Source organism: Citrus sinensis, chromosome 3 (assembly GCF_022201045.2).
Source record: "Citrus sinensis cultivar Valencia sweet orange chromosome 3, DVS_A1.0, whole genome shotgun sequence".
NCBI classification, from domain to species: Eukaryota; Viridiplantae; Streptophyta; class Magnoliopsida; order Sapindales; family Rutaceae; genus Citrus; species Citrus sinensis.
In genome coordinates, this window is record NC_068558.1 from 44,724,141 (window position 1) to 44,927,211 (window position 203,071).

The 203,071-nt window shown below is 33.9% G+C and overlaps 31 protein-coding genes, 1 long non-coding RNA gene and 3 other non-coding genes across 68 annotated transcripts; 13 read left to right on the forward strand and 22 right to left on the reverse strand.

The window, feature by feature from the left end:
* Positions 1 to 5,268: 5,268 nt before the first annotated feature.
* Positions 5,269 to 10,841, reverse strand: LOC102623068 (RNA-binding protein BRN1). Of its 5 annotated transcripts, none has more exons than XR_008053507.1 (10): positions 10,376 to 10,816; positions 10,167 to 10,249; positions 8,545 to 8,596; positions 8,257 to 8,382; positions 8,041 to 8,120; positions 7,367 to 7,546; positions 6,803 to 7,148; positions 6,567 to 6,710; positions 5,932 to 6,493; positions 5,269 to 5,349 (listed from the first exon to the last, which is right to left on the reverse strand). XR_008053507.1 is itself a non-coding variant. In XM_006479785.4 (9 exons), exons 1-9 carry the CDS (start codon positions 10,542 to 10,544, stop codon positions 6,366 to 6,368), a joined length of 1,305 nt encoding a protein of 434 aa, XP_006479848.1. In that variant the 5' UTR covers positions 10,545 to 10,841; the 3' UTR covers positions 5,269 to 6,365. The 5 variants fall into 5 exon arrangements, 2 of the variants coding, with proteins under 2 accessions (XP_006479848.1, XP_006479847.1); XR_008053506.1 differs by having other exon boundaries at positions 5,438 to 6,493; XR_003065626.2 differs by having other exon boundaries at positions 5,434 to 6,493.
* A 4,660-nt stretch (positions 10,842 to 15,501) lies between these two features.
* On the reverse strand, positions 15,502 to 19,069 carry LOC102623557 (uncharacterized). 7 transcript variants are annotated; one of them, XM_052438799.1, is made up of 9 exons: positions 18,854 to 19,065; positions 18,549 to 18,680; positions 17,765 to 17,838; positions 17,440 to 17,676; positions 17,203 to 17,373; positions 16,979 to 17,028; positions 16,721 to 16,853; positions 16,077 to 16,114; positions 15,502 to 15,949 (listed from the first exon to the last, which is right to left on the reverse strand). In XM_052438799.1, the coding sequence occupies exons 1-9, from the start codon at positions 18,882 to 18,884 to the stop codon at positions 15,850 to 15,852; spliced, it is 966 nt and encodes a 321-aa protein (XP_052294759.1). In that variant the 5' UTR covers positions 18,885 to 19,065; the 3' UTR covers positions 15,502 to 15,849. The 7 variants fall into 7 exon arrangements, with proteins under 7 accessions (XP_052294759.1, XP_015386180.1, XP_006479849.1 ...); XM_015530694.3 differs by having other exon boundaries at positions 17,765 to 17,826; positions 18,826 to 19,061; XM_006479786.4 differs by having other exon boundaries at positions 17,765 to 17,826; positions 18,854 to 19,060.
* A 1,433-nt stretch (positions 19,070 to 20,502) lies between these two features.
* LOC102624033 (U1 small nuclear ribonucleoprotein C) lies at positions 20,503 to 22,995 on the forward strand. Its single transcript, XM_006479788.4, has 6 exons — positions 20,503 to 20,670; positions 20,778 to 20,820; positions 21,055 to 21,096; positions 21,169 to 21,421; positions 22,008 to 22,268; positions 22,766 to 22,995. The coding sequence occupies exons 1-5, from the start codon at positions 20,663 to 20,665 to the stop codon at positions 22,253 to 22,255; spliced, it is 594 nt and encodes a 197-aa protein (XP_006479851.1). The 5' UTR covers positions 20,503 to 20,662; the 3' UTR covers positions 22,256 to 22,268; positions 22,766 to 22,995.
* Positions 22,996 to 23,366: 371 nt separating this feature from the next.
* LOC102624319 (uncharacterized) lies at positions 23,367 to 27,530 on the reverse strand. 5 transcript variants are annotated; one of them, XM_006479789.3, is made up of 8 exons: positions 27,231 to 27,530; positions 26,729 to 27,019; positions 24,597 to 26,584; positions 24,239 to 24,511; positions 24,056 to 24,139; positions 23,865 to 23,976; positions 23,714 to 23,780; positions 23,367 to 23,624 (listed from the first exon to the last, which is right to left on the reverse strand). In XM_006479789.3, exons 1-8 carry the CDS (start codon positions 27,292 to 27,294, stop codon positions 23,537 to 23,539), a joined length of 2,967 nt encoding a protein of 988 aa, XP_006479852.1. In that variant the 5' UTR covers positions 27,295 to 27,530; the 3' UTR covers positions 23,367 to 23,536. The 5 variants fall into 5 exon arrangements, with proteins under 5 accessions (XP_006479852.1, XP_006479854.1, XP_006479853.1 ...); XM_006479791.3 differs by having other exon boundaries at positions 24,239 to 24,508; positions 27,231 to 27,529; XM_006479790.3 differs by having other exon boundaries at positions 24,056 to 24,136; positions 27,231 to 27,529.
* A 70-nt stretch (positions 27,531 to 27,600) lies between these two features.
* On the forward strand, positions 27,601 to 27,672 carry TRNAP-AGG (transfer RNA proline (anticodon AGG)). The gene has a single exon. It is a non-coding gene; the product is annotated as a tRNA-Pro (tRNA).
* A 2,356-nt stretch (positions 27,673 to 30,028) lies between these two features.
* Positions 30,029 to 30,949, forward strand: LOC107177233 (F-box/kelch-repeat protein At1g57790-like). The gene has a single exon (XM_015530744.1). It carries the CDS (start codon positions 30,029 to 30,031, stop codon positions 30,947 to 30,949), a length of 921 nt encoding a protein of 306 aa, XP_015386230.1.
* A 1,207-nt stretch (positions 30,950 to 32,156) lies between these two features.
* Positions 32,157 to 34,395, forward strand: LOC102625919 (zerumbone synthase). Its single transcript, XM_006479796.4, has 3 exons — positions 32,157 to 32,333; positions 32,690 to 32,758; positions 33,342 to 34,395. Exons 1-3 carry the CDS (start codon positions 32,314 to 32,316, stop codon positions 34,144 to 34,146), a joined length of 894 nt encoding a protein of 297 aa, XP_006479859.1. The 5' UTR covers positions 32,157 to 32,313; the 3' UTR covers positions 34,147 to 34,395.
* Positions 34,210 to 39,719, reverse strand: LOC102625541 (bifunctional 3-dehydroquinate dehydratase/shikimate dehydrogenase, chloroplastic-like). The gene is made up of 10 exons (XM_006479795.4): positions 39,413 to 39,719; positions 36,814 to 36,922; positions 36,471 to 36,692; positions 36,035 to 36,375; positions 35,858 to 35,921; positions 35,507 to 35,615; positions 35,240 to 35,389; positions 35,008 to 35,156; positions 34,755 to 34,917; positions 34,210 to 34,663 (listed from the first exon to the last, which is right to left on the reverse strand). The coding sequence occupies exons 1-10, from the start codon at positions 39,616 to 39,618 to the stop codon at positions 34,620 to 34,622; spliced, it is 1,557 nt and encodes a 518-aa protein (XP_006479858.1). The 5' UTR covers positions 39,619 to 39,719; the 3' UTR covers positions 34,210 to 34,619.
* Positions 39,720 to 42,922: 3,203 nt separating this feature from the next.
* On the reverse strand, positions 42,923 to 44,126 carry LOC102626208 (uncharacterized). The gene is made up of 2 exons (XM_006479797.4): positions 43,704 to 44,126; positions 42,923 to 43,496 (listed from the first exon to the last, which is right to left on the reverse strand). Exons 1-2 carry the CDS (start codon positions 43,965 to 43,967, stop codon positions 43,236 to 43,238), a joined length of 525 nt encoding a protein of 174 aa, XP_006479860.1. The 5' UTR covers positions 43,968 to 44,126; the 3' UTR covers positions 42,923 to 43,235.
* A 649-nt stretch (positions 44,127 to 44,775) lies between these two features.
* On the reverse strand, positions 44,776 to 50,236 carry LOC102626503 (auxin response factor 2B-like). 6 transcript variants are annotated; one of them, XM_025099066.2, is made up of 15 exons: positions 49,986 to 50,229; positions 49,625 to 49,769; positions 49,232 to 49,344; positions 48,924 to 49,019; positions 48,692 to 48,748; positions 48,366 to 48,521; positions 47,984 to 48,068; positions 47,631 to 47,721; positions 47,159 to 47,323; positions 46,896 to 47,015; positions 46,511 to 46,586; positions 46,254 to 46,425; positions 45,547 to 46,166; positions 45,217 to 45,407; positions 44,776 to 45,125 (listed from the first exon to the last, which is right to left on the reverse strand). In XM_025099066.2, the coding sequence occupies exons 2-15, from the start codon at positions 49,752 to 49,754 to the stop codon at positions 45,029 to 45,031; spliced, it is 2,169 nt and encodes a 722-aa protein (XP_024954834.1). In that variant the 5' UTR covers positions 49,755 to 49,769; positions 49,986 to 50,229; the 3' UTR covers positions 44,776 to 45,028. The 6 variants fall into 6 exon arrangements, with proteins under 6 accessions (XP_024954834.1, XP_052294417.1, XP_024954835.1 ...); XM_052438457.1 differs by having other exon boundaries at positions 49,643 to 49,769; positions 49,986 to 50,228; XM_025099067.2 differs by having other exon boundaries at positions 46,260 to 46,425; positions 49,625 to 50,236.
* Positions 50,237 to 53,392: 3,156 nt separating this feature from the next.
* LOC102627164 (protease Do-like 2, chloroplastic) lies at positions 53,393 to 61,906 on the forward strand. Its single transcript, XM_006479801.3, has 21 exons — positions 53,393 to 53,745; positions 53,847 to 53,975; positions 54,070 to 54,120; positions 54,293 to 54,366; positions 54,545 to 54,608; positions 55,487 to 55,531; positions 56,311 to 56,418; positions 56,786 to 56,863; positions 56,986 to 57,052; positions 57,226 to 57,284; positions 57,663 to 57,762; positions 58,406 to 58,485; positions 59,196 to 59,252; positions 59,417 to 59,520; positions 60,139 to 60,226; positions 60,333 to 60,418; positions 60,545 to 60,569; positions 60,684 to 60,755; positions 60,988 to 61,038; positions 61,129 to 61,189; positions 61,271 to 61,906. Exons 1-21 carry the CDS (start codon positions 53,569 to 53,571, stop codon positions 61,513 to 61,515), a joined length of 1,821 nt encoding a protein of 606 aa, XP_006479864.1. The 5' UTR covers positions 53,393 to 53,568; the 3' UTR covers positions 61,516 to 61,906.
* Positions 61,907 to 62,763: 857 nt separating this feature from the next.
* On the reverse strand, positions 62,764 to 66,535 carry LOC102627952 (probable indole-3-pyruvate monooxygenase YUCCA10). The gene is made up of 4 exons (XM_006479803.4): positions 65,725 to 66,535; positions 65,398 to 65,631; positions 63,266 to 63,385; positions 62,764 to 63,052 (listed from the first exon to the last, which is right to left on the reverse strand). Exons 1-4 carry the CDS (start codon positions 66,379 to 66,381, stop codon positions 62,879 to 62,881), a joined length of 1,185 nt encoding a protein of 394 aa, XP_006479866.1. The 5' UTR covers positions 66,382 to 66,535; the 3' UTR covers positions 62,764 to 62,878.
* Positions 66,536 to 70,561: 4,026 nt separating this feature from the next.
* LOC112498404 (small nucleolar RNA R71) lies at positions 70,562 to 70,668 on the forward strand. Its single transcript, XR_003065722.1, has one exon. It is a non-coding gene; the product is annotated as a small nucleolar RNA R71 (small nucleolar RNA).
* A 4,969-nt stretch (positions 70,669 to 75,637) lies between these two features.
* LOC112498182 (protein FAR1-RELATED SEQUENCE 5-like) lies at positions 75,638 to 76,870 on the forward strand. The gene has a single exon (XM_025098180.2). It carries the CDS (start codon positions 75,638 to 75,640, stop codon positions 76,868 to 76,870), a length of 1,233 nt encoding a protein of 410 aa, XP_024953948.2.
* Positions 76,871 to 81,433: 4,563 nt separating this feature from the next.
* On the reverse strand, positions 81,434 to 83,383 carry LOC102627458 (probable indole-3-pyruvate monooxygenase YUCCA10). Its single transcript, XM_006479802.4, has 4 exons — positions 82,657 to 83,383; positions 82,332 to 82,565; positions 81,917 to 82,039; positions 81,434 to 81,722 (listed from the first exon to the last, which is right to left on the reverse strand). Exons 1-4 carry the CDS (start codon positions 83,311 to 83,313, stop codon positions 81,549 to 81,551), a joined length of 1,188 nt encoding a protein of 395 aa, XP_006479865.2. The 5' UTR covers positions 83,314 to 83,383; the 3' UTR covers positions 81,434 to 81,548.
* A 6,598-nt stretch (positions 83,384 to 89,981) lies between these two features.
* On the reverse strand, positions 89,982 to 90,892 carry LOC127901231 (uncharacterized; the record flags this gene model as incomplete). Its single annotated transcript, XM_052438070.1, has 1 exon — positions 89,982 to 90,892. A coding segment is annotated over one exon (375 nt), but the record flags the coding sequence as incomplete, so codon positions are not given.
* Positions 90,893 to 91,126: 234 nt separating this feature from the next.
* Positions 91,127 to 94,581, reverse strand: LOC102628541 (hypothetical protein). Of its 5 annotated transcripts, none has more exons than XM_025098431.2 (3): positions 94,423 to 94,581; positions 93,828 to 93,952; positions 91,127 to 92,149 (listed from the first exon to the last, which is right to left on the reverse strand). In XM_025098431.2, exons 2-3 carry the CDS (start codon positions 93,925 to 93,927, stop codon positions 91,353 to 91,355), a joined length of 897 nt encoding a protein of 298 aa, XP_024954199.1. In that variant the 5' UTR covers positions 93,928 to 93,952; positions 94,423 to 94,581; the 3' UTR covers positions 91,127 to 91,352. The 5 variants fall into 5 exon arrangements, with proteins under 5 accessions (XP_024954199.1, XP_024954202.1, XP_024954201.1 ...); XM_025098434.2 differs by having other exon boundaries at positions 93,828 to 93,949; positions 94,423 to 94,572; XM_025098433.2 differs by having other exon boundaries at positions 94,405 to 94,570.
* An 805-nt stretch (positions 94,582 to 95,386) lies between these two features.
* LOC102629582 (sodium/hydrogen exchanger 1) lies at positions 95,387 to 101,204 on the reverse strand. Of its 2 annotated transcripts, XM_006479810.4 has the most exons (15): positions 100,933 to 101,204; positions 100,355 to 100,618; positions 100,131 to 100,249; positions 99,830 to 99,927; positions 98,819 to 98,878; positions 98,430 to 98,476; positions 98,153 to 98,344; positions 97,970 to 98,016; positions 97,248 to 97,314; positions 97,042 to 97,142; positions 96,857 to 96,958; positions 96,485 to 96,623; positions 96,350 to 96,412; positions 95,948 to 96,031; positions 95,387 to 95,848 (listed from the first exon to the last, which is right to left on the reverse strand). In XM_006479810.4, the coding sequence occupies exons 2-15, from the start codon at positions 100,517 to 100,519 to the stop codon at positions 95,540 to 95,542; spliced, it is 1,593 nt and encodes a 530-aa protein (XP_006479873.1). In that variant the 5' UTR covers positions 100,520 to 100,618; positions 100,933 to 101,204; the 3' UTR covers positions 95,387 to 95,539. The 2 variants fall into 2 exon arrangements, with proteins under 2 accessions (XP_006479873.1, XP_052294029.1); XM_052438069.1 differs by lacking the exons at positions 100,131 to 100,249; positions 100,355 to 100,618; positions 100,933 to 101,204 and adding an exon at positions 99,663 to 99,750.
* A 3,710-nt stretch (positions 101,205 to 104,914) lies between these two features.
* On the forward strand, positions 104,915 to 108,621 carry LOC102630053 (tubby-like F-box protein 3). 3 transcript variants are annotated; one of them, XR_003065326.2, is made up of 7 exons: positions 104,916 to 105,956; positions 106,092 to 106,179; positions 106,427 to 106,556; positions 106,640 to 106,819; positions 106,919 to 107,389; positions 107,856 to 107,941; positions 108,313 to 108,621. XR_003065326.2 is itself a non-coding variant. In XM_052436988.1 (6 exons), the coding sequence occupies exons 1-5, from the start codon at positions 105,612 to 105,614 to the stop codon at positions 107,376 to 107,378; spliced, it is 1,203 nt and encodes a 400-aa protein (XP_052292948.1). In that variant the 5' UTR covers positions 104,915 to 105,611; the 3' UTR covers positions 107,379 to 107,389; positions 108,313 to 108,621. The 3 variants fall into 3 exon arrangements, 2 of the variants coding, with proteins under 2 accessions (XP_052292948.1, XP_006479876.1); XM_052436988.1 differs by lacking the exon at positions 107,856 to 107,941 and having other exon boundaries at positions 104,915 to 105,956; XM_006479813.4 differs by lacking the exon at positions 108,313 to 108,621 and having other exon boundaries at positions 107,856 to 108,215.
* LOC102630551 (uncharacterized) lies at positions 108,350 to 111,070 on the reverse strand. Of its 2 annotated transcripts, none has more exons than XR_370858.4 (3): positions 109,068 to 111,070; positions 108,727 to 108,975; positions 108,350 to 108,636 (listed from the first exon to the last, which is right to left on the reverse strand). It is a non-coding gene; the product is annotated as an uncharacterized LOC102630551 (long non-coding RNA). The 2 variants fall into 2 exon arrangements; XR_003065328.2 differs by having other exon boundaries at positions 109,224 to 109,238.
* An 8,984-nt stretch (positions 111,071 to 120,054) lies between these two features.
* Positions 120,055 to 123,833, forward strand: LOC102630854 (protein TRANSPORT INHIBITOR RESPONSE 1). The gene is made up of 3 exons (XM_006479814.4): positions 120,055 to 120,743; positions 121,785 to 122,277; positions 122,593 to 123,833. The coding sequence occupies exons 1-3, from the start codon at positions 120,274 to 120,276 to the stop codon at positions 123,385 to 123,387; spliced, it is 1,758 nt and encodes a 585-aa protein (XP_006479877.1). The 5' UTR covers positions 120,055 to 120,273; the 3' UTR covers positions 123,388 to 123,833.
* A 1,857-nt stretch (positions 123,834 to 125,690) lies between these two features.
* On the reverse strand, positions 125,691 to 127,197 carry LOC102631164 (rRNA-processing protein FYV7). Its single transcript, XM_006479815.4, has 3 exons — positions 126,883 to 127,197; positions 126,568 to 126,680; positions 125,691 to 126,128 (listed from the first exon to the last, which is right to left on the reverse strand). The coding sequence occupies exons 1-3, from the start codon at positions 127,067 to 127,069 to the stop codon at positions 125,835 to 125,837; spliced, it is 594 nt and encodes a 197-aa protein (XP_006479878.1). The 5' UTR covers positions 127,070 to 127,197; the 3' UTR covers positions 125,691 to 125,834.
* Positions 127,198 to 129,151: 1,954 nt separating this feature from the next.
* Positions 129,152 to 130,898, reverse strand: LOC102622868 (bidirectional sugar transporter SWEET14-like). Its single transcript, XM_006480043.4, has 5 exons — positions 130,679 to 130,898; positions 130,310 to 130,523; positions 130,060 to 130,224; positions 129,780 to 129,899; positions 129,152 to 129,659 (listed from the first exon to the last, which is right to left on the reverse strand). The coding sequence occupies exons 1-5, from the start codon at positions 130,759 to 130,761 to the stop codon at positions 129,414 to 129,416; spliced, it is 828 nt and encodes a 275-aa protein (XP_006480106.1). The 5' UTR covers positions 130,762 to 130,898; the 3' UTR covers positions 129,152 to 129,413.
* A 2,957-nt stretch (positions 130,899 to 133,855) lies between these two features.
* Positions 133,856 to 135,276, forward strand: LOC107177234 (CASP-like protein 1E1). Of its 2 annotated transcripts, none has more exons than XM_025098977.2 (2): positions 133,856 to 134,287; positions 134,687 to 135,276. In XM_025098977.2, exons 1-2 carry the CDS (start codon positions 134,028 to 134,030, stop codon positions 134,856 to 134,858), a joined length of 432 nt encoding a protein of 143 aa, XP_024954745.1. In that variant the 5' UTR covers positions 133,856 to 134,027; the 3' UTR covers positions 134,859 to 135,276. The 2 variants fall into 2 exon arrangements, with proteins under 2 accessions (XP_024954745.1, XP_015386231.1); XM_015530745.3 differs by having other exon boundaries at positions 133,871 to 134,287; positions 134,676 to 135,276.
* On the reverse strand, positions 134,676 to 139,042 carry LOC102631474 (zinc finger protein CONSTANS-LIKE 13). Its single transcript, XM_006479816.4, has 5 exons — positions 138,295 to 139,042; positions 137,445 to 137,660; positions 137,029 to 137,309; positions 136,709 to 136,805; positions 134,676 to 135,743 (listed from the first exon to the last, which is right to left on the reverse strand). The coding sequence occupies exons 1-4, from the start codon at positions 138,868 to 138,870 to the stop codon at positions 136,715 to 136,717; spliced, it is 1,164 nt and encodes a 387-aa protein (XP_006479879.1). The 5' UTR covers positions 138,871 to 139,042; the 3' UTR covers positions 134,676 to 135,743; positions 136,709 to 136,714.
* A 6,128-nt stretch (positions 139,043 to 145,170) lies between these two features.
* Positions 145,171 to 149,464, reverse strand: LOC102606878 (membrane-anchored ubiquitin-fold protein 3). 2 transcript variants are annotated; one of them, XM_006479818.3, is made up of 5 exons: positions 149,241 to 149,464; positions 149,006 to 149,138; positions 148,009 to 148,238; positions 146,540 to 146,710; positions 145,171 to 145,657 (listed from the first exon to the last, which is right to left on the reverse strand). In XM_006479818.3, exons 3-5 carry the CDS (start codon positions 148,139 to 148,141, stop codon positions 145,602 to 145,604), a joined length of 360 nt encoding a protein of 119 aa, XP_006479881.1. In that variant the 5' UTR covers positions 148,142 to 148,238; positions 149,006 to 149,138; positions 149,241 to 149,464; the 3' UTR covers positions 145,171 to 145,601. The 2 variants fall into 2 exon arrangements, with proteins under 2 accessions (XP_006479881.1, XP_006479880.1); XM_006479817.4 differs by having other exon boundaries at positions 148,009 to 148,235; positions 149,241 to 149,461.
* Positions 149,465 to 157,080: 7,616 nt separating this feature from the next.
* Positions 157,081 to 157,978, reverse strand: LOC102607358 (monothiol glutaredoxin-S9). The gene has a single exon (XM_006479819.4). The coding sequence runs from the start codon at positions 157,578 to 157,580 to the stop codon at positions 157,275 to 157,277; it is 306 nt and encodes a 101-aa protein (XP_006479882.1). The 5' UTR covers positions 157,581 to 157,978; the 3' UTR covers positions 157,081 to 157,274.
* A 1,192-nt stretch (positions 157,979 to 159,170) lies between these two features.
* Positions 159,171 to 160,337, reverse strand: LOC102607653 (glutaredoxin-C11). Its single transcript, XM_006479820.4, has one exon. It carries the CDS (start codon positions 159,654 to 159,656, stop codon positions 159,348 to 159,350), a length of 309 nt encoding a protein of 102 aa, XP_006479883.1. The 5' UTR covers positions 159,657 to 160,337; the 3' UTR covers positions 159,171 to 159,347.
* A 3,015-nt stretch (positions 160,338 to 163,352) lies between these two features.
* LOC102607950 (OVARIAN TUMOR DOMAIN-containing deubiquitinating enzyme 5) lies at positions 163,353 to 165,907 on the forward strand. Of its 2 annotated transcripts, none has more exons than XM_006479821.4 (3): positions 163,353 to 163,516; positions 164,350 to 164,461; positions 164,921 to 165,907. In XM_006479821.4, the coding sequence occupies exons 2-3, from the start codon at positions 164,358 to 164,360 to the stop codon at positions 165,783 to 165,785; spliced, it is 969 nt and encodes a 322-aa protein (XP_006479884.1). In that variant the 5' UTR covers positions 163,353 to 163,516; positions 164,350 to 164,357; the 3' UTR covers positions 165,786 to 165,907. The 2 variants fall into 2 exon arrangements, with proteins under 2 accessions (XP_006479884.1, XP_052293898.1); XM_052437938.1 differs by lacking the exon at positions 163,353 to 163,516 and adding an exon at positions 163,625 to 163,679.
* A 1,930-nt stretch (positions 165,908 to 167,837) lies between these two features.
* On the forward strand, positions 167,838 to 168,604 carry LOC102608431 (monothiol glutaredoxin-S1). Its single transcript, XM_006479823.4, has one exon. It carries the CDS (start codon positions 168,023 to 168,025, stop codon positions 168,332 to 168,334), a length of 312 nt encoding a protein of 103 aa, XP_006479886.1. The 5' UTR covers positions 167,838 to 168,022; the 3' UTR covers positions 168,335 to 168,604.
* Positions 168,605 to 179,156: 10,552 nt separating this feature from the next.
* On the forward strand, positions 179,157 to 179,710 carry LOC102608721 (monothiol glutaredoxin-S1). Its single transcript, XM_006479824.4, has one exon. It carries the CDS (start codon positions 179,254 to 179,256, stop codon positions 179,572 to 179,574), a length of 321 nt encoding a protein of 106 aa, XP_006479887.1. The 5' UTR covers positions 179,157 to 179,253; the 3' UTR covers positions 179,575 to 179,710.
* A 1,338-nt stretch (positions 179,711 to 181,048) lies between these two features.
* On the reverse strand, positions 181,049 to 182,251 carry LOC102609011 (hypothetical protein). The gene is made up of 2 exons (XM_006479825.4): positions 182,085 to 182,251; positions 181,049 to 181,407 (listed from the first exon to the last, which is right to left on the reverse strand). Exons 1-2 carry the CDS (start codon positions 182,138 to 182,140, stop codon positions 181,215 to 181,217), a joined length of 249 nt encoding a protein of 82 aa, XP_006479888.1. The 5' UTR covers positions 182,141 to 182,251; the 3' UTR covers positions 181,049 to 181,214.
* Positions 182,252 to 182,297: 46 nt separating this feature from the next.
* TRNAR-ACG (transfer RNA arginine (anticodon ACG)) lies at positions 182,298 to 182,370 on the reverse strand. Its single transcript has one exon. It is a non-coding gene; the product is annotated as a tRNA-Arg (tRNA).
* Positions 182,371 to 182,747: 377 nt separating this feature from the next.
* Positions 182,748 to 187,552, reverse strand: LOC102609300 (BTB/POZ domain-containing protein At1g03010). 4 transcript variants are annotated; one of them, XM_025098230.2, is made up of 5 exons: positions 186,752 to 187,552; positions 186,308 to 186,495; positions 184,908 to 184,974; positions 183,495 to 184,691; positions 182,748 to 183,409 (listed from the first exon to the last, which is right to left on the reverse strand). In XM_025098230.2, exons 2-5 carry the CDS (start codon positions 186,397 to 186,399, stop codon positions 182,870 to 182,872), a joined length of 1,896 nt encoding a protein of 631 aa, XP_024953998.1. In that variant the 5' UTR covers positions 186,400 to 186,495; positions 186,752 to 187,552; the 3' UTR covers positions 182,748 to 182,869. The 4 variants fall into 4 exon arrangements, with proteins under 4 accessions (XP_024953998.1, XP_006479889.1, XP_006479890.1 ...); XM_006479826.3 differs by having other exon boundaries at positions 186,308 to 187,552; XM_006479827.4 differs by lacking the exons at positions 186,308 to 186,495; positions 186,752 to 187,552 and adding an exon at positions 185,074 to 185,306.
* Positions 187,553 to 191,460: 3,908 nt separating this feature from the next.
* On the reverse strand, positions 191,461 to 196,156 carry LOC102609765 (zinc finger CCCH domain-containing protein 32). Its single transcript, XM_006479828.4, has 7 exons — positions 195,545 to 196,156; positions 195,260 to 195,402; positions 194,757 to 194,819; positions 194,513 to 194,632; positions 194,116 to 194,406; positions 193,717 to 194,034; positions 191,461 to 192,675 (listed from the first exon to the last, which is right to left on the reverse strand). Exons 1-7 carry the CDS (start codon positions 195,639 to 195,641, stop codon positions 192,274 to 192,276), a joined length of 1,434 nt encoding a protein of 477 aa, XP_006479891.1. The 5' UTR covers positions 195,642 to 196,156; the 3' UTR covers positions 191,461 to 192,273.
* Positions 196,157 to 203,071: the final 6,915 nt, after the last annotated feature.

Consider the following 203,071-nt stretch of genomic DNA (forward strand, 5'->3'; position numbering starts at 1 on the left):
ATTATAAATTAAATAAATTATATGAATAGAAACTAAATAAAAAAATTAAGCATTAAAAACAAGAAATATATGTTTTGATATGAGAAAAAAATTAATAATAAATTTTTTTTCTTGTAATTATTTATTTTGTGAACATTTTCTTATAATAAATATTTTGTAATATTTTAAAATTAAACATAAAAAAGATAGGCAAAATATTTTATTATTTGTCATTCAAGTTTTCTTATAATAATTTTTTTATCATTTTATAATAATTTTCTTATATATTTATTATAAGAAAATTTTCATAAATTAAATAAGTATAAGAAAAAAATGTTATTATTAATTTTTTTGCTCATATCAAAACATATATTTCTTGTTTTTAATGCTTAATTTTTTATTTAGTTTATATTCATGTAATTTATTTAATTTATAATAAATATAAATAAAAGAGTAGTTGAAAATAAGAGTAATAGTGTAAACTTATGCTATCAGGGGGTTTTTGGCCATTATAAAAACAGCATAGAAGTAAATGGTATATGTTGATTTCTGTAGGGGGGAAAGTGGCAATCTCCCCATTAGTTTATAGTCTAAAGTTTCTTAGAATTTGAATAAGTACTAATTTAAAAAGAAAATTACTTAGAAATCACTCAGTTAGATTTTGATTTTTGAGACAAAAAACTTGAGAAAAGTCATCATACTATTATATTAACCTTATATGTTACCTCATTTACGACATGAATTTTCCTAAATATCATTCAAAATGATAGTGCAATTTATTTTACTTTTTGTGATGATTTTTTTCCATGTGTGTATTTATGAGCATATTAAGTACATATATATTCTTATCCAATAACTATCAATTATGTTATTGTAAAATATTAACTCCATATTCAAATCTCAATTGCAAAAATAACCCTAAGGGCTTGTTTGTTAAACATTTAAAGTATGAAATTTTACTAATTTTAAACTCTTTTTTTTAATTTACTTGTATATTTTTTGTAACTTATGTCTAATTTCCAAACATTTACACGTGAATAGAAAAAATGAACTTTTATAACTTTTTTTTTTAAATATAAAAAAGTTTGAGTGAAAAGTAAATATTATATTTCAAAATATCTATACTAAATATATATATTTCTTAAACCACAAAATGTAATTTTTTATTTGACTTACGAGGATATAAATGTCAAATATCATATTTAAGATTTTGTTTAATTTAAAAAAAATAAGATGCCACCTATATTTAAATATTTTAAAAAAGTGAAATTCATACATTTGTATTGAAACTCATTCAAATTTCAGTCAAATTCAGACCTATTCAAATTTTTGACAAAAAATATAAACTCTACCAAACTTTCTTGATAAAATTATCAGCAAAGCACCTTGTACTCAATATTCCCAATTTGTTAAATTTTGAAAATAAAATTCACTTAATAGTTCAACACTGTCTTTAAAATTTATTTACTTCTTGTTAAGACATTTTTCTATTTAGATAAAAGTCACAAAAGTTTTTTTTAAAAAAAAATTCACATGTAAAATATTTGGAAATCATACATAAGTTATTAAAAAAATAAACAAGTAAATTTTTTTTAAAATTGAAATTAATAAAATTTCAAACTTTAGTTGTTTAAGAAACAAATCCTTACGCATATTCTTAATTTATCACTAGAACAGTTCCTAATTTATCCTAAACCATTCTAATTACAATTATTTTTCCCCAGTTCATTCCATCCCATATAATTATTGGAGGTTATCCTTACTAGGGGTAAAACTATGGTACCACAGTGGTACCACACCATAGCTGGATCCAGTCCACAGTGGTCACCAGAGTGGGATCCAATGGCTAGATCCAGCTATGGTATGGTACCACTGTGGTACCATATCTGGACCCCCTTACTAGATCCAACAATGTTTTCCCTCGATACTTACGACCTTGAATCTATACCTAATGACTTTTAAGAACGTCAAGTTTGATAACCCCAAACATAGAGCATAAATAAAAAAATGATCCACGTATAACCCACAAGACAATAAAGAATATATTAAATTTAATTTTTATCAAAATCACCAAATTGGAATAAGAATTTCATGGTTCTAACCAGGCTTGAAGTGGAAGTATTACATTTTCAAGTGTTTTTTTAAAATGAGTTTTATAAAATAAAGAAAGAGAAAAATGCCCTCTTACTTTAAAGGATTAGGATTTTATGTGATGTCCTCCTATTTCTAAGCAAAAATATATATGGGTGATTGATAGTTAATAAGTAAAGAAAATAAAGGAATTAAATTATATTCATATTCTATTACTAAAAGACACATGATATAAGATCTTTAAAAATCTAAAAGAGCTTCGATCAGGAGAGGAGTCCTCTCCCACAGACATGAGTAAGAAAAATAATTCCGAGATTCAAGATATAAATGGCTAACATTAGAATTTTTAAAAAAATTATAGTATATAGTGAAAAAAGTAAAATGAGTGTGAAGAAAAATTTATTATATTTTAATTATATAAAGTTGTCGTAAATTAGATTGTGGGTGTTTTAATTATATCTATATTAATTGAGCATAGATAAGATGACAAAATATTTCTAAAACGAGATTGGGAAAAGATATTTGAAGAAACAAGGGCGTAGCCGTGTAGAGTACAAAAATATCCCAATCAAAATTTGTTTCTTAGATGAAACAAGATACAAGTCAAAATACTCATTTCCCACACGGTATCAAAAATCAACTAAATATCTTGCTATACACTTGTGTAATTCTTTAAAACGTGGATGGTTGCTTTGATAGAGACCTGTCCAGTTTCAATCAAATTGTTCCATTTCATGTTCATATATCAAAAAAGGCAAAGCGTCATCCAGCATCAGCAAAGGTCTAGAGGCAACGACGTATTTTGAATAGCATAATTGTGACAGCACATCCTCGTCATTGCAAGACAAGGCCAGGGCAAATGGGACAAGCTCGTTTCGACTTTAAGGTCGTAACTATAGTTTGAAAAGATTTATTTTTGTCCAATTACGTGAATTCATCACGTACGGCTCTATCATACCGTTTGAGAAAAAAAAAAAGAAAAGATTATTTCGGCTCTCACGTGCGATTCCCCTCAATATCTTAAGCAGACCACCGCTATGATCTACCACGTGCCTATTCGTTGATCAATTCACCTACTCTCCACGTGCAAATCAGCAAATGCATGTTACTGGTTCTACTTTAACCATTTGTGCAAAACAGCAATACGGTGATATAAAAACAACTGTAGTGTCGTTTACCTCTAGCCGTTGAATAGCACATGCATCACGATTCACGCGGCACATCGTAATGGACCACAAACGGAATCTAAGACCATTTATTATTGGGCCTACAGAAATCGACCAACCCAAAATTTTTGTTTTATAAATCGTGTTTAAGGAATTACCGGAAGATTCTTTTTCATTTTCACTTCTCTAAAACTAGCCTTGATGCAGCCAGACAAGACAACCCAACCTTGTGACGTGCGAGTAAAAATAATAATAATACAGACTGGGAAGGTGACTATAAAACCCCACGGAAAACACGAAGTAATTCCGCTGGGACTACATAATCAAATCTTATTTACCGCTCCCATTGATAATGCCTCCAATAGGAGCTCTGATTTCGGGTAGGTAATACGAATTGCTATAAATCTTATCCAGATACAATTACAGGATCTTGGTCACTTCCGGCAACATTCAAAACCATCTGCCTCATTTCCTGGAGTAATCTGATACTGCATATGTTGATTTCAGATGTATATATTTCCAGGCTGAACAATTTTCAGAAGCTGCACAGGCTCTGCTGCATCCTTGTGACGTTTTGAGAACACAACCTAGATAATCAACGTAAAATTGGATTGAAAAAAAGTGTATCAATAAATACAGAATGAGAGAACAATGAACTCAGATTCCACCAGTTGCCAAATGTACTATACCCCCCATTGATCCACAAAATGCAGTCCTTGGTTTTTCCTTGTGTCCCACGATTTACAGCCACTGGGAACCAAAATGCAAATTGGAAAATAAGAAAATGACCAGGAAGCACTCATCCCATGCACAAATATATCCATCCGTACATGAAAAAAACAAGGCTATGTTCAATAAGGTTAGCAATTCAATCAAGATTCTTCCATATTCATTTGAACATACAAATGAACTAAAATGATAAGTCAAAAACTAGCAATTGAAAGAACTAAAGGAAAAAAAAGGTGAGTGTAAAATACAGAGAAACTCGTACGACCAGATAAGGATAATAAGTTTTTGCATTTTGCATTTTTTTTTTCATTTGAGAACCTTAGAAATGCACCGTACATCAAATATCAACCAGGCTGTAACAAACACTTGAGCTCAAGAAGACATAATAAAAAATTAAGTACATTTAATCTATTTACTGCACCAAAAATAATTCATAATCAAATTCAAATATTACTGCTCTGTGATTTAAATGGAAACCACAACGAAGACAAGCAAAACTTTATTATGCGTGTATCTGTGAAATTCCAACCCCTTCAGGAGGCCTGAATGAGAAGAGAAAAATTGAGAGCAAGAAAATATGAGAGAACAAGAAAATATGGAGGGCAACAAAACCACATAGTTTTCTAGTGTCACAAGACAATATCATTTGAGTATGAGCAGTGTTGAATAGTTAGTATCAATACACAGATAATAATATTTGAGGAGGAACTTCAAAACTGAATAACTACAGCAGCTAGATTTGGATATAAATAGCCTCCAAAATACTATTATCATTTATCAAACTGAATAACTACAGCAGCTAGATTTGGATATAAATACATATGTTGAGGGGAAAAATACTTAAGCTTACAGTAGAAAGAGAGACAAAAGAGAGGTTAACATGTAGAAAGTTCATTCTAGACAAAGAACAAAATCTCTTGACCCAGCCTGTCCGGCCTACCTTCAACCACTTTTCACCATAAAAATTATACATGATACTCGTAAGTAGTAACCCTGAGCTCAAGAAACTGACATATCTGTGATCTGAAATATTTTTTTCCTGCAAAACCATTCCCTGTCTTGGTGTAAATAGTGTAACTCAATATTATTATTATTATTAGTTTTGATAAGAGTGTAACTCAACATTATTACATAATGCATTGAAAAAGCCAAATATAACACATCCATCAACTATTTGAGAATAGCAGCACATAAACAGAAGGCAAAGGACAAATAAAAGACTGAAAAGAAGAAGAAGAAGCCCTTAAATATTGGCTCAAAGCTCATCTACAGGAAATGAAAAAATACATAAAAGCAACAGCTACCTTCTCAATCTGTAATCCAGCAAACTATGAGGTATCTCTTTGTTTTATCTTGTCATTATATGAAGCATTTGCTGATTAACCTACAACAGTGATGTTCACGTAGGTTAATACTCATTAAAACAAAGAAGATAGATATAAATAATAAATTTCTGTATCAACAATACCTACTGCCAAGCAGGCAAACCATCCACAAAATACATCTTCAAAATCTCGATAGGAATGCTAGAAAGATCACATCAACATTCTGTTTTTACTAGAAAGGAAAAAACTGAAATCTTAAACCAACCTGACTGTGATCAAATATAAATTAATAGGAAACTACTCAAAATTGGAAGAGTTATTGACATTCCCAGTTCCAACAACCAGGCAATTGGGCAGACCATAACACAAACATAGTACAAAAAACCACATAAAATAAACAATCAGAAAGCGGCACAGAATTAATTTGTAAAATATGAGGATGATAAAAGAACATTGGTAGATATCTGAACAGAAACAACGGTAACAAGCATTCTGTACAGCTCCAGTTTTAGCAAGCCAGCATAGACATTTATTGACCTTAACTTCACAGGTATTTCACATGTTGGAAATACTGAATTTAGGTAACAAAGAGGTTATAAGCACAATGCACTATGCTTTCACACAAAAAAGAGACAACATACTTGAAACTCTTGAAGTACCTCCAACCCTGGATGAATTATTTCCTGAGACACATACTAGTGAAGAAAAGGAATAAAGGCCCAAAAAAGAAAGGTCAACAAATTTTGAAAGCAAAACAACTATGGAGGAATTGGATCAAGGATAAAATTGATCACACCAAATATGTTGTATGGGAAAAATCAATAAATTAATAATTGATGTCTAAATGAACTTCGATGATACACAAATTACAAATTGTATTGGCACAGAGTGAATGATGAATTACAAGTTCTGGGATTAAATCCCAAGAGGCAAGTACAAGTAGGATGGAGTAATGCATGTAAGCAAGATTATCTCATCCATCCCAAGGTGTTGACTGAAGTCACTCCATATATCAAGGTTGCATGCGAGCACATATGACAGAGAATTCTGCTTCCTTCGATGACTCACCTTCCAATCAATAAGGTTTATTCTGTTTGTTGTCTCTTTTAAGCTGAACTTTCAATTTCTTACCTCCTAATTGGCATCCATTCATCATGGCAATAGCATTTTGAGCAGAAGCTGGTGATTCGTAACTGACAAAACCTGCAAATAGAGGCTCACTGAGAGAGATATCCATGCATCAATTGCTACAGGTCCAAATCAACAGTGTACTTACCGAAACATTTGCTTACACCAGTTGCTTTATCGACAAAAACCTTGGCACTCAAGACCCTACCAAATGCTTGAAAAGCATTGCCAAGCTCTTGGTCACCAAATTCTTGAGGTATGTGATAAATGAATAAATTAGCACCAGGTGGACCTAAGACAGAAGACACCATAGTTAACAGAACAAGCCTCTGAGATACACCATTAGAAAACAAAACTAGTGAACTGAATAAATAGATAAGAAACCTTCAATCTGACCACCAGAACCTGTACCACCACTGGACGAAGTTGATGGGTTACTGTTTGCAACTGCAGGTGAGACTGAACCAGGTGAATTATTCAAAGGTCGGTGACCCAACATTCCTCCAGGATATGGCATGGGATACTGAAGACCAGGCACAGCAGGATAACCAGAGCCCACAAAACCTGAAGGAGGCATAGCATAATTTCTAGGCCCCATATTAGAAGAAAGATCAGGACTAGCTCCACGCATTGCATTTCCTTGATTTACAGGGGGAATTATGCCATGGAAGCCAGGCTGATTCTGCATTGGTGGCAGGCGGTACTGCATAAGTCCATAGCTTCCGGAAGCCTATGTAGAGAACCAAACAGGAAGCAAATAAATCAATTTTGGAGTTGAATCTATTAAATCATGGAAGTGCACTAAGACGAAATAGGGAATTAAGATACAAGTTCAGAGGAGTTCATTACATAAGAATAAATAAAAGTACAGAAGAGTTTTTAAAAAGTTCAGCTTAGGTCCAAGGCAAAAAATTGACTCCAAACAAAGGAAAAAATAGCAAGACTTACCTGATACCCGTAACCATTATACGGGGGAGCATACCCCATGGGCAAAGCTCCAAACAAAGAGGGATGTTGTGAATCAGCATTTGGTAAATTATTGGCCTGGGACTGAGCTTTCTGGGCTCTGCGAGCTTGTCTTTCCTTCTCCGTATCTGCCCATTTGACAACCAAAGGCACACTTGAACCCTAATAGAACCAAAAGATTGTAATCAGATAAAGTCACTGTAGCCGTATTAATCTCAAGCCTCCGCATCAGCAAATGGTAGCCGCAAACTCAACTCGACAACTTCAAAGATAATACAGCAGAATAAGACAATATAATACGCAAAATTTAGCAGGTTGAAGTTGATTGCTGTTGGCTTAGTTTAGATTTGGCAATAAGCAATTATTTTCCATCTGTTGTTGCTGTTATCTGTGGTCAACCTACTGAAGAAATGAAAAAAGGGAAGAGTGTTCAACATCTTGCAGGCTATTTTGAGGCAGAAAAGGTAGATACAAACCTCAGAAGTCAGGTCCAAAGCACCTAAAAACAATTATCAGCATAATCATACTAAAAATGCACCAGGCTCCTTAAACACCAGAGAGAATAAGAATATATCTTGGAAACAAGCACCAACATTCCAGGGCACTCATTTGAAGATAAATTTTCAAACACAAAAATCAAATAAATAAAGACAAACCTCCATTTTATGCTTTCCATTGATAGCCTCTAGAGCAGCCAGGGCTTGTTCTTTGGTCTCATATTTCAAAAATGCACAACCTGCCACAAGGGTAAAAAAAAAAACATGGTATAACATCACATAAGTTTTAAATTTCAGTTGTTTGGAAACAATCAAGCATTGGGAAAATATATATATATATATGGAACAGATAACTCAGGATCTTAGAAGAAGTACCTTTGCTTGTTTGTTGAGAACCTCTTAAAATTTGTAAATCCTTTATTGTTCCATAGATTGAGAATAGGGCAGAGACTTCAGCTTCAGAAACATTCTTTGGCAGCATACCAATGAAGAGTTTGTGTTCTAAATTGCAAAGACAGTAAAAAGCTATTCATGAGAATACTTAAATCCAATTCAAAAGTTGAAACTTTATTAAAAGGATCAGCATCACAAAACTGTGAACCTCTGCTACAACTGGACAAAAAACTTGTCTAAGCATTTATTATTACAGTAAACATATCATACCTAGCCTTTCCAGTTCACCATCCGCATATTTCACTTGCAATGGACTAGATGCCTGAAATGTACAAAGAGCAAATTGATTTTCAGTTAGAGAGAGAATTACAAAAGCATCAAACCTAAAGAAGAGAATGACACAAGTAGTTGAAAGTTAGCAATGAGCTAGGGCAACAGAGATGAATAACCTGAATGAATAAGTACTTAGTCAATTTTTTCATGATTGAACTTTCAGAAGTTTTTTCATAATTGAATTGAAGCAAATTGGCCAAAATATAAGGTCAGATCAACTAGTATGCACAACAAGAAGCCACCAGATGTGTTGCTCAGGCAAGTACTTGAAGGTTCAGTGAGACCCACAAAGGGTTTCAGCATTTCTAGCACCTTGTAGCAGAAGCACACAAGGGAGGATCTGCTTTAACTCTGGCCAAACTACCAATACTTTAAACATGATTCCTGGTGGAAAATCATATTAAAATTAAAATGCTACAAGAATGTCATACTTATAAACAAACTCAGAGTGATGGTCTTCCATGACATACTTGTTAGTTATAATCTTCTTTTGCCATTGTTGAACTTACAACCAAATTTGCATTGGCAGTTCACTAATGATTCTAGCACAACTTTATTCTTAGGAGAGTGTTTTTGTTTGTTACCATTATCCTTAGATCGGTGCGTGAAAATATCAATCAGTTTTTGTAAGAAACTTTTTAGTTAGCTCTTTTTAATGGATTTCAATTTTATTTTGAAAAATTTACTTTTGACTCATTTCTCTACCATCATTTTTAGCAATCCACTGCTAGATATCGATATCCGGCCTTGTTTTCAATATAAAAAATTGACAGATCATATAGAAATCTGCTAAATTCATTTCACTAAATCCATTACTTCTTTTTAACTCCTTCAAAAATTCTGATGTGTGAATATGGCCATGCATAACCTTCAGCATGATAGTTTTTTAAGTCACTGAACAAAAATATTTTAAAGAAGTAACACCTTCGAAAAGGGACATATAGGTCTTAATAGCCCCAGTGTCCAACTCTAAATGAAAAGGAAAGCATAAAGATCAGGCCACAAGCCCAGACAGTTTGCTCTGATTGAGACACATAAGACAGTAACTTGCTTCAACTTTTAACCCTTCCTATATCAGGAACAGGCTTTAAAATATTTGGAAAATATTTAAAAATGAAGGTTATATATGGCATAATCTTTTCTTTCATATCTTTTGACAAGCAGCAAATGTTAGAACTTTGAATTTTCTTTTCCCCAACAATAATAAGTAATTATGTATGTATCGTTAGCCAATTCAATATAACTAATTTATAGTCTTAAGCATTTATTACTCATAATAACAACAAATCAGACTGTTAACTAATCTAGACATACATATCAGCAACTCAAGCAGTTAATTTAAGTTCACAACTGGAATATAATGCACAAGGTTCACAAACTGTAACAGTTAGACACTACACATCAGCTTAAGCACTGAACTATATTAGAAGATTCTATCCAGTTCATTAGATCTAAAGATCGCTAAAACTGGCAACAAAAACATAAACTCCAACATCACTAACTGATAATGTGGCACACAATCCAACAGGAAAACACAAAATTTGAATGAATGAACTAACCCCTGGCAAAGTCTTCTTGTTATGACAGGCATTGACCGCCTTATCGGCCTCTTGCCTCGACGGACAAATCACAAAACAACATCCTAAAAACGAAAAAAACACTCTAAGATTAGGGCTCAAAACACACAAAACGACGACGAATCATGCATTCAACAAAAAATTTGAAAGAACCGAATAAAACGAGCGGAGTTAAAAGGAAAAAAAATGACCACGGGAGGCGCGAGTAGTCTTGTCCTTGATGATGTTGACTTCGTCAACGAGAGCGAACTCTTTGAACATTGCCAGGAGCTGAGCTTCCGTCATGTGTTTCGGCACTTGACCCACGAACAGCTTCACTCTTTCTTCGCTCGATTTTTTCTCCTTTTTACTCTCCGCCATTAATGCCTGTTCACAAAACAACACAAACACGCGCGCTCTACAAGACTCTCTCTCTACTTGTCTCCGTTTCTCTCTGGTTCTGGTCCTTTGCCTCTGTTTCTCTCTCTAAAATTTTGCTAGTTTTGCGTTTTGCTTTCTCTCTCTATAATTTGTATTTATTTTTTATTTTTTTTCTTTTTCGTTCGTGGAGTCGTCGCCTTTTGTTTTTGTTTGGGGAAATTTGGAGATATCTGGATGGCAAAGTTGGATCTTCGGAAAATTTAATATAATTAAATTGATCCTAAGTGGGCTTTTTTTTGGAGTTATTTACGAGATTAGCCCTACAGCTGCTTCATTTGTGGGCTTGATTATTTCTTCACCTGTACACTTTGGGAGTTGAAGCGAGAACTGTTGGATTGCTTTAATGACGATTTTACCCTTCCATCCCCGGATCAATTTTCTGTTGAGCGGGAACAATGAACAGATGGATTAATGAGTGGCCTCGTGGATCATGTGGGGGCAAATGCCTCTCCTTGGAGTTATTCGAAGATTTGAACTATTTAATTATCAATCCGCTAGTCTTAGTTGGATTAATTTATATATTATATCCATTATTATCGATCGCCATTAAATTTAATTAATTGTGCACTTGGAATAAGTTTGATCCATAAAAGAGTATATTATTATTATTATTAAAAAACTCTAAATTATATAGCTGTTTCTGTTATTATATCTCACTATTTGCCAACAAATTAGTAGTTATAATTCTTCTAAAGACGTTGACTTTCTTTTAAAATAGTAAAAACAAAATTAAAAGACAAAAGAAGTACATAAGCTGATTTTTTAATATATCCTTATAAAACGAGTTTTAAGACAAAATATATTGTGAACCATAAGAACTATAACTCGTTTCATAGGAATGTATTAATGAAATTGAATTTGGCATTAATTTAAACTTATTTTTATTTTTTTCAAAGATATCGCACCCACTTATGCTTTTATAATAATTTTTAAGTGAATTTATATATGTACATTTTATTTAATATCCACTTATTAATTATAATTTTGTATTATACTTACCCATAAATCAATAAGGTACTATTAGATATTAAGGTTAGATAGCTATAGTTTAAAATTTATGGCACTAAAATATTTAGTAAATATTATCTAGTATAACTTAAAAATTAAATTGATTTGATCTATCACTTATATAATAAAAAAAATATAATATTTTTATTATTTTTTTCAAAATTTTTATTTAAAAATCTTATTTACGACACATTATTAATTTTAATTTTATAATCATAATTTTTTTTCTATACACTACGTTAATATAAAATAGCACATAAATCTACAGGATTATAGTGGTAGTCCAAGTGGCTTGATTGCCAAATTTATATAGCCATAATTGGGTAGGCCGACTTTTACTAGTTATATATGGTTTAGCGGCGGAGAAGAGAAACACGTTTTTCCCTCCACCCTTTTTGAATTTAACCGCTAATGACATGTCTTGCTGCTGGGCCGTGACTCATGAATCAGCCGTAAACTTAAAGAGTCGGACACTCTCCATAATTGGCTTGATTGGCCCTTTTTTGCCCTTTTTCTTTTTTTACTCTACTTCACTAATTTACTCTTTCTAATTGTAGTCAAGATTAAGCAATAAATACACCCGCATGAACTTTTGGAAATAATAATCCTATTTGTCTTTTGTAAACAATTAAGAAAGAAATAGAAAGCGTCTTATCCCCCTTTTCAGTTGATTCAAGATTCGTCGAGTTAGTACAGCTTGAAATGGGTCCCATCCAAATGTACAGGGAGCCATAGGTCCGCGAGAGTCTACACACCCATATGTTATGGTATATTAGGCTATGCTAAAAACAGCGCTGCTATTTATTTGAAGTTAACCCCGAATTTGCACCTTGAATGTAAAACATATCGTTTGGATTAAATTAAAAATTGTGTGTTTAACATTTTTTCTTTACTTATTTTTCTCTGTTACATACACATATTTCTCTTTTTTTTTCTTATTTTTTTGACGAACCAAACAAATCTCTTTTCCTTTTCTTTCTTTTGACGAACTGAAATCTCTTTTCCTTTTCTCTATTACACACCGTCCCGAATTGAATTCTTTTGACGAACTAAAATCTCTTACACACCCTCCTAAATTGAAAACAGTATTTCTAACCCTCACACCGCCCCTGAATTGAACAACTGCAGTCTATTATTCTTCTCCTTAATCATGTATGTTACTTATACATACAAATACAATGAAATCAATCCATCAAAATTGTTTCATGCACAGGAACACAGAGTAAAAATTTCAAGGAATAATAATGAACAAAGAATCCCCAAATCCCATCATCAATCCCTAACCAATCTGTACAAATATGCCTAATGAAAAAAAAACAAAGAATTGTTACAAATAACTGGAAAACCCAATCAATGAAGAAGAAGGCGGAAACAAGATTAAAGACTGATTGTGATCTTTGATTCTGTTACTAGGCGGAAACAATATAGAAGGAAAAGCAATTAAATGGAAGGAAAAAGTAATTAAACAGAAACAATTCTGTTGGTTTAAACAAAAACAATATAGAAGGAAAAAGTAAATGAAACACGTGCTGCACAACTTGAGGCAATTAAATGAAAAATGTAAATCAAATACACGTGCTGGCAATTAAAAGAAAAAAGTAAATGAAACACATGTGCTACGCAGCGTTTTGACAAATTCAAAATGCAAATTCAGGGTCACGTTCAGAGTGAATAGCTTTTTCTTGCTAAAAATTAATATTTTGAACGATCTATTTTCGTGTTGGTAAGAAAATATTTTCAATTTTTCTTTTTTCTTTTTTTTTTTTTTTGCCCTTTTGGATTGACATTATGATAAAGCACTTAAAATGTTTTTGTTTTTTTTTTTAATTTTCTTTTGGAGATAACATGAGCATCAGTTGAAGTTGACTATCATTAGCCGAAATTTACCATACTGGATGGGTCATTTTCATTCGAAACTAGTACGGATATTCGGATACCGTTATTTGTTAAGCTGATCTGGCAATTCACTGTTTGTTAATGCAAGGGGATACGATTGTAAAAACAAACGAATGGGTAAGATGGTAGATTAGCGTGAAAAACGAGGCACAAAGATAAGAGCGCCAGACTGTCCCACCAAAGGCTCCCCCAGCTCCAAGGTTCCAAACACTTTGAGTCTGTGACTTCTGTTCGCAATTGTAGCTTGCAGTTCACCCTTTCTCCACACATCGTCGGCTTAGAGTTGTGTTGTGGACTCACAGTTCTACTAATAAAAATTCACGACGGTACAAATTAAATTACAACTAGAGAGAGAGAGTCAAAATATCAAATTCACAGACACGCTAGTAAATTCCTTTGTTACCATTAGCTAAAAGGCTAATATTAAGTTACATGCATATAATTTATAACCATCTCATATAAATAATGAATGGTGTGAGCCCACTCATTATTCATATGAGAGGTTATAAGTTACATGTATGTAATTTAGGGAGATCCTAACTAAAAAAATTATCCATGATTTTTGAAATAAAAATCAGTCACTGTTTTAAATAAAATAACTAACACTAATCTAATCATTGTTTGACTGCCAACCTAAAATGACCATTTTTCTATGTATAAATTTTAATATGCATAACAACTCTCAAAACGTTTTCTACATTACTCTCTATACTTAATTAATCAGAACATTACCAAACGGCTCTTCGAAAGAGTTTATACCGAAGAGAAAAGGATAATTTCATTTGAAATTTTTTTAGAGTTTTCAACTTAGTATTATATTATTTTTTATCTTATCATTTTTGAAAGTATTATAATTGTTATTATTTTGGTGGAGAAAAAAATTAATTAAAATAATATAAATTTATTTTTATATGAAGAATTTTTTTAAAAATTTTATTTTTTTACACTCTTATTTATCATATAAATAAATAAATAATTAATTAATTAAAGAAAAAAAATTAAAAGAGCCTTTTTTAGTAATAGTCCTTTAATATATGGAGTTAAAACTTAGTAGTACTTTCGGATTATGCCGCAATAAAATTGAGATAAGGAGTGTCCCCACACGTGGCAGCTGTCAAATTAATTGACAGCCGGCAGTGAGCAATAGTATCCAGTAACAAGCGAACCGTGTAGGGTGGTGGTCCCAGAAATCTGCAGCTTTGTTAGACTTGTGTTATCACGATCAAAACTCTGAAGGCGCTGTGAGAAGACTGAATATGATCAAGACTTTGAGTTTTGATTTAGGGCTGATATCAGATGGACCCAACGAATGTACATTACCTGTCTTGAGTTGTGTGGCCCAGCAACCATGTGAGACTGACAGTTCTGAAATCTTAATCCCGGCGGTGACGTTGGAATCTAAAGACTGCACTTGGAATCATGCAATAGATTCGCTCCATTGCCTGCAATTGTTATTTAGGTACAAAATAAAACATTGAAGTCAATTAGACCAGTTCCTATGGCTCAAACTTAATCATAAGCCAGACGATGAATGAAAGGTTGGAATTTGGATCCCATTGGCTTATTACTAAAACGAAAAATGCACCTCCAGATCCAAAGTAACTTTCATTGGATGAGCTGGAAAACAGCTCTCATAAAAGTCAAGATAGAGTTTTTTTTTCCCCTTCAAATATATATTTTGAGAGAAGTCAAAATAGAATTAGTTGAACCTAAACTCCTTCAATCAAGGGAGTACCAGTCAAACAGATGCCAACAAATCTAAGCTTCTGATGGTATTATCATTCACAAAAGGTCAACCCCATAAAATTAATTTATAAGATGATGCTAATACCGAAATAATAATAATAGAGATCTCAATATTATGTGTTACTCGAACGATAAACATAAAATTACTTGTTACTCTATTTTACCATTCAATTGATGAAATATCATATATATAAAGCTGAAGTATCATTGCTACAGAGGCTATCCAGTTTTCCTGAAACTCAATGAATGAGTAATCCGTTTACTTGTATAAATCATGGAAGAAGTACACTAGAGTTGATATTTTCAACAAACTTTTACTATAACCAAAATTTGGAGAGAAAATTTTCCAGAAGAAACATGGGAGCAGTGGAAAAGAATGTTGCTACACTTATTCTGGACCATTTCAATGGAAACCAGCTAGGTTTTGGTCCTCCTATATGCATTAGTGTTTCAAACCACCGGAGAATTGAATACAAAAATTAACTACAATAATTTCCCTTAGTTGGTACTAGCTGGTGATGATGGCAACTCCTTTGGCTTTTAAACAAAATTATTATGGTCAACTATTGCAAACTTCAAATCAACAGCCCCACAACTAGATTGCATTTAATCCTGCAAGCTCCCTTAGCTTCTCACAAAGGATAAAGGTAATTGTACTTTGTGGACCCAATCTTGCAAAAACTGCAAAGCCCCTGCTAAAATTATGGATGCAAACAGATAAAACTGTGAAAATTAAAATAGGACAATCATAAATAAGAACATATAAACTACTTATAAGCCAATGAGTCACATTTGGGTATGTCAGCTTTAGCAAATTCTCACCCTTTATAAAGTGCGCGGGGGCCTTCTGTACACACAACCTGGAAGCACACATCCCAAGTTTATTACGCAAGAAAACAGAAGAATCTGTTCACAAGATAAAGTTTAGCTGCATAGCTAAAACACAAAACCATTAACACTTTCCTACTACCAACCAAGACGTAGAAAAATAGAAAATGAGGGAACTTCTTGGCATTCTCCCTCTGTTTGTGGTAAAGAACAAACAGCTCTTAATAATAGGAAACATTCTATCACTAGTTTTAACAACAATTAATAGTCAAAGTGTACAGTATAACCAATTACAGAGGCAAGATTTGCAATACACTTTTGAATCAAGCTGAGTCCTAAAAAAAAAAGAAAAAAAGAAGAAACTAACAAACAGAACGTGCTGAAGAGTAAATAAAGGTATTCTCCATACGTTATGGCAAGAACTAACAGACAATCAATCATCTGAAAAATTTAGTGGTCTTTGACACCTTCTACGTGGACAATCAATATCAAAATTGTGTCATTCACAAACTGTTTACCAATTTAAACTACACAATTGATCAACAGCATATGAAACCAGATAGCGAAAATGAATTATGACAAGATTGGTGCTGGAAAATATAAGAAATGTGAAAGTAAAAGTTGTAGAGAGCTGATACCTGGTATGCACAATGAAATCCATTTTTATAGCTTCCAACTTTTCTAGATTCTCGTTGCAACATTAGACGGGTTTTAACCATGTCAACAGGTGCAGTTATGAGGGTACTCATGGTGCCAGCGACTGCACTTGAGCTTCATGTATTACAAATATGGTTAGAATTGGGGGGAAAAACAGAATATTTTTCTTTTTTATGAAGTTGTATCCTTATTATTCCCTTATTTAGTGTGGGGAGGAGAAAGCTTAGAATAGTGCATACATGAGATGTAAATGAAATCCTTCTTCAAGAGGCGTCCACCTGATCAATATCTGCATCAAGCAAAATCCAAAGAAAACCTTTAAGCTACCAAAAGGATCAATGCAGAGAATTATATGGACAAATACTCTGTTTAGTCCACAATTAATATGAATTGAACAATTTAGAAACCTTAGAAATTACTTCGTGGATATTCAAAGAGAAAAATAGCATGCTTAGAACTTGACCCGCTTGGATTCATCATATGTTGCTAGCTGTGAGGCAGTTAAAGCAGCAGCTCTTGCCATAGCAGGACCAACCCCCTTCCATAGAGCTCTTATTCCTTCCTCAGAAATAAGTCTTCGCATTTCTGCAATCGATCCACTTTGTTTCATGCTGGAATTCATCTGCAGCCGCACCTGAACAAAGAAAATTGATTTCTTAAATCAAATTCAAAAAGGGAAATGCCTATCTTCATAGTTTACCTTCAGGACTTCAGTTGGATTGGTAAGTGCAGTAGCAGTGGCACCAGCAAATGCTCCAGATGCAATTTTAACCAAGATATTGGTGGACCCGAATGCCCAATCACATGCATACTTTGAGGGCTCATACAAGCCTAAACGTAGACCACCATACAAAATTGACCTTGTCAGAGCAGGAGTCAATCCCAGATACAAAGACTTTGGACCTTCTTTTTTCAATATTTGGAGAAATAATCGTCCCTATAGCCGTCCATATATTAGCAAATCTCACGGTAATACAATCTGATAAACGAGGAGATCATGAAATAAAATAAGCTTAGCAAGATACCATTCCATTCAAGGGACCTTTCTGACCAACAAATTGCATTTGCAGCCTGACTTTGAGTACATCTGCATTCCGAGCTGAGATTAATTAAATATCAAAAGTCTCCAGTTCTTTTTTAAGTTCTATATAACAAGCCTTATCAAACAAATAAATAAATAAAAATAAAGGGTTCTATATGACAAGCACTCAAACTCTCAAGAACAATTAACTAGATGTTTAATCAATAAGCACTTGATAAAAAATCTGATGGTGAACCATCTATTTACTTCCTTTCTTATGCACAAAAGTTCATTAAGTAATTAACTAGTTGCAGCTTGCAGGAATGGAAACCTAAATTCTTTCCCAAGTCCCAAATACTCTTGTCTGGCTGACGCTCAGAAAGCGAGATTGACTTTGCTTCAGACACCTATACTCCTGTAGAATTACATGTCCTCAGCCCCTGAAAGCATAGCCAAATTGGATCTAATGAAACTGCCATCTACATTTCCTACTCTTTTTGCTTACAAAAGCCTCACAACAAAGCTACTAGTACTTAGCAATGGGTTTACATCCCATAGCAGTGCATGAATTCCAATGTAAGTGATAATATTCTACTCCGACGTTGGTCACTATTAAACCAAAATCCTTTCTTTGGGTTCACATTTTCTGACAAAATACACCTGGTATGTAGCAACTCCTCTACCATTCGAACCGTAGTAACAAACACGTCCAGAACTTCTTGCCAATTAAAATAGCAGGGGTAAAACTTAAATTTTATGAAAATTTAAAAACTTAAGTTTAGAAGAACCTAGAGGATGAGTGACAGCAGAGGCAACTGCAACAGCCAGTCCGCTGGTACCAAAGTGATGAACAATATGGGATGGCGTCGTCGACCAATTCTTCTGCTTCTCACCAACTTTTACTTCAACAGCCACTGGTCCTGAACAATCCATTCCAATTATCACATTCAAAATCAAAATTTTAATGCGAAAATAATGAAGAATAAGCATAAACAATGCATAGAGAAAATTTAAAAAAATAAATAAATAAATTAGTTAGATTCTAAAACGGAAATATATGGTCACCTGATAAATAAATAATTGGAAATTGAACCTGAAAGCGGAGCCGAAGAATTCACGCTCATGTTTTGATTAGTTCGGGCAATTTACTGTCGGAGAAAAGATTGGGCGTTAGGAGGAGGGAAAATAGCCGCACATAAGACACGTCATACCCGATTTCAGTTGCAAAGAATCGCAGGTGATAGCTTGTGCATTTCCTATATTAGTTTTCTGTTAACGCCTCAAAATTTGCGACGCTGGACGCCTTAATACTATTCGGATCCGGACCGGATCAACATCTGTCCGCATCCTAAAAAAATACGGACCCACTTGTGATGTTATGAGATTTTCATTTATTATTTTTAAATTTGTTGCCCTATCCAAAATCCATTCTCATACCTTTTATCTTTTTAGTAAATAAACAATATCAATAGTAATGTGAATGATTCAAATTCCTTAAACTAGGAAGTAAATAAATAAATAATTTTCAAAAAAAAAGTTATCATTAATCATTGTCATTTGAATCAACAAGGTCACCGCAACCATGTAATGCGTTACCATTGTCGTTTGTTCCCTGCACATTGTTGGTCATTTTTACTTGTTCATCACTTATGCTGCCCGACAAATAAGCTTTAAGTGCCCCTAAATTTTAGTGATTATCTTTTATTGATTATATTTTATATGCTCCAATGAAAAAAATTAAATTATTATTAACTAATGAGTATTTATTGTTCTATTTGTTGTTGTGATATTTGAACACGAGAGACTAAAGAGCTGTTTGTTTTTTTTTTTTTTTACTCAATGACTTAATTTACTTAATTTCAATTAGTAAGTTTGTTTGTTTTTTCAATTTAATAAAAAAAATTTAGTGATTAAGTTATTATGCTAATCTTTTTTTTAATTTTTTGCTTAATCTAAAAGTCTAAATGATATCACTAAAAATATTCTCTAAAATATCCATATCTAATTAATTAATTTTCATCATTACCTAAATAAAATTAGTAATTAGTATTATTACCCATCTCTTGAACTTGTGGTAGACTATTTTTTTTTCTTCAAACTAGCATTATTTATCTTCATAATTTTTTGTGAATATTTTTCATATAAAAACATCATAAGTTACAATAAAATTTATTAATATATACTAATTTAGAATATTTAAGGGTTGTATTCAATTGAACATGATTTAAGTTATGACAATATATTATCTTATTTATTTTCTTTAAGATGTTTATTATTTGTTTAACATTTATAATTTATAAGGGTATAAATAAAAAAATGCTAGTTTTTAATTTTTTAAGTTAAAAAATGAACAACTTAATATTTATTTTTAACGATTAAAAAAAATAAACATATTATTTACATTCAGATATTTAACTTTATTTAGAATTCAAATTAGTTTATATCTATTCAAATTTTAGATAAAAAAAAAAGCAAAAATACGTAGTGGTCAGATCCTTATACTATTATTTGAACTTTTTGATTTTATCAATTTGGTTCTTACATTTTTTTTTTTTAAAAATCCCTTCATATTTTCATTGCTTTAACTATTCGGAATTTCGGATTCCCGGTATCTGAAAAATCCGCACGGGTTTTTATATAAAGAAAGAGTTAAATCGCACGGGTTTCCCACTCGGATACAGATTTACCAAATTTCGGATCCGGATTTTGCTACCCTCAATTACGGCTGCGGGGTATATACACGTAAAACATTCAAATGAATGTTCTCGAGACCAAACAGCCCCCCATTCACCTATTGATACCCCCGCTTTTTCTCTCTCTTAGGGTTTTTCTTCGTGATTCACGTTAGTTCTTGTTTGGGGCTTTTTATCTGTTTTCAACGTAAATCAATCAACAGAAAGCAATGCCTCGGTACGATCTTTCTGCCTTTTGATTTGTTTATTTTCTTATGAGTGTTATTTCTGTATCTTGCTCAAACTCTAACGGGTTACTTCTGTTTTTTTCCCGCTTAATTGCAGGTACTACTGTGATTATTGTGACACCTATTTGACGCACGATTCTGTAAGTCCCCATTCTCGAGGAACTTTAACTTTTTTCCCCCCTTCTAATGTTCATTTTTTAAACCCATTTGTCCTATAACAAAAATCACGGTGCCTCAGAATTATTGTGGCTTGCATCTGTTAAAAGAAGTTGGTCAAATATGGTGCTATCTCATATGTAATGTACTTGTTTCTGTATCTGTCAACCATTTACATCTTATGGAACTGACGGTGTCTTTTTAATTTGTTTTTTCAGCCATCTGTTAGAAAACAGCACAATGCAGGCTACAAGCACAAGGTATTGTACGCGAGTATCCAATAGCTATGAATCACTCTGTGTACTTATTTTATTCTGTTCCCTTAATTTCAGGCAAATGTAAGAAGCTACTATCAGCAATTTGAGGAACAACAAACCCAAAGTTTAATTGATCAGAGAATCAAGGAACATCTTGGCCAAACTGCAGCTTTCCAGCAGGTTGGTGCCGCATACAATCAGCATCTTTTGGCTCAGAGGCCCCGCCTTCCGGTTCTTCCGACACCTGTTATGCCAATGACTGGAAGTGCTCCATTAGTCCCAGGGATGAGGCCTCCTGTTCTTCCAAGACCAGGTCCGAGTCCTCCAGGTAAAATGGAAATAAAATAAAGTTGCGTTTCTTCACAGCTCTTCATATTGATGCATGTATCATATGCTTATGCATTTTGCCTGTAAACACAGTTTTTGTTGCCTGATTCTATTTGTGCCCACATTGTTGCTTATTGTTCTGGCAGATGTCTTGTTGCTGACCTGATGTATGGCTATTCCTGCAGTTGGTTGATGTCATAGTTCGGTAACAAATCTATATAGTGGTGAACTATAGATATTTCGTATGCCAACTTTGTTTTATCTTCTCTTGTAAGAGTGCCCACATTTTTTATACTGGATGCTATATTCATGCTTCTATATGTGTTGACAAATCATCTAGTGCGGCAAAATATATATTTTTTCAGGCTGTCTTGTTTATGAAGATTAAAAGCTGCCTCTTTCTTTAAGCTATCAACTTGCATTATGAGCCTAAGTTTCTTTGTCAGACATATGCTGACCCATTGTTTCCAGTTCTGGTCCGATGCTTTTGTGCTTTCAACTGACCATGCCAACCATATGTTGCATCTGGTCTAATCCTGTGGCATCAAGAATGAATGGAATTGAATCTTTTCTCATGGTACTGGCAGGTTATGTGTCTGCTCCAGGCATGCCACCAATGATGGCACCTCCTGGTGCTCCTTCTGCACCTGGTCAATTAAATGGTTTTCCAAGACCTCCTGCTGTAATGAACCCAACAGCAGTTTCTGGTAGTGCGGCGCCACCTGCTTCATCCAGTGGAGCCCCTAGTATGGCTACACCTCAAACCTACCAAGCCAATCCAACAGTGCCAACGAGTGGAAACCTTAATGCCCAAGCTCCTGAGATGAATCATTAGTGTGATCAAGCTGGTATATACTGCTTCTATACTTTTGTTGTATCTTTTTTAGTTAATGATATTTATTACCATCTTTAATGAAATGAAATCTGAAGGAATGTACTATAGTAGTTCACTTTTGTAATGTGTGTGGGACACGAAGCAATATGATGAGAACTTTGGGCTTTTAAATAAATGATAAAATTCCTTGTGAGACAACACGTATTCTTGTTGAATATAGTTGCTATTTTCCAATCTTTGTTCGCCATCCAAATTAGCAACACGATGGTTATTATTTTGGGTCTCTTTAGAGAAGTTTATTCTAAAAGTTACAAAGAGACCTTTCAGAGTTGCATGAGAATCCTGAGATAATATAAAGAACAGGATACAACAAGAACTTATGTGATTACATGCTCAAGAATTCTCATGTCTGTGCTGCATAACAACATTTTTAATGCATAATTATTCTTATCATTTTGTTTTCTTCTTTTTCTCCTGCGTTGCACTGTTATGACATTGGTCTTTTTACAGGTGATTGTAGCAGACTGGGAGATCACCTCAATAGTGAAACAAATGTTTTAGACTTATTTTCTCATTTAATTTATGTTGTCCTGGTTTTTGAATATGTAATATGTTTTGAGAGCTTGGCATGAACAGTACATACTCGTGTCATTTTTGTATACAGTAATCAAATATCATGAACCCAGGGTTACCGGGAATTCTATCTAAGATGTTGACAAAATGGCAGAATTTGTATTAAAGTTGCGTGAAACTAACACAGTACTGAACTGATGGGAGCTTACATTCATTTTGCTTTGGTTGGTGCTAATAATGTTCTGGGTTTGAATTGCTTAATTAAAAAGGAATGGCATACTGCAACCCATCCTTTGCTAGGCTGGTTGCAAGAAAGGCTGGCCAATAACAAATGCTTCTTGCCATATATTCTAATTGTGCAAGAATTCCGGTAAACTGAAATGCATTAATCATTAGGGAAGTGAAGATAAAGGATTTGTGCCACCATGTAGTCTTCTGTTGTTCTATTTAGGGTTCTTACCTCTTTTGTATTACTCCTGCCGTGCCTTCATTGCCCTACTGAACCTGATCAATAATAAGTTTTTTTTTTCTTAAAAAAAAAGAGACACACATATGTATTGATATATTTATGCTTGCTCAATGTTCAAAATAGCCCCGAGACCACGATTGGTACACTATTACAGAAATTTCTGCCATACGATTCTTTCTTTACCATTTACAAGATGTGGGAAACGGGATGGTTTATATTTAGTTTCTAGCAACTGTCAATTACAAGCTTCTCTTCAAGCAGACGTCACCTCTCCTAGATTTTGTTCTGCGCTGATGCCTCTTGGCATGATACTTAAAGAGCCGATGTCTGTTATTAAGATGAAAGTGCTTTATAAATTCCAATTTCTTATTTTTAATGTTGAAATAATTCGGTATACCCAGGATGCTAGTCCTCACCTCTCAAACTCCAATTTCTGAATTACTATTCCATTCAGTAGAAGTTCTGAACTGTAAGCTGCTATCCCTATAAAAAAAAAAAAGGATAGACCAATATGATTAATACATTATTAACTTATGTCAAAATGAAAATGAATATGGTATTTTTTACCTTTATCAAGGAAAGGTACACAGATAGCATGATCTTCTTCACAAGACAGAATCAATGGATTCTCTTGGAACTTTTCCTCCTTTACTGCAGATACCTGACTTACATCAATTACCTAGATAGTAATTCAACAGAAACTCATTAATCAATTCGGTTGGAAGAAAGAGCATATGCTTCTGCAAATGAATGCAAACCTGTCCGTGAACTGCCTTGACCAAGCCAGTGATCATTTCTTTATCAGGTTTTATGCTTGTGGTGATGAAAACTCTCTGACCCTGCTGAGGATGAACCACACGTCAGCATATAGGACATTCAAGTTGAAATTCAATTTGAAGCATAGCTGGCATGGGAATAAGCTAACACTAGTCAGCTATCACCTTTAGAAGTGGATGGTGGCGCGCACGAGCATAGGTAACAGGCATGCTGAAGCCAATTTCTCTTTCCTTTTTGGCATCCCTCAGAATGTAATTTTTCTCATCTATTAAACAGCTTGCTTGTCCGCAACTTTCAAGCCATAAATGTGTCACCACTGGTTTGCCTAGAGCAATAGTTTCCATCATATTTCTTGTACGCACAAATCTATCTGCTATAAAGTGTGTTGCATCTCCTGGACATGTTGCAATGGAAATGCCCAGTCGTGCTGAGATCTGCTGGAATGGAGGAAAAACAGTGGCGCATATAATACTGCTGAGTGATAAAAAAAAAAGATAAGCAAACAAAGAAAAGAAAAGACACCTTTTTCTGCCGCTTGATTACATCATCATCCAAATGCTGACTAAACAAAACTCGAACATGTGACATATCTCTCCGTCTTCTCAAATCTTTCCATGTGAAATCTGGTATTAACTCGGAGACGTCTAATCTAATAAGTTCTTTCAGGAGGGAGGATTTAGGTAGGTTTCTGGTAAGTGGTTTTCTATGATATTTAGAAGGCACACGACTAGAGGATGATGCATTTGTACCTTTGGTGAAGTTAATAGTGCTACTATATCCTGAACCAGGGGGTTCAAGGTACTTGCCTGGGGAGATTTCTTTGCTTATGATAGCTGATTCATTGTTAGCGAAGGGAACTGCTGAACCTGGTTCATCAAAATACTTTCCTAAATCTTTTTCTGGAAGATTCAAAGGAGAACTATCATTTACTGACTGTGGTTTCCCCTTCATATCTTTATAAAATGAGGTATTGCTATTGTATTTTGCTCCTCCTTGACTCTTCATGTAACTACGATTACCTTCCTTGGCTCCATTTGAATGACTTTGCATTTCACGTGGAGTTCTTTTTCCCTTTGGATGGCCCCCTGCTGCTAAGTTTAAACAACTAGTCAGAGCTATTATCTCTTGATCAGTTTCCTCTTTTTGATCGAATATGTTGCTTTTAGGTTCAGCCAATGAATCTGAATGCAATGTAGACCAGCTTCCATTAGCGCTCGTAACGTCAGTAGGATTGCCAACTAATCTACTCCTCTTTCTTCGATATTTAATAGTCCCATCTTCCATCCAGTCTCTTGGATTATCTGATTGCTTCTTTGTCCTTTTCAATGTACCTCCTGCTAAGGACTGCCGACTCTCTTGGGCAACAGTAATATTCCTAAGTCCCACTTCTTCCTGTTCGACTAAAATTGATGAAGTCGTATGATTTTCATACTCTTTGACCTTGTTGTTCTTGCCAACAATCCCAACTGCTTGTCCTTTGATGATTAGTGTAGGGGATCCATTGCCAGAGTTTCCATTGGTGTTTGCAGAGCAATCAAACTGTTCACCTATCAAAGACTTGCCTCTTCTCATTTTTGTCAACCTTGGCAACTCAGGGTCTGGCACCTTGTTAGAGTTCTTAGCAGATTTTCTAGCAGAACGCTTTCTTCGCTTTGACTTCGTTGCAATGCTTCCTAAACCACAGAAATTACTTGTTTGTATCAATGCTTGTTCTGACCTCGATTTCTTCATTATTACACCTTTTGGGAAATCATTAGTGGTGTTTGATTGACCTTGATCAGGATTGAAGGCAGTGCAGCCGGAAAATGGTGCATATGATAAGGCTTCCATGGCTTCAGCAGCTATTTGAGTATTAAATCCTACATCAAACATGTCTGGTGTATCTATTCCTGTACCACAACCATCCAACTGCTGGTCTGATGATTCTACATGCAAGTCCTCATTAATCTCCTTATCAGAATGATTTTTAACATCCACTTTAGATACTTGCTCTATCATGCAATCATCTTTTGGATCTGAATGAGTTGAACCTGCTATTTCTTTATGGAGGTTTACAAGCTCTTTCCTCTTTTCATTCTCATTTCCAGAGCTTCTACCCCCGTCACCATTAACATGCATGGCCTTATGATCTTTCAGAACAGATTCCTGCCTTACAGCTCCAAATTCAAAAGAGGCCTTTGTCCTTTTGCTAAAGACATCAACCTTTCCATGCTGATCGTTATCAACCCATTCAAATTTTGCACTCTTTGTAACTGGAGTTTTTCTAAATTTCAGTCTTTTGGCCAAACTTTGTGACCATTTTACACTTGAGAAAGGAGGAGATTTCTCCCCAACTGTCCTCTTCATGCCACATTCTGGAGACAAATCCATCTTGTTAAGAGACAGAAATTTGTCCACAAATTCAAGTGCATCGACTTGGGATGAGTCTCCAGGTTCTTGAGAGCCAATAACAAGATCTTTTTGCATATTAGTTCTCTCAACAGCAACTCTACACCCCTTTTCCCCTTCAACTAAGCACACAATAGCAGTAATTAAAAAGCTCATTAATTTAGGAAAGCACCTATCAATAAAAACCAAAAAAATACCATACATAAAACAACAAAAAGAGTAAAACTCTCAAATTCCGAGCTCGGAACAAATGAACCAATACTGACCTACACTGCATAGTTCACTAATGGATGCATTAGAATCCAATAACAAGTTGTCAGCCTGCAGTGTGTAGGTTCTAGAAACACCTTCATCTTCACTATCAAGCACAACTTCCTTCTCATACTCACAGAATGATTGAAGAGACTTCTCTTCAAAACAATCAGAACCATCTACCACTTGAGTTCCAAAATCTAATTTCATCATCAGCTGGGTCTCAACTAAAGGACAATCAAGCACCACAGTATCATCAAACGGAGCACCGTCTTGAATCCCCTTGTGCCCATTTTCATTCTCACCTTTAAGTTCAAACAAGCAACCGATTACATAAGGCATAAATTTGGTGGCTACAAATGAAATTTGTTAAATCCTAAGTTTACCCAATTTGCATATGACGATTACAAATTCAATCAGTTACTATTGTAACGTTTATAATATTCCATTTTACTTCAAACCGCAAAAGGAAAAAAAAATTAAAGAAGCAAAAAATTGAAGATATATAAAAATTACCATGGGATGGTGATGGAGCCTGAGAGTTAGAATCAAACACCTGGGTGTCAGTATGATCAACCATTGAAGTTGAAGAAATTTGAATTTCTTATGTTAACTAAAAAAAAAAAAAAAACTGTGCAAGTTTATAAGAGTATGTGTAAGTAAGCTGACATTTGATCATTTCCAATCATACGCCAAAGTAAATGGAGGGAAGTAATCGTGATTCGTGGTGATGGGATAACAAAAATTATGAAGGAACTGGAGGGTTAGCGGTAATTATTAATTAAAGGTTTATAAGCGCGAAATGAAAATGATTGGGAGGGAAAGAAAATTCTAGTGTTTTTTGTTTTTGGAAATTAGTGTAAAAAATTTAAAAAGATCCCGCTCCGGGCATTTGGTCTAGTGGTATGATTCTCGCTTAGGGTGCGAGAGGTCCCGAGTTCAATTCTCGGAATGCCCCCCAATTCGGGTTTTTGGCTGGTCCCATAACTTTAAAAAGACGAGTATGCCCTTCAATTAGAAAATCATTTTATTCTATAAAATTTAAAAAAATAAAAATGTTATAATTATATAAGAATATCCATGAATTTAATGAAACAAATAAATTTCAAAATCTAATATGTGAATTTTCATAATTATAAGTTCATTTAAAAATTATTGTGTTAATTATTATAATTAAAATTTTATTTAATTTTTTTAATTAAATTAAATATTGAGAAGTTTCGTAATTTTTATTATACGTGAGTTTGCAATAATAATAATTAGCTTTTCTCTTCATGTTAATTTTAGTAAACTTTTCTATACTTTATTTAATTACAAAAATTAAATAAAATTATAATTACAAAAAATTAACACAATAATTTTTAAATGAAAATATAATTATAAAAATTTAACATCTTAGATTTTGAGATTTTTTTTATTAAGTTCATGCGTATACTTGTAATTATAATATTTTTATTTTTCAAAATTTTGTAGAATAAAATTTAATTCATTTTGGGGTAAAATAGTCATTTATTAGTGTCAAAGTAGTTGATTGATATAAGTTTAAAAATAAAGGAGATGCAAAGAACATGTCAAATTTTTGTGGTTGTTAGATGTACATATAATAAATAATTTTCCTAAAATAAATAAAATAAAACTTGGATGGGGATATTTCTACCCCACTATTTTTGTAAATTCACCCCACTTTTATAAAATAATTACAATAAGTTCGCAATATTCTTAAAAAATATAATTTAATAAAAGTTTTGTATAGTTAATCAATTAAACTCTTCTACTAATTTTTTTTCTTAGGTTCTTTGACTATCTTTTATCATAAATTTTAATATAAGTTTTATTTTGCTATTTTATTATTATGATATAAAAAGACAAAATTAGCCTCATAAAACATGAGTTATTATATATAATAATTTAGGTATTTGATTTTGCAACTTATAATCTAATATTTTTAAATGAAACCTAATTATTATTTCATTGCCCTTACGCGTAAATGACATAAATTTAACAACCTAATAATTTACATGAGAATTGTGCTATTAAGACGCTATGTTAGTTTAATTAAAAAATAATAATCATACTAATAAAGTAGTATTAAAAACAATGAGTTTGGTACAAATTAGAAAAATATTGAAGTTAAAGTAAATTCTTGATAATTTTACGTTGTAAGGGTAAAATAATCAATTTAAACTTATGTCAAAGCAATCTTTTTAATCAAATATACTAAATAAATCTAATTCACAAAAATTTAATTAACATAGATTTAATTAATTAATTCTCCAAAACCCTTCTTGATTTGAAAATTTTAAAAATAATGTGCAACTTTTATAATTATTTTTTTGAAAATGGGGTGGAATCATACAAAAATGTGGAGTGGAGATATCATCACTCATAAAAAACTTAAAAACTTATATAAAGTGAGTTTTATTTATTTATTTATTTATTTTTTCAGGAAAGAATCCTTGTTAGTTTTGGTAACTTGTAAAGTTCTATAACCAATCCTAGTTAAACTCTCGTACCTGGTGGTTTAGAATTTCATACAATCTCTCTTTCTTTGTCTCATAAACCCTTCAAAATATTTTCTCTTCTCTGTGATCGAGTTTCTTCAGTCACTCTTTTACCAAAACCAGAAGAGGTAAATATCAACTTTGTTGCTTCTTTCATTGTTGTGTACATTACATTGCTGAATGTGTTACAATTTAATTATTGTCATGCACTTCTTTTAATTGAAAAAAAAAAAAATTAGGACCCTTATACGATTATACTTGATCATCGAAATTGAGACCTTTATGATAAATTAATATGACTATATATTATAGACAATGAGTGTGTCAATGTGTGTGGATGCGTTGGAAGTCTATATTCAATGAGATCGCTCCCTGTAAGGTTGCAGCTGGGATTTAGTTTTTAATCTCTGGAATAATTTAATAAAAATTACTTGAGTTCTTTTCAGTGCATTCTGTAATTAAGTTATAGGCTTGTTTATGTATTAGACTTTATATTGATTACTGAAAATTTCATGTATTGCTCTAGCAGCGCCTGCTGCAAGTAATTCAGATTTTTTCAGAAATCAATTGTAAGTAGTTCAGTTGTCATATTGGCTTGGCTGCGGAGTAGTTTTAATGCAGGGGAGCCTAAGGTGCTCTTGGTTTGATAAATTTATAAAGAAAATTGATAATAGGACTTAAAAACCCAGCATTGCCTCTATTGGCTGTTACTGATGTAATATATGTTTCTCTACGATGGGAATTTCTTTTGCCATTTTCTGTTCGTATCAAAAATTTGTCAGCAGTTATTATTTGCTCATGTAGGACTGAAGAATGGCGACAGGGCAATGGGCTGATCTTCCCTCTGAGCTACTATCATTAATCGCGGAACGTTTAGGCGTAATTGATCTTTTCAGTTTCAGCATTGTGTGTAAAGGTTGGAATTCAGCTGCATCTACGCCTTCATCTCAGATTTCAGCTCAGATTATATCCTCCCCAAATCGTGCCCTGTGGTTTCTACTCTATGGTAAAAATTCTCAATGCTTTTTGGTCAGCGAAACAGACAAGAAGTACAAGATCAGTATCCCAGAGATGAATGGGGCAGCGTGCATTGCATCAAAGGAGGGGTGGCTTCTTTTACACAGGGATGACTCACCGTTCTTCTTTTGCCCCTTTTCGGCTTCTAAAATAGACCTTCCCAAGTTCCGCAAATCAGAACAATGCAATGTTGTTGCTACATTTTCGGCTCCTCCCACGTCCGAAGATTGCATTGTTGCTGTTGCGTGCCAGAATGCACCAGGAGTTGATCTACATCTGCTTTCTCGGGGAGCAAAAGAGTGGACGACGCACACATGCACCCATCTCAACGGGCTCATAAAGACTATTACAGGTGCTGCTTATGCTGATAACACATTCCAGTTCTATGATGATAAAGACAGACTTCTTACCTTCACTCCCGAAAATGGAAAGTGGAAAAATTATAAAATAATTTTTGGCTCTGGAGAAGATCATCCGAATACTGAAACTGTGCCGTTCTTCCTTTGGAGGGACAGCTTTAAACGCTGTAGCATGAACGAGAGGTTGGGTCTAGGCGAGGACGTATCGGTTAGTACTTGCGGCACAGTGGTTCCAGATGGTCGCCATGGCAAAATTCTCTTCAATGAGAGAGTCTCTCAACAATCTAAAAGCCGTGGCCTAAGAGGAGTATGGATCGAACCTCGGTCCCCTCAGATTCCTCCAGAAATGAGTTGGTAGATATATGAGTTCTTAAGTCAATTCTTACTTACTTTTTTATGTTTAGTATATAGAAGTATTGCCATTTTTGGAGTTTAAGAGTTTTTAATTATTAGCGTTCCTTTATATATTTGCAACATAATAATGGGTTGCTTAAAAACTTTTGAACGACGCTTGGAGAGCTCTCTTCTTTTTGACATAATTATTTCAGAATTTCAACTCAATAAACAGTTGTTGAGTTAGAATATTAATGCCATGTTTTGTGGCCGCTCTGACATTGGAGCATTGTCCAAAAGTGGGGCCGACATTCTAAATTTCTAATGTTTTGGTAGGCAAAGCCGAGTGGTGGTGGACCACTTTCTTGTAGGTTGACTTATTTTGAACATGATGACGTTGCTTTTCAATTTCCAGAGAGCTGGATTCAGATTCAGGATACAGAAAGGTGTAATAATATATATATATATTTTTCCTCCAGGCCATGTGAATTTGGACCCTCCAATTTCAGATCCTTACAAATCAGAGGTGGTCCTTTTGATCAAGGTTCCCCGTCATCCATCTTTTTCCTTGCGACCTTTTGCACTTTCAAGAGTTCCAATATTCCAGCCTGTTGTGTTGATAGCTTTCAATTGGCGATAATTATTTTACTGCTTCGGCTCTTCATCGGCTGAGGAGGCTACTATGGTTTCGTAACTACATTGATTCCGTGCACTATAACATAGAAAATGATAAAAAGCTATTAATGGTGGCAGCAATTAAAAAAAAAATTATAAAATTGGGTGGTATTATATTAGAAAATAAAATTCTCTCTTGATCTAATCATGTATTGAATAAATAATTTAAGTGTGCTATAGTTAATAAATAAATAAAAATTAATTTTTATCAATACACTATTATTAAAAGACATATAAAAAAAATTAAAAGATCAGCTAAACTTAAATTAGCAAAAGATCACATTCCTAAAAAATAATACTAACTCTTAACTTCACAATATCACACCATAAGATTTTATCATTGTTTTATCGACATTACGCCGCATTTTTAGGTTTAAATATAAGTAGTCTTGTAATATATGCCTCAATTTAATCGTCATTACCTTTTATTGGTTGAACTAACTACCCCGAAAAAAGTGAAAACCGACGTGTCGTCGAGAAAAGAAACGAGAAGTCGTCCAATCCAACGAACCTTAAATATACAAGTCATGTCATGAACATAGACGCTTATAAAGTCCAATCTTAGACATTGCAACTTGTTGGAAGGGCATATTCTGTCCATCACATACTCTATTGCCGTTTCACTGAAGTAGCAAGCAACTCTTCTCCCTCTCACCCTCTCTCCCCTCTCTCTCTCTCTCTCTCTGTGTAAAGCTCTAGCTGCTGCAAGGAAATATGATCAGACAGGGACTGAGGTTTGTTTCTCCAACTGCTTTCTCTCTTTCTCTTAAATGTTTAAGAGAATTAGTTGAGGTTTTCTGCAGTTTCTTTTAATCTTCATTCTTCATTTTCATAGATAAGGCATCTGGGTTTCCATTCTGTTTCTGCTAAGACTAATCATATGTCAGCTTCTAATGCCTTCTCTCCTTTGTTTTCTGTTTTCATTTGGTGCTTGTTTGTCACTATTATAGGGTATGAAATGAGTTGGCTTGCCCACCAATTATACCGTCTTCATTTTCATCTACTCTCTCTTGATCTCTTGTCTGTTGGCATTGTTTATCGAACGAGTTTATAATACAGCTTATTCATCACTGTTCTATTTTTGAAACAGCAAAAAAGTGCCCATTTCAATAGCTCTACTTGCTGAGAGATGCAGCAGGGGATTATCCACAGAGTCAAGGTATGCTATGAAATTAACGTTGCCCTTACTTCCCCCTTTTCTTTGAAGTATTTGCTTACTTACTACAGAAGAAAACTCTGGTTGATGCCAAAATATATATATATATATATATATATAATATTGCCAGTAAGAAGCCAAACCGTATTTTAATAATATTATCCATTAACTGTTTGCCGGACCGTGTCTTCTTTTGCTACAGGTCCATGTCCGAACACTTAGAATAGATTTTTCAATTAAATGACAATATTATATATATCTTGTAACAGCCGTCCTTTTTGTTTTATTTGAAGTTCGTTATTGGGTACTGATTAACTTTAATTAATCTAAAGTCATGAAGCGAGTTCTAGGAAGTAGTTAGGCAATTGTTTATTTGTCACATGGCAGCTTCTGCCTGCCCTCTGGTCACCCGCAAAACGAACCAAAAAATTGAACTGTTACTATGTAAATATTTTAAGATAAAACATCAAGAGGCAATTATCTGGCATAATCTGCAATTAGTACTTTGCTTCTCAATACACAATTAAGATGGAATTTTCAGTTTGCATATGGTAATTGAAGTGTTTTGTTTTATCTTGTGATAAAGAAAGCTAGAAGAGAAAGTAGCACTGATCACTGGAGCAGCAAGTGGTATTGGAAAAGCAACAGCTGCAAAATTTATCAGCAATGGTGCCAAAGTTGTTATTGCTGATATTCAACACCAACTTGGCCAACAAACTGCAAAAGAACTTGGACCTAATGCCACCTTCATTGCCTGTGACGTCACCAAAGAATCAGATGTCTCTGATGCTGTTGATTTCACCATATCTAAACACAACCAACTTGACATCATGTACAACAATGCAGGGGTAGCCTGCAAAACTCCCAGAAGTATTGTGGACCTTAACCTTGAAGTTTTTGATCAAGTCATGAGGATCAATGTGCGAGGAGTTGTGGCTGGTATCAAGCATTCCACTCGTGTCATGATTCCGCGCAGAAGTGGTTGCATTCTGTGTACAGCCAGTGTTACAGGATTATTGGGCGGGCTCGCGCAGCACACGTATTCTGTTTCCAAGTCAGCCATCATAGGACTAGTCAAATCTATGGCAGCTGAGCTATGTGAGTATGGAATCAGGATTAATTGCATATCGCCTTTTGCAATTCCAACTCCTTTTGTGATGGAAGAAATGAGTCAGATTTATGCTGGTGTTGATGCTTCACGGCTTCTGGAATTGGTATACAGTACTGGTGTGTTAGAAGGAACACACTGTGAACCCAATGATATTGCTAATGCCGCACTCTATCTGGCATCTGACGATGCCAAGTATGTAAGTGGGCATAATTTGGTAGTGGATGGAGGTTTTACATCATTTAAGAATCTGAAATTGCCTGCACCTGTTCAGGTGTTGTAAAAGTTCATTGCCCATCGCGGTTTGAAGGAATATTATGATCATAAATGTCATCTTCCTCAAGTGTAAAAAGATGGAATATGCTGTATATGATTTCTAATTGCTAATTAGAAGTTGTTTACAGATCATATGAGGAATCTACCTCTTATATTAGCTACTTATCTGTTTATTTATCATACAGGGCCATACTAAAAAGCCAAGTTAATTCTTTCTTGGAGATTTTAGAAATATTAATACAAGTGCTTGTCTTGATATCTTATTAGCATTTTCCTGATATTTTGCTAGCATATACAAATATTTTGATGGGCATGCAAGTGAGTATAGGAGCTCGAGCTCTTAACTGGTATATCATCAACCATCTGTCAGGGGAGAAGCTAGAAACCATCTTCACAAAATTATTACTTCAATACCTCACAGGACTAAGTGCAGGAATTTAGGCGCAACAATCAGAAAGTGAAGGAATTTAAGCGCAACAATCAGAACTGTTCTAAAACAAGCTTGCGCATGAAATCCTCTGGAGCTGCAAATCAGTGGAAGCAGGATGTTCTAAGACACAAATCACTGTTATTTGGAACGACAGATTAAAACTAAAAGGAAGTGGGGATTGATACCTAAGCCACCAGTGAAAAGTCTGAATTGACCTAGAGCCTGCCTGATGAACATCTCAACCCCGCTCACAACAGTGGCTCCAACCTCAGCAGCCTCTCTCAGGAGCCTTGTATTTCTAGGTGTATAGACCGCATCAAATACGAGCTCATATGCTTTCAAGGCCTCCTAAACAATCATGGAAGGTGAAGGATTTAGTAATCAATATGAGTACTTATATATAATCTTCAAGGAAAGAGATTTCAGGAGAATTACGACCTTGGGAACAGGACTTTGATCGGAATTTGGTTCCATTCCAATGGCAGAAGCATTTGCAAGAATCATGCCCTTCTCTGGGAAGAATTCATGCAAATATTCAAAATGCAGAGCTTCCCCTGAAACTGCATCTGCTAGAGCCTTTGCTCTCTCTTTTTAGAAGAATGTCAAAGTTAGACATAGAGAAGAAAGGCTGCTTGATTTTAACATGAAGGAAATTTTTAACCTGCCTTACCATAGTTGCGGTTGAAGATGATGACCCGAGCTCCTCTACTTTTGGCTCCAAAAGCCAAAGCTCTTCCTGCTCCTCCTGCTCCGACCAACACAAAAATTTTCCCAGCTATAGGAGAAGTGTGTGATGCCACCCCATTGATTCCTTGCCTTTCTGTACACCCCATGAAAATGCATGAGCGATCTTTCATAATTTTCCTTTCCTGGATATACGAACTACAATAATAAAAAATTTGCACTCAACGAGTCACCGCAGAAATAAGAAAAATACCTCTTAGTGCATCCTCTATTGCAGATATTGCAGACTCGCAATCTGTGTTATAACCAACCAGCTTCCCGTCAATAGGCCTCCTTATGATGGTATTTACAGCTCCTATGGACTGGTTTCAAAACAATCCACAATTCAGAAGCTTATATATGTGTCATTAAGCTATCATTGACAGTAGTTCAAATTAATTCACTTGCCGTGAAACGGAAATTGTTATTTACAATTCATCGGTATAAATGTCAGCATTGAATAAACAGAATTTGGTGGGAATTTTTGGACCTACATAGAGAAAAACAATGAAACACGATCTGATTTTCAAACAATGAAAAACAAACATCGCAAAGCTATACAGACCTTAGCCAGTGGATGGACTTCATCACAGCATGCCACTGCTGGTTCCTTATGGGGGATTCCTACACTACAAAACCATCAAAGAATAAATCATCAATTAGATTAAACAGAAAAATAATAATCACTTCATAATCACAATGCTTTCTTTGGGCCAAAAATAAATAAAAAATTGTTAATAACCTGAAACCAGCAAAGTCAGTGCCTGAATAGGTTCTGAAGAACTCCTTGACATCATCGACGAGCATGGGCACATAGATACCGTTAAATCTTGTATGCCTAAAGGCTGGGTTATGCAGAATTGGCCCCTTACTGTGGCCTACTGGATTTGAAACTAGGCCGAAAATTTTTGTGTCTGGGTTGATATGTTCAAGCTGATAAACTTGTTTAAGGCTGACTAGCGTAGGCAGCCCAGGTACTGATTTTCCTCCCAGGGATCCATACACCAAAAATCCACCAAATTTGGGACCCAGTAGCTGGCTTATAAGACCCCTACTGCCCACTGCCAGAGCGATTAAAGGCACCTGAAGATAGCAATTAAAAATGCCCCATGTTGCCTTACCAATGTTTCAGTTAATAATTAACATATATAAGATGAAAAGTTAATGAATGCTACTACCTGGCAGTGAGTAAGCATCTCAAAAACAGGGGCCAAGTCTGTAATAGAATCCACTGCAATTTCAAGCTTCATAACATCTGCTCCAGTAGCCTGCATGCAGGCAATGACATCCCCAAGTTTCTCTGTCGTAGGTTTCCCTCCACCATTCAAATAGCTTGATACAATTATTTTGGTATTGGATCGACTGTATATAATTTCACTCATGAGCGGATCAGAGGCTACCTGTTGCACAGTTTTTATTTTTATTTTATAGAATTTAATAAATCGGATCCACTGTACACACACTTAAAAAAAAATTGTTATTGTTAGCAGGTAGTGACAATTTTCTATTTTGCAATCAAACCTCGTAGTCCATTTCGACAAATTCGACATCCAAGTCAAGAGCCCGTCTCAGTACTTGCAGGCAAGTATTCTTGCACGCTTCATCGCTCGACTTCCTCGATGATTTGAGCCTGTCAAGTGACAAACTTAGCTCAGGGTCCAGTCCACTGCAACTGCATGGCCTTTTTATTTTGGCTCCAAATTCGAAATGTATCAAACGTGACACTGATTCTGATTTGATCATTATAAATTTTGCAAGGTAATTATGTGACAACATTGTATGTCTAAGCTAGCCGATAAAACGCCAAAAAATGGTAAAAGTCTAGGAGAGGATTAAAAAATTAGGAAAATAAAAGTAATATTTGCTCAAAATGGGCATAGTAGGGCCGCAGGCCAAGTTGCCGTTTCTGTGGTCAAGTGCTGGTGTGAAAAAAGAAAAGAAAAGAAAATCGTAAGTGGCCCGCAGAAACGGGCGCTGCACGGTGCCCATTTTGGGCGAATATCGGTGCTCCGTTATTTAAAGACAAAAACGGCCCTAGGATTTGGTAAGCCCATGTGAACAATTTTGAAGGCAATGAAGGTCGGTGAAACGTGATGTGGTGGGTCCAATTAAAAATAAACATGCGACTTCAAGTGTCGTTGTTGTCTGAGTGGTCAGGTTTATGGACCTTAAAATTTGACAAGTGACGAGAGCTGATAAGAAGCTTCTGGCTGAAGTTGTGTCCATCTTCGACCGTCCATCTAGTCCAATATATTTACATCCAATTTAAGGACTGCATTCAGTAATAGTGATAATCTACGGTCGATTATTGAATATAACTCATCAAGTTGATGCAACCCTTATATGACATGATATCAGCATCTTTGTCTTCTCATACAAAATAATTTACGCAGTTTAATGGGGGCCCAAATTCGAAAGTTGTCCATTTTGGCTTTTATAAGCAGGAGTTGGTTAAGTTACGGATCATGTAACTTACAGATCCAGTGGCTGCCAAGTCCCATTGCTTAGATTTCAATGCTTTTCTCCCTCCTCAGGGCACATGGCTGCCAACCATTGGGTGTGTATGTTACATAATCCGTAACATAGCAAGCTGCAACGAAGGGGTCTGACACAATTTTTTTCACGTTACGTTAGTGGTTAAAGTTGCTGTATTTACTTTCTTGATATTTACATACCATTTTTAAAGGGGGAGTGAGATTCTCACTTTGTAGGTCTCATCTAATTTTAGAGTGGGAAGTGAGATTCTCACTCCCATGGGGGAGGTGGGAGTGGGAATCCACTCTCCTCTCTTCCCTTTTTATCCTCATAATTAAAATAAATAAATAATATCATATTTATTAAAAATAATAATTATAAACATATTTTTTTTATTAAATTTAATAAAATAATAATAAATAAATATTATATTTATTTAAATAATAATATTATTTTATAAATTAAATTCATTAAAAATAATAATATTAAACATTAATTTTAATAAATATTAATTATTTATTTAATTAATAATGTAAACACATAAATTGGATTCAGGTTTCAAATCGATTCTCCTATTCCAATGTAAGTAAACAACCTACTCCCACTCCACACTCCCAATCCTAAGATTCCCACTCCTCAAGATTCTCACTTCAATCCAAAATGTAAATGCTAACTAAACTCATTTATCTGATTAATAATACGATTATATTTTTTATTATAAATTTTTATCATTAAAACTCAAATATTAGATATAATTTATTTCTCTCCATTTCTCTTTTTGTAAAGGATGAATATGTACCTGATGTTTCACTAATAAAATTCTATATAGACTTAATACTTTAATAGTGTTAATCGTAAAATATTAGAAGACATGTATAGTTTATAATCTCAATATATAATATTATTCACATAAATATAAGTGTAATTTCAATAGTACAAACGAGTAATATTTTGATAGATAAATATATTTTATAATATTGATATAAATATTTGATGTAAACCTTGTTCACTATATAACCATTAAGCTTGTTATTGAATAACTCATTTATTTTTCGTGTTACATTAAGACTTTAATATTTGAACATGATTATTAAATGGACCCTATTTGGAGTCAACCTAAATTTAACACGATATGAATGTGGCTTGGTGATATGTTTGGCCAGCTCTATCTGCTGCAATGAAGAGAAGTGTGTTGGCTAGCTGAGCCAAGTAGACTCATGACGTTTCGACACTTGTCTAACTCGCTTTTGCCTAATTGCCTATATCAGAAATTCTATTATGCAACTCGCAAATATTTTTGCCTTATTCATATGCCTAAAAATTAAATAAACAATGTGAACAGGGTGGAACTATGTATAACAACTTTTATTTATATGTAAGGGACTGAATTAAAATTTCAATTATATTTTCATGTCCGGACTAATAGTTTTTATGTTGCAACCTACTCTACTCAAGTTTATATAACTTGTTAATTAATAATCCTCGTTTTGGCTCACTCAATTCCACTAATTTTAATATTTTATGTTATAACCTACTTAATTTTATAATTCCCTTCACCAAATGTGAATAAGATGATCACAAGGGAAAGTGGGGGTACAAGAAAGAGATGAAGAAGAAGAAGAAGAAGCTTGGGGACTCTAAATACCTGTAGGAAACAATAGCAGGGAGAGTTGGGTGCTGAATGAGTTTGTCAACTTCAGAAATGTGAGAGAACTCCATGGAATCAATGCAAAGCTCTACAAGATCCGCACCTTCAACCTTTGCTTGCTCTATTGAAGCTTGCATTTCTTCTGTGGTTTCACATTCTAGCTGTGTGCACACCAAGAGACTGTTCTTCGCCGCCACTTCCATGACACAGAGAGAGGGAGAATGTAAGAGTACGAGTTACTGAGTTGGAGCAAGAGCTGAGAATTATTAATGTGTGGGGGAATTTTTGCCAACTAACTAATAAAGCTTCTTAATTTATAACAAAAAGAAAATGTGTTATTGTAGCATCCGTGGCTGGCTAGTGGCTGCTTTCGCCTATGATAACCTGCCACGCAGCCAGTGTGTATTTAATCCTAGCTTTGAATTTTTTTTAATTTTTTTTTTAAGAATAAGGAAACAGTCAAAGCACAAATTAATTTTTTTTAAATCCTTACTTCTCTTATGACTTGAATTTTCAGATTTGGATGGCTGGTTAAATGAAACGGCATAAAAACATCTATTCTTCTACGTGTAATTATAAAATTATAAATTATATCTATGCATAATTGCCTTTAGCACCTGCCACACAAACCAATCTCGACATGACAACATATTGATTTCTGTCTGAATCATATAATTATTTTTCCACCATTACTCTTGTGGAATATTCAAATTGCATCTCTCAAAATTTAATTTTAAATAATAGGTATGGAATACATTATTTGTCAAGTGAACGATATTTTTTTTTTGTAAATTTAAGTAAATTTAGTATAATAATATATATCATATATTATATAGAATAAATTTAAAAACATCATTTGAAAAATGATACTAAACCCACCATAATCATTACATTGAGTGAACAAATTCAAATTTAACCTAATTTTAGTATTCTTACTCAAATGATGAATGTCTCCTCTCACCTTTTGATCAATGACTCAAACTCTTTTTATATATAGTGAAGTTTGATATCTTTTAAATATTTAAAACAAGGTCTAATTTAGTTTAATTTAGCGCGCACATTTATATCATTAAAAAGAAAAAAGAAAAAGAAAAACAAACGTGGTCCTAACTCCTGACTCTGAGAATCAAATAGCCGTTCCTTTTAGTGGCCCAACCACTATAACTACTCTCCAATAATTCCCGGATCGTAGGACATCAACCGTCTAAATGTTCTAATTATTTCTTGTCTTATTCCTCTTGTTCCAATAAATGATTTTGTCTATCTTCCTCACTTTTTTAGCTGTCTGTTCCCATCAATAGAATTTGGAACTTTTAGGTAATTAACTCAAGAACATCGGTGTTCTCAGAATATTATGAAACGGGACTCGATTTTAAGTTCCTCATTTATAGACCCCAAAAAAACCCAAAAAAAAAAAAAAAAGAGGGAAAATCAACAGTAGTATTGCATTCTTAACTTAATCCCCTCGAATCCATTTACCCATATTTCCGAATTTCCATGTGTAAATTGCAGCATAAGGCATCTGCAAATCACAACACAGAGCACTCAATCAAGTTGGTGGTTGAGAAGTGGGACCTATAAAGCAGAAGCACTTCAATAATTGACGGTTGTAGGGAAGGGAATGAGTGACATGGACTCGACCTGCTGACTGCCTCTTTGAGAAATTTCACCTTTCATGCACACGTGGAGCAAGGACATTGGTCGCTTATGACGGTTAGTATGAAGGACATATTAACTAATTACTTTTAGCTATATTGAAACTTCAATCAACCATCATCTTTGCATATATATGGGTTTAGTCATTAAGCATTGTTCAAAGTTGAATGATAGGCGTCGAGAGGCTGCAGTTTCATCGCCTATCATTATGCAAGCAGCATTTAGATTTCACTTCTGCCTTTTTCCACATGCATAACATACTGTGTCTTCGTGCCAGACCAAATTTTCAATAGGTCATCTTGCAGTTATGCCATGTGAAAAACATCTTTTGCCATTTAACTAATTATAGTGGCCCTCCCCAACAAATCATGCATCACAATTGTCTTACTACAGTACAAATATCTTGAGATTAGTGGGATCCATGCCATGTGCAACATCATGAAGGAGATTCGCAGGATCCGTCCAAGAGTTATACTGCAGATTACATTTATGGGGGCCAGATTCAAAGAAAGGTCCCTCGCTTTAATTTATCAACCGTATCATTTGAGTGATTTGGATGTGCAATCATTTTACAACAAACAGCAATTTCTGGAGATTTTTGTTCATGTTCAGAGGCAGATGATAAAATCTGGTGTATTTTATCTGAGAATGAACAAATGACCTTCGAACAAATATGAAAAATAGCATTCACATTTGTGCAGCTTTAATGTTCCTTTATGACAGTCTAATTCAGTGGTGAATTCCTCAGCTATCAACATATAGTTATGCTTAGTCCCTAAACCTACAACACGATTTAAAAAAGAGAGTAGGTCCTGGTTGCTGTCATTGTCCTTTCTGTAGAGACATAGAGAGAGAAGAGTGATGTTTTGCCCCCACAAATATAACCAGAGATAAACCCATTACCGTCTTTGGTGCATCCATATTGGCAATCTCCGTCTTCAGAGTAAATGAGAGTTGTCCCAGTCTTGGCAACAACAGTGTCAAGAGATAAAGTAATATAATTATCATCACAGGTGTCACAGCTCTTTCTTCATCATAAAAAATTGGATGCAACCATGAATCTGCAGGGGTCATGTCATTGGAAACCCCACTTCCTCCATTAACAAAGCCCATGTGGAGCACGGGGTTGATATTGGTAGTCACAGCACTAACATTTACCTTGTCAAACTACGAATCAGGTTAAATAAGAAAGGGTTTACAGGTGTATGACCATCCAAAACTTGTATATAAACTTCTTTCAGAGCTACTTAAATGACACAAGGGACTGGATTATAAACTGAGCATACATGTTCAGCTCTATGTGCCATCACTGTTCGAGAGAACAGGGATATAACAGCGATCAGCACCAGTAGAGCTACAAGGAATTTGTTTGTTGCCTGAAGCCTACCTACTTTCATCATGCAATTGGGATTCACTAACATTTTAGCGGCAGCCATAAATGATCCTCAGTTTACTTAGGGTGTGGCATAAAATTTCTGATGGCCATGCAGCAAAGATACAATCCCAAAGAGGAATTGCTTGCCGCGGAGTGGATTATAGAAATAATGATTCTGAGATTGGTTTGATTCAAAAGAAATACTCTCCACTCACCCCCACCAAATAGCAAACAAAGTATAGAAACAGGAATATGCCTTGATCCTAACAGAATTTAATCCATAATCCTGAAAAAAGTTTGTCATATTTTGCACAAGTTAACATTGTACACATCGAGTATGCATAGACACTTTAATATTGTGGTCCCCGAATTCTGAGTCACCTTGACCCAAGGTACATGAACCTATTAACCAGTTGCTACTTTTCTGCATTTTACATTTACTGAAAAAAGTACAATAAACAAAATGACAAGGCATATACAGTTACAGGTATCGTTGGGTTTCATAAACACTTTAATATTGTGGACCTTGTGGTCCACGAATTCTGAGTCACCTTGACCCAAGGTACAGGATACTATTAACCAGGTGCTACTTTTCTGCATTTTACATTTACTAAAAAAATACAATGAACAAAATGAAAAGGTTCCATGTCAGTGCATTTATTTTATCATATTATTAATGCATGACATTAATCCATTTAAAAGAAGAACACAACTGTGTATGTCATTAACTAAAAATACAGATGATATAGCAGTGGGTAATTACTTTCAAACCTTAACCTAATCAAACAACTATGCCTGCTCTATCCGTTGGGCAATCAAGTTCACTGCAGCATTTGCCGATGAGAACGCCCCATGAAAGCTTTCCTGATAGGAAATAGATTCCAATTCCGAAGCCATCTTCAATAAAATCTCACCTAAATCAGTTCGTTTCTCTAGCAATGATTCATAGTAGGAATGGGCAGCAACCTTGCTGATTTCCACATTGGTTGGCTCGGGGCAGTACTCATCATCCAACCATTTGTGCAGTGTAAACCTGAGCCACTCTGATTCCTGCACAGATACTAGGAAGCATCAATATACAACCACCCAGTCCCCAATCTCGCAATTGACACAAATGCCCTCGCATATGCCCACGAGCACACACAGAGGCACAAATTAGAAACAATTAGCGCTTCATCAACAGATTACCCAATTTATCCATCAAAAGATTACTCAATCAGACTAAATTATTTCAAGCTCACAAAGAAAAAGAAGTACCTCTAAGGCCTTGGGAGGGTGGAGCCAATTGACAGGGACGCTAAGTTCTTGAACGGGTGACTCTGGGTTCAGATCTTCTTCATTGCTTCGTGGGTTTGAATAAAGCTGAGATCTCGTAATTGTGGGAAAACGAAGAGGTCGAATTGGAAGGAAATTTGGTTGCGATAAGACGGAGAAATGATTGGGAAGATTAACGGTAATTAAGCTTAAATTTGGGATGACTGTATTTGTAGGGCTTACCCAAGGACTAAACAAGGACCTCATTGTTTGAGTTTTTTGAGATTTTCTTGCCTATTTGTTCTCTTACTGTGAATGTTAACTTTGTCTAGAGGTTCTTTCAGGCGGGAGCTCTGTCAATTGGCGGGAATGATAAGGAGGATAGTTAGTTAGGGTTTGGCTTGTGAGCGGAAAAAAAAAATGAAAGGGAAAGAAAAAACGCTGTCGTGTAGATAACTTTTAACCAAAAATAATATTATTATAGGGGAAAATATATAAAAAAAAATTATTATTCGTATACCCTAAATTTATGTTTTTATTAAAAATATTATAATATTTTAAGTGTGTATCAATCATTCACCTTAAATTGATAAAAGTTATCTGCCGTCTACTAAATCGTTAGCTGCCGTTTGAAAGTTAACGGAACAGTAACGAATTAGCGATTTTATCCTTAAAAATTATCACTTGTATACCCTTAAAATTTCTTATTATTACTTATATACCCTTAAATTATCACTTGTATCATATAAAAAGATTAGGTTATCCCTCTGACGTCATCATATTTAAATGGCAACTAACAGTTTGATGGACGGTAGATATATTTTGTCAATTTAAGATAAATGATTGATATACCCTAAAAATATTGTAGTAAATTTAATAACGGAGTAAACTAAAGGTATACAATTGATAATTTCCCCTATAAAAATTATAACTTAGTTATAACTTATACGGTAGACAATAGCGGCAGCAAAGTATAGTTAAAAACAAAGAAAAAAAATGATATAACAAGAATTTTAAGTTGCAGCATCAATTGTGGCCGCCACCACCCCTGCACGATAACTGTGATTCAGGGAAATCAAAAGACCAAAACAGTCGAATCCCTTGTTTACTTTAATAAATTCAGAAACATCCTTTATTTTGCATAACGAAAACATGCAGGTTCATATAATGGGCATAGTTTCCCGCTTAAAAGAAAACGGAACATTTTGTTTAGCAATATCAACATGCTTTGAGTACATAAACTGCATTAGCATGATATTAGAGATATAAAGGCTGCAATCATATCATGAACAGATGAGGTGGACACGCAAGTAAACCTCCAGAAAAAGCTACTGAGGAGGTGTTGGATTTGGTGAGCTTGGAATCACCCCGTCGATGTCTTCCTTTGGGCAGATGAACATTCTTCGTACCGCACACTGAAAGTCCCTGCATTTATAGCATGCAACCACAAGCTCAGTTAACAGCCAAGTCATAGGCATATGCAATAAAACAACGTTAGAAGGTTTTGCTACTTAACTGCCATGGGTTGTCTCCAACTAGCATCATGTCCCCTTCATCATCCATGTATGCAATGTGAAATCCGCTATTCCCATCAATCAAACTTCCGTTGAAGTCAAACATCTGGTCAAGCTCAGAAATGAGTTCATCGTACCCATGAAATTGAGTGAGATCCACTGACCTTCCAAGAGCAGTTCCAAACTTGATCACCTGAACGGAACAGAAACAGACAGAATTCCCCATATTACCTTCCAAAACTATTAAACTTGATGATACTGGTTTTAATCGTTCAACTAGCAGCAATTCTTCCTTCATGCTGCTTCCAAACACATGGCAAGAGGTATGGTACCTTGGTGCAGCTCCTGGATACATAGCAATTCTTGCATTGCTTTTCAGAAAGGATGCCAGATACACTCTTAGATGGCTCTGAAACTTGGATAGTTTCGGAAATGCTTGACTGAGATGTTGGAGGGACAGAACAAGGACTTTCAAGCTCATTGGAAGTGGCCATTTGTGGTGAAGGGAGCTCCGGTGGACTGTTGACTAAATTGACTCCAAAAAGCATGTATCTGCTGCCACCATTTGGTTGAGCTAGTGGTGTTCTATTTTCATCCTTCAGTTCCAAGGCCATGCACATCTGAGACCCAGAATTCTCAGAGCTGGCATTGGGAACTGATAAGTTTTTGCTTTGAGCAGCAGTTTCGCAAACTTCATAAGGTGCGAATGGTGATGCAGGCCAGTGATTAGAAAGACCAGGACTCATTAGGCTTCCACCAGGAAGTGACACCATGCGGTTGAGACACATATAAAATGGGTCATGCATTGGAAACTTCAGCTTATTCTCCAAGCCTGATTGCATTTGGGCCCAAACAGGATTTGGCGGACGCACCAAAGATGGCAATAATGGTGTTTTAGCTGCGCCCAATGCCTTAACACCAGTGACCCTGTTTTCTTGACCTTGGAAGACCCCTGAATGACATTTCGGTATTTACGCAGAAAACTTCAGAAAGAATCCTGTTACAAAATAAAAAGATGTAATAGCTAAGGATTGCTGACCATTACTGAACAAGGAGGAAAACCAAGGTGATGATGCATCATTTGGGCGCAGCCTCTTCTGTTGGTGTTGCACAGAAGCAGGCCTCTTGTGGGTTCTTTCTATTGGCTCTATGTTCCAAGGAGAAACTCTAGCTGGCCGCGTTATTGAATCTGTTGTGGCATCCCATTTCACCTAAAAAAATCAACAGAATAAATTCACCAGAAAAACATGAAAGCAACAAAGTCCCGATCTTGAGTAGCATAAATGAGAAGCTTACCTTAAGACACCTCCATTCCGAAGCAGGCCACCTAATGTGATCAACATCTTCAGTACCAACAACAGTGCCAGCAATTCTGGTTTAGAAAATTATTAGAAAATTATAATCCTCCGTAAGAAAAAAAACTATATATTGATGGTTTTTCAAAATTAATTTTGAATCCTGCAAAAAGCTTCTTTCATCTGCTCAATCATGCACTTACAAGTCATAGCATGCCATCGCTAAAATTTTGAACTATGTTTAGTTCATTTTTCTAATCTGCTGGTTAGTTTTATGGGGGTTATATTATTCCAATGGCAAGGAAAGGAGAGGGGGGAAAAAAAAAAAGCAATTGTGGAAGAAAGACTGTAAGAGACAGAAGATAGAAAAAAGGCTTGGCCTGCACCTCTGGTCTGCGCACTCTTCGCCTTCAAATACCATTCGGAATCTTGTACCAATAGAATAGTCAATTTCAGCTGACTTCATGTATTGACTAAAAGGTACGAGAAATTCAGCAGGACGTGTCCTGCAAAAATGTATAAACCAAATATTGTTAATTCTGTTGTAACAGATTGTAAGTGTATCGCATTGGATCAGCTAAATTTATAATCCTTGCTTTCTTAAATTTGACTTCACGAGTCACTGAATCTTAAACCATCATGAACTTACCATGGATGGTAGTAAACGGTAAACCTCGTCCCGGTAGAAATGGCATGAAAAGCCCCTGCAAGTATTCCATGCTGCATGCTGAGGCTGGATATGACCGACGTTGATGCATTATTCTGAAGTTTCATCGCACGACGTACCCCGACACGAAGCTCTCCATCTCCTCCCCTGAATACAGATATCAATATTATTATTCACTAGACACATCAACAGATATCGGTCCAATTGAAACAGCTAATGGAAACAAAAAACCTCAATTATACAAAACACAGAACCGCATGACTATATATGCAAGCTACAGAATGAAACTTGTACTTTAAGCAAAAACTTAGTACATGAAATTTGTGGGATATAAAACAAAACGGGTGGTACAGACACATACAAACACTCACAGAAAGACATTACACTATCGACACATACAACTTTGTGCTTGTGTGTTTGAATTGAACAAGTGCGTGAGAGAAGAGAGAAGAACCTGAGGAAGATACACACATCCCCAGCGACAAGCTTCTTTGAAGTTACAAATACACTCCAACCACTCGTAAGCAAATGTCGCTTTGGCTGACCTACATTAATTATTGGGGCAGGATAAGCAGAAGTTGACTAAGATAGGTTTCATATATAGGGAAATTTAACAGATGCTTAAGAAAGAAGATTGATCAGAAGTACATTCCAGGTTACAAATGCAAGCGGTGTTAAATGCAGAAAACTAAACCAATTTAAAGGGAACATCTTCATGATCTTTGTGATGCAATGAACAGCTAAAATTTATGGTTAAATTACTGCAAAACACGATGTTTCGTGTCAATTGGAAACAGATATAAGTACCACGATAAATATGCCGAAAGCGCCATTCCAACCCATGCAAATCCTTTGCAACCAGTTCTTGTAGTGGGGGATCCTTAGACATATCCTGCAACATCAATAACATAATTAAGATATAAATGAAATGGCCTATCTGATTAATTCGCCTCGGCATTTTATTACGAGTGATCATAAAACGGAAAGACCTTATACTTCCATGATGCAAGATTGCAAGGGAATAGTCAGTCGACTTTCATTTTCGCAAATGATTGCAGTAACTATTGAATTGGCTATGTTACAGTACTGAACATCATTAGTGATTATAACAACATTGTTTGGCAGCTTTCGTCTTTCGTCATAAAATTTTAGCAAATCGTTCAAAAAGATTCACAACAAGGATGCAAACCAGTGGTGGAAGGCACTCATCGGCATGTCTCTTAGGAACAGAGAATCCGCCATGTGTGCTGGTGTCAGATGGAGTGAGTTTTTTGCTAAAAGAGCACACATTAAGTTTTGGAGGCAGAGGTGGAGAATTCCCAACTTCCAGACTCAGCTCGTCTATCTGAAAGATAAGTAGGAAAGTGTTAAGATCACTAATTATAGCCAAGTAATTATCAAATAAATTGTCATCATCTTAAAATTATGATGTCAGAATTTAATCTGAAGAGCAATATGATTAATCAAGACTCCTGAAGACCGGACATTTGAGACCTTTAAAATTCAGTAGCTTACCTCTGGCCTCGGAAGCAAAGTAATTTGTGCAAACACCTCATCGGTGCCGGGTTCCGCCTGCAAGAAATCAAAACAAACCGTCAAGAACATCATCAATAAAATGTTCTTGCAACATAACGTACAGAACAGGAGGTCATAAAATACTAAGTCATGCATCATTCTGGGTCCAGCTTTGATTTGTTTATCTGATTTTACAGAACTGACGATTGAAGAAGAAAGAAAATATATACACCTTCAGTTGAGCATAGACCACCTCACAGAGGATCTTAGGAGGTAAATTGTAAATGGGCAATTCTGCTTTATCATCTTGGCTGTTGTATGCCTCAACCTGTACCGCAGTCAAAACGGGCAATCACAAGAAAAATCAAACAGTATCCTTCCCGCTAAAGAAAGCCACATGACTTGAATAAAACAATACCGTAATGCTTTTGATAATAGCAATTATGATGCAAAATAACTAACAAAATTAGAAGAATTGAAAACATTCTCCGGCATTTTAAATTCAAAGAAAAGAAAAAACAATACGGGAGAATAGAAAACCTGTTCCATGTGACCTTGAAGAAAGTAGTAAACAATGTCCCCAACACGTGGAACATAAACAAGTGGGCCCGCACATGCACGCCATAGTTCATTATATAGCTCATTTTTGCCACCTGAAATCACAGATTAAGACTAAAATGAAAAAGGAAAAAAAATAACGGTTATAAAGAAAATTATTTATGTATAAATTTTTAGAAAAAAATAAAGGCACCGATCAAAATGATGATAGAGTCAAACAAGGAGAACCGATGCAGTTCAGTGATGGCTAAGTGAAGCTATTTGGGATGACTAATTAATTATTTACTTTGTAAATGAAGTTGGTGAGCCAATAATATAATTGTAATATGCGTGCGTGATGAGGTTAAATATGAAATAGTCAAGAAGATAAATTACGAAACACCAAAACTTTACCAGCCTCAGCTGGTTTGTGTTTGGTAGGCAAAGCATCGTCCATGTGCTTTCTGTGGTGAGCAGCCATTCTTCTTGAACCTGACGCTTTTCCTTCTTCACCCACAACGGCCATAATCTCTCTTTTTCACTTCTCAAAATTAAACAATAAAAGTGATCGATGGTCGCAAATGCAAGAGGAAGAAGAAGAAAGAGAAAATGAAAAGCTTCGCAAATAACAAAGAAATATAAAAAATATGATATATATATGTATGTATAACCAGCTGGAGGACAAACAAAAAAAATGGAAAAAGCAGGGAAGACACTGAAGAAGAGTCCTTGAGAGAGAATGAGGCGTCCCGTGTACCTCTACACCACTGTACTTTTTTCACCAACGACACTCCACCATGCACTGCGAGCACCAGCTTAAGCAGCTACCAGGGCCACAATGCGCGTGTTACGTGCGTAGGTGATATATATATATTATATGCTGTGTTATATCAATAATTAATTTTGTAACGTAACGTTTATTAAATATATGTTATGATGCAGGGGAGGGGTCGGAGGTTCTGTTTAGCTACCGAGCTTTGGCTCTAGCAGCAGGCAGTAGCTCTAGCTCTGTATTTCGTACAATATCTTTAGTCTTTACTCTGTCTCTGCCTGCTGGCTGGCGATGTTTGCTACTTTTGCACCGATATCTTCGATGCACTTTATTGCCTTCACGCACATGCGCATCACCCTATTTGACTTCTCCGCCGATTTTTTGCTTCTTTCGGTTACTATTTTAGCGTTACACTCACCCTCTCACTTCTCTTCCTCACAGCCCATCCATCAACCGTTGATTTCATTTTAATTTGATGGGATTTATAATATTATTATTTATTGATGATTTTGTTCTCATCTATGGATTTTCTAATTAAGGTGTGATGCAAGTGTGTACACTATTTATTATCATGCCTCCTCAGCCATCAGGTTTTGGTTTTATTTGTCATATTAACTAAAATGGCATATTGGGTTTTCAGAAAACAAAAAGAAACTGCTCTCAGTGTCATTAAGTTAGGTGCATGGTGTTTTTGTCCTTCTAATAATCTTCTAAGACGAGTGATCAAAGGGTATAAACACAGTTGGCTCAGCGTTATATACACGTGTCCGTTAATAATTTGTTTAGCAGACAAGGGTTGCCAGCATGCCGAACATCTGGATACCGAGTCTTTTGTCTTCACGCATATCTTCTGCATCATATTTCCATAATCCAGAGTTCCACACACACACACATATATATATATTATATGTACAGTATTTTTCCAATAGGGATATCTTATTATTTTAATAATAAAATAAGGGATAAGAGATAAGAAAAATATACATTTCAAGACAAGTATTTTGTGTCCTATAATTTATTGGTATTTATATATTTTTTTTCTCTTTTAGTGTATTTTGAGGGGGACAAATTCAATTTCAAAATTGGGTTATGATTATATGCATATTAGGTCGGATTCGAGTCAATTATGATTGATTTGGGTAATATTCGGATTTTAGATTTTTTTGGTAAAGTATTTTAAATATTAGAATATTATTTAATATAATTATCTCGTTTTACTCCTTTTAACCTCTTTTGAACAAAAATTGAAAACTACTACTATAAAATCAAATGAATAAAAATTAAAATAAACTACTAATACCGGATTGGGTTGAGTCGGATTAGTTTATTTGTTCACTCCTAAGATTATATTTAAAACAAATTTTTTTAATCTAGTGTCAATTGAATCGGAACGATTTGATCGAGTTCGCCAAAATCGCATTTGATTGGTTTAGAGTTTTCATATGCATTCGATCGAACTCAAATTTTTCAAATCGATGGGTTATTTGCCCGCCCTAGTTTATCCCTTACTATATTAAAGTAAGAGAACCCTTACTCAGCAATGACTCTATATTTCTCCAAGATATAATCCATTAATTTTGAATCAAATATACAAACGGAATATAATATAAACTCTTATCATTCTATTAATGTAAAGAAATTTGTGAGTTGGTTTTCATGCAAATATCATGAATTGTGCACGTAGTTATCATGTAAATAGTGTGTTTTGGATTGATATACTGTATCTTTTAAGGTACAGCTGATATGAAAAAATAGTTGTAATTATAAAATAAATATTAATAATATATAAAAAATGTAAATTTTAAGTAATAATTTTGATAAAATTATTAAATATATAATAAATTTTTCTTTATATAATTGAAAAATTATATCAACATAACTTTCAAGTTACAGTAGTTAGTGTTTACCAAACACTTTAGTATTGTATCTTTTAAGTTACACTACCCGACCTCAATATCAAACGCAACCAAAGTAACCTTAAGTAATAGACCAATAGATAGTGCACCAAATGATGCAAGAGACTCTCAGAATGAAGTTCTCTACCCATGTTAATTAATTAGATAAATCAAAATTACTTGTCAATGAGCAAAGTTGGCTTTTATTTGACTTGATGGGATTTTGGTTAAAACTACGCGCAGTGATTGGGAAAATTGAAAAAAAATAAATAAAACTATGAACATTGCTGATGCCAAACACTAGCAGAAACGACGAATGGGGTCGGCGTTGTCAAAGGGGCGAGGAAATGAAGAGAAAGAAAACAAAAAGCCGTAGAGCTGAAAACGATAAAACGTACGCGAAACATGTCGGGGGCAATTATGGAAAAAGGCGGCTCCATGTCACTGCTTCAGGCCTTGAGCTAATCAGCTACGCTGCACTGCTAATCGAACCCCTCGTGCGAGCCTTAAAATTTCCGTCTACACCTAACGCCGTCACCATGCCAACAGCCGCCTGCCCGTCTAGAAACAAACACGTATAAACAAAACTGACAGTTCAAAAAACGACACGTCGTGTGCGCCCACAACACGTGTCCTTTAAAAAGATTTGCCCGTTACGTTTCTTTTTGGAAATAATAGTGATGGTGGTGGGTGCATTCCACGGGGTTAAGCGTCGATAAATTATAAATTTTTATATAAATTTATCTTATATAATTTAATATAATATTAATTTATTAGTTAAATAAAAATATAAAATAATAATAATAAATTAAAATATAAAATAATAATAATAAATTATGTGAGTTAAAAGATATTTAATTTAATTAATTTTATCGTGCCACATTAATTTATATAAAATTTTATGGCTATATCAGTACTTCGAGTGCAAATATATCACGTTTTCTGACTAATGGGAGCAGTTGCTTTTGAATGCCGAGTTTTTTATGATGATGAAGAATGACGACAAATTATATATTTTGTTGACTTTTTAAATTAATTGTAACTCTTAATATCGTATTTTTGTACGGTTAAGTTGAATCAAAGGATCCGAAACAAGGTAAAGGTGGTAATGAAACATTGGTGATATCAAAGGTGTTGTAAAGAGTATAATGATAAAAATAAAAAATGAAATTGTGGAGATTTGACTTTTGTTTGTTTATCCACTGTTTTTTATTGCGTAGTCATGGATTAATTTAACTTAATCATAACAGTGTTATTTAGAGAATCAACGTTAATTTTCTGTTATTTCATTCAGTCAGATCCTTAACTACAATCATTCTAAGAAATAAATTTCAAATAATAATAACAAAAAAGGGCCCATTTGGGCCCAACTAGTTCATCTCGATACCCAAAAAGAGATCATGGGCCTAGGCCCATTTCCAGCTTAGAGAGCCACGGGATCTTGTGTTGGCTTAGTATGGAAGAACCCCATTGGTTAAAATCGGGGAGGCGCCAAAATCAAGTGACAACCTAATCCAGTTTCTTAAGCGACTCAGTTTAGTTATAGTAATATGGTAGTGTAAGGATAAGGAAGCAAGCTACTTCCTAGTCCCCAATCCCAGTACTTGCTTGACTTGAATATCTCTCTAGTCTCTAATTTCTGTTGCTGCGCTGCGAAAGCAAGTCTAAATCTTATGGCCATAGCAGTCGCCAATTATTGCTTCTCTGCGGTCACCTCCTCTGTTAAATTCTCTTGCTCCACTTCCTCCCAACGCCGTCTTGCCACCTCACACACATCTCTTGCTTCTGCTAATCATAAGAATCAGAATTTTAAAAATTCACCATCAACTTCTAAATCAAGCACCACTGATGTAATAAACCCTAGCCTGGGTTTTTTTTTTTTCCTTTTTTCTTGCATTTTATTATCCGTTCTCAGTCGGTACTGATTCATAAAGAATCCTTTTTTTGGCAGAGGAAGTTTCCGGGAAGATCGAAAGATGGAAAAGGAGAAACCGAACGTTCTCAATCCACGGCATTTAAATCTTTCGGCGCGCAGAGAAAAGACAAGAAGGAGTTTCAGTTTGACTCGAAGGAGCAGCTGGTAGCATTCTTGAGAGTTGGAATCTAATGAACATTATACAAATTATATTCTCTATTTTGTTTTCTTGAGGAGTTTACGTTTAATCTTGTTTCAGAGTGAATCAGGGAATCTTCAAGATGCAGCGTTTCTTAATGCTGTTGTCAAGGTAAAAGTTTGATCTCTCTTTTTTATTTCTATTTATTTATTCTGCAAATAAACTTATTTAATTAAATGGCTCCAAATTTAATTTTCAATAACTTTTGGAAAATGGTTTTATTCTTTTTTGTATTTATTTGTTTATGCATTAATGGATATCTGCTTCTTTTGTATTTTTCAAGGTTTATTGCACCCATACGGCTCCCGATTATTCCCTTCCTTGGCAAAAGCAAAGGCAGTATACAAGTACTGGAAGGCAGGTTTAGAAATCTTTGTCTGTTTGCTGTTCAAGATGCACATGTTAGACAGTTGAATGAACATTTAAAAAGAGAAAAGAGGAATGAGGAGTTCAGTTTGTTCTTTCCAGTTTTTTTATTTAACTCTAGTGGTTTATTGCACAGCCAAGTTCAAATTTTAATTTTTTCTTATGGCAGTGCTTTTATGATTGGGGACGGGAAACTTTTGACAAATGCACATTGTGTGGAACACTATACCCAGGTAATCTACTTGGCTCTCCAACTTGTGACGGATATTTTATGTCTATAAAGATTTGTTAGGTAGAGTATTATTTAGAATTCTGCACTTGTTTGAAATTACCATTGTGTTTTCAGAAAAAAAGTTTTGGATATTTGCTGGAGTTAAAACTCCAGTGAAATTACTGCAGATTGTATCAGTTATATGATTCCATAAAGCCTGATCTGCCATTTCTGGGTAGGGGGCACATGTATGAACATGGAGGCTTGTTCTATGTTGTGGCAAAAGAAGTTTTTAAGGGTTTGTAATGGAGCCTGGATTTTATTGCTTACTTTGCTCACCACTAATAAAATTTTGATATGTAATAGCAATTACTAGGTTTATGTTCTTTCTGCTTGTAATTTTATCAAGTTGTTTACTTTTGAGAAAGTTTTCTGCTAACTAAGGGTGTTTCTGTATTTATAGAGTTTAAATTCTGTTAACCCTGCAATGAGTCAATTAATTTACCTGCTGAGCTCTGTAGTCAACTGAAGATGACTATTAGATTACTTGAAGTGGATTAACTGGCATTTCTTGGTCATGCTGGAGGAGCGGCAACTTAGAGAATTTGTTTCATTTAAATCCCTTGTCAATACTTGATTAAACAATGGTGTGAAGATATTTGCTGAATATTTCATCTAGACAAGCATGAGAAGTGCCTTGGTTTTAAAATTTTCCTTGACAAAACTAGCAGAAACGTGTGGATTGTTGAGATTAGTGTACATGAAAGAATACATTGAATAGATATAACCTTTATTGTATCTGTGTTACCTGGACTGCTGGACTGAATATATTAGTACAGTGTTCAAAGATTTTATGAATTTACTTTCCTAGTTGTGCTCTGCTGATTTTGCTTTTTGCAGGTTAAAGTGAAGAGAAGGGGAGATGATACCAAATACGTGGCCAAGGTATTGCTCTAATATAAAAACAAACATGTTTATCAGTATGTCTCGATCTGCAACATTTTTTAACAGGCTTCACTGTCACATTAAAATTGCTTGACATATTTAGATGTAGCCAGACATTCTTTTCTAGATGATGATGACAAACTTTTCTCTATAACATCAAGAGGTGCAACCAAAGGTAAACAGATACGGATTTGCTATAAAGAGGTGTGTTATATGCAATGTCAAGTCTGTTCTGGCTTTTACCCGTTTAGCTTAAGTTAGAATTGGTGAAGAGACTATAGTGTTAGTGCTTCTGTCATGATTGCCAACTGCGCTTCATGGTTTGTGGTTGTAACAGTTGTTTTGTTTCTTATATTTGTTCTTTAGTCCATTTCTTAGAATATGCCTCATAATTCAGATGTTGTGACTTGATAGAATTTTCTTTGACCAAACTTGTAATGAATTTAGGAACAAGTCCAGTTATCGGTACCTGTAAATCAAATGAACCAATTAAAACGCATAAATTGCCGAGTAGAAACACAAACATTCCATAGCAAAATAGCATGCAACAGAGAAATGGTCAAACTTTTAATCTCTCTGATATTGTTTACTTAATTGTAATAAACTTCTGGTTTTAGGATCTTGATTTGATCTATGTTTTCTTTCTACATTTTAGAGATCAGTGGAATTGTTTCTCGGTTGCTTCACTTCTGTCATATTTTCGATTGAGGTTTTATCATGCTTATTGAAAAATAAATATTTGTTGCCACTTACACTCATCTTTGGTATTTAATGCACAGGTTTTAGCTAGGGGTGTTGACTGTGATATAGCTTTGCTTTCAGTTGAAAGTGAGGAATTTTGGAAGGATGCTGAACCCCTGTGTCTTGGGCACTTGCCGCGTCTTCAGGTTTAAATTGCCTCTTCCCCTTCAAATGATGGTGTATCTGTGTTTTATCATGTGTACAGACTTATTCTGTTGCATCATAAAATACATCATAAAAAGCATAATAATATCAATCATAGGATTCTTGAAATTATACCCCGGTCAGATCCAGATCTGACATTAACATGATTCAACAAAAAGAATGATCATCCATCTAAGTGAACTTGGCTCAATGGTATTTACCTAGATTATATTGCTTAACAAATTATGAAAATACAGATTTTGCAGATTATAAAGTTATCTTTAGTTATGGAATCTATTGCATTTTACTAGCGCAAAATTCTTCATTTGTGTGTTTTGAACTCCTTTATTTTGCTTTATTGGTGGCCAGGATGCAGTAACTGTTGTTGGATATCCCCTTGGAGGAGACACCATTTCAGTAACAAAGGGAGTTGTATCACGTATAGAGGTATGGTTTACCTTCCCAATCAAGTTGAAACTATATGCTAACTATCAAGTTGTCTGCTCTTTGTGTCAACATGTTTTTAAACAATTATATAGCATCGAGTTTCACCAGTGTTATTTGCTTAGGTCACATCATATGCTCATGGGTCATCTGAATTGTTGGGCATTCAAATTGATGCGGCAATAAATCCTGGTCAGTAGGAATTTTAATATTTGAATTCTTTTTCATAAAAGGCTTTTCTGTTTCAAAATTGCACATATTTATGTGCTTTAATATCAGAACTTTTTGTATTTCCCCCTTTTTTCTCGTTAAGGCATTATTCTATATCATTGTGATAGCCACTGCTTATACCTGCTAGATTATAGGTAATAGTGGTGGTCCTGCATTCAATGACAAGGGCGAGTGCATTGGGGTGGCCTTTCAGGTAGAATTTCTGGTCTTTTATTAAAGAAATGTGTGTAGTTATTTCTGCATATTATCTTTTTCTTGGATCAATATATTACTGATTTAATCCAGTCCGCTTTTGGTGTATGGGTTTTTAGTTTTACGTAGTTTATTTCTTAGTATCTTTCCAGTTATGACTGTTATGTAGCGTAAAATCCTTTTCTTTCTATTAATTATTATTTTTTAAACTTTGTGAAATCATTTTTTTTCCCATTTGGTTATTATTGTTTTAAATTTGTTTCTTATTTTTAACCACTGATTATTCTTTTTCTCTGCTCGTGTGAAGATCACTTATTGTTACTTGTAGTTTTTGCTGCAAACTGTTATTCTAAATTGTTTTAGAAGATACTTTCTCTAGGTCTACAGATCTGAAGAGGTTGAAAATATTGGATATGTGATTCCAACCACGGTTGTATCTCATTTTTTGAGTGACTATGAGAGGAATGGGAAGTACACTGGTGCGAATCTCTTCTTGCCTTTAATTTTTTCACGTTTCACTTCTGGGATATATATATTTTTTATGATCTATATATGCAATCTATATGTGTTAGGCTTTGGCTAGGCAATGATTTTATTTGTCTATGTGCTATGCATTGGAGATTTTGTGTCAATTCATTGTATAACCTGAGAGATGTTACTAATGTTCATGTTAGCTAATGATAAAAATTCAATTTTCATGTTCCTCAAGCTTCTTGTTCCAGTCTGGTCTTTGGACATGATAACTTCTTTGTAATAGAGGTTCCACTACATGCTATGTTTGATATTGCTTAGTTTAATATTTATTTATTTATGCTTTTAAGAAAACTACTTTTCCTTGTAAAACCATTATTGCAAGTTTTTATATATTCATTTCACAATGTAATATGCTTATATAAATGTATATACCTTTGTATTGGCACATATCCATACTTGTACACTTAGTTGTAAGTTCTAGAGAAGCAAATATATTAATAATTGAGTTGCTGAGTTTTGGCAATTTGTACAATTCAGTATATAGACACCTTCAGGATCTGTCAGCAAACTTTACCACTTACTATTTCTTTGCTAAACAAAATCATGATGTACAGAAACTCAAAAACGACTTTGATACCTTAACTCCAGGTTTCCCTTGCCTTGGTGTATTGCTGCAGAAGCTTGAGAATCCAGCGCTACGTACATGCTTAAAAGTACCGTCTAATGAGGTGCGTCCTTTTCCAGAGGCGTCCTTTAAATAAGAATTTATTTTACACTTTCTTAGTGTCACACCTGCTGAAAATTTTGATGTAATTTCTTTTGGCAAATTTCTTCTCTTCTGTATTGTTCTTGGTGTTCATTAGGTGCTGTGGGTTTTTTGTGTGCGTGCACTCTGAAAGATTTCACTGTCAATGAGTTGTCTCTAAATTTCCTCCAAGTGTGGAATATGATAAATTTGGTGTTTATTGGTATAAAGGAATTGGTCGATGTGGATACCATAACAAGATTGATTAAAGGAATCTGTGCTTTCCAATTTGATAGAATCCAAGTAACTATTTTTAAACTTTGAAATTTAAACCAAGGCTTAAACATATACCGTGGACCATGATAGAATTTACAGTTGTATCATAGTCATATATTTGTGCCAACCGCCAAGGAAATGTGAATAAATATTTGAAAAATCATTTAGAGTACAATAAATGCATGCAAAGAACTTGTTTAATATTATTGTGAAAAAGGTTGCATCAGTCAATTATAAAAGATCAGTTTTTTTTTTTGGTGGTTGTGTCAATTGATTAAAAGAAACGGATGTATTAATACAAAACAGAGTATTATTTGGCTGTTTATGTATACTCTGCATAGCATTTCAACATGCCTCAGAGGCTCAGATTTCATCAGCAAGCTTCATTTTATTAGTGAACTAATCTATCGTTTGCAGGGTGTGCTGGTAAGGAGAGTTGAACCCACATCCGATGCTAATAATATCTTAAAGGAGGTATGCTGGCACTTCAAAGCCTCAGGAGCTTGTTGTATTGAATTTCATTCATTCTTGTCAAGCTGGCTTCCTAATACTTCTTCTGCTTCTGGTATATGGCTTGTTTTTTATTATTTACAGTGTTTTATGTGTTTCAAACTTTGATATTACCTCTGAATTTCCAGGGGGACGTGATTGTAAGCTTTGATGATGTCTGTGTGGGGTCTGAAGGAACTGTGCCATTCCGTTCAAATGAGCGCATTGCATTCCGCTATCTCATTAGTCAAAAGTAAAGGCATATTACATATATATAATCATCTTATTTTTATACTTTCTGTTCAATGTATAATGTATGAGAACATTACATGTGGTTGATCTAGTGAGATTGAAACCTATGTTGTAGCTATACTCGTGCATCACATGATTCCACTGGATGTGTGGGGTACTTGTTTCACTTCCTTTTATCTACCACCCCTACTGTTTAGGCATGTACTGCAAACTTTGACTGTTTAATGGGATGCTGCGGACGATCCTTCAAGAAATTAAAACCTGATCAATTAGTTCTGCCAAGAAGGTATCATGTTTTGGTTGTGGCTAGAAGCTTATGGCACTCTATAATACCTTTTGTATAGTTGGATTTTGTTTGTTGTGAATACATACCAGTATAGACTTACAATTTTGTTTATTCCATGTCTTTTAGACTATTGCATGGACAGGTTATGCCCTTTGTTATTTATTTTATTCCCTTTTCTATTTTCTTCAGTCATTAAATTATGCTCTAATTACCTCTAGTATTGTCTTATTCATTCATAATTCTGTGATGTTTAGGCTTAATCTTACAATGATCGTTATATATACTTAGGCTTAATCTTATAGTGATCATTATATCTACTGCACTCCTACACAGATTTGCAGGCGATGTAGCAGAGCTCGGTATTATTAGAGCAGGGACATTCATGAAAGTTAAAGTAGTCTTAAATCCACGAGTGCACTTGGTATAGCATTGACTTGGCCTTGTAGAAAATTCTATTGAGAAATCTATTTGTCATCGGCTTTCATGTTTAAACTAACTGCATTTAATTTCTCATTGCTTACTTCAAGGTTCCGTATCATATTGATGGAGGCCAGCCTTCTTATCTCATAATTGCTGGTTTGGTGTTTACCCCTCTCTCGGAACCACTGATAGAGTATGCTACATATTTTTTTCCCTGTGCACTCAGCCGCATAATAAATGCTCCTTCCCGTAGAATGTTCTTTCCTTTCAAAATTTGAGTGCTAACTATTTATTTTTATTTGACTTTTCTACGTTGCAGGGAAGAATGTGATGACTCCATAGGGGTAAGTTCTTATAGAGGTCTTTAAAGTATAGTTTTCATTTGAATCAACATTCCGTAAGCAAATTGGATAATTCTTCGTCAGAAATTGATTTTGATGGTCTTTTTTTCTGATTAGCTGAAACTGCTAGCCAAGGCACGATACTCTTTGGCAAGGTTCGAAGGAGAACAAATGGTGATCCTATCACAGGTAAGCTAAATGATATTCCTTCTAACATTGTACATTGGACATTTAGATTATTAGTTGTGCTTAAAGCTCAAATCTTTCATTCTGCTTAGTGCTAGTGGCTCTTTTATTCTGTAATTGTGGCAGTGATTTCTGTCTGATTCATATCTTGTTGGATTGACATATATTTTTAACAGAAGTTTGTGATGATTTATCCATCAAAGCTTTGTTTCCCCTTTTTGTTTCCTATTGATAGGTCTTAGCAAATGAAGTAAGCATTGGATATGAGGATATGAGCAATCAGCAGGCAAGATGTCTTTTAACATTTATACTCAGCAGGCTAAAAGTTGCTCATTTGTACATGTATTCATTTTTTTTTTTTAAATTAAATTTGTAGGTTTTGAAGTTCAATGGAACTAGAATAAAAAACATCCATCACCTAGCCCACCTAGTCGATTGTAAGTGATAGCATCCTCTAGTTGTCTGTTTTGTTCACTCTCACTGTACTCTTATCACTATTCTCCCATGTTCTTGGTCAGCATGCAAGGACAAGTATCTAGTTTTCGAGTTTGAAGATAATTATCTTGCTGTTTTGGAGAGAGAAGCAGCAGTAGCTGCTTCATCATGCATTCTCAAAGATTATGGAATTCCGTCTGAAAGATCTTCTGATCTGTTGGAGCCATTTGTGGATCCCTTGGGGGGAAATCAGGCAATAAATCAAGATTCAGGCGACAGCCCAGTTTCAGATTTGGAAATTGGTTTTGACGGACTTAAGTGGGCATAATCATGAGATGTTGACAGTTCAATCCAAAGACTCTCTCACGATCGGCCATGTGGGAACTGGGAAGACACGGTGAGAGTGATACTGCCGGCAGTGGACCACCAAGTCTCAATGCCGAGGCTTCCGCTTTCGGGTCCTTTCAGGGCCAAAAAAATGGGTTTTTTTAACAATTATAATGGCCGGTTTTTCATTCTCTTGGCGGTTGGGTTTTTTGAGTTCGAACATCGGGCCAACAACTTCCTGCTTATCTTTTTTATTTTTTATTTTTTATGATTTTTTCAGCGAGAGCATTATTGTAGCAGAGGTTGCTATCATTAGCCATGAAAGCATTGGATGTAATGTTGTGACAATAAAATTATTAATTTTATTCATAATAGAAGTTAATAATGGTGAACATACTGCATTTTTTACCTTGTGAACATACTGCAGCCCCCGCCGTGATTTAAGTAATCTGGAATTGGGTTTCTGGCGAATTATATTGGCAATTACATTTTGTGAACAAACTGTATTTTTAGAGTATTCAAATAAAGTATTTTAAAATCCGATCCAGAACTTATTTTCTTATAATAACTAAAATTCCAATCACGTTACAAATTAACAAAATTTTACATATTGAATAAAACTCCATCTAATGTTTATTCATTTTTTTAACTTACCGAAAGCGAAGAGGAAGAACAGACGCAGAAACAGAAATCAAACAGAAACACAACCACCGAGCGATTAAAGTCATGAGACGTAATCTTCGTTTCAAGGGCAAAATCGTCAGACAACTTATGTCAAACAAACTTTCCATGGCAAGTCTCTGTCTCCTCCTCTGGTCCCGTGTTATTAAAATACCAATTTCGGATCGAGTTCAGGCGCCAGAGCAATTTTCTCGAACCTGGCCCGAGTTATTCTTGGGCTTGGGCCGGACGACCAAGTCCTCCTTGATTAAAATTTTGAGACTTTTCGAGGTTCACAGGGATTTTGGCATCCCTAGTCGAATCAACACCGATGTGATCTACACAACCAGTGTACATACCATTTGATACTGAAACACCAAATACTTAGATGTAATCAGCAACAATGACACACACACACACATATATATATGTAGAGCTAATATTAAAAATTGTTATTTTATTATACTTTTCTTCAGTGTATGCCATCTTTTGGGCAGGCATGGCATTAATGAGCAAAAATGAAGACAACACACACATTACACACACACACACAGTGTAATTGAAATATCGAACTGGCAAGGACACAAAATGAATTTAATAGTATATATTATCTCATTATGGCAAATCTAAAAAACACAAACTTATTTAACAGCTAGCAAATTTAAAAATCACGACAGCATCAAAAATTGCGCACAAGAATTTAATTAACGGGGACTTAAAATGGAGTTGATATGATCAGCAATGTTTTGGGCATCAGCAGCAGCTCCATAGAGTCCTTTCCTCGACAATCCAACGCAGTATAAACCATTCTTCCCTTTCCAATGATTTGGGTAACTTTGCTTTGGAATTCCATCATCGTTCAGCATAGAATCATCTCCCTACTCAACAACAACAACAACAAGAAAATTAAAAAAATAATAATAATAAATCTAAGATTGATTTGTACTTTTTGAAACCATTAACGCGAAAGGGTAACGAATTATTATAGAAACAATAAAAAATAAAATGGTAAAAGGCGATTTGTTTTTGGGGGGGAGGCAAAGTGAGAATCGTCCTCTTTCCAATATATATGTATATAAATATTATATTACCTTGAGCCAATTTGTTGATCTCTTGAAGCCAGTACAGAAAACAATCGAGTCAAAGTGATGGGAGTGTCCATTCTCAAATACCACCTCGTTGCCTCTAATGCTCTCGATTCCCGGCAATACCTGTGCAGGAGGAATTTTAAATTATATCACAAGTAATACAACAATCAACTAACTTAGTTATATACTTGATGGTGAGTAGCTTGATGGTGCCAAATCAAAGATGTTGGGATCTAGATGTTATTGCCGATATTTTTAATTCAAGGGATAAAGACCTGATATTGCAAATCCCTCTTAGTAATCGTAGAGAATCTGATGTATGGTATTGGTTACATGATCCTTGTGGCGCTTATTCAGTCCGTAGCTGCTATAAGTACTTAACTCACAAGGATACCAACTCTTCTTCTCGTATTTGGAAATCATTGTGGAAACTGGAGGTTCCAGGAAAGGTGAGGAATTTCCTTTGGCGGGCTGCGACAAATGTCTTATCTACTGCGGAAAATCTTGTTCAACGTAGAGTGGATATTATGCCTACTTGTTCTTTGTGTCATGCATGTAGTGAGACAGTTACACATGCTCTTCTAGAGTGTGGGTTTGCGAAATCTTGTTGGATGTCCTCTGCTGTTGGGTCTCTTGGCCATTATAGTTCTTTCTTGGAGTGGTTGGAATCCATTTTCTCAACATATAGTAGGGAGAATTGTCAGCTGGCTGCCATGATTTGTTGGAGGATATGGATACAGCGAAATGATCGGTTATGGAACCAAAGAAGCAGTAGTGTCTTGCAAGTCCTGAACTATGCTGGAAGGTTTTTATTCCAGTGGCAAAGTGCAAGGAAACAACTATTCTTAGCTGATGTTAATGTCGTAAATGGTAATCATGGGGCTGTTTGTTGGGAGAAGCCTTGTTTTGGCTGGTTAAAATGCAATGTTGATGCTGCCATTTTTAAGGCTCAAGGAAAGTTTAGTGTGGGCTGTGTCATTCGTAACTCTGGGGGTGAATTTGTGACAGCTCGATGTGAGTGTTTTCCGGGCATTCTTTGTGTCATGCATGTAGTGAGACAGTTACACATGCTCTTCTAGAGTGTGGGTTTGCGAAATCTTGCTGGATGTCCTCTGCTGTTGGGTCTCTTGGCCATTATAGTTCTTTCTTGGAGTGGTTGGAATCCATTTTCTCAACATATAGTAGGGAGAATTGTCAGCTGGCTGCCATGATTTGTTGGAGGATATGGATACAGCGAAATGATCGGTTATGGAACCAAAGAAGCAGTAGTGTCTTGCAAGTCCTGAACTATGCTGGAAGGTTTTTATTCCAGTGGCAAAGTGCAAGGAAACAACTATTCTTAGCTGATGTTAATGTCGTAAATGGTAATCATGGGGCTGTTTGTTGGGAGAAGCCTTGTTTTGGCTGGTTAAAATGCAATGTTGATGCTGCCATTTTTAAGGCTCAAGGAAAGTTTAGTGTGGGCTGTGTCATTCGTAACTCTGGGGGTGAATTTGTGACAGCTCGATGTGAGTGTTTTCCGGGCATTTTTGATTCACGAGAGGCTGAAGCGCTTGGTATTAGAGAAGCTCTTAGCTGGGTTAAAAGGCTACAGTTATCGAATGTCATTATCGAAATGGATAACCTTCAAGTGTTTCAAGCTCTAACTGAAAATTTTTCCAGCCCCAATGGGTTTGGCCTTATCATTGAGGAGTGTCAGTCCCTAGCCAAGTCTTTAGGAGGAGTTCAGTTCTCGTTTGTGCGCCGATCTGCGAATTTTGCTGCTCACTCTATTGCTCGAGCAGGAGGTTCTATGTCAGGTCCAAGAGAGTGGAGTCATGTTCCACCTCTGTGCTTATTAAAATATTTGTAATGCTTTTATTTTAATGAAAATTTCCATTTCAAAAAAAAAAAAAAACTTAGTTATATACGACATGTGTAATTAAAAAATTAATATAATTACTACTTACATATTAATTTTTCATAGTATATACTTATAATTTTATATTTATTATATAACTAATATAATATTTTAGATGTATTTTAAAATTTTTGTTAGTGCAGGTATATTTACCTGTGTGTATATATAGGGAGAGAGAGGAAGGCCAGCCCGGTCATTCAAATAATAAATATCTGATCACCTAGTAATTAATTACCTGAATCTGCCCAGACTTGATTTTCTCACAGGTGCCGGCATCGATAACCGGGTACTTTCCATAAGCAGCTTTCATGAAAAAAGGACCTTCCCTGGGCTTGGGGATCCCATACTTGCTCAAATCTCCATAAACAAGCCTGCTAAGCATCACCATCAATGTGTCGACCCAGCCGAATGGAACATACTTGAATAAAACTACCCCCAAATACACCATCTCCCTCGACAGCACATGAACCTGATTAATTAATTAATCGAGTAGATAGATATATAGAAACTAAGGTAAAAAAAATAGGTGCATGCCAAGTGAAATAATAATGAATTTACCCACCGGGCTACGGACAACTAAAGAGGTTTTGGCGGCATGGTTGGCTAGATCCAGTGCAATTTCCATGCCAGAATTTCCAGAGCCAACGACCAACACATTCTTGCCGCCATAAGGTTTCCCATTTTTATACTGAGTGGAATGAATAACTTCTCCAGTCCCGGTAGCACTACTGCAGAAAGAGCACAGTCCTCGAATATCCGGCGTAAAAGGGTTGGTCGTTTCCCCACTTGCAACCACCAGAAACCTCCCGGAATAATATTCCTCAATCTCACGGCCGGGACTTAGTAAGTTGCTAGCCTTAACGTTCCACATATTGGTTGCCTCGTCGTAGCTCGCCGATTCAACCGATCTTTGGTACCGTATTGACGGACCGATGTTGAAATGGGAAACGTAGTGATCCAAGTGTTCAATGAATTGGGCTCTGGAGACAAACATCGGATAAGAAGAAGGGAATGGCAGGTGAGGGAGCTGACAAAATTGCTTTGCTAAGTGCAGACGTAGGCGATCGTAGGAATATTTCTTCCAGATGGACGCGTAACAATTTTCTCTTTCGAGGATTACGTAAGGGATTGATTGAAGGCTAAGGCAGGCCGCCGTCGCCAGGCCGGACGTTCCTGCCCCTACCATTATCACTTCTACTCCCGCCGCTTGCTCTTTCATTTCTTCTTCTTCTTCTTCTTTTTCAGGTTAATTTTGAGTTAAGTTGATTGTTATTGCCCGTCGGGGGGTGCTTATTCAATTTATATACTGAAAATCTTTACGTTATATGTACGACTCCAATCAATTTTTATTTTGATACTATTGAAGAAGATGTATGTTACAAGACACTCGATTCACGAACTCCACGTAGTCGGACCTTATAGGGAAAAATTGTGGTGCAATTGTGTTATGGTATCACAGTTGCACTCAATCGTTGGATTTCGATGGACCTTACTCATCTAAATGGATCTAACGGCTGGATGTAACTGTGGTACAGTACCACAGTTGCACTGTAGCCGAACCTTAGAGAGAAATATTATGGTGTAACTGGGTACCGTGGCACAATTGTACCCGATCGGTGAATCTCGATGGACCCATCCAAATGAATCCAACGACCGAATGTAACTGTGATACAATAGCATAGTTGTACCATAATCAGACCTTTATATATATATATAATAGTTTTCAGGTGCGAGATATTTTAAAATGAGGGAAAAGTTTGATAAAATTTTAAAATAATAGAATTTAAGTGGTTTAAAACTTAAAACGATTAAACCTTATAATTTATTCTTTTTCTCAAATTTTCCGCACCACGAAATTTTAGATTGAAACCTCTCTGTTTGTTTGTATGTTCGCTGCCACCCCACCATGTTTGTATGTATGTTCGCTGCACCCCACCATGTTTGTATGTATGTTCGCTGCCACCCCACCATTTTAATTTTCTCATTCTATGTGATAAATCAATATTTTTTTATACGTCCTTAGTGTTACGAGAAAAACTTTTTATGTAGGGCCAAATGATTAGAGTACTGCCAATTTAACAGATTATTGAGGTAATAATTAATCATGCACAAGTATTTCTCCAAAGAACGCTCAAGGAAACTTGAGCAACATAGAGTTTTTTTTCTTCTCTTTAATACAAAATAAAGACAAGTAGCATCATTGTAGTTCTTAAGCGTGCATTTTTTTTTCTTCTCTTTAATACAAAATAAAGAAGTATTACATTTGCATATAAAGTAACATTATCTAGGTCATATTACTATTAAGGAAAATGCTATTTGCATATGAAAAATAAAGTAAGGATACTTGTACACAAAGACAAAATTAGTAAAATGAATAAGTTTGTTTTATAATGAAATGTTTCTTATCTTTAATGACCATGTATAATTTTATGTACAAATAATATTACCTACCAAATGGTTATGCTACCTCGAATGGACGCAAAATTATTGGAATATATTAAAATCATGCATTGTATAACTTTTATTTTTGTTTATTTAATTTTGGCTTAAGAGAGAAGAAACAGATTAGCATGCTTTATTTGATTGAAAAAGACATTGAAAATAGCATTCTTTGTGTTTCCACAAATGAAGTTATCCCCACAGATTTCAGTTTATTTGGAAATTTGACATCCACATGTTTATTTGGAATTTCGACATCCACATTCAACAATCCTTGAAAACGAAGACGGAAAAAGGAAATGAGTTGGAAGATGTTCACATAATTTCCCTTTCTCAATAACTACCACACCTCATCAAAATTGAAGTCCCAACTCAGACATAACATATGCTCCCACACATACGTACGGTCCAGAAAGACTCAACTAGGGTTGGCAATGGAACAGGATGGGATGAGATTTACCAATCTCAGTATCCCATCCCATCCCGTATATGTAAATGAGATGAAAAAATGTTCCAGTCCCGTTTTTATATTTTTTTTTGGACAAAAATATATCTCAATCCCGTCCCAAAAGAGATGGGATCTAGCGGTATCCCATCCCAATTAAAAAAATTTTCATTCTTAATCGGTAATGAAACGGGATGAGACGAAATTTGTCAATCTCACTCTCGTCCTACATACGTAATTGGGATAAAATGTTCCACTCCCATCCCTAAATTTTTTTATGAGACAAAAATATGTCTCAATCTCGTCCCAAATGAGATGAGATCCCGCAAGATCCCATTTCATCGGGAAAAATTGCCATCCCTAGACTCAACCATATACTTGTACTCTTGAATGGAAAATTTTGCCAGCATGTTTCCTTGTTTGTTGGGTCAAAAATAAAAGAAATTAGGGAAAAAGAAAAAAAGCAAATTGAATTTGTCAATGGAACGTAAAGATCACTTGACGTTTCCAATAAGGTATTTCATGACAAACACATTTTGAGAAAATCCTTTACACCAGGTCAGAAAGTACTTTTGTATAATTCTCGATTGCATCTCTTTCCACGTAAGTTACGTTCTCAATGGTCTGGTCATTTTATAGTTCGTACTGTCTTCCCTTATGGAACAATTGAGATTGAAAATCCTAAAAATGGTGATTTATTTAAGGTCAATGGTCAAAGATTAAAACTATTTTTAGAGTTAAGAACACCATAAGTTTAGGAGATACTTTTAGATGATCCTGTTTATCAGGATTAATTAAGTCCATTTTTGCACTCTTGTTTTATTTTAATAGTAGGTTTTCTTTTCTTTGTTTGTTTTTCTTTTCTAGTATTTTTCTTTTCTAATGTTTTCTTTTCATTTGACATTTTCTTTTAAGCTTTCACAGCCCATCTAGGTGTGTTCTCTCCAACTTTCTTTTTTATTATTTATGTTTTTATATTATTTTTACTATTTATTTTTCTCATTTGTTTGCATGCATATCTTTTGTTTGTGAAACATTGAGGACAATGTTCCAAATAAGTTTGGGGGTGGGAATAGTGTGTGCTTTGTTTGTTAAAAAATAAATAAAAATTGTGTGTGTGTGTGTGTGTTTTTTTTTTTTACGTGAAAAGCCAATGATAAGAACTTGATTGACAATGAATATGTTTTTTAGAAAGGGTTGAATATTGTCTTAGTTTATACTTGATTTTTGTGTTAGTTCATCTTGATTGAGATTTTTTAAACCATAAGCACTAATATCAATTCTTTCATAATTTTGACTTATAATTTTGACTTGAAATTTGAGATTGACGCAGCCTGAGTTGAGAATTTTAGATAGAGTAAATGAATGTTTGTCTTGATTCTTATCTCTACAATACAAAATAGTATACACGGCGCCAAAGTTAGAAATAACTACTTATAACCCTTAAGAGTGATGCTATCATTGAGTAATTTGGGCCTATGTACCACAAGTATGTAGAGAATAATCTACCATGAGAAGAATGCTACCTTAAGGGGTAGAGTGAAAGCTCCTAACTATGGTTTTAAAAAAAAAGAGAAGAAAAGAGAAAGAAAACGGAAAAAAAAGAAAGAAAAATCAAGTGCATGTGTTGAAATTAAAAAAAATCAAAAGAAAATGCACATAAAAGCCTGTGAAAAAAAATTGGAGATTAAGATGATAAGATTAGTTTGACTTACTCTTTTCTTTGTTTGAGGCGAAGGTTGTTGATATTGAAGATTTTGGGAATTGATTTCACACACACACACTACAAGAATCAAAAGAGAGCTGGAATTGATAATTGAATTAAAGTTGAAAAGCTTGTTGGGTTGACTGAATGAAACTTTGAAGTGTATCATCTAAATAAGGCTTTCTTTGTTGAGGTGCAACAAATTGAGACATAGGTTGTTGGGCAGGAGGATATACTTGGTTATGAGGGACAAATTGTTGATTGGGCATGTTAAATTGTTGCCCTCCTTGGTTTGACAAAGGTTGATTTTGTTTTTAAGAAACATTAGGGTGATTTCTCTAATTATGATTATATGTGGATGACTATGGACTATTGGAGGTTTTCTCATATGATTGTAAGGCATGTACTTGCTCAGAATAAGCCTTTTGATAGGCTGGTAATGATGGACAATTATGTGCCGCATGAGACACGTTAGAACAAAGAGCACAAACCTCATTAGCTACACTAGGATGATGATTCGTTGATTGGTTCAGAGCTAAGGCATCTACTTTCCTAGAAAGTGCAGCTATAGTGGATTTCACATCAAAATCATCCTTAACTTCATATAACCCCTTTCTAGAAACTTGAGATGATTTTTCCCTTTGATTTGAAAAATCCCACTGTTGAGAATTTTCAGAAAGTGAATTAAAGAAATCCCATGCAACCCTTTCATGTAAGTTCAAAAATCTCCTACCATTCATATACTCTACCATATGACGATTTGACATGGTTAAACCATTATAAAAGCATTGTATAAGTCTCCATTTCTCAAAACCATGGTGGGGACACTTGATGAGTAAATCATTGAATCTTTCCTAGCACTCATAAAATTGCTCACCCTTTCTTTGATAAAAATCACTTATCTCTCTCCTAAGGGAATTTGTTTTAGACATAGGGAAAAACTTGGTGAGGAACTTATTACTCAATTCATCCCACGTAGTTATAGACCCAGCAGGAAGTGAATTCAACCAAGCTTTCGCTTTATCTTTTAATGAGAAAGGGAACATACGAAGCCTAATTGACTCATCATTAAAATTTTAAAAACGGAATGTAGAGCATATGTCAAGAAATTTCTTAATGTGCAAATATGGATCATCTCTCTCTAACCCATGGAAAGATGGTAAAAGTTGAATGACTGAGGGCTTAAGTTCAAAGTGTGTTGCTGTAGTTTGTGGCAACACAATACATGATGGTCGGTTGGCTGCAAGTGGTGAAAAATGTTCTCTAAGGGTTTTATCTACTTGCACTGGTGGTAGTACTGGCAATAATCTATTTAGGTCATTCATGACTTGAGAAGAACTAGCTTGACTACTATCAATTTTTTACTCTTTTTTAACCAAACGATTTGTTGAATCACGTTCCAAACACTTATAAACTAACTAGACAAGGAAAGAAAGAAAAATAAAATAAATAAACCAACAAAAATGAGAATAAACGAAATTTTAAAATATAAGAAATCAAACAACCAAACAATGAATTTAAAGACAAATAAAAGTTGTTTTTTAATAAAAAAATAAAAGACAACCTAAATTATAACTAGTGGAAGAATCAAATCAACCTAGATTAAACTGACTTTCTAACACAATCTCAGACAACAGCGCCAAAAACTTGTTGTGAAAATTTTAATATACTCTCAAGCGCACGAATCTAGAATAGAGTAGTGGTAACGAGGTCGATCCCACATGGATTGTTATAAATTGAAAAGTCTAATTTAAATCTAAAATTAATATTAATTTTAACCTAGTTAAGCAAATTGAGTTTTAAGAGAAATTAAACTAATTAAACTAAGAAAACAATTAAAGTAAATGAGATTTCAATAAGACAAAAATTACCAAGGTTTTGGAATCCACCACTATTCAACTAGTAATTATCTAATTATTAATTAATCTCCAATTTTAAAGTGACAACTCGAAATCAATCTATGTCATCTCATGGATATAACAATTAAGTCTAAATAAAATTAATCTTATGTAGATTCTTTTTCTGCTTAATAGTATAACATCTAAGAATCTCATGTAAACATATTGAATAACAAAGAGTCAAAGTTTCCCTAAGCACTCTATGTAAACAATTTAATGAAAGACATAAAATCAAAGACAATAATGTATAAACTTTATAGATCCAAGCATAGATTTAATCAAATATTAATCCTAACAATCAATAATGCATGACAAAATTGATGAAAAGATTTTATTAACATTCAATTAATCATGTGAAATAAAAATCATAATCATCAAAGAATATATATAGGGAATTAATTAAATAAAAATAATTATTATTTCATTGAATAGGGTTTCATCTTTAACCTCAGTATAAGAAAATTAACTAGACATACTTAAATTGAGAGAAATAAAGCAAATAAAAACAGCCATGGAGAAGCTGAATTGTTGCTGCCCTTCCCTGCCGAATCGCGTCTGCGTCCTCCCTTTTGTTTCCGTCCAGTGGCTCCTCCTTCTCCAAAAGCCAAAACTCCCTTTTATAATCTTTAAAATGGGCCCCACCTCTTAAATCCTAAAGCCAAAAGCCTTGGCCTTTTACTTGATTTGCTCTCACACAAGTCCTGGGCACTTAGAATTGCTAAAAGACTTATTTTTCCATTTATAAAAGCCAAGTGTGGGTCCCTTCTTAAAGCTAAATCAATTTTTCTCCTTTGTTCGCATGTACATGATGAATTAATCTTGTTGAATTCAGTTCCTTGGCTTGATTTCCTCATGCACGTATGTCTAATTGCTTCCAAAAATCAATTAATCTTTAATGCTTACAAATTGAACTCTTTTATGCTCTTTTTATCCATAATCTCCAATTAATTCCCTATTCAATAAAATAATTTAATTAATTAAAAATAACAAATTAAAATAACTACCAATTAAATAATTAAGGGTAAAATATGTATATAAATTATGCTCATCAACGATGTATGTTATTTTCGCTCTCTTTGTAAGTTCTCATTTCTCAAAAGTACTGTAGAGCATACTGTATTAGAATAACATAGTATGTAAGCTAATTTGAATTTTGTTTTCAACTTAAATGTTATAATGGTAATTATAATGGAAGAAAATGTAAATTATGTTGTTGCTTTTATGGTGCATTTATTTTTTATTTTTAGATCAAGGAATTAGAATCTCAAATTGAAATTATTGATAGTGTTTACTTGATAAACAGAAGGTGAAAATATAAGTGAAAGTGATGGGCTTTGTTGGACCAAAAATAAAATAGGTCCAATCAAGGCATAAATGAATTTAATCCCAATAAGACCCATCTAATAAATTTACTCTCAATTAAGTCTACAAAGTGCTGAACAAATCACCTATAATAATCCTCCTAAGTAATAAAGCTTCAAAACCCAAAGGGTTCCAAGATCCAAGGCCAAAATTTATTCTAGAGTCCTAAGATCTATCCTAAGACAAACCACCTAGGATAATCCTCCTAAGTAACAAGACTTCAAAGCCTAAAAGGTCTCAAAGTCCAGGACTAAAAGATTCTAAAGTCCTAGGACTAAAAGATTCTAAAGTCCTATGATCTTATCCTAAGACAAACCATCCAGAATAATCATCCTAGATGACGAGGTTTCAAAGCTCAAAAGGTACCGAGATCCTAGGCTTCTATCCTAAGACAAACTACTTAGGATAAATCTCCTACGTTCTAAGGTTCTCATCATCCCAGAGTTTTAGTAAAAATAACTTAAGGTTAAAACACTTCTTTCTTTATATATAGAGACAAACTTGTATATTCATGTGTCAATCAACATGGGCACAAACAAACAAGTGTTGCCAGACGTGATAAGAAACATCCTTTAGTCGTGTATTTTGTTCACTCTCACTGTACCCTCATCATGATTCTCCCATGTTTTTGGTCAGCATGCAAAGACAAGTATCTAGTTTTCGAGTTTGAAGATAATTATCTTGCTGTTTTGGAGAGAGAAATAGCAGTAGCTGCTTCATCATGCATTCTCAAAGATTATGGAATTCCGTCTGAAAGATCTTCTGATCTGTTGGAGCCATATGTGGATCCGTTTGGGGAAATCCAGGCAATAAATCAAGATTCAGGTGACAGCCCAGTTTCAGATTTGGAAATTGGTTTTGACGGACTTAAGTGGGCATAATCATGAGATGTTGACAGTTCAATCCAAAGACTCTCTCACGATCAGCCATGTGGGAACTGGGAAGACACGGTGAGAGTGATACAGCCAACAGTGGACCACCAAGTCTCGATGTCGAGGCTTCCGCTTTCGGGTCCTTTCAAGGACAAAAAATGGGTTTTTTAACAATTATCATGGCCGGTTTTTCATTCTCTTTGTGGTTGGGTTTTTTGAGTTCGAACATCGAGCCAACAACTTCCTGCTTATCTTTTTTTTTTATTTTTTATGATTTTTTCAGCGAGAGCATTATTGTAGCAGAGGTTGCTATCATTAGCCATGAAAGCATCGGATGTAATGTTGTGACAATAAAATTATTAATTTTATTCATAATAGAAGTTAATAATGGTGAACATACTGCATTTTTTAGAGTATTCAAATAAAGTATTTTAAAATCCGATCCAGAACTTATTTTCTTATAATAATTAAAATTCCAATCACGTTACAAATTAACAAAATTTTAAATATTGAATAAAACTCCCATCTAATGTTTATTCATTTATTTTACTTACCGAAAGCAAACAGGAAGAATCGCAGAAACAGAAATCAAACAGAAACACAACCACCAAGTGATTTTTAAGTCATGAAACACAATCTTCATTTCAAGGGCAAAATCGTCAGACAACTTATGTCAAACAAACTTTCCACGGCAAGTCTCTATCTCCTCATCTGGTCCCGTGTTATTAAAATCAGCACCGATATTCAGCACACAATAAGCACCACAGTAAGCCCCGAACAGTGCGTTTTGTGTGCAATATAAAAGGCCATTGTTTAAACAAACAAACACATTACACGCGCACCTCACGCATGCATCAGTCTCACTCTCATTCACACCAAACCCAATCCTCATTCAAGTTAGAAATCTGAACAACTATTTCTCCCAAGGCATTTTTTGTTTTACTTGTGGGCTGTTCCTCACAGTGTGAAATCCGTCGGCTCTCTCACGGTATATCATGCTCTTAGTTGTGTGAGGAATGGAGTTGCATCTTGGAGACTGACTTCACTCATCGTCGACTGCGGCAATCAATTTCTGCAGGTATGCATTGGATGCGTATATGCTGCAGATTAGGAGTTATAGAATCTTTGTTCAAGACGACTAGTTAAATCCTAGATGCACTAATTGCGATCGAGGATATACTTTTTTTTAATTTCATTGAAAATGAAAAAAAAAAAAAAAAAGAACCCAGCCCCCAGGCCACGGCAGCAGGCCATTTCACTTTAGTTTCAATTTGCAACCCATTATTTTAATTTAAATTAAGTTAAAAAAATTACTTAATGAAATGGAAAAATAAAAAATCAAGACAGTGATCGGCATTTTATCAGTAACGATTTGGCATGCATTTTTGTCCCAATTAAAAAATCAGTACAATAACACATCATTCGATTTAATAGATTGGAATTGACAAATCATTTACACATTGCCTAAGTAATAGAATGTTGTTTAATTGTCTAGTATATGCTGCAGATTCAACTGGTAATTGACACTGCCATAAATTATTCCATACTTATTTGTTTAATTTTCTATTACAAAGTTAATAGTAAGCACGAAATAAATAAATATATACTGCAAATTCAACTGGTATATATTAAATTTGTGTTCACAATTTGCATAATTAGTTAGTTTAGTTTTGTAAGGTTGTGCTGAATTATTTGTATTTTGTTACTTTCATTTTGTCAATGTGAATTATTTCAATTTTGTAGAAATAAATAATATGGAAAAGGACATCGAAGTTGAAGAGTTGGAGAAAATTGATGAGGACGATGAGCCAATAATTGGGATGTCATTTGATAGTGATGTCGATTTGTTTATTTACTTCAAAGAGTATGGTAAAAGAAAAGGGTTTCCGGTTTTGAGGAGAACTAGTAGAAATGATAGTGATGAGATTCTTAGAAATGTGACTTTTGCTTGTGGGAGAAGTGGTGAAACAAGAAGCAAATATGTGAATATTTTAAAGCTCCAACCTAATGCAAAAACAGGCTGCAATGTTAGATTGGGAGCTGGTTTAGGGGATAATGGAAAGTGGACAATTCAAAGCTTAAATCTTGAACACAACCATGTGCTGTTAACTCCAACCAAATCCAAGTATTTTCGATGCAATCGTAGCCTCAATACATATGCAAAAAAGAAGCTTGATGTAAATGATCGAGCAGGAATCAGATTGTGTAAAAATTATCAATCACTTGTTACTGAGGTTGGCGGTCATGAAAATGTGACATTCATAGAAAGAGATTGTAGAAATCATGTTCAGAAAGAAAGAAGATTACGGCTTGGAGATGGAGATGCTGCTGCTCTTCAAAACTATTTTATGAAAGTGCAAGTAGAAGATAATAGATTTTACTTTAGTATGCAAGTGGATGATGAGAGACGATTAAAAAATATTTTTTGGGCCGAGCTAAGGAATATGGAAGCGTACAAGGAGTTTGGAGACGTTGTTACATTTGACACCACGTATCTTACAAATAAGTATGATATGCCGTTCGCTCCATTTGTAGGAGTTAATCATCATGAGCATTCTATTTTGTTTGGGTGTAGATTGATTTTACACGAAGATATTGAGACATTCACGTGGTTATTTCGAACATGGCTATCCTGCATGTCTAATTCAGCTCCCAATGGAATCATTACAGATCAAGGCAGGGCAATGAAAGTTGCAATTCAGAATGTCTTCCCCAATACTCGACATCGGTGGTGTTTATGGCATATAATGAAGAAAATTCCAGAGAAGCTAGGGGGTTATAAAGAATATCGTAACATAAATAATGTTTTGCATTGTGCTGTTTATGATTCCCAGAGTGCTGCGAAATTTAAGGAAACTTGGCACCGCATGATTATAGAATATGATTTGGGGGATAACGAATGGTTACGAAGCTTATATGATAAGAGGCATCATTGGGTACCTTGTTATCTAAACAATACTTTTTGGGCAAGAATGTCATCTACTTAACGCAGTGAAAGCTTGAATGCATTTTTTGATGGTTATGTTAACTCAAAGACTACTTTGAAGCAGTTTGTAGAGCAATACAGTTGTGTGTTGAAGAATAAAGTTTAGAAGGAAGTTGAAGAAGATGTCAGGTATCTTTCCTAACAAATGCCATGTGTAACATCTTATGCAATGGAGAGGCAAGTCCGAGATGTGTACACTATTTCAAAATTTCAAGAATTTCAGCAAGAATTGATTGGGAAAATGTATTGCGAATTTGTCAATTCTATGGGTTGTGAATATATAGTTAGAGAGGATGTCAAAGTTGGAGAGGGTAAAAAGAGAACCTTTTTTTAAGTATATTTTGAAAAAGAAAATGGTGAAATACGTTGCAGCTGCTCAAGGTTCTAATTTAGAGGTATTCTTTGTAGGCATGTCGTTACAATCATGATCCGCAATGACGTAGAAGTACTTTCAGAAAAATATATTTTACGAAGATGGAGAAAAGATGTGTGGAGATGCCATAGTAGAGTGAAAACGAGTTATGAGCTTCATAGTTGTACGGATGAGCAAAAACAATATGAGAAAATGTGTGCTACTTTCGCGGAGGTTGCAAATATGGCTGCACATAATATTGAAAGCTCTAATCTTGTTTTCAATTGGATTGAGAATGTACGGGAGGATTTATCAAAGGCAATTCCTTGCAGAGATAATGAAGTAACTGTTGTTACAGGCCAAGGAAGTTGTAGTGTGGAAGTAGAAACAGTTAGAGATCTAGTAGCTCGGCATCGTAAAGGTCGGTCGCCTTGTCAAAGAAAAAAATCTAATAAATTTTCAAAATCTAAAATGAATTCCTCACATTCCAATGCAAAGGTACTTTTAAAATGTATTTTCAATTTAATTAAAGTTAAAAAATTTATGAGATAAATGATGTTCAAATGTATGTTTTGTTGACTTTGCAGGATGGATAGGTGAACGAGCAAGTGCTGACTGTGATCCCAACACACGAGAACAATGTTGTTACGGTAGGTTTTATGGAATTCATATGCATGTCGTTGATTTTTATTACTTAATCATAGACATTTTTCTAATATATTATTAATCCTTTGTAGGCATTTCAAAATCCTGAAGGAAGTTGTGTTGATATGAATATGTACCCACATGGAGTTATGGACTATTGTAATGTAAGTTTTTCATAGTATATGTTATGATTTTTTTTTATTATCGCTTCATTTAATGTATGTTTGTTTTAGGGTCTTATGAGCTTACATTATATGGTTGGGGATAATGTTTATCCAACACCTACACAAAATTCTTGTACGGTAAGTGGTGATAAATTTAGTATTTATTCATCTTATCTACTTTATTTTCTTTTATTATAACAAAATATTTAATTTTTCTTTTAATAGGAACCACAATTCCATCCGCATGGACATTTTCAGCAGCTACTCTTTCAGCAAGATAGTGAATATGAAGTTGATAAGGAGTTTCGAAGTGATTTCGTAGAATATCATTGTTTTTGTTTTTTCTCATTAATGTTCGGATACAAGCCCTTGGCTATGATATGTGAGATTGTGGATTTCATACATGAAATTGTTTTTGTTCTATGCATGATCCTTTATTAGATTTATATGATGCAACTGTGTTATTATTTGGTTGTGTGCTATTGGATTGGAATGGTGGAGGGATATGCTGGATGTGTTATTTTTGAATTATATGCTGGTGGAATGGTAGAGGGATATGTTGCATGTGTTATTTTTGAATTATATGCTGGTGGAATAGTGGAGGGATATGCTGCATGTGTTATTCTTTAATTGTGTGCTACTGGAATGGTGGAGGGATATATGATATTATGTTATTTTTTCATTGTATGCTATTGGAATTGAGGGAGAAGCTGCAAATCTGTTATTCTTTAATTGTGTGCTACTGGAATGGTGGAGGGATAAATGATATCCTGTTATTTTTTAATTGTATGCTACTGGAATTGATCCTCTGTAACTGTAGATCTGTTATTCTTTAATTATTTCCTAAAGAATAAATGTGTTTTTAATGTGCAGCAATTATCAATATCTACGAGAAAGCATGGAACAATTCCCTTACAAACTAGTTATGGGGATTAAATGACAGAAAGATGCAAATGATAAGGCAAATTAAAATGACAACGACAATCATAAGCATAATCTTTTCTGCCTTTTACAGAAACATTAGTTTTTGTTTACATCCACTGAAGCATTCATGATACAATTCGCAAATAAAGAAAGAAAGATAATAATACATTAATTAATTACACAACTTAAATATAATACATATTAAAACAGTTATCATTATTTGCGAGACGTATGTTACCAGAAAACTTGGTTGTTGTCTTCGTTGAAGTTCTTGCTCAAGCAACTGAAATTTAAGAGATAAGCATTTGATTTGATGGCCCAACTTGCGGACTTCTGCTAACAACATGTCAATTTTATTTTTATTTATAATACGATCTTCCATCCCTCTAAAATCATTACATTCACTGCTCTTCCAATCATCATCCCATTCAAAAGCCCCACATCCTTTGCACTTCCAAAACCTACGATTCGGATTTTCTTTTGTACGTGAAGTTCGCAAGACCTTATTGTTGTTGCAGCATTTATCACAAGCTTTCACTTCTGTTTGAATTTCGCTTGTGCTTGAAGACATAAGATTGAACAAATTCTGTTCAATATACACAACAACCCAGATTCCTTTGCACTTCCAAAACCTAGATTCAGATTTTCTTTTGTACGTGAAGTTTGCAAGACCTTATTGTTGTTGCAGCATTTATCACAAGCTTTCACTTGTGTTTGAATTTCGCTTGTGCTTGAAGACATAAGATTGAACAAATTCTGTTCAATATACACAACAACCCAGATTCCTTCCAGAAAGAAAAAATGGTAGTCAATATATTAAAAACCAGCTTACTGAACCAACTTTAAAATTACCAATTGCATCTTTATGCTAATGACCACCAATTCAACTTCAACCATGCAAAGACAAAAAAAAATGTTAACATAAGTATGTGCTAAGTCTAATTTTCTTTTTTTCTCCCAAAAAAAAAAAAGAAATACATCTTACTGCATTCATCTCAAAAGTACAACAAAAAGTCTACACTAATTCCATTCAGCTCAAATAAAATTATTCAATTTCAACTACAAAGAAAACAAAAAGAAGAAAAATATGGTATGTTTGCTACTCATTTCAAAAATGTCTAAGAGGAACACAAGAATAATCAACTCACCCATCAGTTGGAATATTTGTAGTAGTCAACTTCAAAGGATATAACGGATTGCCAATTGTAACCAAGAAATTGCATGTAAATAACTATCAAAATGCCATCTCCAGCACAAGACCATCTACTAAGGCTATCAAAATCCCATCTCCAGCACAAGGCCATCTCCTAAGACTATTGAAAATAATTGTCTCATTTGCTCACAATATCAACTGGATTTTCAAAAATTAAAAATCAACTCACGGAAATTTGCCATTACCTATACAATTCGACTACAACATCAATCCAAGTGCAATTAAGCTCACAATATCAACTAGATTTTCAAAAATTAAAAATCAACTCACGGAAATTTGCCATTACCTATACAATTCGACTACAACATCAATCCAAGTGCAATTAAGCTGACAATATCAACTGGATTTTCAAAAATTAAAAATCAACTCACGGAAATTTGCCATTACCTATACAATTCGAGAGAACAGAGACGATAGAGAAGAGAGAGAGCATATCCACAGTGAGAGACCAACGGCGAGAGACCCACGGCCAGAGACCAACGCCGAGCACCACTGCTTGAGAAAGTTTGAGAATAGAGACGACAGAGAAGAGAGAGAGCAGACCCACGGTGAGAGACTAACGGTGAGAGACCCACGGCTGGAGACCCACGGCCAGAGACCAACGCCGAGCACCACTGCCTGAGAAAGTTTGAGAACGGAGATCGAAGAGAGACACTGCAAGAGAAACGGTGAGATTTCTGTGAGAGCAAATGGAGAAAAGGTGTGTGTCGCGTGAGATCTATTGCGCGTGTGTTGTGGTGGCTATGTGTGTATCACGTGAGTTGGCTCATTTTATACTATGCCCAAAATGCACCGTTTGGTGCTTATTGTGGTGCTTAACATGGGAAGAGTCTCATTTTCCTATTAAAATACCAATTTCGAATCGAGTTCAGGCGCCAGAGCAATTTTCTCGAACCTGGCCCGAGTTATTCTTGGGCTTGGGCCGGACGACCAAGTCCTCCTTGATTAAAATTTTGAGACTTTTCGAGGTTCACAGGGATTTTGGCATCCCTAGTCGAATCAACACCGATGTGATCTACACAACCAGTGTACATACCATTTGATACTGAAACACCAAATACTTAGATGTAATCAGCAACAATGACACACACACACACATATATATATGTAGAGCTAATATTAAAAATTGTTATTTTATTATACTTTTCTTCAGTGTATGCCATCTTTTGGGCAGGCATGGCATTAATGAGCAAAAATGAAGACAACACACACATTACACACACACACACAGTGTAATTGAAATATCGAACTGGCAAGGACACAAAATGAATTTAATAGTATATATTATCTCATTATGGCAAATCTAAAAAACACAAACTTATTTAACAGCTAGCAAATTTAAAAATCACGACAGCATCAAAAATTGCGCACAAGAATTTAATTAACGGGGACTTAAAATGGAGTTGATATGATCAGCAATGTTTTGGGCATCAGCAGCAGCTCCATAGAGTCCTTTCCTCGACAATCCAACGCAGTATAAACCATTCTTCCCTTTCCAATGATTTGGGTAACTTTGCTTTGGAATTCCATCATCGTTCAGCATAGAATCATCCCCCTGCTCAACAACAACAAGAAAAAAAAAAAAAAATCTAAGATTGATTTGTACTTTTTGTAACCATTAACGCGAAAGAGTAACAAATTATTATAGAAACAATAAAAAATAAAATGGTAAAAGGCGATTTGTTTTTGGGGGAGGCAAAGTGAGAATCGTCTTCTTTCCAATATACATGTATATAAACATTATATTACCTTGAGCCAAACATTTGTTGATCTCTTGAAGCCAGTACAGAAAACAATCGAGTCAAAGTGATGGGAGTGGCCATTCTCAAATATCACCTCGTTGCCTCTAATGCTCTCGATTCCCGGCAATACCTGTGCAGGAGGAATTTTAAATTATATCACAAGTAATACAACAATCAACTAACTTAGTCATATACCACATGTGTAATTAAAAAATTAATATAATTACTACTTATATATTAATTTTTCATAATATATACTTATAATTTTATATTTATTATATAATTAATATAATATTTTAGATGTATTTTAAAATTTTTGTTAGTGCGGGTATATTTTTACCTGTGTGTATATATAGGGAGAGAGAGGAAGGCCGGCGAGCCCATTCAAATAATAAATATCTGATCACGTAGAAATTAATTACCTGAATCTGCCCAGACTTGATTTTCTCACAGGTGCCGGCATCGATGACCGGGTACTTTCCATAAGCAGCTTTCATGAAAAAAGGACCTTCCCTGGGCTTGTGGATCCCATACTTGTTCAAATCTCCATAAACAAGCCTGCTAAGCATCACCATCAATGTGTCGACCCCGCCGCATGGAACATACCTCAATAAAACTAACCCCAAATACACCATCTCCCTCGACAGCACATGAACCTGATTAATTAATTAATCGAGTAGATAGATATATAGAAATTAAGTAAAAAAATATGTGCATGCCAAGTGAAATAATAATGAATTTACCCACCGGGCTACGGATAACTAAAGAGGTTTTGGCGGCATGGTTGGCTAGATCCAGTGCAATTTCCATGCCAGAATTTCCAGAGCCAACGACCAACACATTCTTGCCGCCATAAGGTTTCCCATTTTTATACTGAGTGGAATGAATAACTTCTCCAGTCCCGGTGGCACTACTGCAGAAAGAGCTCAGTCCTCGAATATCCGGCGTAAAAGGGTTGCTCGTTTCCCCACTTGCAACCACCAGAAACCTCCCGGAATAATATTCCTCAATCACACGGCCGGGACTTAGTAAGTTGCTAGCCTTAACGTTCCACATATTGGTTGCCTCGTCGTAGCTCGCCGATTCAACGGATCTTTGGTACCGTATTGACGGAACGATGTTGAAATGGGAAACGTAGTGATCCAAGTATTCAATGAATTGGGCCCTGGAGACAAACATCGGATAAGAAGAAGGGAATGGCAGGTGAGGGAGCTGACAAAATTGCTTTGCTAAGTGCAGACGTAGGCGATCGTAGGAATATTTCTTCCAGATGGACGCGTAACAATTTTCTCTTTCGAGGATTACGTAAGGGATTGATTGAAGGCTAAGGCAGGCCGCCGTCGCCAGGCCGGACGGTCCTGCCCCTACTATTATCACTTCTACTCCCGCCGCTTGCTCTTTCATTTCTTCTTCTTCTTCTTCTTTTTCAGGTTAATTTTGAGTTAAGTTGATTGTTATTGCCCGTCTGGGGGTGCTTTTTCTATTTATATACTGAAAATCTTTACGTTATATGTACGACTCCAATCAATTTTTATTTTGTTACTATTGAAGAAGATGTATGTTACAAGACACTCGATTCACGAACTCCACGTAGTCGGACCTTAGAGGGAAAAATTGTGGTGTAATTATGGTACCGTATCACAATTGCATCCAATCGTTAGATTTTGATGGACTCCACCTATGTAAATGAATCTAACGATTGGATGCAACTGTGGCACAGTACCACAGTTGCAACGTAACCGGATCTTAGAGGGAAAAATTGTGGTATAACTATGTTACCGTATCACAGTTGCACCCAACCGTTGGATCTTGATAGACCCCATCCATCTAAGTGGATCCAACGATTGGATGCAACTGTGGCACAATACCACAATTGTACCGTAGTCGAACTCATATATATATATATATAAAGTAGTTTTCAGGTCCGAAATATTTTAAAGTGCAGGAAAAATTCAACAAAATTTTAAAACAATAAAACTTAAGAAGTTTAAAATTTAAAAGGACTAAACCGAATAATTTATGTTTTTTCTCAAATTTTTCTGCACTATAAAATTTTGATTGAAACCTTTCTGTTTGTATATATGTTCGCTGCCACCCCCACCATTTTAATTTTCTCAGTCTATGTGATAAGTCAATATTTTTTATACGTCCTTAGTGTTACGAGAAAAACTTTTTATGTAGGACCGAATGATTAGACTAATAATTAATCATGCACAAGTCTTTCTCCAAAGTTACCATGCTGACTATAATATCTTCTTAAGCATGCATTTTTTTTTCTTCTCTTTAATACAAAATAAAGAAGTATTACATTTGCATATAAAGTAACATTATCTAGGTCATATTACTATTAAGGAAAATGCTATTTGCATATGAAAAATAAAGTAAGGATACTTGTACACGAAGACAAAATTAGTAAAATGAATAAGTTTGTTTTATAATGAAATGTTTCTTATCTTTAATGACCATGTATAATTTTATGTACAAATAATATTACCTACCAAATGGTTATGCTACCTCGAATGGACGCAAAATTAATTATTGGAATATATTAAAACCATGCATTGTATAACTTTTTTTTTTGTTTATTTAATTTTGGCTTAAGAGAGAAGAAACAGATTAGCATGCTTTATTTGATTGAAAAAGACATTGAAAATAGCATTCTTTGTGTTTCCACAAATGAAGTTATCCCCACAGATTTCAGTTTATTTGGAAATTTGACATCCACATGTTCGTTTGAAATTTCGACATCCACATTCAACAATCCTTGAAAACGGAGACGAAAAAAGGAAATAAGTTGGAAGATGTTCACATAATTTCCCTTTCTCAATAACTACCACACCTCATCAAAATTGAAGTCCCAACTCATAATATATGCTCCCACACATACGAACGGTCCAGAAAGACTCAACCATATACTTGTATTCTTGAATGGATAATTTTGCCAGCATGTTTCCTTGTTTGTTGGATCAAAAATAAAAGAAATTAGGGAAAAAGAAAAAAGAAAAAAGCAAATTGAATTTGTCAATGGAAACGTAAAGATCACTTGACGTTTCCAATAAGGTATTTGATTGACATCTCAATTCTGAATTAGGACTTGATATTATTTCGTGGGTGTCGTGTATTCTGATGAACGGCACTCGAAATTGTAATGTGAAAACACAGAAATGAAGGGCCAAATTAATTAAAAGTAAAGAGGCTTTCATGATGTGGTGCCAGGCTTTAGGAAAAAATAGTCAGAACTCAAAACGTGCCGTGTATATTATTCTTAACGACATGATTGGATTGGGTCTGCTTAACTATATAATATTCGGCTTAAGAATTAATGAAATTAATAAAATCATTAAATATTATTAATTTAATCAAGTGTAAATGATTATTTGATATTCCTTTTGGGTTTGTACAACCTCGATCGAGTCGATGCTTCTTGAAGTCGTCTTGACTTGGGGGTATCCAAACTCCCGGGACGAACAAATATGAAGCAACATGAAGAAAGGCGATAACGACTCACACAAAACTTTATAGCAACGAAATCTCTTTTCTAGATAAAGTAAGAGATAGGTTAAATTGAAAAATAATAATAATAATAATAGCACAGTGAGTGACTTCATGAATTTATGAGATAACCATGTAATGGCATCAGAACTTGAAAAATAAAAATCATTAAAAAAATTAAAAATCAAAGTTATGCATTTTGTAAGGATATTTTATGTGGTAGATACATGTTTAGTCTCTATATTTTAGATTAAGCACTCATATTTTGAAAAATGTCTCAAGATTTGTTATGCTTTTGTCCTTATATTTTTCCTCAACTTTTACAAAAACATCCTTGCAATAATCTTGGGGGCATTAATAAAGGGAAGAAAATGTTAATTTGTCAAATTAACCACAAAAGCAAATAAAAATTAATGTAAAAATTTCTTACTATTATTTTTATTTTTAAAGTTAATTTGATATTAATTTGGTACTTGTAAAGAAAATTATTGTAAAAATTATTGTAAGGATATTATTGTAAAAATAAAGACGATAGTATAACATATTTAACGATAAGAATATTTTGAGATAATTTTAAAGACATAAGAACTGAATGAACATTTAATTCAAAATATAAGAATTAAAAAAGCATTCGCCTATATTTTGAGTGTTTTTGTAGTTCAAGTAAAGCATATTTCATGCTGTTAAATCGGGTTGACGATCCCATCAGAAAGAAAAAGAAAAGAAATATGAGGTGGATGATGACACTAGATTACTTGCATTCTAAGTCAAATGAATATGCTCTCATAGATTAGAGATAATCTGTATATACGAGTCTCCGCATGTATACTAACTGCTAAGATTTGGTTGTTCACTGGATGCGCTCAAATTGATACTCTTTTTTTTTATCAATTCAACGATTCAACGGCAGCATGCATGCATTGATGCATAGGTTCAGATACGTACAACTCACTCCGGCCCCACCCCAAAAGCCAAACCCTCAGCCCTCTTGAGTCTTTTACTAGTCTTCTATGTCCGAATGACTGTGTGTAGACAAGCAATTTATTTAGGTGTCATCGAGGAAACGGCCATGAATGTGTGTGTATGATAACTTGCAATCTTTAAGTTGGACACTACACATGACATGCTCTCTGTGTATGTAATGTAAAAGAGGGGGCATGCATAACCATAATTCAGTTTTATCTTTAAAGAAACGTAACAAAAGTCTGTCATTCTAGCTCCTTATTTTCTCTGAGCACTCGTGAGACTAGGAAAAAGTCTTTTAAGTTTTGGAGATTTGACATTTTCTCCCAACTTTTCCCCCCTTTTTTTAACCACTTTCTCTTAACCCTTTATGTTATATCCCACTAATTTTTTTCACATCAAAATCTTAACCAAAAAAATTAATTTTTTATTTTGTGGATGGAATGTTGACATTAAGAGAGTATACGGGAGGGGATGGTAACAAAGAATAATAACGTAAGTTCTCATTTGTAATTTACGATGTATGTTATTTTCGCTCTCTTTGTAAGTTTCCATTTCTCAAAATTACTGTAGAGCATACTGTAATAGAATAACAACATAGTCTGTAAGCTAATTTGAATTTTGTTTTCAACTTAAATGTTATAATGGTAAATATAATGGTAGAAAATGTAAATTATGTTGTTGCTTTTACGGTGCATTTATTTTTTATTTTTGGATCAAGGAATTAGAATCTCAAATTGAAATTATTGATAGTGTTTACTTGATGAAATGAAGGTGAAAATATAAGTGAAAGTGATGGGCTTTGTTGGACCAAAAATAAAATAGGCTCAATCAAGGCATAAATGAATTTAATCCCAATAAGACCCATCTAATAAATTTACTCTCAATTAAGTCTACAAAGTGCTGAACAAATCACCTATAATAATCCTCCTAAGTAATAAAGCTTCAAAACCCAAAGGGTTCCAAGATCCAAGGCCAAATTTATTCTAAAGTCCTAAGATCAATCCTAAGACAAACCACCTAGGATAATCCTCTTAAGTAACAAGACTTCAAAGCCTAAAAGGTCTCAAAGTCCAAGACTAAAAGATTTTAAAGTCCTAGGATCTTATCTTAAGGCAAAACACCCAGAATAATCATCCTAGATGACGAGGTTTCAAAGCTCAAAAGATACCGAGATCCTAGGCTTCTATCCTAAGACAAACTACTTAGGATAAATCTCCTACGTTCTAAGGTTCTCATCATCCCAGAGTTTTAGTAAAAATAACTTAAGGTTAAAACACTTCTTTCTTTAATATATAGACAAACTTGCATATTCATGTGTCAATCAACATGGGCACAAACAAACAAGTGTTGCCAGACGTGATAAGAACAATAACACTTGTCATTAAAATAATTAGGACTCAAGTTAAATTAATTTCGCCCATAAAATATGTCTTTTATTCTCACTAAAAGGTAAGAAAAAATGGACTCAAACGGAAAAATGCTAACTTTCTCTCTCTAATATTTTTATTTCTAAATTTACATTTCCAAAAGTCTTGTGACTAACTTGACCATAGGACGGTCTATGCCGCCAAAGCTGGCTTTCTGATTCTTTTTTGTGTTTGTAGAGTATCACTAGACAAGAACATTCTCATTATCTAAGGAAGTGAACTCAGACGAGAATATATAAAGGCCTTTTAAGATCAACCCAAAGGGTAAACTCACCATCGTTAAATCCAACAAACAATAACCCAAGTCCTAAGGGGGTCGTTCTCAGTTGAAATTTTCACATAATAAGTTGGGATAAAATTTGCATCAGTAGGCTTCACACAAATTTAAGATTAGGATTTGGAAGTTTGATTCCCAAAGGGCTTAGGATTTAGATTCCAATTCCTTTTGACTGATTATTTTATCCCCACCTAAATTATTTAACTTCAATTTTGTCCTCCGTTAAAAATATTCTATATATATATATATATATATGCAAAAGATAAATTGAAATCACACAAATCCTTAACCCCTTTTTCACAATTCCCAAAAATCTGAACCATCAAAATCACGTTGCCGGTCATCACGTAGCATCCGTTGGAATTGTGCACTGATTGTCAATCTCGCACTACAGCAGACGGTCGTTGATAGTTAGTCTTACAAACACTGCATCTCTCCATCGAACGTGGATTGATAATGAGATTGTTGGTGGTGATAAATATCGATGGTGAGATTGATAATGATAAAGAATATTGATGATGCTGCATCATCAGATCTGATAAAGAAGCCATAGTAGCTAAGGGATCTTATTCTTTATCATCGGGAAGTCTTGAGGATGATGATGAAGAAGAAAATAAATTATAATAATACATAATAATAATGATGCCAATAATTAAAGGATATTTTAGTGACTTGTAACATTTTATTTCGATCCTATAATAAAGTAAACATATTAATTGAAATGCAACAATTTATTCTTATTTTAATTTATATAATTCAAATAAATAATTTATTTTTTATTTCCATTTCATCTGAGTTCGATTCCAACCTATTTCTATTGACTTTCGATTATCGAATGTTAAATGCGCCTTAAATTTTCTACACCCAACCTAACGCCGATATGTCATGAGTCCCTAAATATTTCACAACCAGATTCCGTGATCCAGGTCCGCTGCCCTTTAATTGATTGGGTCCCACTAATTCGAAGGTCGCACCCCACCCTTTTAATTACTTTGGATTTTCAAAAAGTTTTAGGACCGGCGAAGAGATAATATGAAAATCACAAGCATGTTGCGCATTTGAAAATTGAAATTGTGACGGGATCAGCATCCACCTAAGAGCATTTAATATAAACATAAAAATTATTAAAAATCTCCACAATATAATTATATAAATAATAAAATAAGTATAATATAAAATTATGTCTTATAAAATTATACAAATAAAATTATATTTTTAATTTTTAATTTCAAATCAGATCGGACATGTTAGGACCAGAGCCCTGACCCGAACTTTAATCGGCCCTAATATTTTAGCCCGAATCCAACTTAAAATTCTTAAATTCGGATTAAAGTCCGAAAAATTTGAGTCACATCAATCAAATTAAAATTCAGACCTGGCCTTTTTAACCATGCATACAATCTGCTGCAGATTTTAACTTCTTTTTTTTTTTTATGAACAAAATTCGAATGTTATTGGTAAATTTGTTAATACGAATCAATAAAAAAATAGCCTAAAGATTTGAGGATTGGGCATTTAAATTCCGAATAGTACAAAAACCATTAAATATCCAATGAGCTGCCGTACAAGTAAAATCTGGACTCTGGCATCGTCAAGGTAACAGGTTTCCTTTGTCCACCAATCAAAAACCCATATTAAAGTTTACCAGAGAATTAGAGAGACACCACCTCTGATGCCATTAATATTAAAAGTCACAAGCAACTTACTATTTTTGTAACTTCATTCCAGTATTGCAAGGAATAGAGAAAATTCCCCATGGTATAGATTAGCCCGTAGGGGACCTAATCCCTTCCGAGTTTAATTTTCCAGACGCGCGAGTTACAACAAATCAGCATGTAAATAAATCCTCTTTTTTTTTTTAAGTTTCACAATAAATTGCTCAAATGATTATTATATATGCATTGAATTTTACAAATTATGTGACATTTTACGTGACAAGGCTGTTATTACAGAAGCGGCCAATTTACGTATTACATAAACAAAATGAGACAGAGGCCATCGCTGTCACGTCTTTACTGAATAGTGACGGCATTCTCTTAACCAAATATTTATACGTACGTATTCTTAAACCTCCCGGACAACGGAAATTCACGGGACTAGCACTCAAATAGGAAAAAGATAAAACGACACCCATATCTTCATGTGCTCCATTAGAAAATCACATAACAAATCTTGTCCCTTTGCAAAATTGCAGAGCTGTACTTGTCCCTTATATCTCCCAAATATCTCCTGCCACATAACATTCGGTCCCCACCGCCAGTCCGAATCACAACTTTTTAAGCATTCGCATCATTCATCAGTCATCAAACTCTCTCATTATTTCTCTTACATTTACTGAAGTTAAATAATAGGAGAATTGAGTGCCATCATCATCTGACATGGCTTCCTTTTGCTCATACTCAGCGTCTTTCATAATGTTGTTATTCCTGGCTTTGGCTTCGTCACCTCAACAAACACATGCACAATTCTCTACAATATCAGCTGCCCCTGCATTCTTGCCTAGTGCTCCTTTCCCGTCAACGTCAGCTCCAAGTTTGTCCCCAGACATTACTCCATTGTTTCCTACCCCTGGCGGCAACACCATGGCTCCTTCCCCAACCGAGTCCTCGCTGCCGACAATTCCTTCAAGCCCAGGTCCCCCAAATCCTGACGATTTGCTAGCTCCTGGTCCTGGAATGGCCTTACCACCAGCTGAGGCTTTACCGGCTTCTTCCTCCGTTGCAACAGTGTCTCTAAATTTTGCTGCTTTTCTTGGTTTGCTTCTGTTTCGCCTGATGCTGCTTGCCTGATATTGTGAGCTACTGTTAGTGGGCTGCTTCAATTATTGATGTTAATTACTGATTCCACTTACGTTTGTATAGTTGTTTCGGCCGCTTTTGCGTTGTTGGTGAGTGAAGTGTAAGGCAACATTGTCCATTGTGGTAGGATAAGATAAAGTGTCTCCAATGAATAAATTAATTAAGCTCTTCCTTTTATTCCTGCACTCTTGTGGTCATAAAATATTAATCAGGTTTTGAGGAAATACCTCGCCACAGAGAAGCTCAGCGCACTAGCATTCTCGCAATCACACCTCTCATTCCATTGAATACAAAGAAGAAACTAAAGATTTCACATACTAAGTAGATGATTATGCAGCACGATGTCTCTTGTTGAATGAAAACAAAAATCTAAACGCTACATTAAACATTCTAGTTAAGCTAAAGTATCTCCGCCATTTACATGCTATCTTTTTATATAACTGTGGTCTACAGCTTATGCTACTGTAGCATGAAACTGCACATCTACGGAGGTGGAACGGTGGTGCCCGGAGACTTTGAAGGCCCACTAAATAGCTGCCCAAAAAATCCCCCCTTCAATTTATTGAACACAAAGGGGCTGTGCTTCTTGGGAGATTCTCTAGCGATATACTTTCTCAGCTTTGAATTTTCATCCTTGAGCACTCCCACAGCCATGCTGAGCTGTCTAATTACTTCTATCTTCTCTTCATCCTTCTGCTTTAGTTGATCCTTCTGCCTCTCGTTCTCCTCTTTGAGTGTCTCTATTTCTTCCCTCAACTTCATAATTTCATCGTTGTAGACTTCACTTGCAACGCTGTCTTTTTTCGGTTCTTGATCTACTTCAATTACATCTTCCTGTACAGGATCCTCATCTTCTTCTTTTATTTCTTCATCAACTTGAGTTTCATTTACTAGTTCAGGATCCTCAACTTCTCCGAATTCTTTTTCAATTTGAATTTCACCTTCTTGTTCAGGATCATCAACTTCAGATTCAGCATATTCCTCAGCATCCGAGCTCTCTGAATAGCTATTATAGGTTTGATCCATCATGCTTATTACTTTCTCCTGTTTGTGTTGTTTGATGGACATGAATGGGGAACCAAATGTTGTTAGGAGACGAGTTCCATGGTCTGATTTCACTAAATCATAACGCTCTGCTAACGACCGATGAGCTCTATAAAATTCTTCAACCATGCTGATTAGCTCTGGTCGTTTCTTGTAATACATTTCTGCACGTTGAGCAAACGAATCTGCATCTTCCTCGATCAGTTTCAGCATTGCCTTTGCCTTCTCATCCAGCTCTGCATCCACCACAAATCATTAATTAATTGAAAGGAAACCATCAACACAGACACCTTAAAATTAAAAAAGGAGAGAGAGTACAAACACCAAAAATAATTGATGTCAAGGTAAGTTAAATAGAAATAAATACATTAAATCTTAGGAAATATTCTATATATTTTGTTCACAAGAAGGTTCACAGTGTTCACTACTTTCACAAAATGTGGTCATGTGAAAGTTTTTCATCAAACAGTCTGCCACAAAAGTTCTGAGTGGGAGATTAAACATCAAAGCTAGGTAAGGAAGATACTTGATTGTAAAATGTGAAAATCATGCTTGTTGACATAGTTGAGCTAACAATGTAACTCGTTTGACACCAAATCCACAGTATTTATACCTAATAAACTCCATAATGAAAGTTCATGCTTAGTCCTACAATTCGCAAGTTTACCCTATTGAAGAAACAAGGGAACCAAAAAGTAAAAGCCATAGAAAGAACATGATCACTTCAGTACATGGCCATATCTAGGTAAATGAAATCAGAAAGTGAGAGCACAGGGCCCTACCACTTTCCTAGTTCTATACAGAATCAGATGTGCGCATTATAAAAATGCTGCACTGTGTTAAACTCCTTAACAATGGTTCGACTAAATTATTAGGTAACAAAGGATACATTTAAAAATGCTTCAAAATTATGATAAACTTTTAGGTTTTGGTGGACACTCCAAAAATTAATTAATAGAAAGCATGGATAGAACTTGATGGACTTCAAGGTTCTCTGTGGTGAGGACCACCGTATCACAGGCAGAGCACAATTACTCTCCCTAAAAATCATTACATCTCTGATTGTAGACCACACATCAGAACCAGTGCCATGAAGGTAACATGTAATACCACTTCAAAGGAAGGTTCTACAAATTCTTTCGTGCACATTCATTTGCCACCATCCTTTATAATTCAAGTCTACCACTCTATCATTTATGTGGGCCCCTCCACCATCTGAACCTTCTTTTGATCAAAGTCAATAAAAAAGCTTTAACAAATATCAGAAGGGGTTGCGCCTCACAATTCTAACATTGACAGCACTGTCTAATGTTCATTGTTTGTCAAGTAATTGTGTAATCTATTCTCAAGCGTTTCCAAGTTAACATGGATCAAAGTCGCCTATTGTACCATAATAGTTGGAAGTCAAGGAAAATTAAGTAAGATTTGTCTAGCATACATTTTCAGAACAAGAAAGCATAAGAAAAAAACAAGGTGCAAATTGAAGGGAAAAAGGTTACTCAGAGAAGATTTTACACTGTAATTGTGACCTTCCTATCAACCCCGCAGGGTGATAAAGAGCCACCACAAATTACTCCCTTTTTAATTTTTGTTTAAACTCTCCCCACATCTCTAAAAGCTGTTTGTGTCCATAAAGGTAATCAACCAAATCAAAGGTAACAAACAGTCTACACCAATTGTGTTCACTTGTAAGTCAATTATTGTAGAAAGTGACAGTAAAATGAAAACAATTCAAACTTTCAAGAATATTTAAAGCCACGCTCTCCAACGGTCAAGAATCAAGGAGCAAAACTAACAAATGAAGAACCAAGAATCAAGGTCAAGAATCACAAACAAAGAAAGAGTAAACATCCCTTTCAAAAAAAGAAAGAAAGAGTAAACATCAAACAAGAAAAGGGGGTAAAAGAAATTTACCAGCAAGTGTGGATTGGAGCCATGGAGAGCGTTTTGAGCCCTTGTTGTGACTATCAAACCACCACCAGTGTGATGTTTCTTTGCTCATCACTTCCACCATCTTCTCTCTTTACTCCGCTCACCTTCTTCACAATCACAAAATCAAACATACACTCAAAGATTCTTTACTCGGCCTAATTAATAATTCAAAACTATCTAGAAATGGAAACAAAACCAGGAGTAACAAAAAACACCATATATTACCATCTGAATTGGCGAAAACTACCAAGTTATCATTTTAGAGGGCAGTGAAGGGCAAGCAAGACAGAACAAGTAAGGGGTTAATATAGTAATTTTCATTTCAATAAGAGAAAGAGGGAAACTTCAGTTTTCAAAAATATCCAAATTAACTGCCTATTTAAGAGACCTTATAAATTATTTCCAAAGGAGAGACCTTATTAAAAATAAATTAAAAAAAAAAAGAAACTAAAAACGGATAAACCATACAAGGAAAGAAATCTAACTAGTCCTTAACAAAATCTGAAGAAAATGGCAAGAACAACTAAAACTTACTCAAAGTTTCACAAGAATACCGTACAAGTTGAAGCGAGAGTACCTGAGTGGCCTTCGTTTTATTCTTAAAGCTGAGACTGAGGCTGAGACTGGACGAATACGAAGGCGAAGACAGCGGTGCTCCTTTGTCTCTATTAGCCGAACCGATAGAGTTGTAGTTTAAACAAAATTCCTCCAAATTTCACCGTTAGCATTGCTTCGCTGGCCAATGAAGTCCAGCCACGTGTGGAAAAAGCGAAAGATGTTTCAAACCTGGAGACGTAAGCTGAACAAACAAGACATGCCTTAAATTCGGGATTTGAAAAAATGAGTTTATTGAATTTACAGGTTTACCCTTATCAGCATGCTTTATCTACGCCGCTCCTATGGTTCTTATCTCATCAAATGGGACAAGATGTCAGTTTTTCTCGAGATTCATTACGTGATCCAACGGCCAGAAGTCTATTTCGTTGAGTATCACTGTGTGGATCTGGAATTTGAATTCTAGCACAAGGCTAGTTTATAGGCTTTTGGGAAGTAGGGATGAGAAAAACTCGGAAGTTTTTTGACAAGGGAGATGAAGTGGGCGCCGAATGTAAGGGTGCATCGATTAGTGGGGGTCTAAATTCGAAAAGCCTAACCTTCAGCCACTGTGAAGTGAATAATGTATGAGGGACACTTTCGAGATTTCAAAGGTATGAAAACATTTTTTGTACGTGTTACAAAAGAAGATGGACACGTACACAAGGTGGAGCGTAGCTTATCTCCAACGGTCGAAACTGGACCTTCCACGGAAATATTATTATTTCTTTAATACTATATAACACAACTACTACTTGTTTTTTTAAATCTTTTTCGTTAAACATTTACACAAAATAAACCTGCTCATATTTTCACTAGTCAATTGTTTAAATGGACTTTTGAATTTTGATACAACTATTTGTCATAGGCTTCAGCAGGCAGTGGCCTATTTGTAAGCAAAAGGGGCAAAAAAAAAAAAAAAAAAAAAAACACGTTAATCCAAAAAATAAAAATAAAAAAGCTTTAACGGAGAAAAAGAGAGTTAACAAAATCGTCGTAAATTTGTTAAATATTTACAGAAGATGATGACTCTAGTAGCTCTGTAGTATGTTCACAACGTTTATTCTGTACAAGCTATATCATCGTCGTCGTCGTCGTCGTCAGTGCAAAATATCATTTGGTGGCGATTCTTCACCTCCTCCGCCGAAGATAGGACGCATGACAGCGTTATCAAATTTCCGCCAATAGTAATGGACAGTGCTAGTTGGCTTGGTTATAAGCATGGTTAAACTGCTTGGACGACGGATACTGATGCCACCCCCCACCGAGTCTAATTCCGAGGCCAAGTCTTGCCCATTTGCCAAAAGTGGGAGGAGAGCGCTACTAGACTTGGGACTAGAAATTTCACTTGACTCCTCCCGTGGTTGCAACATCAATCTTACAAGAGGCTTGGTCAGTAATCCAAACACCTGCAAATTTTCGTCAATTAATAATAAGTAGAGTTTAGTGGAGGAAAGCCAGCTAAGGGAGTTTCGGTGGTTGTATGGATTGGCGGCAAAATCGCTTACCACATTACTAAATAGAACAATTGTGATGGTGCTGGTAATCATTATGGCGTTTTTAGGCCGTTGAGTATGCCCCGAGGAAGTAAACTGCAAATACGAATCCCTTTGTTTTGTTATAGGAAAACAGAAAGACTAAGATACGAAATCTAAAGAGCAACTTGAACAAATTAATAACCGAATGGTTAAGATTTCAGATTTCGGACTGCCTCATTCCTTTGCCCTTTTCTGTTTTCATCCTAATCAAATCCCATTCTCAAGAAAAGGGAAAAAGAAAATGAGACAGCCCAGCCAAATTGATAGCCAGACAATTCCTTTAACCCACCAGTTGATTCCATTTCCTAAACATGACAGAAAATTGAAGCGGCAAACATCATAGCTTCATTATACTTGTGACCCAGATTTTACCTTATTATAAGCAAGTGCAACCGACACAGCGCCTCGCATGAGCCCAGCCCACCATATTGTAACCTGAATCAGTAACATCACTTTGTCATTCAGCAAATTCAGGTCCGCAAATAAGGCAAGACCAAAAATACCTACCTGCTGCTTAAATCCAATTTTATCAATAGGGGAATCATTGGCTAAGTTGGATAAAAATGACACAGAGAAAACAGAAGCTGCCCTTCCAACCAGAACCAGACCAAGCAGGGTGGAACTCACTGCAACTGATGTCCCAGGACTGTACAAGAAGAAAAGTTATATATGAGAATTTCACATGGGTTTGCAGCAGGGAAGTTATAATTTTAACGGGAACATTTCCGCATACTAGCAAGACAAGTATAAGGGAAAAGGAGAGCAATTCACCAACAATCTCATACAACCAGAAGACTTAGTAGATTAATAATTATAAGTACAGATGACTTGGAAAGATTAGACTCAATTGAACTATCCTCAATTTAACATTAATGTTACCTTCCCTTTACAATCTTCCACTTCTCCATGTCCAAGGCATCCATACCAACATAGAGGAAGATGAAAGTCTCTGATATAAAAGACAATGTCGCAAAAGTATGCCTGCAGGAAAACAAAAAGTGTAAAGCACGAGAAAAAGATCACATTTCGATGTTTGAGAAACTACTTCAGAAGAATCAACATACTTGGTCGTGACTCTTGAACTTTCAGTAATATTGTGCCATGTGTAGTGGGACATGACAATCCCACAAAAGAACACAGTAAGGATGCCACTCAACTGAAAGAGCTGCAAGACAATAGTTGTTGACATCGAAGTTACATGACACACCATAAGAAAAAGTAAAGGCAGTAATTTCATAAAGCACTGAAACATGTGAAACAGAAAACTTACATCGGCCATGACATATGAAAGGTAAGCCATGAGAATCATTAGAGCAACTTCGCGATCTGTTGAGTGCCTGAAATTTGGCAATGGTTTAAGCTACTTCATTCTGTAGATATTAAAAAGGAATCTTGTTTTGAACATTTTCCTATTATATTATTTTAACATGGAGAGACTTGGCCAAAATTTAAAAGAGAGAGAGAGAGACTTGGCCAAAAAGTCCGGTAAAACAACTGATTCTGGATAGAGTCATAGAGGCAATCCAAAACATTTCTTTAAACATGTACGACCCAGATGTCATCACAGAAAAAATTTAACAATTTACTTTAAGCCAAAACAATTGTTCTTTAAATAATGATAAACTTTGTCAACTAACTCATAGAGATAGCATCACTTTGCAATTCTGACAAGCAAGAACACAGACTGTTAGCATTGCCTAGATGCAGATTGATCATGATAATTTTTGTCAACTAACTCATAGAGATAGCATCACTTAGCAATCCTGACCAGAAAGAAAACAGAGTATTAGCATTGCTTAGATGCAGAACCCACCAATTAAGTTATTCTCTGCTAAGAGATTAAATTTGTCATCCGACTAAAACACTAATAAAGATATCTCACTTGCAAACTTCTAATACCATACAAAATGCAAGCACAGAACATAAAATAATGACTTATGTAAATGAAGAGGTAAACAGCAAACAAGCTCATAAATATTGTTCATTCAATACCTGCCAAAGTACAGCTCTCTTATGATGTATGCACTCATCAATCCAACCTGCAAAGAGCTAGGATTTTATGTCATGCTATACAAATTATTCTGCATTGCCAAAACTTAAAAGAAGGACATGACAATAAAGACATGCAAAAATGCACTCTCATGCACATGCACAAAGACAGAGAGAGGAACTTACAGCTATTCCCAGCAATGTGCTCAAACTAAATAAATATAAGAAACTGCCAGTAAATTGCATGACAGTGTCTGGGGTTACGTGCACAGAAAATTTTTGGATTGCATTGAAGAGTACAATAGATGTGGCATCATTTACCACACCTTCCCCAAAGACTAGACTGTATAATAGAGGTGTATCTTCCTGATTAAGCACCTGTAAACCAAATGGAAAACTTAGAAGACAAGATTTATGCATTCCTCATTTCTTTGGCACTAAAAGGTGGGAAATACATTTATACCTGCAAGGTGCAAACGGTATCTGTAGCCGAGAGGATTGCCCCAAGTGCTAAAAGAAGAAGAGAACAATTGTATTAAAAAACAAAAGAAGATCTTCTCCAAAAAAAAAAAAGATTAGAAAGAAAAATATAATAAAGCAAACCGACATTAATATCATCATGATTTTTTGTTTTAAACTAAACTATTGCTTCTCAGTTGCTGTCACAATTTGATTCTCCATTGGACAGGATACATCACACTAAAGGAGTCTCAGTATTAACAATACTAGCATTATTATAGCACAAGCAGGAAACAGCAGTTCAACTCAATTTTCCAAAAAATGACCAATGCCTATCTAAAATGTGCAACTTTATACAAAGAAAAATGTGATGATGAAAGGTATGGAGCATACCAAGAAAATCCCCTTGATCCCAGAAAGTAAGACCAAATTTCATGAATAATTTAGCTGAACCTGTTAAACCATGATACAGGAGAATTAGAAATGGCACACATCAGAATGACAGAAAGTTATCAATAATACCATGTATTTGAGGTAGTTGAGAATTATAATATTTTTCTTTTCTTGGCAACAAATGATATGAAATTGTGATTTAAAATGTAAGCATGCCTTTAAAATTTAGATAGTCATTTCAGCATATATACAGCAAAGTGTTATCAAGCTGCTTTTGTTTCTGGTGGCGAGAGAAGAAACAGTGAGCAAGATAACATGCAAATCCTGGACAACTCCACCAGCACATGAACTAATAATGATCACTGGAGGATTGTGAAAAAAACATTTATTTGCATATATTATTATAGAATATAGATCAAATGTCAAAGCTGCATATACATCTAGGTCTCAATCCAATAGGAATCTTATTCATCTAGTCTTTATGCAATAAGAAAGAACCTGAGCGACTCCAGAAAAAGGGGAAATAGTTATTAAGAAACTTGTTATACAAATAATATGCTCTGGCAAAAAGATTATGGATTCTAAAACTTTTAACAGTCAACAAACAGGTCAAAAGGATAGTCCATTCTCTGCTGAAAGGTAAACTTAAGAGAGAACGCCTATAGAAGTACAGCCAAAAATGATACCATAAGGCGCCTTCTGATATATCATGCCTTCAATCATGAGAAATTTATAGTTTGAGAATTATGGGGAAGTTAATTATGAAAACACATTTCATAAAGTAAGATATAATGTTTTTAATTGATTCAAATAACATAATAAATCCACTTGCCACCAGAACAACCTGTATGCATTAACATATAACATTTTGTAAGTGTGTGCAAAACACCAAGCAAATTGCACTTAGTCCAGTCACATCAATCATGCGATATCTGCATTCACACAACAATTATGATTAATATTTTATTACCAAACAGGAAATAACATAACAAGCTTGAGATCGGGATATACCTATTGATATGATGCCAAAGGAAATCAGCGTACCAACAACACCAAACAAATTGATTATGATGAAATTTTGGAAAAATTGCTTCTTTTTGACTTGGAACCTGGTATATAAAAAGAATCAATGAGAAAAAGTACAAAGAAATTCAGAAAAGTCCACCCCCATGCTTGTGATTTAAATAAAAAGAAGTTGAAGTCGAGGACCGAATGTAACGAGTTTACAAGTTTCAAAACAGATTGAATGGACTACAAAGAAAGCAGAGTCAATTGGCAAAAGAATGAAATTAGAGATAAAGTTCAAGCATACCCGGCATTGAATATGATAGGAGGAAGAAGACATATAAAGAATAGATCTTCATCGAATAACAAAATGTCCGAGATTTTGCCATTAGTAGTTAGTATAATAACAGTTGCAGTACACAGGCCCTGCAATCAAACCCAAGAAAGAATCAACTACCTTTTTCTTAAAAGACGAACCAATCAAAATAAATAAAAATTGTTAACATCCTAGATGAATGCAACAAAACTCACAAAAGCAAGAGCAGTAACAGACTGATTCATCCATCGAGTCTTCTGCAAAAGATGACCGATCACAATACAAGCACTAACGAGAGCCACGAACAGAGTGACAGAATGTACAGGAGCAGCGTCCGGTTCATTCAGAAGCGTCGAAACAGAATCCAACTTGAGACTCATTCTGCTCCCTCAAGCCCCCGTATATCAACAAATATAAGTTCCGTGCTTCAAACACACCAATCAATCGTCTCGTGGAGAACTTTGTGATACGCTGTCAAACTTTCATGCATTCAAGAATGTAGAATGTAAAAGTATGAATAAGAAAAATATAAACAAAACTCAACCAGAAATAGAAAAAGTTGAACCTCAGAATGGAGGAATATTGGTTTTTGAAAGCGATCAACTTAAGCTCTAACTACTAAAGTGATCTTCTCCTTCCTAAACTTTTGGACGTTCGTTAGAGTGTGTGTTTACGTCAAAAATTCAAAAAATCTAGAATACTCCATAACACTTCCTTAATTACTAAGAATCCGTACACTCCAGAGTACTTGAAAAAACCCACGAAAAAGAAATATAACCAACCGTATACGTACCTTAGAATTTTAACTGCGCGAGCAATAAGCAATTTGCTTTAGCTTTCAAAGTTTGCAAGAAGTTTTTTTTTTTTTTTTTTTTCTTTAAAAAAAAATGATGGAATTTGAATTGGAGACAAACTTCTTTGATTTTCTAGTTAGCGGGGGAGTCACGCTGGAAGTGGAACTTTGCAAAGACCGGGAAAATCGAAAGGTGTGATAAACCGAACTGGCGATTTCTTTTATATCAAAGGGTTCTGGTTTGGTACGGTCCATAAAACTGATGGGAATCATACATCCTGGTTGTACGCCGCCGGATTGTGCCTAAACAAAAGGTTTTGTTTTGGTGCGGTCCATGCAACTGAAGGGAATCGTACATCCTAGTTGTGAGCCGCCGGATTGTGTCTAAACAATTTTGTTTCGTGGGACCGGAGCCCAGAGTTGCTTAATGTAAACTCCACACTACTCGTCCCATTTGGAAAAGAATATTCCGTACTTAGTTTGGTAATTATCACAGGCTTAATGATAAAAGTGGAGATTTTTTCCCTCTATTTTAATTGTCTAATTTGTGATTTATTTTTAATTCCAATTGGTTAAATAATGGTTTTCTATATGAGACATAAATTAATTTTTAATTATGGAGTGAAACCCTATCGTTATTTGTTATACTAGTTGATTATAAGGAGATAGAAAATAATCCATTGTGGGGGACGTGAATTAACTTTATGTTTTTTTTTTCTTTTGGATAAATGATAGTTTAATTTATATTTTGAGTTAAGTCTCAATTTAGTTCTTATATTTTAAAAAATATCTCAAGATAGCGTTGTTGGTAAATATATTACACTCTTACCCTTACTTTTTCTCTACTTTTACAATAATAACATTGCAACAATATTATTGGAGATATTAATGAAAAGAAAAAATATGAATTTATCAAATTAGCCTTTTTTTTCTTTTTTCTCAAAATAATCTAAATAAAATGAAATGGATAATGTATTAGTTAGATACATTATCACAAGCATATCTAACTTATTCTTTTCCCTTTTTCGCCCATTAATTATTAAACTAGAACGATCATTTTCTAAATACAAAGTTACGATATCTCATAACATCATACTTAGCATTAGATAATAATTAATTTTAACCACGTCTTAGATTCCAATCATAGTAGCAAATATTTTTTTTTGGGGCGTTTTTGGACCATAATCGCATGTTACTAAAAACATTCAAGAGAATGTTTCCGAATATTATGACATGATACAAATGGTTAAAAATCAAAAGATGTTATGTCGTATCCGTTTTTGTTTTTTTGTGTTTGGAGGCAGGAAGTGGACAAAGTCGAAATCAAATTTTTTTTTCATATCTATCCAAAACTTGAATTTGGATGAAAAAAGAAAAGAAAAATTAAAAATCACTTTCTTAAGGCTTCAAAGAAAAGACTTGTCAATCAAAGTTAGTTGGTATGAGTGATTCGGCACTCATACTCCTTAAGAGAAATTAGGAGTTTAAGTTTTGTTCTTATATGAAGTCACCACTTTGACCAACACTTTATCTTTTATAGAATCAATTCGTGAATCCAGTACGAGCGATGATTAATATAAGTTGTGGTATGAATTTAAAAATACCTTCCATAATTAAAACCCACTCAAAATCACCTCCTAATTAAAAAAAAATAATGATTAATATAAGTTGTGGTATAAATTTAAAAATACCTTCCATAATTAAAATTCACTCAAAATCATCTCGTGATTAAAAAAAAAAAAAAAAACTTCTCATAACCTAAAATTGATAAAACAGCAGTGAGATACCTGCAAAAAGATCATTATTATTCTCACATAACGATGAAACACGTGGGTCAATATCCCTCCATCGCAGCAGTTTCCCAAATTTGATTTTTATGTCGTGCATGTGTCTACTCGCTTCACAATTAAAAGTTTAAAACATGCGTCGTCGTCAAGTCTATATTCCAAAAAAAAAAAAAAAAAAAGTTGTAGATAGATTAGAGGGCCAGGGGCGGATCTGGAGGAAATTTAAGGGGGGCTAAATTTAAACTTATAAATTTAAGGAGGAGCCAAATTTAATTGTACAGGGATCAGTGTGTAAATTATTCATATTTTATTCAAAAATCTCAAAATATTTTAAAACTCAGGAGGGTCATGGCACCCTTTAGTCTTACATGGCGTCCGCCCCTGTTAGAGGCCATAAAGGAAATGCAAGTATTGTTTGCAACCATTCACTCGTTTGTATAATACGCTTCAGCTTTTCACTGTTTGGGTAAATATTTTCGTCTGTAAAATCTTCGTGTACGAAAGTAACATACAATCACAAACAATATTATTTGTATAATTATTTTATAAAAACCAATAGTGAATCCACCGCCGCGCCACATGATTGACCGGTGATTACTTTCGATCCCAAATAGCCCGTTTCTAAGTTTTTGATACCCTACCATATTAATTTTTTGGTAAGGAGAGTTTGTTTGAAAAGTTCACATACGGAAAATTGTTCATTTAAGTATTGTAAATCTTATATTTAGAAAAAAAGATGAATGGGGGTCGAATAGATTTAGTTGTTGTTATCATTTTGTACCCAATTGTAGGTGTTATATTTCTTAAATACTTACAATACAACACGGGTCCTATTAAAATATTTAAAAGACAAAAAATGTGTGAAGTCAAAAAAGAGTCTATTTAAAAAAGATTGTGTGAGTGCGTTATATTTAAGAAACAATCACGCACTTCATTAAAAATTAATTAAGTGGCTCGTTCAAGAAAGAAATAACAATATTGAAGATTAGATTTAAAAGAAATTTAGAATTTGTGTCTAATTTATAAATGACGAATAAATAGTATCAAACAACCAATTAAACTATTCATATGATAATTTCTAAAACATCTACTTTTCTTTTTTGTTCTCGAGAAAATTCTAAATTTTCACACGCGACAATAGGCTAACAGTACTTTTTTTTTCACATTCTTATTTTATCCTAAACTGACTTAATCACCAGAGTCCTCAAACTTAATTCACAATATTAAAAGGTACAAACATCTTCACAAAATAAATAAATTAATAAATATTGTTCTAGACCTTACAATACGACATGAATCAAATTTTTTGTACCGCTGTAATAAGTTTTAATAACTAAATCAACTAACACCCGCAAATCTAACGAATACTCCACATGAATAAATTTTCTAGGTAACAAATATTTAATATTCCAACCGGACTTCTGAATTGAATTAATAAAGCTAACTGTTAACTACCGTATTTTAAGTTTCACATTTGAAAATTTTAACTTATATGAGAATTCGTTACAATTGAAATAACCAACAATATTCATCCTTCCTTGAATGAATTATTCATGGAGAGCTATTTCTGATGAAGCTCTGAAGTAACTTGTCTGCGCCCCCCTACATGTGTTTCTTTCTTGAAGAAAATTACCATAAAGGTCAGAAAAGGCAGAGCCCGACCCGGTACACAACCGAAGTATTTGAGACAAGAAGCTATTGGGTTAGGGCACGTGGGACCTGTAGAAGTAAATACAAATAACAAGCTTGAGTGCTTGTTTAGTATCGCTTATTCGCTTGCTTACGGTATTTAATGATTATAAATATTTAATTAATTTTATAAATTTTTATTAAAATTGTTAGTGTTACATTTTTTAATAAAAATTTTAAAGATTAAATAAGTTAATTTATCCTTATTAATAAAAGTTTAAAATTTAAATTTTTAAAAGTTAAAGTTAAATTTTTTTAAAGATTAAAATATTTAAAATATCTTTTACTTATTTGATAATTTTATTTTTTATAACATAATTTTAAAAAATTTCTAAATTAAAATAATTTTATAATTTTTATAAAACACCTGTTAATAACTGAAAAATAAAAAAATTTGTACTTAATAAATTCTACGCGAAAAGCCATACAAATGGGGCTTAAGGCCGGCCCCCAGCCCGGCCCCAACGTACACAAAACAGAACACACAGACATCACACAAATAACAACACCACCAACGTCAAACAAAAACAAATACAATCCGAGGCACAGCGCCAAATAATAATAATAATATTATTAATATTAATATTAAAAAAAAAGAAATTTACAAACCCTAATTCTAATCTCACCGTTAACCGAATAATCCAATTTTCCGTCGATCATTGCTCACCACCTATCTTATAATGGTTCTGAAAACCCTAATGTGTCATTGTTGCTTTCCAGGTATAGTTTATCTCATTCTCTGTAATTTTCATTAGCTTTTTTGGTGATTGGAAATGGTAAAAGTTCGATTTTTGTGGAGATCTATGGGACTATTTCATAAAGTATGGTGAAATAGTTAATTGATCTCTAGTGGGTACTCTTTAATATTGGTATTTATTGGAAATGGTAGTGTAGATCTTAAATAGGTTCATTTCCAGCTTGTGTTTTTTATTATCTCATTTTTGGAGATTAATTGCGGTTGGTATTAAGTTATTGGAGGAGAATTTATGGCGATGGGTAGTCGTTTACTTTGCAAAGTTTGGATTTTTAGCTTCTAAAGTTTCTGGGCGTAGCTGTTTAGTGCAATTCTGCTCAAATTCAGTGCACAAAGTTGAGATTTTTTTTTTGGGAATATAATATTGGGTTGTTAGGATTTTGGAGATTTTGGAACATTTAGGTACACTTGCTGAGGTGTAGATAGGTTAAGATTAAAGGGGACAATCGATGTCTTTCAAGAGCATACTGCAAGACGTGAAGGGTGAACTTGGGAGCATATCTAGGAAAGGGTTTGATGTGAGGTTTGGATATGGGCGGTCGAGATCACATCGGGTGGTTCAGGATTGCTCTGTGGTGGTTGATGCTTTCAAGCAAAGCTGCTGGGCTAATATGCCACCCGAGCTTTTAAGGGATGTGTTGTTGAGAATTGAGGCTTCAGAGACAACTTGGCCTCCTCGGAAAAATGTGGTTGCTTGTGCTGGTGTTTGCAGGAGTTGGAGGGAAATTATGAAGGAAATTGTGAAAACCCTAGAAGTTTCTGGAAAGTTGACATTTCCTATTTCCTTGAAGCAGGTTTGAGATAGAGCACTTACATCTTCCTTTTATGTATGCTGGTTGATTTTGTTTCACTGAATTGTGTTCTCTCTTTCAAAATGAGTTTATTATAATGATGTATATTTCCTGCCAATGGGTGCTTTTGTTCTGCAGCCTGGTCCAAGGGGCTCTCTCCTTCAGTGCTACATAAAACGGAATCGTAGCAGCCAAACATATTATCTATACCTGGGTTTAAATCAATGTAAAGAACTCTTTTCTTTCTAATTCGGTGTAATCGCGTGTGTTTAACCGTGTTTGCTGCACATTTTTTTTTTCCATTATACCAAATATTCATTTATCTTCGTTGTATATTGAGTATGATATATTGTGATATGTTACGGATTTTTTAATAATTTTTTTTTGTTAACTTATTGGTCTGTTTTGTCCTTTATGCATGATTCTGATGTGTAAGGGCTGAACTGTTTTGTTCCCATGTCATCTCTTGGCAGCTTCAAATGATGATGGAAAGTTCCTTTTTGCTGCCAGGAAGTGTCGACGACCTACTTGCACTGACTACATTATCTCATTAAATTGTGACGATGTGTCTAAAGGGAGCAGCACCTATATTGGAAGGTTGAGGTATGTTAATTCAGCACGTCACACTGTTGGTTCTTGAGTGTCTTTGAGGCCTAAGCATACCATCTTGGTCTCCTTGATGACAGGTCCAACTTTTTGGGCACCAAGTTCACAATCTATGATGGGCAGCCTCCAAATGCTGAAGCAAGAGTTACTAAATGTCGCTCCACAAGACAGGTTAATATGAAACAAGTCTCCCCTAAATTACTTGCTGGCAACTATCATGTAGCCCATATATCATACGAGTTAAATGTCTTGGGTTCTAGGTAAGAGAGATGTTTCCAATAATTTATATGTTGCGATCATTGTTCAGTTACACAATAATGTGTCCTTACTGACCAAAAGCTTACCTATTTAAAAAATAGAGGTCCGAGGAGGATGCAATGTGTTATGGATGCAATTCCTGCTTCTTCCATTGAGCCAGGGGGAGTGGCCCCTACACAGACTGAATTTCATCATAGCGGTCTCGATAGCTTTCCTTCCATTCCCTTTTTTAGATCAAAATCAATCCGCGCGGAAAATTTCCAGAATGACCAGAAAGAGGGGCTGTTGGTGTTGAGGAACAAGGCTCCGAGATGGCATGAACAACTCCAGTGCTGGTGCTTGAACTTCAATGGACGGGTAACTGTTGCTTCTGTTAAGAATTTTCAACTGGTTGCTTCCTTGGAGAACGGGGTAGCTGGGCAGGAGCATGAGAATGTTATTCTGCAGTTTGGAAAAGTGGGGAAAGATGTATTCACCATGGATTATCAGTATCCAATCTCAGCTTTCCAGGCTTTTGCCATATGTCTTAGCAGCTTTGATACTAAGATTGCTTGTGAATGAATGATAATCAGGTAGACTCCTGTATGCAAAGCTTCTTTCCTGTCATTAATTTTTGCATGATTTGTACCTGGGACGTAAATCCGTTCTTCAAACTGCTCTTGATTTTGCCCGACTATCGATACGTGATAGCTGTGTTGTAAATTAATTTAATCCAATGGCTTAAATTGTACCAACTGATTAATGTTCCATTTTGTTGAGGTATATCATGTGAGTCGAGTCAATCTTGGAATTTTCTGAAGTTCTCCTTAGGAGTTGATTGTTCCATAGAATCAGTTGAAGAACTTTTCCAATGACTTTCTTTTGCAATAGCCATATGCTGATATTACTGGTATTTAGGGTCCTCTCTAAGCTGCCATGCAAGTTACCGGCATGTGCAATGACACCCAATTTTGTCGTCTGTATATGTTGAATCGAGCTGGAAATATTCTTGGATCACAAGTGATTGACATGTTAATGTTTCTATTTTTGACGTGATAGGTGTTGCTTGATGCAATACAAGTCCATTGGAAAGCGTGTGATGGTGCCATGGAATTGAGGCTATTATACTCAGAAATTATTCTTAGGTAGTTGTATCTGTGTTTATTTGATTTCCAGTGTGGGTGGTTAGATTCTTAATTTACAATTTTTCCATGTACATACCATCTGTTTTCTTTTAAAAGCAAAACACAAAGGTGCTCAGCCACCGTGTTGGTGGGGTTCTTGCTAACAAGCTTGTATTACCTTGAATCCTTTTGTTTTGTGCGAAAATTACACCCCCAAAGGCTTAGTAATGTCTGGTGGTAGGGTTCTTTATTGAAAGCCGTTTTCCTTCTTCCATAAAACCTAATTGTTCTGCTTTCCTGGTGTTGTTAATTTGGATGCCGACAGTGGTAGATTTTATTATTATTATTATTATTATTATTTTGGGTTGATCCTTATTATAAATATATCTTAGAAATGAAGAACTTTTCGAAAGATCAAGCGCCCAATCATCAGAAAAGAAGACATTGTTTGCGCTAATAGTCTACTGAAAGAGCAACTACATAAGTTGGCAAGAGCTTGCGTAGGCAGAAAAAATAACAACACGCCATCAGAGTGGTGAAGGGTGCCATGGGGTCCCCGAAAGAAAATCTCGCAGCAAACAACCGCAGAAAAATATCAACACTCCGACCGACGGTAAAGAAATCAGAATGGCGGGGGGCCGCCAGGTGGACCGTAGGGGCCACGGGCTCCACCGAAGCAATCTTGTAGCAACCAACAGCAGCAGAGACAGTATAAGCTACAATATTAACGCAAACAATCAGCCCGTAGATTTTACCATCCACAGTGACAACGGAAACACAGAAAACGTAGATCAAATTTAACTTACCAAGAGGAGATCATGCTGCACATACCGTCTGCACACCCACCAAGTCCAGGAAAGAAACCAGGACCTCCAGGGCGAGGACCCCACGGTCCGCCAGGGCCTCCTGGTCCTCCTGGTCCTCCTGGTCCACCAGGTCCCATTGTCAACTCTCTATTCTTCCGGACACCGCCCGAGACAAAAGCCAACCTCAGAGATTCTTCCGAGTCTCAAAAGTGCACACGCTTGTTTGAGAATTGAGATCTTGTAAACAATCTATAAATATTACATGGTGTAAGGGGTTAGTTAGAATACTTAGGCAGGAAGTTTGTGATGAACTACTATTCATTTTTCAAATGGAAACCTACCATTCTAACCTAGTGTGGAAATTGAACTACCCTCCCATGGAACAACCATTCAAAGCAGCATCACCCAGCACGGACGCATAAACATGAACACAGTTTAATTTTAGCAGTCACTTCATTTCTTATTAGACCTTGGGCCGAGCCCAGTCCCCAACTCACCAGTCACCAATTTCATCATGCCTCTGAACCCCGGGTTATGTGCTGCGTGTCTTTCTTTCCAATCACCTTATTAACTCACTTAACACTTGACCCTGAATGGAATGTCACCGAAGATTGAAGAGAGATTCTGACTCTTTGAGTAGCAATACAGTTTTAATACATATAGCTGTTTAAAAGCTGAATTTGTCAATCTAAACAATTTACAAGAATTCAAACTAGATGACATTTTCATAAGCACAAAAGCTGGCTTATATAAACCCTCATTTTCACCATCAAAGTTCAAAACATGGGGGAGACATTTGGCATCAAAATTACAAGAAAATATTTTACAATAAGATTTCCAAACCAGACATTAGAAAATCTTAGTTCAACTGGAAATCACATAGCTGCTAAAATTAGTCAAATTTCATTTCTCATTTACGATTTACAGTCAAAATATACCACTGCTGATCCTGAAGTACAATTATCTCCATAACCTCGGCAGTCTCATATAACATGTAACCTTCACTCTCTAAGATCAACAGCAGAATAACAATGAAGAATAAAAGACTGAAGTTGTGAAGGGTTAAAAAGGACAAACATATGAAAGAGGTAGGAATAGATGTCTCATAACATAGATTTTAATAAATACAATCAAGAAATAACTGTAGCAACACTCAATATGTTTGCAATTAGTTCTCTGCCAAATTGAATATATAATGTGATACACATTTTTCCATTTTCTAAGTAAAATAACTTTTTATGTCTAAAGCCTCCTTCAAATTGCCAAATAAGGCATTCTTAGTGCATGAAAACTTAAGGTGCAGCAAACCACAATACTTGAATGTGTCCATGCCTGCACTGAGACTGCAACCTTGGTGAACAATAATGACTCCAAAAAGAGACAGATACATGCAACAGAAAAAATAACAGTTCCAATCAATTAAAAAAAAAAAAAAAAGACTGAATGATAGCATTGGATTCTAGGGAGAGATTAAATCATAAAGTCAATGTATGTAAAACAATCTGATTAAATTAAGGCGTAAAAATTAAAGACATTAAACAATTCAGTTCATCAATAAAATAACAGATAAAGCCTCAGATTAGCATTTTGACACATTCTTCTTTGCGACGACAACCCATGCATAGAAATTCTACCATGGAGCACAAAATGTTGTTGCAGCTCAAGTGCAAAAGTTGTCATCATAGGCAACAAATGTTTCCAATTCTGCGGTTCAATACCACATGCATATATGTCAAACAATTAAAAAAAAAAATTAACAAAACATGGAATGTCATAATATATATCCTTACTTTAGAAGCTCACAATTTCAAAACAAATTTTAGTTACAAAATAATTTTAAGCATTCAATTTAGGTTCATAGGGTTTCCAAAATTTACAAGCCAACTAAAGATTCTAACATAATCAACTTAATTAAATACAATAAGAGCAATTTTTTTTTTAATCAATGAAATTTAACATGAAAATAAAGCCTCAGATTAGCATATTGGCACATTCTTCATGGCAACAACAACCCGTATAGAATTTACTCAACACGGAGCGCAAAATATATATTGTTGCAGCTCATGCCTAAATGTTTCTCATCATCAGCTCAGCTCAGCTCAGACAAATTAATTCTCGTCATAAATAAATAAAAGAAAAAGCAATAATAAATTTTCAATCAACGATACGGCTGGGCAGCAATTAAACAAAGAATTAATGCACTCAGAGCTAACAAATTAAATAGAAAATTATAATAATAAAAAATTATATATAGCATCGTTGAACTTAGCTCATCAGTAAAAAATTTCGCTGGCGAAAGACTAGGAAGATACCAAGCCAACAAGGACTTTTTGCTAAAATAGGGTTTTGTTCTGCGATTTATATGTTTCTCACAAGGACTCGTTTATATACTGAACAAGCCGAAACTCACTCTGAATCTTTTATGGGCCTTGGATCCTAGGCCCAAATAATGTCACTCAATAGATCCACTCGGCCCCAACAAATTTAGCGACGATATCTAAGAACACAAGGATCTATCCCGACACTAGAACACCTTCGTGATGACACCTTGCTTTATAGAATAATCAAAAGTTTTTTAACATTAGAATTGGAGAATATTGTATCAAACAATGTTGCACTGTAGTCATTGGGTGCCTCAATACATTTACACAGCTGAATACAAAAGTCACGATGATCAATAGCTTGTAATAGGACCCCTTTTTTTTTTTTTTAATGAGAGTTGGATAATGCGATATTGTCTATTAAAATTTCTAGTTGTAATAATGAGAATGCAAGAACAACATAACTACAATGCAACATTGTCTATTAAAATAACCTCATCCTTTTGATCGTTACTCATATACAATTTTCCGTTGCGCTCCAAATAGTTGTTGACATTTTAAATTTTCATATACAGTATACGGTACCTGACCCATAAACAAAAATGTGAGGTTTCTCAACGGAAGAGTTAGATAATTGTACTAAACAACATTGTAATATTAGTAGCATTTACTTCTCGGATGGGAGTAGAAATCTTGGGAGTGGGTGTGTAGAGCAGGGGTAGAAGTAGGTTGTTTACTTACAAGAGTAAGTTAAACAATAAGAATTGAAAACCGATTTATGTATTTATTTTGTCTTCTATTGCCACTTACTTGCAAGTGAATTGTTTCAAATTATAGTTTTATTCTTATTTAAATAATTATTTTTTAATTACAAAGTGAATAAAAAATATATTTCTAAAATAAACTATTTATTTTATTATTAGTTTCAAATAATAATAATAATATCACTTTTTTTTATTAATTTTAACTTTAATTATGTAAATTAAAAATTATTGATTAGAGCGGCACAAATGAAACGTTATTATTATTAATTATCAACATTAAATAAATACAATACTAATAAAATTTAATAAATATAATAATATTATATTTTAAAATAAAGATAGTATATGGTAACATCATTAATTCTCTATAAACGTAACAATATTATTCAAAAAATGATATTATTTTTATAATAAATGTGACATGATCTTATTTTAATAAATATAACTATATTATATTCAATAGTAACATTTTCCATGAAAATGGGAATTCAACTTTTCACTCTAAAAATAATGAGATCCACAAAATAAAATTTTTACTCCTCTCTTCAAATGAGTAAGTAAACGTTAGAATAAAAAAAAAATTTATATTTTTTACTCCAGCAAATAAACACAAGAGTAATATAAGTAATGTGGTTAGGTCATTCAAATGTAAGAAGAATATTTGACATTCTCTAGGTATAGGACGAGGGCGGTAAATTTACAAAATTGTATCGTATAAAAAGTATAATATAAATTACGAAACCTGAGCAGTGTTACAGCTGGAGGAAAAATTGAATAAAAAAGAGCGGATTCTTAAATAAATTTGCCTTCTTATTTATTTATTTATTTATTTTCCCCTGACCTCGGACATCAATATCAGGCTGCAAGGCATGGCAAATTGGCAACATAAAACGTGGTCCCCCCTCAGGCCCTCATTTAGCTTTAGCCAAGTGGTGTGCCCACATTAAATCCTGGGGATCAAACCGAATTGCCAGGGTCCCACTTTTTATCACCAATCGGCAATCACAGCCACCGGATCAGATCAGAGCCCATACCCGCAGTATGATTGGAAGTTTTTAATTTTCGGGGACCACGACCGCCATTAATTGAAGGAAAGGCGAAAAAGTGTACAGGGCCCCACTACCAAAAAAACCGTCTGTAATATATACATCCTACAGCTGCAAAGCTTCTGGTGTGAAACTTCACCAACTCGTGGTCCCCCGAACGCTTACCATTATAGCAAATGATGTTACCCATTAACAAATCCTTTGTACCACCAAACCAAGGTGCGTTATTTTCATTTTTATTTTTTTTTTAAAACCCATTTTATTTATGGGGGCATTATATATAGGATATTAATTTTTAATAATTTTCATACCGAATATCAAATTTCAATGATGAAAGAGGACCATTGGTCCAATCAACTGACTGTGAGCCGTATATTGACAATATTTAAAGTAATAACGTTACTATTGTTATAAGACAAGGATATGAAATTACTTTACTTAATTTAATCAAATTGGATGGATCCAATCCAATCCAATTCTCCAAGCATGCCGAGTTCAAATTTGTCACTTAGCGGACAAACTTGCAAGGAAATTTCATAAAGTCTGATCATAGAACATGCTGCTGCTTCTTCTTCTTCTTCTTCTTCTTCAATTCTTTTTTTTTTTTTTTTGATGGGGTCTAAAATTTTTATAAAAAAATTTCACAATCACGTTCACAATTAAGGATGGATAGCGATTGATTCCTGATTTTTTCTCTCTCACTTTTGGTTAGAGAAGTGTCAACACACAAAGCGATTTGATTACTTGATTGCTTGAAATCATAAACCTAATTTGATTATGATGAATACGTGCTAGGTAGCTTAGCTCCCCTTTGAAATTTGTTTCTTTTAGCCTTTTTGCAAAGCGTGACATTTATTCATTTTTAATTTCTTTTTTGGATTCGGTTGGTTTGGTTTACAAAATTCTACACGGAATCATTAAGTCAAGAAGTTGGAACTTATGCAAATCTTCACGCGGATAAATTCTTAAATCTCAAATCAAGTCACGTCAATTTTACAAGTTGGGTTCTTCCTGGCTCTCAACCAGACAGCATATTATTCTTGCGGCAAACTCTATGTTACATGCATGTAAGATACATGCCTCTCACATAAATAGTGTATATATGAGACCCACATACTATTCATGTGAGAGACATGTATCTTACATGCATGTAAGATAGGGGATCCCTATTCTTGCCCATTATTCTTTTTTTGGCGAATGATTTATGATTTTCTGTCGAGTTTTTTCATAAATAAATATAGATAGATTTGTGTTGGGGGATGAACGATACCCAAGATCATATATAATAAATTATCCTAAAAAGATAATAAACACATAAGCCATTGAATTGCAACACTTTTAAATAAAAATGAAATTTGGTAAAGATTACACTCAGCTGCTAAATCCTTAATAGGGAGTTTTTGTCAATTTCTATCCACTAAAATCAATATCTTACTGTTTTATTATTTTTATAATATCTAAAGATCTTCCTAACACCAAAAACTTCAAAGGAAGATAAGTTTTTTGTTTGATAATTTATCTTGAGAATGTGTAAGAAAAATATTTAAAAGTAACAAAAAGTATAAGACAAATATCTTATTATTAATTTTTTTATTCGTATTGAAACAAATATTTCTTATTTTTATTACTTAAGTTTGTTTATTTTAATTAGTATTTATATGATTTATTTAAATTATAATAAATATAAATAAAAGTGTATTTAATAATAAAGATAATATTATATTGTCAAAAGGAAATTATTAGTTATTATAAAAATAATAAAAAAATAAATGATATATATTAATTTCAGGAAGAAAAACCTGACAAACTGGGAAACTCCTTTCTTAACGTGACTTGACTTTATTTAATGAGATTTTTTTTTTTTCAATTTTTCCAGAATGAATAAGATTATAGTTTTAGATGATCACCTAATTGTGTTTGTTTACACGCCAGTAAGTATTAGTAATATCCAACTCAAAAAATTTGGGTGCCGTCCCACACCGCCACCGCGCCACGTGCAAACCTTACAACGAATCAAAAGATAAACGTTAATACAACTCATCACAAAATTTAGGCGACGCTGCAACTTTGTAAGGAAATCCCCCCCGCCACCCCCCTACGTGAATGTAATATATAACAACACGTTTACAACGACCATATCGTGTACAGAGAACACAGGGTAACATAACAACCCAAAATAATCACATAACCAACAAATCAAATTTAGACACGTATGTACGACGGGGTTGATTGTCGGTGACCATCATGTAAAGCTGTAAAGGCAGTTGCTTTTTGTAAAAGCCTCGGGCTTCTTTATTGTTATTATTTTTCTGTCTCTCTCTCGAGTCAAAACTCAAAGCCGAACCACAACGTTGAAATGAATGTACAAAGCAATAATAATAATAATTTAAAAAAAAAAAAAAAAAGGAGGCGGTGGGCGGGGGGGCGCTAAAGCTCACACGCCAAGTAAGTAAGAAAGAAAGAGAAGAGTGAAGAGATAAAAGGTAACGTCACTCAAGTTGATTGGACAGTGCTGTGCAGGCCGGCAGCGATTAGCCAGTAGGGAGGAAGCATAGAAGACTTTTGGTCTACGGCCACACCCCTCTTTTGTTGCGTCAAGGGGGTACCCCACTGCTTTTCTTGGGTTCTTAACCCTTCTTTTAGTTTCAGCCTTTCAGGGTTTGGTGACCTACTGACCACTGTATATGTATGGTTTTGTACATTGCTGTCAAATTTTTGAATACCAATTCGGTTCTATTTTTGTTGATTTTTGATACATTATTACTGTATAAGTTTTGTATCTCTTGTGGACATTTTCGTTCTGGACTTTTTTAGGATCCGTTTACAATTGTTTTTAGTAGGTTGAAAAGTATTTTTAAAAAAAATTATTTTGGACAAAATTATTTCATCCCCCCACATATTTGAAAAATAAAGGAGGAGTACCACTTCAAAATCTGATTTTGAAAATTATTTTTAGACTCAATATAATTCCATGTAGACACATTATCCTTACTAATTATGAAATAAAATTATTAATTTTAAAGTTATTATTACTATTATTACCAATCATAGTGATGTAACAAACTAAAAAAAATTAAATTAAAGATGTAAAATCTTTATTTTAGTTATTTAATTATTATAAAAATATTTCATGTATATGTTTATAAATGTGTACGTAAATTTTATTCAATATTATGTCAAATTTTAACAGTAAAATTTATCAAATACATACAATTACTTTTATAATTTATAACATTTTTAAAAATAAATTTTATTAAATATTTAACTGATTCTCATGATTATTTTTATAATATAAATTGATAGTAATTATTTTAAAAGTTATGTTGTTACCAAACTAGTCCTCAATAGTGTGATGAATTTTAAAATCGTTAAAATTAATGAGGTGCGTCAATAATTTGGTCCGCACCTACTCGTTGTCAAATATCACGTTGCCAAGCAAGCATCACCTAAGATTACGGAAAATCTCCGTGTGGTTCAAGCCCAAAGATACTTAACAAATTAAATTCAATTAGGCAGTTAATCCAAATATAGTTAAAGATATTTTGGCCTTTTTTCCGCGCATTGACAGCTTGATTGTTACGATTTTCAAAAGTATCAACTTTGATGATTATACATAATCTTCCAATTAGAAAAAAATTGTCATGTAATTAATCAGTCAATGATGCGTGATGCTTAGTTTCTGTAAAGATTCCAAAAGGTGGGAGCCACAGCTGATACAGTAAAAAGTCCCATGCCATATCATTCTTTTTCTAACTTTGGTCAACAAAAGTTCGCCACGTGTACTATTTAACCCTGTGATTTAATTTTCTTTTTCCCTTTTATTGTTTTTGTTTTTTTTGGGTTAGGATCGCACAATTTTTTCACATTTCGGTACAAACTGTGACACGCTTTGGAAAAGTAGGGGCACGTGCATTAGACGGTGAGAGAAACATTAAAGCTTAATAATTAATTATATTTTAGTGATAAGATAAGAAGGTTTTCACAAGACTCTTCCACTTGTATAACAAGCCATTAACATTAACATAATCGAACTTAGCTTTTTCCATCACGTGCACCTAAATTTTGTGATGGGTTTTCAATATACCGTGTACTTGAATGTTGGAAACTCTTTATTACATACAATTAAACTCTCTAACTTTGTAACTTTTGTCTAATACCGCATCATTTGAGTGTCTTTTATGCTTTATATTATTACATTGCAGTAAAAATTTTTACTAGCACCCTATTTATTGGAGTAGTTCGAGTATGTCGACTATTCTAAAAAAAAAAAATTGAACGAAATTTGATCTCCCTTATTCTTAAAAAACTTCAAATCTCTTCACTTTCGCATTAGTTTTGGTTCAATAATAAATTGGTCTACTTACAAAAGATTGAAAAAAAAAAGAAAGAAACAATCCTCACTAAGGTGAGCTTATTTTCACATGATTTTTTGTTCAATAGTAAATCGGTCTACTTGCAAATGATTAAAAGAGAAACACCCCCCCCCCCCAAGGGTAAGATGAGTTTATTTCCACATGAATTTTATGTTCAATAGTAAATCGGTCAACTTATAAAAAATAAACAATTCTCATTGAGGTGAATTTACTTCCTCAGGTCTTTTTATGTGTATATGAATGCGTATATGGAGAGACTCATCCCCTTCTTACATGAGTTTTGAAACTTCAACGATCATACCAAATCGGCATTCAATATTTTGAAGGAAAAAAAGAACAAAAAAATCCATCTTGTGTATGTGGAAGACTCGAGTATCTCTTCTAAATATGAATGATAAAGAAAGTGTCTATGATTCGGTGATTGAATAGCCCCGAATTTATTACATTTATATACAATAGGTTCGTGCCAATAAATGTTGCGAAGTACGATCCATGCATTGTCAATTTTTTTAGATGTGAATGGGTTCCCGAATTAAGGCGTTTTCAATTATTATAGCACAAGTGTCATTTTACTGATGTGTGTAAGCTCCTTGTTGCACTAAATGAGTATCGATTTGTCACCAAATGCATGTTGTTGAGGGTTGGCATCAATCAATGCCTCATGGCTCATTGTCACTGGATACTATTTTTCAACCCTAATTTATTAAGGCAATGATTCAATATTCTGTTTAGTCATAATTCTACGCACGAATTCGTTTCTTCCATTTATTTATTATTATTATTTTTTTGTTAAGGAAAAAAACATTATTCTTCAGAATTGCTTAAATCACATAAGTTGATAGAAATTTTGAAGTGGGTATGGTTTACTCAAAATACAACAAGAGAAAAAAATTTAATAAATGATAATGTTATTAAAATAATTCAATCATAAAATGCAGACATAACAAAATAATTAGTACAATTTGGTTACTTATATATTCCTAAAACTTTAGATGACATTAACTGTTCAATAATGCATCGACAAATTTAGATTGATAGAACCTAATATATATATATATATATATATATTTGTCTTGTTGAGAAATGGAAGGTTACTTATACACTCCTAATGCGTTGTTCACATAATTTTTCATCTGTTTGTTTGCAATTTTTTTTTTAAAAATTCAACTCAACTCATTGACATCGGGCAAATCGCTTCACGTGTAGGGTATTACAAAAATTGTACATCATAATTAAAAAGACTAGGTTGGTAAGTTAATAAATAAGACCTAAGAAAGTCAATAATTTAATAGTTTGATTGCACGAAACAAGGCAAGGAATATGATTATCTTTCATTTTATTTTTTCTTAAGAGTGATAGCTCCTAGAATTCGATTTCCCAAAGGCATTTCAAAATTGTAGCTCAGAGTATCACTACGAAATTATCTGGCAAAGTCCAAGCCATCCCACTCGAGGGCAAGAGAGAGATTCCCGGAGAACCGAGCGTGGGCTTAATAATTAATTCCATTAATTTCTAATTTTATTAATCAATATTTTAATCCTAATCGCGGTTTTATTACATTTAAATAATCGACTCTACGTGCAAGACAACTCATCTTCCCCATTCATTTATTCCATAAATTAATTAAACTAATACTAATCTGATTAATACCTAAATTTCTGAGCAAAAGATTCAAAATATTTTAACACAAACCTTTTTTTCGCTGTTTCCTAAAATAAATAATACTATTTTCCACTTTTCAAAAACGAAATGTTTTACAAAACAGTAGAGACGGGTCTTGCGGTTGCCATCGATAACGACGCCTACCAACGAGAGACCAACCAACGGTGAAGATCTCCCCTTTTCGAACGTCAAATCTGGAGCGTTCATTTTTAACTCCTTTTCAGCTTTTTCGACATAAAAAGGACAGGTCTATGGACTCCATACAGAAACAGTGCAAACCCATAGTACCATGTCCTTTTCTCAGACTGACAACATTGCCCCTCATTTATATGGAACCAAAGCACAAACTCTGTCACATGTAAGGGCTGTTTTCGTCATTGAAACTGTAAAAGGAATCAATTATTTCTTTTCCTGATACCATGTCGCGCACCTGAGGTAATTGAAGGCACCCTAGAGCTCTTTTCACCACCCATTTTTCTATACGCAGGTCTTGCATGTACAGTGTACTTTCTAATCAAACAAAATTTTCATAATTTATGTTCTTTTCTCTTATAAAATCAAGGCCGTCGGATGAGGTGAATAAAAAAAAAAATGCCGTACCTCCTCTGATCTCTGAAACCATGAATCAGAAACAGTAAAACGTGATTGGACGGCCATGATGTCAAAATAAACCAAACTTTCACATCAGATCATTCCTCATCATTATTTTAACCTTTCTCCCCTCCCGTCGTGTGGTCCCCACCATATCCGATCCCCTCAGATCCAGCCGTGCAACACGAATCATGAGATTCCCTCCTCCACCATTCTCCCTACACATGATAACACTTTATCAAAACTCCCCTCTCCCCCTCCCCCTCTCTCAAACACACGATAATTTCAAATTTTCCAATTTCGCACGATAATATCAGTGCCTCGACATATATAACTCACAAAACGAATTGCCACCTCTGCCCTCGTTTCACGCCCTTTACGTACACCCGTTTTCTGCGGCTCCCCTTCGTCGTCTACGGATAAGATCAATGTAACTCCCACCGTCCATCCAACGGACACAATCAATTTTTAAGGACGTGTCAAAGTTTCAACCGTCAGGCTACCTGACTTAAGTTATTTAACTCTAGTTAAAATCTAACCTCACCGGTCAACTTTAATAAAATCCTTATCTCAGTTTCTCTCTCTTGTCCTACTCTTGACTTTCTCTCTCTTCACTTCAGCTCTCTCACAATTTCACGAACTCGTTACCAAGTATAATAAGCGTTTTTGTTGATGGCATTTCAGATCTAGCAAATAAAAAAAATAAAGAAAAAGAAACCAAAAAACAACAGAAGAAACTCCAGCTAGTAAGTATCAGTGGAATTTGGAATCGAAACGGTGAGTTTCATTAATGTTGAAGAAAATGTCATACTCATCCTTGCCGGAGGATGTATTAGAGCACGTGTTTTCGTTCGTTCAGTCGGATAAAGACCGGAACGTGATATCACTGGTGTGCAAGTCGTGGTATGAGATCGAGCGGTGGTGCAGGCGGAGGATATTCGTCGGAAACTGTTACGCAGTGAGTCCTCGGATGGCGATAAGGCGTTTCCCGGAGGTGAGATCGGTGGAGCTCAAAGGAAAGCCGCACTTTGCTGACTTTAATTTGGTTCCCGAGGGGTGGGGCGGGTACGTCTACCCGTGGATCAGGGCCATGGCGGGCGGGTACCCGTGGCTTGAGGAGCTCAAGTTGAAGCGGATGGTTGTTACGGATGAGAGCTTGGAGCTGATTGCCAAGTCGTTTAAGAATTTTAAAGTTTTGGTTTTGAGTTCTTGTGAGGGCTTCTCCACTCACGGACTTGCTGCCATTGCTGCCGATTGCAAGTAAAGTTTCAATTTTTATTTTTTAAAAAATTGAATTTTTGAGTTTGTTAGTTAAGTAGCAAAATGTGCTAATAATTGATACGGTGTTGCATGTTGTTCTCTTTTAGCTAATTAAGCTAAAATTCTTTTTTTTTTCTCTTCTTTTTTTTTCGAGTGGGTAGCGATGATGAATGTGTGAAAAGATCTCATTTTTATTTTTGCTTTCTTTTTCTAACTAAAGTTATCATTTTGTTCATCTTTCATAATTATCTTTGCGGAAATAACCTCATTATGTTTGCTTGACTTGGTAGATTTTTAGGTTTAGTTTGTAGACGTAAAATGTGAAATCTTTGTGTCTTATTTGGGGTTGCCTTATTTTATTTTATTTTTAATTTGCTTTTTTTTTTCAGTTTCATAGATCTGTTATTGTGTTTGTTTTTGGAACTGTTAATGTGTAAAATCTGGTCAAGATTGCTTGTTTTCTTCCGGTAGTCCATGTTCTGGGCAAATGCCTTCCGGAATCATGTTTTGTTTCAGCTTCTTGGGCAATGTAGGTTTTCTTTGGATTCCTCAATTATAGATTTCTTTTTCATATGCTGATGAAGTGGGGAGAATAGTTCTCTTGAGTTTGCTTCCTTCTAATTATGTTTTTGAAGATTCTGATGATTTAATTACTTCAAAATTGGTTCTTGTTTTCTGAGAGAACTTTGGGTGTTGTTTTTATATATATATATATATATATATATGTTGAATTAAACCTTGCATAATGGAATTGACAATTTTGGGTTTAGTGTGAGATTCCTGGTTGAGTGAGTAGAGCAATCAAATAAAAAGGGAGGAAAAAAATAGCTTCATTTTCTTGGTGCTGTGGTTGTAAAGAAAATTAGCTTTAATAACCAGTATACCATGACAATGATGGAACTGAGCTGCTAAAATTTTTCAGTATTCTACTTTCTCTTATATTATTTGGTTATTTCTGTTAGTGGGTAGTTTATGGATTTATGATTATGTCATTAATATTTTATACTTACATCAACCTTGCAATGATGTTTGCCATTGCAGGAACTTGAAAGAGTTAGACTTGTGGGAGAGTGACGTGGAAGATCCGAGTGGGAATTGGCTCAGCAAATTTCCAGATACATGTACATCACTGGTATCTCTTAACATTGCTTGCCTAGGGTCAGAGGTTAGTTTTTCAGCTCTTGAGCGCTTGGTGGTTCGGTGTCCCAATCTGAGGACTCTGAGGCTCAACCGTGCTGTGCCTCTTGAGAAACTTGCCCACCTACTTCGCCAGGCACCTCAGCTGGTTGAGTTGGGTACAGGCACCTACTCAGCAGATCTGCGCCCCGATATCTTTTCAAACCTAGCGGGAGCTTTTTCAGGCTGTAAAGAACTTAAGAGCCTGTCTGGATTTTGGGATGTGGTTCCAGCTTATCTTCCTGCTGTTTATTCTGTTTGCTCTGGCCTAACAACCTTGAATTTGAGCTATGCCACCATCCAAAGTCCTGATCTAATCAAGCTTGTTAGCCAATGTCCAAAATTGCAGTGTCTTTGGGTAAGTCCGTCTTATTTGTTTGAGTTATAAATGAAAATGTCATTCTGTTGTGCTTTGCTTGCATGCTTTAGTTTAAACACTAGTACTTGATAATTCTACACTTTGAATAATTTGTCATGAAATATGGATGGGCTAATAAAATTTCATTTGAATTTAAATACTGCAATTTAAAGGTTTTATCATTTGGTCTCCATCTGTAGGTTTTCCTACTATTTGTTTTGTCAATATGGTTTGGATCTGGCTTCCAAAAATTGGTTGCATCTTCTATTTTCTATACTGTAGTGTGCTGATGAAGAGATAATTTACAAATAACAGGTACTGGATTACATTGAAGATAGTGGCCTTGAAGCCCTTGCAGCAACTTGCAAGGACCTACGAGAATTGAGGGTGTTCCCATCTGAACCTTTTGGTGACGAGCCAAATGTATCCTTGACAGAACAAGGGCTTGTTCTTGTTTCTGAGGGCTGTCCTAAGCTGGAGTCAGTTCTCTACTTTTGCCGCAGAATGTCTAATGATGCCTTAGTTACCATTGCCAAGAACCGTCCCAGCATGATTCGTTTTCGTCTTTGCATTATTGACCCTCAGACTCCTGATTACTTGACCCTCGAGCCACTGGATGTGGGTTTTGGAGCCATTGTTCAGCATTGCAAGGATCTCCGGCGCCTCTCCCTCTCTGGTCTTCTCACAGATCGTGTTTTCGAGTACATTGGGACGTATGCTAAAAAGTTAGAAATGCTATCTGTGGCCTTTGCTGGAGAGAGTGATTTGGGACTCCATCACGTGCTGTCTGGGTGTGATAGCCTTCGGAAACTGGAGATTATGGACTGTCCCTTTGGGGACAAGGCTCTTTTGGCCAATGCTGCGAAGCTGGAGACAATGCGATCCCTTTGGATGTCTTCATGTTCAGTGAGTTTTGAAGCATGTAAACTGCTAGGTCAGAAGATGCCCAGGCTGAATGTTGAAGTTATTGACGAGAGTGGACCCCCAGATTCAAGGCCGGAGCTCCCTGTTAAAAAGCTTTACATATACAGAACTGTCACCGGGCGGAGGATTGACATGCCTGGTTTTGTTTGGAATGTGGGTGAAGATTCTGCATTGCGGCTTTCTTGACTGATGTTCTGCAAATCAAGCTCCGAGTATCTATCTTCAGACTCTTGGATATTTACAAAGCAGGTGCATGCTTTATATGCTGCTCATTGTATCATGTTTTTTTTCTATTGCTTAATAGAAATGCAGTCCTTGTTGAAGTTGGGGACAACTTATGGAGGGTATACAGAGGCTCAAGAGCTCGATTGCCATTCATTTTACACTTGGCTGAGCTATGGCATACCAACTAGTGATTAATAAAGAGAAGATATGAAGCTCCTGCTGTTGGTGGTATTATCAATTAGAGTTGTTATTTTACTTCGGCATAGTTACCATGTATACTATTGGCAAGACTTTTTGCATGTGTAAGCATTCGCATCATCTTTTTGTTAAAGCTAGTAATGGTCGACTTATGTACTCATTTGTACCACTTGTAGCCCTTGAGGAATAAAATTTAAAATTTTGTTGCATCTCCTGTACTGGAGTACTATTTTTGTTGGCTTTATACGTTGGGAAATGGGTTCATCATCGTATTTTTTTTCTTTGACATGAGTAGTGTTACACTGTTTCTAATGTCAAAAAGTATTTCTATCACTTGTGTATAAAATACCTACTTTTTTTCACTGTTCTCATATTAAATAAGAGGAACCCCAAAATCTTCACCAAGATTGAAAGAAATTTAATGCAGAAAGCAAAGCAACGAGGCCGGGTGCAAAAAAGCTTCCTTCTGAATTCTCTGATAGATGGTGATTCCAGTTCCAGGTATGAGAAGTTTCAGCCTTTTTTTTTTTTTGGCCCTTTTTGTGTTTTTCTAATTTATGGACCTTGTCTGTTGTGCCACGTGATAGATTCGGTGACATTTACTGTTCACAACTTCGCTACAATTTACGCTCTCTTTTCTACGCCACCTGCTTAAAATCTGCCGGCCCAGCAATCCAAAGCAGTAACATAAATCTCCTCACTTTGAACGTCAGATACCCAGAGAGGCAGAGGATCAAAAAGCGAATGAGTAATTATACAGTAATTAATAAATGACAAGAAAAAGAAAAATCTAAGCAAAAGATATTACATACATGAGCGACAAACAGAAAACAACACCACTCACCACAGACACCAGAATCCCAACCCACAAAGAGTGACCAAGATGATGAAGTATTATTAGTAGATGAAATAAGAGATGAGGATATGATATCGGTGTCTGTCAGAGTGGCGTAATCACCCCAAAATTGAATACATTTTTATCAATTTGATGATGGTCACACACGTTTGATGTATTTATTATGATATAATCATTTTTATTCCCTCTGTTATTATGGTTGTTGGCCGAATCCATTTCTCAGTAAACTGCATTATGATAACATGGTAACTCATGAATAATAGTAACACAAATGGTTACCACTTACGAGGGTCCACTTATTTGATGCCAAAGGTGGTGAAAAATGGGGGAACCCCAAGTGAGTGAATCATGATTGTAGCATCGTGCCACTCAGCTTCAACAATTATGATGGTCCATATGATTTTGTTGCCTTGCTTTTATTATCCATTTCAGTCTGGACAATTCGTTACCAAATTTGCATTGTAATGGGGGTAATTAAATTTGTATAGACCAGTAAGTAGCATCAACAATCGACCACATGAACTAAGGCACTGTTTCTAGTCCAGTAGCCCTTGCTAGAATATCGCGTGCCAACAAACCTAGTTTTGGAGGTCTTCCAGAGCCTTGAAGAAAAATGCAGCATGATAAGACTTTCCAGATGTGACTTGAATCTTGACTTCGACTTGTGGCAAATAAACAAAATGGAGAGACTTGACTTGAAGAAATGATTAATCTGTTTATGATACACATAGCGTCCGCATTCTCTTCTCCAGCAAATTTGTTAGAGACAGGAAGGAAGGCAGGCTTGGGATCAAGCGTGTTCGACATGGGGAAACTTATTTGCTCGGAGATTGAACAGACATTCGGACTGGATTTCATGGGACTACTCATGGTACTTGTGCTTGCTCTCACCCTTATGGTCATTTGCGTCCCTCCTCCCCGGAGGTACATGGTTACAGCTTACCGTGTTTGTTAAGTAGGCCATTGATCAAACAAACATACATCGCGGACTTTTTCTTTCTTTTTTTTTTTCCTTTTGGCTTGTTTAATTCTGTTTTTGGCTTCTGCAACCTTTTCTTTTGTTAAGATGTTTTAGTGCATGTTAAGCAGTAACGATATCTGATGATTTACCCTCTTAGTTGTTGTGATGAACATGCACGTCCATGAATAATTAATTACAAATGTTTGTTCACAATCCATGCTTGCAAAGTGAGAGAAAACAGTTCAATCGTAAAGAAGACAACCTAATAGGGTGTATCACATGAATTCATAAAATAGTACCTGATAAACTCAAAATTCCATGATTTTTTGTCAACTGAGTTAATGGCCACTTTACTAAAAGTACAACAGCGAAATGCTAAATTACCTATTGTTGTTAGCTGGGTTTTTTGCTCGAACCCTGAATGGTCTGCAAAAGATGTTCGATCCTGTACTTCATTACAGGCTGACCATGCCGTGTCTTTTTGAACATCTTTGACCTCAATTCTTTTCTTTGAGCTTCAGCCTTTTCTCTTTCTTCCTTCTTTGCCAGAAAAATAGCATCCCTCTCCCTTCTTGCCCGCTCTTCCTCTTCGTGCTTCTTCTCATACAGTTCTTCTAGACTCTGTTTCTTCTTCTTCTTCTTCAAACTTATATTCATCTCACCACCATCTTCTGTTTCATTTTCATCCTGAATTAGCCATTGGAATTGAATGACTCAGCATATCAAGTTCTCGATACTAGGAGGCATAGTTTCAAGAAAAAAAGCCACCTTCAATTTCACAAGACATAAAACGAGCACCTACAGCTACGGACGTGGGCAAAATTTTGAATATGAAAACTCAAACAATCTCAGAGCATTCACCATCAAAATTCAGATTTAACACCTAATGAATAGCTACCATTTAACCTTATTATAAAGGAGCACATGACTAGCCAAACACTCAATCCTTCTCAAGTACAACTGCAATTAAACTAAGTCTCCCCCCCAAGGTTGGTGTAAACCAAAGTTGATTCATGGACCTCTTGGCTTTGCACAAATGGAGCTAAGCTAATCTTGGATTTTTTTTTTTTGTTTTGAACACTGATCTAATGTAACAATAACAAGAGAAAGCTGATAACAAACAAACCTGAGCGGGTTTTGCAGATGAGGAAGCATCATTCTGCTGACTAGTATGTTGCTTCAGAGACTTCCTATACTTGCTCACGTATTTGGCGTTCTTATAGAACTCCCTTTGCTTCTCTGATGGCAAACAAAGAAATAAAAATAAACATCCCATTAAAATTTCATCGTCCTTCCTCATAAACTAAAATGACCTATCAAATGCAAATTATAAAAGTCAATGAAACTCTAGCTCATCAGGGCTTCACCCTAAATCACAACGAGAAAGCAACCCCCAGTCCACACCCTACATGACAAATTTAATTGAAAACAAATTAATTACTTTTAAAGGCAGGATTGTGGTGTTGATTCGTTGACTTAGCATTAGCGAAGGCCTCGAGAGAGAGCGCGGTGCCTCCTAATCTCTGAATGTTCTTCTTCTTCTTCTTCTTCTTCTTCTTATTATTGCCGATCGTGTTCGATTTTGAGCCGTCCATTATCCCATCATCTTTCCGATCCCGACGCTTCATTCTTTCAATTCAAGTAAGTATTCAAACTCAAATTCCAGAGATTCCTAATTACCTTTTCTATTTAAATTGCAAATCTGATGACTAGGCATTTTGGTAACCCTAAAGTCTCCCTTTTGGGGTTTGGGGGGAGGGCAGCAGCACTGTTTTGGTTCGATCGGGTTACGAATTTGAACCGAATTATCCTAAAATTTAGTTCGGTTCAGCTCTTTTCTTTTCCCCTTATTTGCTTCAATTTTCTTAAGGAAAATATCCACCGTTCACTCATTTTTTATACATTTTTTTAAAAATACACAATTTCTTTATTTTTTGGCTGGAATCCACCTAAAGTTACATTTTGTTTCACTTTTCCACTTCCGTTTGAAATACGTTAAGAAAACTAACGGAAACTTTAAAAAATGATCAGTTTACCTCTCAAAACGAAATTATAATTTCACCTTAAAAAAATTACCAAAAATAATTGGATTAAATCTAATTATTTTCCCCATTGGTCAATAAAGAAATTAATTTCACAACCATCAAATGTAAGTTTTTTTTTAATATGTTTGTAATTAGAATGCTAAATTATAACAGTAGTATTAAAAATAGCCCAATCTCACAAACCATCAATTAAATTTAAGATAAGTAGAGTTTTATTATTCATTGAGTTATAATCTCCAGTAGTTAAGATTTTTTTGTACTTCATTAACGTACCAATAATGATATTCATCATTAAATATGATTATTTTTGGCATTTTTAGGGTGAAATTGTAATTTTCGTTTTGGGGGTAAAATGGTCATTTTTTAAAGTTTCCGTTAGTTTTCTTAACGGATTCCAAACGAAAGTGGAAAAGTGAAACAAAATATAACTTTAGGTGGATTCCAGCCAAAAAATGAAGGAATTGCGTATTTTTAAAAAATGTATAAAAAACCGGTGGACGGTGGATATTTTCTCTTTTTTTTTTTTTTAAATCTAACTCAAATAGGACCTAAACCAAATAAAAGCTAGACCAATGCCTACCTATAAATTTTAATTATGTATTAATAGTATGGATTTATTTATATTATTTTATTGGTGATATTCATACATATTAATTTAGGTCTATCACAAATCCTTTGAACTAATATTCTTTAAGAACTAAGAATTCAAAGCAAAAGTTCGGTTTTTAAAGATTCCTTTATGCCTATCATATATTTACAAGCAATGGTTATGATCTAAAATAGATACAAAACTAATGAATAAATAGAAGGTAACTTATTAGCTAGCTTGTCAATATTGAATTAATAATGCTTTTTACCATTGTTACATTTTATCTATAATTTTCACTCCAAACAAAATCAAAACGCAGGTGAAAATTTATCGTATGCATGAGAAATCTCAATCCCGATAATTTTTACTTTTTATTTTTATTTTTTTTTTTTCATTCAAGTATTAATTGTCAAGGTCAATAAAAAAGAAGGAAAGAGAATGAATACGGCTACCTAATAATGAGTGTCAATTCTCAAAAATTAGTTTAATATATTTCGTTTAGGCTAATTTAATCATTATCACGAACGAATCGTTCTTTTCTTCTAATAAAGGATGAATGTCAAGCTTACAAGAAAACAATTGGAGAAAATGTATGAATTAATTCTCCTATGTTTATATATGGAATAAAAGAGAACCCTTTTGATTAAATTATGTGCATGGGCAATTAAAATCGATCACTTCCATAACAAACACTCCCCCATAAATTTCATTTTGCCTCTCCTCGTTCCCTCCCCCGCTACTCCTAGAACATTACTTGCAGGTTATACTTGAATTTACTTGGAATGCAGAACAAAACGGTTTCCATTTTTCTTTTTCGTTGTCTTGGAAAACGAATACGGAAAAGACACAATAAAACTTAACGTGGACGATTTTTTCCCGTATCTCTTTTTTTGGATACGAAAACAAGCTCATATTTACTCAAAAAGCTTCACTTTCTGTTATTATGTGATCATACGTTGTGTCATTCAGTCTGCCTTGCACTCAAGTCTAATCCACTCGGTTTATATCGTGGGCATTCAACTTTACATCCTGAAAAACTGGAGAAATCATAACAGGCTTCACAGAGATGAGATATATTGAGCGGTTGATAATTTCTCTGTTATTAGTTAATCGAAGACCCACACATGAAATATCAAGTAGTATGGTATAAAACCGAGCCATTGCGAGAAATTAATTAATGAAGAATAATGGATTAATTAATCCGTCTCCCATGATTTATATGTTCAGCTCTCAGTTTGGACGTAATTTCTGTCCTTTAATTTTGTCTTATACGGATCATGCCCCCGCGCGGTATGTGTGTAACATATGCAGCTTAATTGGTGAATTAATTAATAATGATCAGGCGGTGTGGTTGATTTGATTTGTCTCAACGGCTTTGATTTCAACTTCTCCATTAGAACTGTCGTGACGGTGATGATGATTGCAACAAGGATCAGCTGCGCCAGTGTTATTTGATTCCTCTCTGTCTTTTGGATCAACCACTGCCGCTGCCACCGGCAATATCTCGCTATTTCTTCTTGTCCTGTAGGCGAGGTAGAGGATCATCTGTGTCGCTCCAAAGGCCATTCCCAGAATGTTCGGTGTCTAAATAACAAACGATTAGTGAATGTTATTGATCATAATTAAAATGTTTTAGCTAGCGAGCTAGCTTAGATTAGTCTAAACTAAATTAATGGGATAAATAAAAGGGTCATTGTGACTTACTGCAATGTAATAATCCTTTATTGAAAGGCCATAAAGCAGCCACATTCCAGCACAAATTGTCAAGCAGCATGAGAGTGAAAATGGCATGTACTCTACGCTCTTCGTCCTTATCACTTGCCTCTGCACACAATCAACATTTCTTTCTCTTTTAAACCCAAAAAAAAAAAAAAAAAAACAAAAACAACAACGCTTAGTTATTACTTAATTAGCAGACAATTTTACTCATGTAATTTCATTAATTAATTAAAGTTGGTGTAGGACGGCTGGAGGTAACACATACAATGATACTAAGAGGAGCCGCAAAAACACAGACAGAGAAAACAGCACAGATCCATCCAACGATGGTAAGCCGCTGATCAGAGCTCTTTGAGAGTAGGTATGTGAGGAGTACAATCAATCCCAACGCCCCAATGTTGAACAAGATTAGCAGCTTTGTTGTGTAAATCTGCAATTAAATTAACTTTATTATTATTAGTTAAAATTTTCAACATGGTAGGTATAGATTAATGTGAGAGGAAATACGACGATACCTTGGCAGTTTTGGTTGCGTAAATCATGAAGAATAGGAGGTACAGGGATTCAATGATGTAGCCAATGCCGTTGATTGTTATGAGCATAAATGCATTGCTACCCTTGAGAGAGGCATAATAGAGCAGCAACATGGCACTGAACAATGCAACGGAATATGGGATCGATTGGAACCCTTGTGTTGATTTTTTCTTGAATATCCTGTAGAACGTTGGCCTGCATGCAGGATCGGGATTCATTCATCATATATATGTGTGTGTATGTTTTAAAGTAACAAAGGAAATTCTTAGTAGAAATTAAGAAAAGAGAAATCTGAACAAAAAAGATCAATAATGAAGAGTGAGGCGATCGAGACTGATCAGAGAGCTTACAATGGTGCCAGATAGACAAGAAATGACACAATGTTACCGAGAAGGCCAAAAATGATAACAGAGTGAGGTCCAAGGATTGCCATTGTTTATTTATTTGAAAATTAATAAGCTCTCTCTAGCTAGCTGCTGCGGTTGATTGCTCTTGCACTACAGAGAGCTTACAATGATATTTCCTTGTATTGATTCAATGCTGTTATACACACACACACACCCTATTTTCTTGCTTATGCATTTTGCTTTCCTTTGGCTGTATGATGAGCTGGACCCATCCCAGTCCTAGCATTTTTCTCATTTATAATTTCATGAATTGTAGTAGACAAAATAAAAACATTATTCATACTACAATGTTGTCATTTATATTATTTTGGTGTTTGCTTAGTGGGCAAATAAAGAGTTGTTTGTTTTAGGTATTAGCAAATGCAAACGAAGCTAGACCAAGGCCAGAGGCTTGATTTAAAACGTGATGGTGATGTAAATGAAACCCCTTCCCTCTTTAACCACTCCTCGTTGCCGTCACATTCAAAACGGCCGCCCCATTCATGGTTCATACTTGACACATTCATGCATTCAAAACAAATGCCTTAATCTACGTCCCCTTGCATGAATCGTAGGGTAATCAAACCAAGCTACGAACAAATATAATGCTTCCAAAATGTTTGTTTTACTTTGAATACATAACATCAACATAAACTAAAGTGTTTGATGCCTTCAGTCACTTGATCGAGCGGTCTTTAAATAGTTTTATTTAATATAAATAAATAAATAATTATTTTTATTTTGAATATAAAGTTTACCGATCACCTTCTTATTTAAACATAAGATCACAACTCATAATACCTCAATCTCAAGTATATATTTTTAATTTTTTTTTTTAATGAGAAATGAATTCGGTATAAGTGGTACATTTATATACTAATTAAATAAAAGAGAAATGTTTGCCTAGATAGACCATTTTCCTTTATATATATTCTACATGTTGATCATATATTAATTATTCTAGATCTTAAAAATATATAACCCTTTCCTTAGTTAATTGCCAATATCGGGCTGTGTAAATCGAAATAAGTATTATACAAAATATGTGGAAATTAAAATACTCTATATTCGCTTATCACTAGGTCAGAAAATACTAGTTTAACTTGTAAAAGCCCAACACACAACTGCTAGCCTGTTATTGTTATTAAAAGTATTGTGTACGTCAGTCGGCCTTTGGCTAAGTTGTTAGGGTTGCTTGGAGGACGACAGTTCGAACCCCCATAAACGTAATGTAGACATATTTCATTATTTAATTATAATGTATAATTGAGTGAAAGTAGTATTCTTCCTTATCCAAATATGAGTGGAGTAGATATCCTTTGAATATTAGTAAGGGTTAAAAATTTGGGCAAAACTCTATAAGCATTGATATAAATTGGTCATAGTAATAGTTTAATTTATAAATATCAGTTATAATTTCATGTAATATGAGTTGTAGAAGTAGACATCCCTCAAATATTAGTGAATGTTAAAAATCTAGGCAGAGCTCTATAAGCATTGATGTAAGTTGGTTAGACATTCTTCGAATATTAGTAAGGGTTAAAAATTTTGATAGAGCTCTATAAACATTGATGTAAGTTGGTCCTAGTAATAGTATGATTTGTAAATATCAGTTATAATATTATGTAATATGAGTTGTAGAAGTAGAATATTAGTGAGGGGTTAAAAATTTGGATTCCGTAGAAATAGACATCTCTCGAAGATTAGTAGGGGTTAAAAATCTGGGAAGAGCTCCATAAATATTGATGTAAGTTGGTCTCAGTAATAATTTAATTTGTAAATATCAGTTATAATCTCATATAATATGAATTGTAGTTTGAGTAATACTCTCATGAAATCATCCAGTAATAGTCTGATTTGTAAATATCAGTTATAATCTCATATAATATGAGTTGTAATTTGAGCAATAGTCTCATATAATAATAATAATAAAAAAGATATTGTGTAGGATTTTACTTTCAGTAAACTAGTGGAGAAAATGCATAATTTTCTTAAACAATCAAGTTTTAGGTACTCTTAGCTCAAGTGTATCCGTTTAAATGATATTTCAAAAGTGAAAGGGCCTGTTTGATAGCGCAATTGCCCCAAACGCTCCCGAAGTCTTTTTAAATTTCAATTGTTTTCAGCCACACATTGCAGTGTTAGAACTAAAAGTGGCAAACAAAATTTAGTCAAGAAAATGAGTCGGTTATGTTCTGGTGTGTTACTGTATTCTTCTCAATTAATTATACAAGAGTAAATTAATACTGATGTGATAATAATCTAACATTTATTTCCTTCTCAGAGTTTGGTTGTGTAGTAATTTCAGTCAACCACAAAATCTAATTAATTGCTGGAATCACGTTTGCTATGGACAAAATTACACATGAAATTAAGGGTTGTATTAAATTTCAGTGTTTGGCAGTTGACCTAATTGCTTATGAAAATGCTTTAACCTTTGTATATCAATCACGGTACCGTCACTCACTGGTTGGTTGCCATTAAGATTTAGGGTTGCATAACTACATTGGAATTAGAATAGAAAGCGACTTATCAACTTCTGATTAACTAAGTACATGTTAATTATGAGAAAGTCTCTGGTGTTATCAAGACTGCCGCATTATCATAACATCATGCATCTATTTATTACTGAATTTTAATTTTAAAAATCAGCAAAACATACATTGTCTATGTATTTCCAAAATGCGCTCTCTTTTGTTAACTTCAAATCCAGTGCTAAGTTTGCATTATATATATGAATCTGGTCAGTACATATCCTTTTATTGACAACCAATCACTGACAACTAGCAGTATTTGCTCATATCAGTAGGGCCATGTCGAAGTCTGCAAAATCTTTTTGGTGCTGCCATTACCGCATCATCATACTAGAATGAAATTACTAATGCAGCAAACCACCACATGTATGCAATATTAATCCTCTTCAAATTCATTTCTTTTTTTGAGAAGTATAATGGACCTTCTTTTGCATGACAATTTTGGATGTACTAATCTGACAATTAAACTTTAGTATAATTTCCACCCCCGTGTTATTTTTCCCCACGCTCTGTGGCTTAAATAGTATTTGTGATGATGTGAAGCAATTTCAAATTGCCCCCAACAACCTGTAATATTTAAATGTAGTACCTTCAGCAGCAAATGCAAACTCGAGTGTTATTTAATACGCATTCCATATGCAGCAATTACCTTCAATGCTCCTCCAACTCCCCCACTTCAAAACCCATCTACTCACTCAAACACAGTCACTTACTTCACCCATTAACCGATCTTTCTTCTCAACTTAAGCTGGCTAGGTTGCTAACTTGCTATTGCCACAATGGGGAGCCAGTACAAACCCAGCAACATGGACGGAGTTGCAACTGTAAGCAATGTGAAAGTTGTGGAGAGCTCAAAGAGAGTAATGTTCAAATCCAGTGATGTTATGCTACGTATTCTGGGATTCTCCCTCACATTCATTGCTGCGATTGTTGTTGGTGTTGATAAGGAGACTCAGATTATTTCTTTTACTCTTGCCGAAACCATGCCCTCTGTGCAAGTTTCTGTCACTGCTAAGTGGCAATTTATGTCTGCTTTTGTGTAAGTTCTCTTAACTAACTTTCTTTATTATTTTTTCTTATTCTTGTATGTTATACAAGTTGATCATGGTGCATTGGAGATCATCTTGTAACAATAGGGTTTTGTTCTTGGTAAATAAAATATCCAAGTTTTGATCCTTAATCCCTTCATCATTTTCTTCTTTGGCTCCCTCTGGTATTGTTTGCTGCGCCTTCTAAGCCACAGCTGCTGTAGAATGGAGTCTTTAAATGTAAAAAAAAAATAGTAATGTACATTTGACAGCTTGTACTGCAAAATCTAAGCTGAAAGTGTTTGCCAAACACATTGGCAGAGCATTAGTTTCCTCTGTATTATTATGACTTTTTTTTTTCCAAGGCCTGATATTTTCTCCATCTAATAAATTTCCTAGGTACTTCCTAGTATCAAATGCTATAGCAAGTTCATACGCAGCATTATCTTTGGCATTTACCTTGGCAATCACGAGATTCCACAACAACGCAGCTTTGGGACTCATCATGTTAGATTTAATCACCATGGGGCTGCTGTTCTCGGCCAATGGAGCAGCCATGGCTATCGGAATGATCGGTCTTAAGGGGAACTCACATGTTCACTGGAATAAGGTTTGCAATGTGTTTGGTGGCTTCTGCCGGAATTTCACCGCTGCTCTGGTCTTATCCATACTTGGATCGTTTGCCTTTCTGTTTTTGGTAGCAGTTGCTATTCTTAACCTCCACAAAAGATCTCAGTAGACGAATTTAAAGCGAACTCCAGATTTATATATATAATAATATTATTGTGTGTGTATTTTTAATCATTTATGGGTTAAGGCTTGTTGTAGCTGAACGAACGATGATGAATCAGGGATATAATAGTATACCAGGTGGATTGTGAGTGCACGACTAGTAATTAATGCTCATTTGCTTTGTAGTAAATTTTAAGTCAATATGGTTGGGTACCTGCATTCCATATCAAAAAAAAGCAAAAAGAAAAAAAAAAGTTGCTTACCTTTACTTGTGGCTTTTATCAAATGAATTGGTTCCAATTCCTGAATGCATTTTTCACCTCACAGCTAGGAATTATATTCAGAATTGAATCTATCTTCTGTAAAAGCCTTTTAGTTTCAATTGGCATAGGGTTAACTTATCAGGCTTTAAATTTCATTTAATCTAAAAGTTATCTTTTTTAGGAAGGTAACAAAGACATACATTAGCAAGCATTATGGATGGATATGGATACAATCCTAGCTCAGAGCCGAAAAGCAAAAGAAAACTCTCATTTCTTTATTTTCTCACAAAACGAGCGAATTCTCCAGCGGAACTAGAAGATCAGATCAGCAACACTATCACGAATAAGTTATATGGGGCAAAATGGGACATATAATATTGGGAAGGAGAGGTTAATAAATCTCCCTTCCTGAGCGCATCCCAGCACAGGCATAAAATCTGGGTTGGCCTGCGTTCACAGTCCAACCAAAACCCTGATGAAAGAAAATTCAGTATTATTGAGGATTTCAGTAAATTGTAAGCCACCAATTATACTAGCAAAGTAACAGGATTTCCCATGACAAGCATCTTTCGCATACTCTGCCATGCAGAAACAAGCGGTGCAATGCATTTGTCAGTATACCACAGATTGTGGTCTTTTTCACAATGCAGGTGATAAAGAAGTAGTAGCTAACTAGATATATATAATTGCTCTTGTAAATGAGTATCCGCTGAGGGAAGTCAAAGTAATGATGAATTATTAAACAAAGGGTGGTTAAAACACCGGATCCAACTGAGATATGGGAAAATAGGACCACCTTCAGATACGGAACCCACAGAGACTATGGAACCTCTTATACAAGAGGAATTATTATAATCCAATTAAAGCTTAAATAGATAGAAAATTAGGAAACTATTAGAATAAATGCAAAAATTTTAGGAATTTTCCTAGCGTTCATTGTGAGTTTGGAGTAGCATAAAAGAGAAAAGCCAAACTGAGTCATAACTTCAAGGAATTAACTCTTCAATGGACATAAGTGACAATAATTCCAAGCATTGTGGGCATAGTCTAAATCCGTATCAATTGATTAACTTAAATCCCCAACCTGCTGCTGCCATTGAACTTTTTCAACAGTTCCCAAGTTAATTGTTCATTAGATCTTATCTCAAGCCATACCTTGGCTGTCTGGCTATTTATATTTCTGTATGTAACAAACACACAAATAACCAATAAATTTCACATTTTCTGCTCAAGAATGAATCCACAAAGAATGAATCCACATTCTTTCACACTACAAAACACAAATATAATCCTATTATTGGCAACGAAGACTATACGATACATGAGAAAGAACTAAATACACCTAAGAAGAGTTTTTAACCCCCCCCCCCCCCCCCCCCCCAAAAATAATCAGACATACATTAGCAGCCAAAGAAATTCTCAATCACAACTGCTTACCAGCATTTAATGATCAATCTTAGCAAAACGTCCCTTAATTCTTGTCCTGCTTTCAGCCCGAACCTTCCTAGACTCATATCTGACGTGCTTATCATACCTGTTATCCTCCACATAAGTATCCATGATAAGACCAACGGCAATTGAAATATATGTATGAATCATCAGGAAAACACATTTAAGTACCAGAAAATTTGTTAAGAAATCATACACATCTTGGAAATTTTGGAATGTATAAAAGCAACTATTTTTCCATAATTCTTTGATTTTTAAAAGTGGGTAACTGGAAGGCAATGGCTCAAAGGGTTTAGGTGTTGTCCTACCTCCTTGTTTTCTTTTTCTCCTTGTATCTTGAGAGAGCAGAATCTCTTTCCTGACTGTTTAACTCATGTACAGAAACTCTATGAAAAACTGATGACTTTTCAGTATTAGTGGGATGTTGTGATTGCCCTTCACCGCCTTCATTGATGTTCTTCACAAATCCATCAGTGTCAAAATGTTTTTCAGGGACAATAAAACTTTCCTCCTTACAGCTTTTAAATAACGTCGAAGGAAGCTGATTTGCATGGTCAAAACTATCACCAAACCACTGAAGTGTACTGGCCTGCATAGGGGGAGGAATTAGAGCACGTAGAAAGCTCTCCAATACAGGTCTTATTGGAAGCAGTTCAAATTCAAGGTTTCAACATTTATGTATTAAAATTAACATCAAGAACAAAGCATGGAAAGCAGCTTTTACCTCGTAAGCAGGAAATCTGTTTGGTTCTGCATCAAGTTCTGAACCTGTGTTCGTATTTCCTGGTTGCGAGATTGGTTCGGGTACTAATGAGTGAAAACCAACAATGGGTTCATCAATATTTGCATTTTCATACTTAAAGTTGGGATCAAGCTTTGCAAGTTGACGAAGCTGATGAAGCATTTCTTCCTTGTGTTGGCCACCGGCAGCATTACGGTTCTGATTCAACAAGAATACCCTGAAGCAAGTCATAATCATAATAGAACATAGACAAGTTCACCAAATTCACTTCAAAGTAATCCATTACAAACAAGATAAAAGGCCTTAACCATTAAATGAAAATACAATAGACAATTGAGACATAAAATTAATTTGCTGCAACTAAACCTACCATCACTAATTTAAAGTCCTAGGAAAAACATATACAGTGATGTGAAATTCATACCAGAACCTGATGAATCTCAAATCAAAGTCCATCAAACCCAGTAAAAGAACCTAAACATGATCACCAGCCTCCTTAGTGAAAAACACATACAGTGATGTGAAATTCGTACCAGAACTTGATGAATCTCAAATCAAAGTCCATCAAACTCAGTAAAAGAACCTAAACACGATCACCAATCTTCTTAGTGAATTAATAAAAACACAAATATAATCCTAGGAACACCCAAAACCCTAAATTACGGTTGGCAGTACAAAACAAAAGGCAAAATTAGAATCCAAAATTTTTAGCTTTCAGATGCTATCATGGCAATTAGGAAAACATTCCTTCCATGACTTGAAATCTGGAACTTTTTGAAACATAAAATTAAATTTGAATAAGTAATTAAAAAAGAAGAAGAAAAATACTTGCCTTAGGCAAAGGAGGCACGCCAATAGCTTGAAAATTGTGACCCGCGTTACTAGAAACGATCAAATCATCAAGAGACACAAAATCTGGAGTTTCCCAAGCAAACAAGTCCGAAAAGCCATCACTATCAACGCCATCAAAATGACTATAGTTTCTAGTCTCATCATTCAAAAACAGAGCTTTACTATCCAAATCATCGAACCCAATTATTGCAAACATTTCATTCACTGATGGGCACCCACTAAAGGACTCAATGGGTCTACGATTATGCACAGAAGAGACACGTAAGTTGCTCTGGCTGTGACTTTCCCAGTCACAGTTGGTGCACAAAACGGAGTGCTCTGTTTCGCAAAAGATGGAAGCAGGGGAAGCGTCACAGACATCACAGAGCTGCGAGCGAGAGTGCTTGGAGAAGAGCTGGTTTGTCGAGTGAACTTCCTTGTCACAAAATAAGCAAAGTTTGGCTGTGTCAGCTCTGCAGTACAAAACAGCCACTCTGTCGTTACAGTAATCGCAGAGACGCCCTTTTCTTTGGTCTTGTCTCTGCTCATGCTCTGTTGCTTGGGTAGCACCGGTCATTGCTTTCGTATAATTTTGTTGAGGGGTTTTGGTTTGCCCTTTTTTATTTTTTGGATAGAAGAAGGAGAGGAGTGTCTACATTCTAATCTTGTCGTTTCTTGCTGAGCAAGACACGAAGTCTCTTGAAGACCAAATTGATATTTTCGCTTGTTCTTTCTAATGAATGAAGAAAGTGATAGCTTTCACCTTTTTCTTACGAGCTTAAGACGCTGAAAAAAAAAACTCAGCAGTTACTTCTACTAATATTATTTATTCTCAACTAAGCTTGGAACCCGTTCATACTTTTACTAGAAACAAACAAAATAAGATTTAGAAATCAAATTACCTTCTTGACCTTGTGGTATTTATTTATTTATCATGTCCTGGCCACATCGCATTGAATGAAGAGCACGTAGAATGAATTAATTGGTGCCGGGGTCCAGCCACCAACCGTTACGGCAGTTTTAACATATTGTTCTACCAGTCACAAGTTTTAAATTTACTCGCAGTTTTAGGGAAATAGAAGTGCAATTAAAAGTGCCCCAAAATCACGGTTCACAAACAGCACCGTAAGAAAAATTTGATGATGATGATGATGACGACAATGATGATCGAAGGAAGTTGCTGGACAGCCGACTACGTTGCAGCAGCCTACCGCTTCCATACTGACGGCTCACGTGTGTCGTTAATTTTCACAAGTTTCCTGCTAACGACCACAATCACCATCCAACAACTTCACCGTATGAAATCTCTCGATATTATGCCATTACATCATCACATCGTCATCATCATCATCATCATTATTATTATCATTATTGTTCTTTCGCTCAGCTCCCTCCACCCGTCATAGTTAGACTCATGGCAGACGGTCCGGATGTTGCATTTTCTAAAATATAATTTCTTTATATACACTATATGGGGTATTAGTATTTTTATAATTTTTTATTCAATTAATTAATAAACTATATAATATATACAGAGAATCTAAATTTTAAAAAAGTGCAACATATTAAAAATAAATCATTTTGTTTCATATATTTAACTATCAATTTTAATATTGAAATGTTATGTGATTGTATGTGCACTCGAATAATACATACGTGACCATCGTGCGCACTCATCATATAACAAGATCCTATGCTTTCAAAATAATATTAGAAAAGGGAAAGCCTACGTAACGGAACACCTACCAACTCATCTCTCTTAAACACACTAACTCTTGAAAGAACATAAACAGATAAAATTAATTAACATTTCAGTCATGTTCCATAGAAATCACAACATGTATAATTAGCTGAAATTGCAATGAACAAATAAATAAAAAAAAAAATAAAAGAAAACAAAAGGATACTTTGAAACACTAGAGCACTCTAGGCATCAGGTTGTTAGGAAAGCCCACAACCTGAACTGTTGGAAACTTGGCTCTATAGTCCATTAGTACATTGGTTATGCTCAAATCTATACATTTTTGTCAAGGTGATTATGGTGCTCAAATCTAAAGATACATTATGATTTAATAATTTCCTCATCTACCTTGTTCCTTGTTGCCCTAGCTCCCAACCACTCAACCATTTAGGGTTGAGTTTCTTTGAACATTCTTTTATTCATGTTAGTGTGGAGCATTCAAATATTTGGAGACACAAAGGTAATTTGATGGGTGGACAAACTGTCGAAAATGCCTCCATGATGTCTTCAAAAGCTAACCCTTACTAAAATATGCTTTCTGAAGTCAACTATGCCTTTATCTACATTTTCCCAAAACTTAAACATGTATGAGATATATATATATATATATATATAGAAAAATGAACAAAGAGAGAGGATTAGAAGCCCATGAAACTAGGATGAGAAGTCCCGAGGTCCAAACTGTAAAGAAGAAAGCAATTCTCTCCATTAAATGAAAAACTTGAAATTCAGTTAATGCTTACAAGGTATTTATTTGTTCTAATGTGAAATTACATTTTAATAACTTTATTGTGATTTAAGGTGTATAGACTAACAGAGGGAAGGACCACGATTGGGAAGTTCTAGCAATGCTACAACTTAGAACGAGTTACCTACAACATAGACTACAGTAAAATATATTATGCTAGATATTCCAACGTCTGTCAAATTTCTAGAGTTTGTAATAATACTAGGCAAGTGTGTGGTTCTGTAACCCTACAAACTTACCAATAACCACAAACAAACAAAGACAAGAGCTTTAAATCCTTTTAGATTTTTCTTAGTGTGTGTCTGAGTTAACATAAAACATAACAGCTACCAAATTGAAGTAAGTGTAGTAATATTTACAAATTTAGCAAGTATATAATCATCAGTTGCTAATATATGACAATTCAATGAAGGATTTTCATACCAAAACAAAAACCTAGATAGAAGATGCAGCAACCTTAGAGAACAATTAATTGAAATGGAGAAAATTAATTGTTCATACCAAAACAAAAAACATAAGAATAATTCCAGCTTGCCCAGTTGGGAGACATCAGCTATATATTTATATGTGTATATAATATATTTTAACCACACTGACTGTGTATATGAAATTTATTGGCTTTTTTTCTTTTTTCTGGTAAGAAATTTATTGGCAATAAATGTAGCGGAAGATCTTATCATAGCACAGAACACAAATTTTGTAGCGTCTCCTATAGTGCTCGCATCTAAAAAACACCAAAATAATATGAAAACATAAACATCTTTTTCATTAAAAAAAAAAAAGAAAAAGAAAAGAAATTACAATTTTGAGAAGGGGTCTATACTAACCCATATTCTAATATGCCCACGTCTTCTTTGTTTGTTTGAGGGGCCGAGGCGAGCACGAAGACTCTTTGCCTTTTTTTTTTTTTTTTTCTTTTTCTCTACTGTAAACGATGATGACAAATCACTACGCCTCTTCCATTGACTAAGAGGCCGATATAGAAGAACAATGATGATGATCATTGATGAACAATATTTTTATGTTGTTACTTTTTTTTAAAAAAAATTATTTTAGCAAAATACTGACTAGATTGTAGATCAACCGAGTGAGAAAGAAAAATTAATAGGAACTGTAAAGCAAGATCGTGACCACTAAATGGGTAAATCAAATCCTCAATCCAATTATAACTCGTGTTAGCGAGTAATTTTATTATGCCATGGCCCGAAGGTCGACCCTCAACTGATATTTACAATCACTTAATGCTAGAGAAAAATCTATTTTACCTCAAATGCGGGAAGTTCGAACCCATTCTGCTCTATTGGCAAAGAAAACATAATTAATATAACACAACATAGTGTGAGAGAAAAAAAATTATCAATTAAAATGTTATATTTTATTACGTCTTACTTATATATCCTTATCATTGTTAAAAGTATTATACTAATTAATTAATTAGTAAGAGCACTAATATTTTAATACAAAATAGACATTACCAAAATAAAAGTTAGGTTACTGCTTATCCTATAATATTATTATTTCTATTTTGATAGTGTCTTCCTAGATATCAAATATCATTTTCTATTAATCAATGTAGGTTATTTAATTATCACTTGTCCAATAGATCGATGCTAGTTACCACGTCCGCTTAAAATGAAATCTATTAAGAGATTTTTTGAAAACTGCAGCATTAGTCCAATGATGAAATTTAAAAAAAAATGTCAGTAATTTTCACATTTCTCAATATTATCACATGTTTTAATTTTCATTCCAATTAGTGATAGCAGTTGGAAAATATATAGTTATTGATACAATACTTATTATCTTTAACATTGTAGTGGTTGTCATTAGACCTCCGCTAGGAGAATTTCTTTTTTATGTAGATGCTCAATAAATTTTGAAATTTTTATTTGTCCAGTCATTTTCATAAAATAATTATCGAAATTAACAATGTCACAAAATTTCTTAACATAATAGTCACTTATACGCACGCGCACATAGATACACACGTGCGTACGAGCGCACACGCACACACGTACACACACGCGCGCGTGTGCACACACACAGAGAGCGCATTAGTCACTGACCATTGTTTGATAAAGTATTATTTGAACAAACATCCACCAAAAGTATGATTGAGTAATTTTCAAACAGTTTAATTTGACTAGTCATTTGAGTTTGAATTTTAGAAAATGTAAGGGATTAAAAAATATATTTAAAATTTACCCATCCCTATTTTACACACACAAAAAATAATAATTATAATAATAATAACATCCACCGCTCCACCTTCCGAGGTAATGAAACCCCATCTTTGGATTTTTTTTTTTTGTTTTATATAACTCATCGATATACACGTAGAGATAACACATGTTTTTCCACCACAAATAGAGGAAAAAATTATGAGTTTTGAAGCCACATATTTCTCTTTTAAAAAAGAAACGAGACTATAGATGGCAAAATACTCTATGAGTTTGGGGTTTCATGGGGTCTCATCTCAAATGGAGTAAATTTTGAATAATTTTTGGGGAATAGGGAAAAAATAATCTCCAAATTTTTACTGAGGAGTGATTTGGTTTTGTATTCTCCACCCTAATCCGCATTATATATAAATATTTTTTTAATTTTTATTTAATAATATTTATTTTATCAATTATAATATTAGTTAATAAATTTTCTTTTTATTTTACCTAATATAAATAGACTATAAGTAAAAGAAAACCTTACAATATAATTCTTATTCAACCTTAAAACATTATGATGTTTTCTTTTTTCACTTAAAATGCTACTCTCTTCAAACATTTTTCAATTTTAATATCATTTTAAAATATTTTTTCAAACTTTTGCAGATTTTTTTAAATATTTTATAATATAGTGATTTTATTTAGGATCCAGCTATGTTGCAACAGTGATACTATACCACACTTTTGTCATTATTCTGAAGAGTCGTTGGATGAAAAGTTAGTAAATCTAACGATTGAAATTAGTCATTGAATAAGTGAGGTAAGCACTGGCAACCGTAAAAGGTGGTAAAATTCACTCGTTGAACGACAACTTTATTTTATGTTTGGAAAAAAATTAGAGTTCAACTGATTAATGGGTAGTCGTCGTAATCGAACGAAGATGAACACAATTTCTGGGGGGAAAAGATTTTGATAATTCATAGATGAACATGGGCTCTCAACCGTACTAATCCAATGGCGAATTTGATTTTGTAGCGAACGTGATTGCAGTTAAGAATTAATCTAGAGATACCGGAATCAAAAGAAGTTGGTTACAATTGCTGGTGGGGGTGAGATTCCGATGAACATGAGGTCTCAACCTATGGCGAATTTGCCACCAAATCGTCTAACTGCAACCCATATTGAGCAGAGGTAAAAGTTTAAGAATTAGGCATATATGAAAACAGAATGCTCAAACCCCTTTCATGATTTCAATTCCAACTTATCTTCACCACCATTTCCCCCCTCCCAACCAAACCATTTTCAGCTGCAAAACCATGTTGCAAATGCACTGCATAATCACTCACAAATCTCTAAGTCTGATTTCATTCAACTTGACAAAAATTGCATAGACTGACAGCACTCTTGTAATGGCGGCAAACAACCCACTTTTGTAATACCAACATCAGCAACTTCAATGAACCATAAATAAATCAAACAAAATAAACATTTCTGCGAGAGAAATCCCAAGTTCAAATATTCGTTAAATCATATTCCAAAAAAAAATAATAATTCACCCAAATATCGAAATTGATTTCAGATCAAAGAAAAAAATATATTCAACCTTACATGCCTGCCCATTTTCTTAGAATTTCCCTCTCTCTATTTTTACAAATTTTTCTTCTGTTGGATCGCTAATTAAAACCCATTAAACCGAAATGCAAAAGTCACTTATCAAAGCGCCTTCGTTTTCACAGAGCTCCATTACCCACTACCAGGCTCCTTTCAACTTATTTTACTTTTTCTTAACCGACTTTCCCATTTCCTTTAACAAAAACGTAGCCATCTCTAAAGCGTTGGATCAGATCCTTTTAAATCCAATGGTTACATTACATAAAGATAAAAAGTGTGGTATGATATCACTGTTGCAACATAGCTTAGTCCTTTTATTTAAGTTCTTAATTTTTAATTTACTAAAATTATGTATCCATACTTATTATAAAATAATTAAATGAAAAATAAAGTGATGATGGAAAAATCATTTCCTACCCACTTCATTAAATTTATTGAAGAATGAAATGAGAAATGGAGGTAAAATTTTTAATACAATAGAGAATGGATTAGAACTTCCCACCCTTATCCCACCCTTATCCCACCCCATTGCCATCCCAATACGAGACTTACATTTATCAAGACGACAGCCAAGTAAAATCCATTCGCTATGGTGGGAGAAGAAGGTGCTTGCGATTTGCGGTCCAAGTGTTCGACTCATCTCTGGCCAAACAAATTGATAAATTTCAATTCTAAACATCATTTTGGTGTTTGATACATTGACCACGGTCAAAGTCCTCGACGATATGCAAATTAACAAATTACAAGAAATCTCATAAGAACCATCGCTACCTGCATGGATAGATATACTGATTCTGGTCATCATCAGCAGACCAATCGATAAAAACGAATATTAAATCACCAGAGTCACGAAACTAGACTGCATACACAAGTCTTCTGAAAGTAAGACAATGAGAAATGATTATAACACAAACAACACTTGAATCAACCACATTAAGAAAGGAATCAAGGCAGCCGGCAGATACGAGATAGCAATTAGAAAGCTGGATCGTAGAATCTCTTATATGCTGGTTCACTCATGGAAGCCACAAACCATTCTCCCCACTTTAAAGGATAATACATGCACATGAATTCTGCTTCTGCATCTCTTCCTTGGTCTTCTCTGCATTGCAGCCAAAAAGAGGAGAAGAAAAAAGGAGGGGGGGGTGATGGAAGGAGGAATATTAGTTCATCTGATAGTAGCTTTTAAACCACAAGTCTAATGAAATGGAGCATGCATATCAATTCATTGCAAAACAACAAAAAAGGTAATGATACTGCACCATCAGAACTAAGAGCTACTCCATTGCTGCCCAAATTGAGCTTTGTAAAAGCAAAAACAGGAGGTAGCTAAAGTAATTTACAGTAACCAAAATCCAAAATGAGTCGGTGGGACTCTTGACGGGGTGATAGCTCTATTCTAGCAATAATGAATTATAAACCTCAATTACAATCTACGTTTTGAGCAAAGGTACTCCTGGTAGTTTCCACAGAAAACAAGAGCTATGTTCATTCTCATATAAAATTTCAGTAATTTCTGCATTATAATTACTTATCAAAGAGCTTGAACCTTGAACTGCATTGTTCTTCCCTGCTTCTTGAAGGGTCAGAAACACTTGGTACTTAAAAACTTAAATTCTTATTCTTCTTGGTGGAACTCTCTTATTAGTTCTTTTATATCAGTTTCAGTCTTCCCCAGAGTAGAATAAAATTTAGAGAGTATGTGATGTAAAGAAGAGGCATCAAGGTATATCTTTCATAAAATAAAGTCAGCTAACACCACAAAAAGAGGACGAAATTTTGCTTCACTTGAATTTCACAAATTTACATAGGCCTTCCAGGGGATTTTTAAACAATCTGACAGACACTATTTATTGTCAGAAATTTCAAGAGATAATGAAACTGGATATCAACTGTGCAGCAAAAAGTAACAAATCTTGAGGAACAGAATGAATCACAACAGAAACTATGCTTAAAAGATATAAAGGATGAGAAACTATCAAACCTGTCTTCTTTTTAGCAACAAGGGGCTGTATGACAACATGCATGGTAGTAACACCACTAGGAAGGTCACCAACAGTTATTCTTGAATCTGCAAGTGTCCTGTCATTCTCCAAAATTTTACCAGCATGTATGAGTTTTACATCATTTATTGATTTGGGTGTGATTGTTTTACCTGTATATGCAAAAAAGACTCTCCATTAAAAACTTGGAGGGAGGAAGACCAGCAGAGAACATATGGTCTAACAATTGTATTGCATTCACATTGGCATACATCATATGTACACAAGTCCTACAACTAAAAAATTAGTGTTTTTATTTGAAAAGTCAGTTCCTAGTAACCATTTTTGTGCTTAATTTTCACTTATAACACTCAATCTCATAACAAAGACCATAGAGACAAAATAAAAGCACACACTAAGGCTTATGCAGTTTGGAGAAGAGCATACAGCAATGAAAAAAACTGGACAAACTAGAGTAGTACGGCAGGCACCATTGTTTCAGTTGTACACTGAGGTTCCATGGTAAAGATGATAACCTAAAGCATTATACAAGGCATGCTAGTTCTGATGCAGAAGTCTGATTGAAGAGGTGCATGTTATCATCAATAGTGTTGTTGTAACTAATGTTGAATCCTGATCTTTTGTAGCTATTGAGCTATTAGCTTAATTATCTTATGTTTATAGTTAACGGGTCTCCATTTGGGCATATTAATTGGGTCATTAAAAAGGTGCAAATTGGTTAACGTTATATTATTGATTAGGATGTCCCTTTAATATCGGGAATTATAGAAGTCTACAATATGTGCAAAAGTTTGAATGAAACTTTCAGCAATTATGCCTCTGTGGTTTTCTAACACAATCATCCCAAAGATTTGATGTCAAGGGATTCAAGCTGATGTCTAGATCTTCATCTTTCTTCTTCCACTACTTCATTTTGGGTAACTATTCACAGCTTTACTTTATTGTTCTATTCTGTTCCCAAAACCTATCTCAAGTTTATGGTTACCATAAACCTTAAAACAGGCGAAAAAGGCAAGCAAAAAAAAAAAAGGTTCTACCCTTTAAGCTATCATCAAATAAGCATAAAAACCCAACTAAAAGAAAATCTCTAGCTGTTCTTCATCGCTACCTTCATTTGGCATTGAAGAAAACTCTCTTTAGCTTCTCGCAATACTATTAGCTTGCCTTCAAGTTTATCCATCTTTCTATTTCTATTAAATATTCATCATCAATCAGAAGGTTGGTAAGAGAAAAAAAAGAAGAGATATGCAAAGATAGACCAGAATACATGAACTATATTCAGGTCATATAGATATAGTTCTCAAATAAGTGAAATAAAAAAACAGTTCAATGAGTCTGAACATTGAAATTTAACTTTGAAAAATTGTAATGTCAAGCATATGCTTGCAGATCAATAATCTATCTTCTGCATATGCCTGATACCGCAATTTTTCAAAGATAGATTAATCACCTTGGGGCCACTCAGCAACCAGCTGCTGCTTAAGAGTTGCAACTGTGGTAGATGACGCATAGGTACCATGACAAATATCTGTTCCATCATAGATGCGAAATTTCAGCTCAACACACTCCTCTCCTTCACCCATAGTGCCCTTCTACTTTTCCCAGCTTGCAGATCCGATGTAATACCAAATCAATGGCTTCAGTCCCAGTTCCAGAATTCTGTCTCACCCTACTTACCTGCTAAGAACCCACATATACTACTTAAATCCAAGATTTGTGAATTGCTATATGTCCAGCTTCCTAGAAATGTGGGGAAAATAAAAAACAAGCGGAGAAGGATGAAAAAAGGACCCTTGCACCTTGTATATCTTATGCTCAAAGAAAATGTGGACTATCAATTCCACTCAACTCAACTCGCTTGTAAATGCTATCTATTCGCACACATTTGATGAGTGCTTTTGATGTCACTAAAGCTGCCTCAATCTAGATACAATAATTTCTGCATTTATTTTGTAGTGTTTGGCTAAATAAACGAAAACACTTCTCATGAAGGAAAAAAAAGGCTGAAGTGTTTTCTAGACAAGCACTTCTTCTGAAAAATGTTCTGAAGATGAGAAAAGCGCTTCTTCTAAAAGTGTTCTGAAGATGAGAAAGGCAATTGACACACTTTTCACAGAAGCATTTGATAAGTGCTCTTCCACATAGCATAGTCATTTTATCTTAACAAAAGCCTTTTCCATTCGAAAGAAGTTTTTACAGACATAATCTCATTGCACTCATAAAACCAAACTGGAAATGAAAAATTTATCTTCAATTTTCTTGTAACCTAAATTACAAAACAAAGTGGACGTTTCCAATCATCTGCGACTAAATAGCCAAAAATACAAAAAAGAACAGAATAGTTCTCTAACATTCTGACAGCCATTGAACGAAATTTAAACAGAAACTAAATTCAAAAAGCACCGAAAAGAAAGAGGAACTTGATTCGAAATGCATCAAAGCAAAACCTGCGTGAATCTGACAAAAGGTTTGTTTGGAGTACAATCATGCAAAAAAGGCGCATCTAAATCAGCCGCTGAATAGCCAAACCGATCCAACAAGCACTTCATATGATCCGATCACTCTTCGTTCACTCAATTCCTGCAACAAAACGCACCGTTTTTTAAGATATCAAATTTACACAAATCAAACTCTACCTAAATTTCGAATTGCGAAACACAGTTGAAATAACAGAATTAATACCTGATCACGAAGCCATGAGAATCGAGTTAGGGTTTTTCACTTCTTGGCTACAGTAAGGGGGCATTCTTATTTGCTCAATTGTTTAATTTTGTTTTGTTTGCGGATATTATAATTTGGATCCAATCGATTCAACCACTTATTGAAATCTAATATAATTCAAACCAATGAGAAATAAAATTCAGTTCAATCCGATCGGATTCAATCAATCTCATTAAAATTTATAAATATGAATGGTTAATTATACTTCGAAGTTCTAATTACAATTAAAAGAATATATCAATTTCTTTAATATTTCATGACTTTTTTTTATTATTATATGATTGGAAAAGAAATAATTGAAAATTGATACATTTAATTTGTACTCTATTTTAATATTATATTTTTATGGTGTGTTTACTTCTTAGAATAAGTAACGAGAATCAAAGCTACGTTTACTTGACACAATTAAATTTGAGAATGAAAATAAATTATGTAGATCCCACACAATTTAAGAATAAAAAATAAAAATCTTATTCTCATAGGAGGGTTGGGAATGGAAATAAAATATAAATTTATTTTTTTATCTTTTTAATTTTTTCGTATTTCCTAAATTATCCTTGTTCAAATCACAAATAATTTTATTATTTTAAATGTCATCAATAATAATAATAATAATGTAATTTTCATTATGTACATACATGTAAAAATATTATTATAAAAATGATATTAATTAAAATAATAATAAATGTTAATATGATAATATTAATAGTAATTAATAATAACTAAAATAATAAAGTTAATAAAATATAATACTAATAATAATAATAATAAATGTTAATCATGATAATATTAATAAAAATAATAATAACAATAATTAATAGTAACTAAAATAATAAAGTTAATAAAATTTAATAATAATAATAATAATAATAATAAATATTAATAATGATAATATTAATAAAAATAATATTAACAGTAATTAATAATAACTAAAATAATAAAGTTAATAAAATTTAATAATAATAATATTATTAAATTTATTATTTTAGTTATTATTAATTATTGTTATGATTATTTTTATTAATATTATCATTATTAACATTTATTATTTTAGTTATTATTAATTATTGTTATTATTATTTTTATTAATATTATCATTATTAACATTTATTATTATTATTAAATTTTATTAACTTTATTATTTTAGTTATTATTACTTATTGTTAATATTATTTTTATTAATAATAATAACAACAACAACAACAATAACAATAATAATAATAATAACAACAACAATAATGATAATATTGTTAATAATGATAAATTAATTATTAATACTATGGGTATTTTCGTAAATTGATTCTCATTCTCATTCCCCATTCCCATTTATTTTGCCAAGTAAACAGACATTCCAGCACATTCTCATTCCCATTTATTTTTTATTAAAATCTCATTCTCATTCCAGCTCATCCTCATTCTCAGATAATTCTCATTCCACCACATTCTCATTTCAATTCCCATAAAGTAAACGCACCATTAAACTTATAAAAAAAAATTAGGCTTTAATTCCTTCAATAAAATAAGGTTTTATTTTTTTAGATTTTTTTTATACTGATTACACATTATATTATTGCATTACACAAATATTTATAACTACTATTGTAACAGAAATTACATTGATATTTATAATCAAATATACAATACTGCGACTTTATATTATTACATTAAATTTCCTCTAGCTATTTACAATTGATATTATAACAGACATTATATTAATATTTATAATTAGATATACAATACTGCAACTTTATATATTAAATTTTCTCACAGACAAATAATGTCTCTTCTCTATTTATATTTCATAAGAAAAAATAATTTATAAATATTTTAATTCTTATAATATTTTTGTGAAGGTTTGAACCACTACCCTCAACTTGTGAAGTAAATTTAAGATGATTCGCCGTTTTTACTTTTTACTTTAAGATGATATAATATTTAAATTATTCAAATGGAAACGCATGCCATCTATATCATTCACATAACCGACATACAAAAATAAGATGCACTGGCGCGTAATGTTACTGCCTCATCGTTAACTTTTTAATTAGAAATGTCGTACCATTCCTTTCAATACCAAGTAGACAACTTGACATATGTCTCTTTTATTCATAAATAAATAAAATGTCATATATTATACTGAATTCTACGTGATTTTGATAAAAGTGTTCTTTCTCTTCTTTAAATTGAGAAATTATCTCGGTATCATTTTTATTTTGTCATGTATATATTTAATCATAAAAAAATTTTGACATATTTTTTAAATCATCTTTATTTCTAAACTTTTATTAATCAATCACTTTCATATTAAAAGTAATCATTTTACCACCAAATGAATTAAAAGACTATTTTATTCTACAAAATTTTAAAAAATAAAAAATTATATATAGTCTTTAAATATATATATATATATATATATATATATATATATATATCAACTTCTTTAATATTTCATGGCTCGTGATTTTTATTATGATATGGTTGCAAAAAATAAAAAATGAATGCTTTTAATTTATACACCATCTATTAAATAATAAGTTTTATAATTTAAAAATTATTTATTGAAAAAATATTCACCATCCACCCGTTTTTTTCAGCTTTCTCAAAAATACACAATTCTTTTTTTTTTTGCTAGAATACACCTAAAGTTACATTTTGTTTCACTTTTCCACTTCCGTTTAGAATCCATTAAGAAAACTAATGAAAACTTTAAAAAATGACTATTTTACCCCCAAAACGAAAATTACAATTTCACCCTAAAAATGTCAAAAATAATCAGATTTAATGATGAATATAATTATTGGTACGTTAATGAAGTACAAAAAAATCTTAACTACTAGAGATTATAACTTAATGAATAATAAAACTCTACTTATCTTAAATTCAATTGATGGTTTGTGAGATTGGGTTATTTTTAATACTCCTGTTATAATCTAGCATTTTAGTTACAAACATATTTTAAAAAAAACCTGCATTTTGATGGTTGTGGAATTAATTTCTTTATTGACCGATGGAGAAAATATTTAGATTTAATCTTATTATTTTTGACATTGTTTAGGGTGAAATTGCTATTTTCGTTTTGGGGGTAAAATGATCATTTTTTTTTAAATTTCCGTTAGTTTTCTTAACGGATTCAAAACGGAAGGGGAAAAGTGAAACAAAATGTAACTTTAGGTGGATTCTACCAAAAAAAGGAAATGTGTAATTTTGAAAAAATTGGAAAAAACGAGTGGACGGTGGATATTTTCCTTTATTTATTTATTGTTCATTAGATATATTGATCAATTTTAATAGTAATTGCAATAGCAATTCTAATTTACAATTGCAACTATTAATTACAATTAAAACTATAATTATGATTATAGTGACGATCAGAACATAATAAACTTCGGTCATATGAATAAACCTTTGTAATAGGATGTGTTTAACCGTTAAAATCCATTAGATTTTATCAAACTGAGCCCAACCATTAAGTTTTCTCTTTTTAAAAAAAAATAAATACTTTTTAGGAATAGGACTCCAATTCTTCATTATTTATTAATAATATTATAGTATTATTGTTCCATTTTATATTGAATTTGGTTTCAAGGAATTTAACAATTTTTTTTATTTAGCTTTAATAACAATACAATATGTAACGATCTAACCAAATAACAAGTAGATAAATCAAATACAAAATATTAAAATAATACGAAATAGAGACAATGTCAGTGGAGTGCGGTATAATCACGTGTATGGTGTGTGTATTTTAACTTTTAAATGTTATATATATTTTTTTAATTTTAAAAATTAATTTAAGAGTCGAGAATCAAGTCAAGCTTTTTTGTAAGGCCCTAAACACCAACCCAAATGTAATCGAACCTAATTCCTTGAGTGCTAGCCCGACCATTTACCCCTTAAATTTAGATCAAATACCTAAAAATTAGAGTTAGGTCAATTGAACCAAAGGTCGAGTCAAGAATGTTTTGCCATCTCTACAGAAAGGAGAATATATTAAACAACGTGGGAGGTAGTTGAGGATCTAATGGTATAGATTTGGCATAAAAGCTGACCTTGTGAATGCGAGCCAATTTACACCAAAAACTGTGAAACTGCTATTGTAACAAGCTAATAATTATAAGACAATTGATATCTTACATGTAATGTAAGATACATCCTCACACATAAACAATGCATGTGTGGGGTCCACACACTATTTATGTGTGAGGATGTACCTTACATTAAATGTAAGATAGGGGGATCCTAATTATAAAGGTTTTACTAAGTGACATTTATTGTAACGTACAACTAGGTTTTTCAGTGCAAAAATGAGTAATAGAGTAGTAAGGTCAAGTGGGCTAGTGGGTGAATTTTACTTAGCTCTAAGTTATATTAACCATCATCATCATCATCACAATAATAATAATAATAATAATAATAATAATAATAATAACAACAACAACAACGTTACTATTAGCTATTGTCCTTTTTATTTTTTTTATTTTTTCTGTGTGCATATACAATTTACAATAAAATATTTTTAATTAGATCAATTTTTACTTGAACCAATCGAAATTATAAATTCTTAGGTAGCATTTTCTTCTAAGATTGGAATGAAAATTCTAAGGGTGGGAATCCTGAATGGGAGTGTGGAATGAGAGTGAGAGTAAGTTGTTTACTTATATGGGAATGAGAGTATGCTATTAGAATCTCATTTATGTGTTGGTTTTGTCTTAAAATGTGAGTGAATTATTTTAAATTACACTTTTACCTTTATTTAATAAATTATAGTTTTTAATTATATAGTGAATAAAAAATTATTTGTAGAAAAAATATTTATTTTATTATTAATTTTAATTATATAAATTAAAATTCATTAATATTATCATTAATTATGTAATCACAATTTTTATTAATTTTAATTTTTTATGTAATCACAATTTTTATTAATTTTAATTTTAATTATGTAAATTAAAAGCTATTGATAAGAGCACCAAAAATAAAATTATTATTATTATTATTATTATAGTACAAAATTAATATTTTCTTAGAATAAACTATTTATTATCATTAATTATTAATATTAAATAAATATAATACTATTAAAATTAAATAAATAAAATAATATTATATTTAATTAATTTTAATATTATCATTTTTAATTAATGTAATATTTTTAAATAATATAATGATATTATTATTTTAAATAAATACAACATTGTTTTATTTAAATAATATAATTATATTATATTTAATAAGAGAATGGTAAAAAAAAAAAAAGAGTGGGACTTCGCACTTCCATCTCTGCCATAATAATGAAAATCCTACTCCTCACCCTAAAAATGAATGAGACGCACAGAGTGAGACTTCCACTATCCTACTTAAATATGTAAGTAAATTAGAGTGAGAAGAACCCACTCTCTAAATTATAATCCAATTGAAAGGGAATGGTCTAATAATTGGATATTGTCCCGTTGTCCCATAATTAGAGCCTTAGAGGGTAAATAATCTAGAAACTAGAAAGTACAAAGAAATTAAAAATAAAGGTGGTTAAAGATAAATGGTTATTATTTGTACTGCATTCACAACAGTGAAACACAAAAAGGTGGAATCACGTGAATCTCAATGATTAATATTAAGAATAATAAATAGATTGATGATGAAATATTTTATGGTAATCTAAAAGGGATAGCCGGATAGGTGGCTAAGTTTCGAAGTAAAACCAAAATGAAGTACAAAACCAAAGCTTTTCGATTTGATTTCTAAAACTGACAAATGGGTTGTCGAAGGAGTGTTTGGTACCAAAGAAGCAACGGCCGAAAGGTCAACATTTTCAGCCAATAAGTTGGCTCTACTACGTCTACTTGCGTCATTTTGGTCCAGGCCCCAACTTGAACTTATCATTCCCGTAAAGCAAAGAGAGAACGTAAATTAGTGCTATGCATGATGGCTGATGTAACAACCCACCACCGACGCATCAATGCAAATTTGTTGGATGCCAATTTACGACGTGGTAACAACTAATTAAATCAATGCAAGCAGGGGATTTAACACTTGTTTCCTTGGCAAACTGCTGCTTGGTAGAGAACGTAGTAATCATTTTTTTTTAAACTTTATTATTCTTTTAAGTTGAGAGTTTGAGACATCTCGTGTTTATTGTAAAAAATAATTTTCTTCCAAATTATTTAAAGATAAGCTCAATCTAAATTGTAATATCACATATATGTGTGATTTGTAATGTAATTATTAGAGAAGGAAAATCACCTTTTTTTTCATTTTTTTATATATGAATTTGGATTCTTGCGAACTCTCTTAAACTAGTAATGATTCGAAAAAAATAGATAAATCTCAGTAACGTGATTCCCCTAGGCCCCAAGACAGCGATCCACCGAGAATATTTGCATGCTTTTTGCCTTTAATCAACAACATTGATATCCTTGTCTCCATATATCATCGACGAATCTGTCCATTACACACTGTCACTGTGTACAATTTTCCTTCGTTAATTTCTGTTAGGCACTGATAAAAACATATGGTATCTCAGATTTTTAAGGCCTATTGTGTCAGTTCAATCATATAGACACTACGTATCTCTTCCACAAATCATGCAAAGTGGAGGGGACCAGACGACCAGTCCCTCCATTTCAGTGCCTGACCTGTGGTACTAAAGCTGTCATATTCTCTCATTTCAAATGGATGCATGAGGGTACACATGCAAATTTTTTACGCTATGTTAATTTTCTGTAATATGAAGCTTGATTTGAACGAAAAGTTCCCTGCCACTGAAGAAAAAAAGGGCAAGGAATTTAATACCTTTCTTTATCTAAGATACGAGTAAAGAATGACATGCATAGCTAGGAGAAATTTTAGAATATATCTAATGTATTACAACCAATTGATGCATGCATGATATATGTAGTTGAATTTAATATAACCACCACTTACATGATGATTTTTTAAAATAAATGCACATATGTGATAGCATCATTTGCTAGCTGACATAAGAGGTACCAATTGATGCATGCATGATATATGTAGTTGATTTTTTTTTTTTTTTTTGTCTAAACCACGAGGTGGTCCTAAGTGAGTTCCAACTGTGGGAGGCACCTTTAAGCCCGTACCACAACCTAGACAAATCTCCGCTTGCACCGGGTCGGCCCGTAAGGGATAAAGTGTTGGCCAAAGTGGTGACTTCATACGAGAGCGGGGCTTGAACCCCTGATCTCTCTTAAGGAGTGAGAGTGCCGAACCACTGTAGTTGAATTTAATATAACTACTATTTGCATGATGATTTTTCTAAATAAATGCACATATGTCATAACGTCATTTACTTATTGTATGACTGAAATGATATCTCAGATGTATTCTAAAATTTCTTCACACACAGAGCGCACACTCTAGAAAAAGTTGAGAATTTTCAATTGCTTACGTGGAGGAATCCCCTGGAATTTTAAGTGTTGAGGACCTCAAAATTCTCTCCTTGCTGTAACTTTATTTTTCTGGGCCAAGTTCGCCAGCACAGTAATTTTTTTTGGGGGGTTGATTTCGAGATATTGATCACATTTAATTTTATCATAATGCTCTGATTGAAACATTCAGTCACTTTTTCGGATGTATATCTGGAATTGTAGAACGTTCAGTCACTTTTGCGGATGTATATCTGGAATTGTAGAATCATAAAAGGAGATGGCGAAATTGATAATCATTTCTATTACTACTTTACAGTTCATGAATTGGAGCAGAAAAGAGCAGGGTCGCGGTTAAAGCTTCAAGTAACAGATTCTCCAAATTATTTAAAATCGTTCGGAAAGTGAGATCACATAAATAAAAGTATATAAAGCTACTTTCATTAATAAAAGGAAGCACATTACAAACACATGTTATAGCTAATTCAAAGCTATGAAGTACTCGAAACACAACCAGCTATATAGACTGCTACACATCACTGAGCACACTACAACTACTAATTGGTGCCGAATTTATTCGCCAATGAGATTGTGACATTCAGAGTAGTTTAGATTAAGAGAAAGGCTGGTAAGGCTTCAGCAGCGGAATCAGATTGCCACTTAGATGGAGAGACATGACTTCATTGGTGGATCCCACAAGCTGTCCAGAAATGAACACTGCTGGAACGGGCGCGTTACAACCCATCCTCATCAGAGCTTTCTCCATTTCCTTGCCTTCAGGATCTTGGTCAATCTCATAAACCATAGGGTGGACACCAAGTTCCTGAAATAGAATGTTGACTGCATAGCAGAGGCAACACGAGCTCTTGCTGAATATTACTACTCCTTTCTCTGAGGCCAACCTTGTCACCTTGTCCATGACGATAAGAGTGGCTTCTCCCTTACTTAAAGATTGAAGTATCACGGGACGGGAAATGTTAAACACAGAGAAGTCCTCGGGTTACGTAGAGTTCACTTAAAACCTATATACCATCAAACCGAACTCTAGTTGAATTCGGGGTGGTGATGGTGAGGAAGGATTTGAGAGAAGGAAAAGTGAGCAAGGGAGAAAAGGATTTAAAGCTTAAGGTTGTTTGAATACAGCACTAACGCTGCCCTATTTATAGGGACAACAAGTTGGACTCCTTTGTTTGAAGAAGAACATTCAAAACAGGACGTGCTTTCTTTAGATGCCAAATTAATAAAGTAGCTTTACCGGGACAGAGACTACTGTATTCGTATGGACTGAACAACTTGCATTCTCATTTTCTGTTCACACGCTTCTCGGTTAATTAGGTTGAGTGACTCTAAACCTGGAGCCTTCTGATATGTGGAATAATATGTAATCTTTTCAATTTTAACGGACGGTAGAATGATCAAGTGGTGGAATTGGTACAACCAGTTTATAGGTACCGACGTATACAGGTTCTTGACCATATGTTCAACCTTCTGCAGATTTTATGGAACAAAAGTATGCTTTCTATCATGATGCAACAAAAGTAGAAAATTCCATCAGGCATGTCAATTTATACCAGATTCTCGCAATCACCTTCTTTGAATCCTTATGAAGAAAGATGTGAAATGAGATGGCTTTCGGTGATTAGTGTGTGCTGCGCCCACCAACTTGCAATGATTCCTCCTCCCAAATGAGCACATCAAGCTCTAGTCACGTACTCACAGTAAGTATATAACAACAATGCAACACTTCCTTGAACAAGACTGGATGTAAGCTTTATACGTACATACTATAGAAATTGTTATTGTATTATTCTCATGGATTGATGAATCCTTCTATATTTAACATGCACATCAAAGTATATATCTGCATAGGGAAAACTGTGGAAGCATATAAGTAAGAATATATTATGTATGCATGTTGTTCTTTAAGGAAATTCTGTGTATTCTTAGTTATCTGCTGAGGTGAAAGTTGTTGGCTTTTCGCAAGTGGCAGAATTCCAAGGGGACATGAAGATTTTAGCGCCTTCTTTTTGTCCCTCACTTAAGCAAGAGACAATGCACATGGCTCAGTAATTACTTGGCAGCTAGCATGCTAAGTAATGATTGGCATCTCTTTCACCACAAACCAGAAATAACACAACTCATCCCATTGCTACTATTGTGATTAAAGGCTAGTACATAAGATAATCCACAAGCATTTACTTTATCAGTTGGGTGGTGGCAAACGCCAGTGGGCCACCTTTTTAATACGATGTCAATTTATGATACAGGGGATTGAATCAATAAGTAGATAAGTTTTTCATTGGGACATTTCTGATTAGCTTGCAGAGTATCAATCTCATTAATGTTCTTTTGATTTAAGAGTGCAGGTTTATGAGTGCCTTACCCTTCTTTCTATCACGAAAGAATCATACACAGTTAAAGGCTTTCGATAAATTCGTTGTCCTGTTTTGTGATGCATTTTCATTATGCATGGGAATGAAAGTAAGATATTATCTTAATTTGCAAGTGCTTGCAAAAACTCTTTATGCTATTTTCATTGAGTATAATATTTGCTCATACAATGTAGTCTAGAAACTCAAGAGAAGGCAAAGCTCATAAGACATCATTTGCTTTCAACTTGGCATTAGAGCTATTTTCATGTTCCTAAAATTTGGATTCTTGGAGTATGAGGATTGTTCTGAAGATGCTAGAACCAGATGGCCCTTGCATCTATGAGCATTTGCTTCAGGGATCCATCGACATGGAGGGATATGACATCTTTCGCTGAACCTACGTATCTTCCTCCTATGAACACAGCCGGGACTGAGGGATTACAGCCTAACGCTCGCAAAGCCCACTCAATCTCCCTTCCATTGGCATCTTGATCAAGCTCATGAATTGCAGGGCTTGCACCAAGCTCATAAAAAAGTGTCTTGATGCTGTGGCACATGCAGCAGGAGCTCTTGGTGAAAATCACGGCTGCCTTCTTTGATGCTAAATCTCTCACTCTGTCCATATCCACAAGCTTCGCTCGATTCTGCAAAGTACTTGATCAAAAGCAAATGAAAGAGCAAAGATATCACTAGCAATGCAGCTAAGTGATAATAGAAACGAAAAACAGCAACCACAAAAGAAGAAGAAGAAGAAGAAGAAGAGAAGAAGAAGAAGAAGAAGAAGAAGAAGAAGAGAAGTAGCTAGTAGCTGGAGGCAAGTGAGCAAAGTGAGTGCAGGAAACTTTGTGCTTGAGGCTTAGGTATGGTGGACTTTGAGATTTCAACAACCCTTATTTATAACAAACGGTGGGGTGGTGGGATTACATTGTTTAATCCATTACAAAATGCAGAGGATAAAAAGAAGAAGTTCCTTGAGATATTTGTTGGATAAGAAAAATGCCACCTTAAGATTTGCTTGATCGTGACCCTTTTGTTCTATAAACAACTTGCCTTTTCATCAACCATATCGATAATCTAAATCCCTCGGGAATGTCCGTACAGCTAGAATGAACAGTCTTGGAACCGAAGTTATATAATTAAAAATTGTAAGCAGAAGCACACTTTCGGCTCTCATTGGTAGCGTCGCAAACTAAAATAATCATACGAATATAAAACACTATCTTTGTAGTTACTTTTGTTGATATCAAACTCAAAGCATGACCATCCAAAATGAAGAATCCTTCTAGAATACTAAATTTTGGAATGTCAAAAGACCTGCAAAAGGGTTCTGTTAAACTTAGATGCAATTGCTTCAACAGCATGACATTTTTTATTTATTTATTTATATCATATTGAGATAATGTCTAACGTGATCATGCGTTGACAACAAAATTATAATTGCATAATGAATGATGATGCGGTTCAAAAAAGATGGGCAGCTTTGAAATTTTATTCTTTTCTATTTGGATTGGTAGTGTCAGTTTGCTGATATGGAGCGAAAGATAAATAGTGTTTATCCAATTCTAAACTTTTTTTTTTTTTTTTTTTTTTGGTGGGCATTGGTCCTCTCATCAAACACATGGTGCAAATTAAAAAGTTCTGGTAACGGCACAAATCACCGTTCACCTCTCCAAATTGCCAGTTGTCGAATTCTTTTCTTGCATTGTTTCTGTTAAAGATGCAAGAAAAGTGAAAAAATCTCTCTGCTTATTCGAAAAGAAATTTAGAGTTGATTGGTGCATTGCCCCTGCAAAAATGTGAAAGGTCAAGACTTGAACAGAAAAAAGAAGAGACGAAAAACAAAAAGACCTACTTGGTTGGTGCTTATATATCATCAAGGAATCTTAGGCCTAGCTAGATACACGACTCATCTTCTTCTTCTTCTTCAGCTTGATCGTCAATATGCAAGAATCTTGTTTCAAGGTATATAGAATAATCGGCGTGTTAATATCTACAATCTTATTCTAAATTCATATATATCCTCAGTGGTTGGAGAAGATTAGGAGAATAAGAACAAAAGCAGATGAAGCTTTCAAGATGATTATACGAAGGAATGTCAAGTTCTGTAGATATTTTAGAATACATCAAATATAATACAATCAATTAATACATGTATAACACATGTGGTTAAATTTTATATAATTATCACTTGTATGTTGATTTTTCAAAATACATGCACACAAGTAATAATATCATTTATTTGTTGTACCGTTGACACGGTATCTTAGAGGTATTTTAAAATTTTTCCAACTTTAGAAACAGGGAAACATGAAATAGAATTTCATCTTGAAAAATAGGGATAAAAGATGCACAAATCTTTAAGATTTGCAGAATAACCAATTAGACCTTATTACTTGTAAAAGTTAATATCTAAACTCCTTTCTGATAATGAATTCGATCTATTTAAAAGAATTTTGAATGTCTATTTCTGGAACACTATGGTCGGATATCTATTTCTAAAACTTAGATTATGAATTCAAATTTAACTTAGTTTTGTCAATACAATTAACCCTTTGGCCAGTTGATAAAATACCTTTGGAGTCCCTTAATGTAAACTCATTTCTCACCACCAAAAAAGAAAAAAATAAAAAAAATCTTATTGCTTTTAAATAACATAATTCATTGAATTTGATTAGTATACTGTGAGATTAGTTCCTGTGGTATATTTTACATTCCTTGACGAGCAGAGAAAACTAGAGAAATTCTTATGGTGAAGTCTACAAAAACTCAACTCTCAACAGGGACAAAAAATGATTTTACTTTTTTTTTTTTTTTGAGAAGTACTTTATTTTATTTTTTAATTGTCTTGAATGGGAAAAAGGGATGAATCTGGATCTGGTTATAAATCTTTAATGGGCTGACATGGGCCAAATATGAATTATGAGTAGGGTAGAGATCTTAACGCCCCTCCAAAATTCTTTTAACACCCCCTTCTGATTTTTATTTACTCATAAACGCCGGTTTAATTTATGAAATAGAAGTCAAAATACAAACCTATAAATTAGAGCTAACCATCTTCCCAAAAAAATTTACTTTGAAAAAATATTTCGTTTTTATTTATAAAATACATAAAAATCTTAAAATTTTAGGTTATTTTCTTCTTATTATAGAATTATTATCCTTATAACTCTAAACTCTTATAGGTTTTTCAAAAAAAATATTTTTTTAAAAAAATTCAAAATTGGAATATAAACTAGGATCCAGCTACGGTATCACGTGATACCGTACCACTACTTTTGTCTTTTGTGCCAGTTTTGTTGTAAATTTTCATAGAACCCCTTTTGCTCATTTTTATTTAAACTTTCCTTCACAAATATTAAGTTAATTTCTACTGCATCCATATGAATATTTTAGTTAGCATCTTATACTATTTACTATTTACAAATTTTTATTCTATATTGCACTTGTATCACAATACCTCTCTCTTTATCACAATACCCGCGAACTTGACTCGAATTTCGGCCACTCCACCAACCAAGGTTGGTACTGATCGGAAGCCCGTACGACGCCGGTCATCTCCATGCCATCCTTGTCCCAAAAGGAATCGAGTCGACCTGAACCACGAACCCGATCCAAATTTCCTTTCTGTTTTCGGCCACTCCATCGGGCAAGGTTGGTACTGATCAGAAGCTCGTGCAACGCCGGTCATCTCCATACCACCCTTGTCGCCGGAAAGCGTTTGGAAAGCTGTCGATCGAAGCTGTGAAGAGCCGCAAAATTGCCGTTTCAATTCGCCGTGATTTCGCCAGTTTCTGGTGACGCCACCACTTGGGTTTTGTTCCCCACAATTTCCTCTGTCTTTTCCAACCAACAACAACCACTGGGGGAGCCGATTTGCCGTTGATCGGCACTTTAAGGATTCACGGCTTTGGGAGAAATTAACTTAATATTTGTGAATGAAAGTTTAAATAAAAATGAGTAAAAGGGGTTCTATAAAAATTTACAACAAAGCTGCAACAAAAGATAAAAGCAGTGGTAGGGTACCCTGTGGTACCATAACTGAATCCTATAAACTATGTTAATATTATTTAAAAGAAAATTTACTTGAAGTGTTGAATTGAATTACTAATCCAAATAAAAAAAAATCAATTAATATAACTTTGGATATTTAGGTAATTTGCATGGAAAAGGGGTTTTATGAGGAATTTTGAAGGGTGTAAGAAGATCAGCTCTTATTGTTGGTTGAGAAGCCGAAGGATAATAAGGTCAAACTAAATTAAATTTTTAGCCCGTGAACACGTAGCATCGTTTTCTTCCATTAATTTTTATTTATAAAAGTTTTAATCCAGTGTTTTTTAAAGAGGAAGGAAAATAAATAGAAAAATATTTATTGAAATAAAAATAATAAATTAGTATCAGCAAATTAAGCAGTAACAAAGCTAAATTGGGGTGAAAAACAACGATAGCCCTAAAAGCATACTCTCTGTTGCTGCTTTCTCCTCAGGTCAGATCTTTTCTCTCTTTACAGTTTCCATCACTTCGTGAGTAACGTATAATTAGTAATCACAAGTAACTAGTTCTAGTAATCGACATTTTAATCTCAAATCTTTTTAGTTTCTGTGCATTGATGTACGAAATATCCGAAAGAGGGAATTTTCATATGCTAGGTGAATACCCCTTTGGGAAACTGATAGGCTTATGTATCTGTAGCTTGCTATTTGCTTAGATATGTATAATGGAGCCCAATTGAACTTTATGTAATTTGCTTAGATGGGTTGGGATTTCTTTTACTCTCTCATAAGCTAATTAACTCTTAGCCGCTTCTTTCCTTGATGGTTGATTGTTAAAACTTTGAGACTCGTGAAGATTACATAATTGTGGTATATTAATTTTAGATATAAAATAATCCTTGGTTGAGTCTGCTTGTAATATCATTGTGTTTTCAAGGTTAAATTCTATAAGATTGTGTTGTAATTTGTTTATAGCTTGTGAAATTGATTCTGACTTGTGTTATATCTGGAATTAATTCTTGTGTCTGAAGGTTTGTAATTGGACATGCTTTAAATAATGGTCTTCATCTCTGTGTACTGAATGAAACTCATCATTTTGTCTCATTATGTTAGCGTATAAAAGAAAATTAATCAGTGTGGCCACTGCAAATATGGTATTTCACATTTCATTTTTGATGGATATATAAAATCTGTTCCAAACTACCTGCATTTTTTACCATTTGAATTTGATGTCGCACTTCTTTTAGTAAGCATGATATGGCTTAGTGTGTTGTAAATTATTTTTGGAGAATGATGTTCTCTGTAAGATTGTCTACCTTGATCTTAGGGACTCAAATGGCAGACACTCAAGAAATAGAGGAGACACCATCTGAAGCCCACTCTGGTGATGCATCTCAAAAGAAGCAGGAAACTCGTGATGAAATGCTTTCTAGGCACAGGTAATTTTGTTATTTCTAATCTACATTATGAGTTCTCTCTTTAAAATATTAAAGTGCTTCTGGCATTTCCTCTGAATGTACACTAGTTCACAAATTTTGCACAGCATTTTGGAATCTTATATTTATAGCTGAAGTCAAAGGCATAACCATGATTATCAGATTATTAAAGTTGACCAAAATCTTCAAGTCGTTGCACAAAACATTTTTACCAGTTCCATTAAGTTTGATGGACATACAACTATCTTATGTTTATAGTTGAATTCTCTAGATTTCGTTTGTTTTTGAAATTTGTTGTTTGAAAGCTTTCTGCCATTTGTGTGTAATAGTAGTATCTTTGCCCGTTGTTTCATGAATCATAATAGAGTTTCTACTTTAAAACCATGTGTTTTCTTCTTGGAAACTTTTTCTTAGGATTTTTCATGCTACTCCATGGTGAATTTAATGTTTTATTGTCTTCAGGAAAGAAATTTCTCAGCTGCAGAACAAGGAAACTGAACTGAAAAAGGCAGCAGCCAAGGGTAGCAAGGCTGAACAGAAAGCAAAGAAGAAGCAGGTGGAGGAGGAGATATCTCGACTCTCTGCAAAGCTTAGGGAAAAACATGCTAAAGAACTTGCTTCATTAGGCTATAGCAGTAGTAATGGAAATGAGAAAAGCAATCTTGACAATTTGGTGAAGGCAGTAGCTGGGGTTACAGTCATCAGCCAACATGACCAGGCTAAGCCAAGCAAGGGTACAAAGAGGCGAGAGAAAAGAGCTCAACAGGAAGCAGCAAGGGAGCAGAGAATTCAAGAAGAGCAGAGCAACATTGTCAGTGACCGAACAGTGGAAGATGAGAAATTGGAGAAAAAGCTTGGACCCCTGGGATTGACTGTTAATGACATTAAGCCAGATGGGCACTGCCTCTATAGAGCTGTTGAGGATCAGCTGGCTCACCTGTCAGGAGGTGCTTCTCCTTATAATTTCCAACAGCTTCGACAAATGGTGGCTGCCTATATGAGAGATCATTCATCTGATTTCCTACCTTTTTATCTTTCTGAAAATATGATAGGTGAAGAGTCTGCTCAATCACAAGTAGAGAGATTTGAGAACTACTGTAAAGAAGTTGAGTCAACCGCAGCTTGGGGAGGGGAGCTTGAACTAAGAGCCTTAACTCATTGCCTGAGAAAGCATATCATGATATATTCAGGATCCTTCCCTGATGTGGAAATGGGAAAGGAGTATTCCAATGGTGGGTCTGATTCGTCTGGTTCAAGTATTATACTGTCATACCATAGACATGCATTTGGTCTTGGCGAGCACTATAATTCCGTCATCCCAATTTGACCAGAGGTATTGTTGCAACATTATGGAAAGCTGCTTTTATGTGCACATTCTCTTTTTCTTCATTAGTGGTTTGAAAGAACATGGTTCCTAAATTAAATCATAAGTTTTAGTGATTTGCATTATTCTGTGTGCTCTCTTGAAACTTTTATGATTTGGCTTGAACATGCATGGGCTTCTTATATTGGGCAGGTGCTTAAGTATATCAGGAAATATTCAGGATATAAATTATTCTAGAAGGATATTCAGTTGGGTTGTTCAGTTATGCACCTGGGATATTGGGATAGGAGAAGGGTGTCATATCCCCTACTCAGGCCCGTTGGAAGAGAGAGGCATAATAATAAAATAAAAAGAGCTATGGGTTAGGGAGAGTTGCACGGCACTGCAATTTGGTCATAGGGTTTATCAATTATTCTAATATGGTTTAGTATGGTTGTATGGTGCTGATACATTCATCAGCTACTTCGGTTTCATGTGTATTATGTAACACGCCAGGTCTAATCAGCCTGGTGTCTCCGACTATTTCTGGGTTATGTTAGAAAGCCATCACCAGATCAGTGCAATAGATGCCGAGTATCTGACTATTGGGTGAAACAAAAGAATTAGTTTCACAATAATTCATAAAATGACTCTTAAAATTTATTTTTGATGAACTCATTCATATGATACAAATCCAGGTCTCCCCCCCCCCCGCGCCCCGCGGATGGAATAATTTGCGACCCCATGTTCCGTGGATGACAGGAAAGCATTTGTTTCTGTCTCAAACAGCATATGAGAACAGCTCATATACGAAGATGCTCTCAATGGAATCCTGTGACACTGATATCCATTTCACGCGATGCGGATCGTAATCTGCACATTGGGATACGATAATTCGATGAGAACTTACTGCACTAGGCAAAGATAATGCTTTAGGCTAAGTGGAGACCTATTCACATTTGGCCTTTCGCTTTGCTCTAGGCCAATTACGGAAACTGAAGATGATCCCCGCATCCACTTTAGATGATCAATAACTTTTATGGGATGCGGCTGCGTGGCTCAATCCTGTACTTGACAGTATGCGAACAAGAAGTAAACAACAAAAAGAAATGCATCATCCCCGACGATGTCTGTCTGAATACGGAAAGCATAAATATAATAAATATAATTAGAATATTATAATCTAATGCCTATTGCCTAATATCATTCAAAAGGAAAAAAATGGAATATTTACTTAAAATCATTTTTCACCGAAAGCATCATATCATTGTGTGCAGCGTGCTAATTAGTACTGGCATCTTGACTTGATATTTTGAATAGTCTAATTTAAATATAAAATAAACTTTGGATAAAAGTTTCCAAGATCATACTTTTGCGGTTTCCTTGGTCAATGACCCGTCAAAGAGATTTTTAGCTATCTTAATTAAGCAAAGTATGAAAGTAACAAACACTTTACCAATCTGAGTGACGATAATGAGAATATATATATATATTCCACTGACTGATCATATACAGTATGATTTATAATTAACAATATCATAGTGGCATTTCTTTCCATTTAAGCATGCCTGCATGGTGTAGAGAGAAAATAAAGTTAATTATTCTACTTAAATAGCCGTTGCTTTGGAATTCATTAAGTTGCTGTTTTGGGGAAAATCAACTTAAATGATTAAGCTTATTATCCTTCCAAGTTTCTTTTTTTGCTATAATAATTAGTTATTTATTTTTGCCCACCTGCTTTCGTCAAATCCGTACTCATATCTCGGGGTACCACTACTATGCTGTAGATAGTATTGCTGAGAAATTAAGTGATGCAGTATGATTCCTAGTCATAATCGCATTATTACCGTGCAATATTTCAGTTGATAGAGTGATTATATACAAGCGTGCAAGCAAATGCTGCTGCTTATTTACAGATATTGTGCAAGTTGTTATATATATCTGCAATACTACTGCTAATGGGTCTTTAATCTTTATCATAAAATAATAATTCTGGGCAGTTCGGAATCGAACATCTTTTATTTTGCAACAATCTAGATTCCTTTAATTTTCATGCCAAGCATTATTAGCATACACTTTACTGGCAACTATAAATAGACGTCAATGCAGCTCAAGTTTCTCACAGCAAGCAAAGCCTAATCCTCAACACACACTACCTAGTAGTCCGATCTCATATGTAGAAAACTTGAATTAATTTGCGTTAATTTTCTCACAATATACTTGTTTTGTTTTAGTTAGTGGTAAATAAACATCAATAAAGAATGGAGACGGCGGTGACAAGGATGGTAGCAGAAAGGCCAGTGGTGATATTCAGCAGGAGCTCATGCTCGATGAGCCATGCCATAAAGGCACTGATCTGCAGCTTCGGGGCGAATCCAACGGTATACGAGCTAGATGAAATTCCAAATGGACGGCAGATAGAGAGGGAGCTGGTGCAGCTTGGGTGTCAACCGATTGTACCGGCAGTGTTCATTGGCCAGCAGCTTGTTGGTGGTGCCAAGCAGGTCATGAGCCTCCAAGTTACCAACCAGCTCAGCCATTTGCTTATAAGGGCCGGAGCCATTTGGATTTGATCCATCATGACATCCATTCTAGTTTATTTATAGTACTAGTTATTTTATTTCAAAGTTTTATATTTCTGACGCCTCTGTTATTAGCTAGCTAGTTTTACACCATGCATAATGGAGACGATTTCATGATAGCTTAATTTGTAAGTTCATGTGGACTTTATTTTCTATCCATATTCATGTAACCTAGATAGCTCTTGATGAATATTATGTTATCTTCCATTATTAAAATGGCTCAAATATTTGTTGTATTAATTACGGATTATGGTTATTCAATTCATGTCTTCTCTTCTGCTCTCTCTCTATATATATATTCAAGTATGCATGTTATACCTTTCTTATATAGTATATATCAACTAAGTACAAATAATATTATTGTATATTATATGTAAAAATGTTAAAATGCCGTATATTAGCTACGCCTACATATATAAATGAAGATTATATATGCAAACCTCTTTAGTTACTAATTAAGCAAGATGCCTTCCCCTCAGTCAACTTGGAAGATAATTAATTACCGAACACATTGCATATAATGAATTTAATTCTTGTAAGCAGTTGGGTTAAGAGAAGAAAGTCAGTAAAATCATATCACGCGGGACAGAAGATCAGAACTCAAAACTCCTTCAACTTTTAATTTTCAAAATATATACAGCGAGAATATAGTAATTGATTGCGGCTCTCGTGCAGATGAATTGATTGCAAATTAACTGTTACAAAAATACCATAAAGAGGCTATTTTGAGGCCAATTTTGAGCAAGATAAATATTGAAAAAATATACATGTGTGGATGATTCAGAATCTCCTCTATGAGCTCTTTGCAGCAAATCATAAAACGCTTAAATTGGTATTTGGATAAATGAGAAATTAGGTCTCAAATAGCACCTATTGGCGTGAAAAATGAAGAAAATCTCACATGAGATTTTTAACTAACTAATGCCCTCCCATGAAATCTATATATATTGGCTTCCATATTCAAACCTCTATATATTGACTTCCTTGTTCAATTGTAAAACACACCAAATTAAATCTAAGTGATTTTATTCTCCTATCTCTTAAGCATATATTCTCTATCTTTAGGATTCAATGTGATAGAACTCAAAGTCAAATATCTATAAATAGACTTGTGATAAGTGGGTAAGAGGCTTATTAGTAAACTTAAGTGCATTATAAAAGTTCTATGCCTAAGGAATCTGCATTTTAAGCAGGATAGTGGTGACCTCTCTAGCTTTTCCTGCCAATCTAACTAGTATACTTTTGTATGTGAAATGAGCAGTCTTATATCACTTGCTAATTAATAACAAAAATGTAACTACATTAATAACCTTAAAAAGACTCAATAACAGCTAGCGGTATGGCCTACCAGGAGGGCAGCCTAAAGCTAATGCTCGGAGCTTTGAGTACTTGTTTTCCTAATTACAATACATTAATTTTAATTAGGATAATTTGGGCTTTCTAAACTGATGGTAGATTTGATCGAGGATATATGATGGCAAGCAAGTCTTGGTTGCTACTAATAAAATTTTGTGTATCAGACGCCTAATTTATTAAGATATAGCATGAAAATTTAAGTAGTTCGACGAAATGCCGTATTTGAGAGAACAATCACGCATGATTTCTCCTTAAATTACCGTTTCTCTCTCTCTTAGATAAATTTATGCTTAAATCAAATGAACAAACATTCAACAACATACAAGATAGCCAGACAATTTTTCTATTTATCCACTTGGCCTTATTACTTTATTCATTATTTTTTGTAAGTTACAATAAATACTTAAGAAAACCCATCTGACATTAGAGGAGCGTCTGGATAAATGATCCACAACAACATAATATCCCAACAGCTTTGGTTATTTGACTACGTAGGTACAAATCAATTAAGTTTCTTATCTGTTAGTCTCAATGAAATCTAGTGCTTCAGTGCTTATAAATTTTTGTAGCTCGACCAAATGCAATATCCATTTGCAAGATTATCCAACACCGAAAGGATGAAGTGATCAATCAGCCCCCCCCCCCTCCCCCGCCCCCCCCCCCTCCCCAACAAAAAAAAAAGCGTGAAACACGTGTTGGATTACATACAAATTGTTTGTTTGTGGGGGAATTTCTCTAAAAGAAGGAAAGTAGAAGAGTCAACCTACCATGCAGCGCTGTATCTCATACAGCACATGCATGCAACCGGTACAACCGGTTTTTAACCGGATAATATAATGAAAATTATATTTTTATTTGTTTTTAATGTGAAAAAATTATGAAAAAATTTGGAAAAAAAAGAGTAAAATTTTAATTAAATAAGGAAAAAGATTGTAATAATTTAAAATTTAAAAATAGTACAAAAAATATAAACATATCACAAAATGGTTACATTCCTACTTATTTTGTCACATTCCAATATTTATAATGCATATTTCAAGTTTACTTTTCAAATTCCTATTTCTAGTAATGATTTATCTAAATTTTTGTAAGTTGTTTCAACTCATTTTCCCACTAGCTTTTGGTTCTATATTTCCACTCTTTTCATCAACTTCCATATTTTTTGATAGATATTTCAAGTTTATTTTCATATCTCTACAATTTGTTAAACTTTATCTAGTTTTTGGTAAATTATTTCGATTTATTTTTCCACCACTTTTTTGTTCTATATTCCTACTCGTTTTATTAAATTCCAACATTTTGTTTAGAAATTTCAAGTTCAATTTTTAGATCTCTATTTTCTGTTAAAATTTATCAAATTCTTGTTAAGTTATTTCAACTTTTGGGTTAACTTCTTCTACTCTTGTTTCCACTACTTTTTGGTTCTTTATTCCAATTCTTTTAATTGATTTCTAATATTTTGGTTAAATATTTCAAGTTCATTTTATAGATCTCAACTTATTGTTAAACTTTATCATATTCTTGTTAAGTTCTTCGAACTTTTAGGTTATGCTCCCCAACTCTTGTTTCCACCATTTTTTTTGTTTTATATTTCTACTCTTTTCATTGAATTTAAGTATTTTTCGTGAATGTTTCAAGTTTATTTTTTGATCCCTAATTATTGTTGGATTTATCATATTCTTGGTAACTCTTTCCGAATTTTAGGTTAACCTCTTCAACTCTTTTTTCCACCACTTTTTGGTTTTATATTCCTACTCTTTTTATTGAATTCCAACATTTTATTTGGAAATTTCAAGTTAAATTTCTAAATTCCCACTTTCAATTAAAATTTATCAAATTCTTAGTAAGTTGTTTCAATTTATTTTTCCACCGGTTATTCGTTCTATATTTCCACTCTTCTTATTGAATTCCAAATTTTTAGGTTGATTTTTCAAGTTTATTTTTTATATCTCTATATCCTGTTAGACTTTATCTAGTTATCGTTAAGTTGTTCCAACTTATTTTTCCAGCACTTTGTGGTTCAATATTTCTGCTCTTTTTATTGAATTTCAAATTTTGGGTAAATATGTCAAATTTACTTTTTAGATCCCTACTTTGCGTTAGAATTTATCAAATCTTTGTTAAGTTATTTCAACTTTTGGGTAACTTCTTCCACTCTTGTTCCCACTACTTTTTGTATTTGTATTCCAATTCTTTTAATTAATTTCTAATATTTTGGTTAAATATTTCAAGTTCATTTTATAGATCTCAACTTATTGTTAAACTTTATCATATTTTTCTTAAGTTCTTCGAACTTTTAAGTTATGCTCCTCAACTCTTGTTTTCACCATTTTTTTTGTTCTATATTTCTACTCTTTTCATTTAATTTAAGTATTTTTCGTGAATGTTTCAAGTTTATTTTTTGATCCCTAATTATTGTTGGATTTATCATATTCTTGGTAACTCTTTCCAAATTTTAGGTTAACCTCTTCAACTCTTTTTTCCACCACTTTTTGGTTTTATATTCCTACTCTTTTTATTGAATTCCCACTTTTTGTTTGGAAATTTCAAGTTTAATTTTTAGATCCCCACTTTCCATTAAAATTTATCAAATTCTTGGTAAGTTGTTTCAATTCATTTTTCCACCAGTTATTTGTTCTATATTTCCACTCTTCTTATTAAATTTCAAATTTTTAGGTTAACATTTCAAGTTTATTTTTTATATCTCTATATCCTGTTAGACTTTATCTAGTTATCGCTAAGTTATTCCAACTTATCTTTTCACAACTTTTTTGTTCAATATTTCTACTCTTTTCATTGAATTTCAAATTTTGGGTAAATATGTCAAATTTACTTTTCAGATCCCTATTTCGTGTTTGAATTTATCAAATTCATGATAAGTTATTTCAACTTTTAGGTTAACTTCTTCTACTCTTGTTCCCACAACTTTTTGGTTCTGTATTCCAACTCTTTTTATTGATTTCTAACATTTTACTTAGATATTTCAAGTTTATTTTCTAGTTCTCGACTTATTATTAAACTTTATCATATTTTTGTTAAGTTCTTCAAACTTTTAAGTTATGCTCCTCAACTCTTGTTAAACTCTAATAATGGTTTTATGTTCCTATTATTTTTATTATATTCCAACACTACCAGTACATGTTTCAGGTTCTTTTTTTTTACTAATAATAAATTACTTGTTGAAAATAACAATAATATCAATAAGGCAAATTATGGTTGACCCCTTACTATTTTAACAAATATCAATTTACCACATAATACTAAGAATTTTTTTATTGCAACCCTTCATCATTTTCAACATTTTGAGTCCATAATCTAAGTCCTTTTTTTTTTCATCTTCATTACTTCATGCAATCTTTTGAGTTTGATTGTATGTATACTTGAGCTTTTAACTTTTATACATATCTATTCTCATTGTAATCATTTTAATTAATAGCGTTTAATTATATTAAAAATAAATCTATGCATTTATTTTCATCTTTCTCTTTACTTTTCAAATTAATTGCTTTAGTTTTTCATAACGTCAACGGTAAATAAATAAATAACAAGTAAGAAGGATTGCAATTGCTATGCTTCTAAAGCTATGATGATATAAGTTAAGTTACAAAAATACTTTAATTTACAAGATTAAAGTTTAGTTAATCTATTTTAGTTGAGCATCTCTATTTTTTTTTCTGTGTGCTTGTTGGATATTACTACAGTTATTATTATTAATATCATATCCTGTGGGATTTATAATTAAATATAATAAGAATGTACATATGTCCTACGCTATTTTTGCACTCGATGGATATCATTAACATTTTGATTATGCAATTGATTTTTGCAAGTTACAAAAGAGTGATGATGTATGACAAAACTTCCACGGATAAATTTGTTGTGACCATTCAAAATCTAAAAATTCATTTTTGTAATTTGTAAATAATATTTTCATTGAGGCGGTAGTTTTACTTGCCAAAATTTTTCTATGTATAAATTTTACATAAAAAAGATATATTTTAAACTTTTGTGCTAATATAAAATTAATTTTCTACAAATATATTGATAATTTAATATAGATGAGATATATTACTTTGTAAGTATATTAATAATCACGTTGTGGGTACTAATTAATGCAGTTGTAAATCATTTGAATTAAAAACAAAATAGTTGATGTTTGAATCCATGGGAGTAAATTTAGTTGTTATTAAGCTAAATTAGCCACTTAGGCTTTAGCCCAGTGGTGAACCATTGACCTTATGGTGCGTTTACGTCATAGAATGAGAATGTGGTAGAATAGGAATGGGCTGGGAATGAGAATGAGTTGGAATGAGAATGCGATTTTAATGTTTACTCGGCAAAAATAAATGGGAATGAGAATGTGCTGAAATGTCATTGATGTATTTACTTGACAAAATAAATGGGAATGAGGAATGTGAATGAAAATCAATTTACCAAAATACTTATAGTATTAATAATTAATAAAAATAATTAATTTATCATTATTAACAATATTATCATTATTGTTGTTTTTATTATTACTATTATTATTAACATTTATTATTATTAAATTTTATTGACTTTATTATTTTAGTTATTATTAATTATTGTTATTATTATTTTTATTAATATTATCATTATTAACATTTATTATTATTATTATTAAATTTTATTAACTTTATTATGTTAATTATGATTAATTCTTGTTAATATTATTTTTATTAATATTATTATTAACATTTATTATTATTTTTAATTAATATCATTTTTATATCTAGATAATGAAAATTAGATTATTATTACTATTAAATTTTATTAACTTTATTATTTTAGTTATTATTAATTATTTTTATTATTATTTTTATTAATAATAATAAAAATAATGATAAATTAATTATTTTTATTAATTATTATTTTTATCATTATTTTTATTGTTAATAATGATAATATTAATAATAAAAATAAAAATAATTAATAATAACTAAAATAATAAAGTTAATAAAATTTGATAATAATAATAATTATCATTAATGACATTTAAAATAATAATAAATTTTTGATAAATTAAAATAATAAAATTAATTGTGATTTGAATGAGGGTAATTTAGAAAATATGAAAAAATTAGAGGAATACAAAAGTAAACATATATTTCATTCACATTCCCAACCCCCGGGAATGAGATTCCCATTCCTTATTCCCAAATTGTGTGGGACCCACACATTTTATTCTCATTCCCAAATTACATTTTGCCAAGTAAATATATGTTTCATTTTTATTCCTTCATTCTCATTCCTCATTCCATGAAGTAAACACACCATTAAAGTAAAACATGACTATGAGGGCAATAATTCGAGTCCTCATAGACTCAAACTCCCTTAATTAAACATAATTATATGGAGATTATTTGTAAAATTTTTCTCCCTTACGAAATACAAGTGGAGTGGAGACACTCCTCCTCCGTGAGGGTTATTTGTCTGGGCACTTACTTCATAGAATTTAAAATGTAATAATATAAGTCTCAGTTTGTATATCTAATTGTAAATATCAGTGTAATAATCTGCTGTTATAACAGTTGTAAATATCTGTGTAATACAGTAACATGATGCTTAATCAGTTAAAAAAAACTAAATTGAAAAAATTATATTCAAATTCAATTTCTTTTACCACTAGAATAAAAGTATATAAATTAAATTTAGCGAGAATTACAGTGAAAACATATTTCATGTGGCAAAGATTATAACAAGCTTAAGACGTATAAATAAAAATGAATTTAAAAGACTATATTTCTCCCCAATGGCATAAAATGTTTTAAAAGTAAATTTAGTAAAACATACTGCTTACTATGAAAATGAATTTATATTTTTCATATTTTTAAATAATTTAATTTTTTTTGGTTGTGATATAAATTAACTTAATTTCAAAAAAATATAGATATAAATTTAAGATTGAACATATTTTATAATACTTGCACATCATTTAGTAGACAAATCATGTACCCATATAGTGAGTGCAATGTTACTCAAATAATTTAATTTAATTTAGAAATATAACTGTCATGCTTAAATTATATAACTATAAGTATAACATAATACAACATTATTCAATATTAGTTGCATTCAAATTGTAATTATCCATGTTATGTACCATTATGAATTTGATTAATGTTTAACAAAAAAATTATTATAGCAAAAAGGATTAAATAAAATAATTAATCTCACTTAAGATAGTATGAATTAATTTGCACAAGAGATTGATTATGAGTTTTATTTAAAAATATCAAATATTAGATGCTTTATATTTTTGTAATATATGAATATTTGTTTTAGAGGGTATACATAAAACATACTAATATTGGCCACTAATAATAACAACAACAACATTTGAGGGGTAATTACGATGTTTGGAATGATAATTATTTGATAGTTGGATAAATATTGTCCTCATTTTAGTAGGTAGGGATTTAAGTCCTTGAATGTGAATCGTGAGATCCTGGAATTGATTTCTTCTAAATATCTGGAAATAAATCGATTTCGTTATATGTTTAGATACTCGGATTCTAATGTAATTAAAAGTTGATAAAATTATTTTGATAGTTTTGTAAGCAAAATATCATTATATTTATTACATAATATTAAAAATAGTGCAATTAATAAATTAAATTTTTTAATTAATATATAATTATTTCCATTTATTATATTTAAATAGTATTCTCATTAGTACATAAGTTACATTTTTTAAGGCAAAATATCATTAAATTTATAATGTAATATTAAGAAAAATAATATAATTATTTTTATTTAAATATATTAGTCCAATTAATTTTATTTAATTATGTTTCTTTTAGGATATAAGTTAAATATATTAACTATATTTTCCATGAATCAAAAGAAAAAGGAAGTATTTTTTTGGTGTAAAGTTGAGGGGGTCTTTGATAATTTACTAGTTTTGAATTGATTATCTTAATATTTCCTAAAATGAGGGAGTTCTATGATAGTTTCTTTTAACATTTGCCGCTTTAAGCGATTAAAAGGAGCGAATCGGTGGCCGGTTACATCCGCATTATTAAAAAAATAATAAAGGCAGCTGCATGACATGCAGCACTGCATTACAGCCCGACCCAGGAAAGTAAAGCACAAAAGCAAAAATAAAGCAGCGATGTCAGCTGCAAGTTGCCATATATACAGTTAAGTCAACTTTCTTATGAAGCTTAACCGCGCGATCCATGAATAGTTATAATAAATATGATGCCAGGAACCGACCCCGCATTCATCTCTCAGTACGTCCGTGCATGCATGCATGCCACTTGGCTCTAGATGACTCCACTGAATTAAGTTGACATTAAAATTTTCTTTTCATGTAAGTTGTTGTACGTACGTGGATATGATACCTAGCTACCAAATAAGCCAACCTTTTCTCTCAAGTGACCCTACAAGTAATATATAAAACTGACCCTTCGCTCAATCTCGGGCCAGTGTAATTTAGCAATCTGATTCCTCATATTTAGTATTAGTAAATATGCCTTTTCTTTCTTTTTTTTCCTGAAGTATACATGTATGTGATCATAATTTTGACGTTTATCGATCCCCTGTCCAACATGAAGAAAAAGTGATGAGCAAGCGTGTATATCAGATCTAACCTAGCTGCCCAGGACTCCAAATGGTGACGACGCGCTTCAAGAAACACAGAGAATTCATTGAATATATAATCCTACTATTATTATAAGAGAAGTCTCTCAAATGTCAAGTTATAGAATATATTATACTGTTGTACCTTTTTAGTTATTCCTTACGATTACGAAGATATATATAGAATTTTCTTTTAATCAAAATCCTTAACTGTCATGCATCATGCATGTTATATGATAATCTCTGAAAAAAGCATCACCCTTTCTTCTTGATGCCTCGAATCGTACTTGCTGAATCAGTATAAGTTCTCCTAAAAAGCTAAGATCTCAAGTTTGCAGCCCTGTCGACTACGCTTGAATAATGCTTTGCTTTCCTTTGTCAATTAACCCTAATTCTTCAAACTATTAATGCACGTCCCGACTCCCGCATGCATCAGTTAATAAAAGAAAATTTATTGAATATGTTAAAATCATATCTTGACAATAATTAGGAGGATAATTAGGGTTAGTTTGGTAATATTATAGTTTTAAAATAATTATTTTTAGTTGTATTATAAAAATAATCAGTTGTGAAGATAAACAGTTAAATGTTTAATACAATTTATTTTTAAAAGTATTATGAGTTTTAAAAGTAGTCGTATGTGTTTAGTAAATCTTATTATGTTGCTATAAGAATGAATGAATTAGATATAATATTAAATAAAATTTATTTAAACATTTAAAAACATGTATATAAAATATTTTTTTATTGTGTACCTATAATAATTGATAACTAAAACAAATATTTTATATTATTAATTTTATTTTTTATTTTATTATCTCAATATAATTGATAGTAACAATACTCTCTTTGAAGTTAATGATTTTATTTCCTAATTAGTAAGGATAAATTTGAATTTCTATAATATCTATGAGGATATATTTGGAATTGTATTAAGTATAAAATTGATTTTCAAAGTTGGTTCGTGTGAGTGGTGTGGCATTCTCACTCTTTAAAAGAGATCAGGAGTTCAAGCCCCGCTCTCGTATGGAGTCACCACTTTGGCCAGCACTTTATCCCTTGCGAGCCGACCCGGTGCGAGCAAGTATTAGTCTGGGTTGTGGTACGGGCTTAAAGGTACCTCCCACAGTTGGGGCCCACTCAGGACAATCTCGTGGTTTAGACAAAAAAAAAGTGATTTTCAAAATCAGATTTTGAAAAACTACTCCTTTATTTTTTTAAATCTGTTGTAGGATGGGGTGATTGATCTCCAAAACAATTTACCAAACAACAAAATTAGCTTTTAGTTTTTTTTTTAAAATCAATTCAAAATACTTAAAACAAAATGAGTAATTTCTATCTGAGAATAAAATGCAAAAGAAATAATTTTTCATGTCAAATGAAATAAAATTTTGTTGCATAATAATTAGGAAAATGTTTGGTGAAGAGAAACATGAGAGAGAAAAAAAATAGTAGAAAAATAGTAAGTGGGTAGAGAGAGAGATGACAAAATTCTCTCGTCTTTTTCTCGTGCTTCTCTATACCTAACACTTCTCTAATAATTATGACAGTGCTCATATTAATGAGAGGAAAAAATATTTAAATCAAAAGAAATGATTTTATCAGCCGGTGTAATTGAAATTTGAAACAATACAACCTAAAATCTTCCTTCTTGTGAAAATATATCGTCAAGGGTAGTTTTGGAATCGGGGATGAAAACACATCATTTTGAACATTTTATTCTTTTCATGCAGAGATTCTCTATTTGGAAAAAAAAAAAAGAAAAAGGATTTTCGAGCCGAATTAATAATTAACAATAAAGCAGTGAATATCATTATTATAAATAGACCCTACGTGGGCTTTCAAGTTTTCACAGGAAAGCCAATTTCAATTCTCTCAAATAATTTACAACATTTACATTAATTCAGGTTGTTTCTGTCCTATTTAGCAGCGCGCGCTAATAAGGAGCCATGGACATGGTGACAAGAATGGTTAATGAAAAGCCAGTGGTGATCTTCAGCAAGAGCGAATGTTGCATATGCTTCAGCATTCAGACGCTCATATGCGGCTTTGGTGCAAACCCTACTGTTTATGAGCTTGATCAGATTCCAAACGGGCCGCAAATCGAAAGGGCATTGCAGCAGCTAGGGTGTCAACCGACAGTTCCAGCCGTGTTCATAGGGCAAAGACTCGTCGGCGGTCCAAATCAAGTCATGTCCCTTCACGTCCAGAACGAGCTAGGCCCGCTGCTCGTCAGAGCTGGAGCTATATGGCTTTGGAAGAAAAAATAACTTGCTGCAGCTAAACCATAAGACATGAGATAATAATTTTTCTTCTTCTTGCTGCTAGTACTTAGTATAACATAAGCCTGTATTTTGTATCTCTACGTAATACATATCCTTGAGGAAATTAAATTTTACTTATTTCCATTTTCTTCAGCACCAAGTTTGCAATAGCACTGGCAACCACCAGATACGCAGAAACTGGGTCATAGTTAGAAGAAATGATTGTAAAGCAAGACATTAGACATTAACATTGCAACAGCTTACTGAACCCCAAGCTCGGAAAGAAGACGACCTAACAGACGTCACGCCAAGTTAATATACACAGGCAGCTAGTTTGGAAAATAATGCCTGGTATAGCTTTCATGACAGATATGCAGCTAGTCATGGCATTAAAGCCCTTCGTTACGAACTAATTCATTTGTCATGAAATGACGACATTTTACCCTCACTCGTGTGTGTGAAAGAGGATGAAGATAACAAGCTCTATTGAAATGAAACTCATTAACTCCACTTTGGCAGTTTATTATTGACGGTGAAAAGCTTAGAGGCCTTGATATGTATGTTCTCCCAATCTTGTACCTCACTCTGCACTGCGGGAATTGTCAAAGAACAAGCTTCCAAATTTCATCAAATGGCAATGTGATTTAGCTTTATCTTTAAAAATTAAAAGCAAATGCATTGGTGGAGATGCTCTTTCAATCAGAAGCTATCTATATAACTGAAGCAAATCCCATCAATTTACAAGCTGCAATCCTACAACAAAAGCCAATTAATGGACACTCACATCATGCAGGAAAGAAGAAAATATGGAATTGTGAACCACGTGATACGAGCTAAGATGATAACAACAGTTTTGGTGTACAAAAGACATACCCATCAACAGACTAATGGCAATCGACAGATGAAATATACTCATCTTGTTCAATCTTGATTAAAGATTTGCAGAATAATTTATATCTAAAGAGTGATATTGTCATCTGCTGTCGCTATACGCATAATGTTTGGCATAATGTTCTCCATATTTCATCTAGGAAGGCTTTCAAGTAAAGATAAGTAGTTTTATCATGTTGGGAGTTCTACGATTGGATCATAATCCGGGGAGTTTCAAACATTTTGCTGCCAGAAAAAGCACTAAAAAACACACGTGAGATAGATAACCCCGGGGGGTGGGGGTGTAGAATCATAGATATCATCTACTTCTACTATCAACTCACAATTTTGCAACCATCACGTGCCAAATCAGAACCAGATGAAATTGACAACAATGCCAGATTCAAAGGGAAAAGGAAAACCAGTGTTGACAAAGAGAGTTTCTAATTGACTGGAGAATGAAGACTTATTTTTACAATGTTCAAGGAGTGAAGGACTATCTGCAGTAGTGCATAAAATTGAACAACATAAACTGTCCCAAATATCCAAATGTCACACTGATGTATATTTACTCATTTCTTTCTGATAAGAAAATATATCAACTGATGAGTGATGCCAACGGCATGTAAAGCGCATCATATTTTATTCAAATAATAGTAGCTAAACCACCAAGCAATTCTTCCAAATTTGATAGAAATGACACTCTAAAACTTTGAAGTATTTAGATAGTCTTACAAATTCTACAAAATTTTACTCAATCAATCATTTATGATTGATCACTTGTCTATATAATCCTTTAAGATTTCGCTCCCCTGTTCTTGGTAAGCATTTCTTAGCCAATTCTGAACAGCTCTCTCAACGGTAGCACTGGCTTGCCTTACCTCCTCGGCTGAGAACTTGTGTTCAATGATTCCTAGAGGTCCAGGCTGCAGTACTTTAACAACAGTTTCCATCTCTGTCTCCAGCTGCCTGTAACATAAAGAACATCCAGCACTGTAGGTTAAAACCTTTCCACCACCCCTCCCCCCAAAAAAAGAATCATAGGTTAACAGATCAGAGACAAAAAGCTGTTGTTCTTCTATCATCCTAAATACAAAGCAAACCAATAGAGATAACTCATATCCGAAACAAGGAGTTGCTCGTGTAAGATTAGTTATGAGTCTGGCTTCATGTTTTCTGGTAAGTTCGTACACTGACTGATTAATCATACTCTCAAATGGTAATAAATAAGCAACAGAACACGTCTAATTCCACGAAACAACAGAAGCCTACCATTCGTTTCAGCTACACAAATGAAAGTCATACCATCATTTGTTCTCAAAGATTATATGAGAAGCACTGGTTCCATAAAATGAGCACGGGAACTTGGCAAGAGCTCCAATTCGGGCAATCAAAAGCAATTCTTCAGATCATAAAAGAAATCGGGTTCTCTAAGTCACTTCTAAGGTAAAATTTAATTTAAATAGAACCCTCATATAATCATTCACATACTGCAACATTGAGATTCTAACTATTCTCGCCAAATTTTGCCATAAATTAGTGAATGAAAAAGAAGCATAATATGAATTCCAAAAATATAAGATTTAATCACAAAACCCTAACACAAAATTGACAAAACCAAATTAATAATAATTTTTTAAAAATACCTGAAGAGTCTTGAAAAGGGCAAGGCATTGGCAAGCCGAGATAACGATGCCGGCATCTTCGGTTATGGGTTCGACCTGCGGCCACAGTGAAAAACGCGGGGAGGTTAAAACAGTCCTCTGAAATGCCACATTTACAAGGTTATCCTTATTCTTTAGCGAAACGTCATCGTATTCGAAAAAAGGAGCAACCAAAATTTTTAATTGCCAACCAGCCGACTCCACTGGGGATCGAACCCAGAATCTCTGGTTCCGTAGACCAGCGCCTTATCCATTGGGCCATGGAGTCCCTTGTTCGCCTTTTTTGGGTGGAAATGGTTAATTTAATAATGGTAATCGTTGACCACACCAACAAACGTTGTATGGGGTGCCGTTTTTCAAAACACTCGTGGTGGTGGCGGTGACAGACTGACAGTGGCATGGGTGTAGGCTAATATTTAATTATGCATATGCAGCGCGGTTAGCAAAGTCACAAGGTTGAAGAAAGATGGGATGGTTAATTAATTAATTCAATTGGTGCATTTCATTTTGTCTTTCTAAAACTTTCTCACAAATCCAGAGATAACGCTAGCATACAAGCGTGATTCGATTCAGTGCCAATCCTGAAGACCTACTTGAAAATGTCAAGTTAATGATTTCACACAACAATTAATGGCAATCAGAATCAAACACTCAAAACCTATGCAATCTGGCAATTTTAATTTAGACTCAAAAATCACACTAGATATATCATCATATGCTAATCACTTACTATACACTCCTTATTCACACATTAATTGACAACATAGTCACGACACTGAGTGGCGCCATCGCTTCTGAAACACAAACCGATTTTCTGAACTAGCCTTGCCCCCTATTGGCTTAATCCCATTGATCCTGAACAGTGCATTCAGCTTGCTTAACTTTTTGGCGAGTGATTTGAACAGCTTGTTAGCAGGATGTGATCTTACTAGCTCCTGTTTCATGGACACGTGGTCCTTTTCCAAGTCGGTCAGCCTCATTCTCATCCTTGCAACTTCAAGCTTCAGCTCCCGGTTCTCTCTTCTCACTGACGCGTAATTGTCTCTAGGCGAAATGGCTCCGCTCCCTGCGCCACTGCTTGAACGTTGAGGGAATTGACCATTGATTGCACCGAAGAAGAACTGGTTATGGCCCCCGCTCATTGCATTTCGAAGCCTGATTTGCTCAAAGTACAGCACTTGGACTGCCATCTGAACCGGTAGCCTCTCATTTTGTGCCGCGTGGCTGCATGCTTCTTGCGATAGTTTCTGGCAGTCTATTGTTTTGCATAGGCGGTAGCGTTCGGAGTCCTTAATATTTGGATGAACCTGTAAACAGATCGCAAGAGCCAGTGTTCAATAATGTCGAAAACAAAACATACTTTGGTAAGAGAGTAAGAAGGAGATTGCTCACTTTGAGAAAAATATCAGCGGCTCTGTATAGTCCATCACTCACTATACGAGCGTGGTCTGGAAGTAATTCGGCCAGCGCTATGAACTTTGATGGCATTAAGTTTGAGTCTAGTGCAACTTCCGCTAGAAAATTGTCCAACAACTTTGATACCTTCAGAATTGAACTTTGCTTGGGAGATCCAGGGCTGTCAAAATCATAAATCATTTCACTTTCATCTCTCATGTGACTATCCTCATCGTCATCCTCATCTAAGTTCAAGAATATTGAGAAGATCCTTAAGATTGAATCTGTATCATACAGTGTGCTGTGGTTGCTCCCGTGTGAGTTTGCCGGTATGAGGATGTCTTCAAGAATTGCCTGGTCCAGCTGAAGACCAATACGCCTCTCTAGATCAGATCTGCAAGAAGTGGTTGCTGATGCTGCTATTGCGGTTTTTAACAAACTGGAAAGAAATGCCATTGGGACTGGACTCTTCCTTGACTGTGTTGGTAGTAACCCAACTATAGCTTCAACAATGACCCTCTGTTTCTTCTGCAACTCCAAATCCAAGAGACTTCCCTTCACCAATTGAGGGTCTCTGACAACAAGACCTTGAAGAGAATTATGTGCATAGTTTATCAAAATTTTGCTGATCATGTCCTGTTTTAGACCCTTTGATTTTACAGCAGATAGAACTCGTTGGAAGAAATCAAGATTCAGCACTGCAAGAGACTTTCCCCACCAATCCGAAGGTGTTTCTGGCTCAATATTTTGTGCAGTTTTTGCTGGGAAGGTATGGTCTAGCTTTAACAAGCCAGAGGTGAGCTGCTCTTTGCAAGCATTATTTGCAATTGCATTGATAAGCCTGTTAACTAGGCTAATCTCTTCAGACAGAGGCAAGAGGCTTTCGCAACATTTGAGAACGGATATTGAGTTTGATGTATTAGGGAACACCATCTCCTTTAGATAAGCTTCAGCTCGAGCCTCTAGGTTTTTCTCCGCGAAGTCTTCTGTCATTTCAAGGAAATGGGCTACACAGCGTATCGTTGCAACATTTGACAGTGTAAGCTCGACATTTATTCCATAACAGAACTTCGCAGCAAGCTCGAATGCCTCTGCTCCGCCCGGAACAGCTGAGAGATTAACTCGTGAAACTTTTGAATCTTTTGCTTCAAGCAACAATTTCCTAATTCTTCCACTTCGTGACACTAGTGGAAACTGCAATCGAATTGAAACAATATGACTAAGTCTTCCAGTTTATTTATCTTTATGTTCATCACATCATATCATGACAATCCCATTGTTTACTGCTACCTTTTAAAAGTCTCAGAGCAGAATTTTTTTTTTTTTAATACTCAATGCTACTAGTAATTTGATACGTACTCTGCATATACAAGATTAATTGAAACTTGAAACGAACCAGATTCTCGATACCTTGTGAAGTGCAAAGCTCGATGCTCCTACTTCGATGGTAAGGTCACTAGAGACATCAGAAATTGGCCTGCAAGATATATAGCAGACTATTGAAGTAATGTCCCATAGAGGCAAGAAAACTTTAAGAAGGAAAACACATAAATAAGTTAATAGAACACCAGCATACATTTTTGTAAATGCTAATAATTTAGGGACCATGAAAGAGCTTCTGCTAAAGACCTGCAAACCCGCGCTTGAACTCATGATTTATCAATAAGTTCTGTCAGAATTTGGGTCATTCTTTTATACAGTAAGATCTTTCTTTTATGTACAGTGAGTACCTAAAAACTTATGGACAGTATAATCCTTCCTGATTCATGTTTCGACACAGCTGGCCCAGACATAAAAATTGACAACTCAATTATTATTAAACAACAAATAGACTTTCAAGAGCTACTGCAGGCAACAAGATTATATTCGTTAAAGGGTTAAAAAAAAAAAAAAAATTGAGGATCACAGCTTGTTGTGCTAGTTATTTTAGAGAACTGCATAGATATGAACACAGTCATATCATATCATATGGGTCCCTTAGGAGTTACCAGACGTAGCTGTGAACATTTGTTGTCTGCTACGTGAAGCCAGAAGATTTGTCATATTTATTGAATGAACTTGTGTTCAATTCTTCCGTACACATTTAAGGGCCGATTGATTGTGAAAGTATGGAAATTATTGGTAGGCAAAACATTAATAGCTTTCACACCGTTAATTGGTGCAGCCTCGTGACACTGTCATTTGGTGGCGGAGAAATTTCATGGGGTCTGTCTTACTCATACCCAGAACTGCAGATTGAGGCTAATAAGAAATCCGATTTATGAAAAAAATGCTTGGCAGCCTACCTACCAGTATGACTGATTATTTAAGGAAATCAAATTGGACCACTAAGTTTTGTACAGGATTGTTAAGATAAATTTGGTAAATTGCATACCACTAAATCATCTCAATCTCTGAAACTTGAGGTTACTATTTATCGAAGTGAAATGTCTCTCGCGACAACTGGGTGTTTGACAGCTTTGTCATATAAAGTAAGATTTTCAAACTTAAATCAGTAATCACCAGAGGCCATAAATGAAAATTTCTCAGCTGAAGATTTTAGACTCAAAAGGCCTAATGAACCAAAATGTACGTGTTGCCGCATAGTGGTAGATTGACTGTATTCAAGTTGACACTCGAGATTCAACGTCAGGATTTATAACCAAGTGTTAAGGCACACGACAAATGCAGAATTAATGAATACACCTAGCATAAGTGCATTACCTAAAAAATTGATCCGAAATGTAATATGCAGCCCCTAGTGACATCAGCAACAGTTTGCAAAAGAGAAACTAGAAAGAAAGTAGCTGTGAGATATTAAAGAGTGTTACCATTCAGTGGCATGCCTTATGCTAGAACTCGGACGAAAAGATCTCTTCCCAGAAATACTTGGCTTCAATTCACCAACGGTGACAACACCCATCTCTTCAAAAACAACTCGCAATCCAGCCTCAGTACTTATTTGCTCTGAAACCTCTGCTTTGTCCACTAAAGAAGTGTCTCTCTTTCAGCAATCAAACTGTTTTAACACCCCATCTTTTGTCAGTTAAAAAACTAGAATATAGCAGGTTGTTTAAGGACAGCTTTATCTCTTTTCTTCCTATGTGGAAAAAAAGGGGAAAAAAAAAAAAGAAGGCTGGGGTAAGGCGAAAGCCACATGAACCCATGCAGAATTAAAGGGGCATAATTGATGATGACTTTGAAATAAACTTTAATCGAGTGTTAATAATGTGCCTAATCTAAAAGTCAAGAATGGTGCAGGTGTGTGCTCGCACTTTTCGGTGAAAGGTAGTGAGACTTGAGAAATTGCAGGAATCCTGAAGAGTTGCATTGCTTTTGGGGTGTTGTAATAATCATGCCTAGTGAAAGCTGCCTACAAAAAAAGATTAGTATAAATTAAACTCTGTGTTATGTGTAAAGCTCACTAAGGCATAAATTAAAAGGATGAGTTGGATGACATGTTATGATTAGTACCACAGCATATTAACTAAAACAACTTTATTGTGGGGCAAGTACTGTGTATATTCAATCTTAAATAGACATATTTGAATACTAAAACACCAACTCAAATTAAGCATCCAAATTGTTTGGTCTGCAAAATTTATGTTCTGTGCCTTAAAACACTAAAACATGTTATTAAATAAATAATTAAAACAATAGGGTCAAATGGGCTTCCTTCTGCCAACACTGGCTATATAAATACTGCCATACTCATCTGTTTAACAGGCACTTTTTGCATCAAAAACAGCCTTTGGTGTTGAATTACAGGTTACATAACAACACACAAACACACATGCATAAATTCTTTATCATCATTCATCACAACGAATGTATCACGTATCTAGTCCTCTCAATTCTCATTTGGCGACTGTTGGATTAATCATGACAGAGATTGCAATCCTTCAGCTGATAACGATGGTCCCATCCTTTTATGCGGTAACAGTTATTTAACAATAAAAGCTTGATCGTCATCCTCTTAACTTAATTTCTGTTTTTGAAGGGAGGGGGGATGATTAAAAAAAGGCTTTAAATGTTCAGCAATAGACTGAGAAGAACAACATTGAGTTCAAACCACAAGGTTAAAATATGATTCTTTTAAATTCTTTTTTCTTTTAATGTTCCTGTGTCTTGCAGACACTAATCATAAGGCGGCCGGTTGAAGAAATAATAATGACACGTGCCTGATGCGTTAAAAAAGGTGGCATAAATATATCGCATATTTGAGTAAGCTGTGAGCTACATTATCAGTTCCTCACCTTTTTGAGTAGTCTTACTTTGTAATGTCAATTTGTTGTTTGTAGGTTGATAAAAGGCTTTGATTTTTCTTGTAGAGTAAAAGCTCATTTAATTCTTGTATTTTAAAATTAATATATGTTTAGTCTTTGTATTTTTAAAAATGCCTCAAAATATCCCTATCGTTAAAATATTGATACCCCTACCGTTATTTTTTATTTCTTTTAGTTTATTTTTACAATATTATCCTTTTATAATAATTTTTTTATGTGGACATTAATAAAAAGAAAATCATTAAATTATCAATTTAACCCTAGAAAATAAAATATATATATATTAATTTTTTGCAAGTACGATTTGCACACTTGGTAGTTTGCATACAATTTTTTACGATTAAAAATTAATATATATTTTTTTGGGTTAAATTGGTAATTTAATTATTTTTCTTTTTATTAATGTCCAAACAAAAAAATTATTATAAAAGGGTAATATTGTAAAAGTAAGCCAAAAGAAATAAAAAGTAACAATTTAATTTTTGACAATTGAAAATTAATATAATTTTTTAGGGTTAAATTGATAATTTAATTATTTTTTTATTAATGTCCAAATAAAAAAATTATTATAAAAGGGTAATATTATAAAAATAAGCCAAAAGAAATAAAAAGTAACAGTAATTGTATCAATATTTTAACGGCATGAATGTTTCGAGATATTTTAAAAAATATAGGGACTAAATAGATACTAATTTTAAAATATAGAGACTAAATAAACTTTTCTCTTTTTTTACATAAACCTTAAAATTTGATTTTTTTTTAATTTTTTTTTTTTGGGAGGTACAAATGAAAGAATGAAGGTGAAAGAAGTGTAAATCATCATCAGAGCAGGTGTGGCAATCAAAGATCGTGGTGTACACAAAACATCTGAGCCCACCATTTTAAATCCCATGACTCATTAAAGCAGTAAGTATCATATCACATATTCACATTATTCTGCCAATGCTGCAGTACTTTATGGCACGTGTAATATCATCTGATCGTGTGGGTGGGTTGGGTTTGTTGTTAATTATGCTCCTAATCAAACTCAAAAATGAACCTACAGCACCAGAAAAAAAAATATAATAATAATCAGCAATATTGGATCCCAAAGGCAAATTAATTTGGTAGAAATGAACGTCATTTTACAAGTTCTCATAAAGTGTTTGGGCAAGATTACATTTTCATTAATTATTATTATTATTATTATTGGGGTTGGAAATTTTTCCAAAAATACAAGGTAATGTTAAGACGATGGGTTTAATGTTGCGTCTACTTCGCAAAATAGAGTGGGAAATCGAAATCGGAATCGGAATCGGAATTGTGGGGTCCACCATAATTTAGAAATATTCCCGAAAATAATTATTTTGCCTCTCCAAAATTAAAAATACCCATATTGTCCTCATTTATAATTAATTAATTAATATATTATTAACAATAATTATTAGTAATTATAATTTTTTTATAAATAATCACAATAATTAATATATTATAATTAATTAATTAATATACTACAATAATAATTATTAATATAATTATTATAATTAGTTCAAATATTATTAATTAATTAATATAATTGTTACCGTTAATTAATATATTAATATATTAATAACATTAATTATTAATAATTATATTTTTTTATAAATAATCACAATAATTAGTATACTTTTATTATACTATTATAATAATTACTAATACAATTATTACTATTAATTAATATATTAATATATTATTAACAATTATATTTTAATAATTATATTTTTTTAATAAATAATCACAATAATTAATATATTTTTATAATAATAATTATAATTAATTAGTATATTATAATTAATTAATTAAAAAAAGTTACAATTAATTAATATATTAAAATTATTATTGACAATAACAATAATAATAATAATAATGACAATAATTCACTAAGTATTTTTTGTAATTTGTTACAATCTAACTCATTCCGATTCCGATTACAAAATAAAATAAATATATCAATGAGATTCCAGCCCATTTTGATTTCGATTCTCATAGATTAAGTAAACAACTTATTTTCGATTCTCATTCTAATTTATTCTTATTCCAACCCATTTCGATTCCGATGATTGAGAAGTAAGCATAAATGTAGAAATGGTCAAAATCTGTGGGCCACGGGCCCAATCTATGGCCTTTCGGGATTGACATCGGTCTCATGAGTCTCACGGGCCATGCTTGAGGAACCGACCGACTACATTCATGGGATGCGATTTGTAGGAATCCCATCAAATCCAGAAGCTGTGAATGTAATCCTTTTTGTAGAAACAAAAGCCTCAGTGCGACCCAAGTGGACTAAGTGAGATGAACGTAATGTTGTTACCCCTATTATTTTCTTTAAGAGTTTCTTGTTTTATTTGCAGTTAGTGAAGTGAAAGATTTACCCTTTAATCTACCTTTTTGGCCTAAGTCAAGCTAGCAAAGGAGGAAAGCAGCTTTCAATCTCACCAAAAACTCACTTTTGATTTGCTTTTCCCTGATTAGATAGGACAAAAAGGGATGCATGGCATGCGCACTCACTAGTTGAAATGGTTTAAATAGAAAGATTTATTAGTAGAGATTGGGAAGATGAGACATAGGAGCAATCCGAGAGCAACAATTTGGAGAAGCCGATTGCAGAGATTGGATAGAAACAATTTCTTGAGTTTATTCTTTCTCTTTCTTTTTTCTATTATCTTACTTAAATGTTCACAATTAAATTTATGGATTCTCTTTATATTTGCATGAACTAATTTATTTTATTAAAACTACGATGTGACGTAACTATAAAGATTTAATTTCATAAATCTATATTATTTTTAATTTATCATTTCATGATTGAGTATTCATCATTATGCTTAATGTTTTTAAATATCCTACCACTATTTGAATAATTTAAGGATACATAAATAAGACCGAGAGGTGAAGTATGTGTCTTTGCTCTGCAGCTCTGCATAACAAATGCCGTGAATTGAACGAAAGACAAATATGTGCCTACGTGATTTATGCAGTTTTATCTAAGAATTTTCATAGAATTCAATGAATCCCTGCGTAACGAATGTCGTGAATTGAACAAAAGATAAATATGTGCCTACGTGATTCATGCAGTTTTATCTAAAAAATTTCATAGAACTCAATGAATCTTTTATATTTAGATTCACATAGAGATATAATAAGTTAATATATGAGGATATTTTTTATATTACTAGAAAGATGATATTAAATAAGTTAGTAAAATTTATTGTCAATATAAGAATAATTTTTAATAGTATAAATGGAGGAATACATTGTGTTGGTTATGGTGAAATCGAATGTCTTAGTGCTTTCTATTACTGCTTGCATCTTTATTTAGTTTTTAATCTAAATTCACTTATTCGGTTATTCAAATAAATTAAGGTTAAAATAATTTTGGTAGCTAATAGGATATATAATTTCTGCAGTACAATACTTTGTCCTACATTATATTACTTTTGCCGATTAGTATACTAGCTAATTTATGCAACAACTCTGCTATGCTTAGGGCTGATATTTCACATACGGGATGCAGTTTCAATATATGAAAATGAAACCACAATGCACAATTGACAGCATAGCACCAACATTTACAGTCTGTTGAACCAATTAGCCTGGCGTGAGAGGTGATGCAGCCAAAACAGCACACATCCCATACAACCCTGAGTGAGAACTGTGCTTTCTTCATCTACAAACTACAATAATCAACAACAAAATATTGAAATTTCAATATATTCCCAGATATTTTACAGCATCCTTAACCAAATATTCAAAACAAGATCCCATAATGTTTCATATTGTATAAATCAATAAAGAAATGAGACAAATTTCTAGAAATGCCTTCTCACTCTTATCCAATAAATCCTATGATACAAATTTCTCTTGTATCTTTTTGTAATCAATTGCAATAAGATGCCGCCTTCTCTTGGAGCCTTCAAAAACATCCTCCACATGTTGACCTATTAATTGGGAGCAGCGGGAACACATTCCTATCTATCACTTTGAAATCAAACAGATCAGCTTAGAGATTACAAAATTGGAAGTCTATCCCCACTTTGTTTTCTTTTCTTTTCCTTTCTTTTCTTTTTTCATAAGACAAAAGGCATGAATAGAAAGTAAAATAATACATACAGGACTTGAGAAAGGCAAGAATAGCTCAGCTGAGTAATTGTGGAATGGGGTAATCCTTCTAATTGCACAAGTGATTGTGACAAATATCAAGAGTTGAAGAAGTGAAACTCTGACTTGATAGGTTGCTTTTTGTTGCACTTATTGGAAAGAGAAAGGGAAGTATTCATATGGTGTTCGCTATTGAAGCTTATTAAGATGGGCATATAAGAGGAGCAGTCCTATTGAGACGTAAACCAGATCGACTTAACTGGAAAAGCTTGACAAGACAAGAGTAAACTTTGCACAGTTGACTATAATTTACTGAGATATATTAACAAGAAACATATAAAGGCTGGCGATACCACATCCTCATGAGATATTGAATAATACTTTTACGTTATACATCAACTTAAACGGCGAACTTCAACACCTTGCCTTGCACTTCTGCTGCTACTCAAGGGAACAGAACTCTGACCTGAAAGTTGCAAATCAGAAAGGGGAACAGATCCAGTCTGAGAGAAAATTAAACCAACCGAACTACTGGAGGTGTTTCCAGAAGAAGGAATTCTGCTCAACAATGAATCCTTTTTGGACCCAGAAATCAATTCAGGCCGCAGATCAGAAGAAGAGGATGCAGGGGCCAGAGTGGATAGCAAAGACCCAACTGGGTATGGAGCCACTGGCGTCTCTATGAGAGATGAAGCTGACGGACTATATCTCATTGCTCCCATTGGATGATCAAATTTGCAAGTGGCCCCAAACTTGCAGCGCCCATTCTGCAAGTAGAAAGTACAAGGCTGTGCACCCTGTTTTTCAAGAGAAAAAAAAGAATCATATATGAAATTACTACTCGCAGAAATGCATACTGACCACTGAAGAAACAGCATCATCATAGGCAATAAACAAGTGGTTCTTTTTTTTGGTTCAAAATACCAATACTGGACTGAATAGTGAAAAATAATTTCAGAATTAGGGTAATAAGATGAAGTAGGACGATGTTTGTCACATCAGTATCCAAAGCCAAGCATACTGATCACCACAATCCACAAAACTGATCTCAAGATTAAAGAGCATTGTCAGAAAGTTCATTCCTAAAGAATCTCCAGGTTATCCCCATTTCCTAGTCATGCTAACTCAGTGATATGCTCCCTACTTACAAGGCTGTGATGAGATAAAAGAGTAAAGCATTTTAAGAAGAATACAAGAATATACTTTTCTACTATAAATTTTCTTTGAATTATGAAGATAATCACTTCATAAATCTAAACATGACCTAATTACTCACAATAAGAAAAAGCAAAATAAAATTAATAACAAATATATGATAGATTACTCAAAGCAAGAACCTAGATGATATTCAAATATGCTAAAACATGGTCATTAAGATGGATTCTCATCAGGCCTACCTGATCCATGTATCCACCCCACTCGTAGCCGTTGATTATATTAAGAGGAGAAATCTAAAATCTTTTATATGTGAAACAAAGGTCTTTTGTTCTAAACATTGGTACTTCTCACCTAAATAACCAAAAATTTCCAAAAGGTATTGTTCCTGATTGTAATACGATACACCTCATGGTCTAACAACACAAACCATTTCACAGAACTTCGAAATGCCAAGGATTATTTTTATTTTACAAACATTAGTGTAATCCTGCGACTGAAAAACGAAGGCAATCGTGCATGATACTGAACACCATGAAACAATACCCTTTTCAACTTTAGATGAAAAAATAAATACAAAAGGGGAAGTTTCCGGCTCAAGTCTCTGTTAAGCAGATGAACAACGGGTATAGAGATCAAGTGCCAACATAAAGCATCATAGAAGAACATGTGTAAATTCATACCGGACGCAGAGGGAGACCAAGTGGGCTGAGGGCACAGTTTGTTCTTGGCACAACCCTATCCCGAGGATGATGAAACCTGCAAGATGATCCAAACTTACAGTCCCCAGTTTTCAAGAAATACTGGCATTCAGGTTCTCCTGGTCTCTCTGGAAATGATTGTTCCATCTGGCCACTACTCGAAGGACCAGCAGATGAGGGCAAGGAGGGATAAAGCCCTGCAAGTGCAGGCATTGAAGAAGATATCTGAGTTACTCCATATAGAGAAGTAGCTCCAACTGCAGGTTGTGCACCAGGAGATAACACAGGACTTACAGATGCCTACACCAAGTAAGCAAATGATAGCATAAGAAATGCATATCTTTTTGGGAATATCTCCGTGCAAAAACAATCATATCATACCGAGTAGGGATTCCAGCCAGAAAAAGGAACTACTCCCGGAGAAAAAAGCACTGGACCATAAGCTCCTTGCACATAAGAACTAGCTAAAAGCGGAGGCCTCGCCACCCTCAAGCTGGTGGATGCCCCCCCATACTGTTCAGCCATTGGAACTGTAGGAGACTGCACCGGTGGATAAAACTGAGGTGCAGATGCCGGCAATGATGTGCCAGCTGGTTGAGGATGATGGAATTTACAAGTTATACCAAATTTGCACTGCCCCGTTTTCAAATAGTAGGAGCATTCTTTCTCACCCTGATATAATAAACACAAGTGAGCATTGTAGCTTAAATAAGTCAAAATTCCAAAGCATTACTTGAAACATTAATTCCACAAGAAAAATTAATAAAAGAATTCAAACCGGTCGTAGCGGGTATCCATATATATTCAGTGGAACATGACTCATGGATCCACCTGAATGTTTTGGGTGGTGGAATTTGCAGGATGCACCAAATTTACAGGTTCCAGTTTTCAAGTAAAACTGTTCATCAAGCAACAACAATACACTAAAAGGTAAAAAATCTTCTCAGATTGTATTAAAAATAACCAAACAAAACAGAAACTGTCTCAGCATATTTTCCAACAGCACTGCTTTCCTCTTTTACCTGACATATGGGTTCCCCTGGTCGATCTGGATAATCTCCTGTAGCCCTTACAGCAGCCTCAACCTAAGCAGAGCAGAAAAATCAGAAGAAAGTGAGTACAATCCAATTTACACAAATGCTGGCTTCAGTAGCCGTCAAAAGACCAAAATAGAAGAAATGAATCAAATTCCATATTTCAATCATAAATTTCTCATGGTGTGGCGCAGACTAAGACAGAAGCTTCATTTCTTGGTAGCGTAAAATACAACAATTCAACATAGACTAGGTAAGTCCCTTATCTTTTCCTCAGCTTACTGATTTAACAAACAAATATTTAAACAATATTAACACCTTATATTGAATGAGATGCACACTCAAATTTTCCATATCAAAACCTAACCCAGACTTGACCGAACAGTAATTACCCATCAAACTAAAAAAAACACAAAAAATAAGGTAATACTCACATCTCAAAACATGTAATGCAAGAAATTTAGGCAAATAATCGAAACAATCATAATTACCGCAGCACGATTGCGAGGGTGATTGTAACGACACCTGTCACCGTATCCACAGACCCCAGTTCGCATGTAGAACACACAGTCCGGCACGCCATGGCGCTGTGGGTAAGATTCGTTCACCTTCAGGTCCGATTGCCACATCGATTCTACATTTAACACAAATTAAAAACCTAATTCATAACCACATTACACCAAACCCTAGACATTTATTATTATTTTAAACAAAAGCATAGCCCAAAACGGCAAACGAAATGCGAGTGGAATCAATGGAACTGTACACAAACAAACCTTCGAGCCCGGTGGCTTGGTCTGTGGGGCTCCATTGAGGTTGGTGGCCCGATTGCGACCCGTTTCTAGACGTGTTGTTGCGACCGTACAACTCCATCGTACCTTTTTTGTTAAAGGGGCTTGTATGTACAGTGACTAAACGGACTTGAAGAAACTACGACGTCGTAGAAATACTCAAACGTTCTAGAAGGATTGGTAGAGTTCGATCGAGTGTCTATTGAGTTGTTTTGTTGAATAATACTAAGAAAAAGGAGAAGAAGAGGAGAGATGGGAGATGCTTTCACTGTGATGGAGCTTTTTGTTTCTCTCTCACTCTCTCTCTCTCTCTCTTAATACCGTACGGTCTGGTTTTGTGCTTTTTAGCTTTTGTTTTTGTTTTTGTTTTTTTTTTTTTTTTTTAACTTAAATTCTATTTTTTTCTTTTCATTTTTGTGCCTGTTTGTTTTCCGATACCCGCCAAATGAAGAACCCGGAAAGGGTAATTTTCGCGGAATCAACTTACACCGTGGTTTTGGACTTTAAACAGGTAACCGACACTGACCGTAAATGAAATTACTCATTTACCCTTCAGATTCTTCTTGGCAGTGGGAGTTGCTGCGTATGCGACAAGAACTGGGCTCTGAGAGATTTCATCGATTGGTGACTGGGGGCGTTAGAATATGGGACAAAGTTGTAATTTGGCTTTACGGTTCTATCTTTTAATTTAGGCCTGTTCTGTCTTTATTTAGGCGTCTTCAGTCAAGGGGCGCGTGAATATTTTAATTCGAGGGTCTGCAGACACAATAGGGTTTGTTTCATTGCCATTGCCAGCTACCCTGCCTAGGCTTGGCTTTCTCCTTTTGGATGCTGAAATCCTTGAACCATAATTAGCGTTTGTGTGGTTGCCGCTACCTTTATTTTTTTTAATTTTTAATTTTTTACTTTTTTGTGGTTGCCTCTGCAAATTTGATTAAAAATTTATATTATTTAATAGAGATGATGCCACCTTGTGTTTCAAATTTTTTATTTTTCAACTTAAATATTTTATAAGAGAATTAAGAAAAACTCACGAAATGGTCAAAATATTGTTCCCTTGTACAGCAAATGGTCCTACTTAAACATTTTCTTTTAGTTAAAAAAATATTTTGGACGATAATATTCATGCATAATGGCAGCCTAAATGCAATTAACGTTCTATCAACCAGCAGTCAAACGTGCGGTCACTTATGTATACTATATCCAAAATGATCTATTTTTGCTACAAATGCATAAAAAAAAAAAAAGTTCAGAGTTATACCATATTTATAAATTGACGTTAGTTTTTTAGTTTATTTTTATAAATTTATCAAAAAAAAAGTACGTTTACGTGGGAATGAAAAAAAATAAAATAATAATAATTTTTTTTTAAAAAAAAAAATAACGTTACGAGTCAGATATTTATCAAAATTTAATTTGAAGTTTTCTATTTAGCGCCTAATGTTTATTCTCAATTATGAGAGAATCCACCATCATGCATGAGAACGGACAAGAAATAGTTTTTTTAAACCACTGAGATGCACTTGATTTAACATCTTTAGTTAAGACTAATGATAGTTCATGGTTGCTAATGTTTTAATTAAACACGTGACGGAAGATTTGTAGTATTTACTTTTAAGACTAATGATAGTTGGTAATATTTGATTAAACATGTAACTGGAGATTGGAGTTAGGTGATGATGTAAAATGGTGTGAAATGTGAATTGATGCTTTGCTTTAACGACATGTCGATGTTGGGAGAGTTGATTCCAGGTCGTGCTGCCGTAGGATGAGATGTGTAAGAGAAAAGCCTGCTTTTTGCTTTTACTTGCAATTTTTGTTTTTTTTTTGGCTTTTAGGGTGATGTCTTGTCTTTATTCTTATGCATCTGAAAAAAATTCATCAAGTGATAGGTAAAGTGAAATGTTCTTATTAGCCGCCATGACCCCGTTGGTCAACCCGGTGTCCCATGCTTAGTTCGTCCGATGAAGCTGATTTAATTAATTAATCTCTCATTAATTAATGCAATATGCTTTTTATTTTTATTAAATATTTTAAAATTCAGGAATCAATGTGCAAATGGCTCAGGCTAATCTTGTTCCGCGTATATTTTGGTGAGATTGTCTATCAGTGATTATTTGTTAAGAATTAATTTAAGAATGATTGGTGCTCCCAGCTATTGTTATATTTATATGCATGTGCGTGCGCGCACATATATATATATATATAGATGGGAGGGGATATTTTATTTTTTATTTAAAATTTTGACATAAATTTTGAGTTATTAAATTTAAGCAATACAAAATTAAAAGTCAAAATAGCATTTAATAATGGCCACAATTAGATTTTTTTAAATTAATGGTTCAATATTTATGTCAAAAAATTTTAAATTTAAGTTAGAATAACTAACCCTATACATATAGTAATGTTCCAATAAAAGTAAGAAATCTAGTAAAGGAAAAAGAAAATTACATACTTCAATATATTACAAAATAAAATATAATGTATTAGAGTCAATGGTGGATCTAAAAAATAATTGACTAGTGGCTAAATTACAGAATAATAAAGTGTAAAAATTAAAATTTTATGGGTGGTTTATGAATTATGGAGGTTATTTTAATAGATTTAACAAACTAAATTAAATAATAGTAAAACCACCCATATGGTTACTATAGACTTTATTTTTTTATTAAAATGTGAAAATTTATAATTGCTAAAGTTAAAATTTAATTTTTAAGCATTTATGAGTTCATGTGGTGCTATTTTTATAGGTTTAACATGACTATTTAAATAGATTTAGTGGGGCTAATTAAAAACTCAATAAGTTTCTCTTTTAACTTTATAATTTTTTTTATTTAGAAGAAGCTTAAGCCCCCATTGGTCACGAGCTTGAATCCACCCTAATTGGAATGTGTGTTTCTCTTATTTTCTACTTTATCATTTATTTTAATGAAGTATAAGATCCATAGTGCTAATATTCTAATGCATTATAACAAAATATTAGAGTATGTATTTTACTTGTTTTTAAGTTCATATATAAATTTAATAGCTCAATGAATCTCTCATTGAAAGTAATTATACATAGGGTTGGCAAATTAAGGGCTTGGGCTGAGCTTTTTCAAACTCAAGACCGAGCCCATTGGAGTAAAAGTGCAAGGATTTGGCTAGGCTTGAGTTTTTATTTATTTTTTAATTTTTTTTTAAATTATTGTAAACTTGAAATGAATTAATAATAATGAAGTTGTTATAATCAATAATGAATTAAAGAAAATAAATATTTCAAAATAAAATAATAAATAAAGAAAAGGAAGCAAATAAAAGTTTAGATTTTTAATTTTTTATTATTAGATTCTTTAATTCAAACACTTTCTTAATTAATTAACCCTTAAAAGAGAGTTTAATATTATAATTTTAAGTATTTTGTATTCATTATTGATATATCAATTAGGGATTTAATTTTTTATTATTTTTAAATTTAAATTTATTATTCTAATTTATAATTTTTTTTTAAATAAAGGACTTGAGCTTAGCTATGACTTTTTTTATAAACATTTGTCCAGACCCTCATGTAAGGGGTCCGCCTAACTTACGTTGAATGTAAGTTACGGTCAGCCTGTGAAATTTCATCTAGCCCCCTATGCTCTATATTATTTATATTTTATTCATGAATATTATAAACTTCTTGAAATATAAAATTTCGTTTAACCCCTTATACTCAATTTTATTTTATTGAAACCATAGAGTATGAATTCGCCCCCATAATTTTAAATTCTCAAAATAACCTCCATTTAATTAAAAAATATAATTATTTTTAAATGAATTATAATTATAATTATAATTTTATTATAATCATAAATATTTTTTTAAATAGATTATTGTTATTATTAATAACAAGAATAAAAAGCATTATAAATTGTTAATAATAATAATAATAATTAATGATTATCTAACTAATAGTAAATGTATTGCTAATGCTACCTTCGACTTTAAATACTCATTATCGGATTTCAAGAGACCAATGAATGACAATTTCTGTCAAAATTTTAAGCTTGACCCAATAAAAATAATTTTGCATTTAAAAAATAGAAGCAAGAAAAATGTGTTTACATCCTCCAAGGTGTAACAACTTAGCAAAAAGCACTTAAAAATGACCGTTTAATAATGAGATGCCTACGAAACCATTATTTATCAAAGTAACAAAAAATCCTGAAAGTACTTGAAATTAAAAAGTATAGAAATATAAAAGAGTCTTCTACATAAATATAGACTCAATGTTTATTCCATTTTATTATAATCATAAATATGTTAATTATCATTAATTATTATTATTATTACTAACAATTTAATAAAAAATATTATTAATTATTGTTAATAGATTAATTAATTATAATATTTTTTATTATCGTTATTAATAATAACAATAATCTATTAAAAAAGTATTTATGATTATAATAAAATTATAATTATAATTATAATTATAATTATAATTCATTTAACAATAATTATATTTTTTAATTAAATGGAGGTTATTTTGAGAATTTAAAATTATGGGGGCGAATTCATACTCTATGGTTTCAATAAAATAAAATTGAGTATAAGGGGTTAAACGAAATTTTACATTTCAAGAAGTTTATAATATTCATGAATAAAATATAAATAATATAAAGTATAGGGGGCTAGATGAAATTTCACAGGCTGACCGTAACTTACATTCAACGTAAGTTAGGCGGACCCTCATGTAAGAGGCTCAAGCTAAAGCCCGTAGGAATGGGCCAGATGAGCCCCATGCTGTTTTAGCATCCTTAATTATACATATATAGAAGAAGGGGTTATTTCAATTTAATATTTTTATTCAAATTTTGAGATATTGATCTCATGCAATCTAATAATGGATATTGAAAGTTAAAATAGCATTTAATGATGTCATTGCATGAAATCAATAGCTCAAAATTTGTGTAAAAAATTTTAAGAAAAATTACACACAGACACACACAAGTTTAAACATATACGTACACGCATAGCATATTCAAGAGACATACTTTTTTAAACACAAATTTAAATATAATATTATGACCATTAAATTAAAACTAATCAAAGATTAAGATTAAAGCTGACGCTACTTTTTTATCCTTTTAAAAACTAACAAATTAATGTGGTAGGTTATCATATAACAATAAATTATCACTCATTCTTCTTTCTTTTACTAAATACATTCTTTCTTTTTCTTTTATAATATTACTCTATTTTGTCTCTGAAGAAAAAATTCATACACTTCAATAATACAAAATCTGATAAGAACTGTTCAAATACCTAGCCTCCCAATAAAGTATAATTTCAGAAAAATTGGAAGACATATGAAGCAATCCTCACACGACATCTAGTAAGCAATGATATTCTTTTGCCTTTTATTTTTTTGTTACTTTCAGCTATTTATTTATTAATTCACATGGTTAACGAGATTGGAAAAAAAAACCTTTAAAGTCAATGCTATTTCTTTAAATTTTTTGAATGCTGTATTTATGTCTTTGTCAATTATTGTAACTTATTGTTTACTCGATGTTTGAGATTGCAGTTTTAGTTATTTTTCAAGAAACAAATATGTCAATCATATATATTATAGATGAATAATATTTCTATTTACAACTTTTAGCTTGTTGTATATATATATATTTCTTCTTTTTTGTACTTAGTGATCTTCTTTTTTATGAAACATTAAAATGTCATTTTGTAAGAGATGACCTATTTATTTTGTGAGAGTTGAGTTTTACCCTTAACTATAAAAATTATGTAGTTCAGTAAAAAATTTCAAGCATAATACACTGTGAATCACAAAAGTGAGACATGATGCAGCTACCAAAGTACGCAAATGGGAGAAATAATTTAATAAGATAGGCTTAATAATTGAAAAGTGACAAAAGAGGGAATATACTAATGCCGCGTTTACTTTTTGAATTGGAGTGGGAATCCTTGGATTAGGAGTGTGGAATGGGAGTGGGAGTAGGTTGTTTACTTACACTAGAATGGAAGCATGGAATAGAGATCAGAATCCAATTTATGTGTTTACTTTGTCTTGGATTGGGAGTAAATAGTTTCAAATTACAATTTTATCCTTATTTAAAGAATTATAGTTTTTAATTACAAAACTAATAAAAAATATATTTAATGAATAATATTTATTTTATTATATTTATAAATTTATTATAATTATTAATATTCTTAATTATGAACAATAAATTATTAATTTTAATATAAAATGAAACCTTATTTTATTTTATTTAATATAATTATATTAAATTTATTATTATATAAAATAATAATATAATATTATTTAGTACAAAATTAATATTTTCTTAGAATAAACTATTTATTATTATTATTATTAAATAAATATAGTACTATTATTTTTAAAATAAATATAATAATATTATATTTATTAATTCTCTATTAATGTAATAGTATTATTTTAAAATAATTTTAACTTAGAATCAATGTAAATTATTATTTAGTTAAATATAATATTATTATTTAAATAAATATTATTTATTTTATTTTATTAATTATAAAATATTAAATTAAATTAAATTAAATGAAAGGGTAAAAAGGGGAGAGGTGGGAGTGGATTCCCACTCCCACTCCCCACTCCAAAAATGAGTGGGGCCCACGGAGTGGGATTCCCAATCCGTGGCCATTTTAAGTAAGTAAACGCTGGAGTGGGAGGAATCCACACTCCTCACTCTCACTCCAGCAAGTAAACACAACCTAAGTAAGAGAGATAAGTGTAAACAATAATTTATTATTATACCGAGACCTATATCATTAATTTGTTAGTTTTTTTTTTAAAAAAAAAACTGTATTAACTTTAATCTTAATTCTTCATTAACTATAATTTGATGGTCAAAATATTATGTTTAAATTTATGTTTAAAAATGTATCTTGAACCTGCCTCTATATATATAGAGAGAGAAGGCAGCAATGTGCTGAAACGTCATTTATGAACACATTAAATTAATTTTGGGAATAACTTGAATCTATGATAAAAAAGCCTGAACATTGATCCCACTCAACAACTAGTCCAACCTCCGAAATAAGAAAGAATTATTGCATTGGTAGAGCATTTTACTGTGGTTGATTCATCATTCATTCTAGTTCATAGATAACGATAGCAATGGATGTACTTGTAACTTCACTAAATTATTGATTGTCATAATTGGCTAATTGATTTTTGTCCATCTAATTCTTAATTAAGATTCTCTAAAATATTGTGAGAGATCTTTAGCATGCGTATTCTAAGAGAATATGCATGGTTAAAAAGTTTGATTGACCTGACTCAAATATTTCGGGTTTTGACTCTAATTTAAAGATTTTGGGCTGGGTTTAAGTCTAAATATAAGGGTCCGATTAAAATTTGGGTCAGGGTTGGGGTCTTAATAAGTTCTAAATTGGGCCAAAATTTAAATGTTCGGGTTTTTTTTTTCCGATCGGGTCTTTTATTGCCAAGTCCAAACCCGACTCGATAAATTGCCATCCTTATAG

Coding starts and splice junctions, on each gene's coding strand:
- LOC112498182 (XM_025098180.2), top strand. CDS start 75,638: ATGGAAAAGGACATCGAAGTTGAAGAGTTGGAGAAAATTGATGAGGAC.
- LOC102607358 (XM_006479819.4), bottom strand. CDS start 157,580: ATGGACAAGGTGACAAGGTTGGCCTCAGAGAAAGGAGTAGTAATATTC.
- LOC102625919 (XM_006479796.4), top strand. CDS start 32,314: ATGATCAGACAGGGACTGAG. Junction 32,334..32,689: donor ATGATCAGACAGGGACTGAG/GTTTGTTTCTCC, acceptor TTTTTGAAACAG/CAAAAAAGTGCCCATTTCAA. Junction 32,759..33,341: donor GGATTATCCACAGAGTCAAG/GTATGCTATGAA, acceptor CTTGTGATAAAG/AAAGCTAGAAGAGAAAGTAG.
- LOC102622868 (XM_006480043.4), bottom strand. CDS start 130,761: ATGGCAATCCTTGGACCTCACTCTGTTATCATTTTTGGCCTTCTCGGT. Junction 130,225..130,309: donor ACGCAACCAAAACTGCCAAG/GTATCGTCGTAT, acceptor ATTTAATTGCAG/ATTTACACAACAAAGCTGCT. Junction 129,660..129,779: donor TAAAGGATTATTACATTGCA/GTAAGTCACAAT, acceptor TTTGTTATTTAG/ACACCGAACATTCTGGGAAT.
- LOC102631474 (XM_006479816.4), bottom strand. CDS start 138,870: ATGACCGGTGCTACCCAAGCAACAGAGCATGAGCAGAGACAAGACCAA. Junction 137,661..138,294: donor GCGTGCCTCCTTTGCCTAAG/GCAAGTATTTTT, acceptor TTGTTGAATCAG/AACCGTAATGCTGCCGGTGG. Junction 136,806..137,028: donor GAGAAAAAGAAAACAAGGAG/GTAGGACAACAC, acceptor GGAGGATAACAG/GTATGATAAGCACGTCAGAT.
- LOC102624319 (XM_006479789.3), bottom strand. CDS start 27,294: ATGGTTGATCATACTGACACCCAGGTGTTTGATTCTAACTCTCAGGCT. Junction 24,512..24,596: donor TAATCAAGCGGCAGAAAAAG/GTGTCTTTTCTT, acceptor CCTCCATTCCAG/CAGATCTCAGCACGACTGGG. Junction 23,625..23,713: donor CAGAAATTGGAGTTTGAGAG/GTGAGGACTAGC, acceptor TCTTAATAACAG/ACATCGGCTCTTTAAGTATC.
- LOC102630854 (XM_006479814.4), top strand. CDS start 120,274: ATGTTGAAGAAAATGTCATACTCATCCTTGCCGGAGGATGTATTAGAG. Junction 120,744..121,784: donor GCCATTGCTGCCGATTGCAA/GTAAAGTTTCAA, acceptor TTGCCATTGCAG/GAACTTGAAAGAGTTAGACT. Junction 122,278..122,592: donor CAAAATTGCAGTGTCTTTGG/GTAAGTCCGTCT, acceptor TACAAATAACAG/GTACTGGATTACATTGAAGA.
- LOC107177234 (XM_015530745.3), top strand. CDS start 134,028: ATGGGGAGCCAGTACAAACCCAGCAACATGGACGGAGTTGCAACTGTA. Junction 134,288..134,675: donor CAATTTATGTCTGCTTTTGT/GTAAGTTCTCTT, acceptor TAAATTTCCTAG/GTACTTCCTAGTATCAAATG.
- LOC102629582 (XM_006479810.4), bottom strand. CDS start 100,519: ATGAGTCTCAAGTTGGATTCTGTTTCGACGCTTCTGAATGAACCGGAC. Junction 99,928..100,130: donor CCTATCATATTCAATGCCGG/GTATGCTTGAAC, acceptor TTTATATACCAG/GTTCCAAGTCAAAAAGAAGC. Junction 95,849..95,947: donor TTGTTCTATTTAGTAATGTG/GTAAGCGATTTT, acceptor GAAAATTTGCAG/GTGTTTGGATTACTGACCAA.
- LOC102627458 (XM_006479802.4), bottom strand. CDS start 83,313: ATGAAAGAGCAAGCGGCGGGAGTAGAAGTGATAATAGTAGGGGCAGGA. Junction 82,566..82,656: donor CTTTAGTTATCCGTAGCCCG/GTGGGTAAATTC, acceptor TTAATTAATCAG/GTTCATGTGCTGTCGAGGGA. Junction 81,723..81,916: donor CAACAAATGTTTGGCTCAAG/GTAATATAATGT, acceptor GTTGTTGAGCAG/GGGGATGATTCTATGCTGAA.
- LOC102608721 (XM_006479824.4), top strand. CDS start 179,254: ATGGACATGGTGACAAGAATGGTTAATGAAAAGCCAGTGGTGATCTTC.
- LOC102609300 (XM_025098230.2), bottom strand. CDS start 186,399: ATGGGTGTTGTCACCGTTGGTGAATTGAAGCCAAGTATTTCTGGGAAG. Junction 184,975..186,307: donor ATAAGGCATGCCACTGAATG/GTAACACTCTTT, acceptor TATATCTTGCAG/GCCAATTTCTGATGTCTCTA. Junction 184,692..184,907: donor CGAGCTTTGCACTTCACAAG/GTATCGAGAATC, acceptor ATTCGATTGCAG/TTTCCACTAGTGTCACGAAG.
- LOC102608431 (XM_006479823.4), top strand. CDS start 168,023: ATGGAGACGGCGGTGACAAGGATGGTAGCAGAAAGGCCAGTGGTGATA.
- LOC102609011 (XM_006479825.4), bottom strand. CDS start 182,140: ATGCCGGCATCGTTATCTCGGCTTGCCAATGCCTTGCCCTTTTCAAGA. Junction 181,408..182,084: donor CCCTTTTCAAGACTCTTCAG/GTATTTTTAAAA, acceptor TTTATGTTACAG/GCAGCTGGAGACAGAGATGG.
- LOC102606878 (XM_006479818.3), bottom strand. CDS start 148,141: ATGGGTGAAGGAGAGGAGTGTGTTGAGCTGAAATTTCGCATCTATGAT. Junction 146,711..148,008: donor GGTTGCTGAGTGGCCCCAAG/GTGATTAATCTA, acceptor TTGCATATACAG/GTAAAACAATCACACCCAAA. Junction 145,658..146,539: donor TGTTGCTAAAAAGAAGACAG/GTTTGATAGTTT, acceptor GCTGCAATGCAG/AGAAGACCAAGGAAGAGATG.
- LOC102623557 (XM_052438799.1), bottom strand. CDS start 18,884: ATGAGCGTGAATTCTTCGGCTCCGCTTTCAG. Junction 17,839..18,548: donor TGCTGTCACTCATCCTCTAG/GTTCTTCTAAAC, acceptor AATTAATCTCAG/CTCGGAATGCAGATGTACTC. Junction 16,854..16,978: donor GGATTTCATTTACATCTCAT/GTATGCACTATT, acceptor TAATACATGAAG/CTCAAGTGCAGTCGCTGGCA.
- LOC102630053 (XM_052436988.1), top strand. CDS start 105,612: ATGTCTTTCAAGAGCATACTGCAAGACGTGAAGGGTGAACTTGGGAGC. Junction 105,957..106,091: donor TTCCTATTTCCTTGAAGCAG/GTTTGAGATAGA, acceptor TTTGTTCTGCAG/CCTGGTCCAAGGGGCTCTCT. Junction 106,557..106,639: donor ACCTATATTGGAAGGTTGAG/GTATGTTAATTC, acceptor CCTTGATGACAG/GTCCAACTTTTTGGGCACCA.
- LOC102623068 (XM_006479784.4), bottom strand. CDS start 10,544: ATGGCGGAGAGTAAAAAGGAGAAAAAATCGAGCGAAGAAAGAGTGAAG. Junction 10,250..10,375: donor GACTACTCGCGCCTCCCGTG/GTCATTTTTTTT, acceptor TTTCGTTTTTAG/GATGTTGTTTTGTGATTTGT. Junction 7,547..8,040: donor ATGGAAAGCATAAAATGGAG/GTTTGTCTTTAT, acceptor TGGTTCTATTAG/GGTTCAAGTGTGCCTTTGGT.
- LOC102628541 (XM_025098431.2), bottom strand. CDS start 93,927: ATGGTGGAAGTGATGAGCAAAGAAACATCACACTGGTGGTGGTTTGAT. Junction 92,150..93,827: donor GCTCCAATCCACACTTGCTG/GTAAATTTCTTT, acceptor TGGTGGATGCAG/AGCTGGATGAGAAGGCAAAG.
- LOC102627164 (XM_006479801.3), top strand. CDS start 53,569: ATGGCCATAGCAGTCGCCAATTATTGCTTCTCTGCGGTCACCTCCTCT. Junction 57,053..57,225: donor TGATGCGGCAATAAATCCTG/GTCAGTAGGAAT, acceptor GCTAGATTATAG/GTAATAGTGGTGGTCCTGCA. Junction 61,039..61,128: donor AGGATATGAGCAATCAGCAG/GCAAGATGTCTT, acceptor TTAAATTTGTAG/GTTTTGAAGTTCAATGGAAC.
- LOC102609765 (XM_006479828.4), bottom strand. CDS start 195,641: ATGGAGTTGTACGGTCGCAACAACACGTCTAGAAACGGGTCGCAATCG. Junction 194,633..194,756: donor CAGGGGAACCCATATGTCAG/GTAAAAGAGGAA, acceptor CTTGATGAACAG/TTTTACTTGAAAACTGGAAC. Junction 192,676..193,716: donor TTGGTCTCCCTCTGCGTCCG/GTATGAATTTAC, acceptor CTTGAAAAACAG/GGTGCACAGCCTTGTACTTT.
- LOC102607653 (XM_006479820.4), bottom strand. CDS start 159,656: ATGGACAGAGTGAGAGATTTAGCATCAAAGAAGGCAGCCGTGATTTTC.
- LOC102624033 (XM_006479788.4), top strand. Junction 21,097..21,168: donor ATGCAGGCTACAAGCACAAG/GTATTGTACGCG, acceptor CCTTAATTTCAG/GCAAATGTAAGAAGCTACTA. Junction 21,422..22,007: donor ACCAGGTCCGAGTCCTCCAG/GTAAAATGGAAA, acceptor TGGTACTGGCAG/GTTATGTGTCTGCTCCAGGC.
- LOC102631164 (XM_006479815.4), bottom strand. CDS start 127,069: ATGAAGCGTCGGGATCGGAAAGATGATGGGATAATGGACGGCTCAAAA. Junction 126,681..126,882: donor CCACAATCCTGCCTTTAAAA/GTAATTAATTTG, acceptor GTTTGCCATCAG/AGAAGCAAAGGGAGTTCTAT. Junction 126,129..126,567: donor CATCTGCAAAACCCGCTCAG/GTTTGTTTGTTA, acceptor TGGCTAATTCAG/GATGAAAATGAAACAGAAGA.
- LOC102607950 (XM_052437938.1), top strand. CDS start 163,640: ATGTACGAAATATCCGAAAGAGGGAATTTTCATATGCTAG. Junction 163,680..164,349: donor AGGGAATTTTCATATGCTAG/GTGAATACCCCT, acceptor CCTTGATCTTAG/GGACTCAAATGGCAGACACT. Junction 164,462..164,920: donor GAAATGCTTTCTAGGCACAG/GTAATTTTGTTA, acceptor TATTGTCTTCAG/GAAAGAAATTTCTCAGCTGC.
- LOC102626503 (XM_025099066.2), bottom strand. CDS start 49,754: ATGGCCGTTGTGGGTGAAGAAGGAAAAGCGTCAGGTTCAAGAAGAATG. Junction 48,749..48,923: donor TGGTCTATGCTCAACTGAAG/GTGTATATATTT, acceptor GATTTCTTGCAG/GCGGAACCCGGCACCGATGA. Junction 47,722..47,983: donor CTTTCGGCATATTTATCGTG/GTACTTATATCT, acceptor TAATTAATGTAG/GTCAGCCAAAGCGACATTTG.
- LOC102625541 (XM_006479795.4), bottom strand. CDS start 39,618: ATGGAAGTGGCGGCGAAGAACAGTCTCTTGGTGTGCACACAGCTAGAA. Junction 36,923..39,412: donor CCTGCTATTGTTTCCTACAG/GTATTTAGAGTC, acceptor GTCACTTGACAG/GCTCAAATCATCGAGGAAGT. Junction 35,390..35,506: donor AATAGAGGATGCACTAAGAG/GTATTTTTCTTA, acceptor TGGGGTGTACAG/AAAGGCAAGGAATCAATGGG.
- LOC102626208 (XM_006479797.4), bottom strand. CDS start 43,967: ATGAGGTCCTTGTTTAGTCCTTGGGTAAGCCCTACAAATACAGTCATC. Junction 43,497..43,703: donor ACCCTCCCAAGGCCTTAGAG/GTACTTCTTTTT, acceptor GTATCTGTGCAG/GAATCAGAGTGGCTCAGGTT.
- LOC102627952 (XM_006479803.4), bottom strand. CDS start 66,381: ATGAAAGAGCAAGCGGCGGGAGTAGAAGTGATAATGGTAGGGGCAGGA. Junction 65,632..65,724: donor CTTTAGTTGTCCGTAGCCCG/GTGGGTAAATTC, acceptor TTAATTAATCAG/GTTCATGTGCTGTCGAGGGA. Junction 63,053..63,265: donor GATCAACAAATTGGCTCAAG/GTAATATAATAT, acceptor GTTGTTGAGTAG/GGAGATGATTCTATGCTGAA.
- LOC107177233 (XM_015530744.1), top strand. CDS start 30,029: ATGGCGACAGGGCAATGGGCTGATCTTCCCTCTGAGCTACTATCATTA.